Source organism: Hemitrygon akajei, chromosome 1 (genome assembly GCF_048418815.1).
Source record: "Hemitrygon akajei chromosome 1, sHemAka1.3, whole genome shotgun sequence".
In the NCBI taxonomy this organism is placed as follows: domain Eukaryota; kingdom Metazoa; phylum Chordata; class Chondrichthyes; order Myliobatiformes; family Dasyatidae; genus Hemitrygon; species Hemitrygon akajei.
In genome coordinates this window covers 83,036,480-83,278,865 of record NC_133124.1, presented here as the reverse complement: position 1 = coordinate 83,278,865, position 242,386 = coordinate 83,036,480, and the positions used below count along the sequence as shown (strand labels likewise).

The window sequence follows — 242,386 nt, the reverse complement described above, 5'->3', positions numbered from 1 at the left end:
TTACTTTTTTCTGTGGGGGTGGTGGGGAATTTTGGGGTTTGCAAGTTTTGTTTCTTTTTCTTTTTCATGCAGAGGGAAGGAGTTAATGCCTTTCCTTTCAACACTCCCATGGTCTTTCTGTATTTCCTCGCTATCTGGAGAAGACAAATATCAGAGATGTATTGTACATGCACATTTTGACAATAAAATGAACCTTTGAAATATCAGTTCTATTGGATTTATGCTCTACTCAGTTTGAAACAAAAAAATCTCAAAAACATAAATAAATATACATTAACTTTATTTCAAATATACATCAAAATATAAAAACAGCCAAAAAAATAAAAGTTTGTGCAAATTAATTTGTTATACAACACTGAAGGAAAGAGCAGAAACCTGCAGAATCCTGCCACACAATGCTGGGGTTTTTAATTTAGTATGGTACAAATATTTACCAAAATACTTTTGAAAAGTCACAGTGATGGTGTTAAATCAAAATAGCACCAGTGTATAAATAGCTTAAATTTACAAATTACAGTTTTATATTTTGTATACAAAAGGTGCTTTTTTAAATATTGTTACAAGATTTCTACACTATGTTAGAGTGTCAAATATTATCTCCAGGTTAGTTCTTCAGTCAGGTACTTCAAGTTGATAATGCAGTTCTATGTTCATTCTTTTGTAACAGATTCACCAACAAGTCGGATAGGGATACTTCCACATGTATCTGTTTGTACCACGAGCAGTGCTTCGAATTTTCCTTCTGACTGTGGTTTGAACTGGACAGGCAGATTGATGTAGTGTTGAGCACTAGACAAAATAGCACAGATGTTAAATGAAAACAACAAGAAGCAAAGTTTTCTTCCCCCAAAACCTTATGACTAATAAAATTTTCTTAAAAATTGGCTGGTCTGTGTATGTATTATCTATCCAACAGTGAAAAGCAGGAGAATAGTAACATACAAACTGTTAATTAACACCAAAACCCACTCTATGCCCCCTCAAATACTACAAGTCTTGAAATAGGGGCGAACATTTGGTTGAGAAGTACTATGTAATACTACTGTAAGAAATCCATTCTGTCTTGTTGTGGAGAGACACCAAACTGAGGTCCAAGCCTGGAAACAACTTAAAAAAGATGTGACAACACGAGTGAATCTGCAGATGCTGGAAATAAATAAAAACACAAAATGCTGGCAGAACTCAGCAGGCCAGACAGCATCTATGGGAGGAGGTAGTGACGACGTTTCGGGCCGAAACCCTTCATCAGGAGTCTCGGCCCGAAACGTCGTCACTACCTCCTCCCATAGATGCTGTCTGGCCTGCAGAGTTCTGCCAGCATTTTGTGTTTTTAAAAAAGATGTGAATGGAATTTTGACTTTAATTTCAATAAGCACTGAAATAAAGGGATAGATGATGTTTGTTATACAAAGTTCAGGTTACACCCCATTCAGTTCAAGTATCTTTGCAGATTCACAATGTAATGCAGTGAAGCTGGATGAATTAAATTATGAAGGAAAGTTAAATAGGTCTTGCATTTAACTTAAGTGTAGAAGATTAAGGGAAAATCAAATTGAAATGTTTATGAGGACCTATGTTCTGAGGGGATAGTTTACAAAAATGTGGGCAACAATCTTATTTTCTCAGTTAAGAACCTATTAAAACCAAGAAAATTGAACTTTAAAAGTATCTTGAGATTAGGCCAATTGAAAATTATCAGCTTTATTCTTCCAATTTCTCATCAATTGATAAATTTTAATTACAGATAAAGACTTATAGGGAGGAAATGCAGGGCAACATGATCGTCCAGTGGTTAGCCCTGTGTCTTCATAGCCCAGGGATCAGGCTTGACTCTGACCTTGAGTACTATTTGTGGGAGTTTGTAAAATTGCCCTGTGACTACATGGGCTTCTGGGTGCTCCAGTTTCTACCCACATCTGAAGATGTACTGGACAGTAGATTAAATAGATACTGTAAATTGTCACTAAAGTAGGCAAGAGAAATAATGGAAAGGCAGTTGAGGGGTATATTATTGAGAATGAGATCCAAAGGAATGACAGGATAGGTCTGCTGGAAACTAGTATGTAGCTGATGGACAGAATTATTTCCACCTATTTTGTAATAAGGAGGAGAAAGGAATACGTTAGATTGTTTTTAGATCACAAATGCCATATTAGGAAGTTAGTGAGAAACAAAAAAGGGAAAGACTGAAAGAAATCTACATGCTGGTACACTATAATAGAGAGCCTACTGAAGATCCAAATTTATCTTGCATTGACCTTCTGCAACTTCTGGGACATGGAGAGATCAAGAAGCAAACATGCTTTATAAGTCCACAAGGTGTTCCAAATTACTTTGCAATTAAAGCCTTTGCGAGTGTAAAACTCATGGCAAACTCTCCTATCAGGAAGATAATAAATTCATCAATAGTTATTTGGAAATCTCAGTCAGGGATTTGGTAAAACATGTTACTTCAGTAACCACATCCCAGGGAAGGGTAAAAGAAAATGTTTTATTGAATCAATTTCATTTTGGACTTCTTTTTTTTAAATTAAGGGTGCAGTCAAATTTGAAATACTAAAGCAATTTTTCCACTGCATTTCATTTTGCTTATCATTGATTTTTAATTTGCTCAGCTTTGGAGCTTACTCTGTTCCAAATAAATGAGAATTATACACACACATGTTCTATCTTTTGTCCAACACACAGAAAGATGTATTCCCTTCTGCAATGAAAGCATGAAGCAAATAACTTAATATAAACACAAAGGTCAAGAAGAGAACCCAAATCTTCTGCAAAGCTTCGAGGTTTGAAATTTAATTTGCTTCTTTTTATTTTGCGCTTCTTATCGGTCACTCACCGCAATGAATAATTGGAATGCTTGATATAAAATGGTTCTCTGGGATTTACAAACTTCAGCTGCAAATCAATATCAAAAGCATTAGCATAGCCACAAGCAAATACAAACATGCTCATTCCAAACATTCGTTTTAAAATTACTGTTTTACCTAATAGCTTAAGTTATCAGCAATGGTGTCAAACTTCATATCGGAAAAGCTTTTGAACACCATTTTAGTTATTGGCATGAAGCAAGACTGCAAATCAAATTCACATGCATCACTCTATTAACAGCATTATCAGTTTTTCAGCTCATTTATTCTTCTTTCTTAGAAAACTTATGTGCAAATAAAAACTGGGCTAAATTAAAGATTTCACTGCCATTTGTAATTATTCCCAGTAGTAATTTGCACAATGCAAACAAACTGATTAAGAATAGGATCAATAAACAACTTGCAAATAAAACCAAAAGTTTACATAATGGAATCAACCAATTAAGGGCCAAGAACCCAAGTCCTTGACCCCAGCACTTTTCCCAATGAAGCTACTGACAAGCTTCAGGTACACTGAATCTTATCTTTAAAAACTTGTTATTTCCTTTTTGCCTGAAATCATAAACACTTGCTTATCATCTTCCGTCAAACACTTATCTTTTTCCTCAAACTGACATGGTTCTTTCTAATTAAGTTGCTGATTTAGAACATACAGTTCTTGTTTTTAAAAAATAGATTTTGATTAGAATGAATGTTATAGCAAAAGCAGCTGGTGCTATCATCTCTGAGAAATAAATTAGACCATATTTCATTAACAATGTTTTATTGCATGAAAACAAAATTTACTTGATCTATCAAAGTATCGATTTAATACAAAATGTAATTTTCTCTCACGATTTAAAACATCATAGCACCTTTATCTTTTGGATATGTATAGTCAGTTAAGATTTCCTTTTTCCTGGCCTGACTAGAATCACGGAAATGGTCTTCAATCTGAAATTCAGTTTCTCCAGAGACTGATGCTGCCTGAAAGTGCGAAGTGATAAATGCTGGATCGTTGAAGTTCATGGCAGAGGACAAAGTTAATTGCAGGATTCTCAACAGCATGGAGCAACTGAGCGATCTTGGGATTGGAGTGTATTTCTATGTTACATTGACTGTTTGGACTGAGACAAAACAAAGATTTTTACTCATGTATGTGAAGGATGTATGAAACGAAGTCAATTCATTTCAATTCCAAGTCCCCAGATCCTTCAAAGTTGCCATGCAAGTTGATAGGATGGTTAAGGCGGCATATGCTATGTTGGCTTTTATTAATTGGGGATTAAGTTCAAGAGCCATGAGCAAAAGTTCCAGCACTATAAAACTCTGGCTAGACCACACTTGGGAGTATCCTGTTCAGTTCTAGTGGCCTCATACATAAGGATGCAGATGAGATTTCTAAGCTGGGGCCTGGGTTAAAGAGTATATTGGATGAAGAGAGCTAGGGCTAAGGATTTTCTCATTGGAACAAAGAAGAACGAGAGTAAATATGATGGAGGCATAGATATAGTGGGTAGATATCTCCTTTTTCCCAGCGTGGCATGGGTAGTACAAGAAGACACATTTTAAGGTGATGGCAACAAAGTATAGGGGATGTCAGAGGTAGATTTTTTTTAAAAAGAGCACGGTAAGGCACTTCGGGGGTATAGTAGATGCTGATACATTGAGGACATTAAGAGATTCTTTGATAATTACATGGATGAAAGAAAATGGAAGGCTATGTGGGAGGGAAGTGTTAGATTGATTTGGAGTAGGTTAAAAAGTCAGCACTACACTGTGGGCTGAAGAGCAGGTACTTGTGCTGTACTATTCTATGCTTATTCTATAGCACAGGGTTATCTATTTATTACTGACGAGAAGTTATTTCTTTGCACAGAAAGTTAAAAGGAAGTTACAAATATCATGCCACTCTTCAAGAAGGGAGGATGGCAGAAGAAAGGAAAATATATGCCAGTTAGCCTGACCTCAGTAGTAGGAAAAATGTTACAGTCAATTGTTAAGGATGTTGTTTCAGGGTACTTGGAGACACATACTAAAATAAGCCTAGGTCAGCATGATTTCCTGAAGGAAAAACCTTGCCTGACAAATCTGTTGCATTATTTGAGGATATACTAGGCAGGAGATAAAGAGATAAAGGAGATAAAGTGGATGTTGTTCATTTGGATTTTCAGAAGGCCTTTGTCAAGATGCTGCATACACAAGACTGCTTAACAAGATTAACAGCCCAGTATTACAGGCAAGATACTAATTTGGGTAGAAGATTGGCTAACTCGCAGGAGGCGAAGTGTGGTATATAGGAGGCCTTTTCTGGTTGGTGCCAGTGACTAGTGGTGTTCCACAGGGTTCAGTGTTGGGATTGCTTCTTTTTATGCTACATGTCAATGATTTGAATGGCCAAGTTTGCAGACATACAAAGATAGGTGGAGAGTAGGTAGTGCTGAGGAAGTAGGGAGTCTGCAGAAGGAGTTGGGACAGATTGGAAGAATGGATAAAGAAACAGCAGATGGAATATAGTGTAGGGAAGTGTATGGTCATGCAGTTTGGTAGAAGGAATAAAGGCATAGATTGCTTTCTAAGTGGGGAGAAAATTATAAAAAAAATCAGAGGTGCAAAAGGGACTTGGGCAAGATACCCCAAAGGTTAACTTGCAGGTTGAATCGGTGGTAAGGAAGACAAATGCAATGTTAGCATTAATTTCGAGAGGACTTGACTTGAATACAAAAGCAAGGGTGTAATGCTGAGGCTTTATAAGGTATTGGTTAGACCATACTTGGCAGTATTGTGAGCAGTTTTGGACCTCTTATCCAAGAAAAGATATGCTGGCATAGAAGGTTCAGAGGAGGTTCATGAAAATGATTGTGGCAATGACAGGGTTAATGTACATGGGGCATTCGAAAGCTCTGGGCTTGTATTGCTAGAATTTAGAAGAAATAAGGTGATCTCAGTGAAACCTAGTGAATATTGAAAGGCCTGGATAGAGTGGATTTGGAGAGGATGTTTCCTATAGTGCTGAATCTAGGACCAGAGGGCACAGGCCCAGAATGGAAAAAACATCCAGTTAACGACGAGATGAGAAGTAATTTCTTTAGTCAGAGGTTAGTGAATCTGTGGAATTCATTGCCACAGAGAGCTGTGGAGGCCAGGTCATTGGGTATATTTAAAGTAGAGGCTGATAAGATTCTTGCTTAGTCAGGGTGTCAATGGTTACAGGGAAAAGGCAGGAGAATGTGGTTGAGAGGGATAATAAATCAAGCTTGTTGGAATGGCAGAGCAGCCTTGTTGATCTGAGTGGCCTAACTCAATGTCTTATGGTCTGATGGTCTTCGGAATTTTCTAAAGGTTTGAAACAGTTGAGTATGGTGAAGATCATCTTAATATCTAAATATTTTTTTTAAAACTAGTCAACGTTTAAAATTAATGAAGTCTGGTAACATTCTGGGATAGCAATCCACTTGATTGTCACCTTACATCCTAAATGTAAATCCTTTCTACCACTTGGGTACTATGGTTACAATGCAGTGCATTCCAAACCAATAACGTCTTCAACAATAATCCCAACCATTATGATTTTGATGAACAAAGGCTGCAGATGACTGGGAATGGTATCATCTACAAGACCCTCCAAGTTATCCACTAACTTGAATTAGAAATACATCATTGTCCCTTCAATGTGCCCAAGTTCAAATCTCAGATCTCCCCATTTATTATTTGGCAGACAGCACTAATTCAAAAGTTAAGATTTCCTTTCTAAGGGCAATTAGAAATTAGCTTTGCTAACAATAGTGATATTACATTAATTAATAATTTAAGCTGATCTACATCAGTAATTTCTGCATCAACAATACTATCTATACCTAGGATCCGCTGACAAGATTCCAAATAAGCAGATGAGTAAATATTTGAAACTTAAAAACCAGTTTTCTAAACACAACTTAAAAACAAAGCTCTCCAGTCAACGATACAAACACAAATGGTAGTGGACCTACAAAGTGTAGCAGGTCAACACAATACACTGCCTGCGGGAAAATATCTGCGTGAGAAGAGTGGGAACTTCCAGTACTTTTTCTGTTCAGAGGATCATGTAATGAGTTTGTCATTCAATTGAAGAAACACATTTGCCTTTGTATATTGCAATACTATTGTTAAATAATTTAGCACAAGTATGCTGTGACACAACTTAAAAATAATATCCTCAATTTAGACTATGCTTAAACTTACTTACAGGAAAGAGAAACTCACCGAATGTGCAACGGAGGAACTATTACGTAAATGAACCTTTAATGTGCTTGACTCCCGAACAGGTGTTATAGGGAATGAGTACGAATCATCAGGAGCATAGACACCTTTGAATGACACCTCTCGCCTACAAATACCAAAATTTAAATTATACTCACAAACTTTTGCAATACTTTCATGCCACAGAAACAGAACTTTCAATGCAACAATGGAACAAACTAAACAATTCTGAACAAGCAACGCATTTTCTCCCTATTAAGTTTCAAAACAAAAGGATAATTTTGTTAGAATGAAAGCCAAGGATATATTTGGAAAATGATTAACTGCACAGGTATGCTATATATGGATTTCCACAGAAATGGATGATTTGCTAAACAGAAATTCAAGGAATAAAAACAGCACTGGTAAAGAAAAAACTGGCTTAGAAAAAGGGGGGACCCCCGTTCAATGTCTAAATTATCAAAGAACATGTATATCACCATATACTACCCAGAGGTTCATTCACAATAGATGCAAAGAAACAATTAATGAAAAACTCAACACAAAGATGGACAAACAACCAAAGTACAAAAGACAAACTCTAAATACAAACATAATAATAATAATAATAATAATAATAATAATAATAGTTAAATAAGGAATAAGTAATATTGAGAACATAAATTGCAGAGAACTTGAAAGTGAGCCCATAGGTTGTGGAATTGGGTCAGTACTGAAGCTGGCTCAGGAGCATGATGGTTGAAGAGTAATAACTGTTCCTTAACATGGTGGTGTGGGACCCAAGACTCCTGTACCTCCTTCCTGATGGTAGTAATAAGAAGAGCATGGCCTGGATGGTGGGGGTCCTTGATGCTGATTTTTTTTCCAGCAGCTCTCTTTGTAGATGTGCTCAATGGTAGGGAAAGGTTTTTTCCCCCAATGATAGACTGGGCTGTACCCTCTGCTTTTTGTAGACTTTTTCTTTTATGGACATTGGTGTTTCGAAACCAGGCTATGATGCAACCAGTCAGGATCATAAGAGGGTTGTGATTAACAGTAGCTTTTCCAGTTGAAATGAAGTAGGCATTGGCATTCTTCACTGTTTTGTACTGGGGCAAATATTATTTTTGAAGTTAGACATGCGTCTGTAGGGCAAAGTTTCAAACTTCAACGATGGCACAAAGAATGAAAGTAAGTTAAAGTCCAAGGAGGGAAGGCAAATTCAAGAAGCTGGTGGCAAGAGCAAATATTTAACAACTAGGAAACAATGCAGAAGTGCAAAATTATAACATTTTGACATAAATAATGCAAATTATACAGTATATAGTACTGTTCTAAAGGGGGAGCATTAATAAATATCTGCATAAGAAAGCAATTACTTAAGTAAAGGAAATTTCAGCTGTGAGGTCAGACTACAGAAACTAATATTCTTCTTGGAGCAGAGAAGACTAAACTAATTGACAGAAGTGCACCAAATCTAGACCTACTTAGATAATGTAAATAGCAAACTGTTCCCATTATAGCATGGTTTAAGGACTAAAGGATGCAGAATCAAATTAGAATAACTTCTAGGGGTTATGCAAGGGAAACCTTTGTGCAGTATATAGTTATGAGTTAAAATGTACTGCTTGAAAGTATGAATAATATAAATTTAATTTTGGCTTTTAAAAAACTTGATAAATATTTAAAATTTGAAAAGATTGATGGGAGAAACAGCATGGAAATGAACATAATTGAGAAATAACACACTTCTGTAGACATATTGTTAAAAGTATCCTGTTTGGTTGTATTATAGTCTTTTAAGGCAATTCAAACGTGTAGGAACACAAGGTGTTGCAGAATAGTGGACTCAGCCTAATGTATCCCCCCACACTGCAAAAAGGCAAAGATCCCCACCAGCTATGCCATGCCATTTTATTGCAACTACTATTGGATAGGTGATACAGAACCTGAAGTCCCACACAGCCATGTTCAAGAACAACTATTTATCTTCAATCATTTGGTTCTTGAACCAACTGGCATAACTCTAAATGCTACAGTATAGCAACACCATAACCACTTTGCACTAAAATTTGTGCAGTTTTGGGATTCTTTGAGCAGTTTGGACTAGACAACGGGGTGACCCGTTGAGGCACCCTTTGAGAGAAGGGTAGTGCAATCTAATGTGACCAGAATGAACATTACATTTTCCTGAATGCTATTGGTATTGCTTTGCTTTGGAAATTGAAGAAAACCTCAGTTTTGTTAAAGAGTAACATATAGCAAGGCAAATATAGCTCCACCTCATTTAACAAACGACTCTTTGATGGTATCATTTCTGGTTGTTCTGCCACCTTTGTGCATCTTGTTGTCATTCTGGAGACGTGCAGTCCTTTCATCCGCCATCTCTTCATCTCTTTCACTGTTTATTCATTGTCCCTGATCTTGGAGACGTGTATTTCTCCGCTCCTTTGACTCTTCCTCTCTCCTCCTCCTGTGTCTGCTTTTGTCATTCTGGAGTCGTGCAGCCCCATCTTTTCATCTCTTCTGCTGTTTGTTCCTTGTCTCTGATCTTGGAGACGTGCATTTCTCAGCTTTGTCTCTTCCTCTCTCCTCCTTCTGTGCCAGTTGTTGTCATTCTGGAGATGTGCATGCCTCTCCTTTCGGTCTCTTCTTCTCTCATCTTTTTTGTCCTGACCCTTTGATCATGGAGTCGTGCGGCCTTGGCCTCATCCGATTCTTGTTCTCTCCCTCTCCTTGCCACTTTCTGACAACGCTTGGCGTCATCCCTTGACCATAATGTCCCCCTTCTCTTTCCACGCGGCATAATTAGGCCGACCATTTTTTCTACCCTAATGCTGGATAGAAGATATGAAGCGGTAATACCAAAGCCTCCAGGATGCTTATTATTCTTGATGATGTAGTTGGCGCTCTCCTAAATGGACGTGATATAGTCACCGCTGTCCTTTGACTGCAGCAAAGGGTTGATGGGTGTTTCAAAGTATGTAATTACAATAAGATTTAATTATCTTTTATTGATGGGTTGCAGTTTGATCTGTCCCAATCCTGCACATGCTGATGGTGATTAACAGAATGTGACCACTTTAAATAGAGGTGCCCTGCCCTTTTGCTACGGTTGGTGTCGCTGCTGTGAACATTGTGAGTCGCTTCTAAGGCTGGCCATGCGCATGAACCTTGGTGTCGGGTCATGGTTTCCATCATGGCTGACATCGGCTCTCAGGTGAAAGCGGGGCTGTTGATTTTGGTGAGTGAGCAATTTTATACGAATATATATCCCTGAACTTTGCCTGCATTCTGTATGTTAGCACATTTAAGTTGATTTAGCCAAAAATAGTGCCGGTGTATTGCACTATTTGCATTAATTGGAGGTCAGACAGACAACAGAGCACAAGAGTTTTAGTAGTATACAGATATACTGGCATTGGAGAGGATTCATTCTAGGAATGAAAGGGAACGTCTAGCAGCTCTTGGGCTGTAACCCCTGGAGTTCAGGAGAACGGGGGTGGGGGGGGATCTCATAGAAACATTCCGAATGTTAGAAGGCCTGAACAGATTAGATATGGTAAAGTTATTTCCCATGGTAGGGGAGTCCAGGACAAGAGGGCACGACTTCAGGATTGAAGGACGTCCATTTAAAACAGAGATGTGGAAAATTACTTTAGTCAGTGGTAAATCTGTGGAATTTGTTGCCACAAGCGGCTGTGGAGGCCAAATCAGTGGATGGATTTAAGGCAGAGATAGATAGGTTCTTGATTAGCCAGGGCATCAAAGGGTATGGGGAGAAGGCAGGGGAGTGGGGAAAACTGGAAGAATTGCATCAGCGCATGAGTGGTGGAGGAGACTCGATGGACCAAATGGCCTACTTCTGTTCCTGTATCTTATGGTCTTAAAACTGACTTTTTGTTGGGATTGTATTTTTTCTTGTAAAAATATTCTGCAAATATTTGATTACATCTGTATAAGCGTGGACTTATGCACCTGAAAATAAATTCAACTTTGACTGAAAAAGTCAAGTTGCAACTACATAAAACTTTGGTTAGGCAGCACTTGGAGTTTTGTGTGTCACTCTATCACAGGAAGGATGTTGGAATTCTTTGAGGATGTAACATGCAGGGTAGTCAGAGAAGAGTCAGTGGATGTTGTTTACTTGGATTTTTAAAAACCCTTTGACAAATTGCTGCACGTAAGGCTGCTTAACAAGATAAGAGTCCATGGTATTACTACAGGTCATGGTGCGACTGTACAGGGTGCTGCTGAGTCCGCACTTTGAGTATTGTCTTTGGTTTCAGTTGCCCTGCTATGAGAAAAATGTTATTAAACTGGAATCAGAGCAGAAAAGATTACAAGGATACTGTCAAAGCTTGAGGGACAGATGAAGGGTCTCAGCCTGAAACGTCGACTGTTTATTCCTTTCCATAGAGAGTGCCTGGCCTGCTGAGTTCCTCCAGCATTTTGTGTTTTGCCTTGAAGAACTGAGTTGTAGGAGGAGGTGATCTTACAGAGGTGTATAAAATCACGAGGGACATAGAGTTAAGGTAAGAGAAGAAAGATTTAAAAGGAACTTGTGGGGCAACTAAGTGGTTGAGGCAGGTACAATAACAATTTCAAAAAGACAGTTGGACAGTTGCATAGATTGTAAAGTTTTAGAAGATTATGTGCCAAATGCAAGCAAAAGGGACCAGCTTGGAGGAAGTATTGTGGACAAGTTGAGCCAAAAGTCATACATGTATGACTCTGACCATCAACAGCATCTCCATTGCAGGGTAGGTTAAAAAAAAGGAGATATACTGCAAATACATTCAGGATACTAGGACTAAACAAAAGCAGAGAGAATAAGTGCAAAGTACTTGTGGTGAAACTTAACAAAACATTCATATAACTATTACAGCACGAAACAGGCCATTTCGGCCCTTCTAGTCCGTGCCAAACGCTAACTCTCACCTCGTCCCACTGACCTGCACTCAGCCCATAACCCTCCATTCCTTTCCTGTCCATATACCTATAATACAATTTTACTTAAATGACAATATCGAACCTGCCTCTACCACTTCTACTGAAAGCTCATTCCACACAGCTACCCCTCTCTGAGTGAAGAAATTCCCCCTCGTGTTAAACTTATGCCCCCTAACTCTCAACTCATGTCCTCTTGTTTGAATCTCCCCTACTCTCAATGGAAAAAGCCTATCCACGTTAACTCTATCTATCCCCCTCATTATTTTAAATACCTCTATCAAGTCCCCCCTCAACCTTCTACGCTCCAAAGAATAAAGACCTAACTTGTTCAACATTTCTCTGTAACTTAGGTGCTGAAACCCAGGTAACTTTCTAGTAAATCTTCTCTGTACTCTCTCTATTTTGCTGACATCTTTCCTATAATTCAGTGACCAGAACTGTAGACAATACTCCAAATTCGGCCTTACCAATGCCTTGTACAATTGTAACATTACATCCCAACTCCTATACTCAATGCTCTGATTTATAAAGGCCAACATACCAAAAGCTTTCTTCATCACCCTAGCCACATGAGATTCCACCTTCAGGGAACTATGCACCATTATTCCTAGATCACTCTGTTCTACTGCATTCTTCAATGCCCTACCATGGAGACCAAGTCTCTGGATGCTTTCAAGAGAGAGTTAGATAGAGCTCTTATAGATAGCGGGGACAAGGGATATGGGGAGAGGGCAGGAACGGGGTACTGATTGTGTATGATCAGCCATGATCACAGTGAATGGCGGTGCTGGCTAGAAGGGCCAAATGGCCTACTCCTGCACCTACTGTCTATTGTCTATTTATTCATTTGGCCAGAACTAGCAGAGTTTTGGTTTTAAGTGTTGAATGCTACAACAGAAAAAGAAGGTTTTAAGGAGGTTTGCAGATTTATCAGAATGATTCTAAGGATGAGGGACTTGAGTTGAACAGGTAACTGAAATTCAGTGGGAACTGGGCATATATGTACTATTCTTGCAAAAAGTGGTCATTGTGGCTTTCTTCAATATTAACCTGTGATTCATGAAACCTAAATATTCATGATTAGGAGATGGAGACTATGGTAAAGAGAAATGAATAATTAATTCATTTCAGGCTATGACAAAATCAAACAAACAGCAATGTTCACAATAAACAGGTGTTTAACATAGTGTCAACTACACTTAGGTGGCTTCTGCTATTAAAGATAACAAGTTGTCACTTTTTATTGTCATTTCGACCATAACTGCTGGTACAGTACACAGTAAAAACGAGACGTTTTTCAGGACCATGGTGCTACACTGAACTACGTAAACTGACACAAAAACTACACTAGACTACAGACCTACCCAGGACTGCATAAAATACACAGAACAGTGCAGGCATTACAATAAATAATAAACAAGACAATAGGCACAGAAGAGGGCAGTAGGTTTTTAGTCCGATGGCTTGGGGGGAAAACTTGTTACATAAATAAACAGCTGAATGGAGGTGTCTGGGATTCCGTCCGTTTCTGTACTCCCGCCGAGTATTTCGTTGCCACAGATGTAGTCCAATTTAATGTCCATTGGAGAGCAGAATGGACGGGAGAGCCGGCCGGCTAGGGCTTGCTCTTTTCCTGGCACTGACTCCTGCCCACTCGCCTTGCTTCCATTTCCTCACACATCGCTTATGATTTTCCCACCTCTGGCCATCGGCATCAGGCGACTCCAAGGACTGCAGGCCCGATTCCCTCGGCAAATCGAGGTCGCGCAATCTAACCAGCAGATTTTCATGAAGATTTGTTTTTGGACGATCTCTGTATTATAGCAGTATCTGGCAATGGTAGATAGTTGTTCTGTTATCCATTGCCCTAAACCCTAATTATGCCTTAAAATTAAATTTAAAAAAACTAAATTAAAGTAGCACCAGATCTAAAAAGTCGCTGTTGCCGTGTGCCACGCTGCCTATCAAGTAAGATGCAAACAAAAATTGCAGCTAAGAATGCAAAACTTGTTATACTTCACTGGAGAAACGATAGATTGAATGAGACCAATATTGTACTCTAATTTAACGACTTGTAGCAAATATTTTCTTACTGACCCAGTTTTGGTTAATTTTTCTGACAAAGACGTCCTTGTTTTCACTGCCATTTCTGTTTTTACTAGTTGCGTGGCTGAATTGGTTTCCTTGGAGTTCATTTTGGGTTTTGTTCCCTGGAAAAGAAATTAGTTTATTGCACCATTTCTTTGCTACTAAATGGGGAAAAATGAATTCACAATTATATCAATATTTGAATTTGTGTAAATAAAAATAATTGCTGCATCCAAACAGCTTTTCCAGGCAATTAACATTGTCTACAGAGATTTTAACAAGGATTTTTAGCAAATTTTCATGAGAGGCTAGTCGAGACGGTTAAGTTGCCTAACATTCAGGATGAAATAGTCAATTGAATTTAGCATTGACTCAGTGGGAGAAGACAGAGTGGTAGTAGATGCTGCTCTCTCACTGGGAGTTTGTGACTAGTAGCATGCTGCAGGGATCTGTGCTGGGTATGTTGTTATCATATTAATGATTTCAATGATAATATGATTAAAATGGATCAGCAAATTTGCAGATGACATCAAGATCGAAGGGATAGTGGAGAGCGAGGAAGGCTATCAAAGCTTGTACTGAGATCTGGACCAGCTGGAAAATGGGAGATGGAATTAAATGCAGGTGAGGTATTGCAGTTTGGGAAGACAAACCAGGTTACAACTTACATGGTGAGTGGTAGGGTACTGAGGTATGTGGTAGAACAAGGGGATCTGGGAATACAGACATAATTCCTTGAAAGTGATATCATGGGTAGATAGGGTTGTAAAGAGAGCATTTGGTACATTGGCCTCCCTGGAGCATGGGGAATGAGAGGAGATTTGATAGAAGTATACAAAATTATCAGGGGTATAGATAGGGTAAATACATGCAGTCTTTTTCCCCTTGAAGTTGGGTGAGTCTAGAACCAGGGGTCATAGATTTAAGGTGAAAGGTGAAATGTTTAGGGGGAACCTGAGGGGAAACCTCTTCACTCAGATGGTGGTGCAAGTAAGCAACGGCCAGCTGAAGTGGTGGATGCTGGCTGGCACATACTAGAGGGGCTGAAGGGCCTGTTTGTGCTGTAGTGATCTATGACTCTTTGCCCTTAAACACTCATAAATGTCACCCATCAGCCTCCTACATTACAGTGAAAATAAACATCAGCCTATCCAATCTCTCCTCATAACTTCAATCCTTCATTCCAGATATTAGCCTGGTGAATCACTTCCACATTCTCTTAATTGTTTTCCAAATCCTTCCAGTGCATGTGGGTACTAATGGCATGGGTAGGACCAGTGACAAGGTTCTGCATAGTGAGTTCAGGGAGTTAGGTGCTACGAGAAGAGCAGGACTTCCAGAGTTGTGATCTCAGGATTGCTACCCGTGACACTTGCTGGTGAGGCCAGAACTAGGAAGATTATACAATTTAATATCTGGCTAAGGAGTTGGTGTAGGAGAGAGAACATAAGATTTTTGGACCATCGACTCTCTTCCAAGGAAGGTGGAACCTGCACAGAAGGGACAGTTAGGATATTAGGACTAATATCCTAGCAGGAAGGTTTGTTTGTGCTGCACAGTGCCCTGAGCTGTGATATTTTTCGATGCAAGAAGTATTGTGGAAAGGTGGATGAGCTCAGGGCATGGATCAACATCTGGAATTACGACACTGTAGCCATTGGTGAGACTTAGATGTAGGAATGGCAGCACAATATTCTGTGGTTCCATTCTTTTAGATGTGACAGAGTGGGAGGGATTAAAGTGATTTCATTCGTACGTAAAAGTCCCAATGGGAGAGCGTGTGATACTGGGTCTGCTATTAGGGAATGAGACAGGGCAGGTGACAGAAGTTTTGTAGGAGAACACTCTGGATCCAGTGACCACAATACCATTAGTTTCCAAGTAAATATGCAAAGAGATTGGTCTAGTCTGCGGGTTGAGATTCTAAATTGGAGAAGACTAATTTTGATGGTATCAGAAGTGATCTGCCAGTTGTGGACTGGGGCAGGCTGTTTTCTGGCAAAGGTGTACTTGGAATGTGAGAGACCTACAAAAACAAAATTTCGAGAGTACAAAGCTTGTATGTGCCTGTCAGAATAAAGAGTAAAGATAACAAGTGTAGGGAACTTTCAAGAGATATTGAGGCCCTAGTTCAGTGAAAAACAGGAGATGCATTACAGGTATAGGCAAGTAGGAACATGTGACGTGCTCATGGAGTACAAGAAATGCAAGAGAAAGTTATAGGCTGGTGAGTCTGACATTAATTGTGGGAAAGTTATTCCAAGGGACCAGATATATAAGTATTTGAATAGACATGTGCTGATTAGTATGACTTTGTTAATGGTAGGTCATGTCTAACCAATCTTGTAGAGTTTTTCGAGGAAAGTGGATGAAGGCAAGGCAGTGGATGCTGTCTACATGCACTTTGGTAAGGCATCTGACAAGGTTCTGCATGGGAGGCTGGTGAAGAAGGTTTAGTCACTCGGCTTTCAGAAAGAGGTAGTAAATTGGATTAAACATTGGCTTTGGGGGAGAAGCCAGAGAGTGGTGGTAGAGTGGTGCCTCTCTGACTGGAGATCTGTGACTAGTTGTGTGTCGCAAGAATTGGTGCAGGGTCCTTTCTTGTTTGCCACCTATATCAATGATCTGGATGATAATGTGGTTAACTGGATCAGCAAATCTGTAGATGACACTAAGATTGGGGGTGTAGTGAACAGAGAGGAAGGCTATCATAGCTTGCAGAGGGATTTGCATCAACTGGAAAAATGGGCTGAAAAATGGCAGATGGAATTTAATGCAGACAAGTGCAAGGTTTTGCACTTCAGTAGGACCAGCCAAGGGCAAGGCATTAAGGAGTGTGGTAGAACAAAGTGATCTGGGATTACAGGTACATAATTCATTGAAAGTGGTGTCACAGGTAGATAGGGTTATTAAGAAAAGCTTTTGGCACATTGGCCTTTATAAATCAAAGTATTAAGTACAAAAGATGGGATGTTATGTTGAAGTTGTACAAGACGTTGGTTAGGCCTATTTTGGAGTACTGTATGCAGTTTTGGTCACCTACCTACATGAAAAATGTAAACAAGGTTGAAAATTTACAAGCATGTTACCTGGTCTGGAGGACTCCAGTTATAAGAAAAGATTGAAAAGGTTAGGACTGTATTCTTTAGAACAGAGAAAACCAAGAGGAAATTTGATAGAGGTATACAAAATCATGAGGGGTCCAGACAGGGTAAATGCAAGCAAACCTTTTCCACTGAGTTGAGTGCGACTACAGGTAGAGGTCATGGCTTAAAGGTGAAATGTGAGAAGTTCAAGGGGGACGTGGGGGAAACATCTTCAGTCAGAGGATCAGGAGAGTATGAAATGTACTGTCAACACAAGTGGTCCATGTGAGCTCGATTTCAGCATTTCAGAGAACTTTGGATAGGCACACAGACAATAGGGATATGGAAGGTTATGGTTCCATTGGAGGTTGTTGGGAGTAGACAGTTTAAATGGTTCAGCACAGATTAGATGGGCCAAAGGGCCTGTTTCTGTGATTCATTTTTCCACGTCTATGACTCCCTCTTGCATGAAAGCTACCCCAGTCAATATTGGGAAAGTTAAAAGTCCTCTACTAGTATAACCATATTGCTTTTGAACCCTTCTGTAATCAGTCTCTGTATTTTTTCTTCTAATTTATAGGCCATTGAGAGGACTGTAGTATAACCCCATCAAAGTGACTGCCCCTTTCTTGTAGTTCTCCCCACAGAACCTAATTGGGTTGATCCCTACAGGATATATTCCCCAAGTATTTTCATAATGTTCTCCCTAATAGTGCCTCTCTCCTTCCCAGACACACATGGACTTTCTGCATCTTTGAACATCAAACCACCAGTCCTGCCCTCAACCATGTGTATGTGATTTCAACAATATCATCATCCCTTTAGCTGATCCATCTCTCAGGTCATCCACTTTACCTGCAGGGCTCTTGGGCCTAGATACACTATCGTGCTCCTTGCTTTTACCTACTCATCCCAGTGGACTTGACCATTTGTTATTCAACAGAAGACAGTGCAGCATGTGGACTGCTGTCATTTTGCATTGCACATCCGTACCTCATTAGTTTAAATACTCCCAACCAGCAACAGCAAATATCCCCGTGAATGTACTGGTTCCTCTCCAATTTAGGAACAACCTTACCTTCTTGTACAGGTCACCCATGACACAGAAGATCCCAACGATCCAAAAACTGGAAGCGCTGCCTCCTACATTCATTCATCCCATCTTCCTGATTTATACGGTACTTACAAGCACATGGCACACAGAATAGTTCTGACATTACAATCCTAGAGGTCCTGCCTCTTAATTTTCTACCTAGTGGGCCACACATATTAATAAAGGCAAATAAAAACAAAGCAGGAATGAGCAGAGCTGCTATTGTGCGAGTGTTAGAGTGAAAATAGGCTATTGACAGGAGAAGGAAGGGAAATAGGTATCCAATGCAAAGTACCTGTGTTGTGCGCCCATTCTCCTCAACAATAAATTTACCTTTTTGGATACTGTGGACGGGGACGATCTTCCAGGGGTGGGGGGGAGCCACACTAACCATGTCCCTGGCACTGACTCTGGGGCTGTGGCTCAGAAGGGAAAGGGGAGAAGAGGACTGCAGAAGTGATAGAGAAGTAGACACGAGATCATGAGATTCTGTGAACTCGATAGAGACTCCTGGATGGTATGTTGCTTCCCAAGTACCAGGGTCAGGGACATTTTGGATTGCATTCATGACATTCTAAAGGGGGAGGGTGTGTAGCTAAAAGTCTTGATATATTCTGGCGACAATGACATAGGCAGGATAAGTGAGAAGGTCCTCAAAAAAGAATTTAGTGAGATAGGTAGAAAGCTAAAAAGCAGGACATCTAGTGCCTGTGCCATGTGCCAGAGAGGGCAAGAATAAGGATGACTTGGCAGATTAATGTGTGGCTGAGAAGCTGGTGCAGGGTTTTAGATTCCTGGATCATTAAGACCTCTTCTGGGGATGGTACAACCTGTACAAAAGGGGCGGGTTACACCTGAACCCTTGCAGGCAAATTTGCGAAAGCTATTGTGGATGGTTTCAACTAATTTGGCAGTGGGATAGGAACCAGATTAATAGAGGAAGGGATAGGGCTGTTAGTTTACAAGCCGAGACAGTGTATCGTGAGACTGTCAGGAAGAAGTCAGATGGTGAGGCAAAATTGTCCTCAGTGGGATGAGTTGCAGTGTAGAAGGGGGACAAAATCAAAAAGGGTACTGGATACAGGATTAAAGGTTTTATATTTGAACGCACGCAGTATATGGAAAAAAGTAGATGATTTTGTAGCGCAGTTTGAGATTGGCAGATATGACTTTGTGGGCATCACTGAATCATGGCTGAAAGCTGGGAGCTTAATCTCCAAGGATACACGTTGTATCAAAAGGACAGGCATGTTAGCAGAGGGGATGTGTGGCTCTGTTGGTAAAAAAAAAATCCCTAGAAAGAGGTGACATAAGATTGGAAGTTGTAGAATCCTGATGGGTAGAGTTAAGAAGTGAAACGATAAATATACCCTGATAGGAGTTATATAAAGGCCTCTGACCAGTAGCCAGAATTACAGCGGGAGATAGAAAAGGCTTGTCAAAAGGGCAATGTTACGATAGACATGGGGATTTCAATATGCTGGTAGACTGGGATTATCAGGTTGGTGTTGAAGCCCAAGAGAGAATTTGTAGAATGCCAACAAGATGGCTTTCCAGAGCAGCTTGTAGTTCAGTCCATTAGGGGATCAGTTATTCTGGATTAGGTGTTGTATAATGAACCAGATTTGATTAGGGAGCTTAAGGTAAAGGGACCCTTAGGAGCCAGTGATCATATGATAGAATGTACCCTGAGTTTGAGAGGAGTCAGATGTATCAGTACTACAGTGGATAAACTGAATTACAGAGGCATGGGAAAGGAACTGGCCAAAGTTGACCAGAAGGGGATACTAGCAGTGATGATAGCAGAGTACCAATGGCTGTAGTTTTTGGGAGCAATTCGGAAGGCGCAGGATAGATACATTCCAAAGAAGAGCATGTGTTCTAAACACAAACAAGAGAAAATCTGGAAACACTGGAAATCCAAGCAACACACACAAGATGAAGAGTCTCGGCATGAAACATCAACTGTACACTGTTCTATAGATGGTGCCTGGCCTGCTGTGTTCCTCCAGCATTGCATGTGTGTTGTTAAGTATTCCAAAGGCAGGATGATGCAATCATGGCTGACATGGGAAGTCAAAGCCAACATAAAAACAAACGAAAGGGCATATAATAGAGCACAAATTAGTGGGAAGTTAGAGGATTGGGAAAAGTAGAAACCAACAGAAAAAGAAAAAGCCGGGCGGGGGACGGGGATGGAGAGAGATGAAATATAAGGAGTTAAAGAAAGGTAACAGGAGACATTAGATTGATGAAACTTGGCACAGGAGAGGTGGTAATGGGGGGAACAAAGAAATACAGATAAACTGAATAAGTATTTTTTATCAGTCTTCACTGTGGAAGACACTAGTAGTATGCTGGAGTGCCAGGGTGTAGAAATAAGTGTAATTGCTATTACTAGGGAGAAGGTGCTTTGGAAGCTGAATGGTCTGAAGGTAGATAAGTCACCTGGACCTGATGGAATACATCCCAAGGTTCTGAAGGAGGCAGCTAAAGAGATTGTGGAGGCATTAGTAGTGATCTTTCAAGAACCACTTGATCCTAGAATGGTTCTGGAAGAATGGAAAATTGCAGATATTACTCCACTCGTCAAGGAGAGAGGAAGGCAGAAGAAAGGAAAATATATGCCAGTTAGCCTGACCTCAAGTGGTTGGAAAAATGTTGGCAGTCAATTAAGGATGTATTTTCAGGGTATTTGGAGGCACATGACAAAAAAGGCTAAAGTCAGCATTGTTTCCTTAAGGGAAAATGTTGCCCGACAAATCTGCTGGAACTCTGAGGAAATAACAAACAGGATAGACAAAGGAGAATCTGTCGATGTTGTATACTTGGATTTGCAGAAGGCCTTTAACACGATGGCACATGTGAGTCTGCTTAACAAGATAAGAGCCCATGGTATTATAGAAAAGAAACCAGTACTAGCACAGATAGAATATTGGTTGACTGGCACAAGGCTAAAGTGGGAAAAAAGGGAACCTTTTCTAATTGGCTGCCTCTGACCAACGGTGTTCTAGAGGGTCAGTGTTAGGATCGCTTTTTTTAAAAAATGATTTGGATGATGGATTTGTGGCCATGTTTGCAGACGATAGGAAGATAGGTGGAGGGGTAAGAGGTGTTGAGGGAGAATGGAGGCTGCAGAAGGTCTTGGATAGATTAGGAAAATGGACAAAGTAGTGGCTAATGGAATAGTATCGGAAGGTGTGTGGTCATGCACTTTGGTAGATGGAATAAAAGTGTAGACTATTTTCTTAATAGGGTGAAAATTCAAAAATCCAACATGCAAAATGACTTGGGAGTCATCGTGCAGGATTCCTTAAAGGTTAGTTTGCAAGTTGAGTCGGTGGCGAGGAAGACAAATCCATGTTAGCATTCATTTCGAGAGGATTGGAATGTAAAAGCAAGGATGTAATGCTGAGACTTTAAGGCACTGGTAAGGCCTCATTTAGAGTGTTGTGAGCAATTCCTTACTTAAGAAAGGATGTGCTGACATTGGAGGGCTTTCAGAAAAGGATCACAAGAATGATTCTGGGAATGAAAGTCTTATAGTATGAAGAGCGATTGATGGCCTTTACTTACTGGAATTTAGAAGAATGAGGAGTGGGGAGGGCAAGAATCTCATTGAAACCTCTCGAATGGTAAAAGGCATAGATAAGAGTGGAGAGGATATTTCCTATAATGCGAGAGTTTAGGACCAAATTATATTGCCTCATCAGAATAGATCATTTAGAATGGAGATAAGAAGGAATTTGTTTAGCCAGGGTGTGGTGAACCATGGAATTCATTGCCACAGGCGGCTGTGGAGGCCAGGTCACTGGGTGTATTTAAGGCCGAGGTTGAGAAGGAGGAGGCTGAGGGGAAAAATGGATCAGCCTTGATGGGCCAAACAGCCCAATTCAGCTCCTCTGTCTTATGGTCAAAAACACTAAATTTCTTGTGCAAAACCACATCTCTCTTTTTGCCTAGGTTAAATTGCATGTCATGCAAAGTTATACACTCACATACCCAAATGGATCGCACTCATTTCAAAAACAGAAGCCTTCATTTTCACTTACCACACCACGAAGTTGAAACTGAATCTTGTTCTTTATATGTGGCTCTGCAACCAGACGATATTCCAGATCCCAAAATTGAGCATAATCCCCCTTATCTCGAGGCATGAAAGAGACAGGCAACTAGAAGAGATCACAAAGTAACTTCATTAATCACAATAATTAGTACTGCTTCTTTGAGTTTGAGCAATTTCAAATTTTAGGAATACAATTAAAGTCCAAATATTTTCTGAATGCAGCTGGTCTCGTGCTCTGACCTTCAGGACCAGACTCCTAAAGAGAACCTTGACAGAGGCCTTAAGGAAATCCACAGACGACATTAACCGCAATACCCTTCAATGATGAGAGCAGTGTAGATCTATGTAGAGTTAAGCAAGGCTTTTGACAAGGTCCCAGTGCAATTTGCCAACCATGTCTATCCAAATACTTGTGTATTTGGTCTCTTAGAATACCTTACAATAACTTTTCCACGACTGATGTCAGGCTCACGGGCCAAGAATTTCCTAGTTTATTTTTAGAGCCTTTCTTAAATATATTATCCAAGATGGCGGCGCAACACAGCTTACAGTGGCCACTCCGGAACTGATTATCTGTTATTTGTGAAGTGGGGTGCCGTGTGCAATCATAATCGATTGAAAACGGATGTGGAAGCACGGAGAAACATTGGGAAATTCCAGGAAGACCTTCTTCGTTGCTGCTGCTGTGAGGTCCAGGACTCTGCTGGGAAGAACAGGCCCCCAGGTCCTCGGGGTCGTGTTGCCAATGGCCGTTGGCGGGGCCGACTTAATACGCTCGGCAGAGGATGGTGCTCGGAGAAGCTGTGCCAGAGGGGATGGTTGTTGGCTCAGAGGTTCGACGGACTCAGGTCGCTTTCGGTGTGTGCTGCATCTGCGAGGCTGAGTAGGGCGGCACCTTGTCCATAGTGGGGGTACTCCCTTCTGCTGCCAGTGTGGGATGGCGAGTCTGTTGGGACCCTGGGGACTTGTGGAAACTGTGGTGATTTCTTTTTAACTTACAGTCCTTTAACATCTTGGACTATTTTTACTGTACCCATAGTCTGTTTTTTATCAATTATGCTATTGTTTGCTATGTTGTAATTATGTGGTTTTGTGCAGGTCTTGTAGCTTTAGTTTATGGTCTTGTTTTTGTCTGGTGGCTTTGGAGCTCCTTTCTGGGGACGCACTAGACGGTAGCGCGATATTAATACGCAGCAGCCTCTCCGGACTCTGGATTGGGGATTGCCAAACATTACGTGGATTTTCTGGTGAGCCTGTTTTGTCATATGCTTTTGTGATATCATTCTGGGGGGAACGTTGTCTCATTTTTTAACTGCATTGCATTTGTGGTTTCTAAATGACAATAAACTGAATCTGAATCTGAATATTAAACCTACAGCACAATACAGCCCCTTTGGCCCACAATGTTGTGCCGAACATGTACTTTAGAAATTACCTAGGGTTACCCATAGCCCTCTATTTTTCTAAGCTCCATGTACCTATCCAGGAGTCTCTTAAAAGACCCTATTGTATCCACCTCCACCACCGTCGCTGGTAGACCATTCCCTGCACTCTGTGTAAAAAAAAACTTAACCCTGTCATCTCTTCTGTACCTACTTCCAAGCACCTTAAAACTGTGCCCTCTCATAACAGCCATTTCAGCCCTGGGAAAAAGCTTCTGTCTGTCCACATGATTAATGCCTTTCATCAAGTTATACACCTCTATCAGGTCACCTCTCATCCTCCGTCACTACAGGGAGAAAAGGCAAAATTCACTCAACCTATTAGAAACATAGAAAACCTACAGCACAATACAGGTCCTTTGGCCCACAAAATTGTCCCGAACACATCCCTACCTTAGAAATTACTAGGCTTACCTATAGCCTTCTATTTTACTGAGCTCCATGTACCTATCTAAAAGCCTCTTAAAGACCCTATCGTATCCGCCTCCACCACAGTTGCTGGCAGCCCATTCCGCACACACACCACTGAGTAAAAAAAACTTACCCGCCATCTCCTCTGTACCTACTCCCTAGCACCTTAAACCTGTGTCTTCGTGGCAACCATTTCAGCCCTGGGAAAAATCCTCTGACGATCCACACGATCAATGCCTCTCACATATACACCGCTATCAGGTCACCTCTCATTTTCTGTCGCTCCAAGGAGAAAAGGCCGAGTTCACTCAACCTATTCTCGTAAGGCATGCTCCCCAATTCAGGCAACATCCGTGTAAATCTCCTCTGCACCCTTTCTATAGTTTCCAAATCCTTCCTGTAGTGAGAGGACCAGAACTGAGCACAGTATTCCAAGTGTGGTCTGACTGGGGTCCTATATAGCTGTAACATTACCTCTTGGCTCTTAAACTCAATCCCATGGTTGATGAAGGCCAATGCACCATATGCCTTCTTAACCACAGAGTCAACCTGTGTATCAGCTTTGAGTGTCCTACGGACTCGGACCCCAAGATCCCTCTGATCCTCCACACTGCCAAGAGTCTTACCATTAATACTATATTCTGCCATCATACTTGACCTATTAAAATGAACCACCTCACACTTATCTGGGTTGAACTCCATCTGCCACTTCTCAGCCCAGTTTTGCATCCTATGAATGCCCCGCTGTAACCTCTGGCAGCCCTCTACACTATCCACAACATCCCCAACCTTTGTGTCATCAGCAAATTTACTAACCCATCCCTCCACTTCCTCATCCAGGTCATTTATAAAAATCACGAAGAGAAGGGGTCCCAGAATAGATCTCGAGGCACACCACTGGTCACTGACCTCCATGCAGAATATGATCCATCTACAACCACTCTTTGCCTTCTGTGGGCAAGCCAATTCTGGATCCACAAAGCAAGGTTCCCTTGGATCCCATGCCTCGTTACTTTCTCAATAAGCCTTGCATGGGGTACCTTATCAAATGTCTTGTTGAAATCCATATACACTACATCTACTGCTCTACCATCATCAATGTGTTTAGTCACATTCGCAAAAGATTTAATCAGGCTTGTAAGGCACGACCTGCCTTTGACAAAGCCATGCTGGTTATTCCTAATCATATTACGCCTCTCCAAATGTTCATAAATCCTGCCTCTCAGGATCTTCTCCATCAACTTACCAACCACTGAGGAAAGACTCGCTGGTCTATAATTTCCTGTCCTATCTCTACTCCCTTTCTTGAATAAGGGAACAACATCTGCAACCCTCCAATCCTCTGGAACCTCTTCCGTCCTTATTGATGATGCAAAGATCATTGCCAGAGGCTCAGCAATCTCCTCCCTCACCTCCCACTGTAGCCTGCGGTACATCTCATCCGGTCCCAGAGATTTATCTAACTTGATGCTTTCTAAAAGCTCCAGCACATCCTCTTTCTTAATGTCTATATGCTCAAGCTTTTCAATCTGGTGTAAGTCATCCCTACAATTGCCAAGATCCTTTACCGGAGCAAAGTATTCATTAAGTACCTCGGCTATCTCCTCCAGTTCCATACATATTTTTCCACAGTCACACTTGATTGGTCCTATTCTCTCACATCTTATCTTCTTGCTCTTCACATACTTGTAGAATGCCTTGGGGTTTTCCTTAATCCTGCTTGCCAAGGCCTTCTCAAGGCCCCTACTGGCTCTCCTAATTTCATTCTTAAACTCCTTCCTGCTAGCCTTATAATCTTCTAGATCTCTATCATTACCTAGTTTTTTTGAACCTCTTGTAAGCTTTTCTTTTCTTCTTGAATAGATCTTCAATAGCCTTTGTACACCACAGTTCCTGTACCCTACCATCCTTTCCGTCTCATTGGAACGTACCTATGCAAAATTCCATGTAAATATCCTCTGAACATTTGCCACATTTCTGCCATACATTTCCCTGAGAACATCTGTTTACAATTTATCCTTTCAAGATCCCGCCTGATAGCTTCATATTTCTCCTTATTCCAGTTAAATGCTTTCCTAACTTATCTGTTCCTATCCCTCTCCAATGCTATAGTAAAGGAAATAGAATTGTGATCACTATCTCCAAAATGCTCTCCCACTGAGAGACCTAACACCTTACTAGGTTCATTTTCCAATACCAGATCAAGTACAGCCTCTCCTCTTGTAGGCCTATCTACATAATGTGCCAGGAAACGTTCCTGAACACACCTAACAAACACCTCACCTAAACCCCTCGCTCTAGGAAGATGGCAATCAATATTTGGGAAATTAAAATCTCCCAACACGATAACCCTGTTATTATTACACCTTTCCAGAATCTGTCTCCCTATCTGCTCCTTGGTGTCCCTGTTAATATTGGGTGGTCTATAAAAAAACATCCAGTAGAGTTATTGACCCCTTCCTGTTTCTAACTTCCACCCACATAGACTCAGTAGACAATCCCTCCATGACTTCCTCCTTTTCTGCAGCTGTGACACTATCTCTGATCAGCAATGCCACACCCTCACCTCTTTTGCCTTCCTCCCTGTCCGTTCTGAAACATCTAAAGCCTGGCACACTAAGTAACCATTCCTGCCCGAGCCATCTAAGTCTCTGTAATGGCCACAACATCATAGTTTCAAGTACTGATCCACGCTCTATGCTTTATTCATGATGCTTCTTGCATTAAAATAGACACATCTCGAACTATCGGTTTGTGTGCATTCGTTCTCTATCACCTATCTTCCCTCTCGCACTGTCTCCAAGCTTTCTCTATTTGTGAGCCAACCGCTCCTTCCTCTGTCTCTTCAGTTCGGTTCCCATCCTCCAGCAATTCTAGTTTAAACTCTCCCCAAGAGCCTTAGCAAACCTCCCTGCCAGGATATTGTCCCCCCTCGGATTCAAGTGCAACCCGTCCTTTTTGTACAGGTCACGCCTGTCCCAAAAGAGATCGCAAAGATCCAGAAATCTGAATCCCTGCCCCCAACCCTCAGCCACAAATTTATCCTCCACCTCACTCTATTCCTATACTCACTGTCACGTGGCACAGGCAGTAATCCAGAGATTACTACCTTTGAGGTCCTGCTTCTCAACTTCATTCCTAACTCCCTGTAGTCTGTTTTCAGGACCTCCTCCCTTCTCCTATGTCATTTGCAACAATATATACCATGACCTCTGGCTGTTCAGCTTCCCACTTAAGGATATCATGGATGTGATCAGAAACAACAGAACAACATTGACTATCCTCCAATTCTACAGCACCTCACCCTGTTGCTAAGTATGATATAAATATCTCAGCTAGAGCTCCATCAATTTCAGTACTCGCCTTCCGCAGTGTCCAAGGAACACCTTGTCAGGCCCTGGGGATTTACCCACCCTAATTTTCCTCAAGACAGCAAACACCTTCTCCTCTGTAATCTGTATACAGTTCATGAAGTTGACATCATTTTGCCTTATTTTGATGGACTGTGTCCAGCTCCTGAGTAAATACAGATGTAAAGAAATATATTATGAGATCTTCATCATCTCTTTTGGTTCCAAACATGGATTGCCAGTCTGATCTTTCAGAGGACCAACTTTGTCCCTTGCAATCTCTTTGCTCTTAACATATCTGTAGATTTTCTGAGGATTCTCCTTCACCTTGTCTGCCAAGGCAACCTTGGGCCTTCTTTTAGCCCTCTGATTTCTTTGTGTTCTCTTGCATTTCCATAAACACCTCATTTGTTCCCACCTACCTATAGCTGCAATGCACTTTCTTTTAAATCAGTGCTGCTATCTCTCGAAAACCAGGATAGCTGAACCTATTATCTTACCTTCTGACAGGAACATACAAGATTTGTAATCTCAAAATTTCACCTTTGAAAGCCTCCCACTTACCAAGTACACCTTTGCCAGTAAACAGCCTGTCCCAATCCATACTTGCCAGATCCTTTCTGATACTATCAAAATTGGCCTTTCTCCAACTTAGAATCTCAACCTGTGGACCAGACCTTGTTTGTTGGGAAAAACCTATGTTTTGTGCCTTTGTCCTGGGAAGCTGGAGGTTGATACTGGGCCATGAGCTTTGACCATTGAACTTGTGTACTGAAAGCCCTCTTGCAATGATGGGAGCAGGGACTTACAGAAGAATGGCCCAGCTCAAAGTATTATTAGGCAAAGCAACAGTTTAAAGGCAACTTAAGCACTTTCCATTTGATAATAATATTTTTCCGACGAACCAATCACTGCACTGTGTGTAGCTGCCAGGCATCATATTTTGAATTTATCATTGATAAGAGAGATGTTTTGTTTTTCACCTCATCACCCTGAAATAAATTTTCATACATTATTTGTAAACAAAATTATACTTCTTCACTCATTTCAATATTGCATGAATGCAATCAAAATCAAGTGTTTAGAGAAAAACTGTTGTATGAAAATGAGTTCTTACCTTCACCGTGCTGTGTCCCTGCAGTGTTCCAGACACTCTGGAGCATCGGAAGGCAGTATAGGTTGCCCTGTATATATCTCCACTGTCATCTACCCACTGTTGAATACAGCAAAAGTTTATACACAAGAAGTAACAAATACCCTACCAATAGAGGTATTAAAACAAGCCACTAACATATACACAAGAGATTCGGCAAATGCTGGAAAATTTGAGCAACACACAAAGTTCCAAAAGACCTCAGCAAGTCAGGCAGTATCTACGGAGGGGAATAAACAATCAATATTTTGGGTCAAGCCCCTTCATCAGCACACTGATATCTGAGAGGGTCAGAGTAGGAAAATACATGTTTTATTATGCTATCACATACATTTCTATCGAAAAGAGCAAATATACATATTGGATTCAAGCTTGTTTAATGTCATTTCCTGGACACAAGTGCAAAGGAGACCGAAAGAATTGTTACTCCGGATCCAATGCAGCACAAAAAAAACACGAAAGAACAAAATAATAGTAATAAATTTTTTAAATGGTAATAAAACAAAAGGTTGATAATACTCAAGATATGGAACAAATATTAATGCAAAGTTGCTGAGCTTAAATATTAATGCTGATTCTCTTCACTGATGCTGCCTGATCCAATGAAATTTACAACTATTTGTGCTTTGTTTTGTACTTCCAGCATTGTTTGTCTTTCTCTTTGAACTTAAGAGCATTTAGAAAGGTAGAATACACTTGAAAAAGATTTAACATACAGTAGTTTCCAACCAACATTCTGTTTGTCTGTTCAAAGTACTGTACATTTCTTTCCTATTATACTTGCCAATTTGAAAATTATCTGGTTAGTCCTACTGTTTTCTGTAAAGCAAATTTTTGTTCAAACTGATACATTGTTCACAACTCCCTGCTGAAATGCAGTAACCTTTTTTGTGACATCGCAGCAAAAGTTCTTTTAGAAATTCAAAAACCCTACATCCACTACATCCCCTTGGCTTTGCCTGCTAGTTAAATCCTTAGGGAATGTTGATATACACTAGATTCTGTTTAATTGGGCATCAGTTACTTGGGGCAGCTGCGTATTTGGGACAACTCAAAGGAAAAATACTAATCGAGAAAATAGCCGGGAATCCCTTTCTTTGTTTGGGACACTCTGACACTTAATTGGAACAGGAGACTGTTGCCGAACAGTTTCTAGTTAGCATCAGTTGTGTGCATTTGTGTGGCTGTTTGACACTAAATTGTGCTCAGAGTGAATAATTTTTAATCGTTAACTATTAGGAACTGATAGTTTTATAGTACTATAATAGCATTCTAATTTGTTCTGTACTTTTTTAAAATACACAATTTGTTATTTAAAAAAAATTATTTCCATGAAACTTCGGCTCTTTGGGCAGCCACTGAATTGGGCCAAAATGTATTGGTCCCCGTGTCCCAATTAACCAGAATCCACTGTATTTGCTAAAATACAAAATTTATTTTTCCAAATTGGGTACAACACTCCTTCAGGGCCAAGGTGCAAAACACATTGCCAACAGCACAACACACAGACCAGGAATTCCCTTTAGAACCATACTGCTGAAGATCATCATTAAGGGATGAGAGATAGGAATGAATAAACACAAGGACACGGTTACAAAAAAACAAAGCTTGCAACATGAATCTGTAACAGGCGGTGTAGTTTAAAGCTACAAAACATGGGAAGATGAAGGAGCTTAAATCCATTGTAGATGGGAAAAAATACATCACACTATTTGAATATAAGCACAAACCCTCTGATTGCTCTTTTTGGTTCCTTGATTGAGACAGATGTACATTTGAGTCCAACTAAGCGTTGAACATTATCTTTTGCTTCTCTTCTGGCTAGACATTTAATTCTTCTTAGGTGGAGAGATGTTGCCCCACCCACGCATGCTCAATGATAGTATGTCCTGTTTAGACCTTGAAAAAATTCACTACTCACTTCTTAATTCGGACATAAAGTTTTATAAGGTGTGGGGATCTTTTCTAGAATATTTTCGTAACTTTTCCTTAGATTAAGTTCTTTTCTCAGTCCCTTACTTTCAGCTTTTTTTTCTTGGTAGTAGGCATTATCTTTTGGTCTTATTTTCATGTACAGTTTTGGGGGTTTGAATGTTCTGATTTATATTTCCTACATTTTGCTGTGGTTGGTCTGGAGTTTTTTTTCTCTTGCGGGAGGGGTGGGTACTAACTTTACACGACTTTAGTTTGGGTGCTTTTTTATCATTATTTTGAATCATATTGTCATTGTGTGGTTATCTTGCACTGTATTAATCTCTTATTTTGGTCTTGGGTTTTATTGTTGTAGTGTTGTAGAAATGCATGAAAACAATCAAAAAAATAATATAAGCACAGGACCCCTTAGCCAATATTTTCATTATTTCTACCTATAGCTCTACATACAATAATCTACAGGGCTCAAGGCTTGGAAGAGAGATTAATCTGATTATTTATTTAGAGATACAGCATTGTACCAGGCCCTTCTGGCCCAACAAGCCCATGCCACCCAATTATGCCCATATGACAATTAACAAAAACCTATACGCCATTGGAATGTGTGAGGAAACCAAGAACTTGAGGAACACGATGTGATCACAGGAGAACGTACAAATTCCTTACATACAAATACAGAAGTAGCCTGGGTCCCTGGCACCACTATTGCTCATCACTATGTTACTGTGCCACCCCAAAGAGCACCCTTTTTCCTAGCATTCAAATGCCTTTCTGTATCATTAACAAGACTGCTACAGTTCAATGGGCTTTCTAACTATCAGCATAAAGTTAATCTTTAATGCAGTGGCTAGTTTTACTTAGTTTGTGAAGGTATATACAATTGGCAATGAATTGGGTAGCAGCTAATCTTTAAATCACAATAGTTGCAAAAATCTTGGTGAACTAAACAAATTTACAAGCCTTATGATCATTAAAATACGATAAGATGAACTCTTGACCTCACAATTTACCATGTTATAGTCTTGTACCTTATTGTCTGGCAGCATTGCACATTCTCTGTAAGTGTTACACTATATTCTGTAATTGCTTTTCCCTCGTTCTAACTCGATGCACTATTGTAACAGAATGGATGATGTGCAGAAGTCTTCAGTGTACCTTGGTACATGTGACAATAACAAACTAATTTAAAAATGTTCAACTGCAGAAAATCACAAATGGCAACAAACGTGAACGTTTGAGGGTCAATTTACCTTTACGTATGGAGGCGCAAATGATGATAAAAACCACTGTACAGTTTCTTCTCCATTATTTTCAATTTCCAGCAATGATTCTGTTTGAGATTAAAAGATTTTTTTTGTGTAAGTCCTTTTTAAAAAAAAAATACAAGGACAAATCCTTTGTACTTTTATGCTGCACAACCTTCGGTCAAGGGTAACTTTCTTGGGAGAGAAGGTTGCAGATTGAAACGTGACGAGCCTATAGCAAACAATTTAGGCTGACAAAAGTTTAATACTGAAAGAATAGTACATTGCTGGAGGTCCTATCCTTTCATTCAGTTAATGGGAGCAACCATCATTCCTCCTAATTTTGGCCCTACTTAATCACAAGTAAGGGTATTCACTTGGCGTGCCTGCTGATATCTATCATTCATCCTGGATTATGACAAGGATACAGGTACAAATGGATATAGGTTTTGCCATTCATCATCAGACCTCAACCACAAAACGTTACTGCGTGTTGCACTCTTCAAATATAAGACACCAGGATTATCATGTATTGCAAAAGTAACCTTACTTCTTTTCTTTGGCACAGGGTTAAATAAGATCAGAGAACTGAATGCATAGTTCAAAGACTGGTCTGGGAGAAATGGGCATCAATAAAAACCAAAACAGAACCAGCTCTAGGAAAAGAGCTGTTTCATTGAGAGCCATCACACTTGCACATGGAATGGGCCAAGTTCACTGTTCCAGTCATGTGATTCCTCAGGGCTACAGTTAAGGTTTTAAATTAAATACTGAGGACAGATGGACATTCTGGAGAGATAAATTTTGAATATTAAGGGAAATGGCAAAGCAATAGGACAGGGTAACAAAGTGGCTAATGATCAGAGCATGAGGAAGGGACAGTGCATACAAAATCAAGTAAAGCTCCAATTCCAGAGAGAGCAAAAAAAAAATGCAAAGGCAGAACTGAAAGCTCTTCTTCAAATGCTGTAGCATTTGTAACAAGACTGAAGTAATAACAAAATACAATACCCAGTAAAGATATGATTGCAAAGTGACCAAATCTGGAAAGTACCACAGCATAATTAGTTATTTAAAAAACAGACAAGCAAATTGAAAATAACATTGAAGACTAGGCTAAGGGCAGTAGAAAGAAAGGGCCTGTGCTCAGTAAAACCATATAGAATCTGTGGGTGGATGGGAGGGAGGAGAAACAGCAAAGACACAAACATTAATGGGAGTTGTATATTGGGCCACAAGTAGTAATGAAAATTAAGGGCACAGAACATTAACAGTGAAATTAGAGATGTATGTAATAACCATAATAATTACAGCAGACTTAATTTTGCATATAGACAAAGCAAACTAAATTTAGTTCCCACTCCCTCAGTACATTGGGTGGTAGGTGGCAGGATGACAGAGAAAATTTTTTGAAGGGATAGGTATAGTACTTCCAAAAAGAACACAGACCATGCAGTACTAAAATAATTCTATACAGAAGTCAGCCCCTCTACTTGTACTCTCTGCAGGTGCTGCTCAATCTATAGAGTTCCTCCAGCAGATTGTTTGTTGCTTCACATTCCAGCAGACACAATACACTTGTACCTCACTATACTTCTGCACGTGATAATAAACTTGACTTGGATCAACTGTTTCTATTTCTTCCATTGCAAGCCATGACCTTAAATCCATCTCCTATATCCTCCTTCACTTTCAGTCTGTCAAAAGAGCTCACGATCAAGACTGTAACCATCTAGTCAGCAACTTCTGCCATTCGCTCCCTTTTTCTCATCTTCCAAAGTGCCCACAACTCTTCCCAGATTCTTTCCTAGTGAATCTTTTCTCCTCTCACTCTCTTCTGAATTCATGCTGTCCATGAAAGTTGCAGCCTAATCCACCAACATTACTTCTCCTAAACACCTGATCATCCACTTCATGGACATCAGTCTTTCAACAAGTACAAACCCGCTCTCCTTCAAAATTTTCCTCTGTAATCCTACCACCTGCAGAACTCAATTGTTGGTCAAAAAAAACTGGCTTACAACCTTTGCTGCTTTACAAAGCCTTTGAATATTTTAAAGTCTGACACATGCACACTGAACTTGCAAAAAGTTCTTGTTTGAATCTCTTCATTGGGAGAATAGGGGAGAGACTAAATGGACAGAACTATCAAGTCAAGTTAAGTCAACTTTTATTGTCATTCCGACCATAACTGCTGGTACTGTGCATAGTAAAAATAAGACAACGTTTTTCAGGACCATGGTGTTACATGACACAGTACAAAAAACTAGACTGAACTACGTAATAAAAAAAAAAGAGAAAGCTACACTAGACTACAGATCTACACTAGACTGCATAAGGTGCACAAAAACAGTGCAAGCATTACAATAAATAATAAACAGGACAGTAGGGCAAGGTGTCAGTCCAGGCTCTGGGTATTATGGAGTTTGATAGCTTGGGGGAAGAAACTGTTACATACTCTGGTCGTGAGAGCCCGAATGCTTCGGTGCCTTTTCCCAGATGGCAGGAGGGAGAAGAGATTGTATGATGGATGCATGGGGTCCTTCATAATGCTGTTTCCTTTGCGGATGCAGCGTGTAGTGTAAATGTCCGTGATGGCAGGAAGAGATGATCTTCTCAGCTGACCTCACTAACTTATTTACTTCTAATTGACAGTTCTCATCAGTTGAACAAAATGGATATACACCAAAGTCAATCCTAAAGGATCAGGTGATGGAATAGTAATGGAAGTCTCCGCTAACTTTTTTAAACATGTAGTCTTTCCAATATTTATAAACAGAGTATTGAAAACTGACAAAAGTAATTAAAATGTTCATTAATTTACCTGAACTTGACCCAGCTGCAGTATTAGGAAAATGTATAGTTCGATTCTTTATCTTTAATTTGCTAGGCGGAGATTTTGATGGAGTTTTTGATACATGTAGGTTAGGAGCCCAAGGCTCTGTGTCCAATACTACATTTGGACTTTGTGTAGCTGCAGAAGTATCCATTGTGACATCTTCCCGAATTTGTACTTTAATCAACTGAAAAGAAAAACACGTGTTACTTGTGAACACAGAATAATACAGAAATAAAAGTACATTATAATTGCAAACACGAGGAAATCTGCAGATGCTGGAAATTCAAACAACAACACACACAAAATGCTGGTGGTGGAACACAGCAGGCCAGGCAGCATCTATAGGGAGAAGCGTCTTGGCCCGAAACGTCGACAGCGCTTCTCCCTATAGATGCTGCCTGGCCTGCTGTGTTCCACCACCAGCATTTTGTGTGTGTTGTTGTTTACATTATAACTGGGTGAGTTTGTTAATGTTAATACTCAAATGGCCTAGCCTATTTTGGCAAGACTTAAGCTTCTATCTTTTAAAATGAGAACACAAATTTTAGTTAAAATAGAAGTGTATTGGTATACACTTAGATATGATGTATTTGTAGTGTCTGTTTAAGTGTCTCTTAAATGAGGTGACTGTGTCTGATACCCCTACCATGGAAGAGGGATTATGATAATCTACTCAAGTTATGTCAATTATAATCTTACATAACTCTATCAGGTCACCCTGCAGCCTCTTGTTTGAGAGTAAACAAGGCTTACAATCTAATCTCTTCCCATAACTAAAATATTCAATCCAGGCAACATTTTCTGTACTCTTCGCAGTGTGGTCAAACCAAGTATTTATAAAGTTACAGAACATTACATACCTATGAAGACAAGCACACTAAATCCCTTCTTTACCACCCAATTCATCTATGCTGCCATTTTCAGGGAACTATGGACTTGAACCCTCAAGACACTCTGGTTAAGATTCCTTCATGCTCCACTTTCTGCACATAATTGACTCTCATTTGACATTCCAACATGCATCAACTTGCATGTCAAAACTAATTTCAATCTGCCAATGCTCAACATTAATCTCCATCTGATCTATATCCTATTGCAGCCTCAGACCATACATCTTGATGTCCCAATTGACTTGGCGGTTGGTCAGTCCATGGAAAACTAATGATCAAATAACATTTATACTAACAGCAATCCTGTAAACAAATAAAGAAAACTCTTCTCCATGCATGTCAACTCTTCCAGCCCTACTTCATTTTGCTTGTCACATGCAGTAGTCACCAGAATACACATGTACTTTGATAATAAATTTACTTTGACTTTACTTTGAATAAAACAGGAAATCCCACATCAAAAAATAACCCAAAATGATATCATTTGTCTCCTACCTGCTGATAATTATCACAGTGCACATAAATCTGTCCACTCCATGGCACAGCAGAAGGTTTAGCAATGAGAGAAGGATTTGGACTCACAAGTATTAGCAAATGGCTCCTGATGGAAAACAGCAAAGCATTATGTAACTATGGATTTATCATTCTTTACCGGAAAAACTTCAATGCACTTGCAATCCTCATTTAGATATTAGAAGCAAATGTGCCCATGTTATGGCCAGTTTATGAAGTTTCCCATTTTGGAATTCAAAATCACTACCAAAAATTTGTGATGTGGAATAAAATATGCTCTAATGGAATTTGTGGGATAAAGTAAATTAAATGAACACAAAATGCAAAAGAAAAAATTCGGTCAAATTTAAAAATTTTAGTTACTCAATACATTGGGCCAATACAATTTGGATACAATGTCTCTTATTGAGTGGGTTTGCAGTCACAGCTGAGCCTCTCTTTTGCCATGCCCTCTCTAATCCAAGGACATGTGAATAGATGTCTAAGAATGCAACCCTACTGCACTCTTCACTTATCCTGCAGTTTTCTGTAATTCCAAATAAAGACATCAAACTCTGAGCCCAAAGCCGATTGTCTTTTTCCCCAGATCTTCATTATATTACACAATGTAGCTAAAAGTCAGAGTAGGTAAAAGGAAGGGAAAAAGACTACAAAAACAAGTTCATGACCTTGTATTGTGCCAAGTTTTCCAGGCAACACTTTCGGTATTTCAATCCAGTTAGTTGCCTGGAGCTGCTCATGCTTAGATATTTGGTACCTAAAGTCCAGACTTATAAATCGTGTGTGTGACTGTTTTAGGGGGGAAAAAATACATCATGCTCTTCTAGTCAAATACTAATACTAGTCCAAACTTAGAAGGTTAAAAATAAGCAACTAAGTTTTGACTTGGATTTTGCAAAAAGCTAATCAGTGTTCACTATTAAGCTGAAATAAATTGTAATTTCCTGTATCTGCATTTACAATATAAAATTCAAAAATTGGTACTCATGTTGACAAGCTCATAGACAAGCTTTACAACAGTGGTATTTTGTTATGTGATTTTGTATTTTAAAAAATGGCATTATAATAACATGTAAAATGGTAGAATGAATTCATGCATTTCAAACATTTTAGAACCTTTAACTCTGTTAAAGCTAACTAACTGCTGAACAACTTAATTCAGCAAGTACCGAGTCTCTTTCAGTTAATTTTGTAGAAAATAAAAAATATCTGATATGGTTCAAAAATATTTTTATATATTAACATTATGCTTCAGAGGAAAACATTAATTGCCTACCCCTAACGACTAGCAGACAGTGGTAAACTGCCTTTTTTCCAACTCTGCTATTCAGAATCAGGCCTATTATCACCAGCATGCATCATGAAATTTGTCAACTTAGCAGCAGTAGTTCGATGCCACACATAATATAGAAGAAAAATATATAATAGCAAATCAATTACAGTATACATATATTGAATGGATTAAAAATCATGCAAAAACAATATATATTCAAAAAGTAAGGTAGCATTCAGGGGCTCAATGTCCATTTAGGAATCGGATAGCAGAGGGGAAGAAGCTGTTCCTGAATCACTGAGTGTGTGCCCTCAGGCTTCTGTACCTCCTACCTGATGGTAACAGTGAGAAAAGGACATGCCCTGGGTGCTGGAGGTCCTTAATAATGGACACTGCCTTTCTGAGACACCGCTCCTTGAAGATGTCCTGAGTACTTTGTAGGCTAGTACCCAAGATGGAGTCGACTAAGTTTACAACCCTCTGCAGCTTCTTTCGGTCCTGTGCAGTAGTCCCAACTCCCCCGCCCCTCCCAATACCGAACAGTGATGCAGCCTGTCAGAATGCTCTCCATGGTACATCTATAGAAGTTTTGCAGTGTATTTGTTGACATACCAAATCTCTTCACCTCCAAACAAAGTTTAGTCGTTGTCTTGCCTTCTTTATAATGGCATCGATATGTTGGGACCAGGTTAGGTGTTCAGAGATCTTGACACCCAGGAACTTGAAATTGCTCACTCTCTCCACTTCTGATCCCTGAGGATTGGTAGGTGTTCCTTCGTCTTACCCTTCCTGAAGTCCACAATCGGCTCTTTCATCTTACTGATGTTGAATGCAAGGCTGTTGTTGCATCACCACTCCATTAGTTGGTATATCTCGATCCTGTGCGCCCTCTCATCTCCATTTGAGATTCTACCAACAATGGTTGTATCATCACCAATTTTATAGATGGTATTTGAGCTATGCCTAGCCACAGTCATGGGTATAGAGAGAGTAGAGCAGCGGGCTAAGCACACCCCCAAGGTGCACCAGTGTTGATTATCAGTGAGGAGGAGATCCGCAGATTGTGGTCTTCCGGTTAGGAAGTGGAGGATCTAATTGCAGAGGGAGGTACAGAGGCCCAGGTTCTGTAACTTACCAATCAGGATTGTGGGAATTATAGTGTTAAATGCTGACCTCTAGTTGATAAACAGCATTCTGATATAGGTGTTTGTGTTGTCCAGGTGGTCTAAAGCCATGTGAAGAGCCATTGAGAATGCACCTGCCGTTGACCTATTGTGGCCATTGGCAAATTGCAGTGGGTCCAGGTCCTTGCTGAGGCAGGAGTTCAGTCTAGTCATGACTAACCTCTCAAAGCATTCACCACTGTAGATGTGAGTGCAATTGGGCAATAGTCATTAAGGTAGCTCACATTATTCTTCTCAGGCACTGGTATAATTGTTGCCTTTTTGAAGCAAGTGGAAACATCCGCTTGTAGCAATGCTCCTGCCATTTGGTTGGCACAAGTTTTCAGAGCTTTCAAAGTTCTACCTAAAGGTTCTCTAATTATATTTGTTGGGAGTTCCAATATTTTGAACAAGTGATCCTCTTTGTTTTTGCCTGATTTTATATAAAACGCATGATATTCCAATGTATTCTTCCCAGTTTTACATACAGATCTCTGTGGAATCTTTTGAGCTGGTTTGTTGAAGAGATGCATTTGGCATGTGCTGCTCAGAATGATCGCCTGTTAAAGATACAATGCCATGGAGATACCTTGCACTACAAATGCTTCTTCCAGTTGTGAATGTAATACAATTTAATCGCTGTTGGTTCCCAAAATCTTTATCTCAAATTTATTTTCAAAACAAATAAAAATGAAAATAGAAGTTGGCAGCAATACAACTTACATTTCAACTTGTAATTTAAAAAATACCTTTGCATTTGAATGCTAAACAAGTTTGTACATACTCTGGGTCAACAACTCCATGCTGGGGTGTCACTGTTAAAGTGTGCGCTGGCCAAGACAGCTCAAAAGACAAAGATCTAGTGGAATGGTTTATAATCTGTACCCGTCCAGTTGGTACCAATCCATCTATAAAAGGGGAAACAAATTTGATTGATATATATATATATAAAAAACATGCAAATAGGCGAAGAATTCACCACTACCCTGTGGGACTTCAGTTGGTTTTTATCAAGTGCATAGATATTCAATACAACATGGCTAGCAAATCCACAGTAAAGGATAAATCACAGCTTCAGCAGCCCAGGTTCAATCATGACCTCTGATGCCGTCTGTGCAGAGTCTTCACATGTCACCATATTGATTTCCTTTAGTTAAATGGATTCTTCTCACACTCCAAAGACCTGTTTAGTAGATTAATTGGCTGTCCTAAAATGACTTCCAATGAAGATAGCAGTCAGAAAAATCATACAAGAGACAAAAAAATGGGCACATGTGGGAAAATAAGTTGTACAAAAATAAGAGAAGACTTCTCTAAGAAATGGCATAAACTTGATGGGTCAAATAGATTTCCTTCTATATCATAATATGATGTGTACTATTTTCAATTTCCAACATTAGCCAAAATTCTCTAAAAACAGAAAATGCTGGAAAAACTCAGGAGGTAAGGGAACATATGTGGAAACAAAAAGTTAATCATTATGCCAGGAACTTTTAATACAGTACATGTTATCATAAAACTTAAAGACTATTCTTTTAGCTTCTGTTCAGCTTCATTAGAACAGTGAAAGATACAATGCAAAGAATAGGTGACCAGAAAGGCAGGGTTACAATTATAGACCGCATGAAAATAGTAATTTGGAAAAACAAAGTGATACCATGTCATGAGCACCAAAGTTTATTAAATTTACAGAAATACAATTAACTTGCCGTTCATTTGGAGGGAACGCTTTACATGCACTGGTAGACCTAACGCAAGAAGTAAGTTAATAGTAAAAGCTATATGGGAGAGGTGACAGAGGTTGAAAAACAATGAAGCTGTTAAACCTTACTTCTAATTATTACCCGTTAACCCGATGCAAGGACACACAGTACTACGGAGGATAAAGCAAAAGCTTTTATTAGTAGCTCGCTACTAGAGAGAGCCCTCCTTATGCACACACAGGCGGCCTGTACCAGAGGTCTCTCTCAAAGCACAGAGATAGGGAGTTTTTAATACTGTTTTTGTCATGTACGCAGGAGACAATTTTTTAGCTACCTCATAGTCACATGCCCAGCAACAGTGGTACTTTGAGACAAAGATCACTTAATCACCTCAAAAGGCAGTCAAATTCAGACAACCAGGACAACGTGCACAATGAGATAACTTCTCACTCTTTGACCGTCGTTTCTTATCTTTAGTCTTAGTTCAGTGCCTTCAGAGAGCAAAGTATAAGTAGACTACCACATCCTGACACCTACAGGTGAGACAAGGATTGCGGGTCTGTATCGAATTGTCTAACTTAGACGTGTTACAATTTATAGAACTAGCTTACGAGACAAAGAGCACTTAGCTCAATTCTTGCAAAACCACGTAGCAGGAGGTGTGAGACAGATAAGCAGAACTCAATCCATAAAACATAATATCTGCAAGGTTGTCAGTCTGAAAGCAGCACAGGTGGATTACTCAGAACAGAACATGTCTGCAGCAATTTTAACCCGTTATTCCCATTTTCCAACCCTTTAACATCTCAAAGCCAGATAGAAATACTGATTACACATTTTAAGTTCAAAGGCTTAAACACTGTTCAGAAGATAAAGAGAAAATGAGATTAAACCTCCTTCACTTTACGATCTTTGCAAGTTAGAAAACGCTTTATTTTCTTGACAGTTTGAATTGGACCATTTGAAAGGAGAAACACAAGCTGTTTTGCAGTACCATTCTTGAACTAACTAATGAGAAGTTCTCTATTATACTATTCCTCACCACAAACAAGAGAAAATCTGCAGATGCTGGAAATTCAATCAACACACAAAAAATGCTGGAGGAACTGAGCGGCCAGGCAGCATCTATGAAAAAGAGTACAGTTGATGTTTTGGGCCAAGACCCTTTATCAGGACTGGAGGAAAAAAAAGATGAGGTCAGAGTAAGGTGGTTTGGGGGGGGGGGGGGGGGGGACAAAACACAAGGTGACAGGAGGGGGAAGGGATGAAATAAAGAGCTGGGAAATTGATAGGTGAATGAGATAATGGACTGGAAAAGGGGGAATTTGATAGGAGAGGACAGAGGGCCATGGAAGAAAACAAAGGGGGAGGAGCACCAGAGAGGGGTGATGGGCAGGTAAGGAGATAAGTTGAGATGGGGAAAATAGGAATGGGGAATGGTAGTAGTGGGGTGGGGGGTGTGGGGCATTACCAAAAGTTTGAGATGTCGATGTTCATTTCATCAGGTTGGAGGCTACCTAGACAGAATACAAGTTGTTGCTCCTCCAACCTGAGTGTGACTTCATAGCTACGCCTACTGTCATGTTGGAATGGGAAGTGGAATTAAGATGAGTGGCCACTGGAAGATGCCACTTTTGCTGGCAGACAGAGCATAGGTGTTCAGAAAAGCAGTCTCCCAATCTGCGTCAGGTCTCTCTGATATACAGGAGGCCACACTGGATCCAGTAGATGACACCAAAAGACTCACAGGTAAAGTGTTGCATTACCAGGAAGGACTGTTTGGGGCCTTGAATGGTAGTGAGGGAGGATATACAGGGGCAGATGTAGAACTTGTTCTGCTTGCGAGGATCAGTGCCAGGCAAGTGATCAGTGGGGAGGGACGTATGGACAAGGGAGTTGCGTAGGGAGCGATCCCTGTGGAAAGCAGAGAGTTGGGGGGGGGGGGGGGGGAAGGGGAGGGAATGATGTACTTGATGATGAGATCCCATGGGAGACGGCAGAAGTAATGGAGAATTACGGTCCGGACATGGAAGCTGGTAGGATGGTAGGTGAAGACAAGAGCAACCCTGTCCCTGGTAGGATGAGGGCAGACATGCGCAAAATGGAAGAAATGGGGTTGAGGACAGCATTGATAGGGGAGGAAGGGAAGCCCCTTTTTTGAAGGACATCTCCTTAGTTCTGGAATGAATTGAGAGAAGGGGATAGCGTTTTTACAAGTAACAGGGTGAGAAGAGGTAACTATTCCAGGTAACTACGAAAGTCAGTTGGTTTATAATAGGCACCAGTAGATAAGATCAGAAATAGAGACAGAGAGGTTGGAAAAGGGGTGGGGGGGTGTCGGAAATGGACCAGGTAAATTTGAGGGCAGGGTGGAAGTTGGAGGCAAAGTTGATGAAGTTGACGAGCTCTGCACAAGTGCAGGAAGCAGCATCGATGCAGTCATCAATTTAGCATAGGAAAACTTGGGGAGTGATACCAGCGTAGGCTTGGAGCATAGACTTCCCACATAGCTGACAAAAAGGCAGGCATAAAGTAGCAGGGACTCATGCAAGCACCCATGGCTACACCATTTTGTTTGAAGGAAGTGGGAGGAGCCAAAGCAGAAATTATTTAGAGTGAGGACAAGTTCCACCAGATGGAGGAGAGTTGTGGTGGAGGATAACTGGTTGGGTCTGGTGTCCAGAAAGAAACTGAGTTTTGAGGCCTTCTTGGTGGGGGATGGAGGTGTATAGGGACTGGACATCCATAGTAAAAATAAGATAATCAGGGCCAGGGAACATAAAATAATTTAAAAAGATCAAGAGTGTGTTTAGTGACATGGATATGGGTAGAAATCCATGGGAGGTGGGGGGAAAACCGAGTCGAGTCGAGGTGAGTAGATACAAGTTCAGTGGGGCAGGAAAAAGCAGAAACAATGAGTCTACCAAGACAGGCAGGTTTGTGGATCTTGAGTAGGAGACAGAAATGGCAGTGGATGGGAGATCTCCAGCATTAATAAGGTCAGTGAAAGTGTGGGGTCCTGTTTAACGGATGGTGTCTGACAGTTGTCGCCAGGTCTCAGCAACGTAGAGGTCAGTCTGCTAGATTACTACAGCATCGTCCTTAACTGCAGGTTTGATGGTGAGGTGAGGATTAGTGCAGAAAGAATGGAGAGTAGTGCATTCAAAAGGAGCACCTTCCCTCCTCTGAGGACAGGATGTTCTGTCCTCAGTAAGGGCCTCACCTTTGTCCCCCTGCGCCCACATCTCAGTGAGTTCCGCCCCCGCCATGATACTGAGCTCTTCTTCCGCTGATGTCTCTGGGCCTACTTCTTTGGCAAGGGCTCTCCACCCCACACCGATGACCCTGTTTCCTGTCTTTAACCCTCCTCTTCCTGGTCACACCGCTTTGGTCTTCTGCCTGTTTTGGATCTTATCATTGCTAACTGCTGACAGGACATCAACCGTTTCGAATTCACCACTCCTCTCTCCTATTCCAAACTCACTTCTTCTGAATGCACTGTTCTCCACTCTCTCCATTTCTTGAACTTCCAGTTACCACCCTTCTCTTTCACCATTCCCCATTCCTATCTCCGTCTCTCACCTTTATCTCCTGACCTGCGCATCACCTCCCTCTGGTGCTCCTCTCCCTTTTCTTCCTTCCATGGCCTTCTGTCCTCTCCTAGCAGACCACCCCTCCTCCAGCCCTTTATCTCCTTCACCAATCAACTTACAGCTCTTTACTTCACCCCTCCCCCTCCCAGTTTCACCTTGTGTTTTTTTCTTCCTCCCCCCCCCCCCCCCCCCCCACCCCCTTACCCTGAATCATCCTTTTTCCTCCAGTCCTGATGAAGGGTCTCGGCCTGAAACGTCAACTGTACCCTTTTCCATAGATGCTGCCCGGCCTACTGAGTTCCTCCAGCATTTTGTGTATGATACTTTTCTTTACCTTAGCTACAAGGTAATTACAGTGCCGCATCACTTACCAGATGACAGAGTAAGAATTAAATGTTCAGGCCGCAATACCCATGATGATTTGGGCTTGGATGACTGGTTTGGCACTTGATTAGAATCATGTAAAAGCAATGGAGAGCCTTGAGGTCCTCTTACTGGAAGAACATCCAGTGATGCATTAGATGGATTTCTTTCTGAACTTCCAAGTACACTGTAATGAAAATTGCATCAGCATGATTGTCTACTTCTAAGCAGTTTTATTAGAATTACAATAAAAAGAACTTTCAAACTTCAATTTACTTCCAAATAAGCATTTTTTAATTACACACAGCAACAGAACACTGTTTGATCTTAAATATAGTTCAAAGTTAAAATACAAAACCATTAAATAACCCATGTAAAATAACAACGAAAACTTCAAATACCTTTCTGAACCAACACTCATCCCTTGAGAAGATGAAATTGAATCCAAGCCTTCTGAATGATTAGCCTCACGGAATGCAGAACTTGCAATTACAGAAAGCATCACCTTTTTCTGATTTCCATAGAAAATATGGACATCATTTGGTCTCTTTGGTATGTCATAGACTACACAAAAAAACCCCAAAGAGTAACTTTAGTATCTCTGTTAGGAGTTACGTACTGTTGTCTAATTACTTTTATTACCTGTGCTTACTATTTTGAAAACTTTGACAAACAAATTTAACTTTCAAATACAGTGCAACCAGTGTAATAATGAAAATTTGCCTTTGGAGTCTGCTCAACTTTCCAATATAGGAAATGCAATCAGGAGCAGAAACCATCTCTAAAATGCTAAAGCCATCCACAATGCTTACATTAGTAACTGAATGAAGCCCAATTCTGCTTGGTCTACATTGTTCAGGTTCTTGCAACCTTAGGACAAAATATTGCAAATGTAGCTTCAGTTTATCAGAAAATTACAGAAGAAACAAAAAAATGGTTCGATTTTCAGACCCCTGCTTAACTATGTCTGCACATTAACTCTAATAATAATAATTGACATAAAACCTACAACTAAAAGTTTGATGTCAATTTTTCATCACAAATACAAGACCTTGTCTACTTACAAGTTCAAAACAAAGATTATAAGATAAAATCATTAATGTATTTCTAAATAGAAATGGCTGGTCAAATAGTTTTGAAAAACTTTGAACCTAATGGGTAGAAATTTAGCATCCAATGTCAGTAACTCAAAAACAATCATGAAAACTACTATGTGTGACTAATTAATCTGGAAAATAAGAAGAAAAAAATACCTTCTGATACCAATTCTTCACCAGGAAAATTCTGAGTGAAGTCTATCTTTTGAAGTGGACTGTTTCCACAAATTATCTGCTTAAGTGCCTGATGATTGCGGGCAAGTGCTCTGTGAGAAATGTAAAGGTTAGGAGGCAAGAGAGAGGATAAGATTTATTGTACACATACTTTAGGCACAAAATAATCATTTCTCAAAGACAGTACTTATACTTAAAATGAAATACTCATTCTTGCCTCTTCAGATGAGTCTCAAGATAGACAAGTGAAAGGAATTCCCTTTGCCTAAATAAGTCAAATCACATTAAAGATATACAAGTGAGATCAGTTTAGAGTTGCTCTGCCATTGAGTAACGTCAAGACTGATCATATGACTTCAGTCTATTGCACATCAGTATCTAATGACTAATTCACTCAATATCCTAAATTTCATCAGTATGATTTTGTCTATAGTCTCCAGAAGCAGAGAAAAAAGAATTCACAACATAAATGCAGAAAATTTTCATCTATCCTATACATTCAAGCATTATTCTTTGATTATGTAACCTTTTCACTGGCTCATACACAAACTTCGTTCGTTAGCTAACTGGTAACAGCCACATGACTCAGCAGTGAGAAGGCCACCTTTCTTAAGCAATACATGTCTTGGGTCAGTATGATTTAGGATTCAACCAAACAAGAAAGTTGGTCTTCCGGTTGAGGAACACTGATTATAGCGAATGTTGTGTAAATACTGCCTCATACACAATTATTGATCACCAAGAAATGACAGATCTTACACCAGCCTAAAATTATAAAGTACAGTTACCAAATTTTCAACTTTATCAAACAGTTAGCAGGAAAAAATTAATAAAAGGGCCCATTACAGTTAAACCAGTCCAACATGTGCATAAACGTTAAAGCTCATTTCTGGTGTAGTCAGGGGTAATGCTTTACTCACATGCTGAACCCACATACTACGTGAAAGACACCATGGCTCAAACTTCCCTCAAAGACAATCTCGAACGAGTTGGCTAACTCAGGAATATTGGCGCTTCCTCCTTTGAACCATTTATCTGCATAAACACTTCGTACAACAGTCTCTCCTTTGAATGGTATTTGGCATGCCCTGCTCTGTAGCTCCCACCAAAAGACCCCAAACAAGACCACTGTCCTTCAGAAAACTAATCCTGCCCAGCCCTCTCAAATGCTCCATGGCACCCCACTGGGCAGAAAGTTACAACACATTTCAAGACACCCCCGATTGGCTGTCACAACATTGGACAACATGGCTCTTTATTGTTAGCCAAAGCCAAAACACATTTATGAGCAAGATACACTGCTTTTGCAGAAAACTTTTAAAATAAAAAAAACTCAACGTAACAGTAGAAATCTTAACTAGGACATTACACGTATATACCCCATTTCCAGATTATCCAGGTATAAACTAATCAAGTCCTATCTTGTCAATTTCGCAACATCAAAAGGTTCAATCAGATCTTATCCTCTTGAAATAGAGCAGGACAAATTTTCTCAGCCAGTCCTCAAATGTGAAGAGAGTAACCTTTCACTCAAATAACAAATGTTTTATTAGGCAAGTGAACCTGTACAAAATTACTTACACTTAGAATATTTATATTGAACTGTAGTGAAAATTGCTAAATCTGTTAACTTTAACTAACTTTACAGACTGTACATCCAATCTCAATCATTTCACTCTCCAAATACCAGTCTAGACCACTATGACAGAAAAAAGGCATATTGCTCAATTGCTGTAAGCAGCCCTGGTCTTCACAAAATTCTATTCTTCAATCTCCTTTATAGATATAGGAGCAGAATTAGGCCATTTGGCCCATCAAGCCTGCCAGTCCATTTCATCATGGCTGACCCTTTTTCTCTCTCAGCCTCAATCTCCTGCCATCTGCCCATATACCTTTATGCCCTGACTAATCAAGAATTTGTCAACATCTACCATAAATATACCCAATGACTTGGCCTCCACAGCTGCCTGTGTCAAAAAATGCCACAATTTCGCCACTCGCTGTCTAAAGAAATTCCTCATCTCTGTTCTAAATGAGAGTCCCTCTGTTCTGAGGCTGTGTCCACTTGTCCTAGATTCCCTCGCCAGAGAAAACATCCTCTCCACATGCACTCTATTAAGGCCTTTCAACATTTGATAGGTTTAAATGAAGACCTCACCCCCAATCTTCTGAATTCCAGTGAGTAGAGACCCAGAGCAATCTAACATTCTTCCTATGACATCTTTCAATCCCAGAATTTTTGTGAACCTCCTTTGAATCCTTTCCAATGTCAGCACATCCTTTCTTCGATAAGTAGACCAAAACTGTTCACAATACTCCAAGTGAGGTCTCACCAGTGCTTTATAAAGCCTCAACATTACATCCTTGCTTTTATATTCTAGTCCCCTCAAATGAATGCTAACATCGCATTTGTCTTCCACACCACCGGAATCAACCTGCAAATTAACCTTTTGGGAATCCTGCATGAGGACTCCCAAGTCCCTTTGCATTTTACATTTTAAAATTTTCTCTCCATTTAGAATAGTCTACACTTTTATTGCTTCTACCAAAGTGCATGACCTTCCGACACTGTATTCCATCTGCCATTTCTTTGCCCATTCTCCTAATCTGCCCAAGTCCTTCTGTAGCCTGTCTGCTTCCTCAACACTACCTGCACCTCCAGCTATCTTTGTAATGTTTGTAAACCTGGCCAGAAAGCTCTCAAATCCATCATCCAAATCAGAGACATCTAATGTAAAAAGAAGTGATCCCAACACAGAACCCTGTGAAACACCACTAGACACTGGCAGCCATCCAGAAAAGCCCCCCCTTATTCCAGTGCTTGGCATCCTGCCAAAACATTAATCAATTTAGTCATTATTTCCAAATGTTGACCTATCACCTAATGTTAACACACCATCATAGCAGGGGCTTCCTACAGAGAGGAAATCATCACCCTGACACAGTGGTGTCAAGAAAACAACCTCTCTCTCAACAACGCAAAAGAGGAATGGAGACAGGCTAACCCCTATAGACATCAATGGATCTGGGATTGAGAGGGTGAATAGCTTTAAGTTCCTTGGCATAAACATCACCGAGGATCTCACATGGTCAGTACATACTGGCTGTGTGGTGAAAAAGGCACAACATCGCCTCTTTCACCTCAGACAGTTGAAGTAGTTTGGCATAGCTCCCCAAATTCTAAGACGTTTCTATAGGGGCACGACTGAGATCATCCTGACTGGATGCATCACTGCCTGGAATGGGAACCGTACTTCCCTCAATTGCAGGACTGCAGAGAGTGGTGCGAACAGCTTAGCGCATCTGTAGATATGAACTTCCCACTATTCAGGACATTTACAAATACAGGTGTGTAAAAAGAGCCCGAAGGATCATTGGGGATTTGAGTCATCCCAACCACAAACTGTTCCAGCTGGTACCATCTGGGAAACGGTACTGCAGCATAAACAGGCTCTGGGACAGCTTCTTTCACCAGCCCATCAGACTGCTTAATTCATTTGAACAGAAACGTAACAGATTTTTACTCAGTATTTGAAGGACGTAAGCAATGTTCCCTCTAATTTTTAGTAGTCAGTGTGCACAGAAATCTTATGTTGTGCAAATTTTTTTCCTGTGACAAAAGTATGTGCGTACTAAATGCACGCATGGCACAGTTTAAGTAGGTTTACAAAATATTTGACATAAAACTGCACAGAATAACAACAAAATAGCATACATATTTAACTCAGTTATTTTTTTCTCTCTCCTGTCTTTGGCATTTAAGCCATTCTTTGAAAACTCTATCTAGACTAATAGAACTTCCATCCAATTGATAGCTTTTGATTCCAAATGACATTCACCTAAACAGTTTCTCAGCTTGTTTTGAGTTGATTCATTAGGCTAAAACCTCGCTCACAGTCCGCACTAGACGCAAGAAAAGTTCCTCCAATGTCCATCAACTGAGCAAGGTCGCAAAACTGTTCATTTTGAAGTACAAATGCCACCATATGAGCAAAGTTTGAAATCAGTTTGGATTTAATTTTTTCTTGCACGGAAAATTTGAAATCATTAAACTGTCTAGCTATTACAGTATTTTCAGCTAGAAAATCATGATATTTTAGGCATAAGGCATTAACTTGTTCATCGCCAAAAGTGAAGTCACAATCTGCAATTGCAGAGAAATCAAAAGCTGACCATCCTTGTACCTCATCTTCAGGAACCCTTTCTTCTAAATGAACACAAAGACTATTTATAAAAGTCAACAGCGAATTTGCATCTACTGTGACATTTTCGGTGTAGCAGTTTCTACTATTTTGTTAAGCCATTCAACTTTAAACAAATTTGCAGTTCTTTAGCGCTTCACACCCTTTGGTTCTTTTGAATTCAACATAGTGAATCAATTTTTTTTCAATAAAAACTTAGTAAGCTATCTACAAGATTTGAAACAAATCTTTGTAAACTTTTCGATATGAACACTGTCCGCCAAAGATGGCTGCTGCCGTGATGCAGCTGTACAAACCAGAGCAGGAAAGGTGAGGTGACGTAAATTAGTGACATGCATTGTGGTATTTGAAAAACTGACTAATTAACAGCAACATTTAGCTAAAGATTATTTTCAATAAGTATAATTATTAATTATTACATTATTTTAGGTAACTAACCTTTTGTGCGCACATTAATTTCCTTTGTGCGCTGGCTAAAAAACATGTGCGCGCATATGCGCACAGCTTACAGAGAACATAGAATGTAAGTAATAAAGCCAATTCAATTCACTGTATATCCAGGTACTTAAAAATTCTTCATGACTTCTACCCTCTATAACTCAGATGTCCTGATAAACTACTGGCATCAGCTATATGAAACTAGTCTCATCCTGTGCATGCCACGTCGGCTGAACAAGGTAGTAATACACTAAGAAAACTGTGCTGCTCCAAAGAGCGCTATATGAGGACATTCTTGCCCTCAGCCATATGGCTTTATAGTCAACCTCTAGCCAGGAATGTGATGATCCGCTCCTGTTAGACTACTTAAGGTAACTTTTTTTTCTTTCTTACCTCTTTAATATTTGTATATCTATGCACTTGTAATACTACTGTGACAGTGTAATTTCCTTTGGGATCAATAAAGTATCTATATAGTCACCAGCATATCATAATGAATTAACAAATGAAACTCAATACCCTGAAGAAATTGCAAAATTACCAGCATTTTTGTAGACTCATGAACAAAAAGGACAAAGGAAAAACAAGTCAAATCACATGCCTTCTGAGCTGCTGTCGTGCCACCTCATCTCCACAAAAGAAGCAAATAATGCCAAGTAGTGCTGAATCTCTTTCAGACTGAATGCAATCTCTTGGAGTGGCTTGGTAGGTTATTGTGATTGCCTGAGAGGGGGGAGAGGGGGAGAGAAAGTGGGGGGAGAGGTGGAGAGAGAGAGGGGGGAGAGGGGGAGAGAAAGCGGGGAGAGAAAGGGAGAGAAAGCGGGGAGAGAAAGGGAGAGAAAGCGGGGAGACAGGGGGAGAGAAAGCGGGGAGACAGGGGGAGAGAAAGCGGGGAGACAGGGGGAGAGAAAGCGGGGAGACAGGGGGAGAGAAAGCGGGGAGACGGGGGAGAGAAAGCGGGGAGACGGGGGAGAGAAAGCGGGGAGACGGGGGAGAGAAAGCGGGGAGACGGGGGAGAGAAAGCGGGGAGACAGGGGGAGAGAAAGCGGGGAGACAGGGGGAGAGAAAGCGGGGAGAGAGAGAAAGCGGGGGAGAGAGAGAAAGCGGGGAGAGAGAGAAAGCGGGGAGAGAGAGAAAGCGGGGGAGAGAGAGAAAGCGGGGAGAGAGAGAAAGCGGGGAGAGAGAGAAAGCGGGGGAGAGAGAGAAAGCGGGGAGAGAGAGAAAGCGGGGAGAGAGAGAAAGCGGGGAGAGAGAGAAAGCGGGGAGAGAGAGAAAGCGGGGAGAGAGAGAAAGCGGGGAGAGAGAGAAAGCGGGGAGAGAGAGAAAGCGGGGAGAGAGAGAAAGCGGGGAGAGAGAAAGCGGGGAGAGAGAGAAAGCAGGGAGAGAGAGAGAAAGAGGAGAAAGAGAGAAAAGAGATAAACCTTCAGTTAATTGAGACAAACATTATCTTCCATCAGCGGTCTGAATTGAACAAAGACAAGAATGCCATTTAAATTTCAGAAAACATTTTGAAAGCATGGAGTAAAACACAAATCCAAATTTCATTCTCATATGTAACATCAGCAGAGTATATTTTTCCTTCCCATATCAGTTGAGTTTTGATATGCAAAATAGCATTTTGTGTTGGAAATCTCAGCATGCATTTTAAATGACCAGCAGCTGATTCAGAAAACTTCTACTCACAATATGGGCTCCCTTTCAGCAAATAGAGGACTCCTGGCTGAAGGTAGAAACAAGAATTCAAAAATAGAAAACTTTTTTTGGGGGGGGGGGGCGGGAGGGAGAAGAGATTGTTCTAAACTGGAAGCAAATTAAGAGTGGTAGTTATCACAATAAAGTGGCTGATTCAATGGTAGCGCTTAAATTCTGTGCTTTTTTTTTTAAATGTGAAAAAATTGCACATAAAGCCCCTACAATAGTCAGGTGACCATTTCTGTTGATGATCTATAAATTGATATAGAAGATGGAAATGAAGATTAGGAGAACATGTTTCACATCTAATATTGGACTGGGAGGGAGCTTTTAACAATCAAGGATTCTTAGATAAAGCAGCTTTTTTTTCCCAATAACTGAGATCCCATCTAGTTCAAAGATAGGACCTCAGATAATTTAATAATCTGTATATATTCAGAATATCTGCTCCCATTAAGTCAGTAAAAAGGTGTATGATGTAAAATCTACAACACAGAAGGTAGACACTCCATACATTTTCCTGTCAAAAAAAGAGCTGGCCAGCCTAATCACAGTTCTGCAGTGTGTCAGATTACAATTGTCAAATACACATCCATCCACTGCTTAACTACGATGAGCATTCTGCTTCTAACATTACAGGCAGTGAACTTAAGAACTCTACATTCCTCTGGCTGACGACAAAAAATCCTCAGCCCTTCTAATTTTTCTACCCATTAGCTCAAAACTAAAACCCAGATTTTTGTTCCTCCTTCTGCTATGGGCCCACAAAATTTAAAACATCTCATTTATGTCTCTCTTTGCAGACAACAGCAGTTGCTGGAAATCTGAAATAAAACACAAATTGGAAAACCTGGTCATCTAATACTGCTGAATTCAGTACCAAAGGACTGCAATGCACCGACACAGAAAAAGGAACTATTGTTCCTTTATGTTAGACTTCATTGAAACAGCTTAGGAGACAAAAGAGAGATAACTGAGTGGTGATAGGATGGACAAGTGAAAAGCATCGAAAAAAGTCATCCTTGTACAGAGGTTTTCTTCAAAGCAATTACCTAATCTGTATTTGTCCATCAAGGTTCTCAGTCATCCATGTCATTGTATTTCAAGCAGTAGTAAATCAAGGCAACTGAACTTGCTGTATTGTCAGGAAGACATTTTACAACTCATCTGAGAGGCTTCTTCAATTCTAATCCATGGTGGGTAGTTTTCTGGCACTTAAACTGAGTTGTTCAAAGGTATAGCAATCACGAGGGTTGTTAAGAGTTGAAGAGGTAACGAGAGGGTTATTGGTCGCATCTTTGCATGAATCGAGGTGTGAACTGTTGTGGAGATGCCAGGGTAGAGATGTTAGGACTGCACTGTAAGTAGCTGATAAGTGGTATTGTTCCCTGCCCCCCCCCCCCATATATTTGCAAGACAAAACAACCACCTCACGAATGGATGGCCCAACATAGTAGGGCTAACATTTCAGTTCAAGAATCGACTGTATATCCACACCCAAAAGGGACACTGCTTTGACTATAACAATGTGCACAATTTGGACAGGGAGGACAGGTGGTTTGAAAGAGGGGTAAAAGAAGCCAACTTTATCAAACTTGTCCCGCTTGGTGACGCAATAATATCTGCGCCGGACTCCGGAGTGAAGGTTCCCGAGTTCGAATCCAAGTTGGGTTAAGCGTCGAGCTAGCAATTAAGCCTTGTAAAAATAAGAATAGCTTGCCACAGAAACACAGTCATGACGGTGCCCTGATAACTCCACTGCTGAGTTCAGGGCTATTCTTCGCTTCTGGAAAACCCATGCCTGAACAGAGGAGCTGGGGTACGTCACTACTTAGAATGCAGTCCTAACATCTCCACAACATGCAAAGATAAAACAAATGACCCTCATTGACTCTATGACTGAATGACTCTCATGTGTTTGCTATACCTTTAAACAACATAGAATTTATAAGCTGGAAAATTACCCACCATGGATTAGAACTAAAGAAGCCCAAGATGAGTGGCGAAACATCTTCTAGACAACACAGCAAGTCCAGTTGCCTTGATAGATTACTGATCGATATATATAATCTGTATTTGTTTGTTTTTTCAGTGCAGGGAAGACAATATTCTGACCACTATATGCAGAAAAGCAGACTAGAAGTATTTGTGCTTTACTGTTTCAACTGAAAAAATGTTTAAAAAGGCAACTAAGTTTGCATGAAGAATTGCTCTGAGAAGGGGAGAACAGTTTCTGTAAAAAGCTGATCAGCAACATTAGAATAGATCCTACTACATCATAAATAAGCTGTGAATGTCAAGAAACCACTCTTACCTGTCGAGTCCGTTCCCTGAGTACAAATTGAGCTGGAGAAATTTGTATAACTTGGGTATTCATAATATTTTTTATCAGTGAATCTTTGAAACAAACTGCCTTGACATAGGCAGCTCGAGAACCTGTATTTCTCATATTGAAACTGATCTTGCTCACTTTGTCTGGTACCATATCATTTAAATTCAGCACATAACTGCCTGAAATTTTTTTGACATCTTCTAGTATAATGTTGCTTGTTCCTCCATAGCCTGAAAGTGGAATCTGGAAGAAAAAAAAAGCTTTAACATTCGTGTAATTAAACTTCAATCTTCCTGTACCATACAAACTATCATGTTTTGCATTGATCACAAGCTAGTCACCCTAGCCAAAGATCCCTTTACAGCTTCTCATACTTCACGGCCATTATGTGAGTAGGCCAATGTTGAGAGGTCAGGCCTTGGCTCAACAGGCTTCAGTAAATGCAAGCACAGGCTAGAACTGAAGATTCAGAAGTTACAAGGACAACAAGTATAAGCAGGATGTTAATTCAGGCAGTAGAAATGCACCTCCTCTGAGATGTAGGAGCCTGAGGTAAAGGAACCCTTCACAGACTATGATTATAATATGATAGCATGAATAGCAGCGATGCCTCACTACCAGCTGAACTCAAGGCCTTCTATGCACGCTTTGAAAGGGAGAACACAACTCCAGCTGTGAAGATCCCTGATGACCCTGTGATCACTGCCTCAAAGGCCGATGTTAGGCTGTCTTTAAAGAGAGCGAACCCTCGCAAGGTCCCAATGGAGGACCTGGCAAGGCTCTGAAAACCCGTGCCAACCAACTAGAAGGATTTTTCAAGGACATTTTCAACCTCTCACTGCTACGGGTGGAAGTTCCCACTTGCTTCAAAAAGGCAACAATTATACCAGTGCCTAGGAAGAATAATGTGGGCTGTCTTAATGACCATTGCCCGGTAACACTCACATCTACAGTGATGAAATGCTTTGAGAGGATGGTCATGACTAGACTGAACTCCTGCCTCAGCAAGGACCTGGGCCCATTGCAATTTGCCTATAGCCTCAATAGGTCAACTGCAGACGCCAATCTCAGTGGCTCTCCACACAGCTTTAGACCACCTGGACAACACAAACAACCTTTGTGTCAGGATGCTGTTCATCGACTATAGCTCAGCATTTAATACCATTGTTCCCACAATCCTGATAGAGAAGTTGCAGAACCTGGGCCTCTGCACCTCCCTCTGCAAATGGATCCTCAACTTCCTAACTGGAAGACCACAAAATCTGTGTGGATTGGTGATAACATATCCTCCTCGCTGTTGATCAACACTGGGTGTGTGCTTAGTCCACTGCTCTACTTTCTCTATACTCATGACTGTATGGCAAGGCATAGCTCAAATACCATCTTATAAATTTGCTGACAATACAACCATTGTTGGTAGAATCCCAGGTGGTGACAAGAGGGCGTACAGGAGTGAGATATGCCAACTAGTGAAGTGGTCCCGCAACAACAACTTGGCACTCAACATCAGTAAGACAAAAGAGTTGATTGTGGACTTCAGGAAGGGTAAGATGAAGGAACACATACCAATCCTCACAGGGATCAGAAGTGGAGAGAGTGAGCAGTTTTAAGTTCCTGGGCGTCAAGATCTCTGAGGATCTAACCTGGTCCCAACATATCGATGTAGTTATAAAGAAGGCAAAACATCGGCTGTTCTTTATTAGGAGTTTGAAGACATTTGGCATGTCAATAAATACACTCAAAAACTTATACAGTTGTACCGTGGATAGCATTCTGACTGGCTACATCACTGTCTGGTATAGAGGGGCTACTGCACAGGACTGAAAGAAGCTGTAGAGGGTTGTAAATTTAGTCGGCTCTATCTTGGGTACTAGTCTACAAAGTACCCAGGACATCTTCAAGGAGTGGTGTCTCAGAAAGGCAGCATCCATTATTAAGGACCTCCAGCACCCAGGGCATATCCTTTTCTCACTGTTACCATCAGGTAGGTGGTACAGAAGCATGAAGGCACACACTCAGCAATTCAGGAACAGCTTCTTTCCCTCTGCCATCCGATTCCTAAATGGACACTGTATTTTTGGACGCTACCTCACTTTTTAAAAAAAAAAGTATTTCTGATTTAAAAAAATCTATTCAATATACATAATTGATTTACTTGCTTATTTATTATTATTTTTAATTTATTATTTTCTCTGCTAGATTGTGCTTTGTATTGAACTGCTGTTGCTAAGTTAACAAATGTCACGTCACATGCCCAAAGCTGCCAGACACTCATATGTTAACTCCTTTATTCCCAGAATCATCCTTGTGAACCTCCTCTCCAATGACAATACATCTTTTCCGAGATATGGGGCCGAAAACTGTTGTCCAAGTGCAGCCTCACTAGCACCTTAAAGTTTCAGCATTTTCTCCTTTTATATATACACACACACATACATATACACACACTATTCCCCTTGAAATAAATGCCAACATTGCATTTGTCTTCTTTACTACAGACTTAACCTTTTCTGGGAGTCTTGCATGGGGACTGTTGTGTCCCTTTGCAACTTTAATGCTTGAATTTTCTCTCCATTTAGATAATAGTCTACACTTTTGTTTCTTTTACAGAAATGCATTATCATACATTTCCCAACACTGTATTCCAACTGCCACTTCTTTGCCCATTCTTCCAATTTGTCTAAGTCCTGCTGCAATCACATTGCTTCCTCAGCACTGCATACCCCTCCACCTATCTTCGTATCATCCACAAACTTTTTCCACAAAGCCATCAATTTCATTATCCATATCATTGACAAACAATGTGAAAAGTAGCAATCCCAATTCTGATCCCCGAGGAACACCTCAAGTCACTGGCAGCCAACCAGTAAAGGCCCCCTTTATTCCCAATCGTTGCCTCCTGTCTGTCAGCCATTCTTCTATCAATGCCAGTATCTTTCCTGTAATGCCATAGGATTTTATCTTGTTAAGCAGACTCATATGTGGCATCTCATTAAATGTCTTCTGAAAATCCAAGTAAATGACATCCACTGCCTTTTCTTTGTCTACCCTGCTTGTTACTTCCTCGAAGAATTCTATTAGATTTATCAGGCAAGATTTCCCTTTAAAGAAACCATGCTGACTTTGACTTATTTTATCATTCGTCTCCAAGTACCCCGAAACCACATCCTTAATAATAGACTCCAACATTTTTCCAACCACTGAGTTAGGCTAACTGGCCTATAATTTCCTTTCTTTTGTTGTCCTCCCTTAAAGAGTGTAGGGACATTTCCAATTTTACAGTTCTCTGGGACCTAGCCAGAATCAAGTGATTTTTGAAAGCTCACAACCAATGCATCCATTATCTGTTCAGCAACCTCCTTTAAGACTTTGGGATGTAGTCCTTCTGGTCCAGGTGACCATTCAGTTTGCCTAACATTTTTTCCTTTGTAATAGCAATGGCACTCACTCCTGCTCCCTGTCACTCACTGACCTCTGGCATACAGCTAGCGTCTTCCGTAGTAAATACTAAAGCAAAGTCTTAAGTTCATCTGCTATTTCTTTGTCCTCCATTTTAAAAACGTCCCAATCATCCAACTTCCCACTCACGTTTGCTGCCATATATGCCCTTTCTTTGGCTGTTATGCAGTCCTGAACTTACCTTGTCAGCCAAGGCCACCTAGTCCTGCCATTTGAAAACTACTACTTCTGTAGGACATATGTATCCTGCGCCTTGTGAACTATCCCCAGAAACTTCAGCCACCTTTGTTCTGCCGCCATCACCACCAGTATCCCCCTCTAATCCACTTGGACAAGCTCCTCTCTCATGCCTCTCTAATTTCTGTTATTGTGATGCTGATATATGTGTTTGAGGCTTCTCCCCCTCAAACTGCAGTATGAATTCAATCATATTATGATCACTGCCTCCTTAGGGGTCCTTTATATTAAGCTGACTAATAAAATCTAAGTTATTACACAACACCCAATCTAAGATAGCCTTTCCCTGAGTAGGCTCAAGTACAAGCTGCTCAAAAAAGCCATCCCACAGGCATTCAACAAACTTTCTCTTGCAATCTAATACCAAGATGATTTTCCCAATCCCTTTGCATATGGAAGTCCCCCATTACAAATGTGACATCAGTCTTTCCAGCTCCCTTTGCAATCTGAACCCCACATCTTGGCTACTATTTGGAGGCCTATATATGATTCCCATAATGTTTTTTTACCCTTGCACTTTCTTAACTCTACCCACATTCTCTGACCCTATGTCACCTCTTTCTAAAGATATAATTCCTTCTCTTACCAATAGAGCTACACCACCACCTATGCCTTCCTTCCTGCCTGGACCAAATAGGACTAAATCCTAAGGTTCTGAATGAGGTAGCTGAAGAGATGTGGAGGCATTACTAGATTCTGGAATGATTCCAGAGGACTGAAAAATTGCAAATGTTACTCCACTCTTGAAGAAGGGAGGAAAGTAGAAGGAAGGAAATTTTAGGATAAGTAGCCTGACTTCAGTGGTTGGGTAGAGGTTGGAGTCCACTATTACGGATGAGGTTTCAGATACTTGGAGTTGCATGATAAATGTAAGCCAAAGTCAGCATGTTTCTTTCAGGGGAAATCTTGCCTGACAAATCTGCTGGAATTCTTTGATGAAATAACAGGCAGGATAGACAAAGGAGAGTCAGTGGATGTTATTTACTTGGAATTTCAGAAGGCCTTTGACAAGTTGCTGCACATGAGGCTACTTAACAAGATAAGAACCTATGGAATTACAGGAAAGATACTAATAGCATGGGTAGAAGATTGGCTGACAGGCAAGAGGCAAAGAGTGGGAATAAAGGCAGCCTGTTCTGGTTGGCTACCAGTGATGAGCGGTATCCTGCGGAGGTCAGGATTGGGATGACTTCTTTTCTCATTATATGTCAATGATTTGAATGACAAGAGTTGATGGCTTTGTGGTCAGATTTGAAGACGATACAAAGATAAGTGGAGGGCAGATAGAGCTGAGGAAGTAGGAGGTCTGCAGAAGGACTTGGACAGATTGGGAGAATGGGCAAAGAAGTGGCAGATGGAGTATAGAGTAGGGAAGCGAATGGTCAGTTCTTTGACATAAGAAATAAAGGCCTAGACTATTTTCTGAATAGGGGGAGAAAATTCAAAAATCAGAGGTGCGAAGTGACTTGGGAGTTCTTGTGTAGGTTATCTTGCAGGTTGAGTCAGTGGTTAAGGAAGGCAAATCCAATGTTAGCATTCATTTGTGAGGACTCAAATATAAGAGCAACAATGTGATGCTGAGTCCTTATAAAGCACTATATTGTGAGCAGTTTTGGGGCCCCTTATCTAAGAAAAGATATAAAGGCACTGGAAAGTGTCCAGAGGAGGTCACGAAAATGACTGTGGGAAGGAAAGAGTTAATATATGATGAGCATTTGATGGCTCTGAGCCAGTAAATGCCAGGAGTTTAGTAGAATGAGGAAGGATCTCATTGAAACTGAGAGAATAATGTAAGGTCTTGATAGACTGAATGTGGAGAAAATGTTTCCTATAGTGGGTGCGTATAGGACCAGAGGGTACAGTTTCAGAATAGAGGGATGTCCACTTATAACAGTTAAGAAGGAATTTCTTTAGCCAGAGAGTGGTTAATGTGTGGAATTCATTGTCATGGACAGCTGTGGAAGTCAAGTCATTGAGCATATTTAAAGTGAAGTTTGATAGCTAATTAGTTGGTCAGGGCATGAACGGAGGAGGATGGGGTTGAGAGGGATAACCTATTAGCCATGAAGAAATGGCAGCGCAGACTCAGTGGGTGGAGTGGCCTAATTCTGCTTGTGTGTCTTTTGGTTTTCTCACTTGATTCCTGTCACTTCCTACATATCAAAGGTGCAGCCATGGACACTTGCATGTGTCCCAGCTATAACTGTCTTTTTGTTAGCTGTGTCAAAAACTCTGGCACCACTTCCCAGCTTCTTCCCCCATTACACCAATGGCACAACTGGTGCTGCTTCTTACACCCATGTGGAACTCACCTATTTTATCATCCTCATGATCAACCTCCAACCTGCTCTCACATTTACTTGGACCATTTTCAATACCCTCCTTTTTTCTGGATCTCCTTCTTTCTCAGTTCTACTCACTGACATTTACTGTAAACTCACCTACTCTTGCTGCTCTGTGAACTACACTCTCTCCTCTCCTATAAAGATGTAACCCCTCGCAGTTTCTGTTTCCACCACATCTCCTCTCAAGATGAGGACTTCCACTCCAGGATACCTGAAGTGTTCTCCTTCAGGAAACATGGCTTCCCTTCAACCAATCGAGACTTCTCTTAAGCTTCCTCCTAGATGTAGACTCTCACACCCCCTCCCCCTCCCCCCCGGACAGAGAGATACAATTTCCCTTTGCCTTTCAGTGTACCAGCTTCAACATCATCCTTCATTTCCACCAGCTGATACAAGATCCCACAACCAGTACCAGTAACTCATCCTCCCCAGTTCTTTCTGCTTTCTGTTGGGTCGACTCTCTTTAACACTCTCGTTTGCTCTTCCCTCTCCATTTACCCCACCCCCACCAACAACACTTTCCCCTGCAACTGTAGGAAGTGCAGCACTTGTTTCTACATCAACTCCCTCAGCACCAGCCAGGGACCTAAACAGCTCTTCCAGGTGAGGCAAAGATAAAATGCCCCTGTTCCAACCTCATCTACTACACCCATGCTCCCAAATGTGGCCTACTCTACATTAGTGAGACCAAGTGTTTACAGTACCATGTCTCCAGACAACTAGTTCTAACTTGTAGGTTATCTGCAGAGTTTACCATTCTGGCACAACCATGTTGATTGTTAGGCAAAATTTTATGAGTCACACAATGTAGCTACATATGGACGACCTAATTGAAACCTATCAAATGATGAAAGACTGATAGGGTGGATGTGGAGAGTATGTTTCCTATGGTGGGAGAGTCTAAGACCAGAGGACACAGCCTCAAAATAGAGGGGCGTCCTTTTAGAACAGATGAGAAGGAATTTCTTTAGCCAGAGTGGAATTTGTTGCCACAGGCAGCCATGGAGGCCAAGGTTGATAAAATTCTGATTGGTCAGGGCATGAAGGGATACTGGGAGAAGGTAGGAGATTGGGGCTGAGAGGAAAAATGGATCAGCAATAATGAATGGCAGCGCAGACTCGATGGGCCAAATGGCCTAATTTTGCTCCTACATCTTAATGGTCTTATAATACAGTAACAAGTTACAGGACATTAATTAACAATTTGTGTAAAAGGACATGAACTTAATGAGGCAGCAACTGTGGTTTCAGCCCTGTACATCTTTGAACATGCTCATTCTCATATTAATTTGATTGGTTCTACATTTTTTCAGTCAGTGCAGTTTAGGCATGGCACATTTAGTTTGTCTTTATATGGGGTTATCTTCTAACCTACATCTATCAGCAAAGTCTAGCAGTCTTGAGTTTTAGCACCCAAAAGGGGAAGCAATTTAGGATTATTAGTACCTTTAAGAAGAGAAAAGAACAAAATTATTAGAACAATCAATTTTCCAGCAATCGTTTCCTTCGTTATGCTTAATGTGGCACCAAATACATACTGTGAATTTCACTCCTGGTTGAGTTGACCGTATTCTCGACTGCTTAATTTCAAGTCTTGCCAACATGCAAGCAACCCTTGTTGGTGCAAACAAAAGATGCACACAGACATCTTCTTTGGGACAAACCATCAATTCACAGTTGCCGATCAACCTTTCTTCAAGATCAAATGTGCTCTGTAACTACAAAGACAGACATTGAATCAAAACTCAATCTCAGACATTCAAAAATGTCTTGACAAATATTCCTATAAATTCTTCATGAATATTGAGCAACACAACATAGGGACAGATTCTTTGGCCCACTGTCTGTGCTAACTACATTGTCAAAGAAACTTAATCTAATCTGGCTAAATATGGTTTACATTCCTTCCTTCTTCTACTTGCTCATGTGCCCATCTATATACCTCAAACTTTGTGATTGTATCTGCTTCCACCATCTCCATTGGCTTTACACTTTGTGCTTTAAAAAAATTGTCTTATAAACTTACTTTAAACTTTGCCCTTCTTATCCTAAACCTGAGCCCTCCAGTATGTGGCACTTCTACTCCGGGAAGACTACCCTATTTGTGAACGTGATCAAGAGCAACATCCTTCAGACAGTACACAATATTACTTCTTTCACTTCTTTTGTGTCATTTTCTTTAAAATATTGTCCTGCTACTGTTGAAGCCTGTGATCTACAGTTTGGTGGTGCTTTTGTGCCAATTGAGAGATCTGGCGCTTTGCTGTCTTGGGGGAGTTCAGAGAGGCTTTGAGCAAAGTGTGTGGCCTCAAGGTCAAGAAGCCTGGAAATGGGGCATGAGCCCATGATCAGCTCCATTTCTCGCTGATTAAAGCATATATGTCAAACTCAAGGCCCGCGGGCCAAATTCAGCCCGCGGTGGAATTATCTTTGGCCCGCAAGATAATATCTAATTACTATTAAAGCTGGCCCCAGTAATCGAAGCGCCTATGGCGTAAGATATGGCTAATGCTGAGTTTATTCAGGTACCAGGTTTTCAGGGTTTTTAGTGTTTATTCGGCAGTCTTCTTCATAAGAAACGGAATTTGTAAAGTGAAACACTTTGTAGTTATAGCAGAGGCTGAGACACATGAGAGCAGGCTGAAAAAACGGAGGCAACGAAAGCTGCGTTCGCACGCGTCTGACTGATGCGGCCCGCATGAAGCTGCATTTTGCTCAATCCGGCCCGTGACCTAAAATGAGTTTGACACCCCTGGATTAAAGCATCAAGGAAGATTGAAAATTATGACGTACAAGAGTGGAAGGCGGGTGGGTGTTCAGCGTTATTAACCTGCGTTCAAATTGTCTCCTTCTCTGCGAGTGAGTACTTGAGTCCTAGGTTTTGGACAAGGTTTAATCAACACGTATTTGTGGATTGGCCTCTATAGATCATGTTATGAGGTGTTTTTTTTTTACTGGATCTGCAGCTTGTGTCAATGAACAACACAGGGCTAGATTGAACTGAGCTGAGCTAAACTGAATATGCCTGGACTCTTTTGTTGACTTTGGGAGGTGGGGTTCTGTGTTTTTAGCTTGTTTATTTCCCACTTGCAATTTGTTCTTTTTTGTGCGTTGGGGGTTTGACTTTAAATGAGTTTCATGGTGCTTCTTTGTTTTGTGGCTTTCCATGGAAGGAATTGGGCACTGTGTAAGCAGAAGGGATTAATTTAGCTGGGCATCTGATGACAACTTCATGGGCCAAAGAGCCTGTTCCTGGACTGTATGTCCTATGTTCTATAAATTGCTGGATTATCCCCACTGCCATTTTTAAACACATGAACAACACTGATTATTTTCCAATCCGCTGAGAACTTGGCTGTAGTTAATGAGGATACAAAGATCTCCATTAAGGCCCCAGTCTCCTCTTGCCTCCCTCAATAACCTGGGATAGTTCCCATCAAGCTCCAGGGAGTTATCTAACTTCAAGCGACTCAATACCACCACCTCCATTATATCAACATACCTTAGAATATCATCATACTCCTTCCTGACCTCTTTGGTCAACAGTGATGCAAAGTACTCATTTAGCTCGCTGTTCTCTTTGGCTCCAGGAATAAATTACCTTGCCTTTGAGTGGAGCTAAACCATTCCCTTGCTCAGTTTTAAAAAAAGAAATAAAATGCTTACTTGCCAATGACAATTCATGGTCCCAGTTAGCCCTCCTGATGTCCCAATTTTTCTCCTGCTTCGTTTATATTCCTCAAAGTCCCTGTTGATTTCAGCTTCCTAAACCTTACTTAAGCTTAGACCATAGAACACTACAGCACAGTACAGGCCCTTCAGCCCTCCACGTTGTGCCGACCCATATAATCCTTTAAAAAAGTACTAAACCCATGCTACCCCATAACCCTCCATTTTTCTTTCATCTATGTGCCTGTCCAAGAGGTTCTTAAATATCCCTGATGTTTTAGCCTCCACCACCATCCCTGGCAAGTCATTCCAGGACTCACAACCCTCTGTAAAAAAAACTTACCCTTGATATCTCCCCTAAACTTCCCTCCCTTAATTTTGTATATATGCCCTCTGGTGTTTGCTATTGGTGCCCTGGGAAACAGGTACTGACTATCCACCCTATCTATGCCTCTCATAATCTTGTAGACCTCTATCAAGTCCCCTTCATTCTTCTACGCTCCAAAAAGTCCCAGCTCTTCTAGCCTTGCTTCATATGACCTGTTCTCCAAACCAGGCAACATCCTGGTAAATCTCCTCTGCACCCTCTCCATAGCTTCCACATCCTTCCTATAATGAGGTGACCAGAATTGAACACGATACTGTAAGTGCGGTCTCACCAGAGATTTGTAGAGTTGCAACATGACTTACTCTTGAACTCAATCCCCCTGTTAATGAAGTCTAGCATCCCATAGGCCTTCTTAACTACCCTATCAACCTGCGTAGCGACCTTGAGGGATGTATGGATTTGAACCCCAAGGTCCCTTTGTTCATCCACACTCTTAAGTAACTGACCATTAATCCTGTACTCAGCCTTCTGGTTTGTCCTTCCAAAATGCATCACCTCACACTTATTTGGATTGAACTCCATCTGCCATTTTTCTGCCCAATTCTGCAGCCTGTCTATATCCTCTTGTAACCTTCGACAACCTGCAGCTCCATCCACAACTCCTCCAATCTTCGTGTCATCTGCAAACTTACTCACCCATCCTTCCGCCTCTACATCCAGGTCATTTATAAAAATCACAAATAGCTGGGGTCCCAGGTCAGATCCCTGCAGCACACCACTAGTCATCGACCTCCAGGCAGAATATTTTTCTTCTACAACTACCCTCTGCTTTCTTCCTTTAAGCCAATTTTTTATCCAACCCAGCTCACTTATCCCATGCCTCATGACTTTCTGGATGAGTCTTTTGTGAGGGACCTTGTCAAATACTTTGCTAAAGTCCATGTAGATCACATCCACTGCCCTACCCTCATCAATTTCTTTTGTTATCTCTTCAAAAAACTCAATCAGGCTCGTGAGGCACGATCTTCCCTTCACAAAGCCATGTTGACTATCCATGAGTAGACTGTACTTCTCCAAATGCTCGTAGATCCTATCCTTAAGAATCCTTTCCAGTAGTTTGCAGACCACCGACATAAGACTAAGTCTATAGTTCCCAGATTTCTCCCTATTACCTTTTTTAAACAAGGGAACTACATTTGCCATTCTCCAGTCCTCCGGCACTTCCCCTGCAGCCAAAGAGGATTCAAAGATCATAGCTAATGCTCCAGCAATCTCTTCTCTCAATTCCCACAACAATCTGGGGTGTATCATATCCAGCCCTGGGGATTTATCAATCTTAATGTTTTTAAGAAGATCCAGCACTACTTCTTCCGTATCTCCACATTGTCCAGCACACAGGCCTGTTCTATTTCGAGCTCACCCTGATCAAGATCCTTTTCACTAGTGAATACTAAAGCAAAGTATTCATTTAGAACCTCCCCAACATCCTCCGCCTCCAGGCACATGTTGCTCTCTTTATCCTGCCCCACCTTCGTTCTCGTCATCCTCCTGTTCTTCATATACACATAGAACGCCTTGGGGTTCTCCTTAATCCTACATGCCCAAGGCCTTCTCATGCCCCCTTCGAGCTCTCCTAAATCCTTTCTTTAGCTCCTTCCTGGCTACCCTACATTTCTCATGAGCCCCTCCTACTTCTTATATCTAACATATGCTTCCTTTTTCCTCTTGACGAGCTGCCTCACATGTTTCGACAGCCACGGTTCCCTTTTCCTACCATTTTTATCTTGCCTCAGTGGGACAAACCTATCCTGAACCCAGCTCAATCAGCCATAACTACTACCCTGTATTTTGTACACCATTCTAAAATTTGCCTGCTTATCTGCTCCTCGGTGTCCTGAGGGGTATTTGGGGGCCTATAGACTACTCCCAGCACAGTGATTGATCCCTTCCTATTTCTGAGTTCCACCCAGACCGACTCAGTGGACACTCCCTCTGCAGCATCCTCCCTTTCTATAGCCGTGATACTATCCCTGACCAGCAATGCCACTCACCCCCCCCCCCCTTTCTACCTCCCATCCTATTCCTTTTAAAACACCTGAACCCTGGGACCTGCATCATTCAATCCTGCCCTTCCTCCAACCAAGTTTCAGTAACAGCCACAACATTGTAGTTCCACGTACTAATCCATGCTCTAAGTTCATCCTCCTTGTTCCTAATACTCCTAGCATTGAAATATACACACTTCAACACCTTTACCTGGCTACAATTATGTTCTGTCCTCTGCCTGTCCTTCCTCATCAACTCAGAACTCTTAGCATCATGCCCTTTTCCTTCTACCTTAATCCCTACACTGACGTTCTGATTCCCACCTCCCTGCCAAACTAGTTTAAACCCTCCCCAACAGCTCTATCAAACTTGCCCGCCAGGATATTGGTCCCCCTGGGATTCAAGAGAAACCCATCCTTTTTGTACAGGTCACACCCGCCCCAAAAGAGGTCCCAATGATCCAGAAATCTGAATCCCTGCCCCCTGCTCCAATCCCTCAGCCACGCATTTATCCACCTCATTCTATTCCTATTCTCACTGTCGCATGGCACAGGCAGTAATCCTGAGATTACTACCTTTGAGGTCCTGCTTTTCAACTTCCTTCCTAACTCCCTGTAGTCTTCTTTCAGGACCTCTTCTCTTTTCCTATCTATGTCATTGGTACCAATATGTACCACGACCTCTGGCTGTTCTCCCTCCCACCGCAGGATATCTTGGACGCAATCAGAAACATCCCGGACCCTGGCACCTGGGAGGCAAACTACCATTCGTGTTTCTTTCTTGCGTCCACAGAATCGCCTGTCTGACCCCCTGACTATAGAGTCCCCTATCACTACTGCCTTCCTCTTCCTTTCCTTACCCTTCTGAGCCACAGGGCCAGACTCTGTGCCAGAGGCACGGCCACTGTTGCTTCCCCCACGTAGGCTGGGGGAAGCTTCCATTTCATTTTTGACTAAATTTACATCTTTCATCATCTGAGGTACCTGAACCTGGTCATTCTGATCTTTCTTCCTCACAGGAACATTTGGCTCCTGAATTCTGACCAAATAGATTTGATAATCATGCTAGTTTCCTCCAAACTGCATCAATTTTCTAACAAGGAAGATTGAAAATACACTGCATGAACTCACACAATTTAAGTATTTTAAAGTCACAAAGGCAAGAGGTTATCATCTATAATGACAATGAGAACAAAATATGACAGTTTGAAAATTGATCTCCTTGAAAACAGGATCTCTAGGGCATAGTAATTATTTTGTATTTCTATATGCAAATTACATTACAGAATTAGAACTACCATTTACCTGAAAGCAGTCCTGATCTTGACCTTTGATCAACAGGCGCAACTGTTGTGCAACAGTTGAAGAATTATTTCTAAGCACAAGTTTCTGATGACTGTAAGTTGAAAAAGAACAGAGCACTGAGAAAATATGCAAACTGGTTAATTAGAAGAGGCATTTTTTAAAACTATTTTACTGATAGTGGGATGACATACTGATTGGTAGGTTAATTGGTTACTGTTAGTGTAGTTGGGTGGCAGGAAGATCAAGGTGCAGTTAATGACAGAGACTATATTACAGGGGAGTAAGTGGAGGGAATGCAACTAGTAGCTCTCAAAATTTTCCCAACAGCTACATCTTATCTTATGAAAAATATTAACCATATAACAATTACAGCACGTTAACAGGCCACCTCAGCCCTTCTAGTCCATGCCGAACGCTATATTAAAAATATAAGAATTACCCCATCACCTTGATGTAGTTGGAAATAGTGGTACAAACATTTATAACCATTATTTGGCAGCACCTTTCACCGGAGAAGTCAGAGAATGGAACTTACACTGTTCTTCCAAGGGAAACTCCTCCCCATGATATAAATTGCTTGTTGGACAGAATTGGTGGTATCTCCAATGAGGAGCTTGAGGATGAAGAGACGGATTGATAGGATTCAGGTTTCCAAAGCACTCCTTTCAAGCCAACTTCATACTGGGGACCAAAAGGCTGAACCAGAATAGCCAAATGGCTAAAAAGATAACAATTCTTAGCATTTCCAATGACTTTATCCTCAAAAATCATACACAATTTGTTCACTTATTTTAAAGACAGAGCTGAGTTAAAAACATAACTAGTGGAATGAAAATAATTACAAATTCAAAATGTGAAATACTGTAGATAATATACATTTAAAACAGCTAATGTTTGTTACAAGCAATATAGAAAGAAAGTAATCTCTTAAAATCAGACACAAGGAAATCTGCAGATGCTGAAAGTTCAAGCAACACACACAAATCACTGGTGGAATGCAGCAGGCCAGGCACACATGCTGAGTTCAATGACTTCATTAACTTTGCCTCCAACTTTCACCCTGCCCTCAAATTTACCTGGTCTATTTCTGACACCTCCCTCCTCTTTCGTGATCTTTCTGTCTCCATCTCTGGAGACGGCCTATCTACTGATATCTACTATAATCCTACAGACTCTCACAGCTACCTGGACTATTCCTCTTCCCACCCTGTCTCTTGCAAAAATTATGCAATTCCTCCGTCTCTGCCGCATCTGCTCTCAGGATGAGGCTTTTCATTCCAGGATGAAGAGATGTCTTCCCTTTTTAAACAAAGGGGCTTCCCTTTTTCCACCATCAACTCTGTTCTCAAATGCATCTCTCCCATTTCCTGCACATCTGCCCTCACCCCACTCAGGATAGGGTCCCCCTTGTCCTCACCTACCACCCCACCAGCCTCCGGATCCAACGTATAATTCTCCGTAACTTCTGCCGCCTCCAACGGGATCCCACCACCAAGCACATCTTTCCCTCCCCCCCCCCCACCCCGTTTCTGCTTTCCGCAGGGATCGCTCCCTACGTGACTCCCTTGTCCAATCATTCCCCCCCACCCCCATCCCTTCCCACTGATCTCCCTCCTGGCACTTATCCTTGCAAGCGGAACAAGTGCTACACCTGCCCTTACACTTCCTCCCTCACCACCATTCAGGGCCCCAGACAGTCCTTCCAGGTGAGGTGACACTTCACCTGTGAGTCGGCTGGTGTGAGTCTGGTACTCCCGGTGTGGCCTTTTATATATTGGCGAGACCTGACGCAGACTGGGAGACCGTTTCGCTGAACACCTACACTCTGTCCACCAGAGAAAGCAGGATCTCCCAGTGGCCACTCATTTTAATTCCACGTCCCATTCCCATTCTGATATGTCTATCCATGGCCTCCTCTACTGTCAAGATGAAGCCACACTCAGGTTAGAGGAACAACACCTTATATACCGGCTGGGTAGCCTCCAACCTGATGGCATGAACATTGACTTCTCTAACTTCCGTTAATGCCCCTCCTCCCCTTCTTACCCCATCCCTGACATATTTAGTTGTTTGCCTGTTCTCCATCTCCCTCTGGTGCTCCCCTCCCCCGTTCTTTCTCCCTAGGTCTCCCGTCCCATGATCCTTTCCCTTCTCTAGCTCTGTATCCCTTTTACCAATCACCTTTCTGGTTCTCAGCTTCACCCCACCCCCTCCAGTCTTCTCCTATCATTTCGCATTTTCCCCTCCCCCTCCTACTTTCAAATCTCTTACTATCTTTCCTTTCACTTAGTCCTGACGAAGGGTCTCGGCCCAAAACATCGACAGCGCTTCTCCCTACAGATGCTGCCTGGCCTGCTGTGTTCCACCAGCATTTTGTGTCTTAAAATCAGAGTTAACTAGCAGAAAATTGAAACTACCCACCAGTTTTTATGTATTTCCCTTCTCATCTTAAAATTAGTTCCTCTCGTTTTAGACTCCCCTGCTCTGGAAAAATACTAGCCATCCATTGGGTCCTTCATGATACAAATATGTAAAGGTAACCCCTCAGCCTCCTTAAAAATGATCACTGAAATAAAGCAATATTTCTTTTTCCCCACTATATATAACTAAGCATTTTCATCTTTTACTCAAAAATACTGACACAAAGAGAGAATCAATTACAAAGTTACTGGACTAGTGATGCATAATGTACATTTCTTGCCCCACAAACTCAAGCAAGTCTTCCTTTATGAGGACATTAATACTACTCAAGTTGGTGCATCAGAACCCAGGGTAATGCGAACTTTGTCACTGTAAATTTTTCTATATATTGTTTCATTGTGGAGATTATCAATATCCCTAGAGATAATAGGTTAATTTCATATAACAAGGAACATAAAAATTCTAAATACAAGGGATAAAGCACAAGAGAAAGCTCCATAAATAAAAGTAGACAAATTGATGGGGCCTTATGACATACATCCATTGATTTTAAAGGTGGTGGCTGCAGTGACATCTGACCCATTGGTTCAAGTCTACACAATTCAGAAGCTGTACTAAAGAAGTGTGGAAACAAAGTGAATTTGCAACTCAGCTTGAATGTCAGTGGAATCAAAAAAAGATTGAAAGTTGTACCTTTGCATTTCAGTCTGTGTATCCTTCGGAGAATATGAAACAACTATCTCAGATTCTTCTCCAGGGCAAATGAGGATATTTTCTGGCTGTGCTAGAAAAAAGCTAGGTTTGGCAGCCTAAAGGAAAAATTAATTTCACAGATCAAGTAAAAAAAGGATTATTTCAGGATTTTGATTTTCCACAGTGGAATTCTTACAACATGGATCAATGCCAATAGGATTTCAGAAAAATAGACAAACAATTTAACTTAAGACACTTAAGCCATGGACTTTGACAGTAACCTGTTACTTGTGTGCACTTGGCCAACCAAGGTTAAAGTTCGTATCTGTAATTGGTAATAAGGATCAGCATTCAAACAAAAGAATTAGCACAGCAAACTAAGTACTCTCTTCCAGTGTTTCAGAATTCTGTGATTACTTCCACTAGAATTACTTCCACAGAAAACAGATAGCAGTTATTTTGCCAGTGGAAGGAAAAAATACACAAAACAGCAGTCAAGTTGAAAGAAAAATTGGAATGGTTTTCAGAAGTGTATATAATAGTGTTCCCGTTCATAATGCAATACATTTGACAGTCAATTCTGGACAAGAAACACACATGGAAATAAAGATAGCTGGATGCTAACATTTTGCAAATTTTGGCACAGAATTGGCATTGACATGACTAAAGGAGTGAACGTGGGATATTTCATTTACTCATGACACCTTGTTTTTCAGCAAAATGACTACTGAAGGCAACAGAGCACCATGTTATTCCAAGAAAACAACTGAAGAAACTTAAGGTTATCTTTAATTACTCTCACGAAATTGGTTTGAAAAGAAATTGATAACTCACCTGAATCTTTAGCTGTGCACTGATATTTCCAGCATTTTTTAGAGGGAGGATTTGTTTAGCTGTCTTGCCTGGTTCGGCAGAAATGACAAGCGTCTAGATACAAAAGCATTGAAAATTTCAGTCTATGTAGCACTGATATACTCCAATGCAGGTTTCATAAGAAAGCAAGCAATTTAGTTTTAGAAGACCCAGGAACAAAGTAAGGTTTGATAACAAGGAACTAGCCCAAAAGAAGCCCTCAAATTAGCTTTGTCAAGCAAATAACTTTTCATAAAGGAAGGACATGGTTACACTTGAGCGGATGCAGAGGAGGTTCACTAGGATCTTGCTTGCAATCGAGCATTTAAGTTTGAAGAAAACACTGGTAGCTAGGTTTGCTTTCTTTGGAATGGAGAGAGGCTGAGGGAGAGCTTGAATGAAGTGTTCAAAATTATGATGATCCAAATCTCTCCTGATGCAGTAATGCCCCATTTTGTGTACCTTTCCGGAACTTAACCATATTTCTTCCATGAAAAGTATGTTTCATTCCCCCCCCCCCCCCCCAGGAAAAGAGGCTGCAGACAATACTCCAAGAGTGGTCTCCCCAAATTCCTGTAAAATTGCAGTAAGACCTCCTTGCTTTTGCACTCTAGTACCCTTTCCATGAACCACAAACCCTAGCATTCTTACATACTTGCAGAAACCTTTACAGATCCATGTTATGGTCCTCGCAAGTTTACACTCACACTTCATCTAATCAGTTTTGCAACATATACATAGTTAATCACACTTCCATGTCCTACCACTTTCAATTTACAGTTCATATGGATATTTAGGTCTACAAAATGTACAGTACCCTAAACCACATAAACCACAACTGTAATTAAGCAATAATGCTGCACAACGAGAACACAGAACAGTACAGTACAACACAAGAACAAGCCATACAGTCCAAATTAGTTAATGACACTTAACTACATAAATTCCTTCAGCTTGCCCATGGTTCATGCCCCACAATTCTTTGCATATTCATTTGCCTCCATCACACCTGGCACCAACTACTGTGCTGTTAAAAAAAAAGCCACACACACCCTTTTTTAAATTTTCTCCGCTCTCACTTAAAATGTGTGCCTGCTAGTATTAGTAATTCTGAACCCAAGGAAAATGATACCAGCTGTCTATCTATAGCTCACAATTTTATAAAATTTAATCAGGTCTCCTCTGTTTCCACTGGTCCAGAGGAAACAACTCTACTTTGTCCAACCTCTGAGCACTTGCAGTTTAATCCAAACATTGTGGCAAACATCTGCAGTATTGTCTGTTTAACAATGAATGCTAGTTGAACTTGATCTCTCCTTCCTTAAAGATCAATAGGGCTGGTGGAAGTGGAAAAGGTTATGAATGTTACTTTGGCAAAGCTCTGCACCCTACATTGTCATAAAACCCAAAGCAAAATATTTCCTTCAAGTATTAATGCCAGCATACTTGCAGGTGCTTGGGAGCATGTATTCTGACAATTCCAACTCTGGAACAGAGTGGTATGCTGTTAATAACATTGCTGGGGCCAGGAGTATCAACTTCGACATCGATCCTTGCCAAGTATTCCTCTGGTACACCGACAGGGTCTGAAACAAAAGTTACAATATTTACTGCTGTAAAATTCAATGTTTCAGGGGTTGATTCAAAGCTGTTAAAATTTAATAAATGATGGGAAAAAACAATACTGTGCGCGTCTTAAGTTTTAGAAATGGATTGATTTTATTCTGTTGCACCAATATACCTGTTTAGCATCTGATAAAAAATAAAATCAATCTATATTCACTGTTATTAGAGTACATTCCCTTCCCTAAAAATCCTCCATATTAATATTAACTTTATTTTATCCTTTTAAAGAAATTCTCCAGAAAGAAACATTTCAGAAGTAAAATATTACAAAGCAGAAAGATTGAAACAGAATGTTGAAATAGCAAATATGGAAAATATCAATCTGAACTATTTATCTTTCCACAAGAACAGTTACCTCAAATTTACCCTTAGGAAAAAGTTTACGCTTTCCCATTTGGCCGTCATTTAATCTACTCTTAACAAAAAGAGCCTCTATTTTTAATTCATGGCAAAACTAATATCCTTTTAAGAAATTTCTAATATAGCCTCTGCAGGACTTCCATGCACTACCCAAGTAAAAGAAAATAGTTCAACTGTTGCATTACTGACAATATGGGGTCAATTATATGTTTAATTTCTATACTTACTTATAAACCTGATATACTATACTGATACAATATACTGATATAAATCTGATATACTAAGCATAAATGAAGGATGATCCATGCGTTTGTATCAAAACTGTCCATTTTAGTGCTTATGGAAAAAGGAAAACTGACATGATGTTAGATATGGATGATTCACAACAGCTTTACCTGCTAAAATTCCTACAGTTCTTTACAGCTTTTACATTTATGTACTTTTCATTTCCAATTCCTTCATAGCTTTTATAATCCTTCATTCATGCTTTGTGCCCTCATTAACCTATTAATTAGAGAATTCTGTTACATCTATTCCTTCCCCATCCTTGCTGTAATATAAAATTAACTTGGTTTCTCCCTCTCAGTTCTGACAGAAGGTCTTTGTCTTGTTCATTAAAGGTTTATCTTCTAATTGTTCTGTCAGACCTCCAGAGTGTTTCTAACAGTTCCTGTTTTTATTTCTTTCATGTTGTGTTGGAAACCAAGATTTTTCATGTCAGCAAGACAGATTCACCACACCCAGACAGCTGAACAGTGGCTTTGAGTGGTGTGGGTTGATGTACTTGTAGGTAGTCTTTTGCCAGCAAAACACAGACCAGTAATTATCTCAACCAATTGTGTGACAAGGAATCTGATCAACACAATTGTTTTTCAAAGAATCAACAGAAATTACATTGGTAATTCTGGTTGCCTTAAATGACAAATATTTTCGCCCTGCAGTGATATGGTCCACTGTCCAATGACAAAAAAAGAGGCACCAGTAATTAACGATTAAAATGATTCACTTTTGTCTAAAACTAGGCAGTCACTGACATGTTAACGCGTTTTAATGAAGATGAGTAATCAATGAATACGTTTGGCTTGATTTTCGACAAAGGGCATCTGCATCCAAGCTCGCCAGCACAATATTAAACTTCGGAGATAAGCTGATTATCAAAAAAGATGGTGACTACAATTAGCTGTTAAAGAGGCAAGAAGGATGCAAGTCAAATATAGTAGCTTCTTCAATTCTTCATTGCTTGCAAGAAACTGCTGAGGCAGAGACAGCTGCAAGATTTAAATTTATTTACTGTGCCTTGAAAAAGTATTCAGCCCCCAAAACTATTTTCACATTTGTCTCATTTTCTAAATTTAAAATATATTGAAGTAGGATTTTTTGAGCTAGTCTATAAAATATTGAACATGTCAAATCAAAATAAAAATTCCAAAACCTGTCAACAATTAACTAAAACAAAAATCAAAATTGTGGAGCTGAAAAAGGATTCATCCCCTCTGTAATTACTATGCATATTTTCCTTAAGAGCAATATACTGTATTACCTTACCAACTCATCCAATTTGTTGATGTAAAACAAATTGGAGGATCACCTGTTTTCAATGAATTCATAAGACTGAAGCTCCCCCCCCCCCTCTCTCTAAGGTCCAACAGTGTGGCTGATTTTTAACAAATGAAGACAAGAGTATTCATGACAAAGGGTATAAGACCACCTCAAAGGTACTAAACATACCTTGGAGCTCATTGCAGTCTGTTGTGGAAAAAGTGGAATAAATATGAAACCAGTCACACTGCCCCTCTAACCTTCATCTCCGGCACCTGTAAGAGGCCACCATGACACCAAAAGTTGTTGAGCTCTGTTCATTTGGGCTATGTATGTATTTTGTTGGCATGTGCATTTTCCCTGTTATGGACATGCATGTGAAGGGTGGAAGGGGAATTGTGGCTAAGAAGATGGCAGCCCTTATGTACTGAATGTGAACAGATAAAGTTGCTAAAATGAAAGAAAATCTTGCCTTTGTCATTTGAGCATCAACAGTGGTAGCAGAGGATGGTTTCCAATTAATCGGATCCCAGCAACAGTCGGAATTAGTTTGAATCAGGAAATGATATGCCTACTGTGCAGCAACAAGTGTAGCAAGCGTAGGTCCCAGAGTGACCTGATGAGGGTACCATTACCTGGTACAAATCCACTCAACAATTACAGCAGGAGATCAAAATATGCAGTTCGTTAAAGTACTTGCCACTAGGCAAAAAAACTGTTCACACAGAACCAAACAAGTTAAGCTAGATGAAGAAAATAACATCTGAAGATGTAGAAGAGTGTCATATAACATTGTTTGCAAAAGGAATCACTTACTAATGCAGAGACATCTGATGCAGAGATTTTGATGACAGAATCTCTAGGATTTGCTACTATTGATACAGCATGCATATGTAGTGCGTGGAGAAAAATGGCTTGAAAACTATGTAAGTGAACTAAACTAGAATGAAGCGCATGAAGTGAACACAGATACGCCACAGTTACAAAGCATTCAAATTTGGAGCTGAAAAGATTGTACATTCCACTAAAAGAGTGAAAATTCCCATTTAAAAAAATAGGACAGACAAAATGTTATATCAAAATGAAGGTAGTACCAGTGACTATTCCATTACGCAGAAGAAAGTGAGGGCAGTAATGGATTTGGGGTAAGACAAGCAACAATATTTCAACAGTCAGTGTCTCTTGAGCTCACCAGCTCTGGACATTACTGAGAATCAATGTGAGAATGAAGTACTAACTATCACAGAGAACATGACTTCAGATGAGAAATGCTAAGTGTTGCTCAAGCTTCTCAAGCAGTCTGGACATGCTTCAACTGATAGTCGTCAAACTGCGCAGGAGTTCAGAAAACAGAGATACAGACTATTTTTCCTTTCTAAAGCAGATAATTGATAGCTGTGAGACATGCTTAAAGTTTGGAAAACATAAGCCCAAACCTGCAGTTGGTCTACCACTAGGACCTGAACAAAATGAAACAGCAGCCATAGACCCATATAAATCACAGCAAAGAATGTGGTTATGGATGTGGAGATACGAGTTCACACATCTCAGTCCTGATAGCATTGTAAGCACAAAGACCCCAGAGATAGTTAAAAATCTCCATCTATTCCTGGATAAGTGTGTATGGCCAACCTCGGAAAGGATTGAGTGATAATGATGGTGAACATAATAATAATTAATTCAGAGATATGGCAGAGAACCTTAACATTGAAACAAAGACAGAAGTGGCACACAGTCCTTGGTGTAGTCGACTTCCGGAATGACACAACCAAACGCTCACTGAAATAATGCTGAAGGTAAAGAAAAGCAATGGCTGTGATCGGAATACAGCACTTGACTGGGGCCTTATGGTGAAGAATACAATGTACATGGCTATAGCTCGTATCAACTGGTGTTTGGCCAAAATCCAAACCTTCTCTCTGTACTCGTTGATAGGCCACCTGCTCCAGAGGACACAACAAGGAGTTAATGGGTTGGGAAACACATTTTAGCACTGCATGCATCAAGGAAGGCTTTCACCGAAGCAGTGTTCAAAGAGCACTTAGGGCACAGCTCCATCCTGCAGATGAGAAATATGAGACAGGACAAAGTGCATTACAGATTGCCCAGAATGGAAAAAGTCCTGGAGTTGTCATTGTTCAGGATGGAGTTGCTGTCTTCATGAGGCATGGAAGAACATACAAGAGTGTATCATTCCAGACCATGTAAAATACAAATGGAAGACAATCAGAACTCCATGGAGAATGACACAAAAAATGAAAAGCCCTTACCTGATATAGTGTCACATAGCACAGGCATTGCTGCAGGAATTGCAGCTCAAAGATGCTCAACAATAGCACAGATAATGCTAAAGAAAATGCAGTTGGGGACTCAACAGACTTGCTTGAACAGAAATTATTATGTGCAAAGACAACATGGAAGTTTCTGTCTTAAAACAGGACAAACTCTAAGATTTGTAGACCAAGATACTGGTATCTCATACAAAGCTGAAGTCTTAGGATGAGTAGATAAAGCCACTGGGATACACAAAAGTTGGTACAACTTGAATTACTTAAAACCAGCCATGGTCACTGGCACTGCAGAGTCAGTCGACATCTCATGTTAGACAGACTTCATGCTGAACCAAGAATAGGTCAGGCTGGATCATCTGAGAAATGTAAAGATGAAGATGTCCTAGTAACTAAGGAGGCGTCATTTGAAACTGCAAAACAGGATGAAATCAGTAGTAATAATGGAATGTTTGAGGAAGTCAGAGACATTAGCCAAAATACAGTGTCTACAAGATGGGTGTGCACCCAGAAAGAAATCCCAACAAGAATTACACCAAAAGCATGCCTGGTAGCTGGAGGCTTTGAGGAACTGAACATGAAAGAACTTCAGAAAGACTCACCAACGTGTACATTAGAGTGTCTCTGACTACTTCTCTCAATGATATATCAAAAGTATTGGCATTAGGGGGAGGAGCCAATATGGTGACTTCTGCAATCTCATCTGCAAAACACCTTAAATTCCTCTCTTTCTCCTTTCAAGGTGGCTGGGGCCCTGTTGGAGCCCATGATCTACAGGTGCACTCTAACTGCGGTTCTTCACAGCAGTGAGTTTCTGCTCCTGAAGCTCACCGACCAGCTGTTTTTGATTATCTCCAGAAGCAGTCTGGAAGCCATGTACCTTCTGGGTGCAGCCCCTGTGGACCTGATTCTTCAATGGTGTTGTCAACTGCAGTGCTGTGGGAGATCGGAACATTGGAACAGCTGTGGGAGTCTCTCACTCTGGAAACTCTGCTGGTTCTTGAGTCATGTGAGCTCAAATGAACATTGCTTCAGACTATGAATCGAAACAGCGAACTGTTGGTCTCCCCTCTCACTGTGGAAAGTGTAACACCTCCCTCTCCCTTGTTAGCAAGGAAAAGCACCTGTGGCATGTCAAATTGTTGGGTGAGCAATGGTTTTTCGACTGCAGATCATGGTCTCTCTTTGGGGGCTTTTTTATTGCTTGCTTGGTGAGTGGTGGGCACTGAGGCTTCCTGCTGGAATAAGTGAGGGGAAGGGAAGGGGGAGTGTTGATGCTTTGCTGCTGCTTGTGCGTGCAAGGGGGGGAGGGAGGCTTTGGGGTTCATTCATTCTTCGGGGTTCACAAAATTTTGCCACACAGTCATTTCTCAGCTAAAGTCAGTCTTTCAGACTGAACTGAATTAACTTTATTTCTTGCATCCTTCACATACATGAGGAGTAAAAATCTAAATGTGCAATCATAGTAATTTATTATAATTCATAATAAATAGAACAGTCAATGAAACATAGAAATACACTCAAATCGATAGTTAAGTGAGTTAATCAGAATGATGGCCTGGTAGAAGAAGCTGTTCCGGATCCTGCTGGCCCTGGCTTTTACGCTGCAGTACCATTTCCCGGATGGTAGCAGCTGGAATAGATTGTGGTTGGGATGACTTGGGTCTCCAATGATCCTTTGGGCCCTTTTTTTTTTACAACTGTCCTTGAAAATGTCCTGAATCATGGGAAGTACCAACTACAGATGCTGACCGCACCACTCTCTGCAGAATCCTGGCATTAAGGGAGGCACAGTTCCCATACCAGGCAGTGATGCAGCCAGTCAGGATGTTCTCAATTGTGCCCCTGTAGAAAGTTCTTAGGATCTGGAGGCCCATACCAAACTTCCTCAGCCGTCTGAGGTGAAAGAGGCGCAGTTGTGCAGACCACATGAGGTCCTTGGTGATGGGGATACCAAGGAACTTAAAGCTGTTTATACCCTCTCAACCCCAGATCCATTGATGTCAATAGGGGTTAGCTGATATCCATTGCTCCTGTAATCCACTACCAGCTCCTTTGTTTTTGCGACATTGAGGGAGAGGTTGTTTTCTTGACACCACTGTATCAGAGATAACTTCTTCCCTTCTTCTCGTTATTGTTTGAGATTAGGCCAATCAATGTAGTGTCGTCGGCAAATTTAATTAGCAGATTAGAGCTGTGGGTGGTGACACAGTCATGGGTATACAGGGAGTAAAGAAGGGGACTTAGTACACAGCCTAGAGGGGCTCCTATGTTGAGAGTCAGAGGGGTGGAGGTGAAGGAGCCCACTTCTATCACCTGCTGGTGATCTGACAGGAAGTCGAGGATCCAGCTGCACAAAACAGAATCAAGGCCGAGATCTCTGAGCTTCCTGTTGAGCCTGGATGGAATTATGTTGTTGAATGCTGAACTGAACTCCAAGAACAGCATTCTCATATAGGCAACCTTCTTCTCCAGATGTATAAGGAGGGTAGGTAGAGCAGTGGCTATTGTGCCATCTGTCGATCAGTTGTGTTGGTAGGCAAACTGTAGGAGGTCCAGTTTGGGTGGTAGCATGCTGCAGATGTAGTCCTTGACCAGCCTCTCTGAACACGATGAACATGACAGGTTCTGCTGTGTAAGCGATAGACATCCTTGCTGTTGACAGAACAGTCCAACTGCATCATGAAAGCTATAGAGGGATCTTCAGACAATCCACATGGAATCCTCATGTGCCATACAGTGAGTTACACTCCTTAGGCTACGTCCACACTAGACCGGATAATTTTGAAAACGCCGGTTTCGTGCAAAAACGATAGGCATCCACACTAGGTGTTTTTAAAAATATCTGTCCACATTAAAACAAATATTTGGGCGAATCCAAAAGTCAGTTACAAAGAGGCTTCATCTAGAGATAAGCAGCAACAAGGAATTCGTCCAAACACAGAAAATTCATAATGAGCTGACTGTTTCACAAAGAAGAGAGCGCCAGCTCTTATGCTGCTGAAGACACTTTGTGAAGGCATTCAGTACTGTAAGAACTGTATGAATATCAAGGGTTAGAACTAATTCCCATATCCAATTGGACATTTGAATTGATTTATTTTTTTTAAATGTTTCTAATGTACATAAATGGATGGGAGATTATTCAGTTCTATTCATTTAGGCTATGTAAGTATTTAGTTGGCATGCGCATTCTCCCTGTTATGGGCACGTGTGCGAGGGTTGGAAGGGGAATTGTGGGCAAGAAGGTGGCATCCCTTATGTACTGAACGTGAACAAATAATAAGGTTGCTTAAACAAAAGGAAATCTTGTCTTTGTTGCTTAAACATTAACAACCACTCTATGTGAGTTGCATAAGTCAGTGGCTGTAACTGGAGTTTAAGTTCATGTCTCCACAATCTCTAAGGTCTTGCACAAAAAGAGTATTTTATGGAAGAGTGACAAAGTAGCAGCCTTGGTTAAAAAAAATATCCTTGCCCATAAAGACTTTGCAAAGATACTGTAAAGATGTAGGAGGACTTGTCATCAAATGAGCCTAAACTGGAACTTTTTGGCCTCAACACTAAGCGATACATGTGGCTTTGGGAATGCTTTTCAGCAGCAGGGACTGGAAATCTGGTCAGGATTGATGGGAAAATGAATGTTTCTAAATAGAGAGATCCTGGATAAAAGCCGTCCAGCCTCTGGCAGAAAGTTTAAACTGGGGAGGAAGTTTGTCTTTCAGCATAACAAAGACCAAAGGCACACTGCTAGAGCAACCATAGAGTGGCTTCAAATGAAGAAAAATTATGTTCTTGATTGGCCCAGTCAGAGTCCTGATGTTAACCTGATCACACATCTCTAGCGAGACTGCCGTCCAATGCCGCACCCCAACTAACTTGGCACAGCTTTAGCAATCTTGCAAGAAGGAATAGGCAAACCCTGCTCCATCACATTGTGCAAAGCTAACAGAGACTTATCCAAAAAGACCACTGGCTGTAATAGCTGCGTGTGGTAGTTCAACTAAGCACTGAGCAAAGAGGGATGAATACTTTTCACTTTTGAATTTTTGGTTTTTCATGCTTTACTATTTTCCCTGTTTTTGGGGCTCTCCTATGAAAAAAAGGAGCATGTGATTCACAAATAAAAATTCTCAGTTAGATTGATCAAAATCCCTGGTTATAATACTCACTCATGTGAGCAAAGGGTGGGAGGCTGAATACTTTTTCAAGGCACTGTACCTGAGAGCATGCCATGTGAAGTGAAGCCTTTCCAAAAGAAAAAGTCCTATGTTTTTCTTTCATATCACCTGCATTATTTATTCTCAGTTCAAGTAATTAGACAGGCAGACAGACAGACATACTTTATTGATCCTGAGGGAAACTGGGTTTCATTACAGCCGCACCAACCAAGAATAGTGAAGAAATATAGCAATATAAAACCATAAATAATTAAATAATAAGTTAATCATGCCAAGTGGAAATAAGTCCAGGACCAGCCTATTGGCTCAAGGTGTCTGACACTCCGAGGGGGGAGTTGTAAAGTTTGATGGCCACAGGTAGGAATGATTTCCTATGACACTCAGTGTTACATCGCGGTGGAATGAGTCTCTGGCTGAATGTACTCCTGTGCCTAACCAGTACATTATGGAGTGGATGGGAGTCATTGTCCAAGATGGCATGCAACTTGGACAGCATCCTCTTTTCAGGCACCACCGTCAGAGAGTCCAGTTCCACCCCCACAACATCACTGGCCTTATGAACAAGTTTGTTGATAAAGTCACTAGAATCAACTTTGAATTGTGATGGGAAGAAGGAGAATGCCCAATCAATATCATTATTCAATAATCACTATTGCACAAATATATGCTGGTATAATGCTAGTCAAAAAGCCTACAGATATTTATCAGCTAAAACTCTAATCTTTACCTACGTCCACAAGCAAAATAGCTGTATGAACCAGCAGATTTTAAATGCCCATCAGACAATTCTCCAATATGCATCACTGCATGAGGAACAACCCACTCTGTACAGTATAAACAAATCATGCCTTTTTTTCCTGGAAGATCTCAGTTACAGCTGGAGCAATACTTAAACATTAAGATATACATACCCGTATTATAGACGTATTTTTGCGGTGCTTGAAAATGAACCCACACAACAAGACTTTCAGGATCCTATATATATAATAAAAAAAAGGTCTATTAAAAAATAAAAACTTGCAGCATCTCAGCACAACCCACATCTAAACATTCCAGAGAATAATTGATACCGCAGGGTATGTACTAGTCTGAGAGTTTCAGCTGGCAAAAAGACAGCAGTAGGAGTGGTTACTCCCTCTAAAACACTTTTTTTTAAAAAAGGTATTGGGGAAATGCAAGTTCTTTATTATGATCAATTAAAACTGGGTAAAATAGGGCATTCTATGATAGATAGGATTAAAAATTGCCTCTCTAACTAACTAAACTGGAGAAGCAACTGTTATTGTTAATTCTACACTTAGATCATATCAAAACTAAAAATTGTAAAGTTAATGCACAATAATTATTGGTGACAACTCAAAAGAATATTTTTTTTTTGTAATTAGAAAAACTATGACCCTTTTCAATGAATGGAAACTCCCATACAACATCTAATTACTGTGAAATGTCGAAGTCAGCTAATAATAATGGACTCTATTAGGTAGAAATAATTGACTTATACATATCATCCATAAACAATGCTACAATTATGCTCAGACATTCATTGAGTTGTGAGTTAAGAACATAAAAAATAGAAGCTAGAAATGGTCATTTGGTTTCTTAGCGCATGTTTCATTATTTAAAAGCATGGCTTATCTTTACATCATGAATATATTCAGAGCCCAATAAGGACTTGTTTATTTGTTGTTTTGTCTGTTAACCAATCCAAGCCATAACATTAAATGAAATTCTATGTGCTTCTGATCACCTGAAATACAATGTGGTCTTCCAGCTCCTTCAGATTAAAGTCACAGAACCCATACAGCCTGTTCAGTCTACTGAATTTGTATTGGTCATCCAAGCATAGAGTTACACTAATCCCATTTCTTTCTCCCTCAACTCCCCAAACATTCTCCGCTTTATCAACACACTAGGGGCAATTTACAGTGGCCAAGTAACTTTCCAACTTGCTTGGATATTGGAAGGATATACTCATGCAGTTGCAAGGACAGCATGCAAACTACATGCAATTCAATTTGGAGAATGAAATTTAATTGATTCATTCACAATCATCATTCCCTGAATTAGTCTGGTGAAGCCTTGTTTCACTCTTTCCACAGTAAGCACATTCTTGGGCAAGGAGACTAAAACTGCATACAACATTCCATCTACAAGTTCATGAAAATCCCATCTCAATGCAGAATAACATGCTTCTTTCTGTACACAAAATCTCTGTCACGAAAGGCATCCCATTTGGGTTTTTAATTGCTTGCTTTCAGTGTATGATGCACAATGACATCTTGAAAATTAACAGCACAGAATACTTTAAGCTGAAGTACGGAATTTCTCATCACCTCTCCATCATAGCTTGCTCGCAGCACGTGATTCATGACAGATGGACCCACCAATGGAGAGAGTCTTTCAGTCTGTAATGCTGTTTCTGTCACTGTGTCAGGTTTGGAAAATGTGAAACATCGCCATGCAGCAGGATTCTACACAGCATAGAAGTAATTAAAATTATTACAAATAATTAACTTCCCAGAAAGCCTCAAAGATCACATATATAGAAATTAGAAGCAGGAAAAAGCCACTCAGCCCTTTCAGTTTTGCCAAGACCTGATTGAACTTTAGCTGTGTATTCCCCTGATCTGTGGTATTCATTCACTCTCTTGTATAACAAGTACCTATTTACCTTTGCCTTAAAAATACTCAGACTCTTGCAAATTCCCTTTGAAAAACAAATGCCTTTAAGATTAAAATCTAAGATAATTCCATATTAAGATAAAACGGATTCCTATTGCCAAAGAAAGATGAAGTTACTTTGAGTTGAGTTTCACAGTTCAAGAGATTTGAAAGCATTCCTTGCTTATTAAAGTACTTCTTTTACTCAATCTTAAACCAGAACAGAATAAATTGGTCAATGTCAATTCAATGGAATATTAGTTACGTAGGTAATGAAATTAAAGACTAAGTTTATATTTATAGCATTAAAGTTTCTTAAAAGAGCTTCCTACAAGTTATCTTTTCCTTTGTAGTCAAAAGGCAGGTACTGCATAGCAGATACTGTAGCTAAGCCAGATCAATCTGGGAATATCTACTCAGACCTGAATAGCTCAATAGAATCAGGTTTATTATCACCAGCATGTGTCATGAAATTTGTTAACTTAGCAGCAGCAGTTCAATGCAATACATAATCTAGAAGAATATAATAATAAGTAAATCAATTACAGTATATGTATATAAAGTAGATTAAAAATCATGCAAAAAATTTATATATTAAAAAAGTGAAGTAGTATCCAAGGGTTCAATGTCCATTTAGGAATGGGATGGCAGAGGGAAAGAAGCTGTTCCTGAATCAGTGAGTGTGTGCCTTCAGGCTTCTGTACCTCCTACCTGATGGTAACAGTGAGAAAAGGGTATGCCCTGGGTGTTGGAGGTCCTTAATAATGGACGCTGCCTTTCTGAGACTCCGCTCCTTGAAGATGTCATGTGTACTTTGTAGGATAGTACCCAAGATGGAGCCAACTAAATTTACAACCCTCTGCAGCTTCTTTCAGTTCTGTGCAATAGCACCCCCCCCCTCCCAATACCAAACAGTGGTGCAGCATGTCAGAATGCTCTCCACGGTACATCTATAAAAGTTCTTGAGTGTATGTGGCATAATGCTTAAAGTCCATCTTATAAAATTATACTCATTGGTTTTGCGTGAAGAAATGGCTAAATTGATCAGGTAATAATCCAGAGGCACATTCTAACAATCCACAGATGCAGATTCAAATCCCACTGTGATAGTTGGAGACTTTAAAAGCTCAGTTAATTAAATAACATTGAATAATAATAAATAGGGTCATTAATAGTGACTGCACTACTAATGGATTATAAACGTCAATCTGATTCACTAATTTCTTTTAGGAAAAGAAATCCACTGCTCTTACTTAGTCTGGTCTTAATGTGACTGAGAACCAACAGCACTTGGTTCAATTTCCTCTGTAACATGTGTAAGACATTGTTGTTTCATAACACAACTGCAACATTTTAAGCATTTAAGGTCAGGCAAGAATATCGGTAATGTTAGCAACGTTTTGAAATTGTTCAAAGTTTGAATCAAAATGACTAGATTAATGCCAAAGCTGTTATTCCGCAGAGAGAAAAAAAACTTACAGCACTGATGACAAGCCGAAGGGGAATGGTGGCATGAGTCCTATTGACAAGTTTGAGAGAGAGTGTTTTACCACCACCAGGTAGTAAGTCACCAAAATCCAGGCATCCTCTTTTCTCTGCTACAACCTGGAATTAAATACATTATTGAATTGATCTGCATTTCATGTGCGCTTTGGAACTGCAGAGAACTCTTTGAAAGATTATGAATTCAATTATTTAATCTGTTAGTATTATGACCTTTTAAGTATAGTTTCACTTTTAACAATTAATTATTAATGAGAAAAATAATGATAGGTTCAATGCAGGGTCTTTCCTTAACTATCTTTAATGCTCGCATATCTCAACCTTAAAAACAAGCAATCTGATCAATTTCATGTGTGCTGCAAACCATCATTAAACACCATCACTTTTCCTGCATCCAAAGAGCATTTCAATCATACTTTTAAATATTCCAGACAGAATACACAACTTATACGGATCATATGGCACCAACAGTACTTGTAGCTTATTCGAGCAGTTCCATTCACATAAACTACATACTTTGAGTAAGTTTTTACCAAATTCCAGCTGTACCCTTTGTATCTTACTCTCAGCCTCTCATTATGCTTATAATTGAAAGGAAATCATTTGTGTTTACTTTTTCAAAATCTTCCAGTATCTTAAATGTTTTATACACCCAAGTCTCACATGACTTCCTCTTTTCAGGTGAAAGGACATAGTTTTTATTCCTTCTCTATTGGTATAACCTTAGAACTCAGGCTTTACATTTATAAAGCCTAACACAATTTCTCCTGTGTCTTCATATATTTTCTAAAATATATAAGCAATAATTTTACTGGGGGAATCAAGTTGGTCAAGCCAAGGTTCAATATTTATCTGCTTTTCAATTTGTTTCCTTATCCTCAAACTCCTCCTAATCCTTAGTGCAAAGATCTCAGCAAATTAACATTTTTAGAACACATTCATGCTGTCAGGTACCCAAATACAATATTTCTTTTAAGCAGTTTCTTAGAGTTAAGTGTGATATGCCTCTCTTCCACTTCTATGATTCTGAGGTGGATGAACAAATTCTATGTAGGCCACATAGTGACTGGCATGGCAGGTGGTTACTTAAAAAAGTTGATGTGCTGCTTCATTTAGCTCTTAGGCAATGATAGCTAAGTGACAGTGAAGTCTTCCACTGATTGGATCTTGATATTTTGGGTCCAAACCTTTCAGTAGAAGATGTTTGATGTTTGTGGGTTGTTACTTTTAATACACCTACCAGTACATCAATTACACACTCTTAAAAAAAATGCAAGATTTTGGTCAAAATGTTTGATCAAAGACAACTGAGGACATTGAACTTTGCAATCATCATCACAGCAATTCAATTCAACATACAATAATCTCTTTCAGTACAGAAAATATAAAATTTCAGTAACAAACAGATGATCAGATTTCACTCCATATATTGTAACATCTCAGCATGCCATGAAGTTAAGTTTGATTTTGGACAAGATCAGCTGTTACACAGCAGAACCATTTCTTCTGAGCAATCTTGAAGGGAATTAGCAATACTAATAATCAAGTGAAGTGATAAGCCAGTACACAAGACTTTCAGAAAAACATCTCAGGCAATCGAAACAATTCATTGTGCAAAACATTAAAGGTGGAAAAGTTCAGAAGATCACAGAATTAAAGGATATTGCTAGTGGTGTGTGAAACATTGGAATGAATTAATTGAATGCACTTCACCTCAACGAATGGATTTTCTGCCACAGCTGTAACCACCACTCTGACCGCAAGTGCTTCTGCTCTGGCAATTGTATGGGCATCTGCTGAGACTGGATATGATGAGATTGATAGCACACACTGAAAAACACCAGCCTGGCGTGGAAGGAACATCAGTTTTAAATCTTCAGTAACATGAGGGCCAATTATTGCTTTGTTCTTGAATATCCAGCACTGGTGAGCAAATGTATCCATCTGGAAAGTATAAAATAGGTAAAAGTGAACTGAACAGTTAATTGATAGCTGATAAGCTACTGCATCAGACATCCAAACATATTAAAAGTACTGTACTGACTCTGAGTTCAACTTGAGTTCAGGCTGCTTACTTTGACTTAAAATTTTAATCAACTCTGGAAGTAACCTCAGAAACAGCATGTTTAATGAAATTGTTAACTTGGTGTTAGCTACATTATTAATTTATTTGCTTATAGGCAGTGTGTATTTCTAGGTAGTACAAATTTCATTGGTAGCAGGGTAAGATTTTGAGGTTTTTCCTACAATGTCCAAAAATATTTTTGCAAGTTGTTGACTAAAGGGGAAGTGCTTCATGAAATCAAACAGTTTTAAACGAGTTTATTCCCCCTCTTCTGGAAAGCGAATATTACTTTTCATAGGACTAAAGTAGACATCTGAAATTAATTATGTGAAATCAGCCCTGAAGAAATGGAAATAGTCAAAAATGGGTGGGGAATAGTTAGTTTAGGGGGAAAGAATCAAATGCTATAGACTCTTCTTCAGAAGAGATGACTTGGAAAGTCTTAGGACATTGGAAAAAGTGTAGAGGTCCCAAACTCTTATTAGGGAAGTAGGCTGGGCAGGTGGCAGAAGGTTTGTTAGAGCTGCTGGGGAGGGTTTAAACTAATTTGGCATGGGGGTGGGTGGGAACCGGAGTGAAGGGACTCAGAATAGGATGCATAGTAAAAAATGAAAGATAGTGTGCAGTCAGACTGCCAGGAAGGGCAGGCAGGTGATAGGATTTAGTTGCAGCCATCAGGCTAAGTATCAAAATATTAGGGATGCAGAATCAGAAAGGACAGTAAATACAGTGCTCAAGGTGTTCTATCTAAATGTGTGTAGTTTAAGAAATAAGGTGGATGATCTTGTTGCACTATTAAAGATTGCCAGGTATGACGTTGGGAAAGGGAAGGGGAAGGGGAAAACCGAAATAAATCAAAGATAGAGTGCAACAGAGATGATAGAAAGGACAGGCAGGAGACAAGGCACAATCACAGCCAGTGGGATGAGTTGCAGGGCAATAGAGGCATGGTGCAGTTAAAACAGAAAGCAACAAATACTGGAGGTGTGGTGCACTTAAAACAGTAAATACTGGACTGAAAGTGTTGCATTTGAATGCACGCAGCATAAGAAATAAAATGGATGATCTTGAAATTCAGCTACAGATTGGCAAGTATGATGTTGTGGCCATCTCTGAAACTTGGCTAAAGGATGGCTGCCACTGGGAGTTGAACACCCAAGGGTATATGGTGTATCGGAAAGATAGGTTAGTAGGTAGAGGGGGTGGTGTACCCTGTATATAAGAAATAATATTAAATCATTAGAAAGGGATGAAGTAGGATTGGAAGGTGTAGGGTCTCTATGGGTTGAATTAAGAAATGGAAAGGGTAAAAGCACTCTAATGGCAGTTGTATTCAGGCCTCCAAACAGCAGGAGAGAGAAAAGGCCTGTCAGAAGGGCAAGTCATGGTAAGTGTTGGGGATTTTAACATGAAAGTGGATTGGGAAAACCAGGCCAGTACTGGATCTTACAATGGCATGAGAGGGGAAATTACAATGACATGAGAGGGGAACTGGCCAAGGTTGATTGGAAAGGACCACTAGCAGGAAGGACAACAGAGCAGCAGTGGCTGGAGCTTCAGCAAAAAATGAGAGGAGTGCAAGACAGATATATTCCAAATAAGAAGAAATTTTTGAATGGTAACAGGACACTACCATGGCTGACAAGTGAAGTGAGAGCCAAATTAAAAGCAACAGAGAGGGCATACAAGGAAGCCAGAGCCAGTGGGAAGCTTTTAAAAACCTAAAGAAGGGAACTAAGGTGGTCAACAGGAAGGAAAAGATGAATTATGAAAGGAAACTGGTGACTAATATCAAAGAAGATACTAAAAGCTTTTTGAAGTATATAAGGGATAAATGAGAGTTGAGGGTAGATATAGAATCAATAGAAAATGATGTTGGAGATGTTGTAATGAGAGATGCAGAAAATGGCAGAGGAACTGAATGCGTATTTTGCATCAGTGTTCACAGTGGAAGACATCTGCAGTACACCAGACATTCAAAAGTGTCAGGGAAAGTGAAGTATGTGCAGTGAAAATTACGACTGAGAAGGTGCTCAGAAGCTTAATGGTCTGAGGGCAGATAAATCTCCTGGACCTGACTGAATGCACCCCCAGGTTCTGAAGGAAGTCGGTGCAAAGATTGTAGAGGTATTAACAATGATTTTTCAAGAATTGATAGATTCTGGCATTGTACCGGGTGAATGGAAAATTGCTAATATTTCTCCGCTGTTTAAGAAGGGTGGGGGGCAGTAGAAAGGAAACTATAGACCTGTTAGCCTGATATCAGTGGTTGGGAAATTGTTAGAATTGATTGTTAGGGATGAGATTACAGAATACCTGGAGGCATATGACAAGATAGGCCAAAGCCAGCATGGTTTCCTGAAAGGAAAATCCTGCCTGACTAACCTACTGCAATTCTTTGAGGAAATTACAAGCAAGGTAGACAAAGGAGATGTAGTAGATTTGCTGTACTTGAATTTTCATAAGGCCTTTGACAAGGTGCCACACATGAGGCTGCTTAGCCAGATAAGAAACAGGTAAGTTACTTGTATGGGTGGAGCACTGGCTGATTGGCAGAAAACAGAGAGTGGGAATAAAGGGATCCTATTCTGGCTGACGGCCGGTTACCAGTGGACTTCTACGGGGGTCAGTGTTGGGACCACTGCTTTTTCTGATGTATGTCAATGATTTGGACTGTGGGATTAATGGATTTGTGGCTAAATTTGCCAATGATACAAAGGTAAGTGGAGGAGCGAATAGTGTTGAGGAAACAGAGAGCCTGCAGAGAGACTTAGATAGTTTAGGGGAATGGGCAAAGTGGCAAATGAAATACAATGTTGGAAAGTGTATGATCATGCACTTTGGTGGAAGAAGTAAACAGGCAGACTATTATTTATATGGGGAGAGAATTCAAAATGCAGAAATGCAAAGGGACTTGGGAGTCCTTGTGCAGGATACCCTAAAGGTTAACCTCTAGGTTGAGTCAGTGGTGAAGGCAGCGAATGCAATATTGGCATTCATTTCTAGAGGTAAAGAATACAAGAACAGGGATATAATGTTGAGATTCTATAAGGCACTCGTGAGACCACTCTTGGAGTACAGGTTTCCCCTGCAATCTGAAAGTAGAGCGTTCCTATTAAACTGTTTGTAATCCGAAATGTTGTAAAGCGAAGTAACAATTACCATTAATTTATATGGGAACAATTTTTGAGTGTTACCAGACCCCAAAAAATAACCTACCAAATCAAAGCAAATAACACATAAAACCTAAAATATCACTGACATATAGTAAAAGCAGGAATTATATGATAAATTTACACCCTATATAAAGTAGAAATATTGTAGGTACAGTGTAGTTTCACTTATCAAACTCAGGAAGGCAGCGAGCCAAAATCGATTTGGAGAAAAAAGATTGGCACATACACATATATGTACGCACATACACGCATGCGCAAACAACTGCTTGCACAAGGCTTCACTGTCATTGTAGTCTTTCTCGGGGTAAACACATGTATAAAGTAGGCATCTTTTTTTTCGTAAAAGCGAAAATCCTCTTTGGTTAGCGAAAACAGGTATTAATGTAAGTCTTTAGTAACAGCCAGTTGTCGTAAATTGAACGTTCGAAAAGCGGGGGCCACCTATATTGTGTGCAATTCTGTGCTCCTTATTTTAGAAAGGATATACTGACATTGGAGAGGGTTCAGCGAAGATTCGCATGAATGATTCCAGGAATTAAAGGGTTACCGTATGAGGAAAGTCTGGTAGCTCTTGGGCTGAATTTCCTAGAGTTCAGAATGACAGGAGATCTCATAGAAACATTTCATATGTTAGAAGGCCTGAACAGATTAAATATGGCAAAGTTACTTCCCATGGTAGGGGAGTCTAGGACAAGAGGGCACAACTTCAGGATTGAAGGGCGTCCACTTTGAACAGAGATGTGGAGAAATTACTTTAGTCAGAGGGTGGTAAATCTGTGGAATTTATTGCCACAAGCAGCTGTGGAGGCCAAGACATTGGGGTGCATTTAAGGCAGAGATAGATAGGTTCTTGATTAGCCAGGGCATCAAAGGGAATGGGAAAAAGGCAGGGGAGTGAGGATGACTGGAAGTATTGGATCAGCTATAATTGAATGGCAAAGCAGACTCGATGGGCTGAATGGCCCACTTCTGCTCCTGTATCTTATAGTCTTATGATGGTGTAGCCATCACTGAATGGTGGCTGAAGGATGGATGAAGTTTGGAGCTGAATGTCCAAGGTTACATGTTATATCAGAGGGATAGGAAAGTAGAGAAAGGGGGCAGTGTGGCTCTACTGGCAAAAAATGGCATCAAATCAGTATAAGGATGTGACATAGGATTGGAAGATGTAAAAGGATGTTAATGGTAGTTATACACAGGCCTCCAAACAGTATCTGTGATGTGGACCACAAATTACAACAGGAAATAGAAAAGGTGTGTCAAAACAGCAATGTTATGGTAGTCATGGGAGATTTTAACATGCAGGTCGAAAGGGAAAATCAGGTTGGTAATGGATCTCACGAGACAGTGAGTTTGTTGAACACCTAACAGATGGCTTTTTAGAGCTATTTGTAGTTGAGCCCATGAGGGGATCTGCTATACTGGATTGGATGTTATGTAATGCAGCGGTCCCCAACCATCGGGCCACTGACTGGTGGTTCGGGACCACTGATGTAATGAACTGGAGGCAATTAGGGAGCTGAAGGTATAAGAACCCTTAGGGACCAGTGAGTTCAACTTGAAATTTGATAGGAAGGAAGTATGATGCAGCAGCTTTTCAGTGGAGTACAGGAAATTACTGTGTTATGAGAGAATACTTGGACAAGGTAATTTGAAAAGAGCTGCTGGCAAGGATGCCAGCAGTGCAGCAATGGGGTGCGTTTCTGGGAAAAAGGAGGAATGTGCAGGATATATGTATTCCAAAAATGAATATTCAAATGCTAAAATAGTACAACTGTGGCTAACAAGGAAAGTCAAAGCTATTGTAAAGAGCAAAAGAAAGGGCATACAATATAGCAAAAATTAGTGGGAAGATAGAGATCTGGGAAGTTTTTAAAAACCTACACAGAGAACTAAAAAAAATCATCAGAAGGGCAAAGATGAAATATGAAAGCAAGCTAGCAAATAATATCAAAGTGGATAGTAAAAGTTTTTTCAAGTATGTTAAAAAATAAAAGAATAATGGGAGTGGGTATAGGACCGATAAAAAATGAGCCAGGAGAAATAATAACGGGGGACAAGGAGATAGCTGATGAACACAGCCTTCACTGTGGAAGACATTAGCAGTATGCCTAATGTTGCAGTGTGTGAAGGAGGAGAAGTGGGTGCAGTTACTATAACAAGAGAGAAGGTACTCAAGCAGTTGAAAGACCTAAAGTACTCAACTCATTACCGGACCAGATGAACTGCACCCTAACGTTCTGAAATCAGAATCAGGTTTATTATTACTGGCATGTGTCATGAAGTTTGTTAACTTAGCACCAGCAGTTCAATACAGTACATGATATAATAGAAAATAATAATAATTAGTAAAATTACAGTGTATGTATATTGAATAGATTCAAAATCGTGTAAAAAAAAACACACAGAAGTAATATATATATTAAAAAAAAGTGAGGTAGTATCCAAGGGTAAAATGTCCATTTAGAAATTAGATGGCAGAGGGCAAGAAGCTGTTCCTGAATTGCTGAGTGTGTGCCTTCAGGCTTCTGTACTTCCTACCTGATGGTAACAGTGAAGAAAAGGACATGCCCTGGGTGCTGGAGGTCCTTAATAATGGACGCTGCCTTTCTGAGTCACCACTCTTTGAAGATGTCCTGGATACTTTGTTGGCTAATACCCAAGATATAGCCAACTAAATTTACAATCCTCTGCAGCAGCTGCCCAACCCTGCCCCCCCACCATACCAGACAGTGATGCAGCCTGTCAGAATGCTCTCCACGGTACATCTATAGAAGTTTTTGAGTGTATTTGTTGACATACCAGATCTCTTCAAACTCCCAAGTATAGTTGCTGTCTTGCCTTCTTTATAACTACATCGATATGTTGGGACCAGGTTAGATCCTCAGAGATCTTGACACCCAGGAACTTGAAACTGTTCACTGTCTTCACTTCTGATCCCTCACTGAGGATTGGTATGTGTTCCTTCGTCTTACCCTTCCTGACGTCCACAATCAGTTTTCATCTTACTGATGTTGAGTGCAAGGTTGTTGCTGCAACACCACTCCACTAGTTGGTATACCTCACACTTGCATGCCTCTCGTCACCACCTGCGATTCTACCAACAATGATTGTATCATGAGTATTTGAGCTATGCCTAGCCACATAGTCATGGGTATAGTGAGAGTAGAGCAATGGGCTAAGCACACACCCGAGGTGGTTGATCGTCAAGGATGAAGAAATGTTATCAACAATCTGCACAGATTGTGGTCTTCTGTTTACGAAGATGAGGATCCAACTGTAGGGGAGGTACAGAGGCCCAGGTCCTGTAACTTCTCAATCAGGATTGGGGGAATAACAGTATTAAATGCTGAGCTATAGTCGATGAACTATAGCAGTGAGAGGTTGAAAATGTTCTTGAATACTCCCACCAGTTGGTTGGCACAAGTTTTCAGAGCCTTACAAGGTACCCCATCGGGACCTTCTGCCTTATGAGGGTTCACTCTCTTTACAGACAGCCTAACATCGGGCTCTGAAACAGAGGTAACAGGGTCATCAGGTACAGCAGGGATCTTCACAGATGTATTTATATTCTCCCTTTCAAAGGGGGCATAGAAGGTGTTGAGTTCATCCAGTAGTGAAGCATCGCTGCCAATGATGCTATTGGGTTTTGATTTGTAGGAAGCAATATCTTGCAAACCCTACCAGAGCTGTCGTATATCCGATGTCGTCTCCAACCTCATTCGAAATTGTCTCTTCACCCTTGAAATAGCTCTTCGCAAATCATACCTGGTTTTCTGGTACAGGCCTGGGTCGTCAGACTTGAAAGCCACAGATCGAGCCTTCAGCTGATGACGTACGCCCTGGCTCATCCACTGCTTTTGGTTTGGGAATGTACAGTAAGTCTTTGTAGGCACACACTCATCTACATAGGTAGCGTTAGGGATTGCTGTGGCATTAGAAATGATCTTTCAACAAAGTAAAATTCATTTCTTCTAATGTCAATGGGCTGTCAAGTCCAAATGCAGTAAATTTCTAACCAAACTGAAAAAAGAACAAGCCAATATAGTATATTTACAGGAAACTCACTTAAGTGATAATGAGCATGGAAAACTAAAGAGAATGGGTTTCACTGATTTGTTTTTCTCCTCATATAAATCAGGACATAGGAGAGGAGCTGCTATTCTTATCTCAGGCAAGCTAAATTTTGAAAAAGTATTCGAAATAGGAGATAAGGAGGGCAGATATATTCTGGTAAGCGGGTATATAGACGGAAATTTAGTTACTCTATTGAATATATATACACCCCCAGGAAGTGATATCTTTTAGAAAATTACTAATATTATGGTAACGGAAATAGGTCTCCTGATATGTGGGGGAGACGTAAATTTAAAATTACAACCAAAGTTAGACTCTTCCAATTAAAAAACCTATGAAACAAAATCTTTACATAAGAAAGTTAATACACTTTTTGAGGATGTTGGTTTAATTGATATATGGAGTGGACCTTTTCCCCAACAGAAGGGATTACACACATTGTTCTGCCACCCCCCCCCCATTCTGTATATACTAGAATAGACTATTTCATAACATTTGTTAAAAACAAAGACAAAATAAACACCTGTGGAGTTGGGACAATAGATGTAAGTGACCATGCACCTAAATATTTATCTGTTGATTTTGACCTACAACCAAAGAATACTATTTGGAAACTAAATTCAAGTCTACTCAATGATCCGTACTTTAAGGAATAAATTAAAAAAAGAAATTGATCTCTACTTAGAATTCAATGATAATGAAGAGGTTTCACCTCCCATTCTATGGGATACTCTGAAGGATCTTCATATAAGAAAAAAAATAAAGTTTGGCTACGCAAGAAATCAGGAAAAATTTAATGTTTCTGAAACAGAGATATTATGAAAGTGGATCCAAGTCTATGAAAATATTGGCGTGGAAACTGAAAAGTAAAGATAGCAGAAAATACAATTCATAGAATTAGGGATCCAAGAACAGAAATAAACTAAGTGAAATCCAAGAAGCTTTTGAAGTGTGTTATAAAACTCAATATTCCAAAGTTCCAGGAGAAGCATAACCCAAATTGACACCTTCCTGAATTCTCTAGTTACCCACTTTAAGCGAAGAACAAAATAGAACAATGACTGCTGACATAACTGAAGTTGAACTAAGAGCTGCAATTAGTAGGCTTAAATTAAGCAAGTCACCAGGATCAGATGGGTATATGGCAGAGTGGTACAAAGAATTTTTAAATGAGTTGATTCCTGTCTTACTCCCCACACTGAACTGGGCTCTAAAGAAGGCACCCAGTTGGAAGGAAGTGATAATCTCAGCTATACCGAAAGAAGGCAAGGATAAAATGGAATGTGGGTCATTTAGACCAATATCTGATCTTAATGTAGATTATAGGTTATTTATCTCCATCATGGCCAAACGATTAGAAGAGTTTCTACCCATATTGATATATAACGATCAGACAGGTTTTATACAACGCCAAACACAAGACAATATATAAAGGACACTTCACATTACGGATCATATTAAGCAATAGTAATAAGCATGGACACTGAAAAGACATTTGATTCGGTGAATTGGAGCTTTACATAGATTTGGCTTCCATGATACAATTATTAAAACTATACAGGCACTATATGACAACCCTACTGCTAGGATTAAAATCAATGCATATTTATCAAATAGTTTAACCCTAGAAAGGGGCACGAGACAGGATTGTGCATGGTCACCGCTACTCTTCGCATTATAACTGGAACCATTAGCTCAATACATCAGACAAAATGAAGATATCAGGGGAATTACTATTAAAGGGACAGAGCATAAATTGACCTGTACGCAATCCTTTGAACAATATGGTCAATTATCAGGATACAGGATCAACGTAGGTAAAACCCAATTACTTTCATATAACTATAGCTCACCAAGAGAAATTGAAAGTAGATATCCCTGGGCATGGCAAACACAGTCTTTCAAATATTTGGGCATCATTATGCTAAAAGACTTGGCAAAATTATCAGAATGCAATTATCAGGCTACATATAAAAAAATTAAGGAAGATATAACAAGATGGAAACTAATTCCTTTTTTTAGTCTCAGTTCAATGATTGTATCTATTAAAATGAATATACTGCCCAGACTATTATTGCTGAAGTTCCCCAACCATATCCCTGCGACCAGACATTGTCCTTGTGTCTAAATCCACTAAGCAGGTGGTGATACTGGAGCTGACAGTCCCATGGGAAGATAGCTTGGAAGAGGTCTTTGAAAGGAAGCTCTCAAAGTACACAGGACTGGTCAGCAACTGCCAGCAGGCTGGATGGAGAGCGAGGTGTCTCCCAGTGGAGGTTGGTTGTAGGGGAAGTCAGCATGATTTTCTTAAGGGAAAATCCTACCTGACGAACCTGTTGGAATTCTTTGAGGAGATAACAAGTAGGATAGATAAAGGGGATTCAGTGGATGTTGTATATTTGGACTTACAGATGGCCTTTGACAAGGTGCACACATCAGGCTGCTTACCAAATTATGAACTCATGGTATTAGAGGAAAAGTTACTAACATGGTTAGAACATTGTCTGATTGCTATGAGGCATCCAGTGGGAATAAAAGGATCCTTTTCTGGTTGGCTGCCAGTGACTGGTGGTGTTCCACAGGTTTTAGTGTTAGGACCACTTTTTTTTGCTGTATATAAATGATTGAGATAATGGAATAGATGGCTTTGTTGCTAAGTTTGCAGGTGATACAAAGATTGGTGGAGGGGCAGGTAGTGTTCAGGAGTCAGGTAGATGCAGAAAGGCTTAGATGGATTAGGAGAATGGGCAAGAAAGTGGCAAATACAATGTTGGAAAAGTGCACTTTGATAGTAGAAAAAAACGTGTGGACTATTTTCTAAACGGGGAGTCAACTGGAATGCAAAGGGACTTGTGCAGAACACCCTAAAGATTAACATGCAGGTCGAGTCAGTGGTCAGGAAGGCAAATGCCTTGTTAGCATTCATTTCAAGAGGTCTAGAATACAAGAGCAAGGATGTGATGCTGAGGCTTTATAAGGCATTGGTGAAGCCTCACCTTGAGTATTATGAACAGTTTTGGGCCCCCTCATCTTAGAAAAGTGGTGCTGGAATTGGAGAGGGTCCAGAGGAGGTTCACAATGATGATTCCAGGAATGAAAGAGTTATCATACAAGGAACATTTGATGACTCTGGGTCTGTACTCAATGGAATTCGGAAGGATGAGCAGGGCGGGTGGGGGTGAAATTTCATTGAAACCTTTTGAATGTTGGAAGGCCCAGACAGAGTAAATGTGGAAAGGATGTTTCCCATGGTGGGAGAGTCTAGGACAAGAGGGCACAGCCTCAGGACGGGGGGTGGGGGGGGGGGTGCCCTTTCAAAACAGAGATGCAAAGAAATTTATTTTGCCAAAAGGTGGTGAATTTGTTGCCATGTGCTGCTAGAGGCCACATTGTTGGGTGTGTTTAAGGTAGAGACTGATAGGTTCTTGGCTTGACATGGCATCAAAGGTTACGGAGAGAAGGCTGGGAACTCGGTTGAGAAGAAAAAAAAAAGGATCAGTCATGATATAATGGTGTAAACCTGATGGGCCAGATGGCCTAATTCTGTTCCTATGTCTTATGGTACGTGTCGAGAAACTTCGGATTTAGTGATTATAATTTCATTGGTTTTAAGATAATTATGGAGAAGAACAGGACAGGTTGTTGGGTTGAGAATCTATATTGGAGAACGACCATTGTTTATGGCAACAGAAAGGATCTGGTATGTGTAGTTTCAGATAAATTCCTTTCTGGCAAAGATGTGCTTGCTAAGTGTGAGGCCTTAAAAAAAGTGAACTTTCAAGAGTACAGAACTTGCATACTCCTGTTACAATAAAAGGCAGGTTAAGGGAACCTAGGTTTACTTGGAGTTTTAAAACCCTGGTCAAGAAAGAACTGGTGCATTGCATACAGTCAGGCAGGAACAAATGAGGTACTTGAGTATAAGAAATGCAAGAGAACATTCAAAAAGTAAATCAGGAGAGCTAAAAGAAGGCATGAAGTTGCTCTGGCACACAAGGTGAAGGAAAATCCCAAGCACTTCACCAAATATAAACAGTAAAAGGATAGTCATCATCATCATTATGTGCCATGTCATTTGACGTGAGTGATCATAGTCTATGATCACTTGTTCATGGCAAATTTTTTGACACAAGTGGTTTGCCATTGCTTTCTTCTGGGTAGTGTAAAAACAGGTGACCCCAGCCACCATCAACACTCCTCAGTGATTGTCTGCCTGCAGTGGTCACATAACCAGAGCTTGTGATACACACCAACTCATATGACCATCCACCACCTGCTTCCATGGCATCACATGATTCTGATCAGGGAGCTACACAGGTGGCACACCTTACCCAAGGGTAACCTGCAGGCTAGTGAAGGGAAGGAGCATCTCACACTTCCTTTTGTAGAGACAGATCCCCACCTTGCTACCCAAAAAAAAAGGATAGTAAAGGACAAACTTGGTCCACTTGAATATCAGCTTGGTCATCTACGCATGGAGCCGAAAGAAATAAGGGAGATCTTAAATGGATTTTTTTGCATCTGTATTTATTTGGGAGATGGATGCAGTCTAAAGAATTTGGGCAAAACAGTAGTGAGGTCATAGACCATATCCAGATTACAGAGGAGGTGATTGCTGTCCCGAGGCAAATTAGTGTGGATAAGTCCCAGGGCCTGACAAGATAATCCTTCGGACCTCATGGGAGGCTACTGCAAAAATTGTAGAGGCCCTGGCAGGCAAGGTGCCAGAGGACATGTGGATAGCTAATGTTGTTCCTTTGTTCAAGAAAGGCTCTCAAATAAGCTGGGAAATTATAAGCTAGAGACATCAGTAATCATTAAAACGTATTCCAAAGGAAAGAATATTCAAGTATTTGGACAGATGAAGCCGTTAAGGGATAGTCAACATTGTTTTGAGAGTGGTCATATTTAACCAATCTTATCGAGTTTTTCAAGGAGTTAATTGGGAAAGCTGATGAACGCAAGGCAGTGGATGTTGTCTACATGGACTTTAGCAAGGCCTCTGACAAAGTCCTGCATGGGAGGCTGTTCCAGAAATTTCAGTAGATTGGCATTGAAGATGAAGTTGGCTTTGTGGAAGAAGGTACAGTGGAAGCAGATGGTTACCTCTCTGACTGGAGGTCTGTGGTGTGCTGCAGGAATCAGTGCCGGATCTGACGTTGTTTTCATCTATATCAACGATCTGACATGTTGAACCTGATCAGGAAAATTCACAGATGACACCAAGACTGGGTGTGTAGTGGACAGTGAGTAAGGCTACCATTGCTTGCAGCAGGATCTGACCTATTGGAAAAATGGGCTGAGAAGCGGCAGATGGAATTTAATGCAGACAAGTTTGAGGCATTGTATCTGGAGAGGATAAACCAGGGTAGGACATACATAGTAAAAGCTAGGGCACTGCGGAGTGCAGAAGAGAGGGGGGATCTGGGAATATATAAATTGGCATCACAGGTAGATATGGTCGTAAAGAGAACTTTTGCCACACTGGCCTTCATACATCAGAGCACTGAGTACAAAGTTGGGATGTTATGTTAAGTTGAATAAGATGCTGGCATGGCTAAATATGGAGAATTGTGTGCAGTTCTGGAAACCTGCCTACAGGAAAGGCATCAATAAGATTAAAAGAACACAGAAAATTTACAAGTATGTTGACTTGAGTTGTAAGGAAAGGTTGAATAAAGGAGTTCTGTATTTACTGGAGCAAAGGAGAATGAGGGGACATTTGACAGAGATATACAAAATTATGAGGGGTATAGACTAGGTAAATGTAAGCAGGTTTTTTATTAAGATTAGATGAGACCAGAACTAAAGGCCATAAGTTAAAGGTGGAATAGGAAATATGAAATATTTAAGGGGAACTTTTCTTTTAATCAGAGGGTAGTTCAAGTGTGGAACTAGCTTCCAGTGGAAGTAATGGATGCAAGTTCAACTGAAACATTTAAAAGTTGTTTGGATAGGTACATGGATATGATGGGTATGGCGTGCTAAGGTCCAGGTGTGGCTCAATGGCAGAATAACAGTTTGGCATGAACTAGATGGGCCAAAAGCCCTGTTTCTATGCTGTTGTGCTCGATGATTCTATTTATCCAGTGTTGAAATCTACCAAAGATCATGTACAAAACGCAAGGAATACTAATATTCTTTCCAGTGTTCCGAAGAACATTATTTTTAAAAAACCAAAGCAGTGGCAACAATCTACTATTTGCTAGACTGAAGAGTAGAGAATTATTTAAGGGGTAGAGTCCTGGTAAGTACATAAAAGAGAAAAGGGCAGACAGCAACACTGATGTACTTGGATGAGGATAGATGGGACGGAGAAGGTTAGAAAAGATCAGCAATGCTACCATGGATTGGTTGGGCTGAATAACCTTCCTGTCCCGTCTATCAGCAAATAAACAGCACATCTAATACAACACTAATGCAGAAATCTCAAAAACAAATTATTAATCTTAGAATATTATTAACAAATGAATCCATATGGCTTGTGTAACTGAGCTGGATAAGAGCTCCCAGTATCAAGTCTGAGTTCTTCAATATATGTGGGATCTTCAAGTAATTTTGCTAAAAGCTCTGTCCACGTCTGTGATGGAAAATAGCACTAAAAACGTGCACCTTCACACAAGACAATTAGAGAATGATGTCATGGGGACTAGTTGGGTTGAACAATGTGTTCAACTTCAGAAAAACAGATCTTCATCTTAAAACTAGCATCACTTGCATTCAGCGCTAGCATGTAATTTCCAAATCAGTGTAAAGTTTCAGATCAGCATCAGGTTTAATATCACCAGAAAATGTCGTGAAATTTGTTAATTTAGCAGCAGCAGTACAATGATAAATATCAGAAAAAATAAATCAAGTATGTATATGCATATTAAATAGTTAAATTAAAAATAGTGCAAAAACAGAAGGAAAAAAGTGAGTTAGTGTTCATGGGGGTTCAATGTCCATTTAGAAATCCAATGGCAGAGGGGAAGAAGCTGTTGCTGAATCACCATGCGTGTGTCCTCAGGCTTCTGTACCTTCTTACTGATGGCAACAATGTGAAGAAGGCATTCCTTGGCTGGTGGGGGGTCCTTAATAATGGATACTGCCTTTCTGAGGCACGACTCCTTGAAGATGTTTTAGAAGCTACAGAGGCTAGTATGCATGATGGAGCTGACTAATTTTACAACTTCCCGTAGCTTCTTATGATCCAGTGCAGTAGCCGCCCCCCACCCCCCATACCAGACAGGAATGCAGCCTCTCAGAATGCACTCCATGTAATATCTGTAGAAGTTTCCAAATGTTTTAGGTGACATACCACATCTCCTCTAACTTTTAATGAAATTGTCTTGCTGTTGCCTTCTTTAATAGTTACATCAATATGATGGGACTGGGTTAGATCCTCAGAGATATTGACACCCAGGAACTTGAAATTGCTCATCCTCTCCAATTCTGATCCCTCTAATGAGGATTAGTTCATGTTCCCTTGTCTTACCCTTTCTGAAGTCACAATCAGCTCTTTGGTCTTACTGATATTGGGATATCGAGGAGCAGATAGGGAAACAGATCCTGGAAAGGTGTAATAATAACAACAGAGTAGTCATGATAGGAGATTTTAATTCCCCAAATATTGATTGGCATCTCCCTGGAGCAAAGGGTTTAGATGAGGTGGAGTTTGTTAGGTGTGTGCAGGAAGGTTTCTTGACATAATATATAGAGAAGCCTACAAGAAGAGAGACTGTACTTGATTTGGTATTGGGAAGTGAACCTAGACAGGTGTCAGATCTCTCAGTGGGAGAGCATTTTGGAGATAGTGATCATAATTCTATCTCCTTTACAATAGTATTGGAGGAACAGACAAGTTAGAAAAGCAGTTAGTTGGAGTAAGGGGAATTATGAGGTTATCAGGCGGGAAATTGGAAGCTTAAATTGGAAACAGATGATCTCGGAAAAGTATGGAAGAAATGTGGCAAATGTTCAGGGGATATTTGTGTGGAGTTCTGCATAGGTACGTTCAAATGAGACAGGAAAGTTATGGTAGGGTAGAGGAACCGTGGTGTACAAAGGCTGTAATAAATCTAGTCAAGAAGAAAAGCTTACAAAAGGTTCAGACAGTTAGGTAATGTTAGAGATCGAGAAGATTATAAGACTAATAGGAAGAAAGGGCCATGAGAAGGCCTTGGCGAGCAGGATTAAAAAAAACCCCAAGGCATTCTACAAGTATGTGAAGAGCAAGAGGCTAAGACATGAAAGAATAGAACATATCAGGTGTGACAGTGGGAAGGTGTGCATGGAACCGGAGGAAATAGCAGAGGTACTTAATGAATACTTTACTTCAGTATGGAAAAGGATCTTGGTGATTGTCCGGATGACTTGCAGCAGACTGAAAAGCCTGAGCATGTAGATATTAAGAAAAGGATGTGCTGGAGCTTTTGGAAATCATCAAGCTGGATAAGTCACCGGGACGTGATGAGATGTACCACAAGCTACTGTGGGAGGTGACAGAGGAGATTGCTGAGCCTCTGGCAATGATCTTTGCATCATCAATGGGGATGGGAGAGGTTCCGGCGGATTGGAGGGTTGCGGAAATTGTTCCTTTATTCAAGAAAGGGAATAGAGATAGCCCAGGAAATTATAGACCAGTGAGTCTTACCTCAGTGGTTGGTAAGTTGATGGAGAAGATCCTGCGTGGCAGGATTTATGAACATTTGGAGAAGTATAATATGATTAGGAGTAGTCAGCATGGTTTTATTAAGGGCAGGTCATGCCTTATGAGCCTGATTGAATTTTGAGGATATTATTAAACACATTGATGAAGGAAGAGCAGTGGATGTAGTGTACATGGATTTCAGCAGGGCATTTGATAAGGTACCCATGCAAGGCTTATTGCGAAAGTAAGGAGGCATGGGATCCAAGTGGACATTGCTTTGTGGATTCAGAACTGGCTTGCCCACAAAAGGCAAAAAGTGGTTGTAGACGGGTCATATTCTGCATGGAGGTCGGTCACCAGTGGAGTGCCTCAGGGATCTGTTCTGGGACCCTTACTCTTCATGATTTTTATAAATGACCTGGATGAGGAAGTGGAAGGATGGGCTAGTAAGTTTGATAATGACACAATGGTCGGAGGTGTTGTGGACAGTGTGGAGGGCTGTCAGAGGTTACAGCGGGACATTGATAGGATACAAAACTGTGCTGAGAAGTGGCAGATGGAGTTCAACCCAGGTAAGTGTGAGGTGGTTCATTTTGGTAGGTCAAATATGATGGCAGAATATAGTATTAATGGTAAGACTCTTGACAATGTGGAGGAGCAGAGGGATCTTGGGGCCCGAGTCCATAGGACGCTCAAAGCAGCTGCGCAGGTTGACTCTGTGTGTAAGGTGTAAGGTGTATTGGCCTTCATCAATCGTGGAATTGAATTTAGGAACTGAGAGTTAATGTTGCAGCTATATGGGACCTTGGTCAGACCCCACTCGGAGTACTGTACTCAGTTCTCGTCGCCTCACTACAGAAAGGATGTGGAAGCCATAGAAACGGTGCAGAGGAGATTTTCAAGGATGTTGCCTGGATTGGGGAGCATGCCTTATGAGAGTAGGCTCAGTGAACTCGGCCTCTTCTCCTTGGAGCGATGGAGGATGAGAGGTGACCTGATACAGGTGTATAAGATGATGTGAGGCATTGATTGTGTGGATAGTCAGAGGCTTTTTCCCCAGGACTGAAATGGTTGCCACAAGGGGACAAATGTTTAAGGTGCTGGGGAGTAGGTACAGAGGAGATGTCAGTGATAAGTTTTTTTACTCAGAGGGTGGTGAGTGCGTGGAATGGGCTGCTAGCAATGGTGGTGGAGGCAGATATGATAGCGTCTTTTAAGAGACTTTTGGATAGGTACATGAAGCTTAGAAATTACTAGATTACTAGGCTTACCTATAGCCCTCCATTTTTCTAAAGTAGGGACATGTTCGGCACAACTTTGTGGGTCGAAGGGCCTGTATTGTGCTGTAGGTTATCTATATTTGTATAATGTTCAGTGCCAGATTGTTGGAGTGACACCACTCAACTAGCTGGTATACTCCTGTATGCCATCTTGTCTCAGTCTGAGATTCTACCAACAATGGTTGTAGCACCAAATTTATACATGACATTTGAGCTATGACTAGCCACAGAGAGAGGGGGGGGGGAGAGGGGGAAGAGCAACGGGCTAAGCACACATTCTTAAGGTGTGCAAGTGTTGATCGTCTGTGAGGACATGTTATTACCAGACTATGGTCTTTTGGTTAGGAAGTTGAGGATCCAATTGCAAAGGGAAATTCAGAGGCCAAGGTCCTGCAGCCTTTTGATCAGGACTATAAGAACTATGGAGTTAAACGCTGTGCTATAGTCAATGAACAGCATCCTAACATGGGTGTTTGTATTGTCCAGGTGATCTAAGGCTGTGTACTATACGGAACTGTACTTTTACAAAAATATGAAATATGTATCCAGGAATAAATAGTATACCAATACGACTCCAACCTTTGTCAGCCATAATATATTCAAGGCTAGTAATGGCAGAAAACAGAACAAAATCCCTGAAATTCTCCAAAGTGTAAGCATATATTAACCTTAACTAATTGTAAAGTTCTTCTGCTTACATGTTAAAAATAATACAAACCTTCTCTCCATTCAGTGAAACACTAACTATTCCAATTGATAGTTGCATCCACCGTTCAGTTGGATTGCACATGCGAAGTGATGTTTGAGATGCTATTCCAACACAGCAAGAATTTGGAATCCTCAGTTCCTCAGGGACCAACACATGACCTAATTCAAAAGTTAAAGTTCAAAGTAAATCTATTATTAAAGTATGTTCATGTCACCATATACAACCCTGAGATCCGTTTTCTGGAGAGCATACACAGTAAATCTAAGAAACACAACAGAATCAATGAAAGACCCGTTGGAAACTACTGCCTTTAAAAGTTTTGTACTTTTTAAACGAACATGTATTTTTCACATTCACTGGCAGAAAGTGGTATAGCAGCTAAACTAACAGTTCACCACCTTTCTCATTTTTCATTGGTTAAGTTTTAGCACATTACCCACGCGATGTAATTGTTTTAATTATGTAGCCTATGAACTAATTTAGCTCTCAGGAATTTCTCTTATCTATATAAGTGATAGATTTTTTAGAAACACCATCTTTATTTGTTTGTCTTGCACCACTTAGCATCATTTCCCAGCTCTTACTTTGTTTATTATTTGTATATTTGCTTGTACAGATATCCCCGCTTTTCAAAAGTTTGCTTTATGCCACTTCGCTTTTACGAAAGACCTACATTAGTACCTGTTTTCACTACCAAAAGAGATCTGAAGAGGATTTTCACTTTTACGAAAAAAGGCGAAAAACGAAAATAGAGTTCAGCGTTTGTTCTGCAGCAAGCCATTACAGAGGCAGCGCGCCCCCCGAGCAGCGAGAGTGGTACTGCCAAGCTCCTTCCCCGGGAACTACACTCAGCATCAAACCACCATAGCTTTGAACTGTGTCCGTGAGCATCTGTGCTTTATCTTGATTTATTTTGTGCACCCATTAGCAAGATGTGTTCTAAGGTATCAGAAAAGCCTAAGAGAGCTCATAAGGGTGTTACACTGTGTAAAACTGGACGTAATTAAGCATTTCGATCGTGGTGAATGAAATAAGGACATTGTGCATGCATTGAACTTGCCTGCATCTACCATTCGTAGTATTTACACAGAGAGAGAAAGAAACTTGAAAGCTGCCGATGTTACTATTGGTTCTGCTAGCAGCAAAGTGGTCTCTTTTAGACGGCATCATTCCTGCTTTTACTACATGTTTGTGTTATTTTAGGTTTTACGTGCTAGTTGGTAGGTTATTTTTTGGGTCTGGGAACGCTCAAAAATTTTTCCCATATAAATTAGTGGGTAATTGCTTCTTCGCTTTATGCCATTTCGGCTTACGAAAGGTTTCATAGGAACGCTCTACTTTCGTAAGTCAAAATGGCGTAAAGCAAAGAAGCAATTACCATTAATTCATATGGGAAAAATTTTTGAGCATTCCCAGACCCAGAAAAATAACCTACCAAATCATACCAAATAGCACATAAAACCTAAAATAACACTTAACATATAGTAAAAGCAGGAATGATATGATAAATACACAGCCTATATAAAGTAGAAATAATGTACAGGTATGTACAGTGTCGTTTCACTTACCGGAATCAGGAAGATTGAGCCAAAACCAATCTGTAGAGGAAAAAGAAAATCGGCAAGTACACGCATGCGCACACATCTGCCTGCGCAAAGCTTCACAGTCATGGTAGTCTTTATCAGGTTTAAAATGGGCATCTTTTTTCGTAAAAGTGAAAATCCTCTTTCCATTAGCGAAAACAGGTACTAATGTAAGTTTTTCGTAAAAGCAAAGTTAGGTAAAGCGAACGTTCAGAAAGCGGGGGACACACCTGTACTCCAAAATAAATTTAAACCTTGGAATTAAGACTGCTTGCGTATTTGACTCTAGGAAAACCCCTCGAAGGGTCAGAAATTAAACAGAGATCCAGCAGACTATAAGCCGCAAGATAGGCAAACAGCCAATATGCAAAAAACAATGAACTACAAACACAAAAAGAAAAAAATAAATACAAAATATATTTATTTTACCATAGGTATATAAATGGATAAATGGGAAATGGACAGTTGATATTTCAGGCTGATACTGCTCCCCTGGTTCAGATGAAACATCTTGACCTGAAATGTCAACTGTACTTACCCTGTATAGATGCTGCATGATCTGCTGAGTTTCTCCAAAGTTTTGGATGCCTACTCACTTCAAAGATTAGGTATCTTATGAATGTAGTCAAATCCCATTTTGTCAAAGGTAGCGTACAAATTCATGTCAGTAGGCTGAAGAGCCAACAGATAACACATCGAGTTCCTCAAACTATCTTGATTAAAATTATTTGATTTAACTGACCATAGGTCTACTATTTTCCTTAATGAGGGCTTAAAACACAAAATCAAATTTTAGATTTGTAGCTATGCTTTTGTTGCAGGGGGTGGCTTCACAAGTTGGGAACACTACTTGTGGAGGGACAGGAAATGAAAAAACGCTCGTACTATTTGGCTTGCAGACATCCTTCAGCAATCATCTTTCTACTGATTCAGAAATTTATAGATCTCTTCAAAAACAAAAAGGGCCCACTGCTAGTCTATAATTACCTTCTTGAAGAGAACAGGTGAAATTGTCTTTGCTTATATATAGTACTTGACTAATTGACATCAATATATCTAGTCACCCATATTTTCTCAATGTATTTTGTACTAGTTTCAAATTAACAAGGGCTTTAATTATTTAATACTGGGACAATGCTATTCAAATATTTACATATTGCAATGTGTCCGACAAGTAATTTTAGATATCCGTTTACTGTAGATATAGTGATCGTTTAACAACATATCATTTTTAAAAAAGCAACATTATCTTTGAAATACTTACCAGCATCTCTCATCTGAAGTCCACCTGGCCAATGATCAAGCATGTCCATTCTTGAGGAGTGATAACCAACAGGCTGTGTTTGAAAATTAGAATCCAGTGGCATAGCATGTGTATTGTACAAATGAGCTGGGTTCTGCATCCTCATTTCTAATTTAGGATCATGATGAGTTCCAAAAGCTTGAATATTCCCCATGAATATGTTAGCACCTGGCAAACCACCTGAAAGGCTACATATATTGGATGACAAAGTGCTCCCTAAGTAACATGAAGTTAAAGGTACATTTAGGGAATTCGAACTGGTGGTCAAATTGCCCAGATATTGCTGGGCCAGTGGAGTTGTCAATAATGAATTTGCAGTAAGTAATGTTGGAACTCCAGGTATATCTGAAATAGCTTCATGACGTTTAAAACTTGAAATAGGCATATATTTGCTCGTCATTCCAATGGTATTCATGGAGGCTGCATTCAAGGATTCTACACAATGCCCTTCATTCATCTTGGTCTTGAGAGGTGCACCAACATTATCAGTTTGCTGGTGTGCAGGTGATCCTTTGTATATTACTGACTTGCCTGACACGGATGGAGATGCATCTAATTGCTGCAATTTGACATTCTCAGATTGTGGAGAAGGTAACTTGTTGGATTTTAATAAACTCTGTCTGTCTTCCTGTTTACCCACAGGACTTCTGCTTTCATTGCTTTCCTGCTTATCATAACATGATTTTCTTAGTTGTGGATTAGGATTCAAAGAACCATTTGTACATCCATCCAATGAAGTTCGGAAAGTCAGCTCGCTTGTATTAACCATACTTTGATCTGGTGTTGTAGAAGGACTTGCTCGAATAATTGTTGTGCTTAATTCAACAATTTTATCATTCTGTGGAAGAAAGTGGAATGTTTTTTTTAAATTTAGGTACAGTGTGAGTTATATTAAATTGAAGGGCTGTCTAAATATTCAATAATAATAGCATGGAACAAAAATCACTGGGTGCTGATGACTTCATACACAGTTATGGGTTCTATACCATTATTTGGTCTTCTCGGTTTTGGTAAGTCAATACCCAATATCATTTAGTTAGTTTCAGAACTCTGGGTCACTGTGTGACCAGTCTATTATATCCACAAATACCATAGAGTACCAATGACAGATTTAAAGAAAACAATAGCACAGCCTCAGGATGGAGGGGCGTCCATTTAAAACAGATGCACAAAAATTTCTTTAGCCAGAGGGTGGTGAATTTGTAGAACTTATTACCACAGGCAGCTGTGCAGTCCGGGTCATTGGGTGTATTTAAGGCAGAGCTTGATAGGTTTTGATAGGAAATGGCATCAAAGGTTACGGGGAGAAGGCTGGGAAGCAAGGGTGAGGAGGGGTTAAAAATAAAAGGATCAGCCATGATTAACTGGCGGAGTGGACTCAATGGGCCAAATAGCTTAACTCTACTCCTATGTCTTATGGTCTTAAATTCACAACGCAGTACTTTACAATGTTCTTCAGAATAATGAAGTCTTAGAAACAGTAACCTAAAAGTGTCTTGCTCGTCTTAGTTTAGGGATCAGGAGGATCTTACAATTCAGAAAAGAATGGCCAAATTATTCTAATTAATAGAGAAAATGAAAAAGAAAGCAAGGAAGAGGATGCCAGCGTTAAGTCAGTAAAACATCAAGCCATAATTGCGGATGCTACAAATTTGAAATAAAAACAAAAAATTGAAAACATTCAGTAAGTCAGGCATCATTGACAAAAATAGAAACCAAGCTGTAGTCTGAGAACTAAGAAAAATTTGAAATCTAACACATGTTCTAGCGTGAAAAGTAAATCAATGGGAATGCCTGTGGTTGGAGAACAACAGAAAGAATGACAAATAGTATTAGAGCAGAGGCAGGGTGTCTTGCTAACTGCAAACGATCTGTCTGGAGGAAATGAAAATAAAATAACAAGTGAGATGGGTAAAAAATAGAAAGGTAATGTTGGAAATGCAAGCTACAAAATGAAAATCACAAAAGCAGCAGATGTGGAAATCTGACACCGAGTCACGGTTATACTGCATACTGCCCACAACATCAACCATGATGCCCTCTATACTAATACCCTGTGTCCAAATAGGTCCTTATCCTTCGGTGCCATGTTTATAAGTGGACATTTGTATTGCTCTTAAACACTGTGACTCAAAAATGTTGGCAGACTCTTGAAATGTTTTCCTGAAAATATTGTGGATGCTTGGTGTTGGAGAGCATTTGAGTCAGAAATTGATAAGATTTTTGGATACTAAGGGATATAGGAATGCTCAATTCCAACTATTTGCCTGGTATCCTGTGTTTCATGACTGACTTCTGAAAAGTCAATGCAGAGTTATGTGTTTTTTTTTCATGTTCAACCTTGCTTTCAAACTGGTCTCGAAGTCTTGTGACCTCTCCCAATCTTTGAAACCTAAGGTTAATGCACACTTCCCTTGGCTTTTATTATTCATTTCTAATGCCACTACTTTCAACTTCTCTAATTAAAAATATTGGAATTCCCTTCCAAAATCTGCCATATCATCTCCTTATTTATCTCTAATACTTTTTTGTGGAACGTAAAGTATTAGCACTAAAAGGGAATTGTTTCAGCTAAGAATCCATTATAAGTTTCAAAAATTTCTTACCTTAGCATTCACCAGACCACCGATGGCTGTGCTATTCTGCAGTGTTGTATCAATAGCAGAAATATAACTCAGTCGGCTCAGATTTGAACTGGAGTACAAAGAGCATGAACTGCTGGGGAAAAAGTACTATTTTCAGACAAAGAGCAGCACTGCCATTGACTATAATTCATAGGAAGATCAATGCAGCAATGCGCCAGTTTTTTTCCTCTTGATTACTGTTCTGTGTCCCTAGATACTTTGACACTGATTGACCTCCAGTAGTCACTCAAATGCTCTCATCAGATTTCTTCCTCTCCAGCCCTTTACCTTTCCTACCAACAAGGTTTCACCTAGCACCTTCCAGCTTCCCCTCCCCCCACTTTTTTATTCTGGCATTGCCCCTGTCCTTTCCAGTCCTGAAGAGAGTCTCGGCCCAAAAAGTCAACTGTTTAGTCATTTCCATAGATGTGCCTGACTTGCTGAGTTCCTCCAGCATTTTGTGTGTGATGCATGAGACAAGGAATTTCAGCCAGCTACTGAACCATGCAGAGTACAGTGAACACCCTAACCTGATCCTCATTCTTGGACACAGGGAAGATTTTACATTGAGTTGATTGCCATCAGAGTGGATCCCAATTCATCTGTGATTATCAGACTCAACTTAAGAAGTCAATTTGGGCTCTGATCAGTTTGGTTTAATTCTACACCAGGTAATAGTATTATCTAAGAAATCATTAATTTAATATAGATATTTTCCACAAAGAACTTTAAATCATAAATTAATTCGCTCACTACAAACCTCAATTTTAATCTTAAATGCCAGAATATTTCTAATTAATTTGCTGTTCATACAGACTCAAGAAATGAGATAGTAACATGATCAGTTTTAACTCCATGATCAGTTTTAACTCTTTTTAAGCTTTACATAGAAACTTGAAGGACTTCAATAAACTGAAAGAACTGATGGTCCATTACTACCAGTCAAGATGGCACAAGCAAACATTGATTCCTCGGGTAATATCTTCCAGACAACTAATCTTTCCAATTATTTCACTTCCCTGCCTTCTGCTTGTTCTTCTCATCTCATTTGTGTTATGGAAACCGTTGCAGCCTGTGATGTACAGTTTGGAACTCGATCGCAGGATCCACCACAATACTGTGTCTGGAGAGCTGCCTCGTGGAGATCAGACTCAGGAGGTGAAAAGGATTGAGGACACAAGCTGACTCATGGAGTAGAGCAGAGACGAGCACGGGGTTATGAGGCATCAAGGTGAATGTGGCAGGGGTTCAGCAGCCTGACTGACACATTCGGCCCCGGATCAGCAGTGTTCGGACCCATGTTTTAACTGAAGGACTGAGTTTGTGTGACTGCACTCATCGTATACAGATGAAAAGTTTCTGATATTCTGAGATTTATGTGATTGTTGAACCTAACTTTTTATTGGTTTCCTTTAATTCTTTGTTTTCTTTCTTATGACTGATCTGTTTTTGTGTGTAAAGGAGAGGTTGGGAGTTTGGTGTGTTATGCCGTTGGCCCCCTCCTTTGTGAAAATCGCAAGAACCCTAGTTAAGGGGGGTCAACTGACCCAAAAAGAGAGAGAGACCATGTTCTCCCAAGAAGCAGAATGAAGGTGACCTTGACTATTGTCTCATGGAGACCACGTGAAAAGCCCTCGGGCAAAGTGGGCTGGTTGAGAGAGAGATCGCATTACCTGCAACTTGATTGACACCTGCGATCCCGTGAAGAAGTATAAAGGCGGGTCTGAGGGGGGGAAAACCCTCAGACGCACCCAGCAGACACCAAGGAAACACGATATCGATTCCCGTGGGAGCGGGACGCCATGTTGAAGGAAGCCACGTGCGTTAGATTCCGAATTTGAATCTGTGGTTAGAACCAACGAAAGACTGCTTTAAAATAACAACGGGAAAGTCTGCTCCCCTGATTCCAAGGATTTGCTCTGCCAAGACGACGGGCAAGTGTTTATCTTTTCTAAATCACCTCTTTCTCTCTACAACGTGAAAACCCCAGCGGTTCCCAAAAAGGAAAAGCCTGCAAACTTCTGAGTGACTCTTTATATTTCCGTTGGACTCAGTATTAACCCCTAGACAACTGTAGAGCTTATTTCTGATTGATTATGGTTACACCGGTGTTTTAGATTGAGTTTTGACGATGTATATGATCTGAATGTTTTGTATTAACCATACGTGTGCCCTTTTTGAATAAAACGCTTGAAAATAGTAGCATCCGACTCAGCTGATCCATCTATCTTTTTCTGGTAAGTTACCTGATTACGGGGTTTCGTAACAAGTGGGGTTCTCGTCCCGGATTTGAAACCAAACGGGAGGGTCAGTGAATCGGGCTGTAAGTCCAAACTTAAATCTGGTTACGCAGGTAGCCAGACGGGAAACCAGCAAAGATGGAAGTGGGTGAATTTATGAGAAACCCGACGGTAGAGGCGCTAAGGAAGGCTACAAAATCAGACTTGGTAAATTTGGCGCAGGCGTTAGACCTCACAGCGGTGAAGCCAGCAATGAAAAAGCAGGAAGTGCGAAGGGTCATACACCAGCATTACGTTGGGAAAAAGGTGTTTGCAGCTGAGGATTTGGAAAATATCCCCGAAAAGAGATTAGCGAGTGGGACAGATCAGGTAGAGTTGGAGAAAGCAAGGCTGGACCATGAGCTTAAAGTAAAGCAGCTAGACGTAGAAGCAGCTGAGAAGGCTGCGGAGAGAGCTGAGAGGGAAAAAGATGCCGAGAGAGCCGCGAAGGAAAGGGCTGTGGAAAGAGAGCATGTGTTCAAACTAAAGGAATTAGAGATAGCACGGGATCGTGAGCTCCAGCTAAAGCAGCTAGAAGCAGAAGAGAAAGAGAAACAAAGGAGCCATGAATTGGAGCTGAACAGGCGAAAGCAAGAGCGAAGAGATCAAGGGGAAGAGAGAGAGGAGGGGTTTGATGTTAGCCGGGCGTTGAGGTTGGTCCCCCCGTTCGAGGAGACGGATGTTGATAGTTATTTCTTGATTTTTGAGAAGGTGGCAAGGAATCAAAAGTGGCCCAGAGAGCAGTGGGTGGCGTTGTTACAAAGTGTGTTACGAGGGAAGGCACAGCGGGTATATGCCGCGCTGCCCCCAGAAAGGGACGGAAATTATGCCCAAGTAAAGGAGGCCATTCTCCGAGGTTACGAGTTGGTACCTGAGGCGTATAGACAAAGGTTCCGAAATTTAAGAAGAGGGTGGAATCAAACATATACCGAGCTAGCCCATGAGAAGGGTGTGCTCTTGGACCGTTGGAGCACAGCTGAAAAGGTGGCCGAGAACTATGATCGTCTCAGGGAGTTAGTTTTGATTGAGGAATTTAAAGGTTGCGTTCCGGAAGAGATCCGAATGTATTTAAATGAGAGGACGAATCAGTCCATCTCAGAGATGGCTAGGGTTGCAGATGAATATGCCCTAACCCACAAGACAAAGTTTTCCTCGCCAAAAAGTTACCCGAGAGACCGTCGGAATGGTAGGGAAAGTCCGCCGGCTGAGGCGGAGATCCCGCCGGGAGCTAGCAGAAAAAGTGAGGATAACAGACAGGAAACCTGGAGATCTCCTGGTTTAACCTGTTTTAATTGTGGGAGGGTGGGTCATATCGCATCAAACTGCTCTGCTCCGAGAAAGGAGCCAGAGAGGGAGAGAGCAGCGACCCCTATCGGGCGTGCAGTGGTAATCAGGAAATGGACAAGAGGGCCCCAGGTAGATGGAGTACCGGAGGGGCGGGAGACATTTAGTTCCGAAGGAACCATGTCTTTGAGGGAAGGGGACCCCCCCATCCCCGTACGAATTTGGAGAGACACGGGGGCGGAACTATCGTTAATTAGCCGTAATGTGTTAAAATTCGGCCCTCGCACGGGCGAGGTAGCCCTGAGAGGTATCGGGAACCAGACCGAGGTCGTGCCTTTGCATAGGGTCTTTCTCGATTGCGAGTTGGTGTCGGGACCTGTGGAGCTAGGAGTCCTGCCGGAGTTACCGGGGGAGGGCGTGGACCTCCTGTTGGGTAATGACCTCGCGGGTGGGAAGATGGGAACCGCCCTGATAGTTGAGGCCCCGCCCATGGAGTCCCCGAGCTATCGCGCATGCGCGGTCACTCGCAGCCTGTCGAGAGCGGCGGCTGGGACAGCGCGCAGTTTGAAATTGGCCCAGACGTTTTTACCGACCCTACACCAAGAGGGTTCAGAGGGTGGTAAAACAGAAAGTAGTAAAGTAAAAGGGGGTAAGGGCGAGGAGATAGCTCCCCCCTTAGTGAAGAGAAAGGTCCTAGAGGTAGGAAATAAAGATGAGAAACGGAGAAAGCTGTTAAAACGTCCAGAGTTGGACGTGGTTGATCTGTCTGGTTTGGCAGAATTGTTTGGAGAAGTTGAGAGTTCTAAAGATGTTCTCGATGGTCCCGAGAGTGAAATGAGGGCAGTCTTAGAGGAGAAGGGTATCCTTGCTGTGGTGAAGTCAGCTGACATGGCCGAGGAGGTTGTTTCAGCTCGCAGGGTTGCGCCTTCCCCAACAGGGGGCTGCCTGGAGAGTAACTGGAAGGAGGGGGGCACGTTAGAATTTGAAAAAGGTACGGGTGTTGAAAGCCTGGAAGAGGCCAATGTCCCGTTTGAGTGTGTCCAAGATGGGGATGCACGTGGTGCTGAACCTAGTCACGGAACTCAAGGGAAAGGGGAATGTGTAGTTCCCAAATTGAATGAAGAAAATTTAAAGGCCGGACTGATATCAAAAGCAACAACCAGGCTACAGAGACAATGGCTTGGTACCACAAAACCTGTGAATCAATTACAGGTTGAGTTGGAAGGTAAATGGGCCCCACACGCTATTGTTATTCCAGAGTGTGGTGTGAAAAGGCAGAATTTGAAATGCTGTCTGAACAAAGCGGGATCGCTTGCGGATCTTAAAGTGGAAACTAATAGCATGACGGGTCCTGAAGAGAAAAACGACAAATTGCCTAAAATTAAGGAATTGGGTGGTCTAAGTTTGGAACACGCTGATAAAATAACTCCTATGAAAGGAGCGGGCGAAAGCCTATTTCGCCAGGGTGCCCAAGATCGCCACGAGGGAATTAACCGGAAAAGAGGCGAGGGTTAATGGGGACGCGATTTTTAAAATAGCAGAAGCCGGTTTTAAGGGATTTTGACAAAGTATGTGAATAATAAAGACAACACCCATGGAAGCTTGACTGTTAAGTTTGAAAGTAACATAAAAATTTGTCTTTTGCATGAACCTTTGTAGATGTATGTAAGCTAAGATCACACCTTAGTTATGTTGCTGAAAAAAGCAAATAAATAAGGTGGTTATTGAGCTGAAGTTTGATGCTACCAGGCGTTAGCATGGCACATGAGGTTAAGGTATTAAAGAAAAAGGGGCACTGTACTTGTTACCTGTTTAGATACTGACTTGAATGTATAACAGTAGTACTCTGTGAAGAGAAAAGCTTGTGTAGTATGTAGATTCAACAAAAAATCCTGTGTCAACCTGTTTTTAACCGCTGGTTAAAAACCCATTATGGGGGGAGGTGTTATACCGTTGGCCCCCTCCTTTGTGAAAATCGCAAGAACCCTAGTTAAGGGGGGTCAACTGACCCAAAAAGAGAGAGAGACCATGTTCTCCCAAGAAGCAGAATGAAGGTGACCTTGACTATTGTCTCATGGAGACCACGTGAAAAGCCCTCGGGCAAAGTGGGCTGGTTGAGAGAGAGATCGCATTACCTGCAACTTGACTGACACCTGCGATCCCGTGAAGAAGTATAAAGGCGGGTCTGAGGGGGGGGAAAACCCTCAGACGCACCCAGCAGACACCAAGGAAACACGATATCGATTCCCGTGGGAGCGGGACGCCATGTTGAAGGAAGCCACGTGCGTTAGATTCCGAATTTGAATCTGTGGTTAGAACCAACGAAAGACTGCTTTAAAATAACAACGGGGAAGTCTGCTCCCCTGATTCCAAGGATTTGCTCTGCCAAGACGACGGGCAAGTGTTTATCTTTTCTAAATCACCTCTTTCTCTCTACAACGTGAAAACCCCAGCGGTTCCCAAAAAGGAAAAGCCTGCAAACTTCTGAGTGACTCTTTATATTTCCGTTGGACTCAGTATTAACCCCTAGACAACTGTAGAGCTTATTTCTGATTGATTATGGTTACACCGGTGTTTTAGATTGAGTTTTGACGATGTATATGATCTGAATGTTTTGTATTAACCATACGTGTGCCCTTTTTGAATAAAACGCTTGAAAATAGTAGCATCCGACTCAGCTGATCCATCTATCTTTGCTGGTAAGTTACCTGGTTACGGGGTTTCGTAACAGGTGCTACTGTTACAAGGGACAGGGTCAGGGGACTGTTAGGTCACTGTGATTTTCTGTGAGTGATGGGGTTGGAGACTATTATTGTCACTGTTTTTTAAAGCAAGTTACAGGGTTGGGTACTATTATTGTTACTGTTTTTTTTTCATCGAGTAACGGAGTTGGGGACTGTTGCTCTTTTTTCCCCAGCAAGTGACTGGGTCGGGAACTGTTAAGTGTCGTTTTTTTATGTGAGCGATGGGATCAGGGATTATTGCTGTCCCTGTCATTTATTTTACTGTTGGAGGGCATTTTGGGGGTCAGCAAGTTTTGTTTATTTTCTTTTTCGTGCGTGGGGGGGAGGGTTGATGTCCTTTTTCTCCCCCCCAATTGACACCCATGGTTTTTCTGTATTTAGTAACTATCTGTAGTATATAAATATCGAGTTTTATTGTACATTCATACTTTGACAATAAACTGTACCTTTACTGACAAAATTACTGAAGCCTGACTGGATTGTTATGCTACTAAATATAATTTTTTTTTGTTGGCCAAGGACTTGAAGTTTCAAAATAATCGCCAAGTGTGAACAATTGATGACAAGTTATACCAAATAGTTATTTAGGAGGCAGAACAAAGGGACAACAACTGAATAAGATTCCACCTTCAAATGAAAGAAGCGGAGTCACACTACTCAACTATGTAGCTAATGAGAAGCCCAAATAATTCAGAATCTGCCTGCAATTATGTGCATGATTCAGGGTTATGAGGAGCATTCAATTCATGAAACAAACCAAAGACTTTTGTCCTTAACTATAGTCCTTTGTAAATCATTCAGAGAACCACAAACAAGTGAAAATCTGCAGATGCTGGAAATCCAAAACAATACACACAGAATGCTAGAGGAACTCAGGCCAGTCAGCATCTATGGAAAAGAGTAAACAGTCGATGTTTCAAGCCAAGACCCTTCATTAAGACCGAGTCCAGATGAAAGACTGTATGAATATTATTGGATAGCAGCCTTTCTCATTCCATAAACTGATTTATGAAGTATCAAGTTATTAAAATCTAACCATCTGGATGAAATTAAAATATACTTAACGTTTATTTCAGACATTAAGCTACAGTATGACATTTCTTCTTGGTACAATTGCCAGCTGAGGATTAAAAAGGATTCCATGGTAATTCCTTAAATGGCTTCAAGAGCACAGTGGCTAGCAATCTCATTACTAGATTGCTGCCCCAGCATTCTGTTACCATAACAATTGACATAGCCAACAACTGACTTCAAGTGCTGTTCACAGCCATTTTGTTAAATAAATATTTCTAATATACTATTCAATAGAACTGCATATCAGAAATGGGAAAATGAATCTAGTATTTATTTGATAGAAAAGTACATTTCTAAAATCAAATATAGAACAAGAGGATTTCTTTACCTGGTAGCAGTTGGTAGCTCTGTGACTTTGGTTGGTGAAGAATGAATCAATGGAGAAGTTGATGGCCTCAAATTTAGCTGATCTGTAACAGGTACACACTCTATATTGTTGAAAATTATACATATTAATGTTTCAGGTACAGCACTAAGCAGCATATGACACCAAAAGTGTCACAATCTTTTACATAGCTTTTTAAAGTTTTTTTTCCCTGATCATTAATGAATTACATCAGAATTAAAACAAATTATATTTAGCTAACTTCTGTCATAAAAAGGTCTTGAAAGTAAATTGGAAAATTAAAACAAACAGTAAGAGCTTCTACAAGTACAGTGCCTATAAAAAGTTACACCACCCCCCAACTAATCGATTGCATAAGTATTCACTCCATTTAATATGACACGCCAAATCATCACTGACACAGCCAACTGGTCTTAGGTCATATAATTAGTTAAATGGAGATCACCTGTGTGCAGTCAAGGTATTTTAATTGATTGTAGTAAAAATACACCTGTGTCTGGAAGGTCCAACTGCTGGTGAATCAATATCCTGGCAAAAACTACACCATGAAGACAAAAGAGCACTTCAGCAACTCAATAAAAAGGTTATTGAAAAGCACAAGTCAGGAGATGGATATGAGAAAATTTCCAAGTCCCTGAATATCCCTTGGAGTACTGTTAAGTCAATCATCGAGAAATGGAAAGTTGTAGTTGTAGAAATAATATGACAGTTGTAGAGAAAACTGTTCTCAAAAACTGAGTGACTGCAAGAAGGGGACACTAAGGGAGGCTACCAAGAGACCTAAGACAACTCTGGAGGAGTTACAAGCTTCAGTGGCTGAGATGGGAAAGACTGCATACAACGGCTGCCCAGGTGCTTCACCAGCTGCAGAGTGGCAAAGAGAAAACTACTGATTTAAAAAAAAACATGAAATCTCAGCTAGAGTTTGCCAGAAAGTATTTGGGAGAGTCTGAAGTCAGCTGGAAGAAGATTGTCACCTGAAGAAACCAAAATTGAGCTTTTTGGCCATCAGACCAAACGCTATGTTTGGCATAAGCCAACAACAAATGTCATCAGAAACACACCATCCCTACTATGAAGCATGGTGGTGCTGCATCATGCTGTAGGATGCTTCACTGCAGTAGGCCCTGGAAGGCTTGTGAAGGTAGAGGGTAAAATGAATGCAGCATATTACAGAGAAATCCTGGAGGAAAATCTGATGCAGTCTGCAAGAGAACTGTGCCTTGGGAGATTTGTTTTCCAGCAATGACTCCAAGCATAAAGCTGAAGCTACACAGGAATGACGTAAAAAACAAAAAAGTTAATGTCCTGGAATGGCCAAATTAGAGACGAGACTGCCATTTAATTAAGAATTTGTGGCTGGACTTGTTTACTCATGATCTCCCTGCAATCTGACTGTAAAGAAGAATGGGGAAAAATTGCAGTGTCCAGATCTGCTGATAAAAGCCTATCCACACAGACACAAGGCTATATTTGCTGCCGGAGGTGCATCCACTAAATACTGGCTTGAAGGAGGTGAGTAATTATGCACTCAATTATTGTGTTTTAATAATTGTAATAAATTTAGACCAATTTGAAGGAACTTGTTTTTACTTTGACATATATAACCATATAACAATTCTATATTTCATTTAAATATATAATTTGTTACTCAATTTGGCTTTTTTATACCTTTTAAACCATTTTCATGAGACATCCACTATTTGTACAGCTGCTTAATTGGGCTAAAATGTACTGGCAGTAATGTGTCCTGATTAACTGGAATCCACTATATTCAAGGCAGAGATGGAAACGAGAGAGGAGTCAAGGTATTAGATACAGAACATTCTGGAAAACCTCAGTAGATCTGGCAGCATATTTGGGCAAGAGGGGACAGATGGGAGAAAACAAATTGAATTTAAGTTTCAGAAGGTCAGGGAGAGACCAAAAGAAAACCTCTGATAGGGCAAGGTATGGTTGCTGTGAAGTTAATTTGAGGAGGTCATCAAATCAATGGGTTAATTCTCTCTAGTTAGAGAGAATACTGAGAAAGAAACATGACAAATCTGAACTGCAGGACTGTACAACATGCCTTACTGGTCAGACTGTACTGATGGAGAAAGAAAGAAAGAAAATTTGAACCAAAATAAATTTAAGGAGAAGTGTCCAATGAAACACAGTCCGAAGTCATAGAATACAATATGGGGTCCAGGTGATTATAATTACTCTGATGGATGATGAGGTTCTGTGCCTCAAGTTTACATATAGTTAGAGTTACAAACAGATGGATCAAAATGGGAGTGGAATGGAGAGCTAAAATGGCAGGGAAAAGGAAGCTTAAAGGAAGCTGTGAAGACTGAATGTAATTGGGTCAACAAAGCAGTCAACCAATCTTTCTTTGATTTCTCCAATGTACAGGGGGGTTATGTTGTGAACACAAATGGAAAACACAAGATTGGAAATTATGCACGTGATTCACTGCATCACAGGAAGTATTATTTGGCGACCTGGGTGGTGAACAGAGATAAAAGGACAGATGTGGCACAGGCTACAATTGCAAGGGAAGTGCCTTAAGGAAAGCTGGTGGCAGCAAAACAAAAACAAAATGGAGTGATTCCTTTGAAATGCTAAAAGGGGTGATGTATTTGGTAGTGAGATTTTGTTGACATTGGCATAAATTGATAAGTATAATACACTGATCTGTCTTCTTACAGGGATGAAATCCTGTCTGCTCAGTGCTTCCAGCATTTTCTGCTTTTATTACAGATTTATCGCAACTGCAGTCTTTCTTTGATTTTTCAAGGAAAATACAGGAATGGAAAAATTGAGAGTGAAAACAGGAAATCAGGATAGGGGCCAAATCTGGATCAACTATAATAATATTAAACATTGGTGCTGGTTTGAAAAACCATTACCTAATTCTCCATACATTTCTAAAGCAAAAGTTGTCCCTCTAATAAAAATCATGCATTCTGATTGAACACACTTCATTTGTGAAAAGTTATTGCAGTCCCTAAATAACCACATGACTTCACAGCAGGTTCCCTCCGAAGTGGTTTCCAAATACATTGGTCATAATGGTCAATATCATAAATGAAGTTTAATGCACATATCAAAAGCTCACCAGATTTACAGATTTTTGGTGTAGCTGAAGTGCCGTTGGATTGCTCAGGGCTGATGCTCTTTTGTTGGTCATGAAGATCTAGAATTTCTTGTACATCTCTCTCCAAGTGTGGCTTAAAAGTTTTAAGTACTGCTGTATTGTTTTCATATATTGTCTCACTTGTTGATTCCGCAAAACTTTGCTCCACAGATTCATTTGGGTAATGCAAATGGGAACTACTTGTCAATACACCTTGAACAGCAGAGGGTTGAGAAGTAATAATCCCTTGAGTTACATTTTGTAATGTTCTGGACACTCTCCCAGATATACTTTCGGAGGTCTGCTCTTCAATGACATGCTTCATTTGTTCTCCATTTTCAGTTTTTGTTCTATGTGCAGTTTTATCCGAACTTAATTCATTTCCCCTTAAACAAATATTATTCTTTTTGACTTGTTTCACTGGATTTAGGGCTGTGCCATTCATGGTTGGTATTTCATGGACTTCATCAAAACTTGAAAAAAGTGTGCTATCACATGAACTTCCACTTACCACTGAATGGCCAATCAACTTACTATTATGTATGGGCCCAGATGGTTTTTCAGTCTTAAGCACACAGGCTTCATTTTTGTGTTCATCCTGACCACACAACCCAACCTCATCTTCAATTGATCTCTGTGAATTACCCATTTCAACAACGTTTAGTTTCTGCATCTTGTCTTTTGAGTGTACTGTTTTCCCTTCCTGCTTTTTGGTGCTATTTTTGATGCATTCCACTGAAAATGAATTTGACATACTTTGAGGATTCCTCAAACTTTCAGATATATCAGTGGAACTTAAATTACAAAGAGATTCAGACAAAGGCTTGAATTCAGATTTGAGAATCTCACTCGTACTGCCCTCTGAGTTTTCAGGCTTTTTCTCTACATTAATAACATTGCTTTTCTGGCTCTTCGCTTGTGCACTGAATTCTTTACCAGTTGCTGCAGGCTTATTTTTCTTCCTGTTTTTATTAGAAAGTTCCAAAATCATAGATGCCAACTGAGCAGGATCAGCAGTTACAGAAGCATCAGCTATAGCAGAAGCAATTGTACTTATGCTCAAGACTGAATCTGTGGTGTTCAATTTAGTTTCTTCAACCTTCGGATTCAAACTCAATTGTGTATTCTAAAGAAAGAAAGTAAACAGTTCTCAGATATGTTTTCAATGTAATTTGAACTAAATAATATTCTCTGTAAAGCTATACCACTGCACATTCTATCCACACTCTGCATCAAACACATCATAGCACACCTGTGACAGAACCTATAAGTTTTAGATTGGCCTCTGCATGCCCCTTGGAACCCACAGACCAAAACATCAACAATTCCTTTCCCCCACACCTCCCCACAGATGCTGCTTGACCTGCTGAGTTTATCTAGCAGATTATTTGTGAACTGGTGGAACCGACTCATCCACAATCCCATGCAGATTAAAGTTTTCACTGGATTTAAACCGAGGTTAATTATTCAAGGCTCAAAAGCAAATGTCACTGACCATACTTTCAGTCTGTTGCATATTTAAACTTAGTCCTTTGTTAAAGCTGTGATTTTCTGTTTGCTTATCAACCAGAAATGTAGTTGAAATCTCTGTTGGAGTTCCATGGAGCGTTTGATCCAGATTTTCTGCATGAAAATGAATACTTCAATGCATCATTACATGTCATGAAAAATGAGAAAACCACAGAATAATGAACAAACAGCTACTTCAGTGCAATATGGTTTGTAAGTCATGTGTTTCAAACAATAAACAAGTGAAATGTTTATCAGGCAATACAGAACTACTTAACACAAATAACTTAGTGAAAACAGATTTGACAATTTAAAACAAGTCAACAATTTTAAGTTTCCAAATTAAATTTAATAAAAATGTTTTTAAAAGCATTTTAATGTTAATATCAAGTTTTGTTTAATTTTCCCACTAGTCAAATGGAGAATGCATTTAGCACTACAAAAACCTTCAGCCAGTTAAACATGTCTCAAGTAGATATATATGCAAATGAGGACAGCAGAATTTCCCTCAATATCCAGAAGTCCAAACTCCAGAGCTGCAGAAGTTCCCAAATCCGCCTGCTTTCTACATCTTGAAGGTCAGCTACTCATTGATGTTTCTTTGACCTTGTATTGGAATTTCTAATACTTATTCTAAGCAAGCTTATTCAGTCTAGCAACAGCATCTATTTTGTAATAGCAAGGTGGTTAATTAATCCACCAAAAGAGCAATTGTAGAATGATGAAAGTTATTCAACTTGAGTATCAAGTGGTCTCAGGACAACTTGGCATGGATAATAAATGTTGCTCTGCCAGTACTACCTACCTTCCAAGAAGAAATTGAAAAGCTTAAGCCTCATCTCCTGAACACTTCTTATTGAAACAGGATTCAATTTCTCTGACCCAGAATCCTGTTCACCATTGAACTAAATCACAGCTAATCTCAAGATCAACTCTATCAAAGAAATATCAGTAACTGGATAAGCAACGGTTTTAAAATTACCAATCCATCTATTACTCCAAACAGTAGTATGGATGTGAGAACTCCATACTTTGTTTCTTTTTAAGTGTTTCTAAGTATCACTCCTGAATAATTTTAGATAACATTTGTTATGAATAATCCTCCCAGAAGAAACTTTTTCTCTTTGCAAGACTTATTTCAATTGCTCAATTAGGTTACTTCTAAATCTTATACACAGACAGTCCCTGTTATGCCCTATTGGGCAATAGAATTCGCCATTACAGAATTCACAAATCACTGTTCAAGAAGTTGAGACTGGGAATAAAATTCGCTCACAGAATTTGGGGAGAAAAAGTACACTTTTTTAATTCTATTCATGCACAGATGATGTGACTTTGCATTACAAAAAAATGTGATATTGACTGTTTTCTAGGAACCAAACCCCTCCACTGTAACCTAGGGTCATTTGTACAAAAGTCTCATTGGTATTTTCTAGTGTAACTGCATGTGACCTTCCCAAGTGTGAAATGCATGCAACGCAGTCCAACCAGAACACAATGCACCTGGAACACAATTATTACCTATATGTACCAATTTTTAAAACTTTTTAATCACATGCATATTACAGTCTTTTTAAAATGCATAAAGAAAAACTTAGTTTTATTTTACCTGACTGAAGTGTGTCACCATTGCACAACTGTCTGCCTTCTTCCTGGATTTCTGACAAATCAGTAGGTTGAATTAAAGGTACTGGTGTTCCTTGTTTTGGTGATGTTATGGAGTATCCAAATGAAGGCTAGGAAATTTGGTAAATTGGTTTATTATTGTCACATGTATTATGGTACAGAGAAAAATATATTTTTGTATGCCACCCATATAGATCATTGCATCACATCAACACAAAGGAAAAGCAACAAAATAATGCAGAATAAGTGCTAAAGTTACAAAAGAGCAGTGCAGACATACAAATAAGATGCAGGCTATGTCAAGCACATTGTGAGAACAGCCCAGTTTATTGTACAAAGGAACCATTCATTATGACAGCAGGATAGAAGCTGTCCTTAAGACTGGTGGTAGATGCTTTCAAGTCTGCCCAATGGTAAGGAGGGAAAGAAAAGAATATTTAGGGTATTTGATTACTTTACTGAAGCAGTGAGAGCTGGTTTCATGATGCATTGAGCCATGTGCACAACCTAATGCAGTTGAATTTCATGAAATTTTACCAGAATAAATCTTTAGCAACATATATAAACAGGTGCTTAAATGTGTGCTTTTAATTTAAACAACACCCTCCCACTATTTCACAAGGATGTCTTGCTTACCTAAATTATCCAAGAAGTAATCAAAGTTCTACTTAAAACGGAAACAAAACCAGAATTAACGGTGATTGTAGTGTAGCAGTTGAATCTGGAACTAACCCGTTTTATGTTACTGTTTTCTCCCCCAAGACATCCAAGAGCCTCTGATCTTTCACTAAAGAACTCCCCCAGAGTGAGCTGAAGGCAACTCTGATCTTGCACAAAGACAGATGTTGCTGGCGATACTTCCAATTTCACATTAGAAGGCATCTTCCATGAATCATTTCCAAATGACTCACCAGTAATCATATTCATTTTATCTTCCTGCAAACAAACACTTAAATTAATGAGATTATAATAAACTTAGAATAATGAAAAACTTCGCATTTTGCGCTTTGCCAAAAGTTGATCCAATTCTAACTTTGCTCAGATACTGAACAATAATGATTGTAGCTTTTACAATTAGGTAATTTTGCCAGTGGATGCACTGATATATTTGCATTTAGTGTTCAAAATATGCAGATACTTTGCTATAAAAAAAACAAAAACCTTCAGTCTTAGCAGTGGAAAGCTTTTAGAATTTGGTACACTTTTAATGCAACTAATAGAATAGAGAAGGCAAAACTAGTTAATATGGTGTATTTGGATTTTCAGAAGGCCTTTAATTTTACTCAATATAAAAGGTTAACAAGCAAAATTAAAGCACATGGGATTGGGAGAAATATACTGGCATGGATTTAGAATTAGTTATACGGCACTGCAGCACAGGAACAGACTGTTCAGTTCATCCAGTCCATGGCAATTTGTTTTTCTGCCTTGCTCCATCTACCTCCACCTGCAACATATCTCTCCATCCTACTCTCCATCATATACCCATCCAAACATCTCTTAAAAATTTGCAACTGGAGTTGCATCCACAACCTTGTCCAGCAGCTCATTCCACATTCACAGCGAAGAAGTTTCCCCTGAAGTTCCCATTAAATAGTTTATCTTTCAGCCTAAACTTTATGAGCTTTAGTTCCTGTGTAACACAACTTCAGGGGAAAAGCCTGCATCAATTTACCCCATTTGTAACCTTCTTAATTTTGCATACCTCTATAAGATAACCCCTCATTCTCTGTGCTCCAGAAAATGAAGTCCTAAGCTATTCAACATTTCTCTGTCACAAAGATCCTCGAGACCTGACAACACCCTTGTAAATTTTTTCTTCAAGCTTATTGGTATCTTTTCAGTAGGTAGGTGATCAGAACTGCACATAATACTCCAAATTCAATGTCATTAATGTCTTATACAACTTGAATATAACACCCCAACATGATCCTATCTACCTGTGATGTTGTTTTCAAGGATCCCTTTGTTCTATCATACACAACAGTCCCCCACCATTCACTGCATGGCCTACCCTGCTTCGTAATGTCAAGATGCAATGCCTCACACTTGCCTGCATTAAATTCCATCTGTCACTTTACAGCCAATTTTCCCATCTACTCCAAATTCCACTGTAGGCATTGATAGTCTCTCTTGCTGTCCTCAATCTTGGTGTCACCCACAAATTTGCTGATCCAGTTTAGCATGTTATTATCTAAATCAGGGGTTCTTAACCCCAGAGAGATTACATGGGGGTCTGGGAACATGGATGGGAAAAAAATTTATATCTTCGTTTTCACTAACCTCTAACTGAAATTTAGCATTTCCTTCAATTACATACGCAGGCAACAAACCAAAATAGTATTAGCAGCACCAGTGAAACCACAGATATTTTCATATCACATTACAAGTTGTTACAAACATCTCCAAATATCATTTATAGCATGCTTATCAATACTTCAAAAATATGGCAGTTATTAGACCTGCTTCCAGATCCAACATGATCACAGTCTTTCTGTATGCAGACGCTTGTGTGATGTACCTGGCCAACTATTGGGCAGCCCTGCATGGTTGCATGTTCTCACATTTGTTACCCAGACATCTACGTTACTCTGCATTATTCCCCATCTACAATTGCTTATTGATCAATGTGTCGAAGGAGGTAAGTCACTTGTATTGTTTGTTATAGTTTTGCAAAACTGGACAGTTGAAATGAGAATTGTTAACTCTTCGTAAGGCCACTGGGTCTTATGTAATACCATGCGATTCCATGCGCAACAATAGTCAAATTCCGGGAAGGACATGACTCCTGAGCTACAGCTGTAATCGTGCATCTTCCAGAGTATCTAAAAGCCATTAAAAGTCTTAAAACTTGGTAAGACCGGTCTTATTTTACTATTTATATTTTTTGCAGACCCAATTTAAGTTGAAATGTCATAAAAAAGTATGACAGTAACAAGTGGTTTCACTTGCATTAAGTGACAAAAGCCAGTATTTATTGTGTGGAAAAATGCTTACAAATGGAAGAATGAACCCAGCAAAACTGAAAGAGCACCTCACATCTGTCCCTCCTGAAAATGCATCTAAAGATGTGGGTTGTTTTTCATGTGAAGAAAACTCAATTTGAAAAAGTTGGAACACTTTTAAAACTTGGATTTGCCATTTTCACCAAAACCTTTTCTTGAAGCATCCTCTTAAGGTGCTTACCGGATTTCCAAACAAAAGAAACTCTACACTATTGGAGAGACTTAAGTAAAGCCATGTGCACTGTAAATTGTTCAGCTGGTTTATGGACTGGAACAGGAATAAAATGGAAGCGATTCCATGATCAAATAATGTAATATATTCTAGAATAGTTGATTATTTCATTTAACATTTTGAAGCAGGTCATTGAGGAATTGGCAACGTCACAATTCCCAGTCAGAATGCAACTGGATTCAACTACAGACATCTCTCAATGCTCGTTCATTATGCGCGTGCTAAAGCCAAAGAATTTGAGAGTCTCTTTTGGAAAGTACAAAGGCCGTTTTCGAAATGGTAAAAAGTATTTTTTTGCCAAATAAAAACTTGACTGAAAATGAAAACATCATACTTTTAGCACAGATAGAGCTCCTGTGATCCTTGGTAATACATTTTTGCTAATTTAGTCATCACTCATTGTTTCTTCTCCCCCCCCCCCCCCCCCCACACACACACACACACACACACACACACAGACATTCACTGGCAACAAAAACTCTTCCAACAACCCTCAAAGAAATTTTGTCAGCAGCCACAAAAGTCATTAATTTTATTAGAAGCAGATCTCTGAATAATCACATTTTTATAAAGATTTTGTCAAGAAATAAGTGCAGAATATAAAGTGCTTCTCTACTACACAGAAGATCAATGGCTTTAAAAGGATAAGTCTTGAAGCACTTGTTCAAACTAAGGACAGAAGCTTCACTTTTTCTGAAAGAACAAGAAAACCCACTCTTGGAACAGTTTGGGAAAAAAAAACTATTGTATCAATGGGTTGGCTTCCCTAGCGCACACTTTCAGCCATATGAATGAAATAAATCTTTCAAGGTTCTTAAGTGACCACCATGGATACTACTGAAAAATTAAAAGCATTCTTGGCTGAGCTGTCGATATGGAAGAAGAGAGTAGAGGCTGACATCTTTGCAAGCTTTCAAATGCTGGAGGAAGTGCTTTACCAAAATGGAGTTGAGATAGAAAATCTTTTGTCAATTTCTTTGAAGAGACACTTCAGAACACTTTCAAAAGTTATTTCCATCTTGATGGTATTAAAGTTGAACTATAAATCTGCAATCCTTTTCTTTCTGATACAAATTGTATCAAAGATGTAGATCTAGCCCAAGTTGAACCCACTGTTCTTAGGACAAAAAATGTACTACAATTAGAATTTAACTCAAAAAGTCTTGGATAATTCTGGTGTTTCTTGAGAGAAGCCCATCCTCACCTTGTAAAGCAAGTTATACAAGCTTTAATTCCATTTGCAACAACTTATCTTTGTGAATCATGATTTTCAATATTTATAAGCATAGAAATAAAAATACTGAAATTGACTGGATGTCCAACATGACGTGTGTTGCTTTGTCAAAGACCACTCCACAATTTAATGTTCTTATTCAAGTTAAGCAACAACAGCCCTTGACATGTCTTTTAAAAAAATAAAGTTTAATATTAACTTACCAATATTTTAAGTGCCAAGTATTGTTATTTAATAAAGGAGCACATGTATTACTACATCACAAATGTGTTTTTAAAAAAAATTTGGATAAGTATTTCAAAATAACTGTAATCCTGCATATTTCATTTTATATATTTAAATACATGATTCTGAGATGGGGTCCATAGGCTTCACCAGACTGACAAAGGGATTCCATGGCATTAAAAAAAAGATCAAGAACCCCTGATATAAATCATTAATACAGTTAAATAATGGACCCAGTGTAGATCCCTGTGGAACACTACTCGTCACAGGCCTCCAGGCAGACAGAGAATCATCTACGACTGTCTTCTGCTAAGCCCAATACTGAATCCGATTTACTACTTCATCTTGAATGCCAAGCAACTGAACCTCTGACTCACCTCCAATGTGGGCACTTCAAAGACCTTGCTGAAGTCCATGCAGACAACATCCAGTCTTTCATCAACCTTCCTCGTAACCTCCTCAAAAAATTCTATACAGTTGGTTAGACATGAACTATACCATGCACAAAACCATTATCCCTAATCAGCTCCCTAACATTGAATCACAGTGGATTTAATTTGGCGCTTTTTTTTTTAAACACTGATCATCAGAAAAAGACTCTTCAGTGTCAAAGTGAAAACAAATCTCTACAAAGTGATCTACATTAATTACAAATATAAAACAAAATAATTCATTGCATATTCACCCCCTTCAAGTCAGTATTTAGTAGATGCACCTTTGACAGCATTTATAGCCTTGAGTCTGTGTCGATAGATTTCTATCAGCTTTGCATATCTGGACACTGTAATTTTTCCCCATTCTTCTTTACAAAATTGCTCAGGCTCTGTCAGATTACACAGTGATCATGAGTGAACAGCCCTTTCCAAGTCCACTCACAAATTCTCAATTGGATTGAGGTCTGGACTGACTTCGTTACTCCAGGACATTAACTTTGTTGTTGTTTAAGCGTTCCTGTGTAGCTTCAGCTTTATGCTTGGGGGCATTGTCTTGCTCGAAAACAAATCTCCTCCCAAGTCGCAGTTCTCTTGCGGACTGCATCAGGTTTTCCCTAGGATTTTCCCGTACAGTAGAATGCAAAAGTTTGGGCACTCCTGGTCAAAATTTCTGTTACTGTGAATAACTAAGCGAGAAAAAGATGACCTGATTTCCAAAAGGCATAAAGTTAAAGATGACACATTTCTTTAATACTTTAAGCAAGATTACTTTTTTATTTCCATCTTTTACAGTTTCAAAATAACAAGAAAGGAAAAGGGCCCGAAGCAAAAGCTTGGGCACCCTGCAAGGTCAGTACTTAGTAACATCCCCTTTGGCATGTGTCATAGCTTGTAAACGCTTTCTGTAGCCAGCTAAGAGTCTTTCAATTCTTGTTTGGGGGATTTTTGACCATTCTTCCTTGCAAAAGACTTCTAGTTCTGTGAGTTTCTTGACCCGCCTTGCATGCACAGCTCTTTTGAGGTCTATCCACAGATTTTTGATGATGTTCAGGTTGAGGGACTGTGAGGGCCATGGGCCATGGCAAAACCTTCAGCTTGCGCCTCTTGAGGTAGTCCATTGTGGATTTTGAGGTGTGTTTAGGATCATTATCCTGTTGTACAAGCCATCCTCTTCATCGTCAGCTTTTTTTTTTATAAAACAGTGTGATGTTTGCTTCCAGAATTTGCTGGTATTTAATTGAATTCATTCTTCCCTCTAGCAGTAAAATGTTCCCCATGCCACTGGCTGCAACACAAGCCTAAAGCATGATCAATCCACCCCTGTGCTTAACAGTTGGAGAGGTGTTCTTTTCATGAAATTCTGCACCCTTTTTTCTCCAAACATACCTTTGCTCATTGCGGCCAAAAAGTTCTATTTTAACTTCATCAGTCCACGGGACATGTTTTCAAAATGCATCAGGCTTGTTTAGATGTTCCTTTGCAAACTTCTGACGCTGAATTTTGTGGTGAGGACGCAGGAAAGGTTTTCTTCTGATGACTCTTCCATGAAGGTCATATTTGTGCAGGTGTTGCTGCACAGTAGAACAGTGCACCACCACTCCAGAGTCTGCTAAATCTTCCTGGAAGTCTTTTGCAGTCAAACGGGGGGTTTTGATTTGCCTTTCTAGCAATCCTACGAGTTCTCTCAGTAAGTTTTCTTGGTCTTCCAGACTTCAACTTAACCTCCATCGTTCCTGTTCACTGCCATTTCTTAATTACATTACGAACTGAGGAAATGGCTACCTGGAACTTTCAGAGTGCTAGGCAGCTGCTTAGAGGACCCCCTGGCAGCTGATTGTTGGGACGAGGTTTGAGCAGTCAGGGTATTCATAAAGCTTTGAAATTTGCATCATCTATCGATGTCTGTGAACAAGCCAGAGCCCTAACAAACTAATTAAGGTCTGAGACCTTGGTAAAAATTACCTGAGTGCTCAAATCTCTTGGGGTACCCAAACTTTTGCATGGTGCTCCTTTCATTTTTTTCCACTCTAAAATTGTACAAAACAAAAATAATACACTAATCTTGCTTAAAATGTTGAAAAGAATGTTACATCTTTAACTTTATGACTTTTGGAGATCAGTTCATCTTCTACTCACTTAACTATTCAAAGTAACAGAAATTTTGACCAGAGGTGCCCAAACTTTTGCATGCCACTGTATTTTGCTGCATTCATTTTATCCTCTACCTTCACAAGCCTTCCAGGGTCTGCTGCAGCGAAGCATCCTACAGCATGATGCAGCCACTGCCATGCTTCATGGTAGGGATAGTGAGTTTTTGATGATGTGCGGTATTTGGCTTATGCTAAACATAGTGTTTAGTCTGATGGCCAAAAAGCTCAATGGTTTCATCAAACCATAGAACCTCTTTTCAGCTGACTTCAGAATCTCCCACATCTTTGGGCAAACTCTAGCAGAAATTTCATGCCCCCCCCCCAACAGTGGCTTTCTCTTTGCCACTCTCCCATAAAGCTGCAACCAGTGAAGCACCCCCAGGCAACAGTTGTTGCATGCACAGTCTCTCCCATCTCAGCCACTGAAGCTTGCAACTCCTCCATAGTTGTCTTGGGTCTTTTGGTAGCTTCTCTCACTCATCCCCTTCTGGCATGGTCACTCAGTTTTGAGGACAGCCTTCTCTAGGCAGATTTACAGCTATTTCCTGATGATTGACTTAACCATACTCCAAGGGATATTTAGTGACTTGGAAATTTTCTTGTATCCATCTCCTGACTTGTGCTTTTCAATACATTTTTTTGTGGAGTTGCTTGTTCTTTTGTCTTAATGATACAGTTTTTGCCATGATACTGACTCACCAGCAGCTGGACCTTCTAGGTACAGTTGTACTACAATCAATTGAAACAAGTTGACTGCACATCTCCAAAAACAGATTTCCATTTAACTAATTATGTCATTTCTAAAACCAATTAGCTGCACCAGTGATGACTTGGTGTGTCATATTAAAGGGGGCTAAATACTAATAGTCAAATTGTTGTGTTTTATATTCTAATTAACTTAGATCACTTTGTATATATCTGCTTTCACTTTGACACTAAAGAATTTCTTTCTGTTGATCAGTGTCAAAAAAAAAACAAATTAAATGCACTGTGATTCAATGTTGTAAAATAATAAAACATGAAAACTTCCTGGGGGAGGGGGGATGAATACTTTTTATAGGCACTGAATCATGTCCCTTAGAATACTTTCCAATAATTATAGGCTCACTGGCCTACAAATTTCCCGACTTATTTTTAGAGTTTTTCTTAAGCAGCAGAACAAAATCTGCAATCCTCCAGTCTCTGCCACCTCACCTGTGGCTAACTATGTTTAAATATCTCTGCCAGAGCCCCTGCAATTTCTGCACGAGCCTCCCACAATCAGAGGGGACACATCCGGATGTGGTCCACGTTGCCACTACTCTTACCTCAATTGTACAGATCCTGTGTCTGTCTCCCAAGTAAAAACAAGATACAAAAAATTTGTTTAAGATCTCCCAAATCGACTGGCAGGTAGGTAACTGCACTATGTGGGGCTCTCGAAATGGCAAGCAGTGACTAGCTGGGTAAGAAAGGAATTCAGGCTTGGGTACAGTGATTTACAACAACAGTTTGATGAAGAAAATTATATAATAGAGTGCAACCCTGATATCTTCATACTGTTCCTCTGAGTGGATACTGATGGGCTCTCTATCCATGAGAAGATCAGTTACATTCATATCACTGTGTAGGTTGGAGCTTTGGGCGTTTCGACTGCAGACGCCCTTGACAGCACTGAAAACCTCATGTACTCCATGGCTATCAACAGGTTAAGAGTTTCGCTTTCTTAGTACCAACTATCTGCTGTTCTGGTCACTTTTTTAATGTTAGCCCAAAGTCTTCAATTCCTAACTTGTTCGTAAAGGCATCAACAACTGAGTTTACATGAACGTGCTGCAAAAGAACAACAATCTTCTTGCAAACCTGAATAAACTTGTGCTCTTCCTCAAATTCTTCTTGATCTTCTTCAATTAATGCAGCAGCTTTGTCTGTAGAAAACAACAAAATTAAATCATGACAATCTTCTCAAAATTATTTCTTTAAAGGTATTTTAACTGACAAAAATCTTACCACCACTTATAAATTCTTCTTCTTTAATACTATTAGCCAGATCAGTCGGAAGATTGAACTGACTCTGTTCTTGATCCAGTGAACAATAATAAGCTAGATCAGTCATCCAGCACCCTCCTTCATTTTGTTCAACCACACCAGATTTTATCTCTATAAAAGAAAAAAGTACCCATTGTTTTTACTATTCTTTCTTGAATTTATATTACAACTTAATATTACAATTTTTGATAAGAACAACCTTCTTTGACCAACTCTTCAACCTCAATAATTGACAGAAATAAGTGGATTGGACACTCTCCTCACTTGATATGATCACACATGATAATTGGATCTCATCAGAAGCCATAGCCCTGATCTTCAGTTCCAGTTCTAAAAGACCTGTTCATGCTTTTACAACTTATTAAATTTAGTTCAAGTTGAACTATCATTCAATCACACATAAAAATCAATTAATATAATCAAATGAAACAGCGTTCATCCAGGACCAAAGTACAAAGCACATTATCAATAGTCATACATAGCACAAGGCATATATAGCCCATATAACAGTCACACAAAAAAAAAAGCCCGTCCCCAAGTGACATGTCCTGTAAACAGATGGTGCATGGGTGTTATCAGCAAGAACAAGTAGTTCTCAACAGTCCGCAGAAGAATGTACACACGCACACAATCCAGCTTGTCCTCCTTCCACTGATCAAACACTGGATGGCAGTACTGACAGGAGGGGCTACCCTCAACCCCGCATCAACACCACGCTACACTGCCTCCAGCGTTTCCTCTCCTGGACTGATATAACAGGCAAGCATGCAGCCTGAGACCTAGTCTTGCTACAACCAAAGCCACACAGCTCCCCAGCATCTTCTCTCTCCAATAAGCAAAGGAAAAAGACTTTACATTACCAATGTCCAACAGGATCTTGCAATTGCAAAAGATATGTCCAAAACAATCACTCACTGTTAAAGACTGCCTACTGTTTTTGCGCACCGACTCTGATGCCTTGCTATAACGGGCAGTAAAGTTCCACACCAAGTCCAGCTCTTCCAGGTACTCTGCTAACAAGCAACTCACTGATAGATTAGACCTCCAGTACCTGATGTTCCTAATGTCCAGCATTTTCTTGCGATCATAAAAACATTAAAAAACAGACAATAAAACCTTTGCTTGGCCCCCAAGAGGCCGCTGCATCTGAACACACTACCATCATACTGAAGTATTATCTCTGATAGCATGAGTTTCAACTTTCCACAGTAATTTTTTATGTAGCACTTAACATGCTTTTTGGAAATCTTTGGTCTTGCAGATCTTCACGACTTCAGGCTTGAAGGATGTCCATTTAGAACAGATGCGGAGAAACTACTTTAGTCAGAGGGTGGTAAACCTGTGGAATTTGCTGCCACAAGCGGCTGTGAAGGTTAAGTCATTGGGTGCATTTAAGGCAGAGGTAGATAGGTTCTTGATTAGCCAGGGCATCAAAAGGTATGGGGAGTAGGCAGGGGAGTGGGGATGACTGGAACATAAGTCATGGATGGAAGAATTAGATCAGCCCATGTTTGAATGGCAGAGCAGACTCGATGGACCAAATGGCCTACTTCTGTTCCTATATCTTATAGTCTTATCTCTTTTACTTTAAAGGGAGCTTGAAAGGAGCATGAACAGAGTCTTAAAAAATTCCTTTGATGCCAAGAGTAAATGAGGAGTCCTCTGGTTGAGTATGGCATTTCTCAGTAATCTGTAATAGGACTTCTCCTTTGCATCCAATGTATAAAATTATTCCTTTGCATAATACATAAACGAACATTAACTGTCAGTATGCAATTAACAAATAGGAGCCATGAAGTTCAGAAGATGGAGCCAGAAAGCTACACATGAACACATACATGATATAACTAAGGCTAGAAGCCAAAGAGGTTCATATATAAAAATTATTAAAAGCTGGAGAACACTTATATGTGCCATTTAAAAACTGTGGTACCAGCTATAGGCAAAATGTATTCACTACATCATCCACCAAATGCAACATTCACAGACCAAAAACTTTGAAGTGGTTAGGGTAAATCTGACAGAATACTGTCAGCTACAAACATAATTTTATCTATAGCAAAAAGCACAGAAGAGTAAACAAACAACAGGTAGCTACAGTTGAGGCCACATTCTCTGGAAACAACAAATGCAATTAATACCTTTGCTATCATTTGTTTGGGAGCATTCAGTGCTGTACTCAGCTTTCTGCTGGTTGAGAAATAAATTACTTTTTGAGGAATCTTGCCACATCTCTTCTGTGCTTTCATCTGGATACACAGGGGATAAGTAAACAGCTGCCAGAGGTGGGCCTGAACCGCCGTTCAAAGTCTGGTCAGCATCATCATTTTCTGTAATATTTGTCTGCTCTACTGCTGCGACCCCACAAGGTCTATCTCTAAGACCCAAGCTGTTGTCACAACTTGGTGAGCAGATGATCTGTGATACATGAAGTGATGTGGAAAGTGACTGATCGGGTGCGGTAGTATTACCACCGCCAGAACAAAAATATACAGAATCCAGTTTCATTCCATCATTCAAACCAGAATCAAGAGTATCCTGTAGAACAAAATAGATAGCTGTTATTGATACAAGACAAATATTTGATTTGTAATTAAATTATGAAATGCCAAATACCCCAGACCTTGCAGCAAATAAGACAAATAATTGGACACACTAAAGACTTCCCAACTCTAAAGAGCAAAATCAAGGTTACCGCAATGTTACTTCATTGATCAAAATCAGGTTTATCATCACTGGCATACATCATGAAATTTTTTATTTTTTGCACTAGAACTACAATGCAAAACATAGAAAACTAACATAAAAGTATTCACCCCCTTGAAAGTTTTCATGTTTTATCGTTTTAAAACATTGAATCATGGATTTAATTTGCTTTTTTTGATACTGATCAACAGAAAAAATTTTATGTCAAAGTGAAAACAGATCTCTACAAAGTGATCCAAATTAACTGCAAACATAAAAACACAATATAATTCATTGCAGAAGTATTCACCCTCCTTAATACAACACACCAAATCATCACTGGTGCAGTTAATTGGTTTTAGAAGTCACATAATTAGTTAAAAGGAGATCTGTTTTTGAAGACCTGTGCACAGTCATGGTGGTTCAATTGATTGTAGTAAAAGTACACCTCTATCTGGAAAGTCCAAATGCTGGTAAATCAGTGTCCTAGCAAGAACTGTACCATGAGGACAAAAGAACACAACAAACTCTGTGTCAAGGTTATTGAGAAGCATAGTCAGGAGATGGATACAAGAAAATATCCAAGTCACTGCAGAGAAAATGCAGTTGATCTTTTGGATCACTTCAATGGTGTAATGGTGTTACATTGTCTGACAAATTGAGGACTTCTAATAGGGAATTTGTGATTTGCAAATCAGAGGCTGGAAACAAAAATCTTCCAAAATTTATAAATATACATACAGGTTTCCCCCGTTATCCGAAGGTAGAGCATCCCATGAAACCATTTGTTAGCTGAAATGTTGTAAAGCGAAGAAGCAATTGCCATTAATTTATATGGGAAAAAATTTTAAGCGTTCCCAGACCCAAAAAATAACCTACCAAATAACACAAAACCTAAAATAACATGAACATATAGTAAAAGCAGGAATGATATGATAAATATGCAGCCTATATAAAGTAGAAATATTGTATGTACGGTGTAGTTTCACTTATCAGAATTGGGAAAACAGACAGCCAAAATCAATTTGGATAAAACAAAAATTGGCATGTACATGCATGCGCATGCACACGCCTACACACGTACACGCATGCGCACACAACTGCCCGCACAAGGCTTCACGGTCATGGTAGTCTTCCTCGGGGTAAACACACGTATAAAGCGGGCGTCTTTCTTTCATAAAAACGAAAATCCTCTTTGGTTAACAGATACTAATGTAGATCTTTCCTAACAGTGAGCTGTCGTAAAGCGAACGTTTGAAAAACTGGGGCCACCTGTACATTTATATACACACACACACACACAAATACTTCTCGCAATGCAGAATCTTGAAGGCAGCTTCAAGAAGAGAAGTGAGCAGTAAAATAAACGTAAGTAAGCTTAAAAAAGAACATGACATACAATCAATTTAATAGGTACAACTGCTTATTCATGCAAATATCTAATCAGCCAATCATGTGACAGTAGCTCAATGCATAAAACAATGTAGACACGGTCAAGAGGTTCAGTGGTTGTTCAAACCAAACATCAGAATGAGGAAGGAATGTGATCCAAGTGATTTTGACTGCGGAATGATTATTGGTGCCAAACAGGGTGATTTGAGTATCTCAGAAACTGCTGGTCTTCTGAGATTTTCACATACAAGTCTCCAGAGAATAGTGAGAAAAAGAAAACACACTCAGTGAGTGGCAGTTCTGTGGGTGAAAACATCTTGTTGTTAATGAGAGGTCAGAGGAGAATGGCCTGACTGGTTCAAGCTGACAGGATGGTAACATGCATTACAACAGTGGTGTGCGTAAGTGCATCTCTGAACACACAACACATCAAACCTTGAAAAGGGTGGGCTGCAGCAGCAGAAGCAACAAACGTACACTCAGTGGCCACTTTATTAGGTGCAGGAGGAAAAAAGATTTAGAGCACATTTGGATAACTTTCTGTGAATGTTTTAATTATCAGTGATAAACTGAAAACTGCAGCTCAAGAATTGTGTAACCAAAAACATAACCATAAAATATCACATAATGCCATGAGGATATTCACAGTCTGAAAAAAAAAAATGCACGCTCTTCCCTCAGTATGGTGCCTTTGCAGTTGCTTAATTAAATTTCTCACTATTCTGCACGACTACTATTGGAGAAGCTGACTGCTACTCCAGGAAAACTGCCATGATTTCCATTGCCTATTTAACTTAAACTTGGGCATAAAAGTTAAAAGATGCAGGAAGGTATGGTTCAACAAACTGTGATGATTCCAAACCAACTGATCAGCATAATTCAACTCATCAGATGCAGCATAAAGCTTTGCAAGTAAGGGACTTACAATATTAACCTTATTTTCTTACCTCATTTTGGCCAGGGATACATTCTCTCTTTGCTTGCAAACGGAGTGCATTAAATGTTTGATCTTGCCCAGTTATATTCCTATCCACTATTCGAAGGTCTTGGAAATTATTAAATATCACTTTATTAGAAGATACATTTATCATATTGTCATCTTCTTCTCCAGCTATATTCCTGTCGACTATTTCACTTTCCCAACGATTGGAGGCTGCAGATTGTCGAGCTGACACACCATTTCCATCTTCTTCATTCCCACTGCTACCATCTCCTCCATCACCTAAAACATCAGCTCACATTCTTAATGTATAATCACAAGTTCATACTTTAAAATTAGCTTAACTACATCTATCATTGCTTTCACCCATTACTAAAATCCAATGTAGTAACTATCACAGATAAAGGGAAATTACTTTTAACACTTGAAGATAAGGTGGCAAGCTGAAGGAAAAAATACAATGGGTAAGTAGTCACGCTCAAGAGAGATTCATCCACAATATAGATGGCAGTCAACTTATTTAGGTCATGGTATTGGAGAAGGCAGCCAATAGAATTCACTTTAATCAAGATGCATTTAAATACAAGAGTGAATAGCAGCAAAATAAATTCTGACCACGGTCTCTAACAGGGAGGCAAATAGGACATGAATCTTTGAAGAGTGGTTTTCAAAATGTGTTGAGCAAATAAAAACAACCTGTATTATTCTTGGTAGTAAATCAGATCAATCACAGTCAAGGAAGTGTAACAATCTCCATTTCATCCATTCAAGCTGTGAAACCCAAGTGCAGTGAGAACAAATTGTAAGAGATACCAAGGCAACACACCTTGAACCCAAAACAGTATTGAATCATGCTTTCCATTAAACAAGACAGACAAATGTCATGTTATCTTGAATGCCCGAAGTGCTACAAATTAAAGCATGCTCCCCAGTTCAAATGGAAATTGAAATTTTTCTTTAATTATCTGCAATCTCAGGTTTTCAAATATAATTGACTTAATTAAATAAGCCAACTCCAAGACTGTAGTGTTGATCATATGTCAAGTTTTTAATAGAAATCTCAAAATAGAGACATATGAAAAATCAGAAATCATTTTGATAATATTTATTTTTTAAAAAGTTGGATAAACAAATTCAGAATAATCTTTCAATTTTAGCTATACCCAATTATTCTATCAAAATTAAATTTAAAGAACATTGTTTGCTGTAATATTTAATTTTGTGCTTACCTACAATTGGTGAGTTTATGACCCGACCCTCTACTGATCTTCTGAATTCAAATCCAACCTCACTTAGCTCATCAAGTGGTCCAATGGACTCATCAGAACTACCGCCTTCCAAACCTGGCCGGAAGATGGGTTGATTGCTCTCTCCTGGCTGAAACGGAAATTCATTCACAGCAGGTTCACAAGTTATATTTTCAATATTCCTAGACTTTTCTAATGAGCAATGTTGGAGATTCAGGAATTATAGAATGATGTGAACTATAACAAGCATTAACTCAAACAAGAACAAGTCTTCAGTTCAAATGTAAATTGCAAGCAGTAAACTATTTGAAGTTGAAAAGACAGCTTTGTAAACAAACCACACTGCCTACAGAACATAGGCTACTGGCCCACAGAAAAGTTCAAAGTAAAATTATCAAAAGTAGGTTTTCGTCATCACATACTACCCTGAGATTCATTTTCTTGCAGGCATTCATGGAAGGAATGTAACAGAATCAGTAAAAAAAAAATTTGCAAAAGACAAACTGTGTGAATATGAAGACAAATAAAAAATAATAAATAAATAAATAATTCGGAGAAAATGAATTGCAGAATCCTTGAAAGTGAGTCTTCAAAGTAGAATCAATTCAGTGATGAGTGAAGTTATCTACACTGGCTCAGGAGCCTGATGGTTGAAAAGGTAATAATTATTCCTGAACCTGTTGGTGTGGGACCCAAGGATCCCATACTTCTGTGATGACAACAATAAGAGACCATGATCTGGATGGTGATGCTCCTTGATGATAGACGCTGCTTTCTTGTGGCAGCAATCCTTGTAGATGTCCTCAATGTGCTTCCTGTGATGGACTGGGCTGTAGCCACTATGTTTTGTAGGCTTTTCCATTCTTGGGCATTTGTGTTTCCATCCCAGGCCATGATGCAACCAATCAGTATACTCGCCATTGTGCCTCCACAGAAGCTTTCAGGATTTTAGATGATATGCCAAATCTGCGTAAACTTCTTAAAAAAAAATAGAAGCACTGCCATGCCTTCTTTGTAATGGCACTTACATGCTGATCACAGGGCAGATCCTCCGAAATAAAAACATCAAGGAATTTAAAGTTACTGACCCTCTCCACCTCTAATACCCTAACGAGAACTGGCTCGTGGACTTCCCATTTCTTTCTCCTGTGGTCAATAATCAGCTCTCTGACATTGAGTGAGAGATTGTTGTGCCACCATTCGACCAAATTTTCAATTTCCCTCCCATATGCTAATTCATCACCACCTTTAATTTGGGCAACAACAGTGGTGTCGTCAGCAAACTTAAATATGGCACTGGACCGATATTTAGTCTTATGGTCTTATGGTATAAAGCAAATAGAGCAGGGGCTAAGCACACAGCCTTGCAGCATTTGAAAACCATGAAGTTTTCAAATGCATCAGCCAAATGCAGGACAAAAAAAAGCATATTAAATAGCCTACATCAAACTAGGCAACAGTGGCCTAATTATTTTGCAACATTGTTACCAAGTTCAAGGAAGTTTGTAGACCGGACAGATGTTGTCACTTAACACAGCTAACAGTCACAAGCATATGCTTTTTCCACTAATTGGGGTATCCGTACCCTCAAAGAATCAACACAACAATAACTTTGGGTGTTCTGGGTTCTCTGTCCTCAGAAACATTTAAATCATACTCAAGGATTAGTTTGTCTCATTAAAGGTGTATGAACATTCAGAACTGTTTCCCCATTGTAGATACACAAGTCATTGGAAGCACTGTCATTGCCAGATTCAAAATATTGAAGTAAATATTATCATTGACAGTATTGAATTTGTTCTTAGTGTATAAAAGCTTAAGAACAAATTTGTTCTTGAGAATTTGACGGGCTGTACTGGGTCTCCAGGGGAATGCCTGCATGTCGTGATGAATAAAGGCCGTTTGTATTAACCAGTTTCAGTGTCTCTTAGGTGACTCAGTTCACAGACACAACAAACACTTAGGCTTCTGGTCACTTCTGTGTGACATCTTCTGTGTGAATTTATATCCACCTCACTTTATCACTAACCAGGATAGCGATGCATGTATAAGGAAACCAACCAAGAACATTACTATGCTCATATGTCATGAAATTAATCTTTCCTTTCTTAATATCAGTTGTCTAAAGCAGGATGACAGTATCAACTGTACTTTTACCCCAATCATTTTCAAGGGAAATTGTTCCATGTGAGATGGATCACCTCTGACTAAGAGAATATTGTGTGCAAGAATAAACAGCTACAAAGGGCCTGGCAATGCTGTATCTAGAAAAGCAAATACATTTGATCACCCTTCCAAAAAGCAGAGAGTTGAAATGGAAAGTACGCAGTGCAAGTTCAGATTCATGAGTTGCTGAGTTTACCATGATAATTTAAACAGTTTACAGTCATATCTAGTTTTAATTGAAAGAAGATCTCATTAAAATATTGAATTCCGGTTAATTGGGCCATCACTCAATCAGAGCAGCCACTTATTTTGGACAACTCCTAAAGAACAAAATCTAACCAAGTAAATAGCAACTATTCCATTCAATTATTTGGGACATGAAGTCACTTAACTGGAACAGGAGCCTGTTACCAAACAAATTCTAACTAGAGTCAGATGCTTGCACTTAGGTGGCTGTTAGACACTACACCCTGCTTAGAGTGAAGTTTTTAAATAGCGTAGTTGCGCGTATTTATGTTCAAAAAGCAATGATGTTTTTGTCACTAACAGCTGGCAGAAATAAACAATAAGACAGTTCAGAACTATTTTCCTCACTGCGGTTTCAAGTATTCAGGCTTGATGATGCCAGAGATGGCCAGGAGTGAAAATCAAACAATTTCAATACTTCAACAAGTTAAAAACTACAAAGAATTTGAGGTTTCTACAATCACCTTCAAGGTTACAATGAAAGTGAAGATCTAGAGGATACAATCATTGATAACATTGTATGAAGGTAGCCAATTATCTGCACTAGGTGTCTGCACTAATTTTATTTACAATCAACCAAAAGAACATGGCAGCGTATATTGGATCAATTCCTCTGTCAATAATGATTAAAAACTAATACAGTTTATAGCACTGTAGTGGTGTTGAGTGTTTTTTTAATTTGTTCTGTATTTCATTTAAATACATAATCTGTTACTCTGTTAATTGGTAGTTTGTCTTTTTTTAAAAATACTTTTAAACTATTTCCATGAAATTTCAGCTAATTGGACAGTTGCTTAATTGGGCCAAAATGGACTGGACCTGATGTGTCCCAATTAACCAGAATCTACTGTTTACAAAATAATCACAGGTTTGAAAGGATAGCTGTGAAGTTGATTTTTCCCTTGGGTATGACGTCTGAAATCAGGTGACACAGCCTCTGTACAGAGGAGTGAAAGAATCTTTTCAATCTTCTAAAAGAGTTCTTAGAAATTCAGTATTCAGACTGGATTACATTCAGAGAATCAAGCTGCATGGAGTTAGTGCATCATCAGCAAGTGGCACTCAAGTAGGTCAACTGTGGTCTGAAAAATGCAGTGTAGGTATGAGGGGCTGACTACTGTACAGCTGCTATTTATTATGTTCTCGCATAAAATGAGGTAACAATAAATCAATTCCTAAATTGTTGTGGCTATATAGTTATATCATATATATTGAATGATACGTCTACCCCCACCCCTCCAACACTAAAAAAAAACCTAAGGAAATCTATACCAACTCCCTTGCTGCACAGGACATTGACTGGCTTGGCAAAGTACTGCGTTGCTGATTAGTCTCCAGCTCATCGTCCGTATCCTCACCACTTGATGGTGCAGAATCCATTCCAGTTGCTGCTTGTCGAACAAGTGGGATCTGAAAGTTATCCTGTAACATGGCCAAATAATCCTTTAAAATGACCAAATATTTTAAAAACTCCTAATGCCAGAATTATACTAAAACAATATATAAAATAGTAAATCAGAAAACTTCAGAAACTGGAAATCAGAAATAAAGCTAGAAAATGTGGATTTACAGAAAGAAAGTTAGTATTTCTGATGGTAAAACTGGGAAAGTGAAAAGACAAGTTATTTTCAGTTGCAGAGAGGGTTGTGGACAACAACATTTTGATTGGATGAAGCCAGAGTTATCTGGGTGATTCTGAAGTGTTTAAGAGCTATCTGGTTTGTCGATCAGAGTAATAGGGGACTAAAATAAATAAAAAGCTATGCTAAAGCTGTGAAATGCAGAGCCAGTGAGTATTAAAAATCCCAAGCATATCAGGCAGTGTCTGTGGACATGGGAAAACAGATATAACATTACATATGGATAATCAAATTGCTGAAATGACAAATTCTGAGGCAAAAAGCAAATTATTGAACTTGACATCAAGAACCCAAATTGGAACTAAAAATTGACCTGGGAGAAAATTATCCAAGTTCACGACTATTTAATATTTAAAATACTTTACATTATGTTATTTGCAGTAATTTGTATTATCAATGCTCATTAGCTTTAATAAAATTAATGAGTTCCCAGATGTTTTGCTCTGAGCCTTGACTCGTTTTTAGCCTACCTGGATGGGTTCAAATCAAAGATAATAGGCATGAGAACCACCACCTACATGGTTTTAAATGGATTGCCAGTTTACCATACACCAACAAGCAGGTTTGACATTGGCAACAAACTTAAGAGTTCTTCAGGCAGCAAGTACAGATCTAACCATTACAGTGAAAATAATAGAATTAGATATTTATTGAGTATATGCTCATTTGTTGAATTACTTATGATTGTATGGGGAAATATACAATTTTGACATGCATGTCTGTCACTATTTGTACTGGTGAGAGTTAAATTACTTTTCTTTCAAAATGTTATAGCCTTAGTTTAGCAGTTTAGTAAGTTCTTACAAATTTAAAAAAAATCAGCAATAGCTTGCAAAAAGAATTGAACTTCTATTGAATTGTAGTATTCCCTACCTCATCACAATCTAACGGCTGCAAAGGATCTTGGTCTAATTTTCTCAAATAGGAATCCAATTCATGTTCAATCTAAAACAGCAAAGACAAAGGGAAAATTCTTAGTCCAACATCTTTTGTGCAATAGATAATCACAAATGTCCTCAGACACATCTGTTTGCAGTGCAGGGCTAGATTAAATGAATAGCAAACAATACATTCCACACTTTTAAGTTTAGAAGACAGGGTAAATTTATCTGGAGTGCTTTGAAAATAAGGAATGAAACAGCAAAATTGTCAGAGAAAACACAGTTATGTATCGACTAGTACATGTCAGTAGAAATGCCAAATCAAAACATCAGAGCCTATTTGCAGTTACCTACGGCTGTCTGAATTAACCTTGAACCACAAGGACGGAGTACTCGGGTGTCATTAGGTATTACAGGCCCTTCAATTCACCATGTCCATGCCAACCATTGTACTTAGTTAGACTTGTCCCAATTACTTTCACAGTCCATAGCTTTCTATGCCTTGGAAATTCAAATGCTTCTCGAGATGCCTTTTACATGTTGACAGCACCTGCATCCACCACCTCCTCAGGTAATGCAGTACAGGCTTCAACCACTTTCTTAGACCTGGTCTAAACATCTACAGGTGGCCCTCCTTATCAGCAAGGGATTGGTTCTGGGACCCCTCGTGGATACCAAAAAAACGCTACAATTATTACTAAGCAACGCAGTGGTTTAATTATTGGGTTTTGGGGTTTTGATCCTCCACATCAATCCGGCACAGATAGAGAGCGCACTCGGGAGCGGTCTGTCACTGGATCAAGCTCAGGAACTTCTGTTCCCAAGCCTGGCACTGAAACATACGTTCTTTAAGTGTTTTATATGCATAGAAAGGTAAAATATATACTATATACTAAGACAAATGTTTGACTAACTGACGCTAAATAATGCCAGGTGTACCTGTTCCGACTTACTTAATAAGAGAACTTCCGATTTTTTTCAATCCTGATCTACAATAACCCACGCAGATCCTTCCGTATACTTTAAATCATCTCTAGATTACTTACAATACCTAATACAATGTAAATGCTATGTAAAATAGTTGTTATACTGCATTGTTTAGGGAATAATGACAAGAAGAAAAAGTCCGTACACACTTGAACAACAAGTGCTGGAAGAGTACTTCCAGGTTTTCTCAATTCGCGGTTGGTTGAATTTGCGCATGCAGAACTCATGGATAAGGAGGGCCAACTGTACTCTCACCATATATCTATGCTACATTTAACCTCCCCACCTCCCCCCATTGGAAAAAGATTCTATCAACCCATCTATCTCCTTCAATTTTGTATACTTTATCAAGTCGCTCCTCTGCTCCACAAAAAACAATTTAAGCCCATCCAAATCTCTCTTTATAATTGAAATCCCAATTCAGGTAACATCCTGTGGATATTCTTCATATCTTCCCCATACAGTGGCAACCAGCACAACATTATCAGGAATGGCCTAAACACGGCTTAAAAATTGTAATATGGCATCCATGTGCTTACATTCTATGCCACGGGTGATGAAGGCAAACATCCAGTTTGCATTCTGCATTTTCCCCATCTACTGTGCTGCTGCTTTCAGGCAGCTATGTACTTGTATGCCAAGGTACCTCTGTTTATCAACACTTTCTAAGATCCTGTACAGTACAGGTCTAACACCTGCATCACTTGGAACATGTCAGCATTAAATTTTCCTCTGCCATTAGTCTGTCCAACTTTCTAACTGATTATAAACTCTTCTTAGGCTTTCAGCTGGGTACAGATATCGATTTTAACCAATGTTTTGTTGGTAAACTCTACCAACTTCATCAGGGATGATGCCTGGGCACGTCTAGTTCAGTGGTATTTATCCCCCATTATCCATCCTTCCTGATTGATTAGTCCTCATCCAATCAGGTTTCCACTGTCCCACCTTGTTTCCAAATCAGATTCCAGTTACTCACACATACTTCCTCTATAAGAGGAACCACTATGAACAAATGGACAAAGTTGCCATGGGATTGCCCTTGTTGCCAGCTATTGCTAATTTCTACATGAAGGACTTTGAGGAGAGGGCTCAGAGTTAATCGCCCTTACACTGCAAATGCTTCTTCAGATACATCAATGACTTCATGTGTGGCTTAGTGTGGCTTCATGGACTCCAGGCATGAACAGTTCTACAACCATCTGAACAGCATACATCTAAACATTAAATTTGCGACGGAGATAGAAAAGAATGGTTGCTTCCCATTCCTGGACGTTCTAATACAATGAAAACCAAATGATAGCCTTGGACATAGTGTCAATCGGAAACCCAATCACATGGACTTATACCTCAACAACTAACATCACACCTCCCAATGTAGAGCGGTCCTTTCTACATTGATTAACCTTGTAAAACTATTTCAGGCCCGGAGAGTCTCCATGAGGAAATAAGATTATTACACATGATGTTCCTACAGAATAGCTACAAGGTTAAGCAAATCAATTGACCCTTAAAACAACAACGGAAAAGCCAGTAAACCTAACAACGATGAGCCCATTGCTACCATCTGTCTTCCCTATATTTACATGGTTTCTGGAAGGATCGCAAGGATCCTGAAGAAATACCAGATTAATATTATTCACAAACCCATACGGAAGCTCAAAGATGACCAGGGATTCAGAGCAGATGGCACATACAGGATTCCTTGTGAATGTAGAGCAGTGTATAATCGGCCAGACAGGACACACAGTAGAAAATGGCATCAAGGAGCACAGGTGGTGTATTCATTTGGGTTACCCAGAGGAATCGGCAGTAGCAGAACACTGTATTTGCAATGGCCTTAGGATTGACTTCAACGACACAAAACTACTGTGCTGTGCCAATGGCTTTTGGGGCCATTGAAATAAAACTAGAGGAAAAGAATTCTAACAAAGAAGGTCTTGTTCTAAGTAACAATTGCATTTTTGATTGTAAACAAGGTGGGTCAGCAGGTATCTGATTGGATGAGGAATAACCAATCAGGAGGGATGAAATACCACCGGATTAAACATGCCCAGGCATCATCCCTGATGAAGATGGCAAAGTTTGCTATCAAAGCATTGGTTAAAATCAATACCTGTACCCAGCTGGAAGCCCAAAAAGAGTTTGTCATATACATTGGGAAAGCACTAGATTCTTTTTCTAACTGATTAATTCAACTGCAAAACTTAAAAGATGTTTGTATATCAACATGGTTGGGAGGGGTAGTTTTCAGTTGTGGGTCAATGGGACTAGACAGAATAACAGTTGGGCAAAGAATAAATGGGCTGGATAGCCTGCTTATGCTGTAGTGCTCTACGACTAGTATCATGCTGGAGCTCAAGGCGATCTTTCTCACTATGAATGTCATCACAAACTTACCTCCTACATTTGCGTTCAAGTCTTAACATATATAAAAGAAACACCAAGGGTCCCAGAACCTAATTTTGCAGTGCACTAGTGATTACAGATTTCCAAACAAAAAGCAACCCTCTGCAACTATTCTTCATCTCCTAGTATCATCTCTAGATCCCACTGCAACTTGTTTTGGATCTCACAAGCTCCAACATTGTGCATCTGTGCAAGAGCACTGAAAGTGGAAACATTCATCACATTGCTCTTAATTTTATTAATCACACTGTTTAAAACTATTTTATCTAATTAGAGATGATTTCTCATGAATAAAACAATGCTGACTATCCTTAATCAATTCCTGTCTTTCCAAATCCAAATAAATCCTGCACACCTTGAGATTTTATTTCAATCTTTCCTATGGCTAATGCAAGACTCACTGGCCTATTAGTTACCTGACATATCCCTGCTGATGTCCTTGAATAAAGGAACTAACATTTGCAACCCTCCTGCCAACTGGTATTTCATCTTTGTCAGTGAAGATGCAAAAATCTGAGAATCTTAGTCATCTGCACCCTCAGCAGCTTGGCAATACCTCATCAGGCCCTGGGGAATTATCCACATTTATTGCTCCAAGACATCTTACACCACCTCTTCCTCCATGTAACATGCTCTAGAACAAGGGCTCCCAACCATTTTTATGCCATAGGTCAATACCATTAAACAAGGAGTCCATGGGCCCAAGATTGGCAACCCCTGCTCCAAAATACCACTATCCCTTTCCCTGGGTGCAAATGCAGAAGTCTTTCTATGCTGTTGCTGGACTTGCTGTGAAACCTAGCAGCAGTTAAAATAGAAATTATTCAGCTGAAGTCATTGGAAGCTCAGTGAACCCATTCAAATAAAGACTGACTGCAAGGATGAAAGCATTAGATTTTTAAAAAAACTTAATTTGGTTATGTGTTCAAATTTCTCCAATGTTTGCATTTTCATATTAAATCTTCAAAAAGAAAATGTTTTAAAAGAAAATACATTTGATTATTTGTGAATAGGACACATCTGAGCATTGAATCACCAATGTTTTAACACCTGGTAAACCCAGGATGTTGCTTAATCAGCTGTCATACATTGGCACTCATAAAAAAGCTGTAACAGGCAGGGAATCATTAACCAGCTTAGAACTGGGTTATATATAGTTTTTGTTCTGTAGAACCAAGCTAGAGTGTTTAACAGGCATAGAGCCTAAGAGCTCAAGCACCTGTTGCTCAGTAGAAAACTGCCATTATATAACATTTGTTTATTTACATTAAATCTTTTAATCATACAGAAAGACTAAGCCTTTATCCATGAAGTGCTCTGCGACTTGAATGGCAAAAAAAACTTAGTGGTTCTGAAGCTCATGCACCAGAAAGAAATAATGCAACAAATTACATTATATGCTATATATAAAGAGGCGATGCTCACAGTATTAACAGCTATCCCATCTGATCAATTGAAAACAGTTTTGACAACTAGTTGTATAATTGGCAGTTTACTATATCAGTTGCAATTTGTACTGAGCACTTAAAAAGTTAAACCAAAAGGAAGGCTGAAGCATCCATAACCTTTGAGAGAGGTCAAGGGAAGTCACAGAATAGTCTTCATTGAGGGGTCAGCAGTGCAAAGGATGAGAAGTTTTAAGTTCCTGGATGCAAACATTGCTGAAGATCCTGGGCCCAACATATTGATGCAATTACAAAGATGATATCAGTGACTATATTTCATTATGATTTTGAAGAATGTTACTAAAAATTCTAGCAAATTTCTAAAGATGTACCATGGAGAGTATTCTAACTAGTTGTATCACCGTCGGGTATTGAGGGGCCATTTCACAGGATTGGATAAAACTGCAGACGGTTATAAACTTAGCCAGTTCCAGTTGTTACGAAGGATGAACAACTCTGATGAGCAGAAGGGTGCAGAGTCGCCCATGCCCCCCCCCTTTTTTGGAGAATCGCAAATCACTACTATTTCGATGCTGTTAACAAGGAAGTAAGAGAGACAAAGGAAATCTGCCAGGGCAGTAGTTATTGATAACAGCTCATGAAAGTTAATGAGAGAGAGACACAGCTAAGAGTTACACAGGGTGGATCGTCTCCTAGTGACAAAAGAGGAGATTTACTGCTATTGTCTTTTGGAGAAGGATTGTTTACTTGGTACTGTTCTATTCATTGAAACCCCTCAGGGGACAACCAGAGTGGGCTGGTTTGATGGGTTACATCATCCCAACCTGATTGACACCTGAGACCCCGTGAGTGGGGATAAAAGTGAGGTCTGGGGTAACACCCCTCAGACGCACCAGGAGAAACGCCAGTGAGCAGCAGAAACCCACGAGACAGTGTGGGACAGCGGAGACCGAATGAAGGGTCAGTAAATTTTAACTCAGTGTTTATAGCGAGACCGGTGGGGGGCTTGTGTGTGTGTGTCCACCCTTGCCTGGGTGACGAGTCCACCACGGAAGAACGGTCTAGCAAAAGGACGGAGGGGTCACACTTGAATGGCCACAACAACGACACATCGACGGATCGAAATCGTAAAGGAAGGTTGGCAAAGACCATAGCTGTTACTGTTTGTGCGCTCTCTTTCTCTCGTCTCTCTCTCTCTCTCCCTCTCCCCAACAATTGCAACACATCGACTAACAACTACCGCAGCCTGCATGAACCGAACTGCACTTTATATTTCCATCTGACAATTCATTATCCCCTAGACAACGACAGAGCTTGTTTTGTTATTGATTATTATTATACCCGCACTTTCAGGTTTAGTATTGCTAACGCATATTACCTGTATATTTGCATTGATATTGTTTTGTATATTTTTACAAATAAATACTGTTGAAAATAGCATCACCAGACTCCAACGGACACTTCTATCTTTGCTGGTAAGACACCCAGTTACGGGGTACGTAACACAGTATGGGTACTAGTCTCCCCAGCATCAAGGACATCTTCAAAAGGCGAGGCCTCAAAAAGGCAGCATCCATCATTAAGGACCACCCCCCACCCCCAGAACATCATCTTTAATCCATTATTCCTACTGGGGCATAGGCCCAGCTTGCCTTCGTCCTCTACCTGTGGCCAAATTTTTAGTCTTTCAGGATGTAGCCCATCGAAGATCCCTCCTCTCCCAGTGAGTAGTTCTTTGGAGTTTCTGTTGGCACTTTTTTGGTGCTGGGTTTTTAATAAGATGGGATAGTTAGCCCCATGCCCAACCCTCCTCCTCCTTTCGCAGCCAGGCTTGGGCCCATCCACGGCAAAGTTATCACCCAGGATATGCTTTTCTCTTAATATTACCATCAGAGAGGAGGTAAAGACGCCTATGAAACATACTCAACATTTTAGGAACTCTTCTTCTCTGCCATCAGATTTCTGAATGGACAAAACCAACCCTTGAACAGTACCTATTTTTGATTTTTTTGCAGTACTTTTTTTTTTAATGTGTTGCACAGTGCTGCTACCTCTAGACAAATTTCACGGCATATTATCAGTGATATTAAACCTGATTCTGATCCTTCTTCAGTCAGAAATTACAGAAGGATGGTTCTTCTTGCTCTTGTCCAAGGCTATACTTAAGTCAATGATAAATTGTTTTCCACTTCCTGAACTCAATACATTTACCAAGGATTACCAGTGTGGGGAAATAAGGTAGCATTTTAATCAAATAAATACTGATTGTAAAACAGTCAATATATTAAAGGAGACAGGCAGGAAAATGGATAGTACAGATGTGGAAGATTCAGGCCAAATACAAGAAATGGGACTAGCTTTAGATATTGATCTTGTTCAGCATGAATGAACCTGTCTGTAAAAGTCCCTGTGCTGCAAAACTCTGTAAAGGTATTTCTATTATTACCGGTAGTCATAATTAAATCAACCCCTAATTTAGGTCCAGCAATTTCAAAATCAGCAATTAGAAGAAAAATGAGCAATAACTATTAACTTTTGTGACTTTTTTTAAAAAAGAATATGATAAACAAATGAATTCCAAGGAAAATGTTTTCATTAGTGAAATCAGGATAGAAACTACTGGGAGTTTGTACATAATATAACCTAGAGACATTTTAGGCCCATAATCATTCAAACTTTAAGCTGAGAGAAAGTAGTAAAATGAAACAAATCAGGAAAGAAAACTCCTTTTGGGACAAATGCTCATGATGCTATGCAGAATAAGGTAGCTGTTCCATTACTTCAGAGTACATTAACAGCAAATTAAATTTTATTTGCCCTATTATTTTTGATGAAACATTTGGCACTGATGTGTGGTGTACATGTTTGACTACAGAGCTTTCCCCAGTGACCCCTTGTTGAAACATTGATTACCTGAACTGCAGAATGGGCTTCAGGAAGCTCTTGTCCTTCAGTGTGACCCCTCTGCATTCCTGGTGGTACAAACTTCTTGAAATAAGCTTCCAGTCTATCATCCTGCAATGTATCTGCATCAAGTTCATCATCTGTTGGAATAATAATTGTGAGATCAATCACAATCAATTAAGACGACTGAATTCCGGTAGATTCTGGTTAATTGGGACAGACCAGGACCAGCACATTTTGGCGCAATTAAGTGGCTGACCTAATTAGCCAAAGCTTCATGGAAATAGTTAAAAAAGTATTAAAAGACAAGCTACCATTTAACTGACTAACAAATTACATATTTAAATAAAATACAGAACAAATTAGAACACTTTCAATAGTACTACAGTACTTCAAAACTGTTAAGTTTGTAATCATAATTGACAAGAGGAATTTGTCTGGTGTACATAATAAACAAAATCAGCACAGACACCTAGTGCAGATACAGGACTGCCTTCATCCAATGCTTTTGGTGATTGCATCATCAAGATCTTCATTTCCATTGCAACATTCAAGATGATCGTCATTACCTTCAACTTCTTTGTCGTTCCCAACTTGCTGAGTTAGTGAAATCATTTCATTTTCACTCCCGACGTTTTTTTGTGCATCTCCAAGCCTGAATGCTTGAAACCACAGTGAGCAAAAGATTTCTGAATTGTCTTACTGCTCATACCACACTATCACTGACAAAAATTACTGCTTTTTGAATTCAAACACATGCAACTGATGCTGTTTGAAAATTGCTTGCTCTAAGTACGATGTAGCTTCTAACGGCTGCACAAGTGCATGAGACTGACACTAGTTAGGATCTGATCACCATAGTCTCCTGCCCCAATTGAGTGGCACAGTGCCCCAAATGAATTAAGGGAAACCTGGTAATATTTACAATTAGTTTTTGTTCTTTAAGAACTGACCCAAATAAGTGGTTGACCTGATTAACCAAAGACACAATTAACCAGAATCCACTGTATTTACAAAAGGCAAAAGTGTAAGGAAGGTGAAGATAACAGCCTTATATTCAGAGTTATTAATCCAGAATGAACTAACCAAAATTTGTTTTTAAAAAAAAACACAAAATAACAGACTAAAAACAAATTGCACTAACAAAAGCAGAAAAAAAGTCAAAAGGGAAAGAAAACAGTAAAACTCCAATAATCTAGTATTTGATTGTTCAGAGTGCGTGGTTTGGTATCTGGCACTGGGTTCTATTTCCTGCATTCTCTTTAAACTCACCAGACTCACTGTAAAGTTTATTATACTACTGTGCAAACTTAAGAAACAACACAAACTAAAACTGTGTTGGGGTATTAATACCCATAAAATCCAATCGTCTGGAAAATCTGCTCATCTGACATCTTCAAGACCCAAGTATACTAAAAATTGAATTTTTCTCAAATATGAAACATTTAAATTTGTGCTGCAATGAAATGTTTACCAAACCCACAATGACCAACCCTCATTTTTAAAATTTATGATGCATATTTCACATATTACAGCTCAGCTACAGTACTATTACTGTAAAGCAAGGGTAACATCTTTATGCACTATACCTGTAGACTGTTCTTCCAAACTTGCCAGAGACAAGAGCTTTTCATCCTCTAACAAACTAGCAAGGCTGTCACTATGTCGCCTTGGGCCAAGTTCCTCCTCTGCTCCTCTTGAGGCAGGATAATTTTCAGAGTCCTTGATGGTAGAAATCTGGTGGTTTAAACAATATATTACATATTCAAATTTAAAACAAATTTAAACCAACAACCTGGTACTGCTGGGACTTTGAAAATACCACCAGTCTGGTAGTGCTGCACTATGATATTAGATTTACTAACACAACAGAAATTTTCATTTTTACACAATACACAGAAGTATTGTGCTTAAAAGGAAAAGTTAAATAAGTTTTGTTCGTCACATGTACTTCGAAAAATACAGTGAATTGAGTTATATGCATCAATTCAAATCAGTGAGGATTGTGCCAGGGGCAGCCCACAAGCATTGTCACACTTCCATGCCAAGAGAGTGTGTCTACAACTTACTAACCCGAATACTTACATCTTTGGAATGCGAGAGAGAAAACTGGTGCATTCGGAGGAAACTCACACAGTCACAGGAGAATGTACAAGTTCCTTACAGATAGCGGCAGGAATTGAACCTGATCAGTGATCACTGGCACGGCAAAGAGATTGCACAAACTGCTACCATGCCGCAGGAATTAGTATGCATCTGATCACAACTACAATTATGTGTTTCCTCCTATCCCTGTTAGAATATCTCTCAACTTTCTGTGGAACACTGAAACCTCCAATAAATCGTTTACTTTCTTCACAACTTTGCATAAACAATTTTTGTTATAGTTAAAGTATTTTGCAGGCCAAATACCCAAGACTCAAATAGCATGTCATTTTAAATTTCACTTGTGGGTCAAACTGACTGCAAATCAAATGAAGGATAAATATAATATGCCTTGACAATCTCTGAACATTCCATTCTCCAAATAAGCAGCGAGTGCAACTACTTTCAAGGCTAAATGTATGTCATAGGAGTGTTTTTATTTTAATGCTAAGATAATTAAACAGTGACCATGTGCTGAATTATCTGTAATACAGAAGTGAGCAATCAAAAAGACACATTATCAAACAAGCTGCAGGAAAAGCATCTCATTTTCCAACTTGTCATATCCTGGCCAGCAGGTCGGTTGATACTACTTTGTAGAGTTTAAACTAGTTTTGCAGGAGGCTGGGAACCAGAGCCATAGTGAGGGAAGGATCGGACCAGGAGGTTGATGTTAGGGAAGGTATTGAAAGACACAATTGAAATAACAGGTATGATGGGCTAGCTAGTTTGCAGTGCCAATAAAAAGTATTTACCCCCCCCCCCTTGGAAGTTTTCATGTTTTATTGTTCTACAACATTGAATCAGTGGATTTAATTCACCTTTTTTTGACACTGATCAACAGAAAAAGACTCTTGGGTGTCAAAGTGAAAACAGATCCCTACAAAGTGATCTTAATCAATTGCAAATATAAAACACAAAATAATTGATTGCATAAATATGACACACCTATTCACCACTGGTGCAGTCAACTGGTTTTAGAAGTCACATAATTAGTTAAATGGAGATTGTTTGTGGAGACCTGTGTGCAGTCACGGTGTTTCAATTGATGTAGTAAAAATACACCTGTATCTGGAAGGTTCAACTGCTTATGAATCAGTATCCTGGCAAAAACTACAACATGAAGACAAATAGAACACTCCAAACTCTGCGTAAAGGTTTTTGAGAAGCACAGTCAGAAGATGGATACAAGAAAATTTCCAAGACACTGAATATTGCCTGGACAGCTCTGATTCAGATTCAGTTTATTGTCATTTAGAAAACACAAATGCAGTTAAAAAATGAGACAACGTTCCTCCAGAATGATATCACAAAAGCATATGATAAAACTGACTACACCAGAAAATCCACATAACGTTTGGCAACCACAATTCAGAGTCCGGAGAGGCTGGTGCGTATTAATATCACACTACCATCTCAGCGCGTTCCCCAGAAAGGAGCTCTAAATCCACCAGACAAAACAAAACCAAAAACTAAAGCTACAAGACCTGCACAAACCACATAGTTACAACAGTGCAAACAATAGCATAATTGATTTTAAAAAAACAGACCATGGGCACAGTAAAAATAGTCCAAAGATATTAAAAGACTATAAGTTCGAAAGAAACCACCACACAGTTTCCACAAGTCCTCAGGGTCCCGAATGACTCATCATCCCACGCCGGCAGCAAAAGGGAATACCCCCGCTATGGACTTCCACAGTGCCGCCCGACTCAACCTCGCAGACGCAGCACACAATGAAAGCTCCGTCGAAGCCAGCCTCGCAGACGCAGCACACAGTGAAAGCGACCTGACCGCAGCGGACTCCGAGTCCATCGAACTCCAACCATTCCCTCTGGCACAGCTTCTCCGAGCACCATCCTCTGCCGAGCGTATTAAGACGCCCCCACCAACGGCCATTGGCAAAGCGACCCCGAGGACTGGGGGCCTGTTCTTCCCAGCAGAGTCCCAGACCTCACAGCAGCAGCAGCAACGAAGAAGGTCTTCCTGGAGATTTCCAGATGTTCCTCCGTGCTCCCACGTCCATTTTCAACCGATTATGATTGCACACGGCACCCCGCTTCACAAATAACAGATAATCAGCTCCGGAGTGGCAGCTGCAAGCTGCGTCGTGCCGTCATCTTGGATCGTAAATCTAAGTTAAGTCAATCATCAAGAAATGGAAAGAATATGTAAAGCTGCAAATCTGCCTTGAGCAGGCTGTCTTCAAAAACTGAGTGACTATACAAAGAGGGTCTAGTGAGGGAGACTACTAAAAGACCAATGACAACACTGGAGAAGTTACAAGCTTCAGTGGCCGAGATGGGAGACTGCGCATACAACTGTTGCCTGGGTCTTCACCGGTCGCAATTTTATGGGGAAGTGGCAAAGAGAAAGCCACTATTCAAAAGCCACATCTCAGCTAGAGTTTGCCAGAAGGCATGTGGGAGTCTTTAAAGTCAGCTGAAAGAAGGTTCTATGGTCTGATGAAATCAAAATTGAGCTTTTTAGCCGTCAAACTAAACGCTATGCTTGGTGCAAGCCAAACACTGCACATCATCAGAAACCCCATCCCTACTGTGAAGGATGGTGGTGGCTGCATCACATTGTGGGATGCTTCACTGCAGTAGGCCCTGGAAGGCTTGTGAAGGTAGAGGGTAAAAAAAAGAATGTAACAAAACACAGGGAAATCCTGGAGGAAAACCTGATGCAGTCTGCAAGAGAACTGCAACTTGGGAGACTTGTTTTCCAGCAAGACAATGATGCCAAGCATAAAGCCAAAGCTACACAAGAATGGCTTAAAAACAGCAAAATTAATGTCCTGGAGTGGCCAAGTCAGAGTCCAGATCTCAATCCAACTGAGAATTTTTGGTTGGACTTGAAAAGGGGTGTTCACTCACGATCCCTATGTATTCTGACAGAGCTTGAGCAATTTTGTAAAGAAGAATTGGGGAAACATTGCAGTGTCCAGATGTGCAAAGCTGACCTATCCACACAGACTCAAGGCTATATTTGCCAAAGGTGCATCTACTAAATACTGATTTGAAGGGAGTATTTATGCAATCAATTATTTTTGAGTTTAGTAATCATTTACTGATCAGTATCAAAACAGCCAAATTAAATCCACTGTGATTCAATGTTGTAAAACAATAAAACATGAAAACTTCCAAGAGGCTGAATACTTTTAATAGGCACTGTAGATCAGTTGGGCAGAGAAATGGCAGATGGGAGTTTAACCCAGATAAATGTGAGGCGCTGCACTAAGGCAAGGCAAATGCAAGGAGACGGACAGTACACTGTTAAGGGCAAAAACCCTAATGGTGGTGCTGAGCAGAAAGGTCTTGGGATCCCAGCTCATAGCTCCTTAGAAGTGGCTACACAGGTTGATAATGTGGTTAAGGCGGCTTATGGAACGCTTGCTTTTATTAGTCATTTTCAAAAGTCAAAAGATTATATTGCAACTTCATAAAACATTTGTTAGGAGCATTTCATACAGTTCTGGTTGCCTCACTATCAGAAGGATTTTGAGGCTCTGGAGGAGGTACAGAAGAGGTTTACCAGGATGCTGCCTGGCTTGGAGAGCATGAGCTATCATGAGGGTGGATAAACAGGTTGTTTTCTCTGGAGCACCAGAGGCTGAGGGGAGATCTGACAGAGGTTTAAGATTGAGAGGCATAGATAGAGCATACAGGGAGTATTTGTTTCCCAGGGTTGAAATGCCTAATACCAGAAGGCATGCACTGAAGGCGAGGAGTAGGTTCAAGGGGGATGTGAGGGGTAAGCTTTTTTAAAAACTGAATTGTGTTTGCCTGGAATGTGTTACCTGGTATAGTAATAGAGGCAAATACTTTTTGACTTGCTTTTTAGCTGGTTCAGCACACACCACAGACTAAATGGCCTCTTCTTGTGCTGTACTGTTCTATTACAATTCTGAGCTGAACAGCAATCTGACTTAACACTGAATCTAACAATTTCAAACATACAGCCCTCACAGTACACTTCACGAGTGGCTGATTCTGAATGAAGTCATCAATTACTAATATGAACTCTGTAATACTCTCCCCATGTCTGTTGAAAATTTTCATCAGATTTTGTTTCTGATTGTCAGTATGTGTTGTGATTTGCATCCAACAGTCCCAGAACTGCTAGTTTTATTTCTTTGGGTTTTTTAAATTTACATCTATTTATACCTTATCTGAACAGGTCAGCTGCAAAGAGCAAGCTGCCACCACCCTCTCAACTGGAACTACCAGCTGGCATTGAGCCTCTCTTGTTATCTACCCTGTCACAGATTTTCCCTTTGATCTCTCCATTCCCTTGCAATTGAAAACCTGTTGTTTTTAAAACTTTACTCAGTGGATGAAAGGGCAGTGACCTGAAAGATAAATTGTTTCTCTCTCTCTTTCTCTGCACAGATGTAGCCTGATTGGCTCAGTATTTCCATTTATTTTAAAATAACAGGAGTTGAATTTATAATAGACTATGATTCATTTTCTGAAAAAAAGCAAAAAGACATTTTCTACAATTACCTCGTTTCTCTTATTGTTGGTATGGTCAGTCAAAGTACTTGACCCAGAAGAAATATCTGCAAAAACAAGCAGCTTCTTTTTAGTAAATATCATCTTTATGAATATACCAAGACCATAAGACACAAGAGCAGAATTAGGCTATTTGGCTCATCAAGCCTGCTCCACCATTTATTCATGGCTGATCCTTTATTCCTCTCCTCAGCCCCACTCCCTAGCCTTCTCCCATAACCTGTGATGCAATGTTCAATCAAGAATCCATCAAGCTCCATCTGACCTCCTCAGATGCCTGTGGTAATAAATTCAACAAATTCACCACCCTCAGGCTAAAGAAATTTCTCCACATCTGTTTTAAATGGACACCTCTCTATCCTGAGGTTGTGCCCTCTTGTCCTAGACTCCCCCACTATGGGAAACATCCTTTCCACATCTACTTTGTGACGCCTATCAACATTCAAAAGGTTTCAATCCCATGCCCCCCATCCTTTTAAATTTCAGTGAGTACAAACCAAGAGCGATTAAATGTTCCTCGTATGATAACCCTTTCATTCCTGGAAATCATCCTTGTGAACGTCCTCTGGACGCTCTCCAATGTCAGCACATCTTTTCTAAGATGAGGGGCCCAAAATTGTTCACAATACTCAAGGTGAGGCCTCATCAATGCCTTATAAAGCCTCAGTATCACATCCTTGCTCTTAATATTCTAGACCTCTTGAAATGAATGCTCACATTGCATTTGCCTTCCTCACCACTGACTCTATCTGCAAGTTAACCTTTAGGGTGTTCTGCACAAGGACTCTCAAGTCAGATTTTTGGATTTTCTCCCCATTTAGAAAATAGTCTACATATTTACTTCTTCTAGAAGTGCATGACCATGTATTTTCCAACATTGTATTTAATTTGCCAGTCTCCTAATCTGTCTAAGTCCTTCTGCATCTTGTTTCCTCAACACTACCTGCCCCTCCACCTATCTTCATATCGTCTGCAAGCTTGCTTACCAAGTTAAGAGCCATGGTATTACAGGAAAGTTACTAACATGGTTAGAGCATTGGCTGATTGAAGGGAGGCAGTGAGTGAGAATAAAAGGATCCTTTTCTAGTTGGCTGCCAGTGACTAGTGGTGTTCCACAGGGTTTGCTGTTGAGACTGCTTTTTATGCTGTATATTCCATCATCTAAATTATTAATATACAGCATAAAAAGCAGTCTCAACTCTTAACTTGGTAAGCAGCCTCGTGTGGTACCTTGTCAAAGGCCTTCTGAAAGTTCAAATATACAACATCCACTGCATCCCCTTTATCTAACCTTCTTGTAATCTCAAGGAATTCCAACAGATTTTCCCCGAAGGAAACCGTGCTGACTTTGTACTAGCTTGTCCTGTGTCACCAAGTACTCAATCACCTCATCCTTAACAATTGACTAACATCTTCCCAACCACTGAGGTCACACTAACTGGTCTATAATTTCCTTTCTGCTGCATTCCTCCTTTCTTAAAGAGTGGATTGACATTTGTAATTTTCTAGTCCTCTGGCACCATGCCACAGTCCAATGATTTTTGAAAGATCATTACTAATGCCTCCACAATCTCGACCACTACCTCTTTTAGAACCGCAGGGTGCAATTCCTCTGGCCCTGGTGACTTAGGTACCCTTAGGTCTTTCAGTTGTTTGAGCACCTTCTCCCTTGTAATAGCAACTGCACTCACTTCTCTTCCCTCACATCCTTCAACATCTGGCACACTGCTCATATCTTTCACAGTGAAGACTGATGCAAAATACTTATTTGGTTCATCAGCAGCTCCTTGTCCCCTGTTATTATTTCTCCAGCCTCATTTTCTAGCGATCTTATATCCATTCTCAACTCTCTCAAATATTATTATTTGTTTATAATATACTTGAAAAAGTTTTTACTATCCACTTTGATATTGTTTGCTAGCTTGCTTTCATATTTTATCTTTTCTCCCTTAACGATTCTTCTGGTTGCTCTCTGTAGGATTTTAAAAGCTTTCTCATCCTCGGTCTTCCCACTAATTTTTGCCTTGTTGTATGCCCTCTCTTTTGCATTTACATTAGCTTTGACTCCCCTTGTCAGCCATGGTTGTACTGTTTTGCCATTTGAGTATTTCTTTGTTTTTGGAATACATCTACCCTGCACCTTCCCCATTTTTCCCCAGAAACTCATGCCATTGCTGCTCTGTTGACATCCCTATCAGCATCTCCTTCCAATTTAGTTTAGCCAACTCCTCTCTCATACCAATGTAATTTCCTTTACCCCACTGAAATACTACTACGTCAGACCATATCAAATTTCAAGTTGAACTCAATCATATTGTGATTACTTCCTCCTAAGGGTTCTTTAAGTTAAGCTCCCTTATTACTTCCAAATCATTACATAACATTCAATCCAGTATAGCTAATCCACTGGTAGGCTCAATGACAAACTGCTCTAAAAAGCCATCTTGTAGGCATTCAACAAACTCACTTTCAAGATCCATTTCCAACCTATTTTTCCAAATTGACCTGCATGTTAAAATCTCCCATGACTATCTTAACATTGTCCTTTTGACATGCCTTTTCTATTTCCTATTGTAATCTGTGGTGCACATCCCAGCTACTGTTGGGAGGCCTGTATATAACTGTCATTTTACCTTTGCGGTTTCTTGACTCAGCCCACAAGGATTCACTATCTTCAAGATCCTATGTCATATCTTCCTACTGATTTGATGGCATTCTTTACTAGCAGACAGCAATGCCACCCTCTCTGCCTACCTTCCTCTTCCTCCGATACAACTACAACCATTCTTCAGCCATGATTCAGTGATGTCCACATCATCATACTGGACAATCTGTAATAGTGCAACAAGATCAACCATCTTTATTTCTTGTACTCCATGCATTGAGATCTATCACAGAGTACTGTATTTGCTATCCTTTTTGATTCTGCATCCCTCATGCACTGACACTCACCCTGCTGGATGCAATTATATCCTGTCATCTGCCTGCCATTCCTAACAGTCTGACCGTACACCATCTTTGCTTACCATCTGTCCTATCTGGAGTCCCTTCACTCCAGTTCCCAACCCCCTGCCAAATTAGTTTAAACCCTCCACAACAACTCTAAGAAATCTGCCTGCGTGAATATTGGTTCCCTTTGCGTTCAGGTGCAACGCACCACTTTTGAACAGGTCATACCTCCACCAGAAGAGTTCCCAATGATCCAAGAATCTGAAGCCCTGCCCCCTGCACCAGCTTCTCAGGCACACAATTAATTTGCCCAATCATCCTGTTTCTACCCTCACAGGCACATGGTACAGGTGGCAATCCAGAAATTACTACCCAGGAGGTCCTGCTTTTCAGCTTTCTACCTAGCTCTCTGAATTCTCTTTTCAGGACCCTTTTTGTTTCTGTATCCCCTGCTTTCTGCAATTATGTCCTACCATCTGCCTGCCCTTCCTGACAGTCTGACTGCATGCTCTTTGCTTTTTTACCATCTGTCCTATCCTGAGTCCCTTCATTCCGGTTCCTACCCCCTGCCAAATTAATTTAAACCCTCCCCAACTGCTCTAACAAACCTGCCCGCAAGAATATTGAAATATGAAATATTTCAATATATCAATTTACTCACAGAATATGATGCAATCCAACAAGTCCTGGATTTATTTTTAGTCCAGTCTATCTTTAGGTAGTAGTTGAACATTTTCTTTAAGTGCTGTTGCTACACAATGCTATAAACACCCAGTGATTTGGTGGATTACTGAACCAACCATTTTAGTCAAGGACAGACGTCACACTGGACAAGGTCATGTGACCCAATCTTCATTTCCTATTACTACTTTTATTAGCAGATATTTTTTCAAAGTATATTAATTATAAAAGCACATATGTCACTATATACTACCCTGAGATTCATTTTCTCGTGGGCAAACAACCACAAAAGACAACAAGTTGTGCAAATAAAAAGCAAATACCAGAATAATAATATTAAGAACACGAGTTGTCGAGTCCTTGAAAGTGAGTCCATAGTTAACGGAATCAATTCAGTGTTGGGCGAGTCAAATTATCCTCTGTGGTTCGAGAGTCTGATGGTCAAGGGGTAATAACTGTTCCTGAACCTGCACCTGAAGCTCAGAAATCTCCTTCCTGATGGCAGCAATGAGAAGGAAGCATGGTCTGGATGGTTAGGGTCCCTGATGATGGATGCTTCTTTCCTGTGATAGTGCTTCTTGTAGATGTGCTCAATGGCAGGGAGTGTTTTACTTGTGATGGAATAGGTTTTATCCACAACCTTTTGTAGGCTTTTCTGTTCAAGGGCATTGGTGTTTCCATACCAGGCTATGATGCAAACAGTCAATATACTCTCCACCACACATCTATAGAAACTTGTCAAAGTTTTGGATGTCATGCCGAATCTTTGCAAACTTCTAAGGAAGTAAAGGTGCTGCCTTGCTTTCTTCGTAATTACACGTGCTGGGACCAAAACAGGTCCTCTGAAATAACACTAAGGAATTTAAAGTTGCTAACCTTCTCCACCTTTCCCCGATGAGGACCGATTCACGGACTTCCCGTTTCCTCCTCCATTCTTTGGTCAAAGTTCAGCCTGATTTTCAATCTCTCTCCTTAATGCTGATTCATCATCCTCTTTGATTTGGCCAAAAGCGGTGTTGTCAGTAAACTTAACTATGGCATTTGAGATGTAATTTGCTAGGTTTTCAGTCTCCCACCTATATACTGATTTGTCACCATCTTTTGTTCAGGCAATGACAGCAAACTTAAATATGGCATTGGAGCTGTGCTTGGCCACACAGTCATCAGTATAAACCAAGTAGAGCAGAAGGCTAAGCACACAGCCTTGTAGTGCACCTGTGCCAATAATGATTGTGGAAATATTGCTGCCAATCCGAACTGACTGGAGTCTGCAAGTGAGGAAACTGAGGATCAGGATGCAAAAGGAGGTATTGAGGCCTAGGACTTCGAGCTTATTGATTAGTTTTGAAGGGATGATAGTGTTGAATGTGGAGCTGTAGTCAATGAAGAGCAACCTAATGTATGCACCTTCACTGTCCCAAATGTTGAAAGGTTAAATGAAGAGATGCCATTATCACTATTGAGTGATACCTTTGCTACTTTGGATTTTAAAACAATTTAGTAGCTCAGCAGTAATTGCACTTGAAGATGCATACCAAGCTTTGTAGACAGTAAAGTTTCAAGCTGGACTTCAAACCATCTAAGTTAGATGATCTTAAGTAGGAAGCACTAAGTGTGCTGATGGTGGGCAGCAATTGGATTCAAATGCAAGTGTAAATACAGGATGAAGACTTCAATCAATGACTGAACATTTAGAAGCTTACTATAATCAGATTTTCAATATCTGGTATTTCATCATTACCTCTGATGTAATGAATTATTTGCCATTAGCAGCATTGAAAGATAACAATGACATACCAAGAATATCATTCAAACAAGGAAGGAAACCATGTCAAATTAAGTCCTACAACATAGTTAAAACATTTTCTGCAACAAATGATTTTGTACAGAAAAATAGTATCCCAGGTCAAATCACCCAACTAGAATTGTAGAATTGTTCCCACACAAGAAGCTAAAATTTGGCTCACTAAGTTGGTGTAACAAAGGAAAAAGCAGTTCGCTATAAATCTGACTTTCCCAACAGCATGGACCCATGCAAAATAAAAAAAAATACATAATTTAATGTTCATTTGCAATTTTGTATTTAAATAAAATGGAATTTTTTTCCCAATTAATCTTTCTCTCGCTGTTCAGAATTAATTTTGGTTACAATGCCTTCATTGATTTGTTAACTATATTGAATGAATTTAAGTTTAATTTTTCACATATTCGCAAAGTTTCCTTTATGACACTTGCATTTATTACAAGTCATGTTTAAAAACAGTGTGTACACAGGGACTCTCAAACATACCATCTAGATTTTCAAGAGATATCCTGGATTTAGCATCACGACTGCAGTTTAACTGCCTTGACAAACCATATTGTCGATTTACTTCTGATGCAGAAGAATCAAATTCATTTGTATGTTTCTTCACATCTGAGATACGATGTGCATCAATGAAATCATCCACATTTTCCCTGTATAAAAAATAAATTAATGACAGAAAATGCAGTGATATCACAACATTTCCAAACTTCAGCAGATCTCTTACGTTTGAGCAGTCAAATCGCAATATTTTAAAAATTGCAAGGTTTATATTGTAAGAAGAACAAGTTATAGACCACCATCAACTCAATAATATTTTATACCAGTGATTCCCAATGTGGGCAGTTACATGTCTTAAGGAGGCGTTAGGAGAAATAGGCATCATGGGGGGGGGGGGGGTGGAGAGGGGGCATTCAAGATTCTTCGGGGTGGGTGGTAGTAAGCAGCACCCTATTTTGAGGCACGAAACCTGACCAATTATTAGTAGAGCAGGCACATCCAAAAAAAAGGAAGAGGCACTGGAACACAGGAAGAACCATAGCTCTGCAGGTGGTGAGCATTCATCACAACATGCCTAAACCTCAGCAATCTCATCTGACCTTACTAACCAAACAGACATTTTTGGGGATGCATAGATTAGCAACCAGGGTGCCCAATAGTTCCCCTTGACTTGCAGCACAGAATGAGCTCATGCAATTTAACCCTCTCAACTTTCTGTGCAGTTCTACAGAAAACCGATCATGCAATGATACAGTGCTGGCTGGAATCAAACAATGAAACAGAATCTGTCAGTGAACCTGCCAACCCCGAGGATCCCTCAAGGTGTTCAAAGCAACCTCAGCTTCTTATATAAAGTCAAGAACATCTTTGGGGATTGAGACCTTACATAAATGGTTAATCGCTCTAACTGGAATAGTATAAAGCTAGCTTGCCGAACACCAGCTCTATCCCGACAAACATTCAGATTCCAATCCTTGTCAATGTAATTTTCCCTGTTGATATCATCACTACCATAAATCTATTTGTATCAACTTGTTGCTGTCATCAGCATCCGATAGGCATTCCCTGTTCCCACCCCAAGTGTTAATTTTTTATTTTACTTTAGCCCCATTGATGACAGTGCTAAAGTAAAATACAGTACAAACTTTACGAGTCCAAAGGCAACCAAGCCCTGAATTATGGTCCTGCTACGAAATAGAAACGACAGAAAATGCGTCAATACAATGTTACATGCCTGGAGTATGGTTCTATTCCGTTCCCATCAGATCAAAGACACTCCATGTGTCTTATTTGTAATACTGTGCTGTCGAGTGAAGCCATGAAACCATCAAGATTGTAGCAACATTCCCATAAAAGACACCCTGAAAAGGTGGCTTATGGTATTACTGTTTCAGAAGATGAAAGAAGCATTTGAAAAGTATGGCACACTCGAGTCATTTACCAAGAAAGCTAAAAATGACCTTGATCATGGTCTCACTGCTTTTTATAACATTTCCAAAATGATAGCAAAGTGTGGAAACTCTCATACAATTGGTGAAAGATTAATAATGCCTGCTGTATCAGAAGTGCTCACTACTGTTCTCAAAATAGATACCAGTTTTTTTAAAATCAATTCCTCTGAGCAGTAACTCTGTAGCTTGTTGCATTGATGAAATGAGTGAAGACACTGAACATCATCTATGCACAGAGCGACAAAAACTAGAATTTGGGATTCAACTGGATGAGTCAACTGTGCGAGACAACGAGGCACTGATAATGGCATATGTATAATTTATCAAAAATGAAAATGTTTATGAAGAGATTCTTTTTTGTAAAAAGTTAAAAACAAGTATCAAGAGAACCAATCTACGAGCTCAAAATTATATTGAGAATAAAAGTATTCCGATTAGAAACACTATTTCTTGTGCAACAAATGGTGCACCATACATGACAGGACACCATGCTGATATAGTGGCATTTATGAAAAAGAAATTCCAAGTCTGTTTGCAATCCATTGTGTAATTCATCATCAACATCTCGCAACCAAAAACATCAGCTAACAACTTTTTTCAAATATGACTTCTGTAATATCTGCTTTCAACAAAATTAAAGCTCATCCATTAAATAGCAGGATATTTCTCTAGTTATGCCAAGATAATGAAGAGTTTGAATGCTTGCTTCTTCACACTGAAGTACATCGGCTGTCAAAAGGCTGTTCCTCAAAACATTTCTTCGACCTTTTTGACACACTGGTTGAATGTTTGCTCAGTCAACATGACCTTGGGAAACACATTCGAACATCTATGTGGAGATATGGCATACCACACCCATCTGTATGACAAAATGAACATTCTAAACTGCATGGTGAGAATTTCAATTTAATCCAGTCAAGAAGTGAAATGTCCACTTTCCCTGCATGCAAAGTATGGCACTCTCTTTCACAGACAGTGATTTGTAAGAGTATTGCTTACACCTGCAGTCACTGAAGAAGGATTTTCAGAATCGATTCGGGGATTTGAACGATCTGGAAATTCCAGACTGGATAATTAACCCATTTCTTTGCAAGGTGAGAGAACAAGTATAGAGCTTGCAAGAAGAAATTATTGAAATTCAGAATGATAAAGAAGCAAAATAGCTTTTTTAAAATGTTGGCTTTTGTGGTACATGGCTACACTATCATACCAAGTTTCCTGGTCTTTGAAGAGCCAAACTGCTCTTCATTACATTTCCATCCTCCTACCTTTTTGAAAGAGGCTTCAGTGTAGTGAACCACATCCTCACAAAAATAAAGAAACCGCTTGGACAAGGTTACCCATGGGGACTGAAGAATTTTGCTGACACAACTTGAAATAGATATTTCAACTCTTGGTAAAAACCAACAAGCTCAAGGATCACATTGATACAGAAGCTGCTGTACAGCATACAGATACTGTATAAGCTAGATTTAAAGACAAATGAAAATTTAAAGCAGAATCATTTTTCTCATGTTTGCATATATTCATCATGTTTTTACACTATAGGGATACTGGAAAGTACGTTGTGCCTAAGGGGGCACTGACAAGTATGAAGGTGCTTTATGGGGCGTTGTCTAGTATGAAAATTTCTGAGGGGGTGTTGGACTTTAAAAAGGTTGGGAAACACTGGTTTACACACTATCAAAGTTTTAAACACTTTCTCCAAAGTTTCATCCATATCTTGATATTGTCACATGCAGATAACACTTAACATGATAAACACTATAATACTTTTCAGATCAGGTTACATGACATAACAGAAACTTCCAGAAGATTCTGACATTCCATGGTGAAGTGCATCAGGTTTGCAACTATACTAAATTTAACACCAGAAATCATTTACTTAGAGTGCACTAAGTAATATTTTTTGCTATCAATGCACAGGAAGACAGTTTTTATATTTGCACACATTGAATCTGTAAATGGAGTCTATTCCTGTGCGCTGACCTTGAGAATGGTAAAATAGACAACTAAATTAAGCAAACAAGCTGGAAATTTTATTCTAAAGCTTCAGAAATAAGGTGCTTCCATTCATGTTCCAGAAAGACTGTCATTCAATACAGTACTGGCAAACTGAATTCAAGGAAATTGTCTGCATCTTATGCTCAGATATTCCACTCAATCTTCAAATACACTTATAAAAACCTCTATATAGGTTGAAAAGAGTCAAGACTTTTTATACACCAAAATAAAACTAAACTCATGGGGTTTAAAGAGGAAATCAAAATGCTGATCTGAAAAAAAAATCAGAGCATAAATGCTGTAATCACTTTTTAGACAGAAGGAAAGTAAACAGTGATGTAACCCAGGGGTCGCTTGTTTTAAATTATCCACATTGCACTGGACTTTATTAGGAGAAAACTTAAGAGTTTGTAGATGACACAGAATCTTGAAGTACAGTATAGCAAAGTGAGGACAGCAGATTGCAGAAGGCACACAAAATGATGTAATGGACCAAAAGATGGGCATGCAAACTTAACTCAAAAAGTCAGTGTTGTTAGTCATTGACTTAATTTGTCATTTTCCTTGAAACAGTTTTCTTTTAGCTTTATATACAAATGTTAACACCAGCCAAAATCTGTCTGCATGTATCAAACAAAAGAAAATCTACTGATACTGTAAAGCCAAGCAGCACACAAAATGCTGGAGGAACTCAGCAGGCCAGACAGCATCTATGGAAAAAGGGTACAGTCAACTTTTAAGGCCAAAACCCTTGATCGAGACTGGAGAAAGAAAGATGATCTGATCCCAGCTCTCAACCGTGCCAGGTCTTCACCATCCCCTCTGACCTTCAACTCTGAGGCAGAACGCTCTGTCCTCACCTTTGTCCCCCTTCGCCCACACCTCAGCGAGTTCCGCATACGCCATGACACTGAATTCTTCTTCCGCCGGCTCCGTCCTCGAGCCTACATCTTCAGCAAGGACTCTCCCACTCCCACCAATGACCCCTTCCCCCTATCTTCAACCCTCCTCCTCTTCATGGATGCCCCGCTCTGGATCTCTTTATTGCTAACTGCTGATGGGATATCAACCATCTTGACTTCACCACAAATTTTTCCAATTCCAACCTCACTCCTTCCGAATGTTCTGCTCTCCACTCCCTCTGCACCAATCCCAACCTCACTATAAAACCCGCTGATAAGGTGGGGGGGCGCTGTTGTCGTCTGGTGTACCGACCTCTACCTTACCGAGGCACAGCAATAACTCGCTGAAACCTCCTCTTATTTATGATCATGACCCCATGTAAGGAGCCCCAGGCCACTGTCTCCCACACCATCACCAACCTAATCAGCTCTGGGAATCTCCCATCCACTGCCACCAACCTCATAGTTCCCACACCCTGCGCTTCAAGTTTTTTACCTCCTACCTAAGATCCACAAACCTGCCTGTCCAGATAGACCCATTGTCTCAGCTTGCTCCTGCCCCACCAAACTCATTTCTGCATACCTTGACACTGTTTTATCCCCTCCTTGTTCAATCCCTTGCCACCTATGTTCATGACACTTCTCACGCTTTGAATTTTTTCAATGATTTTAAGTTCCTTGGCTCCCACCGCCTTATTTTCACCATGGGCATCCAGTCCCTATATACCTCCATCCCCCACCAGGAAGGTCTCAAAGCTCTCCACTTCTGTTTGGATTCCAGACCAAACCAATTCCCCTCTAGCACCACTCTCTTCCGTCTAGCAGAATTAGTCCTTACTCTCAATAATTTCTCCTTTGGCTCCTCCCACTTCCTCCAAACCAAAGGTGTAGCCATGGGCACCCGTATGGGTCCCAGCTATGCCTGCCTGTTTGTTGGCTTTGTGGAACAGTCCATGTTCCAAGCCTATACGGGTATCCGCCCCCCTTTTCCTTCGCTACATCGACGACTGCAGTGACGCTGCCTCCTGCACACATGCTGAGCTCGTTGACTTCATTAACTTTGCCTCCAACTTTCCCCTGCCCTCAAGTTTACCTGGTCCATTTCTGACACCTCCCTTCCCTTTCTTGATCTTTCTGTCTCCATCTCTAGAGACGGCTTATCTACTGATATCTACTATAAGCCTAAAGACTCTCACAGCTACCTGGACTATTCCTCTTCCCACCCTGTCTCTTGCAAAAATGCCATCCCTATCTCACAATTACTCCATCTCCGCCGCATCTGCTCTCAGGATGAGGCTTTTCTTTCCAGGACAAAGGAGATGTCTTCCTTTTTTAAACAAAGGGGCTTCCCTTCCTCTACCATCAACTCTGCTCTCAAATGCATCTCTCCCATTTCACGCACATCTGCTCTCGCCTCATCCTCCCGCCCCCCCCTCCCCCACTCAGGATAGGGTTCTCCTTGTCCTCACCTACCACCCCACCAGCCTCTGGATCCAATGTCTAATTCTCCGTAACTTCCGCCACCTCCAATGGGATCCTACTACCAAGCACATCTTTCCCTCTCCCTCTTTCTGCTTTCCACAGGGATCGCTCCCTATGCGACTCCCTTGTCCATTCATCCCCCCCCCCCCCCCATTCCTTCCCACCGATCTCCCTCCTGGTACTTATCCTTGTAAGCAGAACAAGTGCTACACCTGCCCTTACACTGCCTCCCTCACCACCATTCAGGGCCCCAGACTGTCCTTCCAGGTGAGGTGACACTTCACCTGTGAGTCGGCTGGTGTGACATACTGCGTCCAGTGCTCCCAGTGTGGCCTTTTATATATTGGTGAGACCCGACGCAGACTGGGGGACCGTTTCACTGAACACCTACGCTCTGTCCGCCAGAGAAAGCAGGATCTCCCAGTGGCCACACATTTTAATTCCACGTTCCATTCCCATTCTGGTATGTCTATCCATGGCCTCCTCTACTATCAAGATGAAGCCACACTCAGGTTGGAGGAACAACACCTTATATACCAGCTGGGTAGCCTCCAACCTGATGGCATGAACATTGATTTCTCTAACTTCCATTAACGCCCCTCCTCTCCCCATCCCTGATATATTTAGCTTTTCTCCCCCCTCCTTTTTTTTCCTCTCTCTTTCTGCCCATCACTCTGCCTGTTCTCCATCTCCCTCTGGTGTTCCCCTCCCCCATTCTTTCTCTCTAAGCCTCCCGTCCCATGATCCTTTCCCTTCTCCAGCTCTGTATCCCTTTTGCCAATCACCTTTCCAGCTCTTAGCTTCACCCCACCCCCTCCGGTCTTCTATCATTTCAGATTTCCCCCTCCCCCTCCTACTATCTTTTCTTTCAGTTAGTCCTGACGAAGGGTCTCGGCCTGAAATGTCGACAGTGCTTCTTCCTATAGAAGCTGCCTGGCCTGCTGTGTTCCACCAGCATTTTGTGTGTGTTGAGTCAGAATTAGAAGTGGGGGGAGGGGAGGAAGAAACACAAGGTGATAGGTGAAACGGGGGGGGGGGGGGGGTTGAAACGAAGAACTGTGGTTAATAGGTTAAAGAAATACAGGGCTAGAGAAGGGAGAATCTGACAGGAGAGGCAAGAGTCCATGTAAGAAAAGGGGGAGGAGCACCAAAGAGAAGTGATGGGCAGGTAAGGAGATAATCTTTCCATCATCTCCAATTGGATTCCACCACAAAGAACATCTTTCCTTCCTCCCAACCCTTCCCCCTACTCCCAATTTTCTGCTTTCCATAGGGATCGTTCCCTTTGTGACTCCCTTGCCCATCCTTCCTCACTCATCTCCCTCCTGGCACTTATCCTTGCAACTGATATGTCAATTCATGACCTTCTCGACAGTCATGATGAGGCCACACTCAGGTTGGAGGAGCAACACCTTATGTTCTGTCTGGGTAGCAACTAACTTGATGGCATGAATATTGATTTCTCAAACTTCCGATTACACTCACCCACCCCCCCCCCCCCCTTCACCATTTCCCATCCCCTTTCCCTCAATGTCACAAAAACAAAGGAGCTGGTTGTGGATTACAGGAGGAATGGAGACAGGCTAGCCCCTATTGACATCAATGGATCTGGGGTTGAGAGGGTGAACCGCTTTAAGTTCCTCAGCCGACATATCATCGAGGATCTCACGTAGTCTGTACATACTGGCTGTGTGGTGAAAAAAGCACAACAGCGCTTCTTTCACATCACAGATGGTTGAAGAAGTTTGGTGTGGGCCCCAAATCCTAAGAACTTTCTATAGGGGCACAACTGAGAGCATCCTGACTGGCTGCATCACTGGGAACTGTACTTCCCTCAATCACAGGACTCGACAAAGTGATGCAGACAGCCCAGCACATCTGTAGGTGTGAACCTCCCACTATTCAGGGCAGTTACAAAGACAGGAGTGTAAAAAGAGTCCGAAGGATCATTCTGAACCCAAGTCACCCCAGTCACAAACTGCTCCTTATGCTACCATCCGGTATAAAAGCTAGGACCAACAGGCTCCAGAACAGCTTCTTCCACCAGGCCATCAGACTGCTTAACTCATGCTGACACAACTGTATATCTGTGTTATATTGACTATACTGTTGTACATACTCTTATAAATTACTATAACTTGCACATTTAGACAGAGACACAACATAAAGATGTTTACTCCTCGTGTATATGAAGAATGTAAGTAATAAAGTCAATTCAATTCACCCTTGCTCACTTCATCTCCTTACCTGTCCATCACCTCCCTCTGATGCTCATCCCCTTTGTCTTTCTTCCATGGCCTTCTGTCCTCTCCTGGCAGATTCCCCCTTCTCCAGGCCTGTTTCTCTTTCATCTATCAACTTCTCAGCTTTTTACCTCATCCCTGCTCCCTCCTGGTTTCACCTCTCACTTTGTTTCTTCCACACCTCCCCCCACCTTCTTACTATGACACCTCATCTTTTTTCTCCAGTCCTGATGAAGGGTCTCTGCCCGAAATGTCAACTATACTGTTCCATAGATGACGCCTGGCCTGCTGAGTTCCTCCAGCATTTTGCATGAGTTGCCTGCATGCATCAAGTTCAGCAATGACCAGATACTTACAAGTCATCTTTAAAACTAAGGACAAATTTTTTACAGGTTTCAGAATATGAAACATTTGGTGGATGTATTTCCATGACAGAAAATCTTCCTTCTTCCAAGTATGAAGCTTGACTATCTGGAATTCTGCAGGAAAAAACATAAATTTTCAAATAAATTGCACAATAATGCACATACATATTTAGAAACAATAATGCTGTTGTTTCAATGATTTTCTGAAACTTTCTGAATTTGTCTCACACAAGGTTGTGGGGTTAACTGATTCATATGTAGAAAGTAGACATTTTAGACAATAGACAATAGCTGCGGAAGTAGACCATTCGGCCCTTCGAGCCTGCACCGCCATCTTGAGATCATGGCTGATCAATTACTATCAATACCCAGTTCCTGCCTTGTCCCCATATCCCTTGATTCCCCTATCCATAAGATACCTATCTAGTTCCTTCTTGAAAGCATCCAGAGAATTGGCCTCCACTACCTTCCGAGGCAGTGCATTCCAGACCCCCACAACTCTCTGGGAGAAGTAGTTTTTCCTTAACTCTGTCCTAAATGACCTACCCCTTATTCTCAAACCATGCCCTCTGGTACTAGACTCTCCCAGCATCTGGATCATATTTCCTGCCTCTATCTTGTCCAATCCCTTAATAATCTTATATGTTTCAATCAGATCCCCTCTCAATCTCCTTAATTCCAGCGTGTACAAGCCCAGTCTCTCTAACCTCTCTGCGTAAGACAGTCCAGACATCCCAGGAATTAACCTCGTGAATCTACGCTGCACTTCCTCTACAGCCAGGATGTCCTTCCTTAACCCTGGAGACCAAAACTGTACACAATACTCCAGGTGTGGTCTCACCAGGGCTCTGTACAAATGCAAGAGTATTTCCTTGCTCTTGTACTCAATTCCCTTTGTAATAAAGGCCAACATTCCATTAGCCTTCTTCACTGCCTGCTGCACTTGCTCATTCACCTTCAGTGACTGATGAACAAGGACTCCGAGATCTCTTTGTATTTCTCCCTTACCCAACTCTACACCGTTCAGATAATAATCTGCCTTCCTGTTCTTACTCCCAAAGTGGATAACCTCACACTTATTCATATTAAACGCCATCTGCCAAGTATCTGCCCACTCACCCAGCCTATCCAAGTCACCCTGAATTCTCCTAACATCCTCATCACGTCACACTGCCACCCAGCTGAGTATCATCAGCAAATTTGCTGATGTTATTTTCTATGCCTTCATCCAAATCGTTAACGTAAATGGTAAACAGCTGTGGTCCCAATACCGAGCCCTGTGGCACCCCACTGGTCACCACCTGCCATTCCGAGAAACACCCATTCACCGCTACCCTTTGCTTTCTATCTGCCAACCAGTTTTCTATCCATGTCAATGCCTTCCCCCCCGATGCCCTGAGCTTTGATTTTACCCACCAATCTTCTATGTGGGACCTTATCAAATGCCTTCTGAAAATCGAGATACACTACATCCACTGGATCTCCCCCCGTCTAACTTTCTGGTTACATCCTCGAAAAACTCCAACAGATTAGTCAAGCATGATTTACCCTTGGTAAATCCATGCTGGCTCGGCCCAATCCTATCACTGCTATCTAGATATGCCACTATTTCATCCTTAATAATGGACTAGCATCTTTCCCACCACCGATGTCAGGCTGACAGGTCGATAGTTCTCTGTTTTCTCCCTCCCTCCTTTCTTAAAAAGTGGGATAACATTAGCCATTCTCCAATCCTCAGGGACTGATCCTGAATCTAAGGAACATTGCAAAATGACTACCAATGCATCCGCAATTTCCAGGGCCACCTCCTTTAGTACCCTAGGGTGCAGACCATCTGGACCTGGGGATTTGTCAGCCTTCAGTCCCATCAGTCTTCTCATCACCGTTTCCTTCCGAATGTCAATCTGTTTCATTTCCTCTGTTACCCTATGTCCTTGGCCCATCCATACATCTGGCAGATTGCTTGTGTCTTCCTTAGTGAAAACAGATCTAAAGTACTCATTAAATTCTTCTGCCATTTCTCTATTTCCCATAACAATTTCACCCAATTCATTCTTCAAGGGCCCAACGTTGTTCTTAACTATCTTCTTTCTCTTCACATACCTAAAAAAGCTTTTGCTATCTTCCTTTATATTCCTGGCTAGCTTGCGTTCGTACCTCATTTTTTCTCCCCGTATTGTCTTTTTAGTTAAGTTCTGTTGTTCCTTAAACACTTCCCAATCATCTGTCCTCCCACTATCCAGGACCAGTTCTGCAAGGCTTTACAAGGTGATTGGGCATGATGTAATCAAATTACAAGATTGGCCTAGAAGACAACCTACCAAAAAGAAACAGCTGCAAAAATGGACAACCTGCAAATCTACCCTCCCAGCTTTCCAACTCTGCCATCTGTTGAACTTGTCATTTACCTACTTCCCCACCCCCTCAATGGAGTTTTTAATATCCTTTATTCCTCAGCTTAAAAGTTCCAATAAAGAAAATCAGACCTCATGTTAGATCGACACTGAAGCAGTTTCTGAAGTCAAATTCCCCACTAACTTCGTGCTCTACTTTTGGGATTTTATACGGAGTCTCCTAGCACAGTGCAAGCAAGAAGCTGCGAAGGTAGCTCAGCATTTATGGACAAGTACAAGTTTCCTGGCATGTATGACTGCAAAGCCAACTATTCTTTGCAGAACTGCTAAGTTTCCAAGAAAGTGCAGACCCAAATATCAAGAGGATAATATTAATACTTAATAACTTATGATCAAGACTGAATAATTACACACTTCATTTAACCTCAGTCCAAAAAAAGGGGGCCTTTTTCAGCCAATATCAAATTTTCTTTCCAACAAGTCACAGGCTTACATTGTACAATGGCAACACAAGTTTGCTTGGATTACCACATTCTTTGCACAGGTACGTGCCAATCTATTGACCATTTTTCCTGGCCAATGAACATGCAAATAAAGTAGTATGGATCACATACGGTGGACAGTGAAGGTGGTTGTTAAGGTCAGAACAGGATCTAAATCAACCAGGACAGTGGACAAAAGTTCAAAGTAAAATTTATCATCAGAGTGCATACATGTCACCACATAACCATGACATTCTTTTTCTTGCAGGGATACTTAGCAAATCTATAGAACAGTAACAGTAAACGGGATCAATGAACAAAAAACTGAAAATGCCAATATAAATACAGGTTTCCCCCGCAATCCGAAGGTAGAACGTTCCTATGAAACCCTTTTGTAATCCAAAATGTCATAAATCGAAGAAGCAATTACCATTAATTTATATGGGAAAAATTTTTGAGCATTCTCAGACCCAAAAAAAACCTACCAAATCAAAGCAAATAAAACATAAAACCTAAAATAACACGAACATATAGTAACAGCAGGAATGATATGATAAATATACACCCTATATAAAGTAGAAATATTGTAGATACAATGTAGTTTCACTTATCAAAATTGGGAAGACAGCGAGTCAAAATCGATTTGGAGAAAAAAAACGGCACGTACACGCACATGCATGTACACGCATATGCAAACAACTGCCCGCACAAGGCTTCACGGTCATTGTAGTCTTTCTCGGGGTAAACACACGTATAAAGCAGGTGTCTTTTTTTCGTAAAAGCGAAAATCCTCTTTGGTTAGCGAAAACAGGTACTAATGTAAGTCTTTCATAACACCGATTTGTCGTAAAATGCACGTTCGAAAAGTGGGGGCCACCTGTACATAGCAATAAATAACATGCATGAAATTACAAGATTATGAGTCCTTAAAGTGAGACCATTGGATGTGTGAACACCAGAAATAGAATGAGTGTGGCAGATGGAATTTAACCCAGACAAATGTGAAATGATGCATTTTGGGAAGTTAATCTAGGCAAGACAAAGATGGTGAAAGGCACTTGGGGTCTAAGTATATAGTTCCCTGAAAATAACAACACAGGTAGGCAGGGTAATGAAGATATATTTAACATGTACTGGGATGGAGTGAAAAGCTTTGTTTAGCATGCCAGAAGGATCATTCCAAATGCAAGTATATCAAAAAGGAAAAGCAACATCAGAATGCAGAACATAGAAAAGTTCAGTGCTGGTAGATACAACAAAGACCATAAGTAATTTCGAGTGAGAGATCACGAGACCATCTTATTGTCTGTTTAAGAGTCTCAAACAGTGGGCCTGAAGCTGTCCTTGAGCAATCCAAACAAAGTGCTGGAAGGAATCAGCAAGTCAGGTAACACCGACAGAGGGGAATAAATAGTTGACATTTCAGGCTGAGACGCTTCATCTGTTTCAGCTGTCCCTGAGCTTGGTGGTAACTTGGGACAAGATGTTACACTTGTACGTAACACTGGTGAAGCCATACTTGGAATATTTTGTGCAATTCTTGACAACACACAAAGGGAAGGATGTGAGTAAGCTAGAAAGGATGCAGAAAAGATTCCCAATTGCCTTGTTTACAGTGTTTGAGTTAGGAGTGATTGGGTCTATTTTTCCTGGAGTGAAGGAAGCCAACAGATGACAAGACAGATGTATACAAAATTATGGGAGGCATTGACAGGATTGTCAGTGTCTCATTACAATGTCTAAAACTATAGCTCAAATTTTTAGGTGAAGGGAGATGGTTTAAAAGGGAATCATAGAAAACATAGAAAACCTACAGTGCAATACAAGGCCCTCCGACCCACAATGCTGCGCCGAACATGTCCTTACCTTAGAAATTACCTAGGGTTACCCATAGTCCTCTTTTTCTGAGCTTCATATACCTGTCCAGGAGTCACTTAAAAAACCCTATCGTATCCACCTCCATCACCGCCAGCAGCCCATTCCACGCACTCACCACTCTCTGCGCAAAAAAACTTACCCATGACATCTCCTCTGTACCTACTCCCCAGCACCTTAAAACTGTGCTCTCTCGTGCTAGTCATTTCAGCCCTGGGAAAAAGCCTCTGACTATCCACATAATCAATGCCTCTCATCATCTTGTACACCTCTATCAGGTCACCTCTCATCCTCCGTTGCTCCAAGGAAAAAAGGCCGAGTTCACTCAGCTTATTCTCATAAGGCATGCTCCCCAATCCAGGTAACAGCCTTGTAGATCTCCTCTGCACCCTTTCTATGGCTTCCACATCCTTCCTGTAGTGAGGCGACCAGAACTGAGCACAATACTCCAAGTGGGGTCTGACCAGGGTCCTATATAGCTGCAACATTACCTCTCAGCTCCTAAATTCAATCCCATGTTTCATGAAGGCCAGAAGGTTAACCAGAGTCAACCTGCGCAACAGCCTTGAGTGTCCTATGGACTCGGAGCCCAAGATCCCTCCGATCCTTCACACTGCCAACAGTCTTACTATTAATACTATATTCTGTCATCATGTTTGATCGAAAGGAATTTTTCCACAAAGAGTATTGGTATCTGAAATGAACTGCCAGAATAGCAAAATTTCAGAGGCATTTGACCAAGTATTCAAATGAACAAACTATAGATGAATGGGAATTAAGCCAGGCAAATGGGCAATTATTAAAAATATGCATAATGGTTGATATTGATGTGGTGGGTCAAATGACTTGTTTCTGTGGTGTACACGTTTATAACTCTATATAAAATTATAAGATCCATAGATCTTTTACCCCATGGTAGGGGCATCAAAAATCAGAGGGCACAAATATTCGGTGAAAGGAAGAGGTTTTGAAGTGGATTTGAGTGGAAAACATTTTCTCCCCTTAGAATGGCTGATATCTGAAGTTCACTTACTGGGGAGATGGATTCAGATGCAATCATCGCCTTAACAAGGCATTTAGGAAGGCATTTAAAGAGGCGAAGCATAGAAGGATACAGATCTAAGATGGGCAAATGGGATTAGTGTAAATATTCAAAGACATCAACACAGACATGGTCGTTCAAAGGGCTTACTTCAATTCTGCACAGATCTATAATTCTGGATAAGGGGAAAAGAGGTTGACAGATAGAATCATAACTCCACTGAAGGGCAGAATAGATCCAATAGGGTAATTGGAGGATTCCTTTTCCTGTTTCCATATAAACATGCACATCAAACCAAAGATCTCACCTGCAACCCAAATCTGATTTTTTAGCAACTGTTGATGCAGCCACAGGTAGTCCAAAATTTGAAGTAACAGTAACATTTTCCAGTGTTTCATTGCTACTGCTCCTCACAGACTGCAATAGAAAACTAGGAAGTGTCTCATCCTCCAAATTCCTGATACTTTCCATTATGTTAGGGGCATTTGATCATAACCTGAAAACAAAAATAGAAATGATAAACATACTCACAAAAAGTTTGATTTATTTGAGACACCTCAGCTTAGTAGTAGCAGTTTTCACCAAGACAAAACTAACAAAAGCAACAGTAAACAAACAGCATTTGTTTCAAAATACCATCAAAAGTCCAGTTCTTTTTTTAATCCAGAAACTGGTCATGTAAAAGTTAAATTGAAGAAAATAAATTTATCCCATTAAAAATAAAAACAAGAAATTATGTTCAGCAACTTTGTAGAGATAAAACATAACCTGCATTCAAAAATTAGAAAAATCAGGGAAATTTTTTTGCACTACCTCAATGGTTACTGTAAGGATTTTTTTTGGATAACGTCTCCAAAAACTATACATGCTACTTCAAAAAGATTCAAGATTGTTTATTGTCATTTCCAGTGCACAAGTGTAAAGGAGAAAAAAATAATTTTTACTCAGACCCTGCTGCAGCACAAAAAACACAATAAGATAAAGAATACAATAATTTTTTAAAAACTACAAGAAATTGGAGTATTGTGTACAGTTCTGGTCACCGAATTATAGGAAAGATATCAGCAAAATAGAGAGAGTACAGAGAAGATTTACTAGAATGTTACCTGGGTTTCAGCACCTAAGTTACAGGGAAAGGCTGAACAAGTTAGGTCTTTATTCTTTGGAGCGTATAAGGTTGAGGGGGGACTTGATAGAGGTATTTAAAATAATGAGGGGATAGATCCAGTTGACCTGGATAGGCTTTTTCCTTTTGTAATTTATTTTTTTTTTAAATTGAAGTTCATCATCAAACAAACATTTCCATAAGATGTATTTCAGACACTGTACATATATATCATATAATCATATATATCACAAATCTCCACAAAGTATTTTTCTGAGGTATACACTTATAGAAAACAGTGGAAAGAAAAAAACAAGCAAAAGGAAAGAACTATGTACAAGTAGGGAGTGATCTTTTTTTTACACAACATATTCATTGATTTGTGAGAATAAAATCAGGCCTATGAGGCATTATGTAGTTAAACCATTTTTCCCAGTATGAATCAAATTGTTCTAGCTTATGATTAACAGATGCTGTTATCTTCTCCATTTTGTAAATGTCCATTGTAATTTCCATCCATGTATTTAAAGTTGGGCTCTCCTGTGATAACCATTTCCTCGTAAGAGTCTTTTTACCAGCCACCAACAGTATATTCATTAAATATTTATCTCTTTTCAACCATTCTTGAGGCATATATCCAAAATATATGGTCTTACTCTCTAAGGGTATTTCACATTTAAAGATCTCTTGTAGGACATTGTGTATCCCCCTCCAATAGCTTTTGATAACAGGGCAGTCCCAAAAAATATGATAATGATTTGCATTTTGATTTCCACTATTTCTCCAGCAAATAGGGAGGTTACTATCATAATGGGATTTCTGAGAGGGTTTAATAAAATATCTTATCAAGTTTTTCCATCCAAACTCCCTCCATTTCTGTGAATTGGTACACTTCCATTGATATCTCCATATTGTTGTCCATTCTTCCTCAGATATAATTATTCCTCCTTCCTTCTCCCATTTTGTTTTAATGCATGAAGTCGAATGTGTTTTAAGATTTGACAACCCCTTATACATGCTTGAAATGATTCTACTACCATTATCTGAATTATATGCTTTTCTAAATAGCTCTATCAAGCATGTACTTGCCTTGGTTACATTTTTAAGCGTTTTATTAACATATTGTCGCATCTGTAAATACCGATAAAAATCTTGTTTTTCTCATAAGTGTTTCTCTTTAAGCATTTCTAAACTGAACAGTGTTCCTTCTTTCATTATGTTGCAAAGAACTGTTATTCCTTTAGCTGTCCAGTCCTTAAATCCAGCATCCAGTTTATTTGATGTAAAATCCAAGTCATATGCACACCATTTAAGAATTGCAATATCTCCCTCTAGATTATATTCTTTTATAGTAGTTTTCCATATTTAAGAGTCAATTTCACCCATGGGTTATAAATAGTATTTATGTACCTTTGCAGGTTGTTATCAGCCAAAATTGCTTGTATGGGGATGGGAAGTACCCGCTCCTCAATGTTTTTCCATTGAGCGTCATATGATGGGTTGCACCAACATATCACAGCTCTCAACTGTGCTGCAAAATAATAATCACTAAGAGAAGGCAAGCCCCATCCCCCCTTTTCCTTTGCTAATTGCAAAGTTTTGAGACCAACTCTAGGCCTTTTACCCTGCCAAATATACCTTGATAACATCTTGTTCCATTAATTGAATTGACTTTGATTAATCTCTATTGGTAGGGTCTGAAAGAGAGATAACAGTCTGGGCAGTATATTCATTTTAATAGACTCAATCCTTGAACTGAGACTGAAAAAGGAATCAGGTTCCATCTTGCCACATCTTCCTTAATCTTTTTATATAAAGACTGATAATTACATTCTGATAATTTTGCCAAATCTTTTGGCATAATGATGCCCAAATATTTGAAAGACTCTGTATGCCATGCCCAGGGGTATCTACATTCAATTTCTCTTGGTGGGCTATAGTAATATGAAAGTAATTGGGTTTTATCTACGTTGATCTTGTATCCTGATAATTGACCATATTGTTCAAAGGATTGCATCAATTTAGGTAAAGAGTATGTTGGTTGCCCTAGATAGATCAAAATATCATCCGCATAACAAGCCAATTTATGCTCTGTCCCTTTAATAGTAATTCCCGATATCTTCATTTTGTCTGATGTATTGAGCTAATGGTTCCAGATATAACGCGAAGAGTAGCAGTGACCACGCACAACCCTGTCTCGTGCCCCTTTCTAGGGTAAGACTATTTGATAAATATCCATTGATTTTAATCCTAGCAGTAGGATTGTCATTAAGTGTCTGTATAGTTTTAATAATTGTGTCTTCGAAACCAAATCTATGTAAAACTCTGTAAAGAAAATTCCAATTAACCGAATCAAATGCTTTTTCAGCGTCCACACTTATCACTATTGCTTCGAGTTTATTTTTTTGTATATGATCCATAATGTGAAGTGTCCTTCGTATATTATCTTCTGTCTGGCATTGTCGTATAAAACCTGTCTGATCGTTACGTATCAGTATGGGTAGAAACTCCTCTAATTGCTTGGTCATGATGGAGGTAAATAATCTATAATCTACATTAAGAACGGATATTGGTCGAAATGACCTGCATTCCATTTTATCCTTGCCTTCTTTCGGTATAGCTGAGATTATCACTTCCTTCCAACTGGGTGGCATTTGTGCCTTCTTTAGAGCCCAGTTCAGTGTGGGGAGTAAAACAGGAATTAACTCATTTTTTAATTCTTTGTACCATTCTGTCGTATGCCCATCTGATCCTGGTGACTTGCTTAATTTAAGCCTACTAATTGCAGCTTTTAATTCAACTTCAGTTATGTCAGCAGTCATCGTTCTATTTTGTTCTTCACTTAAAGTGGGAAACTCTAGAGAATTCAAGAAGGTGTCAATTTGGGTTATGCTTCCCCCTGGAACTTTGGAATATAGAGTTTTGTAAAACACTTCAAAAGCTTCTTGAATTTCACTTAGCTTATTTTATCATTTTCGTTCTTGGGTCCCTAATTCTATGAATAGTATTTTCTGCTATCTTTTTTTTTCAGTTTCCACGCCAGTATTTTCATAGATTTCGATCCACTTTCATAATGTTTCTTTCAGAAACATTAAATTTTTCCTGATTTCTTGCATAGCCAAACTATTAATTTCATTCCTAATTCTTTTAATTTCCCCTAATGTATCCTGTGCCAAATTCAATTTGTGTTTTTTCTCTAGTTCCTTCAGCCTATTTTGTAATTCCTCTAATGTTTTATTCCTTATATGAAGATATCGCTATAATTTTCCCTCTTAAGACCGCCTTCAGAGTATCCCATAAAATGGGAGGTGAAACCTCTCCATTATCATTAAATTCTAAGTAGAGACCAATTTCTTTTTTAATTTGTTCCTTAAAGTACAGATCATTGAGTAGACTTGAATTTAGTTTCCAAATAGTACTCTTTGGTTGTAGGTCAAAATCAACAGATAAATATATAGGTGCCTGGTCACTTACATCTATTGTCCCAACTGCACAGGTGTTTATTTTGTTTTTGTCTTTTCCAAATGTTATGAAATAGTCTACTCTTGTATATATAGAATGGGGAGCAGAATAATGAGTGTAATCCCTTCTGTTGGGGAAAAGATCCCTCCGTATATCAATTAAACCAACATCCTCAAAAAGTGTATTAACTTTCTTATGTAAAGATTTTGTTTCATAGGTTTTTCTATTGGAAGAGTCTAACTTTGGTTGTAATTGTAAATTTAAGTCTCCCCCACATATCAGGAGACCTTCTGTTTCCGTTACCATAATATCAGTAATTTTCTGAAAGAAACCAATATCACTTCCCAGGGGTGCATATATATTCAATAGAGTAACTGAATTTCCATCTTTATTCCCCCTTACCAGAATATATCTGCCCTCCTTATCTCCTATTTCGAATACTTTTTCAAAATTTAGCTCACTTGAGATAAGAATAGCAACTCCTCTCCTATGTCCTGATTTATATGAGGAGAAAAACAAATTAGTGAAGCCCATTCTCTTTAGTTTTTTATGCTCATTATCACTTAAATGAGTTTCCTGTAAATATACTACATGGGCTTCTTCTTTCATTTTGGATAAAATTCTATTACGCTTGATTGGATTTAATAGCCCATTGACATTAAAAGAAATGAATTTTACCTTGTCCTTAGCCATCTGTATTTATCTGTCAATGTATCATTGAATTTAGAATGAAACTTAATCGATCTACTCCCTGAACAAATAAGAACCAAGAAATGCAAATAATAACAAAAATGGCAACGAACGTGTGATTCCAAGGCTGAGGTCTCTAGTAGATGACCCTGCGTTGAGCTAGAGGAAATGTCTAGCTGTGGGGGATAACCCCTCCTACTTGTGAGTTGAGGGCCCCCAGTGCAGTAGTCATAAAAGTCAGTGAACAAATCATTACACAGAAAAGATTTCCCTGTGTACTCCTCATATATATATTTATTATACACACACACACACACACACACACACACACAGATTCAAATAAGAGTACATGATTTGAGAGTTAGGGGTCACAAGTTTAAGTGTAACACGAGGGGGAATTTCTTTCCTCAGAGAGTGGTAGCTGTGTGGAATGAGCTTCCAGTAGAAGTGGCAGAAGCAGGTTCGGTATTGTCATTTAAAATAAAATTGAAGTCTCAAGATGGCGCTCATGGAGTAAACCGCATCTAGGCTTTGCTCCAAACCTTTTACGTTTTTTTTAACCTACAAACACCCCTTAAACTTATTCTAAAGGGGTCTAAACATATAGAATTTTTCTTTTTAAACTATTTGAATTATTCTCAACTTGCTGAAATGTCTAAAGCAAAAGAACCGAAACAGACGAAAGAACCGATAACTTTAGAAGTAGTTGTGAAGTTTATAGAAGCTAAATTTGAAGATCTGGAGAAAAAATTACTCGGAAGATTTTCACAGTATGACGAACGTTTGAAATCACTCGAAGAAAAGTTCCTGACCCTTTCACTGGAATCACAAAAACAACAAGCAAGCATTTTGGTTCTTGAAGAAGCCGCTCGTAAGAAGGATCGTATAATCGAAAAAATACAAGAAGAGCAAACTTCGACGTTCCAACAGATGGATCGTTATAAAGTTAAAATTACTGATTTGGAAAATCGTTCTCGAAGACAAAATCTTCGGTTAATTGGGATCCCGGAAAAATTTGAAAGCGGTGATCTGACCGTTTTCTTCTCTAAATTTCTAGTGGATGTCCTGGGCGCAGAGGTCCTGGATAACCCCCCGATAATCGATCGGGCACATCGGGTGTCCAGATTTCAGGCAGATTCAAGTCTGAAACCACGACACGTAATCCTTAGAATCCATTATCCTCATATCAAAGAACGTCTGATTCGTGCGGCTCGTAAAAAAGGCATGATAACCTATCAAAACTTCAATTTTCGCATTCTGGAGGACTATAGCCCGGAGGTATTACGGGCTAGGCTGGCTTTTAGATCGATTATGTCGAATTTTCACCAGAAAGGCTACAAGCAAGCGTTGCTGTTTCCAGCACACCTGAGAGTCACCCTTCAAGATGGATCTTTTCGGCTGTTTAAATCGCCAGCGGATGCTCAAGGTTTCATGGAACAATGACATTTGATCGGGCTGACCAATGTAATTTAGCCTATAGATTTGGATCTGTTATAGATTGACGTTTGGGGTTTTTTTTTTGATACGGTTTACATGTATTTCTTACATACGGTTAAAGCTCTCTTTTTTTTACTGGGCTTATTCTGACTTTATATTTTTTCATATTATTAATCTATTAGCGTTGAAAATGACCTATTAGGGTTTTTTTCTTCTTTTTTGTTTTTCTTTTTTTTTTAAATCGATATACGCTCTTTTTTACACTTTTAACATTTGAATATTAAGATTGGGAAAAAATAAAATGGCATTTCTTCTTCCCGACAGACTCCAGTGTTTGCAGCGTCATAACTGTTTTGATGTGTTTGAAAGTTTTAAACTTTCATTTATTGTTTTAATTTTTTTAACCCTTTTGTTTATATACATTTATAACACTAATTTTATATTTTAACTTTTGCTATATCAACCCTTTTTTATAATGTGGGTTGTTTGTATTTTTTTTAAACTTTGTTACGTTTGAGTTGCCGTCTTGAGACAAGGGGGTAATTTTAGTATTAGATCGCTCGCTTGCCTCTTTTTGGCTTTTTTCCTGGGGTTTTGAGGGTGGTGGGAGGGGGATTTTTCTTTTTTTTCTTTTTTTCGCTTGCTTTTTGCTTAGTTTTATTTCATGGGCTTATATGAAACTACAAAAATGGCTGCAGTGCTGTGACTTCCGGTTTCCCTTTGAACTTACTTCCCTCTTCCGGGTTCATGAGTTCACTTTTCTTTCAAACCTATATGTTAACTGTAATATATATTGTCAATATGGATAAGACTATTAACTTTGTTTCTTGGAATACTAATGGTTTAAATCATCCGATCAAACGGAAAAAAGTATTCAAAGTATTCCATAGAATGAATGCTAATGTTATTTTTGTACAAGAGACTCATGTAAGGAAGGTGGATAGTCAGCGGTTGTTTAGGTTTTGGAAGGGCCAACAGTATCACTCAAATTCGCAAGCCAAAGTGAGAGGTGTTTCTATTTTTATAGACTCATCAACTGCTTTTATACATCATGAAACAATTTCAGATCCGCAAGGTAGATTTTTGCTTATTACTGGTTTACTTTTTAATCAAAAAGTTGTTTTAGTTAATGTTTATGCTCCAAATACTGACTGTCCTGAATTTTTTAAATGCTTATTTACATCCTTTCCTAATCTGAATCAATATAGATTGATAATGGGCGGGGATTTTAATTGTTGTCTAAACCCTTTGATGGATAGATCCAAGCCCACTCAAACTTTTCCGAACAAATCGGCTTCTCTTATTAATTCTTTTATGATTGATTCAGCTATTTGTGAAATTTGGCGTTTTCTACACCCTAATGACAAAGAGTTCTCATACTTTTCCCATGTGCATCATAATTACTCAAGAATTGATTACTTTTTCATTGATCAGCATTTACTTATAGATGTTATGGATTGCAAATATGACTCTATTGCTATATCTGATCATGCACCTTTGAAGTTATCTATTAAGGTGACGGATTCATATATTAGTACTAAAGGTTGGAGGTTTAATCCTGTTTTACTGCAGGACTCTGACTTTGTTAACTTTATTAAACAGCAAATTGATTTGTTTTTCTCAATAAATTCTACAGCAGAGATCTCTAGTGGAATTTTGTGGGATACTTTTAAGGCATATATTCGTGGACAGATTATTTCATATTCTGCCGGAGTTAGGAAACGAACTAATTCTAAAATATTAACATTAGTTGATAAAATTAAGGCAATTGACAAGATCTACTCATTGACCCCTAGTAAAGAACTTTATAAAGGGTGGAACTTCAAATGGAGCATAGTTTATTATTAACCTCCTCGATTGAAAGTCAGTTAATTAAATCGAAAGCTCAATTCTATACATATGGAGATAAGTCTGGTAAACTACTAGCTAACCAATTGAAAATTGTTTCGGATAAGCGACAAATTACTAAGATTCGCAAACAAGATGGTACTTTGACGATTGATCATAAAGAGATAAATAAAGCCTTCCAAGATTTTTATAATTCTTTATATCAATCAGAATGTACTAAGGACTCTTCTATAATGAGTGAATTCTTAAGGAAATTGAATATTCCAAAAGTAACTGTTGAGGATAGTGTATTTTTGGACACACCTATTACGGAGTCTGAAATAGAAAAGGCTATTTTCTCAATGAACTCGGGTAAAGCTTCGGGTCCAGATGGTTTTTCTGCAGAATTTTTTTAATCCTTTTCTTCTATACTTTCTCCTTGGCTTTGTAAAATTTTTAAAGATGCATTAAGTATAGGTAAACTACCACAATCTTTTTATGAAGCTTCTATTTCCTTAATTCTTAAAAAAGATAAAGACCCCACTGAATGTGCATCCTATCGGCCTATATCTTTGCTGAATATGGATTTTAAGATTTTTAGTAAAATTTTGGCTATTAGATTAGAAAATATATTGCCTCGGATTATTTCTGAGGATCAGACTGGATTTATTAAAAATCGCTATTCATCTTTTAACATTAGAAAATTAATTAATATTGTTTATACCTCTTCATCTAAAATCCCAGAATGTGTCAATTCCTTAGATGCCGAAAAAGCATTTGATAGAGTCGAATGGTCATATTTATTTAATACTTTGCAACATTTTAATTTTAGTTCAAAATTTATATCATGGATTAAATTAATATATCAGAAACCTTTAGCTTCGGTCTTCACCAATAATCAAAGATCCCCTTTTTTTCAGTTATTTCGGGGCACAAGGCAAGGTTGTCCTTTAAGCCCTTTATTATTTGACATTGCTTTAGAACCCTTGGCTATAGCTATTCGTGAATCACCCAATATTTTAGGTATTACCCGTGGGGAGACGATGTATAAGGTATCATTATATGCGGATGATTTGTATTATATATATCTGACCCTGAAAGATCTATTCCTGCTATTTCTTCTTTGCTTGCTCAATTTAGTAATTTTTCTGGATATAAATTGAATTTTAATAAGAGTGAACTTTTTCCATTAAATATGCATACTTCAATTTATAATCAGGTACCATATAGAATTGTTACAGACTATTTTACTTATTTAGGTATTAAAATTACTAAAAAACATAAAGATTTATTTAAAACTAACATTTTGCCTTTAATAGATCAAATTAAGCAACTTGCTAATAGGTGGTCCCCACTATCTTTGTCTTTGGTAGGTAGAATTAATGCCATTAAGATGATGATACTACCTAAATTTCTATATCTATTTCAAGCATTACCAATTTTTATTCCTAAATCTTTTTTTGATATAGTTGATTCTAAAATATCTTCGTATTTGTGGCAGAACAAAAATCCTAGGCTAGGTAAAAAATATTTACAGAAGCCTAAGAAGGAGGGCGGCTTGGCTCTACCAAATTTAAGATTTTACTATTGGGCAGTTAATATACGGTATTTGATATTTTGGACACAAGAATCGGCTACAGTTGCTGGCCCACAATGGGTAAATTTGGAATGTAAATCTGTGCAAGATTTCTCATTGATCTCAATCTTAGGATCTTCACTTCCTTTTTCGTTATTCAAAACGAATAAACAGATAACTAATCCTATAGTCAAGTATACATTACGAATCTGGTTTCAATTTCGTAAATTTTTTGGTTTGAATAAGTTTATGCTGTCAAGTCCTATAATATCTAACTACTTTTTCCGACCATCATCTATAGATCAAGCTTTTCTTTTATGGAAAACAAAAGGTATAACATGTTTTCGTGATCTGTTTTTGGATGATAACATTATGTCCTTTGAACAGTTATCTAATAAATATAATTTATCTAAAACCCATTTTTTTAGATATTTACAAGTTAGAAATTTTCTATATAATGAACTAAAGTCTTTTTCGAAAGAATGTCCATTGGACATTACAGAAAGAATTTTAGCTCTTAATCCTTGTCAAAAGGGCTTAGTAGCTATCATTTATAATATGATTATGAATGTACAACCAGATATATCAGAAAAAATTAAGAAGGAATGGCAGGAAGAATTGCATTGCCCTATATCTACTGAGCAATGGGAAAAAATTTTATTATTGGTAAACTCATCCTCTGTCTGTGCTAAACATGCTCTAATACAATTTAAGGTTGTACATAGAGCTCACATGTCTAAAGATAAACTTGCTCGATTTTATTCTTATGTTAATCCAACCTGTGATAGATGTCATTCTGATATTGCTTCGTTGACCCATATGTTTTGGTCTTGTCCTTGTTTACAAAACTATTGGAAAGATATTTTTAATGTTATTTCAAGAGTCTTAAATATTAATCTTCAACCACATCCTTTTACCGCAATTTTTGGTCTACCAATGATAGATAATAAGCGTTTATCCGCTTCATCCCAACGAATGATTGCATTTGTTACACTAATGGCTAGAAGATCTATTTTACTGAATTGGAAAGAAATTAACCCTCCAACTGTATTTCAGTGGTTTTCTCAAACTATTTCCTGTTTGAGTTTAGAAAAAATTAGAAGTGTGGTTTTTGATTCTTCAGTTAAATTTGAGGAAACTTGGAGACCATTTATTCAACATTTTCATATGAATTAAATGGTCTGATCCTGAACCTTATTGTTACTATCCTGAATTGTGTGGATGGAGGTTGGGAGTCATTGACACTGCTGTATGTATTTAACATTATGCGATTGCCCATGTTGGTTAGTTTTTTTTTAGTTATTGTTTTTTTTTGGGGGGGGGGTTCTTTTTTTTTCTTAATTCCTTTACATTATACTATGAGTTTGAGAGACTCTATGTATTGATTAATACATATTTAATTGTTAATTAATCTATTATGTACTCTCAAATGTTTTGTACTAATATTTTTCTTATGTTTTTCTTAAAAAATTAATAAAAAGATTTGAAAAAATAAAAAAAAAAAATAAAATTGGATAGGTATATGGACAGGAAAGGAATGGAGGGTTATGAGCTGAGTGCGGGCCAGTGGGACTAGGTGAGTGTAAGCATTGGCACGGACTACAAGGGCCGAGATGGCCTGTTTCCGTGCTGTAATTGTTATATGGTTATATAAATACATAAGATTGCTCAAACATATAAAGTGAAAATAGGCAGAGGAGAGTTTGTACACATGGCAACTGACAGGAAATGATAAAGTAATGGTAGTTTGTGGTGGGAGGGGCAAGTTAGTGGATGGAGGTGCTGATCAGCCCTACTGTCTCCCTACCGTGACAGAGAAGCTTCATTAACTCATCTGTTTTGGACTTGTCTGAATCTTGAAAAATATTCTAAGGAAGTTTTTCAAACTTTTTCCTTACTTTTTAAAGTCAATTTTAAGCTTAACCCTCTGACGGCCATATTCGGTATTGTTGCATGACAAGATATTAAGCTGAAGGCATCTGATTTACATATTTTGGCCTTTAACTCTTTTATAGCTAGGAGGGCGCTTTTGTTTAAATGGAAAGATGTTTTTCCTCCTACTCATGCTCAATGGTCATGCGACGTTATGTCATGTGACGTTATGTCATGTTTAGATTTAGAGAAAATTCGTTGTTCAATTTCTGAATCTCGTCAAGACTTTCAAACCTGGTGGGGACCTTTTCTGAATTATTTTCAAAACCTTCACTCCGTTGTTTAAACTCAGATGTTGGCTAATATTAATTTTTATCATATGAGAAGGTATTTTACCTTCTTTTCTCCTTAAGAAACAGCTTCGGTCTTGGTAGGGGTTAGATTCTTTTTTTGTAATAAATTAGTATAGTTCAATATAGCTATTGATTAACTTAGATGAATACAGGGTAATGAGATTGTTGTTATGGACAGATATAATGTAATTGGTAGCTTTTAAAAATATTTTTTGACCTTTTATATACACTTTCTTGTACTCTGTATTCTTCTATGTAGAAACTAACAAAAATATTGGAAAAGACAAAAAGAATCATGATTGTGTAAAAACAGCCTCATGAAAGCCCAACATACAGAAGATTCTCACATTATAGCAGTTCACGTAACAGAAGTTCAATCTCGTGAAATTTACACCACCAAAAAAATTCTCACCAAACTTAACCACCTGTTAAACTAAACACACTTTTGAACATGCATGTGCAATCAATAACAACATTTATGAACCAATGGTATTTGCTAAACTTGTAATGATCTTAGAAGCCTTAAGGCTATGAAATGTCTTCAGTTCATTGAAGTTTCTCAGCTGGTGATAAAGGTTCAACAATTTGCAGTTTTGAACTAATTCATATTTTAATGAAAACATTCTTTACAATTTGAATGTGAAATGGTTTTAATTCTATTCAAGGCCAATAAAACATTTAGCAGGTTGTGGCGACCCACTTTCTGCGCAGGTGAACCGGCTCACAAATAGCCAACGCGCGGGGAGAGACTTTGGTAATGCACCTCTGACGTCATTTCCGCCCCAAAGAGGGCGGGCGCTAGGGATTAAATGCCAGCGCCGCGAAGTTTGAATAAACTAGTCTTGAAACGATTTACCGACTGCGTGTTGTTATTTCAGCGCTGTGTGTAGCACATTGGTGACCCCGACGGTCCAAACGGGATTTGGACCAAAGATGACCGACTCTTCATCTGTTCACGCAGTTTCGCTAAAACTGCCAACTTTCTGGACGCTGCGACCATGCATGTGGTTTAGCCAAGCAGAAGCCCAGTTCCAGATTCGGCAGATCTCTTCTGATTCCACGCGTTACTATCACGTGGTGAGCGCCCTTGACCAGGAGACGGCCGCCTAGGCTGCAGATTTCATACAGTCGCCCCCGGAAGAAGGCAAATATGAAGCATTCAAAGCGCTGCTCATTGGGACCTTTAGCCTCTCACGGCGTGAGCGGGGTGCCCGCCTGCTTCGCCTGGACGGTTTAGGAGACAGACTGCCGTCAGCATTGATGAACGAGATGCTGGCCCTGGCTGACGGACATAGGCCCTGCCTCATGTTCGAGCAAGTGTTCCTAGAGCGACTGCCCGAGGACATACATCTACTGCTGACCGACACAGATTTCAGTGACCCCCAGAAGGTGGCGGCCCGGGCAGACGTGCTGTGGAAAGCCAAGGGGGAGAGCGTGGTGTCCGTCAGTCAGATTACCAGGCCACGCGCCCAACAGCGGACCAGACTAGGCCCGGCAGGGGAGCGGACACAACACAGAGGCAGGAGTGAGGAGGGCAGTGAACAGTGGTGTTTCTACCACCAGCGGTGGGGCACAAAAGCCCGCCGTTGTCGCCCCCCCATGCAAGGGTCAAGGCCAGGGCCAGCTGCTGCTAATGACTATGGCGTCTGGCCACCAGGACGGCCTCTTGTACATCTGGGACAAACAGTCGGGACACCGCTTCTTGGTCGACACCGGAGCGGAAATCAGCATCTTGCCCCCGACGGGGTACGACACCCGCAAGAGGAAGCCAGGACCCACCGAGGGCCACAAACGGCAGCACGATACGGACCTATGGCACCCACACAGTACAGCTCCAGTTCGGCGCCAGCCGGTTCATGTGGGACTTCACACTGGCCGCAGTGGCCCAACCAGTCCTGGGGGCGGACTTCTTGCGAGCTCACAGCCTACTGGTCGACTTGCAAGAGAAAGGACTAATACATGCCGAGACTTTCCAGACGTTCTCCCTGGGTGAAGCCAAGTTGCCGGCCCCACACCTGGACTCCATCACGCTGTCGGACAACGAATTCACCAGAATCCTGGCCGACTTTCCAACGATTCTGGCACTGCAGTTCACAGCAGCCATGCCCAGACACTGAGTTCAGCACCTCATCCCGACCAAGGGACCACCCCTCCACGCCCGCGCACGAAGGCTCCCCCCCGGAAAAGCTCCACCCAGCGAAGGAGGAGTTCAAGAGGACGGAGGAATTGGGGATCGTACAGAGGTCCAACAGCCCATGGGCCTCCCCCCTGCACATGGTGCCCAAAGCAGCTGGGGGTTGGAGACCATGCGGCGACTACCGCAGACTGAACAAGGCTACAACTCCAGACCGTTACCCCGTGCCGCACATACAGGACTTTGCAGCAAACCTGCACAGGGCAGGAATATTTTCCAAAGTAGACCTTGTCCGGGGATACCATCAAATCCCAGTGCACCCTGAAGACATCCCCAAAACGGCACTTAGCACCCCGTTCGGCCTTTTCGAGTTCCTCCGAATGCCGCACAGACATTCCAGCGGCTAATGGATGTGGTGGGACACGACCTGGACTTTGCGTTCATCTATTTGGACAACATCCTTATAGCCAGCAATAGTCGCCAGGAGCATCTGTCCCACCTCCGCCAGCTCTACTCCCACCTGAGTGATTTCGGCCTCATGATCAACCCGGCCAAATGTCAGTTCGGTCTCGATACCATCGACTTCCTGGGCCACAGGATTACCAAAGATGGGGCAACACCTCTGCCCACCAAGGTAGACGCGATCCGCCACTTTGTCCGGCCCAACACGGTCAAAGGCCTACAGGAGTTCGCTGGCATGGTGAACTTCTACCACCGTTTCCACCCCTCAGCAGCCCGTATCATGCGCCCTTTGTACTCCCTGATGTCAGGTAAAGGCAAGGACATTACTTGGGACGAGGAGGCCGCAGCCGCTTTCGTTAAAGCCAAGGAAGCCTTGGTAGATGCCGTGATGCTGGTACACCCCAGAATGGACGTTCCGACCGCACTCACGGTGGACGTATCAGATACAGCCGTCGGTGGGGTGCTGGAGCAACTCATTGAGGGGCGCTGACAACCCCTGGCATTCTTCAGCAAGCACCTACGACCACCCGAACTCAAGTACAGTGCTTTCAACCAGGAGTTGTTGGCACTGTATCTGGCAATCTGGCATTTCAGGTACTTCTTAGAAGGCAGGCCGTTCACCGCGTTCATGGACCACAAACTGTTGACCTTCGCGTTCACGAAGGTGTCCGATCCTTGGTCGGCTCGCCAGCGGCGACATCCATCCTACATCTCCGAGTACACGACGGACATCCAGCATGTCTCGGGAAAGGACAACGTCGTGGCGGACGCGCTCTCCAGACCAGCTGTCCAGGCCCTGTCCCTGGGGGGTGGACTATGCAGCACTGGCAGAGGCACAGCAAGCAGATGACGAGATGCCCAGTTACAGGACCGCAGTCTCGGGTTTGCAGCTGCAGGACTTTCTCATAGGCCCAGGTGAGAGGACCCTCCTGTGCGACGTGGCTACCAGCCAACCTCGCCCCATCGTCCTGGCAGCCTGGAGGTGGCGAGTTTTCGACTCCATACACGGTTTGGCGCACCCATCTATCAGGACAACTGTCCGGCTGGTCTCCAGCAAGTTTGCGTGGCACGGACTTCGCAAGCAGGTCAGTGAATGGGCCAGAACATGCGCACAGTGCTAAACAGCCATGGTGCAGCGGCACACTAAAGCCCCGCCGCAGCAGTTCGAACCCACCCACTGGAGGTTCAACCACATTCATGTGGATATCGTGGGCCCCCTACCAGTGTACCGAAGAGCGCAGTACCTCCTAGCTATGGTAGACCGGTTCACGAGGTGGCCAGAGGCAGTCCCGGTCACCGACACATCTGCCGATTCCTGCGCCCGAGCACTGATTGCAAACTGGGTAGCACGCTTCAGGGTACTGGCCCACATTACCTCCGACAGAGGCGCCCAGTTCACCTCCAGCCTGTGGTCGGCTGTGGCCAGCCTGTTGGGAACGCAGCTGCACCACACTACTGCCTACCACCCACAGTCGAACGGACTGGTGGAACGCTTCCACCGTCACTTGAAGTCGGCTCTCATGGCCCGCCTGAGAGGACCTAACTGGGTGGACGAGCTTCCCTGGGTCCTGCTTGGAATTCGCACAGAGCCCAAAGAGGATCTGCACGCCTCGTCGGCTGAGTTGGTGTACGGCGCACCCCTGGCAGTCCCAGGAGAGTTCATACCAGCCCCAAGGGGGCAAGAGGAAGAACCCGCAGCAGTCCTGGACAGACTACACGACAGGCTTGGCAACCTGGCCCCCGTACCGACTTCACAGCACGGACGGACCCCGACCCATGTACCCAAAGAACTGCAGGACTGTAAGTTTGTGTTTGCACGAAGGGGTGGACACCGGGCACCGCTACAGCGGCCGTATGAGGGGCCGTTCAAGGTGATCAACAACAACGGGTCCACGTACGTTCTGGACATTGGGGGGAAAGAGGAGGTTTTCACGGTGGACTGACTCAAACCAGCCCATGTGGACTTGGCGCAGCCAGTCGCAGTTCAGGCACCGCGGTGCAGAGGCAGACCTCCCAAACAGAGGCTGATCCAGATTGTGGACACTGGGGGGTGTATCGCCGGTTCTGGGTGGGTGGGGGTTATGTGGCGACCCACTTTCTGTGCAGGCGAACCGGCTCACAAATAGCCAGCGCGTGGGCAGAGACTTTGGTAACGCACCTCTGATGTTATTTCCGCACAGAGAGGGCGGGCGCTCGGGATTAAATGCCAACGCCGCGAAGTTTGAATAAACTAGTCTTGAAACGATTTACCGACTGCGTGTCGTTATTTCAGCGCTGTGTGTAGCACATCGCTACAAGGTTACAATTCAATTCGGATGAAATCAGCAAGTGGAAATCTAATCACAATTTCCAATTACGGCACAAACATAATTTGTGAATAGAACTTACGAGATTGTTTGCTTTGGTAAACTGACTTTTATAGCAGGTACTCTGGCAAGGTCCTTCTATACTTCAAATTTAAAACTATTCTGAATAGTTGGGGGAGAAGATCTCCAAGGCCTAACCCCTTTAATTTTCAGACTCAGAATCAGGTTTATTATCACCAGCATGTGTTGAGAAATTTGTTAACTTAGCAGCAGCAATTCAATGCAATACATCATTTAGAATAAATATGCATATGTAGATTGAATAGATTAAGATCATGCAAAAACAGAAATAATATTAGAAAAAATAAGGTAGTGTTTATGGGTTCAATGTCCAATTAGGAATCAGATGGCAGAGGGGAAGAACCTGTTCCTGAATTGCTGAGTGTGTGCCTTCAGGCTTCTGTACCTCCTACCTGATGGTAACAGTGAGAAAAGGGCATGCCATGAGTGTTGGATGTCCTTAATAATGGACGCTGCCTTTCTGAGACACCGCTCCTTGAAGATGTTCTGGGTACTTTGTAGGCTAGTACCCAAGATGGAGGCAACTATATTTACAACCCTCTGCAGCTTCTTTCAGTCCTGTGTAGTAGTCTTCCCCCCACCCTACCCCCAAACCAGACAGTAATGCAGCTTGTCAGAACACTCTCCACAGTAATCTATAGAAGTTTTTGAGTGTTTTTGTTGACATACTAGGTCTCTTCAAACTCCTAATAAAGTACAGTCAAAGTCTTGCCTTCTTTATAGCTGTTTCAATATGTTGGGATCAGGTTAAGTCCTCAGAGACCTTGACACCTAGGAATTTGAAACTGCTCACTCTCTCCACTTTTGATCCCTCTATGAGGATTGGTTTGTGTTCCTTCTTCTTACCCTTCTTGAAGTCCACAATCAGCTCTTTTGTCTTACTGACATCGAGTGCAAGGTTGTTGTCGTGACAACACTCCACTAGTTGGTATATCCCGCTCCTATACACCCTCTTGCCTCCATCTAAGATTCTATCAACAATGGTTGTATCATCAGCAAATTTATTGATGGTATTTGAGCTATGCCTAGCCACACAGTCATGTGTATACAGGGAGTAGAGCAGTGGGCGAAGCACACACCCGAGGAGCACCAGTGTCGATCGTCAGCAAGGAGATATTATCACCAATCCGCACAGATTGCAGTCTTCTGGTTACGAAGTCGAGGATCCAACTGCAGAAGGAGATACAGAGGACCAGGTTCTGTAACATCGATCAGGATTATGGGAATGATGGTGTTAAATGCTGAGCTATAATCGACAAACAGCATCCAGGTGATACAAGGCCATGTGAAGAGCCATTGAGATTGTGTCTGCTGTTAACCTATTGTGGCAATAGGCAAATTGCATTGGGTCCAGGTCCTTGCTGAGGCAGGAGTTTAGTCTAGTCATGACCAACTTCTCAAAGTATTTCATCACTGTAGACGTGAAGAGTGCTACAGGGAGAATTGTTAAACCTCCTCTAAACCCTTTCATTCTATTGACTCTTCCCACTTGTGCTTTCCCCACGTCTTTTGTGTCATAGACTCTACCTTTGATCAGCTCAGCCGTTTGTTCTTGAATTTTTTTTCTGGCCCAGTCCAATATTTATAGTTCTAAAGAAAATCCAGTTATTCTGATGACACTACCTGAGCTTGCTGAGAACAAACTTTCTTGTGATGTGGGAAATGACACAAAGTAACTGCAGTTTAAAAGTCAGAGAAAAAAAGTCTAACAGCCATATTCATGATTGTCTGGATGTATCAGATCCTTTACAACCAACCAGGATGAACAGCAAGTCCTTACACAAACAATAATGAGATTTAGCTTACGAAAGAAAGGCAGGTGCTGAAATCAGAAAATTCTGGAAACATCCACAGTATTAATTGCTCGATAATGGTCATTTTTAAAGCAGCATTCACTGAGCAATAAATATTGGCTGCAATCAAGGTACCATCCTTGTTTTCACAACAGTACTGAGATCTTTTACATTAATTGGAATCAGTTTCATCACCACTGCATTATAAAACAATTAATGCAAATAATGGAAAAATGAGGGAGTATTCACAAAACATTGATAACTCTAATGGTGGCGGGGAAGAAGCTGTTCTTGAATTGTTGAGTGTGGATCAGGACCGTCACAGAGGCTGCTGAGTGAGCTTCCAGGCGGCTAAGGATCAAGAGGTGTGGCCAGTGGACCAATGCTGCTGGGACAGAAGCCAGGGCCAGGCTGGGTTATCTGGGTGAGGGGGTCTGATGTTGAAACAGCCAATAACCCCAGGTTACGTCATTCATAGATGATGTGTCCCAGTGCATCTGAGGATGTACCTCAGCACCTGGAGGTAACAAGAAGAACATGAAGTAGGCAGGAAAGCTCCAAGTGGTATTACTCACTTCAGTATGCACTGGAATGTCTGTCAGTCTGGAGCTTTATACCTAAATGAGACTTGCACTCACAACTGACTCCACTGCGAACTGTACTGTAAACAACATTTAATGTTATAGCAATCACACTTCTTTCAAAAAGACAATCTCTCAACCCAAGTCTTTCCAAATGTCTACCCAACAGGTTTGGCATCTAGGATTACGCTTCTGAAGCAACTTGGGAAAATAGGCTAACTGCTGTTGCTATGTCAACAGTATTAACTTTTATACTTGAACCCTTACAACAATGTTTAACAATTCCGAAGTACTTCGTAAAATACAGAAAACATATAAAACATAAAATCAACCTTCATTAAATGTCCTTTAATTCCAATAGTAACAGAAGCACAAAATAATGCAGTAGAGGAGCACCTGGCTGTCTGAGTCCTGTTGATTCCCCCCCACCCCCACCCTCCTTTTCTCTCGCATTCCTACAAGTTTCTGTTAATCAAATGTTTACCCAATTCTCTTGAATGCCATTATCGAATCTACTCCTACCAACCTTTCATACAATTTTCTACATTGTAGCCACTTTATCCATACTATAAAGTGCATTGCGCTTCAATCTCTTATCGAATCCGTACACTTTACATAGTATACACAAAAGTTTTGAGCAGCGGAATAAAACACAGCGAACAATAAAAAGTCTGGAGAGGTTCCTAACAAAAATACAACTTTTAACTCAGGGAGTACTTACATAAATTCATCAGATCAATAACTATTCGTGATGCTATAAACAAAGCGGCCAAATAGGCAGTTGGTGCGGGGGTAGGCCCCAGACTCGCGGTGCTCTGGGCGCGCTGCTCAAAGGGGGCGAGCTCCGTCGGTGTAAGCATGCGCAACAATTCTAACCCCAAACGGTCGGGTGGACCACATGATCGCGCCAAATAGCGGGCGCGCGGCCCGTCGATGTGACGTCATGGCGTTTGCCGCCGTAAAACAACCTCTTTCACGAGATAATGCCGGTGACGGATGTCGCCTGACCAGCTTAGCGTTTCCATATTTTAGTTATTATAGTAATAATCATTTTTTGAACTGAACCCTTACTCCATTCCTAAAGATTCACAATTGGAAGGTATTCATTTTGGGAGGGGGTGTCATTCTTCTCAGCATAATCCAAAGAATTAAAGAAAACTAGAGGGCTTTGGGTAAACGTAGTAATTTCTAAGGTGGGGACATTTTGGGCCGAAGGGCCTGTATTGTGCTGTAGGTTTTCTATGTTTCTATGAATCCTAGACTATGGCGATCCTGCTCGTTTGCCAGCACAACACAATGCCAAAAACAAACACAACATCAGGTATTGTTTAATATATATATTTGACAACTTTCCTTTTTTTCTGTTTTGGGAACTGTGGGCCTGCCAGGTTGGAGAACATTGACAACCATTTGCTTGCATTGGAGCAAGTGGTTTGTCATGAATTTTTGGGTCCTTATGGTCATTATGTCATTTGTTATGTATCATACAGCAAAGCCAGAGAAAATATAGATAGCAAAGTACTGTCAAATAACCCTTTTTTGGCTGTCATGCCAATATCTTAAGACTTCACCACACAAGGAGCACTTTGAAGACTGTGCTGCATGCTTAACCAATATCTTGCTCTAAGCCTTTACCTCCCTTTTGTCCAATATTCAAACTAAGTATTCTTAGTATGTTTAATGCCAGATGGAGTTTAACCCAGGTAAGTGTGAGGTGGTTCATTTTGGTAGGTCAAATATGATGGCAGAATATAGCAATTAGCTGTCATGGGGCTGTTGTGTTTTACTATTTATTGTTATGTTTATTATTTAGTGTTGCATTTGTTATGATTGCACTGCTCCTGGGAAACACTGTCTCATTCTGCCCTGCAGAGCTGATGTACGGTTAGAATGACAATAAAGTTTTTGAATCTTAATGGCAAGACTCTTGGCAGTATGGAGGATCAGAGGAATCTTGGGGTCTGAATCCATAGGACACTTGAAGCTGCTACACAGGTTGACTCTGGTTAAGAAGGCATACGGTGCATTGGCCTTCATCAATCATGGGATTGAGTTTAAGAGCCGAGAGGTAATGTTGCAGCTATATAGGACCCTGGTCAGACCCCACTTGTAGTGCTGTGCTCAACTCTGGGTCTCTCGCTACAGGAAGGACATAGAAACCATAGAAAGGGTGTAGAGGAGATTTACAAGGATGTTGCCTGGATTGGGGAGCATGCCTTATGAGAGTAGGTTGAGTGAACTCAGCCTTTTCTCCTTGGAGCGACAGAGGATGAGAGGTGACCTGATAGAGGTGTTCAAGATAATGAGAGGCATTGATCATGTGGATAGTCAAGAGGTTTTTTCCCAGGGCTGAAATGACTAGCACAAGAAGGCATAGTTTTAAGATGCTTGGAAGTAGATACAGAGGAGATGTCAGGTGTCTCTGCTTTTTATGCAGAGTGATGAGAGTGTGGAATGGGCTGCCGGCGGCGATGGCAGACTCCTGGATGGCTACATGCAGCTTAGAAAAATAGAGGTCTATGGGTAAAGCCTAGGTAATTCTAAGGTAGAGACATGTTCGGTAAGGCTTTGTGGGCTGAACATGTCCCACAAAGGGCCTGTATTGTGCTGTAGGTTTTCTATGTTTCTTTGTTTGATCCAGAAACCAAAGTTTGAAACTCAGCATGTTAACTGAGTAATTCAATTTAAATTTGAGAGAAAATCTACATTCTGTGATACTGACATTGAAACTTTGGACTATCAAAGAACAATCTGGAAAGGCACTCTAACATAATGAGGCCAAATAAGTGAAATTTGACTCCAAATTAACCCCTGAAATTGTAATCAAAGCTCTCACTTCAGAGAATTAGCTGCAAGCAATAAATGGCAGTCATCATCCAGCTCTTACCTCGAGTCATTTTCTCCTTGACTGTACCTACTGGATATCAAGAGGTAAGGGCTTAACAATGTCACTGAAAGGGTTGCAGAGGGTATTAACTAGGATGTGGCCTGGCATGGTACCTTTCAACCATGATGAGTGCTGTGTCCTTATGATTTCCTTTGCCAGCACAGAAAGTCAGGGGGAACTTGATTTAGGTATACAAAATTTCAAGAGGCATACAAATAATCAATAAAAATCTCTTTTCCCTTTCTCATTAGGAACTGAAGAGCAACAAGCCAAGTGTTAGGAAATGGGATTCATATAGATAAGTACTGGGTGGCTAGCATCGACACAATGGGAAGTGGTTGTTTTTCTACATGATCCAAACCAGGGGAGTGTGTTATTAGTGTGCCAGAATTGCTTGGTAGGTAACCTGTGTCCTCTATCCCTTCATCTCCTGTACACATTTATTGTGTTTTGTTATACCTTACATTAAAGATACACTCAGTGGCCACTTTATTAGGTACACCCGCTCAATCAATCATGTGGCAGCAACTCAATGCATAAAAGCATGTAGAGATGGTCACAAGACCAAACATCAAAATGGGGAAGAAATATGATATAACTGACTTTGACCATTTGTAACAGACGGGTTGGTTTGGGCATCTCAGAAAATGCTCATCTCCTGGGATTTTCAGTGTTTACAGAGAATGGTGAGAAAAACAGCGGTTCTCTGGGCAAAAATACCTTGCTATTGAGAGGTCAGAGGGGAAAGGCCACATGGTTCAAGCTGACGGTAATTCAAATAAGCGTGGGTTACAACAGTGGTATGCAGAGGAGCGACTTTGAATGCACAACACATTGAACATTGTAATGGATGGGCAGAAGACCACTCCAGGTTTCACTCCTGTACCTAATAAAGCAGCCACTGAGTGTATTTCACAAACTGCATCTTCCTTTCATTCCTAATCTTTGAACTTTGTGACTTTCTTCACCAGTTCAAAAGGCTATGATGAACAAACTACCTTGCTTGGTCCTACGTCATCCATATCCCAGGTCTTATAGCATCTACCTTGAATTATTTCATATTGCTCTACTTCCTCCCTACAGCTTCCTCCAATGCACCTTTTGCAGCATTTTCTGTCTCTCCCCCCCACCCCCCATTTGTATTATACAATATCCAATAGATATGTGACAAATAAAAGGTATCTGATCCATGTTTCAGGCAATCTTTATTTTCAATATTAAATAGGTAAAACATTGGACTTTGTAAGACAGTAGTTCAATACTTACACTGAAATACTACAATTTAACAAAGACAACTTTGTTTTTGTCAACTTCTTGCTCTACATGTGGGGATACTGAAATTAGTCTGTGATTCAATCAAATAAATTCATTTACTGCTAACTTGCTAGTACATTAGAATAAGAACACATTCTGGATTCAGTCTGATCCTTTCTTTCAGAGCAACTTCCCTGTACTAACACCCATATCGTTAATCTTTAATATCTGTGCAGAGAATTCCAAAGATTCAATATTCCCTACATTAAGAAATTATTTCTCAGCCTAACCCTAAATGGCCCTCTTCACTCTCAGTCTTGAAACGTTGATAATTCCTTCCCCCCTCCACCACCACGAGATCCTCCAGCACTGTTCATTGCTCCTGAATGGCCACCCCAGATTTTGAGACATGGACCTCCTTCCCCCCCGACCCACAATGTCCAGATACCCTATCCTAGGATCTGCCTCTGCTCTGTCAAGTTCCATAAGGAATTTGCATATTTAATATTAGTCATTTTCAGTTAAGGGAGTAAGAATAAGTATAATCTATTCCATGAGAGAAAATAAATCAACTGCTTGATTATTGATGCAAAAAGTATAAATGAGTCAGGTTTTTTTGCATTCCCTTTATTAATTTATCAAAACTGTATAATAAATCTTACACTCAATCCATTTTCTGGTGTAACTCTATACCTGGTTAAATATGTCAAACCCCAGGCAACAGGGTGATGTATTTCAACTCAAGCTTATACAGAAATATCAAATATGAGCACAGCTTATACAGTCATCCTGCAAACAGACACACTGCATGTATCACTCCTTGTGTGGTTTCAAACATATTTAAAACAAATTTTTCTCTCAAAAAACACGAACTCTTACAAAAAAATATTGTCAAATAATTTCAAAATGTACATTTCTCCCAACGTTCCCTTATAAAACAGAACTATCCAAATTTTTAAAAAGTCATTTTACTGTAAGTATTGTTCTTAAGGCACACCTACAAGTTGGTCTACCAACCATCATTGAATACAGTCGTCAACTGCAGGCTAATAAACCTGACTCTGATTCAATCTTAAGTATTCTGATAGTATTAAATTAATAGGGTTTTCAACATCAGGTCATCTACATAGTTCTGTAATTCAAATATTGATTAAGCTAATAAACTATCCATTGAGAAACTTATTCTGTACATTAGAAGTGTGAGTAAAAATAAGTTAGCAGAAACATACACAAATATCACATCTGCATAAGTAGACATTTTTATTGCACCCCCTCATTCTCAAGTAAGGAGTTAAGAGATCTGTTGGAGTAACGACTTTGAGAGTTACGATACTGAAGGTGGGTTGTGTCAGCATCACAAGACTGTTCTGCCACAGGAGGAAGAGGAGGAGGAAGAGGAGGAGGAGGAGGAGGTGGAAGCTGGGCATAACTGGACCATCTCGATCCAGCCCTAGCATGGTCCGAAGTGGGAAAGAAAGGCCTGAAACGATGTAGAGGAAGACAGGCGAGAGAAAAATGGGACAAACGAACAAAAGACAAAGAGAAATATGGTGAATATAAGAAAATGAAAGATACAAATGCCTAAAATCATAAAAGTAAAATACCGTGACTTGGTTAGGAAAGTAACCACGTAAGGCAATTTAATGTATCCATTCAATGATCTTTAACTACTTTTTACTTGTATTTTCAAATAGTTCATAAATTATGTAAACACAGTAATTGTGAATCAATAAGTATTATCAATGTTTGGAGAAAGGAAAATAGAAAATTTAGAAATAAGACAATGGTTTAAAAAAACAAGTACACACAATACTGACAATGTTAACCTCAGTTTATTTAACCTGTTCCAATTGGAACACATAATATTCTTGGTCCCACACTGGGAAGATGGCACATATCTGCTAAGGGTTATATATCCTCATCAGTACTTTCAATGTGTAACACTAGAGTGGTCACTGCATCATATGTGTCGTCACTATTTAGAATGAAGAGTACCATAACACAAAATCAATTTAAATTCTATTCATTCACTTTGAAGAGTTTTCTGTAATCTTGGTCATTTGAATGTTTTTTAATACAAGAGCATCCAAAGCTGAAAATTAGGTTTCAAGGCTGCTTCTACATTGCAAAGCTTTTTGCCTCTCCTTTGAGCTGCCTGTACATTGGTGCCAACTGTTCAAAACAAAAACACTAAAAACAGGGAGAAAAAATATTTAATTTTATGAAGCCTTCCATCCAAGGTTATTAGCAAGCAGGTTGGTCTTTGGAGATATCAGTTGTCACTGGGGAAGGGTGAAGGGAGTTCACATTCCATTCCTGTGTGCATGCAACAAGCAGCAAAACAGCAAGGTTACTCCGGTTAGCTTGAGATCAGATGTGTTTTCTTTCTGCTGAAAAAGGCAATGTGAGTGTAGAGGTGAGATGTATCAGAGTTTCCTAAAAGGAAAAAAAAGACGGACCTTTGCTTTAACCACATTTCAAATTTGCCAACAATTGACTCATAATTTTTGGATTGGGGAAACGAAGGTGTTTGAAATGTAACTTATTCTTTGATCTTTCATTTGTACAATTAAGTAGAAGATCACAAATTATCTTCTGATAGTTCTGGAATCATTTTTTGAGAAAATTATTGTAAATATTGTTGGGATGCAAGTAATATTCGCAACTACAAACTCAAAAAGCATTAAATCCAGGAGAATAAAGTTTGGGAAAATTAATGCCCTGAACAACCATGTTTACTCTTAATGTTTTCCCACATTGCCAAGATTCTAAGCTTAACCAAACTATGTAGATTTCCTCAAAAAGAAATCAAAAGCTACTTCTCAAATAAGTTGACTGAATACAGCACAGACAACTAGGGATAGAAAAAAACCCATTGTTTTCTTCCCTGTGAATACAAAATAGCACTTCAAACAGCAGCATATTAATCTGGGTCAACAACAAAGCATTCCTGATTGAGAAGCTACTTATTTTCAATGAAACCACTCCAATGTGGCCACAAGATATTAATGAAGAGCCTCCAGAAAATAACAGAAGAGATAAATAAATTAAAAACATTTGACTGAGAAATTTGTTTCCTTGTTTATTTTATTTATATTGTTTTATGTCTAGATTTCCTCAAGAACATTACATGGATTTACAATAAATTTTACAGGACCTTGCACCCAAATTTCAAACATCTATTGGAAACAAAGAAGTCTCCCCGTATTTTAAGGAGAATTATTGCCAACTCAGTGTTTAAGTATTGAGTGGCTAATCAAAACTCTAGAAATCCCTTTAGCAAACTCACAGATTATAATTTTAATCCTGGAGAATAATGACCTCCTGGATTCACAAGGGGAATATGGACAAGGCTCCCTGGCGCAGTAACTTCCTATTCATTTGCAAGCAAACTACTCCTGACAGTGGCCGAAAACAAATGTACTCCAAACATTTAACCCAAATCCAAAAAATATCCAAACATTTAACCCAAATCCAAAAAATATCCAAACATTTAACCCAAATCCACTTCAATGTAAATTCCTAGACCACTGCTATCTATATCTTGGAGGTTTGATTTACAACTAGACAGATTATACTATAAAGTAATTTACTCTTTTAGGCACAAGCTCACAGTAATGCTGTAACTGTAATAGGACTTGAATTAAAAATGGACATTGTGTGCAATGAAAAATTTCCAGCTTTTGCAACAATGGTACATTATTTGATGTCTGTTATTTAATAGAATTTTATTCATTTATTATTTCAAATATGTTTTGTTATCTTGATGATACATCCATCACTCATTCAAAATAACCCATGGACACCATGCTGTAAGTAAAGCACTCAATTTCTATTGATATATCTTCATCTTGAGAAGTCATGGTACTTAGTATGTGGTTATGGGTGTATTCATCATTGAAATGAACTTGTCACCATATTTGAAGAATTTAAGACCACAAATGTGCAATTTAGAGTCAGAGGTCTATTCATAAATTTCTCTCAATACTCATAGTAGCAGCAGCAGCATGATTACACAACTTCAAAAAAATGTGTTCAAGTTCATAGTGCAGAAAATGGCCAGAGGCTCAAGCATGGCTAATAGCACCTAGCAGCAATTGTAAAAATGGACTCCCAAGTGCCCAAAATCCTGCTGACCACCCATCTTCTCCTCACATCATCACGCACATTGTATCTTAGAGAACTTCTTGCCTGAGATTAAAGATGTAAAGTTCAGTGAATCCAATGAGTATTTGTTGCAGGTTTTGATGCATTGTACCTAGTATTCATGAGATTGCTGCACTCAGTTACTAGCTCACACTAGATAAACAACAGTTAAGTGAAATTTATTAGCTTCCAAAGTGTGATCTGGTGCCCACATTTCAGTTCAGGATCTGAACTGAAGGGACCATCAACCTACCTCCCTCCGGCAGATGATCCATTAAATGCATTCTGCAAGGATGAATTGCTTAACACTGCAGAAGGATTAAGAATTCCCATAGACTGTTGGTTTAAGGCACCATTTACAGGACTTCCATCTCCTTTCAATACACCTGTACATTTCCAAGTATCCATATAGTTAGCTGCAAAATTAAAAACACTGGAACTTCAGTCATTCATGTTTCAAACTTCAAGGATTCTAAATCCCTAGTGAAAACAAATGAACATTTCATGCAGCTCCCAGGGGAACTATGTGTTGTCAACCCTTCAGTAATACCACTGTTCTAAAATCTACCTTTACCACTGTAGTGACAATGAGCCACAAATCAGGACAAAACTCTATCCAAAGATTTCAGGAAGGAATTCCAGAGTACAAGACCAATGGAGAGGAATTCAAAATTGAGGATATCATACCAAGTTTTTCAGAAAATTAAAAGAGATTACAGAAAGAAGGAAAGGAAAGGAGACACAATGATTTAACTACACAGAATTTTTTTTCCCAATTCATGGCACTGCTGGAAAGATACCCAATAAAGGTCATCAAGTTGAGGGTGATGGGTGAACAGAACTCAAATATAGTAAATGGAAGTGGGAAAGTGGCCATGAGAGCAATGGAATTGTAGGGTCAAGAGATAGCAAAACCTAAAGATAGAGTAGCAGTGGGCTGAGGAAGCTGCTGCCTTTCTATAGTATAATTATTACTCTCTATTTGACTTCATTAATCTACGTTTATTTTGAGAATGATTCCAATCAAAGTAGAATAAAAACTGGTGGGCTGGCCAGATATGTTTCACTGGTCTCAGTGTCCAAGTACTACTTTATTATCCAGGAGTTCTCCCTTTACCTTCATCCATTGCCTTTAATACTTTTTTTTGCTTCTTACTAATTCAACTTTATTTTCTTCCCTTGAGGACTTGGGTCTTCATTATTTTGCAAGTGAACAAAGTGCAGATACTTTCTACGTTGTGTTCAAGGCCATGTTTGAATCTGTCACTTGCTCAGATTTACCCCGAATAGCAATGTTGTCAGGAGTCACTTTTCCCTGGCATTATCCCGAGCATCATGCTCATGTGTAATGTCTCTTCTGCTTTATCCTATAACTCTATAGCTGAATTGCTTACCAGGAACGTCATGAGGAAACTGATAGAGGCCGAAGACAAATGTTAAATAAACAAGAGAAAATAAATCTGTATAGAATACTCCAACTGGACTTTGAAATTAAAGATCACCTTTCCATAATCTGACACATCCATCATCTCCAGAGGATGCCAAGACTGTACCAGTGATGTTCCAGCTCACACGCCATACTTGAGAATTGTGATTATCAAACTGTGCCACTGTCTGAATTTCAAATTTTGCTGGGCCTCCAGAACTACTCAATTCTTTTCTGTGAGAAAAGATGAAGAACATTTAATAGTATTCTTTATATTGTCTATGCAACTGGTTAGAAGTCAAAAGATAAGTACAGAAAGATCAGGATGACACAACATGCTGCAGTCTTGGGTATGAAATTACTTAACAAGATGACCTCAGTTTTGCTCACTCAAAGAAATATAAATTCAAACTAGTGCCATGATGAAATTAGAATGAAAGTAATTCCCACCTTAATGGTTTTAGTGTGAAAATTCGAACATCTTTATTTGCTACTGCAAGAATATGGAATGATCTTCCAAGGTTTGGAGCAAAAGCAATATCATGCACAGGATCGGTAACAGTAATTAAGGTTTCTGCTTTTGCATATTTCCTAAAATATAAACAAAATATCAAATTAGAATTCTTTTATTTATTCTTTGTTCTAATTTTCTTTTCAACTCAATTCTCAACTAATGGCCCAAATGCATAACTTTAAAATTATTTTACTCATTGGAGAATAAAAAAGACAAAATGTGGCTCAAAATGCTTTAAATACACTTAAAACATACAAAACCTGCAGATTTAAAAACTTAGATGAACTGAAGTACCACTTTATTTTTAAATGCATTATCTACATTTTTGTTGGGGGGAAGTGTCAACCATACCCACACAATAAGTTATAATTATTAATTACACAATGTTACTCAATTTATCAAATGTGCTCTGTTATAATCTTGCCAGTATTCAGTAAGACAACAGGGCTAGGCAGAAACAACATTAAAAAAATCATTGTTGAAATGAGGATAGATTCTGGGCTCTATGGTTGGAACACTTCATTAACATCCTTTGTTTTAAATTGACACCAATTGGGACAAAAATGAAATAAAGCTACAATTGATTTCCAGAGGCCCGATTATTGAGAATCTTTGCTTGCTAATGGGGGACAAAGTGGTTAGCTCTGCTGCCTCACAGCTCTAAAGGCTCAGGGTTCAATCCTGACTTTGGGCTTCATTTCTATGAGGTTGCACTTGTTTCTGTGACTCAATAGATTTACCTGGATGCTCTGCTTTCTTCCTTCATGCTAAGGGCATTAAGGTTAAGATTGGGTAGGGGAAGTTCATGGAAGCTCACTGCCTAGGCTCTTTGTGAACACCTGGCTGTTTAATACAGAATCTATCCACCAATCTTTCTTCCAGCATATGGAGGTACTACCTTTCCTTTCTCTTCTTAATTCTTGGGAGGTCATATTTCCAGGCAAAAACCTACAGTTAATGCCTATTCCCAAATGATCTTATAAAAAGTGGTGGTGACCAAACAAAGTGTCGCAGTACACTTGGTGAATATGTTCCCATTGTACACAGTGATTTGCTCATCCATTTCAGAGAACAGTTGAGAGTGACTACATCACTATGGACTACACAACAGAAATATACTTACTATAGATTTCCTTTGTTAAAGAGAATCAATGAACAATTCCAAATATCTAGTAGTTTTATGCTTATTCTTCATACTAGCTTTATTTATTCCACATGTTTGTTAACCGAGTTTAAATTCCACATCTAACATCGTGAGGTCCGAATTAAAAGTTTCTGGATTATTAAACTGCACTTGGTGATCACTAGCCCAACAAGATCACTATTATGTTGTCATTAAAAATAAGGAAAGAATGTTAGAAAAACATCAAAAACTATTTCTATAATGCTCTGCATCATAGCATACCTGGTGTTTTCATTATATTCATAAATTTGAACCTTGCCACCAATGTTTGTGCTACTGTCATCACTTCCCACTGCTATCATAGGCGAATGAGAACGGGAACTGTAATGAGAAACAGAATTGCAGAAACGTTAAGCCTTATGTATGTATCTGTGTATATATACAGTACTGTGCTAAAGTCTTAGATGCATAGCTAGGGTGCCCAAGACCTTTACACAGTATTGCAGTAACTTTATGTGTTGCACTGCTGCAAAAAGAAACTAATCTCATGGCGTAGGTGAGTGATGGTAAACCTGATTCTGATATGGGCCTCAGAAGGGAGAAGTGGGCAGCACCAGAGAGACATTCTGAAATGATTAACAAATCAATTGTTTAGAATCAAGTGACCTTGCCTTGTATCTCAGGACTGGGAGTATCTGCACTTGCACTACATTCTCTGCCACCTGTCTCACACCCCTCCCACGGCATTCCACCCTCACTATTCCCTACAACCTCTGCTCCTGTCAGATTTACAAACTCGCTCGTTGCTCTACGTTGACAAGTACAGTACTGTACAACTGTCTTAGGCACCCTAGCTATATATATGTAACCAAGACTTTTACATAGTACAATAACGGGTGCTTTGGAATGTGAGCTGTCCAATGAAGGGAGTGTGTTTTCACATTGTGTGCTTAACAAGAGTGTGATTTGTGTCTTTTGTTGGGCCGGAGATGAAGGGGGAAGACGCCAAAGAGGTTGTAGGACTCAACCCAGAGTGGTGCCATGATTCAATGAAGCCCAGGGAGATCAAAGGAGATTCAGCAAAGTGGAAACGATGAGCTCCAACTTGCACACATTAGACTGTTTCATTAAAATGGGCTCTTTGTTGCTTTTTCTTTACTAACCCTTTAGTCAAATTAAGAATTATAAAGCTAAATTGTTTAATTGTAAGCGGTGTACTATCTGTTATTTCGTGGCACTTATTTGTAACGGTAATAAATCACACAGCATTCACACAAACAGGGGGTTTCAGGGTGGGCTTGCACCTCAATCTCACATGTTTGGCGGGGCTGGAGATAGCCTTCCCTAGACTTACGCAACTGACAGAACCAGAGTGTTTCATATAAACTTATATATCTTTTCAAGAAAAGGTCCAGTCTGTGTGATAACTTACACTGTATTTGAAGGCTGCACTTTGGTTTGTTAAAATAATTATTTTCAAATCAATGAGAGTATGGGTTGAAATCACTTCTGATTCTACACACCCAGACTGTCTGGTTCAGTTACTATGACTTGAATAACAGAACAGTGTTTTAGTGTAAATACCCAGTCAGCACATGCACTTTCTCACCTGGAAGGGTTCCAGGAAATACAGCTGCAACTCAATTTGCATGAGATCTCATGCTGCAGGGACCACTGACTCAGGTTCATGACATCTGGGGCCTCATATATCCGTACAACCCCATCTGCAGAGCAGGTGGCTAGAACCAAGCCCATGTGCTTTGGGGCAAATTTCACATCTGTCACTGAAGTTCTGCTGTCCACCAGTGTAGTCCTCTTCACCTGTTTGGATGCAGGCATTTAATTCTATTAATACGCAAGTTGCTAATAACATTTTAATTGCAGTTTTCTACCTCGCAATGCTAAAAAAATTCATTATACACTTCTAAATGAACCTAAAGGAAAGGTTCATTATTGGATCCTGAGGGAGAAACAAACACATTTCTGTTATATTGGAACATGAGAAATGAGTAAACCAAGTTGCTTTCAAAGAAGCACATTTTTATTGCTGTGCTAGAACCTTCTTACAATACAGGGTTGAAAGTTCTGTGCAAAGGCAAACTCGAAAATGTTGCTAGAACAGCCTCATTCATTCACAGCTACATAAGCAGAGATGGAAACTGTTGCACAAATTTAAAATCAAAGTTGGTGTGGGTAGAAACCAACTTTGTGTGCCAGATAATAATGCATTTTCTTGGAAATAAAGTACACTCAGTAAAGTGTCTACAATTGCTTCAAAAATTAACCCAAATGGTCAAAACCATTTGGCTCTAAATCTGAACAGGCAAGAATACTGTATATATGAGGCAAAAGTAATTTGATCACAAGATTTGATTTGGTGGTGAAAAGATCCAAACTCACCCAATGACTTTGTCCTCGCAGTTTGTCATTAGACTCTCCCACTATCTCCTCCCACACAGCTGCAGTCCGATCAAATGAACAAGAGGCCAGCACCTGGCCAAACTCTGGGTGAGCCCATGTCACTCGCCATACTGATCCACTGTGTGTCTACAAAAGGAGTTTACATTAATAATCTCTATTAAGACCTGGAAAGCAGAGTGCTCCAACTATATGCATCCAAGTTAGAATGATGATCCAAGATAGAACGGTAAGATAGAAGTACCATTCAGTCCATGTAATCAGTACAGGTCCATGTTTACGTTCCACACAAGCCTCTTCCACCCCGTTTCATCCATTTGCTAGCACAATAACATAGTCTCATCAAGAAGATTGCAGCTTAGAAGGAGACAATGGCACCTAACAGCAACTACTTTGCTTGCACCTTCAGAAACAGCTCTATTTCCTCTTTAATATCTCTATTTTTCACTTTCAGTTCTTTGCAGGAATGGGACCAGCTCTCGGGGTTTTACAACTAGCCATCATTTGATATGCCAAGGATGCGGCCGAAGAGATTAACTCACCTTCAGAGTTCCATGATCTCGGGGCTCTGGAGATGGGCAGACTGAAGGTCGGTGTCCCAACAGGAAATCAGTGTGTCATAGGAGATGGAAGATCTCTGGTTGTGTGCCCAGAGACCTGAGATCTTTGAGCACAGAGCTCGGAAAAAGTGACGCAATGGACTTCAACATCGTAAATCAGCGAGTTGTTTGTTATATCTCCCCTCTCACTGTGAAATGGAGACAACTCTTTCTCCTCTATTAGGGAGAGAGAGAGCCTGTGGTATGTCAAATACCAGATGAACGAGTAGTCTTTGTGGTACTGCAAGTCCGTGTCTTTACTGTTGTTTTGCTGCATGCTTGTGTGCTCGGTGGTGGGTGCTGATGCTTTTTTTTGCTGGTGGGGGAATTGTTGCTGCTTATGTGTGGGGGGGACCTGTGCAGCTCGAACATCTAACTGTCATTCATTCTTTGGGGACACTCCTCTGTTTTCGTGGATGGTTGTGAAGAAAAAGCATTTCAGGATGTATATTGTACACATTTCTTTGACATTAAATGTACCTTTGAACAGCTTGTCATATGAAGAGTGTTTGATGGCTCTGGGACTGTATTCACTAGAAATCAAAATGAGGAATGACCTCATTGAAATCGATCAAATGGTGAAAGGCTTTATTAGAGTGGATATGGAGAGGATGTTTCCTATGGTGGGAGAGTCTAAGACGAGAGGACACAGGCTCAGAATACAGGGCCATCCTTTTAGAATGGAGATGAGGAGAAATTTCTTTAGCCAGAGATGTGAATCTGTGGAATTTGTTGTCACGGCCAGCTGTAGTGGCCAAGTCTTTATGTATTTTTAAGGCAGAGGTTGATAGATTCTTGATTGGCCAGGGCATGAAGGGATACGGAGAGAAGATAGGTGATTGGGGCTGAGAGGAAAAATGGATCAACCATGATGAAATGGTGGAGCAGACTTAATGGGCCAAATGACCTAATTCTGCTCCTATATCTTATGGTCTTATGTCTAAGATCTGACTTGATTGGGCCTTAATTTTCTGAAGTTTTGAAGAATGAGAAGTTACTTCATTGAAATACATACAAATGTAAATGAAACTGATGTTACAGTTCATGAACCAAGTCCTGGAAATCCAAAAGAAAAACAAAGAAAGACAGAAAATACTCAGGTCAGGCCGCATCTATGGAGACAAAAACAATTGATGACTCTGGTCATCTGTAAGTTTATAAATGAAAAATAAAGATGTAAAGAGGCTGCTTCCCTTGGCAAGAGAGTCTAAAATGAAGAGTCAGAATCTCAGGATACGGGCATGGCATTTTAGGCCTAAGATAAGGAGAAATTTCTTCATTGATGGTTGTGATTAATTGGGATTCTCTAATCCAGATGGCCAGGAATGACCAATCCTTCAGGGTGGTTGATAAACTGTTCAAAAGGAGTCAAGGCAATGGGCAGAAATACAAATCAGCAATACTCAAGCCATTCACGTATGTGTCCTTTTTTTATTTGTTCCCTTCTCCCTTACAATTCTCCACCTTCCCATCGTCATCTCACTTTTTTTTTAATCAATTCAAGCTGCAGCCATTTTCGTTTTCAAGTTATTACAATAAAAGGTTTCTTCCTTCCCTTTCAGAAATGTGAGATATTCTTAAAACAAGGCAGCAGGCCAGCATTCTCACCACAATGTTAGTGTGCACACATCACCATCATCCACCCCACCCTCACTACAATCCAGATAACAATAGAGCCATTGTGTGTATGATTTTTACACGGAAGACAAGCAAAAAGGGAGAAGAAAAAAACAGATTAAAGAGAGCATCAACACCTGCATCTTAGCTCCTGACATGAGAGACCTATTCCCTAGGAACTAATAATTTACCAGGATTATTTAAGTGAAAAATAGTGTCACACATATAGATGTCGACACAGTATTATAGAAAAGCTCAGTTATAGACTTATCCAAAGAACTACCATCAATTCAAAGAAAAGTGAAGTATTTATTTTTAAAGAACATTTACAAGTCAGATAAAAGGATCACCAATTTAAAATTAGAAGAGACCAACATTTAGCATTTTCTTCCATCTGTAAGCTCATTATGTGAATACTACTTAAAGGCATACACGCATGGGTAATGCATACACATAGTAACATCTACAACTGGAGTACATGGCAATAGATGTGTCATAAACAACAGGAAGCATCTCATTACCTTCCAGCTAGCTGTGCAGTGCCATTCTTCAGTTTCACTTTTGTCCCACACCTGCCAAATGAGTGCAGCACAGGTTAAAAGGACATATTCAATCGACTCACAGACAGCATTAGTCATTCCTAGTGTAAACCTGTAGTACTTTTATCCATAAGCAGCTCCTGAAATGGGATCTCACTGGTTGGTACACCACATAGATGTGTGCAACCTGTAATCATTGCAATTTGCTACTGGAGAAGCAAAGGATACTGTTGCAGCATATTTTCCTGATTTGTGGTCATTTATTTCTCCATCAGATAAGAAAAGGAAGGCATGCTCTTGCTCCTCGCTCCCAAATGCCAGGCAGCAGATTCAACCGTAACAGAATATAGAACAGTACAGCGCAGTATAGACCCTTTGGTCCACATGTTGTATTGACCTTATAACCTACTTTAATATCAATCTAACCCTTCCATTTTACATATCCCTCCATTTTTCTATCGACCATGATATATCTAAGAGTTTCCCTAAAATAGCCCTAATCTATCTGCTTCCACTACCATTCTTCGCATTATTCCATGCACCTACCACTCTCTACGTGAAGAACTTCTGACATCACCCCCGCTGTACCTTCCTCCGATCATCTTAAAATTATGCTTCCTTGTATTAACCATTTCCACCCTGGGAAAACATTTCTGGCCATCAACTCTATTCCTTATTTCTGTGTTCACCTCTGTCAAATCACCTCTCATCCTCCTTCACTCCTAAGAAAAAAACCTTAGCTCACTCAGCCTATCTTCAGAAGATCTGGTCCAGGCAGCATCTTAGTAAATCTCCTCTGCACCCTCTCTGAAGCTTCCACATCCTTCTTATAAGGAGGCAACCAGAATGGAACACAATACTCCCAACTGTAATCGTAACCAGGGTTTTATAGAGCTGCAGCATCACCTCACAGCTTTTGAATTCAATCCCCCAACTAATGAAGGCCCACACACCATATGCAACCCTGTCAACTTATGCAGCAACTTTGAGGGGATCTATGGACATGGGCCCCAAGATCCCTTTGCACATTCACACTGCTTTTAATCCTGCCATTAACCTTGTATTCTGCCTTCAAGTTCAATTTTCCAAAGTGAATCACTTCATATTTTTCTGGGTTCAGTGTCTACAAGAACTTTCAACACTCCTTCCACAATGAGCTCAAACACAGGTTGGAAGAGCAACACCTCATATTCATTCTATCTGGGTAGCCTCCAATCTGATGCATAAACATTGATTTCTCTAACTTTCAGTAATTGCCCCTCACCTCTCTCTTTCTTTTCCCCCATTTTGATTTCCCTCTTACTACTTCTCTCTCCTCAACAGCCAATCACCCCTCTGATGCCCCTCCTCCTTCCCTTTATTCCATGGTCCACTCTCTTCTCCAATCAGATTCCTCCTTCTTCAGCTCTTTACCTCTTCCACCTATCACCTTCAAACTTCTTACTTCATCCCTTTTCCTCATCTGCCTTCCACCTCACTTGATTTCACCTATCACCTGTCAGCTGGTACTCCTCCTGCTCTCCCACCTTCTGATTCCTCTCCATAGATGTTGCCTGACCTGCTGAGCTCCTCCAGCATTTTGTGTGTTACTCTGGATTTCCAGCAGCTGAAGAACCTCGTGTTGTGGAAAGGGTGAGCAGGGTACAGAGGATCTATCCTGGACCCAGCATATTGCTTCAAGCAAGAAGGCAGCATGCCAATGAGTCTAGCTCATCAAGAGTTTGAGGAGACTTAGTACATCACCAAAGATTGTCGCAAACTTCTACAGATGTATGATGGAGAGTTTCCTGACTGGTTGCATCATAGCCTGGCGTGGAGGTTCCGATGCACAGGATCATAAGAGACTGCCGAGGATTGTAAATTCAGCCACCTCCATCATGGTCACAACCATTACCACATTGAAGATATCTTCAAGAGGTGATGCTTCAAGTTAGATTGCTTCCATCACTAAGGACCCTCACCATTTATGACATGCCCTCCTCTTGTTAGTACCATTAGGGAAGAGGAACAGGAGCCTAACAACCCACACTCAATGATTCGGAAGCAGCTTTTTCCCCTCCACTATCAGATTTATGAATGGTCCATGAACACTATCTCATTATTATTTTCATTTACACTATTTGTTAATTTAGAGCAATTTTATATATTTTCATTGTACTGTTGCCACAAGCAAACAGACTTCACAAATTTCTGTTTTAATAATTCTGGGGTACAGAACATTTTCCTTCTCATTTCCCTCTGAAATCCCTTATTCTGAAACTAGGCCCTCTAATTTTAAGACAAACTCACCAGCATGAAACAATCTCTCAGCATCCATCCTGCCAAACACTTGGAATCTTAAATATGTTGATAAAGTTATGACTCATCCCTCTAAATTCAAGTAACTATCAGATCAATTTATTTTCAAATGTCAATCTCTTTCATCCCAGAAAGCAACATCTTTAAGCCTTTACTGAATTACCAACAGTACAAATATACCACTCCTTTCCTCAGCAATGAGTGTAGTTCCGCTAAAAGTTCCCTACTTTTGTACTTGATACTCTTCTAATAAAGCATTCCTTGCTGTACTTGCATTTTTGATTCCTGCTCAAGGTTTCCCATATCCTTTTTGTATTGTAATCTCACTTTATTTAAATCCATTAGTTCTGTCATTCCTTTTTCCAATGTATATGGGGTGGCAGGGTGGAGATATGTTGCTACCAAAGGAGGTAGGCACTCCTCCCTCCGCTAGCCTGCAGATTATCATTGGACAGGTGTAGTACCCACTTAGGGTCATGTGAAGCACTGGGAGCAGGTGGTAGATGGTCGTACGAGCAGCTGGTGCATATCACAGCTCCAGGTTATATGACCATTGACGCCTGGCAGACAATCTCTGAAGAGTATTGAAAATGTCTTGTAAAGACAGTAAACACGAGGAAATTTGCAGATGCTGGAAATTCAAACAACACACACAAAATGCTGGTGGAATGCAGCAGGCCAGGCAGCATCTATAGGAAGAAGTACAGTTTACTTTTCAGGCCAAGACAAAGGGTCTTGGCCCAAAATGTCGACTGTACTTCTTCCTAATAGATGCTGCCAGGCCTGCTGCGTTCCACCAGCATTTTGTGTGCGTTGTAATGACAGTGCCCAGAAAAAAGGCAATGTTAAACTATTTCTGTAGAAAAACTTGCCAAGAACAATCACAGTCATGGAAAGACATTGACTGCCCACGTCATATGACACAGCACATTAACGAACAAATGGTTACACCACATTTCCCCACACTATACTTCGCCTGCCAACTTCTGTCCACTCATCCTACCTCTCCGTATCCCATTTTTATTTCTTTCCTCCTTACAACATCAGAGACTGTTTGAACCATTCTGGCTTGAGGAGCAATTCCATTGATTCCGTACTAACATATTTTATTATGCATGACTTTAGCATCAATGGACCTTTCACCACCTGACTGAAAAACACCAGTGTGCAGATGCTGCCCCATTATTTTTGTAATAAGACCAGGAACTAATGTAAAAGGTCATGTACCTTGTATGTTAGATACAAGGCAGCAGATGTAACCTGGAACACAAAAAAAAACTGCTGGAGGGACCCAACAGGTCAGGCATCATCAATAAAGGCAAAGTTTCTGGTTGAAACCTTCCACCTGGGCCTGAGCAATCTCTCAAACTGAAAAGTCAGCTAGTCTTTGCCTCCACTGATGCTGCCTCACCTGCCAAATTCTTCCAGCAGTTTGTTTTATAACCTTGTGTCCCATATGACCACTATGACCTAAGTACCAACTTTTTTCTCTCTCCACAGACGAATGCTGAATAATTTCCCTCCGTGGAAGGGCTGTTTAGATGCTGGGATAATGAGGGGGTAGGGGGGCACAGGACAAGAATTGCATCTTCTACAGTTCCAAGCCATGGGGAGCGGTTTTGATTCGGGACGGGCAGGTCAGGGAGTCAAAAAGAGTGGTCGGTCCTTGCAAAAAGGAGAGTGAGAAGATGAGACTGCTGAGATGAGATCGCATTCATGAAGAGGCCCGTGGGGTGAAAAGCGAAGGCAAACTCTGTTGGGTCTGAAGATAGGTGTTTTAGGAAGAGGACGGTAGAAGCTGCTACACGTGGGGTGGGGTAAGTGGAGCAGATGACAGTACATTTCTATCGCTATAGGCTGATATACAATAGGGTTTTAACAGAATCAGTCTTCATGCTCATCAGCCTTGGCCTGCTTTGGAGTCGAGAGTCACGTGAATACACCCCATACCCGGCAGTTCTCGGCACATCTCATTGCCTGACTCCCGGAAAGTGGTTTTTCTGCAAGGTCTTTGCCTTGTAGCCGTGGCCCAAGCCCAGTCAGCGACCGGGAACATGTCCGGGCAAGGCTCGGGAATCATGGACCAGGCCCTAACACCGCCCGCAACTTCCCCCACCTTCACGCTCTGGTCACTGGAGCAGGTCGCCATCCGTCGCCCGTGGAAATCGAAGGAGACATCGTGAATTAGGTCCTTATGATCAGCCCCGATGCTTCGAGCCACGAACATCGCTCTCGACTAAAAACACGGTGGGACGAAGCTGAGCGATGATGCACGACCCCAGCAAGGCCAAAGCTTTAGAGCCGCGCTCGCCAGCCGCAATGACAGCAAGACCCGGCAGGTGGCGTCACATCCGGTGAGGTAGCAGCCATTGGACGGCAGGTGGCACTATATCTAATATTTGGCGTTGGAACTAGACGGTTCACTTTTGTCAGATGTACTGAGTTTCTGTGAAAAAATTGTCTTACATATTGTTCATACGGGTCAAGTTATTGAGTTAAAAGAAGATAAAACAATAACAATGCAGATAAGGTGAAACAGCTACAGAGTAACCTGCAGTGCAGGTAAAACATAAGGTGCAAGATAATAACAAGGTCAAGAGTCCAATCTATCACATTAGAGAACCATTTAATAGTTAAATTATATCAGGGTAGCAGCTGTACCTGAGCCTGGTGGTACCGGTTGTCAGGCTTTCACATCTTCTACCTGATGACAGGGGATAGAAGAGAGAATGGCTGGGGTGGGTGTGGTCTTCAACATAAGACTACAAGACTATGAGATGTAGGAGCAGACTTAGGCCATTTGGCCCACTGAGTCTGCTAAGCCGTTTCATCATAGCTGATCCAATTTTCCCTCAGTCCCAATCTCCTGTCTCACCCCACCCCTGTATCCCTTCATGCCCTGACCAATCGAGAATCTATCATCCTCTGCCTTAATTATACATAAAGACATGGTCTCCATAGCTACCTGAGACATCAGATTCCACAGATTTACTACGCTCTGGCTTAAGAAATTCTTCCTCACCTTCATTCTAAAAGGACACCCCTCCATTCTGTGGCTATGTCCTCTGATCTTAAACGTTCCCACCATCAAAAACATCCACTCTATCAAGGCCTTTCACCATTCAATAGGTTTCACTTAGGTCACCCCTCATTCTTCTGAATTCCAGTTAATATAGACCTAGAGCCATCAAATTTTCTTCACGTGACAAGCCATTTAATTCTGGAATCATTTTCATGAACATCCCTTGAACCTTCTCCAGGTTCAACACATCCTTTCAAAGATAAGGGGCCCAAAACTGCTCACAATATTCCAAGTGAGGTCTCACCAGTGCTTTATAAAGTTTAAAAATTATATCCTTGTTTTTATACACCAGTCCTCTTGAAATGAATGCTGACACATTTGTCTTCCTCACCACAGACTTGGCCAGCAAATTAATCTTTAGGGAATCCTGCACAAGGACTCCCAAATCCCTTTGCACCTCAAATTTTTGTAATTTCTCTCCATTTAAAAATATAGTCAACCCTCTCATTTCTTCTACAAAATTGCATGTCTATACACTTCTCAACAGTGTAATCCATCTGCCACTTCTTTGCCCATTCTCCTAATCTGTCTAAGTCCCTATGTAACCTCTCTATTTCCTCCAAACCACCTGCCTCTCTACCTTTCTTCATATTGTCTGCAATTTTTGCAACAAAGCCATCAACACCATGATCCAAATCATTGACATATAATGTAAAAAGATTCAGTCTGAACACAGACCCCTGTGGAATACCATTAGTTACCAGCAACCAAACAGAAAAGGTTCCCTTTATTATCATTCTTTGCCTTCTGCCAATCAGCCAATGCTTTATCCATGCTAGAATCTTTCCTGTAATACTATGGACTCGTAGCTTGTTAAGCAGCCTCATGTGTGGCACCTTGTCAAAGGCCTTCTGAAAATTCAAGTACACAACATCAACCAATTGCCCTTTGTCTATCCTGCTTGTTATTTCTTCAAAGAATTCTAACAGATTTGTTGTGGAAACCATGCTGACTATGGCCTATTTTATCATGTGCCACCAAGTACCCTGAAACCGCATCCTTAACAATGGACTCTAAAATCTTTCCAACCACTGAGGTCAGACTAAATGGCCTATAGTTATCTTTCTTCTGCCTCTCTCCCTTCTTGAAAAGTGGAGTGACATTTGCATTTTCAAACCTTCCAGAACCATTCCAGAATCTAGTGATTCTTGAAGTATCATTATTAATGCCTCCACAATCTTCAGCCAGCTCTTTCAAATGGGGTGTACACCATTTGGTCCATGTGACTTATCTAACTTCTGACCTTTCAGTTTCCCAAGAACCTTCTCGCTAGTAATGGTAACTTCACACACTTCATGACCCCTGAGTCCAGCAACTTCCACCATACTGCTAGTTTCTTCCACAGTGAAGACTGATTCAAAATACTTATTCGATTCACCTGCCATTTCATTGCCCCCAGTACTACCTCTCCAACATAATTTTCCAGTGGTCCTTTATACATTCTCACCTCTCTTTTACACTTTATGTATCTGAAGAAACGTTTGGTATTCTCTTTAATATTATTCGCTAGCTTACATTCATATTCCATCTTTACCTTCTTAATGACGTTTTTTAGCTACCTTCTGTTAGTTTTTAAAAGCTTCCCAATCCTCTAACTTCCCACTAATTTGTGCTCTATTATATGCCCTCCCTTTGGCTTTTATGTTGGCTTTGACTCCTCTTGTTAGCCATGGTTGTGTCATCTTGCCTTTAGAATACTTCTTCCTCTTTGGGATGTATATATCCTGTACCTTCCAAATTGCTTCCAGAAATTCCAGCCATTGATGCTCTGCCATCATCCCTGCTAGTGTTTTTTTCCCGATCAATTCTGGACAACTCTTCTCTCATGCCTCTGTAATTTCCTTCACTTCACTGTAATACTGATACATCAGACTTTAGCTTCTCCTTCTCAAATTTTAGGGTGAATTTTATTGTATTATGATAATTTGCCCCTATGGGTTCTTTTACCTTAAGGTCGCTAATCAATTCTGGTTCATTGCACAACACCCAATCCAGAATAGCTGATCCCCAAGTGGGCTCAACCACAAGCTGCTCTAAAAAGCCATCTTGTAGGCATTCTAGAAATTTCTCCTCTTAGAATTCAACAGCCAATCTACCTGCATATTGAAATCCCCCCATGACTATTGCAACATTGCCCTTTTGGCATGTATTTTCCAACTCCTGTCATAACTTGTAGACCACATCCTTACTACTGTTTGGGGATCTGTACATAACTCCTTTCAGGGTGTGTTTACCCTTGCATTTCCTTAGCACTATCAACAACGATTCAACACCTTTCAACCCTATGCCACTTCTTTCTAATGATTAAATTTCATTTTTTTACCAATAGAGCCACGACAACTCCTTAGACATTAAGCTCCCAGCTATACTTTCCTTTCAGCCATGATTTGGTGATGCCTACAACATCTTACTTGCCAATCTGTAACTGTGCTACAAGTTCATCTACCTTATTTCTGTATACTGCATGTATTCAGACATTACATCTTTAGTATTGTATTCACCCTATTTGATTTTGTTCACCTTTTACGTTCCAACTCAACCTGTTGTCTGCACTTTTGCCCTATCATTAGCCTCTCCTTGCTAGGAGGCTCAGAACACATTTCCTCTATTTGTAAATGAACTATCTTAACTTCAGCACGATCACCCCGGTTCCCGTTCCCCCGCCAAATTTGTTTAAACCACCTTAACAACTCTAGCCAACCTGCCCACGAGATATTGGACCTTCTCGGGTTCAGGTATAAGCTGTCCTTTTTGTATAGGTCATACCTGCTCCAGAAGAGACCCTGATGACCTATAAATTTAAAGCCCTGCCCCCTGCTCTCATTCGTCAGCCACGCGATCATCTGCCAAATCATCCTATTCTTACCCTCACTGGCACATGGCACAGACAGTAATCCAGAGATTACTACTCTGGAAGTCCTGTTTCTACCTAGCTCCCTAAAATCTCTATTCAGAACCTCCTCACCTTGTCTACCTATGTCATTGGTGCCAATGTGTACCAAGACTTCTGGCTGCTCACCCTTGCCCTTGAGAATGCCATGGACCTGATTCAGGACATCCCTGATCCAGGCAGCAGGGAAGCAACATACCATCCAGATGTCTCTATCACGCCCACAGAAACTCGTCTCTGTTCCTTTTACTGGAGAATCTCCTATCAACACTACAGTCATCTTTTAGCTGTTTTGCTGAGGCAGCAAGAAGTGTAGAGATAGTGAGAAGTTTCTGAAGGGTTTCCATGAAATAGTAAACTGTGCCCAGAATTCTTTGCAGTTTCATGTGGTCAGATGTTATACCAAGCCATGAAGCATCTGGACAGGATGCTTTCTTTGGTGCATCAATTAAAAATTGGTAAGGGTCAACAAGGACTTGCCAAATTTCTTCAGTCTCCCGAGGAAGAAGAGGCGTTAGTTATCTTTCTTGGCTGTGGCATCTATGTGCTTGGACCAGGACAGGCTATTGGTATGTTTGCTCCTAGGAACTTGTATCTCTCAATTCTCAACCATTAATGTGGATAGGAGCATGTGCACTGCCCACTTCCTGAAATCAATGGCCAACTCTTTTGGTTTGCTGACATTGAAGGAAAAATTGTTGTCATGACACCATGTTATTAAGGCCTCTAGCATCTTTCTGTACTCAACTCATCATTATTTGAGATGCTGCTTGCTATGGTGATATCATCTGCAAACATGTATGTAGAGTTAGAACAGATCTGGCCACACAGTGTAGTACCTTGGGTAAATTTGCTGTCACTCCATTTCTGGGGTGACTGCAGAGTCTGCGGCATTTAGAACAATACAGCATGGTATAGGCCATTCAGACTATGAAGTTGTGCAAATCATGATGCCAGTTTGAATTAAATGTCCTCCTCTTGTGCATCATCTATATCTCTCCTTTCCCTTCATCATTGTGTATCTATCTAAAAGCTTCTTAAATTCTCCCAGACCACCTGCTCCACTCCTACTCTGGTAACCCGTTCCAGGCATCTAACCCTCTATGTATAATAAACATGTCCCTCACATCACCTTTGAACTTACCCTCTCTAACTTTAAAAGTATATCCTCTGGTGTTTGACCTTTCTACCCTGGGGAAAAAATCCTGACTGTTCACCCTATCTATACCTAGCATCATTTTAAAAACTTCTATCAGGTTTCCCCTCAGTCTCCAACACTCTCGAGAGAACAACCCAAGTTTGCCCAACTTTTCATTATAGCTCATACCTTCTAATCCAGGCAGCATGCTGGGAAACCTCTTAATCACCTCTCTGTGGTCTCCACACCCTTTCTATAATGGGGTGACAGGAACTGCACACAATGCTCCAAGTATGGGCTGATTGGTTTCATATATTGTAGCTGCTTTGCTTTCTCTTGTAATCGAAATGAAAGGAAGCATGGCCATATGCCTTCTAAGCAGATGCAGCGGACGAGGCAGACTGGCAGGTGGAACTTCCTGCCATTAGCATGTTCTCCCTGTTTCATGGAGTTGAGTTTTACCACATATTTCAGAACGTTCTGTGGTCATAGTCCAGAGATACCCAGCAGCCGCAGGGATATTACACATTTTAATGGAAGCTTTAAGGGCATCCATGAATCTTTTTCATTCATCTGCCTGTCAATCTTTTGGAGTTTCTGTTTTGGGAATTGAGTGTCAGGAAGCAAACAACATGACTCAATGCCAAAGATGTTGGCCTGGTTTGCATATCTGCCAGGGAATTTGGGAGATTCTGAACAGATAATGTTGGTGGAATCTCTCCTGTGCTTTGAGGTACCTGGTGCAAGAGGTTCAAGTCTCAGAAGCATATAGGAGGGCTTGGATCACAATCGCTCAGAAGATCAAGAGCTTTGTCAGGAATTTTGAGATCTAGACTTCCAAAAACCTTCAAACACTCTTTTCATTAGAGCCAAAGGATGTGCTGGTACATAAAAGGCAGTCATGATTTCTGTCATCAATGGCTGTCTCCATTGAGAGGAGGCTCCTGAGAAATAAGGAGTGGGCCATATTTGCCAGGGTCCTGTTGCAAACCTTAAGAGATGGTGGTCCTGAACCATGAGGATAGGCTTGTAGAAGATTTGCAAATGGTCCATCCTTTCAGTGAACAAGTGGTTGATGGCTTGGAGCTTGGATTTTGAATGCATCCATTATGGGCATTAGCTGGCAGCAAGTACCATGTAATGTTGTGTACCATATTAGTCAAGACATGACGCTATGTCCATCTCTTGTAGCTTATTTTAACAGACAGGTAATGGCTATATCCAGCTGTTAAAGTGGATAATCCAACAAAGAGCCTAAGTCCTTGAACTTGGAAAAGAATGCAGAGGACAAAGTCTCTGGCCCAGAAGCTCAATACAGTATCCTCCCATCATGTGATACAAAGGATCTCTTGATGAGACAGAAAAGGACAGGATCTCTTTCTATCTCTTCTTTCAGTTAGTCCTGACGAAGGGTCTCGGCCCGAAACGTCAACTGTACTTCCTATAGATGCTGCCTGGCCTGCTGCGTTCCATCAGCATTTTGTGTGTGTTGCATGATTTTAACTGTATGTCAAATCCAACAAAAAAACATTGGGAGCAGCACCTTACATGGTTCTTTTCAATCTCCTAAAAGCTTTTGACTGTCAATCATGAGGTATTATGGAGAATCTTTCACCATTAACAATCTGCATATAACCTGTGCTCCAGACAGGTTTACAACAGACATAATCCCAGCACGGCCTGTGCTAAGTGTACCAGAATCATTGCTCCAACCCTCTTCTTAATCTTCCCATTTGCAATATTTTGTATTGGTTCCATTAGTAGTTGAAATAGAGTTAATCTGTAAGGTAGATGCGAAACTGCTCAACTATTATCATTTCCACTTTGGAACAAAGATAAGAATAATGTTTAGGCAATGTTTGAGTATGTGCACACTCAGAGACTGCAATCCAATTCACTGTTGATTCTTCACTGAAGTATGTGAGAAAATGGTCCTGGAAAATGTGGATAATCTTCCATATCTTGGGAGCCCCTTCTGAGCAAAGGATGTTAAAGTCAATCACTGTTTCCAGCATTTAATATAGCCATGGTGCTTTTATATCTTACACTTATAATGACACAGGAGACCTTTTTCTCACCAGGTCCACACCCGCTTCCAGAAGAGATTCTCATTAATTCTATTCCCTGAATCCCAGCAATTTATTTTCTCAGGCACCCTTGATTATTTTTGCCAGAATTTACACTGACTGTAAGGAGATGTTGGACTGATCTGAGCTGTGTTTTCTGGAATGTTGGATACTGAGAGGCAACTTGATAGAAGTATTTAAAATTAAAAGAAGCATAAAGAATGGGAGTCTTTCTCCCAGGTTGGAAAATCAGAATCAGAATTAGGTTTATTACCACAGACATTTATCATGAATGTAGTTGTTTTTGTGGAGGAAATAAGCTGAAATGTCTGCTTTCATGCTGTATATTTATGACTCTATGACTGCAAGTGACTCCCAAGAAGAACAGCAGATTGGCTGGTTGTAGCGGGACACAGCCAGCAGAGGGAGGATCTAGCTTTTACTGGTGGGAGGGGCGAGGGCCCAAAGAGTTAGGTGAAGAGGCTATTCTGTCATATGTTGATAGGCTGACGTGTGGTTGGCTCAATAGTTGGCAGGGATGTCGCTGAGCAACCAACAGAAAACAAAGTAGTAGAAAGTCCCAAGTAGTCCATGCACCTAGTTATACACCACCTTCCCCAACTGCGGCAGGATTTGCAAATCCCACATCAATCAGCTCAGAACCGGAAAAGAATCAAATATTCTTTGACCTCAAGAAGGGAATAGGGTGGTCTGTCGCTCAGCAGGCAGCAAGATAAAGAAACACTTGTCCACATCACAAGTGTTGCAACTGATTACATAAGCTACTGAACACAATTTAATCAACTATTGATGTTTAATAGGGGCATAATTAAAGGTGAATTATTTTAAATATGTAGCTCTTCCTGTCTAGTGTACAGCATTTGTGTTCATAATGAGGCCTCTTCTACAGTGAAAGCTTTGTAGGTCACTTGCCTTCAGTCCACAGGCCCCAAGCTTCTGGTTCCCAGTCACTCTCATTCAGCATCACAAGCTATTCTCGTCTCACTTACACCCTGAGTTCAATACAATCATGAGGAACAGCACCTCATCTCACAACTGGCATCACGGACTCAGTACAGAATTCTCATTCTTTAGATAAATCACTCTTCCTTCCAGTCTGTATTAGTACCGGGCATTTCTTCCTGGCATCATTTTGGCTCAGTTTCTTTGTGTTCTCTTTATATCACCTGGTCTGCTGAGCATGTTATTACCCATACATTACACTGATAAGGAAGCATAATCTGATCGTAATTCTTGTTCCAGCTACTCCAAGAACTCATATGGTCTCACTCTATCAGAGACCATCTCTTTGTTCTAACCATGTTTCCTCCACCTTCTCTGTTCATATAAACTAATGCCTTTTCCCTCTTTTCTAGCTTTGACGAATGGTCTCAGACTTGTAACATTAACACACTTTTTAAAGCTGCTATGTGGCTTTCTGAGAATTTCCAACATTCTCTGTTTTTATTCGCTTGTCAGAACAACGACTAGACGGGAAACAAAAGTAGGAGAAGAAATGAGAAGAATTTGAAGTAAGAATATGGAGCTTCTTATGGCCCTGTGTGTTGGAGGTGCCATACCGGCCTATGATGCAACCAGTCAGAATGTTCTCCGATATACTTCTGTAGAAATATGCAAGTCCTTGGTGACATTTTTGTCAAGCTCCTAATGAAGTTGAGCCGCTGGTGTGCCTTCTTGGTAATTGCATCAACCCATTGGACTCAGGTACCTGGAGGAGCATTTGAGGGGATGTTAAATATAAAGCTCTACACAAAGAGCTGGGAAGTAGATCTAGTTTTTTTTTACCAGTATGGGTGCAATGGCCATTATCTGTGCAGTAAATTTTCATGCTTCTTGATGATGATACTGATTTTGTTATGTGCAGTAAATTTTGAGAAATTTGATTATGATTGAGGAAATTTACTGCACATACTGAAATCAGTAACATTCTGAATTGCTAAAAGCAAAATCAAATCCAAAACTGGACTTAAAGAGAAAATGTCAGAAAAATGTTGGTTGTTACTAACCGAACAATCTGGAGAATGAGACAAATGACACAGAGATATTCCACGGTGATAGCAGAGGAACTGTAGTTGAATAAATGCTGAAATAGTAAGCTAATGCTAGTAATGGTTACTAAATGATTAGTATTTTGTTGTGCAAAATTCAACCGGATGTAGAAGGAAATGTGCTTTTCTACTTGATGTGACTAACTTGTGATTGTAGACCGAGATCAATGTGGTTAACTCTTAAATGACCTCTGAAATGGCTCATTTTGAGAGTAATCAAGGTCATTGAATGCTGACCTTTCCAGAAATGCCCACATCCCGTGAATGAGTTGTAAAAATGGGCTTAGATATTTGGTATGAGTGAAATGTCAGTATTTCTGACTGTATTCTTTCCACTGACACAGCCTACATAATGATAATGCTCTATCATGGTGCAAAAACTATTTTCAATTCATGTTTTTATTTTTAATCAGAGGTAATGATTTGAAAATCTTCTTTTCTGGATGTTCATAGCTGGGTGAAAATTCTAGAAACCCTTGTCTAGCAGGACTCCAGGGGCATCTTAACCAGAAGGCTGGCAGCAATTCAAGCAGATGAGCAAAAAGATCAGCATGGCCTAATGGGGCTGAAGGGCCTATTTCTGTGCCATGTGAGGATGAGTCTGAGACAGTGGTTACTGGTGACGGACAAAAAAATGCTGCTCAGAACTCAAAAATTAATAAAAATATGCTGATGATGAGTAAGACATATTTTAAGCAATTATTACCTTCTTACACTTCACGTCTCTCAGGACCAGCAGTTTCTGGGTTACAAAAGCCCATACTTATTTTTGACTTCATGAAAATTTCCAGAAGAATTTTTAAACAATTTTTTATAACAAGCTTCCATAACTTTACAGCAGAGCTTCACTGGTGAGTGTGAGATGAATCAGGTGATATAGGATTAGATCCTGACTGTGATGCAGTGGCAATATTTTCATTGGGAGTTTATTGGTTTGAGATGCTGGCCCAATCACAAACATTAGAAAGTCTGCACGTGCTGGAAATCCAAGCAACGCACACAAAATGTTGGCGGAATTCAGCAGGCTAGACAGCATCTACAGAAAAGAGCACAACTGACGTTTTAGGTCGAGACCCTTCAGCAAGACTGGAGGAAAAAAGTGAGGAGTAGATTTAAAAGGTGGGGGAGGGGTGAGAGACACACAAGGTGATCGGTGAAACCTGAAGGGGGAGGGATGAAGTAAAGAGCTGGGAATTGGTGAAAGAGATACAGGGCTGGAGAAAGGGGAGTCTGATAGGAGAGGTCAGAAGGCCATAGATGAAAGAAAAAGGGGAAGGAGCACTGGAGGGAGGCGATCAGCAGGTAAGGAGATAAGGAGAGAGAAGGAAATGGGAATGGGGAATGAAGAAGTTGGGGGAAGGGGCATTACTGGAAGTTCAAGAGATCTATGTTTATGCCATCAGTTTGCAGTCTACCTAGACAGAATATGCAGTCCACCCTGAGTGAGGCCTCATCATGACAGTAGAGGAGGCCATGGATCGACATATTGGAATGGGAATGGGAAGTGGAATTAAAATGGGTGGCCACTGGGAGATCTTGCTTCTCCTGATGGACAAAGCATATGTGCTCAGCGAAGCAATCTCCCAATCTACGTTGGGTCTCACTGATGTACAGGAGGCCACACCGAGAACCCCAAACACAGTATATGACCCCAACAGACTCGAAGGTACCTCACCTGGAAGGACTGTTTAGGGCTCTGAATGGTAGTGAGGGAAGTCATGTAGGGGCAGGTGTAGCACTTGTTCCGCTTGAAAGGATAAGTGCCATGAGGGAGATCAGTGGGAGGGACAATTGGACAAAGGAGTTGCATAGGGAATGATCCCTGCGGAAATCAGAAAATGGGGGGAAGAAAAGATGTGCTTGGTGGTGGGATCCCGTTGGGGATGGCAAAAGTTGCAGAGAATTATGTGCTGCATAAGGAAGCTGGTGGGGTGGTAAGTGAGGACAAGAGGAACTCTATCCTTGGTAGGGTGGTGGGAAGATGGGGTGAGAGCAGATATGCGTGAAATGGAAGGGATGCAGTTGAGGGCGGCATTGATGGTGAAGGAAAAGAAGCCCCTTTCTTTGAAAAAGGAGGATATCTCCTTCGTTCTGCAATGAAAAACCTCATCCTGAGAGCAGATGCGGCGGAGACCAAGAAATTGAGAGATGGAGATGTCCTTTTTACAAGTAGCAGGATGAGAAGAGGTATAATTTAGGTAGCTGTGAGAGTCCATGGTTTTTAAAATAGACATCAGTAGATTGGCTGTCTCCAGAGATAGAGACAGAGAGATCGAGAAAGGGGAGGCAGGTGTCAGAAATGGGCCAGGTAAATTTGAGGGCAGGGTGGAAGTCGAAGGCAAAGTGGATGAAGTCAATGAGTTCCACATGGGTGCAGGAAGCAGCACCAATGCAGCCATCAATATAGTGTCAGAAAAGAGAGGAATGTCCACCAGTGTATGCTTGGAACATAGACTGTTGGACTTAGCCGACAAACAGGCAGGCATAGCTGGGACCCATGTGAGTACCCATGGCTATACCTTTTGTTTGAAGGAAGTGGGAGGAGCCATAGGAGAAATGAATAAGAGTGAGGACAGGTTCTGCCAGACGGAGGAGAGTGGTGGTGGAGGGGAACTGCTTGGGTCTGGTGTGCAGAAAGAAACAGAGAGCTTTGAGGCCTTGCTGGTGAGGGATGGAGGTGTAAAGGGACTGGACACTCATAGTAAAATTAAGATGATGGGGGCCAGGGAACATGAAATCATTGAAAAGATCCAGAGCGTGTGAAGTGTCATGGATGTAGGTAGGAAGGGATTGAACCAGGGGGGATAAAACATACTTGAGGTTAGCCTGGCTGTTTAGAGGCCTGTATAGGGATGGATTTAACAGAAGCTGTGGAATTGCAGGCAGATTTCTTTCGGTTTCAGTGGATTATTTTCCTTGTGCATTTGTAAGACCAGTAGGATGGATTTGTCAGCTGCTACAGGGCTGCAGCCACCTTCTACTGGGTGGGAATGGGGCATTTCCATGTGCATTCTCTCCGCACGACCATCCCCCTCTCCCTGATCCAAGCAGAGCTGGGAGCATTGAGCAGACTCACTCACTGCATCAGTGAGGCTGGCTGGTGGACAATCTACCCACATATGCCCGCTTGACGGTCAAAGCTGTTTCTGTGACACTTCATTTCTGACTTACAAAAAATTCAGGTTACAAAAGTTAAATTCAGATTGCTGTAAGTGTTATATATAAATACACACTGCTTACAAAATAAGACAGATGATCTTCTTGCACAGTTTGAAGTTGGCAAGTATGATGTAGGGAAAACAGAGTAGTGGGTGAAAGAAGATCACAGCTAGAAGCTTAACATCCAAGGATACACATTGTATTGAAAGGACAGCCAGGCAGGCAAGGGAGGCTCTGTTAGTCAAATCCTGAGCAAGAGGTGACAAAGGTCTGCAATGTGTAGAATCCTTGTGGGTAGTGTTGAAAAACTGCAGTTTTATTTTCTCGCGGGCAAACTCAATAAATCCATAGAATAATAACAATAGCCGTATCAGTGAAAGACCGCACCCTGCTGGGAGCTATATACTGTACAGGCCTCAGAACAGTAGCCAGAATGTGGGGTACAAATTACGAAGGGAGATAGAAAAGTCTTCTGAAAAGGGCAATGTTATGATGGCCAGTGGGGATTTCAAAATGCAGGTAGATTGGGAAAATTGAGTTGGTGCTGAATCCTAAGAGAAAGAATTTATAGAATTCTTGTGCGATGGCTTTTTAGAGCAGCTTGTGGTTGAACCCATGAGGGAAATGCAGGTATTGTGTAGAAACCTGGATTTTATTCTTAGGGATATTAAAATAAAGGAACCCTTAAGAGGCAGTGATCAGAATATGATAGAAATCACCCTAAAGTTTGAGAGGGAGAAGTTAAAATCAGATGTATCAGCGTTATAGTTGAGTAACCTAATCAAAAGAAAAAGTGTGTTTAACACTACCAATACCAATCGTTCCTTGGCAATAATATTTAAATTGATGGTAAAATTGAGAAAGTTGTCATTTTAAGAGCTACTTTGGATATGATGGCCTAAATCTCCTGATCTTTTAGAAATGATCATCTTCTTTCAATAACACTGATTGATAAACATATAAGTGCTAAGTTTGTTTTGTCATTCAAAAAAGCATGCACAATATTAGGGAGACTTAAGAGATCACCGATACCGGAATCTGGAACAACACAAAGGTTGCTGAAGGAGCTCAGCGTCTACTGACCCTTTCCTTCCACAATTGCAGCTTGAACCACCGAGTTCCTCCGGCATTTAGTAATGCATCACATTAGCTGGTATCAAGAGTTTACATTTCTCTACATTATCATGTCTTTGAATCATCAAGTAGGAGAATGAGAGGTGACCTCCTAGATGTTTATAAAATTAAGCTGGGGGGGGGGGAGGGAAGCGGGATAAACAATCAGGACACAGGAGCCAGGATGTGGGATATAAATTACAATGGGAGATAGAAAAGTCATGTCAAAAAGGCAATGTTACAATAGTCATGAAGTATTTCAATATGCAGATTGGGAACATCAGGTTGATACTGGATCCCAAGACGGGGTATTTGTAGAATACCTACAAGATGGCATTTTAGAGCAGCTTGTGATTGAGCCCACGAGGGGAAAGGCATTTCTGGATTTGGTGTTGTGTAATGAATCAGATTTGATTAGGGTGCTTAAGGTAAAGGAAACTTCAGGAGGCAGTGATCATACTATGATAGAATTCATTCTACAATTTGATAGAGACAAAATAAAGGCAGATATATCTGTATTACAGTGGAGTAAAGGTAATTACAGAGGCATGAGTGAGGAGCTGGCCAAAGTTCATTGTTAGGGGACAGTATCAGGGATGACGATAGAACAGAAATGGCTGTAGCTTCTGTGAGTAATTCAGAAAGTGCAGGATAGATACATCCCAAATAAGAAGTAATGAATGAGGCATCTGTGGCTGATAAGAGAAGTCAAAGACAGCATAAAAGCAAAAGAGCATATAAGATAGCAAAAATTAGAGGGAGTTCAGAGGATTCAGAAGCTTTTAAAAACCAACAGAAGGCAACTAAAAAACCATAAGGAGAGAAAAGGTTAAATATGAAGATAGGTTAGCCAATAATATAAAAGAGGATACCAAAGGTTTTTTAAGATATATAAAAGAGAGGTGAGAATGGATATCGGACCGCTGGAAAATGATGTTGGAGACTTAGTAATGGGGGGCAAAGAAATAGCAGATGAACTTCATAAGTAATTTGTGCCAGTATTCGCTGTGGAAGACACGAGCAGTATGCCAGAAATTGAGAATGTCAAGATGCAAAAGTGAGCATTGTTACTAAAGAGAAGTTGCTTGGGAAGCTGAAAGGTCTTTAGGTAGATAAATCACCTGAACCAGACGACAACCCAGGGTTCTGAAAGAAGCAGCTGAAGAGATTGTAGAGGCATTAGTAATGGTCTTTCAAGTAAGATTCGGAAATGGTTCCAAAGGACTGGAAAATAGCAAATATCCCTCCACACTTCAAGAAAGGAGGGAGCCAGAAGAAAGGAAATTATAGGCTAGTTAGCATAAATTTAGTGGTTGGGAAGTTGTTGGTGTCCATTATAAAGGATGAGGTTTCAAGGTATTTAAAGGCACATGAGAAGGTAAGCCAAAGTCAGCATGGTTTCCTTAAGGGGAAATCCTGGCAAATTTGTTGGAATTCTTTGAAGAAATAACAGGCAGGATAGACAAAGGAGAGTCAGTTGATGTTGTTTACTTGGATTTTCAGAAGACCTTTGACAAGGTGCTGAACATGAAGCTGCTTAACAAAATAAGAACCAATGGAATTGCAGACAAGATACTAGCATGGACTACAGTCTCAAAATGGGCAACTGGGATGAGCAATGTGATTGCTGTGGTCCACATGGACCAGTTGGGCCAAAGGGCCTATGTCCGTGTTGTAATACTCTTTGACCCTATGACTCCAGCTCTCTTTCCAAAGTAAATATAAGTTCAAAGTAAATTTATTATCAAAGTACATACTGTATATATCACTATATACAACCCTGAGATTCATTTTCTTGCAGGCATACTCAATAAATCTCATAAATATAATAAAATTATTGAAGGACCACACCAAAAGGGTGGACAACTAGTACCTGTGAACAGTTTTTCCTTTGGCTGCTTCCACTTTCTCCAAACTCAAGGGGTAGCCACAGGCACTTGCAAGGACCCAGCTATGCCTGACTCTTCGCCGGCTATGTGGAACAGTCTATGTTCAAAGCCTTCCCTTGTTAGACTCCCCAACTCTTCCTTTCCCACATTGATGTCTTGGAATGGAAAGCCGTACTCTGGGAATAGATGCAGCGGAGGCGAATAAACTGAGAAAAGGGAGTAACATTTTTAAAGGAGATAGGGTAGGAAGGGGTATAGCCGAATTAGTAGGTTTAAAAAAGATGTCGTTTGACAGTTTGTCTCGAGAGATGGAGACAGAGAAATCAAGAAAGAGGAGGGAGATGTCAGAGATGGACCATGAATTTAAGGGCAGGGTGGAAGTTAGAGGCAAAATTGATAAAATTGACAAGCTCACCGGGATGCATGAAGCAACGCCAATGAAGTCATCAAAGTGATCCTACCATTAAACATATCTACCACCTCCCCACACAGGGATTGCTACCCCCACGATTCCCTTGTCCATTCATCTCTTCCCACTAATCTCCCTCCACGCACTTAAACCTGCAAGCAGCCTTAGTGCTGTACCTCCTCCCTCACCTCCAATAAAGTCCCCAAACACTTCACAAGCAAATCTGCTAAGGTCATCTATTGTATCCAATGCTCCCAATGCAGTCTCCTCTACATTGATGAGATCCACTGTAAATGGGGGACCACTTCGTCGAGCACCTCCGCACCATCCACCACAAGCATGACTTCCTGGTGGCCAAACTTTTTAATTCCAATTCCCTTTCCCATTCTGATGTGTCGATCCATGGCCTCCTCTTAAGCCAAGCTGAGGCCACCCTCAGGGTGAAGGAGCAACACCTACTATTCTGCCTGGGTACCCCCCAACCTGATGGCAAGATTTCCCCTTTTGGTGAACATATTTCCCCCTCCCCCTTTTCTGCGCTCAGATCTTTCACTTCTTCTCACCTGTCTATTACTTCCTCCTCCTTCCTTTTCTCCTATTGTCCACTTTCCTCTCCTTTCAGATTCTTTCTTCTCCTGTCCTTGACCTTTCCTGTTGGGGTGAAGAGGCTTACACGCAGTTGCAAAGCAAGGAACCCAAAAGAACCCTAAAAAAAAGACCAATCCCCATTGCCCAACGAAAAAACAAACAAATCATGCAAACAATAGAAGCGAGCAACAACAACAGCATTCCAAACCAAATTGAGTCCTTAGATCCAAATTCCCAGGGCATGCTGGAGTAGGCCTGAAGCCTCCAGGCAAATTGCTTCAAAGTTTGCAGACATGAAGCACAGCAGCTGGGGCAATCTCACAGCCTTAGTGTCGCAGAGAGAGGAGCCTCTGTACTATCCAGGCCAGTGTTTAAATTGTCCAAACCATGTACTAGGACCTGGCTCCTCAGTGGCAAATCACTCCAGGTCTAGATTTCACTGCTGGAGAAGCTATTCTTGACCTCTCCAAATCAGCTTGGTACCCTGCCTACAATGTCTGTCTGGGCTGGCATTTAGATTGTCCAAGCAGCGTATTCTACTTTGCACTAGGACCTGGGCCTCGCCTTGGCAAATTGCTCCATGCCTTGAACACACACCCCAGGAATTCATTCCGACCTGGATTTCACTGCCAAAAAAAGCCATTCTTGACCTCTCCAAATCGGTTCAGCGCTGATTCTTTGAATCTCAGTTGTTCCTGAATCTGCATGTGTGAATCCTGAGGCTTCTGGATCTTCTTCCTGATGGCAGCAGCAAAACAAGAGCATGACCTGGGAAGTAGGGTCCGTGATGATGGATACTGCTTTCTTGTGACAATGCTACATGTAAATGTGCTAAATAGTGGGGAGGGCTTTACCTGTGATGGACTTATTGTAGGAATTTCCATTCAAGGGCATTGGCTGTGATGCAGCAGTACTCTCCACCACACAGCTATAGAAGTTTGTCAAAGTTTTACATGTCATGCCGTATCTTCGCAAAGTCCTATGGAAGTAGAGGCACTGCCGTGCTTCCTTCATAATTGCACTTGCGTGCTGGGCCCAGGACAGTTCCTGAGAAATTATAACACTGAAGTATGTGCCATTCACATACTTTTATTTTTAACCTTTAATGAAGTATTTAAACAAACAAGGATGCACACTGTATATCAAACAACATATTTGCTATATTGCTCAAACATTACTTAAGTATTAAATACATACTGTAACATTTTTGCCAATGAATCCTTCACTGCCAGAATACTGGTAAAACTGCATAAATGAAACTATTATTAATTCTGAATATGCCTTATTCAGCATCTACGTTCTCTGATTTGTTGACAGCACTTATTTTCACAGCTGAAATGGGTAAATTGGTTTAGTAATGTCACAGGTAATGAGATACACATTTTGCTTCCATCCATACTGATCATTTCATGACATCAGTATATCGAGGTAATGTATGGGAAAAGTGAAACATGCATGCACAATCACACTGTTGCAGTTACAGAGGAAGTGCAATGGAGGCAAGCAAAAAGGTGCAAAGCCTCTACTCTCTTAGGAGACTAATGAAATTTTACATACATACATCAACCCTTACCAATTTTTATCAATCCACCGTAGAAAACATTCTTTCTGGCTTGGTATGGCAACTACTTAGTACATGATTGCAAAAAACTGCAGAGCTGTGGACATTGCTCGGCACAATTTGGAAACCAGCCTCCCCTCTTTCTCACAGTCTCAGCCAGCAAAATCAAAGACCCCACCCACCCTGGACATTATCTCTTCTCCCTTCTTCCATTGGGCAAAAGATACAAAAGCTTGAAAGTACTTATCACTGGCTCAAGGACAGCTCCTTCCCTACTATAACAGGATTATTAAAAGGTTCGCCGGTTCAATAAAATGTAAACTTGACTTCACAATCTACTTTGTTATGATCTTGCACTTTACTGTTCACCTGCTCTGCACTTTCTCTATGGCTGTTACACTTTATTCTGCATTGTTCTTGTTTTACTTTGTTCTATCTCAATATGCTGCATGGTGAATTGAACTGTATGAATGGTATGAAATGCAAATTTTTAACTGTATCTCAGTACATGTGACAAAAATAAACCAATGCCAATAACAATGATGAGGTCTATGTGAGGTCAAGTGTCAACCTTATCGTCCAAGAGGTTCATTCTTATAACAGGGTGATAGAAACTATCCTTTATCTTCTGCCTGATGGAAGGAGCTTAGCTGGAGAGGATGGGTCTTCGATAATGCTGGCTACTTTCTGAGGCAGTGAGTTATGTAGGCAGAGTCCATGGAGCGGAGACTGTTTTCCAAGATGTGCTGAACTATGGTAAAGCCAATGAAAAGTTTTTAGTTAGTTAGATTCGATTGCTGTTGCCTAGTTGTTTGATGGCACAAATATTGGTGGTTGGGTGTTGTATTCAACGATGCCAGGAAACCTTGCGCGGGGGAGTTTTTAAAGTGGAAAAGCCATTGAACTGGGGCAGATCCACTCCCTCGACCTCAGAGGTCTGGGTCCAGTGCTACAAGTACTCATCAGAACTGGGGTCTTTTGGGTTTGCAGTAGAGGACTATGACTTCTCCTGTGCCTCACCATGCCGTTTGTTCTCCACAAAGTGGTGCAGGACTGCCTTCCTGGCTGTTGGATCTCACTGTTGGTCTCATGCACCCAGTCCACCAGAGCTGACTTTGCATTCTAGGACAGACATGTCCCTTTCTCACTGGGGTTTGAGGCCCTCCCACTATCTTCACCTGGTTTAGCTCGCCTGTTGAAGCGATGTACTGGTGGCTGGCCACTGTGGTGTGCAAGCAGCTGCTTGGAGCCACAGGTAAGAGCTGAGTGTTCAGTGGGGACCAAAGGTGAATTGAGCCATCCCAAAATGGACACGGCAAGCTCCTTCACTAGAGGTGCTACCCCTCCCTGGACACCCATACATCCCACCACAAATATTACCTGCTACTTATCAGCCTATGCCTGAAAGTTGTTGAAGTCTTTCTGCATGCAGACTTTGCAGCTTTGTTTGCTGATGTGTTGTAAATGGAACATTGTACAACTGTCGGCAGCCATCACCACTTCTTAGCTTATGATATAAGGAATATGATTGATTAAACAATTGTAGACAGTGGGCCAAAGAACTCCTGCCGTAATATTCTGAGGACGGAACGAATGACATGCAGTGAAGAGAGCCATCTTGATTTGTGAGAAAAATGACTCCAACAAACTGTGTATCTTCCTTTTGATGCCTAGTGCTCCTTGATTTTACAATCAGTTAAATGCTGCTTTGTTGTGAGGGGCTGTCACTCTCACTTCACTTTTAGGATTCTGTTCTTTGACCAAAGTTTGGATTAAGGTTGTGTTAAAGTCTTGGGTGGAGGGATCCTGGTAGAACTCAAACTGAGCACTGATGAATAGATCATTGATGAATAAGTACTGCTTTATCATACCCTTAATGACCCCTTTCCTCACTTTGCTGATGAATTAGAGTCAATTTATCAGGCCATGAACAGGGCATACCTGATAATTTCTCAACATGCCAAGTTGATACCACTACTGTAACAATACCGGAACAGCTTGGTTAGTGATGCAGCTGGTTCTGGAGTGCAAATCTTTAGTCCAATAGCTGGTTTGAAAGTAATCATCACATGTTTAAATATAAAAGAACAGAAACCACTGTGGTCTGCTTGACATCCCACATGCTTAATTTGTCGCTGTCAGAAAAATACCCTTTTATATTTAAACAACTTAGACAGGAGAGCTCTTGGTGGTGTTGATTCTGGTGCTTTTGTGATTTAGAAGTTCAGGAGTCAAGAATGACGCATAAAATTTGCTGCTTGTGGCTGTTTCATTAAGCATTACAAGAATAAAAAATGAACAAAGAAAAAGCAGAGAACAAAGAAATTGTGGTAATCTCATACAAAAATTAGCTGACTAAAAAGATAAGAACATTCCAGAGATTAAAATTAACCTACAAAATACCAAGCAACCTACAGAATATCTAAGAAGCTTCTAGAAAATTTCAGAAGCAGCTGTATTAGTGGAAAATTCACTGAATGTTTCGTATAAAGGTTAGTATATTTAAATACAAGCAAGCATAGGAAATTTAAACTACAAGAAAAATAATAATTCTAAACCTAATCCAATAGTGAAAACAGTTATTCTCTCTGCAGGTTGATCCATCAAAATACTGTGTTAGGCCTGTACAGGTAGGCACCTCCCAGTTTCCACCCAGCTAACAAGAGTCACCTGCCACTCATTTCTAACTCATCACCAGGAGCAGATTTAAATTCAGCTCACATTCCCCCATATTTGTTCACTCAGTTGAATCAACCAGCCTCCAGTTACTTTGTTGTGTTAATTATCTATTCTCTCTTGATTTGTGGCCCCTCAAGGATTATTATTTTGCAGGTTATTATTAAAGTGGTCACTCACTCTTAAACCGTCTCTGCTGCTCTGTGTTTGTACCAAGCCTCCTCTACATATCAAGCTTTAGTCTGAACGAATCTACAGGAACTACATGCTTTTAGACTGCTTTTCATTGTTGATTTCAGGGAAAAAAATAAAATTCATTAAGTAGGAAAATATTTAAGATAGCATCCCAATTGTTTCCAAGCTACTTTACAGTTTAAAATACGCAAGTGCCATTTTTGATGTGTTGGAATCTCATACCCAGGAAACTCAGAATTCAACACTAACTAGAAATGGACATGACCATTGTGGAAGTCTGGTGCTTATTTATTCAAATAAATGTAATTATTTGATGAAAGAAGACAAAAGTACAGGCAGTACAGAGAAACTTCGGGTCATAGAAGAACATTCGCCTGTGAGATAGGCTGCACGAGGTTTAAGAAGAGCTCTTTGTCTTTCAGGACTTTTAGGTGGGCTTCAGTCAATGCAAGTACTCACTTGTGGGAGAGGTACTGCAAGTTTTAAAAGAGTTGGAGCCTTGTGAGACTTTTCAGTGGACTTCAAACATAATGATCTATTAAGCATTTGGCAAAGGCCATGAAACAGAAGCAAGGATTAAGTGGAGTGGCCATTTTGGGAGTGGCCAGTGTGACAAATATTCACAAAAAGCTACCATTTATGAGTGGGTGCAGTAAGAATTCTAAAACGTTGACCAGAGAGCGCAAAGAACAATTGCTGGGATCATAAACAAGAAAAAATCTGTAGATGCTGGAAATCGGAGCAACACACACAAAATGCTGGAGGAATTCAACAAGCCAGGCAGCACCTATGGAAAAAAAGTACAGTTGATGTTTTGGCCTGAAATGTTGACTGTACTTTTTTTTCCATAGAGGCTGTCTGGTCTGCTGAGTTTCTTCAGCATTTTGTGTGTAATTGCTGGGATCAAATGTGTGGGGAAGGGTGACCAAGGTAATGTCTGTG

The 242,386-nt window shown here is 40.3% G+C and overlaps 2 protein-coding genes across 10 annotated transcripts; both read right to left on the bottom strand.

The window, feature by feature from the left end:
* Positions 1-263: 263 nt before the first annotated feature.
* On the bottom strand, positions 264-200,646 carry cep192 (centrosomal protein 192). 4 transcript variants are annotated; one of them, XM_073046708.1, is made up of 48 exons: positions 200,510-200,646; positions 180,417-180,605; positions 174,348-174,470; positions 165,895-166,061; positions 159,966-160,021; positions 154,902-155,049; positions 153,322-153,452; positions 145,599-145,670; positions 144,358-144,507; positions 140,656-140,803; positions 139,434-139,708; positions 136,551-136,947; positions 134,371-134,520; positions 134,224-134,288; positions 125,834-126,037; positions 125,085-125,211; positions 123,462-123,589; positions 121,949-123,092; positions 118,828-118,909; positions 111,101-111,209; positions 108,456-109,332; positions 107,177-107,206; positions 105,618-105,766; positions 87,383-87,613; positions 85,646-85,771; positions 83,839-83,976; positions 82,417-82,480; positions 72,958-73,097; positions 71,494-71,586; positions 70,660-70,775; positions 68,081-68,263; positions 67,546-67,636; positions 61,737-61,916; positions 54,140-54,400; positions 50,735-50,856; positions 45,476-45,585; positions 44,624-44,786; positions 44,231-44,409; positions 39,348-39,471; positions 36,110-36,215; positions 34,710-34,908; positions 31,892-31,971; positions 28,674-28,769; positions 22,340-22,459; positions 14,118-14,230; positions 7,092-7,215; positions 2,840-2,898; positions 264-789 (listed from the first exon to the last, which is right to left on the bottom strand). In XM_073046708.1, exons 2-48 carry the CDS (start codon positions 180,578-180,580, stop codon positions 651-653), a joined length of 8,253 nt encoding a protein of 2,750 aa, XP_072902809.1. In that variant the 5' UTR covers positions 180,581-180,605; positions 200,510-200,646; the 3' UTR covers positions 264-650. The 4 variants fall into 4 exon arrangements, with proteins under 4 accessions (XP_072902809.1, XP_072902798.1, XP_072902818.1 ...); XM_073046697.1 differs by having other exon boundaries at positions 111,101-111,212; positions 118,828-118,927; positions 154,902-155,034; XM_073046717.1 differs by lacking the exon at positions 107,177-107,206 and having other exon boundaries at positions 111,101-111,212; positions 118,828-118,927.
* A 3,225-nt stretch (positions 200,647-203,871) lies between these two features.
* seh1l (SEH1-like (S. cerevisiae)) lies at positions 203,872-220,948 on the bottom strand. 6 transcript variants are annotated; one of them, XM_073046641.1, is made up of 9 exons: positions 220,726-220,948; positions 216,294-216,344; positions 213,539-213,685; positions 212,748-212,959; positions 211,421-211,519; positions 209,952-210,092; positions 209,578-209,735; positions 208,329-208,491; positions 203,872-205,409 (listed from the first exon to the last, which is right to left on the bottom strand). In XM_073046641.1, exons 1-9 carry the CDS (start codon positions 220,834-220,836, stop codon positions 205,190-205,192), a joined length of 1,302 nt encoding a protein of 433 aa, XP_072902742.1. In that variant the 5' UTR covers positions 220,837-220,948; the 3' UTR covers positions 203,872-205,189. The 6 variants fall into 6 exon arrangements, with proteins under 6 accessions (XP_072902742.1, XP_072902751.1, XP_072902785.1 ...); XM_073046650.1 differs by having other exon boundaries at positions 203,872-205,379; XM_073046684.1 differs by lacking the exon at positions 203,872-205,409 and adding an exon at positions 205,743-206,365.
* Between the last annotated feature and the right edge of the window lie 21,438 nt (positions 220,949-242,386).

Bases quoted from the DNA above. Each gene is read 5' to 3' on its own strand.
- cep192 (XM_073046697.1), bottom strand. From the start codon at position 180,580: ATGGAAAGTATCAGGAATTTGGAGGATGAGACACTTCCTAGTTTTCTA. The intron at 83,977-85,645 runs GTAAGTTTTTTT...TATGCTGTGTAG, and splicing joins TTCGGCTTGTCATCAGTGCT to AATCCTGCTGCATGGCGATG. The intron at 45,586-50,734 runs GCATGTGATTTG...CATTTCTCACAG, and splicing joins GCACGACAGCAGCTCAGAAG to AGCACTTGCCCGCAATCATC.
- seh1l (XM_073046641.1), bottom strand. From the start codon at position 220,836: ATGTTCGTGGCTCGAAGCATCGGGGCTGATCATAAGGACCTAATTCAC. The intron at 216,345-220,725 runs GTGGGGGAAGTT...CTCATTTGGCAG, and splicing joins CCAGTGACCAGAGCGTGAAG to GTGTGGGACAAAAGTGAAAC. The intron at 208,492-209,577 runs GTGATCTTTAAT...TTAATTTTGCAG, and splicing joins ATGTGTCAGATTATGGAAAG to CTAACTATATGGATACTTGG.